Source organism: Lagopus leucura, unplaced genomic scaffold, assembly GCF_019238085.1.
Source record: "Lagopus leucura isolate 7727_CA_CO unplaced genomic scaffold, USGS_WTPT01 Super-Scaffold_100045, whole genome shotgun sequence".
Taxonomy (NCBI): Eukaryota; Metazoa; Chordata; class Aves; order Galliformes; family Phasianidae; genus Lagopus; species Lagopus leucura.
The window spans coordinates 1901408-2183053 of record NW_024962292.1 but is presented as its reverse complement, the minus strand read 5'-3'; the positions used below and the strand labels follow the sequence as shown (position 1 = coordinate 2183053).

The window sequence follows — 281646 nt, the reverse complement described above, 5'->3', positions numbered from 1 at the left end:
TTTGAACATGAAAACCACCCCTCACCCAGAAGAGCTCAGCAGCACTGATCCACAGTTATCTTTCAGAAAGAGAGAGCACTTCACACGCCAGCTACAGGACTCCTAAGCTCAAATCTTGGCTCAATACTGATTCCTTCATGGCCTTCAGCAAGTCAGAACTTCTCCAACTTGCTCTTTCCTCCAGCTTTAAAGCAGCATTCATACTACTTTATTTATCAACCACATGAGCATGCTGCGAGGGTTAAGCTCTGTAAAATGCCATGAAAGTAAAACATACTATAAAAAGCTCCTATTATCACTGTGCATTATGCTTTTTTTTTTCCTAACAAAATACAGCCATGCCAGCACAGTTAATAGGCAAAACATCAGCAGCACGTGCACAACGCAGGGCAGCTTTCATCAGGATATGTTTGAACTCGCTTCCCAGTCAGTGAGAAATAGCAAGAACTACATTCCACTACTTCACATTATTTCTTCTGTTTCTTTCTGCGCTGCTTAAGATTATGGAAGTAGGCATTTATATTTTTATTGTTCCTAATTGGTTTAGGCACCTCTGGGGTACATGTTTTAAGCACAAAGTAACCCACAGAACGCCATCTTCAGTTGGAAAAAGTAACACAGAATATTTTACAACTTAAGTGTAGTCTGATTCTTCTTATCCTATCACCTTTTCTCCTTAAATCCACTTGCCTTTCCCAACAGCCTAGAGCCCAACTCATCACCAAAGGAAACTGTACTAGCACCGCAGAAATTACTTTTCAGGGATACCAACTCAAAAAGTAGCACTGCTCAAGCAGACAGGACCTGAATACCTCTTAAATTAAGCGTGTGTGTCGGTAGTTTTCCCATCCTAAGGTCAGAAAAACCAAGGACTGGGACATCAGAGTCCTTACTGTGCAACGGACACAAGCTGAAAACCGTTGGTTTGAAAGGGAAAGTTAACTGCTGTAGAAACCAAGTGAAGTATCCCACCTGCAAAGGGTGAATAGTAGTAGGCCATGCTCCGAGGTCTGCTGCTGAACAGCACCGTTCACTCCTGGACAGTATCAGCAGTAAGCTGGGCCCAACTGCAGGGCTCACCTACAGGTGAGCTGTTAGGAGTTAGCTGTTAGGAGTTCTAGAACCCAACTTCTTAAAGAGGCAGTCACTTTCACAGCTGAGAAAGGACCCATCCTGCAGCCACCACAGAAACAGCACAAGAAAAGCCCCCCAAAACAGAATGTGGTGAAGGAAGCCAAGTCTCACCCCCTTAACCAGCTGCTGGGGGATGCAATGGAATTTTGTAAAAGCAGTATGGGTGTTTTATCATTAGATAAAAAGTGAAACGAACTTGTGATAGCTGTTCTACTGCAGCTGACTGACTGCACTACTGGAAACACAAATGCTGGCCAGGAGCTCCAAAAAAATCTGCACAACCAACCTATCCCATCTTCAAACAGAATTAAGTGTCACAACTTTGATTACTAGGGAAAAAAAAGACAGCCTTCAGGATCAAGCCAGCAATTCTTTGTAAGCATTGATATTATCTCAGAAAATAAAAGAAAAAGAGGGAACTGAGGGAAGCAAAGGTGTCCAGATCTCATTGACACCTAAGCTAGAAAACGGTCCAGAAGAGCTCCCAGCCACATTTAGTTCTTCCTGCACACATGCAGCACTTCCCAGTCTGCCCCTGCCCTATGAGGGACTTTACAGGTTATCAGGAGATGCCTGTACACAGAAAATGAAGTGGAAGAGATTAACAACATAAAGCACCTCCAAGAACAGAAATCAAATCTTTGAACCCTCAAGTTGACAACACTGTTATGGTGAGCATAACCTCTTGGACTTTGGTTCTGAAACTATTACAGCATTGCAGGAGAAGACAGTATTTTAAAGGGAGCTCTGAAAGCACACGAGTTGGTCATTTTACAAGGTGATTGTACCACGTGCAGTGATGGCCTCGAGTCACTTTGTGAACTCCTACATTGCACAGGTTTAATCTTAGGAAATCCAGCAGAAAAGAGCATCTGTAACAGGAAAACACTGGCAATGCTTGAACAAACTCATACATTTCCCTACCTCTTACCAGATGACCGTACACGACACGTTTCGTATATTGCTTGAAGGACTCCAAAACAAAGAACCAACTATGATTTATTTCCAGACACAATTTCAAAAGATGCTGCATCTTCAAAGTAGCATGTATAAAGAGAAACAGACGTGGGTTCCTCCCTCCCTGTCCCCTAGCAAATTATTTGTCAACATTTCTGTCTCTGCTAACAAGCCATAAATAAGTTTACTCTTGGACATTCACTACCCTGATCTGCCCAATTGGACCACAAAGCACAACAGCCCTCTTCTTCAAAGATGTAAATAGTGGGAAACTTATCAATGCACAGATGCTTGGAGTAGCCCAGTTTCTTTGGGAAATGATGGAGCAGAATGCAGTAAGCTCACAACCACCTCATCCCATTAGCAATCCAAACACCTCTAATCTGGTCAGTTGATGTTCGTTACACAGTCACTTCAATAAGAGATAAAGCATCAATCTTAAAGTAATATATTTTAAAGAGTGTTGATCAAACATTTTCTACACGCTCTTTTTAAGAGAACATTAGAAACCTTTAACCAAGTTCCAGGCTTACAACATTTTATATTGTGCTTTTCAGCTATGTGAAACTGTAACAGTACTTTGGAGAGCCAGAAACAGTATATCAAGACATGAAAATAGCTATAAAACACATGCTTCTCATTGGTCAAACCTCCACAAGAATTCTGTGGGTATTTGTAAACAGCAGTATAAAAAGTGACACGTTCAGTCTCTAATCTCAAGCTGTTTCATGCACTGTCTTATAAAACCATCAGCACGCAGCGCTAACTTCAAGCATACACCTATGGCTGCAGATTTGGTGCATGCAGTAGACGTTCAACATACAGGCACTACAGCTGCACTTTCATATTACCAAGCTGCCTTTAAAAATCTGGCCTATCACAATGTAACTTGAAATTACATCTCAAAAACAGTCGTCTATTCTGCTTTCACTATGAATGCATATGAACACTTCTGAAGATCAGAGCACTTGCAGACACTAGATTTTTCTGCAGTGCTCAGCCCTCGCACCTGTGAGATGCTTCTGAAAGCTCAGCATCCATCACTTGCTAAGTGTTCTGCTCTGCAAGATGTGCTTCACTCAAAGTACTTGCAAAGTTGGCTATATTGGCAAAGTACAGAAAATCAACCAAAGAAATTAAAACAAAAAGCAACAACTGCTACACTGAAAAGAAAAATCATTTCCAGTATTAAGCCTGAGTTACCACGCAAGAATTTAATTTCTACGTATCCACTCATGTAGGTAGGCTTATGTTACAAGTCATGCTATTCTTCTGAAGTTATAAATACTCTTATAAGTGTAGGACAGACAAGAAAAGTGCTTAATAAAAAAGCCCAAGTGTTTAGAAACTATATTGCTTTACTTTGATCTATCGAGACCTCCAAAGTAGCAATTTATGGCCCAATTATGCTTAAGGACTGGCAATGCTGCTTCTAAGTGTAACACATTTCAGTATGCTATGGTGGTTTGAAAACAGCAGCTACCTGGAAGAAAGGTCCCACTGGACTCAGTGGTAGTATTTTTCCCATAATCAGATTTATAATGCAGCATTAGTAAAAACACAGGTATACAAGGCAAGGCAATAGACTGCAAGCCTGAAAAATCTGATACGCTGTGGCAATAAATAAGGCTTTTCCAGCCTACCGACCTACAAGCTCCAAATCAAACATGAGGATTTCAAGGTTTGAGTTTTAGGATGTTTTTCTTTTTCAAATTAGCACCATGTCTCATTCATATTATTCATACAGGGAATAATTCTCTACACACACAAAAAATGAGGAATATTTATGCCACGTACAGAACGCTCGACAGACTTCATCAAACTGCACAGCATCACATATCACAAATAACACATTACCCAAACAGACAGTGTGTAGTAATGCAGCCTGGCTTCTGGTCTGCCTTACTCAGCAGGTGCACTGCTTTGAGGTCGCTGAGGTGTCCCAGTAGGTGTACTTTTACAAAGACAGAATGAAACAGGCGATACACAAATGCTGCTGCCTTCATGAGGCACCAGCAACAAAGCACAGTTAGTTGCTCTCTGAATGCTATCCTGAAAACTGTGAATACTGAGAATACACCTATTACTACAGACTATCAAAAAGACAGAAAACTACGTGTAGGTTCATGTGAGTACTTTCAGTTAAAAACGAAACTGGATACATGTACAGGTTCAGCTTCAATATAAGAGTAAACATGTAATTTTAAATGCACAAATCTAGGATATTTAAAGAAGAACAGAACAGTTCTCAAGCCAGAAATGCTTCTAGTCCTACTTTTTACTCACCCACTGTGGTCAGGACTACATTCCTTGCCCAGAGATGCTCTGCACTAAGCACGATACTAGCTACTACAAAAGCTGCAACCCTAGACACAACAGGGTGAGGTAAGGACAGAGGGAGACTGCCTTTTGTATCAGAACTACAGTGACTGAAAAGATCATCATAAGCTCCAAATGTGTGAGTTTTTAAGTCACGCTTTGAAGGTATTTAAAGGAAAAGAAGGTAGTTTTCTTGTGTTGTATCTGCAGTTTCTCTATTCAAGAGAGCTCTACGGTACCGGGGGCATGCAGGGACAGAGTGGGAACAGAACAGCATGCAAAGGTTATACAAACTACCAACAAAACTGCCTTAAAACGCCTTCTGTGAAAATGAAATAGCAGCACTTCATTTTATAATGTTTCATTGTCATACTTGGCAGTTTGCAGCTTCATCTGCACTCAACATTGTAAAGAGAACACCGGACAATTTCCAAATAATCATTGCACACAAGACATTTTTGGTCACCTGAAAAAATACACTAAGTAGTGGAATGCTACTATGCTACTACACCACACCAGACAATTCCCACTGTTAAATATAACACCTTTTTTCACAACTAAACAGCAAGAGACCTTCCTCCCTGCAAGAATCACATTCCCGAAACAAGAAGCCCTTGAGCTTCTGCTTACCTGGTGGTAACTGAAAATTCTGAATGTTAGTGGGATTCTGAGGTGGCTGAGGCAAACGAGGTGCTAAAACTGTAGGAGTCAAAGTTGCTCTGATTCCACTCGTAGTTGCTGTTGGAGTCCTCGGTAGAGTTTGTGCCACCGTGTTGGCAGTGCCTTTAGCCATTCCCGTAGGGGTGCCAGGTGCTGCAGGAGGTATCCCACCAGGATTGGGGGCAACATTGGTGAGCCCAGCTTGCATAGTTTGCCCAATAATCATGTTACCCCCTGTAGTACTGGGCTGGCCAGCAGTAGCCAGCGTTTGCTGTTGGGATACTGCCTGCACTATAGTTTTAGGAGACTCAGATTTGATGACCTGTGTGGTAGGAGCCGTCGGCACGCTGGAACCAGACTGGCTATTCACAAGCGTTGTTTGGAGGGAAACTCCAGATCCCACAGTGGCTGTAGCAACAGCAGGAAAACTCCCCACACTGATGGTTGAATTGATCACAGTATTGCTCCCATTCTGAGTGGCCGCGCCAGCTGCGGCTACCGTGGGTCCTGCCGTGTGAATCGGGGGCCTCACGAGTGTGACCGTAGGGCCCCCACTTCCAACACTGGGTGGCGGCTGTGAAGAGATAACTGTGGGCGAGGAGGAAGATGCAGAGGACACAGCAGTATTAAGGAAAGAAGTCTGGATGACAGTGTTGGAAGCTGACGGCAAAACAGCGTTAACAGTATTTCCTTTTCCCACAGATCCAGGTCCATTGTTAACAAGAGGGGCAACAGCAGGTGCAGAAGCGGGGTTGGCGGTCACTGGAGTCCCAGAGAAAGCAGCACTTCCTGTGTGGTGAGAGTTCATCACCACGTTACTACCATTCAAAGTTTGCACTGTCGTGGTCCCAATCTTGCCATTCCTGGTAGACAAGGCAGTCGCCATGGTGCTGATAACCACCGATTTGCCCTGACTGAGGGTCCCTGGAGCAGCAGTGACTTCGGATCCTCCTGCCGCTGCAGTGGTGGTGCTGGTGCTCGTCGTGGTGGCTCCATCCAGAGCTGAAGTCTGGGACCTGGTGTTATGATTAATAACACCTCCTTGCACTCCTCCTGCTCCTGCAAAACAACAACAAGGTTAAACAGAGAGAATGAGCGGGAGGAGAACTCTGCCAAAACAGAACATCCTCCCTCATCACCAAGCCTTCTCCACAGAGCCAAGAAAATGGGACAGCATACAAACTGAAGATGGATTTTAAGACGTTGTCCTGGAGCTTGCAATTTCCCATCAAATACTGACAGGTTCAATACAAATGATAACATCCTCGCTCTCATCACTACAGTGCACGAAAATAGGGAAAACAGATTTGAAATGGACAGTGGAAAGGAAGAAAGAAGATCATCTTAGACCTCTTCTCCATTCTAGAGCCTGATAACACACTTATCAGAAGGGCTGCAACTGCAAGAGGGGAAAAAGGCAATAGAAGACACATTAACAAAACACATTCTCTATGCCCAGCACATGTTACCCACTAATCCTTTCATCTCCTACAGAGTTAGAGCGGGAGGCTCCACGACAACAAAATAAGAAACTTGAAGGGAAAGAAAATCATCAGCCTGACAAGGTAAGAAGTACTGCAAGACCTGGAGAGGTCTACAAGAAGACCGTGCCAGCTTATTACAGAATTTGTTCTGTTGTATCTGAAGTTCCCACAGCCAAAGACAGTTATAAAATAAATAAATAAAAAGCAAAGCTGATTTTAAGAAGGCACAAGATGATGTAGCTTCTTGTCCTGAATAATCCTTGTGCCCCCCCCGAGGAGGCCTGGTGTTATCACCAGTAACATCACAGACAGCCTGGATCCTGGCCCTAAGCAGACAGAAACGGGAAGGCAGTAGTGACAGGCAAATATTGAGATGTACGTTGTAAAGGTGAAGGAGGTCCTCCTGGAAGAGCTTCATTAATTGTGACAGAAGGGCTGTTGTATCTTCTTAGGCTTTAGCGAGAAGAGAAAAAGCAAAGAAGAATGAAGTATAAAAACGGGGGGAGGGGAGGAATTGCAGAGAGATTCTGGGGAGACTTCTTAATTGTTGTGGCTATTACTATTCCCCCGCAAACCAGCTTACCTCCATTCCCAAGGGGTGAGCCCTCAGTCCCAGCACCGCCGCACACGGAGGGGGCGCAACCCCAGGCGGGGTCCCTGCGCCCCGACCCCCCCCTCCCCGCTCTGTGACACCACCCCCCCCCTTGAGGGCAGCGCGGGAACGGGCGGAGCGGAGCGTCCCTCCGAACCCCCGACAGGAGGGGAGGGGGCTGAAGAGAAACAGCGGGTGGGGGGCAGCGTTCCGAGGGACTTCCTCCCCTCGAAATCCCCCCTCCCAGGCTTCCTCCTCTGCAGGAAATAGATGTCATGATTAATGACACCCCCAGCGCTTCGGGGAGGGGGCACGACGGAGAGGGATTCCCTCCGCAGCCCCCACCTCTGCAGGAGGAGGTTGGGGGGGATGGGGGGGGGGAGGTTGGGGGCAGCCCCGGGCCGCGCGGTACCGCCGTCACCCCACGGGTGGGCTGTGCGCTTTCAACCCCGCCGACGGACGGAGCAGAAAAAATATATATAAAGAAGAAGGGACGGCAGAGGAGTGACACGGCCGGGCCGGGGGAACCGACCCCCACACACGCGACAGAACATCCTCCGGTGAGCGGGAGGGAAAATAAAGGGGAGGGAACGCGGAGCCGCGCGAGGGGACGGGCGGCGGGGGGACACGGCGCGGGGAGGCCCCGCAGGGCCGATGCCCACCTCGGAGCCCCGGGGGTGCCAAAGCGCCGAGGGGGGAGAGGGGACGGAGCGGGGGGGAGCGCGGAGGGGGAGGGGAGGCCCCGCGCCCCCAGCCCTGCCCGCGGCACGGCACCGTACCTGCTTTTGTGATCTCCGGGGCGCTCAGTCCCATCTTGCCGCCGCCGCCGCCGCTCTCCGTTTGGGCATTCGCGCTGCCTCCTACTACAACTCCTCCAGGGCTGGGGCTAGGGCTGCCGCTGCCGCTGCCGCCGCTCACAACATGGTTCCCCAGCAGCCCCCCAGCGGCCCGCAGGGGCTCCTGCGCCTTGTGGTGCTGGTGGTGGTGGCCGGAGGCCGCCAGCTGGGACTCTAGGGAGCCCACCAGGTCGCTCACCACCTTCTCATCCACCTCCGTGTTCAGGAAAACCTCATCCAGCAGATCCGAGCCCGCCGCCATCTTTTTTTTGGAGGGTTCCTGTGAGCTGCTCCCTCCTCCCCCCCCCTCCCCTTCCACTCCTCCCTCCCTCCCTCCCCCCACCCCACACACACACACTCGGCCTCCCCCGGACTGCGCACGCGCGCGAGCCCGGCCTCACATCACCGGTCGGAGAGGGATTCCGCTCGTCGCTGATTGGTCGGCGACCGCCTATAAAAGGCGGCGCAAATGGCTGAGAGGGCTGAGTCGGGAGTCGGGCGGCAGTGGCAGAACCGCGCCGGGAGTCGGGGGCGGGCGAGGGGAAGCCGGGAGGTGCGGGGCGAGCGGGCGGGGGCGGCGGTTGTGGTAGCGGAGAGAGCTGTCGTCGGGCGGGCGGCCGGGCGGCCGCGGCTCTTTGTCTGCCTCTGCCCAAAATGGCTGCATGTTCTCCCTGTGTCCGGGTCTCCCTCGGCGGCGCGAGTCTGAAGGGCGCCCCACACCTGTGCCAGCTGCGTGTAACTGATCCACCGCCGGCGGCGGAGGGGGGGGAGAGGGCGGCCCCGGGCGAGGAGGAGCGGCCTCTCCGTGCCGCCCCGCGCCGAAGCCCGGAGCGCTGCCCGCGGAGGCGGCTGCAGGCCGGGAGCGGCACCTCCGGCCCCGAGCGGGCTGACTCAGCGCGGCTGAAGGCTGAGCGGAGTCCTGGGAAGCGCGGCCCGAGGAGGCGGTGCGGTGCGATCTGAGCGCTGGGAAGGGAGAAGGAGGAGGGGAGGGGAAGGAAAAAAAAAAAAAAAAAAGAGAGGGAGATGACAATTTTAAACAGTCCACTCCCAGCGCCGAGCCGGCACCGCGAGGCGGGGGAGCTGCCGCTCCGGGGACGATCCCCGGGTGTGTGTCAGCCCCGCGTTACACCCCCGCCTCCGCTTAACCCTTCGGGGAGCGGCGGCGCGGGGCTGCGGGGCCGCAGGGCGGAGTGCACTTTGACCCGTTGTGCAACCGCCGCGGAGGAAGTAAATAAAGCGCGGATCCAAGCCGCTGTCTTTTGCTGGCTGTTCTTTCTAACGAGGTGTGTTAACTGAACGATAAAGCGTAGCACGTGTTAAGGGTTGTCAGGCTTAAAATAGTAGCTCTTGTTTCGGTATTATCAAATAACTCCATCTATTCCCGAGCGTAAAGGCTGGAGCTGTGAGAGCAGCTCTGCACCTGCCGGTGCCCAGCACTGACCAGCCTGTGGCTGCCATAGGGCTGCGGAGGGGACTGGGAGCTCTGGGTGCTGGGAGCTCAGGGACTGGGCTACTTTAAATAGGTCAGGGATGAGAGGATTCGGTACTTAGGGCTGCCCAAAGATGGGTGTCAGTGCTGCTTACATTACACATCTGTGGCAGTGGCTTAATTTGCAGTGCTATGACACAAAATAAAAAATAAAACTGGCTTGCCCAATGAGTGATAGGAACAATGCTGAATTACAGTCTCATGTCCTGCCCTGCCTGCAAATATGTGAGCACATCTACAAGAGATGTTTCCCGAAAGCTCACACTGGGGACAGCAAAAAATGAGAGCTGTTTATCTTAATGGATGGGCCTCAAATAACAAATAGGGTGAGCATCTTTAAATCTAGTCTTAACTTTAACATAAACTGTGTTCCTATTACTGTTCTGGTTTCTCAAATCATCCTTTTACCTGCAGAAAATGCTCCTCTGAGTTAACGTTACTGCACTGAGCTTTTCTGAAGGCTCCGATCACTTAGCAAACAGGCACTGACAGAAGGGGCCACGAAGCCCCAGTGAGAAGTTTAAAATTAATCTTTTCTTGAGTGTTTTGTATTCCAAAGCTTTTTATTTTCTGTCTGGATAGGTTTTCCCAGTTGTCATTCAAAACTCAGGGGAGTTTTTCCTCAGAAGATGCCCTCTTCCCTTCTCTGACTCTTACTTCCCACTTTTTTTCCAGGTTATGATGCTGTGAAGTAGTTGCCTGTTGCTTAAAAGGCAAGAAAGCTGCTTCAAGTACGGTCATCTCTATCACTTTTTTCCTGCCACAGTCAAGTATATTGCTAGTTTTAGCTATGCTGAAATTCTATAAGCAACATACCAAAGAACTATCTGGAGTAGAAGTCTCTTTGCATTCCCGACATAGTGGAAGAATTAATCTACTCAGCTGCTCTAGTGATTTATCGGGGTTGGGGTATGCTAGGCTTAAGCTGGAGCCACCTGAAGGTGCAGTGGCTGCACGTCTTTCTTTCACAGCATCCAAATAGGAGCGCGGCCTGGAGCTGGGACACAGCGTTGTTGGGAGCAGTGTGAGAGATGGACTGAATTATCGCATGGCAGTGGTAGTCAGCACGAAGGGGCAGAGCAGCCTGCGTTCTTCTACTGATTGCATTTTAGGACAGCTGGAATGCAGCTTACAGTTGCATACAAAATTAGAAATAAAAGCCTAGAAATCATCATGTCTTTGTTCTAACACTTTCTTTATTAGTATACCATATGGCATATTTACCATATTAGGTAAATGACTGTACCAAATTACAAGAGCAACTGAGATGCATTACAACTTGTGCATTGTAAGCGTGTAGCATTTATTACTGAATAATTTATCTTTTCATACTCTGCCTCTCGTTTGCTATTGGAAGTCACTTTTTGTCTGGGTTCTTCAGCACTGGGACTCCAGCTCCTCCAATTTGTATTGCTCACCTTCTGTTTTAAACTGTGTAAAAAAGAGCAACTAGCATAAGAATCGTGGCAATGGATTGCTGGTACTTACTGGTGTTGGTGCAGAGTCAGACTCTCTATATAGGAAATAGTATTTATTGCACCCATTAGCAATTACATCATAAAATCTTGAACATTAGAAGCAAGGATGGATTCTCCCTGGTGTCAAAGAGTACAAATTAGCAGGAGCTATACAGGAAACATAGAGGGCTGTCAGTTCTTTTAACATGCTCTGTTTTGCATATTATTATTTGAAATACTTATTTTCTTCCCCTAGAAGTAGACTGTGTAGACTGTGGCACAGAGACTGTCTCAGGATACAAGTGCTAATGCAATTCTCTATTTTCTAAAACCTGCAGTCAGCTGAGAGTTCCTTACAAGCCCATCCAGCAGAGATGACAGCAATATGGATTACTGTAATAAGGGATGTGTCAGAAGAGTCTGCAGTTTGGAGATGGCTTGGGGGAAGAAGGGTAGTTGCCTTTGGGTGTCTGTGTGCAGCTCCTACAAGTCTTAACTGCCCAGTCACAACTCTGAACCCCCATCAGTAAAAGAATGAAAACCTGATTATGATGGTTTTGATTGGTAATTTTTTTTTTTGCTCTCCTTCTCTGCTCCTTTTAATGTTCCCTGCCCAGCCACTGATAATTTAAAATGTTGAAAGTTACTTGGGATTGGTGGCAAATGCAGTGTTAGGGCAGACAAGCATATGGAGAAAAATAAAACAACTTCAGTGCCTCTTTTCAGTCTCTGAACTTTACTGTCTTCTCCTTGGAAAAATGAGATATTGTTAAAGTCTTGGTGTTAAAATCCTGCCATCCATTGGTGTACATCAGCCATCCATTGGTGAATCTCTGAATAAGCCTAAGGCTCCTACTAACCAGGGATTAATTCAAAATTAACCATGGTGTGTTCCAGGGAAATGCCTTAATCCTCACATTGTAAAAGAAAAAGAGGTGGACAGTAGGTTTTGACAGAAACTCTACAGTTCCTTTTACTGTGACCATACCCACTTATGTCCTATTTCCAGCTAAGGATGCTGTCTGCCCTGGTGGGTACCAGACCACTTCTGCAGCTACAGATGTACGACTGCAATTTGGTGTCAGAGGTATCTAACACAAGGCTGCTATGGAAGAGGTGCTAAAACCACCCACTGAAGTGTTTATGTATGCATAACAGCTATTGGAACTTTGTAAGTGAAGTGGAAAATTCTTTTTTTGTTTTTTTTTTTTTTTTCTCCATAAAAGATACCAGCAAGATATATAGTGAGATATACTTGTTTAAATATGTGACAGTGGATTTCCTCCTTTTAAAGATACCTGGTTGTTGGAAATACATAGAAACAATCAACAATCTTTTAAAGAAAAAGACCTTACGAGCTAGATCTCAACAAGAAAAGTCAGCTGAACGCTGAAATGCCTTGGGGATCTTCTCAAGTTTTTATGGGATGGTTTGAAGGCTGCATCCCTAATAAATGCTGTATGCAATTCATATGGGAGTTATTTCAGTATGGCAATACTGAGACCTCCCAAAGTCCATGCAGTTCAACATCTTGTGCCCAAAGGAGGGTGCCCAGGGAATGTACAGTAGGATAAAGGATCATTGTTTAAAAGCCTCCCGGGCTTTACAGTATAAAAGAGCTGTGGAATACTGTTTTTCCTTCCCAACTGCTCTTAATCTAACTTGTCAGGCTTGCTACTGCTTGCCAAGATTGGAAGTATCAATATCCAGATTCATCTGTAAGGAAAGAATTGGGGAACTTTACTAAGATAAAGAACTCATACAAGACAATGGAAGTTTCCAATGACACATCCCAGCAGCTAGATTTTTTTAAAAAAGCAAATATTCTGAATGGAGATTACTAGCAAATGTCCAGAATAATGTCTGTTGAAGAGACAAGAAGCAGACACGTCAATAAAGACTTGTGTTTTATTTGCTATGAAAAAAAAGTTGTGTAAGTCTACATGTTTCATGGAAAAAAATATAATGTTACTAAAAGATTAATGGTCCTTCTGGACACTACAGTTAGTTTCAGTAATTTCACATATTTTGAATTTAGCAAATGATTAGAACTAACTAAGCAAAATAAAAATGCTTTCTTCTCTAAGCAAATTAAAGTAACTTTTGGAAACTTGAGTCCCTGTTTCCAAATGATACTCTGACAGAATGTCAAGAAAATGTGCCTACTGATCGGTCTCGTTATTACAAATCCAATTTGCACATTTTACAGTCTGGGCTTCTTAGAATACGTTTGAAATATTCCTTTTTTACTGAGAGGTGGTCTTCTCAGCTTTGGCTTCAGTTCTGGGACTCTTTGTGAGTGAATTGTTACCCTGACAGTGATGTTTTGTCAACAGTATATGGTCAGAGGTCTGAGCCATGGCACAGTGATACAATGGAAGTTTCAGTTCTGGCCTCTGCTGAACCCTCTTAACTCAGAGCTGTTCTTCCCTGTCTTACCAGTATCGTTCAATATCTCACGTTCTGTTCACCATTACTCACTGTTTACTGTTTAAGCAGTATGGATCACTGCTCCTTTTTCTCATTTATGATTCCCCGCACTGGAAAACCAACAGGTAAATCAACCAAGACCCCAATGGCTCTTTAAAGAAAGATGGGTAATTCTAATCTAATCTAATCTAATCTAATCTAATCTAAATCTAATATCTTCCTGACCTCCCCAGCTTCTGCTGTGCTAGCCACAAACTGCCTTGTATTTCCAAAGGGGAATATAGGCACAGCCTCACCTTTCTGAGGATCATCACTGGAATCCTGCAGAAAAAGAAAGAAAAGATGAAAAAGGAGAGGAGAGGAGAGGAGAGGAGAGGAGAGGAGAGGAGAGGAGAGGAGAGGAGAGGAGAGGAGAGGAGAGGAGAGGAGAGGAGAGGAGAGGAGAGGAGAGGAGAGGAGAGGAGAGGAGAGGAGAAGACTATGGACTCTGTGAGATCTCTTGAGATGCAACTTATTCCAGTTTTGCACTATATGCACTCTTGGGCTCTATGCAAATTCCTTGGCTTCATGCTGTTTTTAGTATATTAATCTGTTCACCAGTCCGAGTTCAACTTTTCTACATGTTGCCACTATCAGCTGGAACAATTGCAAACATAGTTACCTGATAAAAGATAATTAATTCCTCTCTACTCCCTAGAAAGTGTATTTGGGGAAATAAGGGAGATGCCAATCAATACCTTGTAAAAAAGGAACACAGTGTTTACTAACGTGACCAGCTTGAGGTAAACAGTGAGCTACAGTTTAAACTAGCTGTCAGCAGCTCATTCTGAAAGGTATGGTCTGAGTGAAACAGATTCAAAGTCCACAAGAAGAGTTTCCTGTCTATGCCAAGATTGTTTTCTTGATGCCAATGTGTTGCTGTGCATCGCCTCCTCATCTTTCTAATCACAGAATCATAGAATGGCCTGGGTTGAAAAGGACCACAATGCTCATCCAGTTCCAACCCCCTGCTGTGTGCAGGTCGCCAACCACCAGATCAGGCTGCCCAGAGCCACATCCAGCCTGGCCTTGAATGCCTGCAGGGATGGGGCATCCACAGCCTCCTTGGGCAACCTGTGCCAGTGCCTCACCTCCCTCTGTGAGAAAAACTTCCTCCTAATATCCAACCTAAACCTCCCCTGTCTCAGTTTAAAACCATTCCCCCTTGTCCTATCACTATCTATCCTTGTAAACAGCCATTTCCCTTCCTGTTTTCATCTCCTTTATATGCTCCTTTGTGTATCAGATAAAGCCAGAGGAGATAGGAACCCAGAAGGCGAGATGTTACTACGCTCTCCGTTCTGTGCATCAGAAGCAGGGCAGCATGCACTTACATCTGGAGCTCCTTGGGGAGCTGAAGGCTGCTGGAACTTTTCCAGTCAAGACAATAAGACATACCTGGCTGTTGCCTCTTTGCACCCTCAGGAGTTTTTACTAGATACCTAAGAGCTGGCCAGTCATGGCAATCAGCTTTATCCTCTTTCTTCATGTGCTGCCCTGCACTCACACATCTTCAAAAAAAAAAAAAAAGAAATGAACCATAAATGAAGGAATTGAAGAGAAACCTTCATCTTGCTTGGTTTTGGTCAGTACCACGAACAGGTACGGTTAGTGCTATGCCAGCTGTGAGACAGCAGTTGCTGTAGATGAAAGTATTTGGCATGTGATTGACATTTGTTTTGTCACAGTGCCTGGAGATGGTAAGTTACAGGAACAGAGCGGGAAGCATTCTTTGCTCCTACGCCTTTATCTAAATCATTTACAAGCCCCGCGGTGCTCCTCTTCTTAAACAGTTGTTATTTAAAAGGAGGATCATGTTTGTGCTCCAATATACACACTGTAGCTCAGCAATAAGAAACGCCAAATAGAATGAACAGGGCAGAGTTGGTAAAACTTTCAGCATGCGTAACACACATACATTGAGACCATATTCCTGTAAGTTTTAATTGAAGGAATAATCACACGTGCAAGCATTTCTGAAAGTCGCCTTCAGGTGACAGAAATGGCTGAAGTGCTCCAGAAATGACAGAAACGGCTCCTTGCTCCAGCCCCCATCAGTCCGCCAAGTGCTCTGAGCTGTATGGGATGGCAGGAGCAACCCGACTGATCCTAGTGACATTATGAAGAAAACAGACACAAAATAAACCGAACTGGAAAGTTAGTGAAGACAGAAGTACAGGAACAGCACAGTGTAAAGTAAAACACAAAAGCAGTGTAGTAAAGGAGGTTTGTTCTGATGATTATAATGAAATGAGATTGTATCTTGACGTTTTGCGGACTTGGAATGCAAAAAGTATGTAAGCGAGTTTTTGCCAAGTTTATTTTAATGAATTCTCCGTATTAATTGATTAAAATAAATCATGCTGTAGCTTCTTTATTGGGCTGCCTCAGACTTAATGAAAGCACAGCAAGAAAGGCCATTATCCACTGTTGGTTTCTTCTGAATTCTCCAGCAGTACAAAACAGTCAGGGATAGCACTCCAGACTGTAAGTTACTTTCTTACCCTACCTAAAATACATCCTCCCTATCAGAGACAGAGTTCAAGGCCATGCCCCTATTCCTTTAACAAGCTTTTGCTCATTTTTGAAACTCCAAACTAATCCAATAACTCAATTAAACATGGGATAAGTTCCCACTGCAACTTCTGAAGCAGTCAGACAAATATTTTATCTCTCGTAACGCAAGATGGGGAAAACTGCCAACCCCAAGGAAATGACACTCCAGATGGAGGGCCAAGCTTTTTATGTTAACTTATTCGTAACTGTCAATTTTTTTTTCTGCATGAGGTTACTTGCAATACTCCTTCATTACTGCAGAGTTCTATATAGTGAGTCATTGTTATTTAATTTTCTAGCTAGGACAGTAAACCCATCCATCTGCGTAAATGAATCATTTATTAACAACTGGACAAAATGGCAAGCAAGAAACACCACATCTCATTTAGAGAAGACGATTCGGTAGGGAAGTGACGGTTTGTACGTTCTTCTGCAAGGAAGTCCAGTTGTTTTTATGAAACTGTAAACCTTGTTTCCCTTATTTTCAGCAGAGCAAAAAAGGGAGCTAGTTTTGCTGCTCTGTACAGCTTAGTGGGCCAATAAATTCACTCATTCACTACTGCTCCTTGACATGCAGCAATCTACATGGCATTGTACGACTTGGCAGCATCCCCAACAAAACTCTTCAAACTTAACTTCCTTGTGACCCTAACAGCTATGTCGAGTTACACACTGGGACACTGGGTTTTGTTTTGGTGCGATCCTCCAACGTGCTGGCTCTTACCCAGTAATAACGAGTCACAGAACACAGAGCCCTTCAACCTTCTCCTGCCATTTGTCTGCTTTCAGGTGTTCTAAGTTCCAAACGTTGCAATTCATACGGACCACCTCTCCTCCAGGAGGTATCGTCCTCTTTTATACCTGGGTGGAGCAAGAAGCCACCTGCATCACAAAGGCACTGAATCACTGATTCTTGTCCTGCACAGACCAGACAGCACTGTTATCCTACTACTGCTCAAATAGTTTCAGATAGTTGTTAGAAATCATTCAGTACTGTCATTTCTGGGTTCTAGTTCATTCTCTTGAGGATGCAAATAACAGATTTCATGCAGTTTATATTAAAATATGTTCTTTTTTTTTTTTTACCAACTCACAACATCACTCTCATCTCCACCTCTGGTTCTTTATGCTTCATCAACAATTAAATTGTTTTAGATCAATTTCTGCTCTGAGTTATAGTTGCCCAAACTTTTTCGTTCAAAACGTCCAAACTTTACTTCCCAGACAGCCTTTAGAAGCTCAGGAGTTTGTCACACGTGATGTCATGAACAGAGAAAATGCTGCTCTGTGACGTGGAGAGTCCAGGGCAAAGCTGCAAGGCTCTCTGGAAAACCAACCAACAAACAAGCAAGCACATTTAGATGATATGAGTGTGAAAATTGAAATGCTAAATCTCAGATGTTACTATTAACGTTATGCTATAGAAAGAAAAAAAAAAGGTGGTTTAAAAGTATATTAAGAAAATCTTTGCCATACATCAAGTAACTGAAAAACAATGTATGAAATACAAACAATGCAAAAGCCTTGCAACAGTAAATGTCAGAATTTTCAGGTGGATGTGGGAAGAATGCACACCAATACCACAGCAGTAAGAAGTGCCAGTTAGAGGCAACCCGCCAGAAACTCTGCTGTCTTAAGTGAAGACTGATTTATAATGCAGCTTCTGCAAAATGAAGGAGATTAAATGCCAGTTTATTGTTATAGAAAAATAAATTACTTTCTGAAGCAGCACTAAAATCCTATTGCTATGAATTAGCCTTACTAATCTTGGTATTTTTAACATAAATGTGAATTAAAACTTTGAACTTCTTGCTTTTTAAGAAGTCAAATAGCAAACAGAAAGGAAGAAGAAAAGGGTGAATATTAATTCACATCCTTAAAGACATTTCTGAAACATGCCTTTTACAGCTAGTCAAAGAGCAATTCAAGCTATGAAAACTGCAGCAGATGTTAGGCAGGAAAAGAACAGCATACTGCCGAGCCTAGGTAAAATGATACATTACCTAGCTCAACAGAAAGAGGCAAAACCTCCTAGATGTTTTTAACACACGTAAGGAGAGGGAGATTCATTTCTTTGGCTTAACAAGAGTCCACTACAGAACATTAATGCAAATGTGGTCCCCGTCTCACATCTAATAGAGAACCTTCTTCCTCTGTGTTCCAGCCTAGTGATGTAGTTGTCCTGTGAGTCCACCTGCACCAGCAAGAATTGGCCCGCAGGATCTTGGTTCAGCCCTATTCAGGCCTCATCCCAATGAGGTAAGTAGTGTTCAGTTCTGATAGCCTGAATGTACTCCACACTTTGTGGAGGGAGAAAGTAGTATTAAAACAGGAGGAGCTCTTAAAGAAACACTGCTATGGAGACTTCCGGAAACTTTAGGCAAGCCCAATTAGTAAAGATAGACTTCTATGCAATGAATGGTAAAATCTGACACCCTGAAACGTCTAGAGGTCTGAAATATGCACCAAATGCAACAACTCATACTCTCCAAAACATATTATCTTGTTCTGAAAAGGCTGCCCCCAAAGCAGTGCATCAGGCTGTTCTCCTGGCTGCTCCTCCTTCTCTCCACTAAGACCACTGCGAAGTGTACAAGAAGGTCTCTGATCTCATGCCAGAGAAAACTTGATGATCCCATCCCCTGATATCGGAGCATCTCAGGATATACAGAGGGTCGTGATTCATTGCAAGGCTAAGAGGCAATGGGCAAAAACTGAAACACAAGGAGTTCTGTCAACATGAGGAAAAACCGTGACTGAGCAATGGAGCAGGCTGCCCAGAGACTGTGAAATCTCCTTTCCTGGAGATATACAAAGCATCCTGGAGGCACTGCTGGGTACTGAGCTCTAGGGCACCTTCCTTGCGCAGAAGGCTGGACCAGATGACCTCCAGAGTTCCCTCCAACCTCAGTCATTCGGTGATTCTGTGGCTTCACCATACCACTACAGAGCAGCCTATGCAGCAAAACAGAGACCTTTCCTAATGGAACTCTGCATTTCAGGCTACGTTCAGTGTTCCCCACTGTCCTAGATAGTTATCTCTTTTTTTGTCCTAATTATTTCTAAACTTAGTTCTGAATTCTCTCACTCATCTGAATGGAAGATAGATGCCTAAACACCTTTTTTTAGAATCTAGGTCTGGCTTATGAGACTTCATCCTTCGATTTTTGTGACCAAACTGCAAACTTCAGCTTCACCAACCTTTTTTTTTGTTGTTGCATCACTTATCATGTCCATTTACTCAACTTTCTGAAAGGATCTCTTAAAATTACCTCCATCTCCCAGAATCCATGTACAGTTCACCATCTGCTTAGCCAGGATAACTTTACTTTGCCATTTTTTATTCAGAAAATGTACACTTCAATACAAAAGTATAGATACAGCGAAAACTTCATCTCAAATAATGAAACTCTGTCCTACAAAGAGTGTGCATCTACAAAACTCAGCCAACGTCCTCCTTTTATGTTTGTATTTCTTACAGTCAGACATGCGTCTAGCCCCTAGTTTTATGTTTTTGTTGTCCTTTTTTATATTTTAATTAAAAATATATTTAAAAGTTTTGTTACTTACATACATTCACTATTTTATACATTTTATATGCATCCCCAAGACAATTGCTCTTCACTCAGTGAGGCCCAGGCAAGTCAAAAAGTCGAATACCCCTGTCCTAGGGTGTATGTGTGTCTGCCTTTATATAATTTGCTCTGTTTGCCATATCCACTTTAATTTTCCCCAATTTCCACACTAACCTATTTTTCTTCTTCTTCACTCCCTTTTAAGACTGTAGCCTTCCATGTGCCATCTCTGGTTATTTCTCCCCCTGCCAACTTCTAAAATGTGTAGAGAAGCATAAAAGAAATTACCACCTCTTTCAGATAGTCATCTGAGGTACCTCAGCTACTGAGGTAATTAATTACAAGAGTATCTTCCAGAGTCAGGCCAATTAATGGCCATGATGATTACAACTAAAATTCCATACGGTTACACATCTCTCCTTACCTGTCAGCAGTTTATGCCACATTTGTGCATTGTTATCACACTGTCTCCTTTCAGGATCCCCATGGTTGTTTAGGTAAGGGATGTACTGCCATAAAATATATATATATATACACACACACACATATATACATAAATTTGAGAATACAAACCAGAAGAGAAAGTCCTACTGTTCCACCTTTGGTTATACTATCTGTCCTAACATCATTGTTACCCATTTTTTGTGTCTGCCTCTGAACTCAGCATTTATTATTATTATTGTTATTGTTTTTATTGTTATTTTTCCCCCTACCTTTTCTCAATCTGAACAGTTCCACATTCTCAGAACAGACACTCCTCACGTAAGGAGGCCACACGAGTCTTTTCATCAGGGAAGATTTCAATCAATACTTCGCCCAGCGAAGGGCACCATTTACAGCACGCACTAAGAAGGGATCTTTGGCTCCGTTGTACCTCATGCTGAGGTAAACACCTACGGACAGGCAGGCTGACCTCAAAGGCCAACCTTGTTCCAGAACGCAGCTCACCCAACCCGCATACAGGCGGACAGAATCCTTTATATTTTTTTCTATTTTAGCAACCGTCTCCAAGCAGAGTCGCTGCAAATCGAACAAGAGAAAGTCCGCCCGTTTGTTCGCGGGAGAAAGCGAGGAAGGCGCGTTCCGCGCGCAGCGGAGGGCAGAGGGCAGCCGCAGAGCCGCGGTGCGCGGGAAGCGGAGCTTTGTGTCGGGGAGCCGAAGCCGCGGACTGCAGGCAGTGGCTTTGGGGCGGCAGCCGTGTAACCGAGGGACGGCCGTGCGCAGCCCCACCGAACGGCGCTTCACAGCGGCTCCCGCCGTGCCCTCTGCAGCTGCCGCTTCTGAACCCCGTTTGCCTCGCTCAAATCGCCGAGATGCGCGCACTGCGACCCGCCGCCTTCACCTCCTGCAGCTGCCTGCCAGATGTCCGAGCTGACCGCAGATGGCCGAGAGGGGCTGCGAGAGTCCCCGGGGAGCAGAGCCGAGAGCTCCCGGCCCGCCTACCTGCGGGACCCCACGCCGAACAAAGCGCAGAGCTGCGCCTGCGGCACCGGCACGGCACAACGCCGGCACGGCGGGGACGGAGCGGAGCGCTGCCGCCCTGTGCGCAAACAGCGGCGGAACGGCTCGGGGCCGCCCGCGGTATAGCGGGAGGGGCTTCCAGCGCGGGAAAGCTGCCCTCACACGGAGACGGGCTGCGGGGGAAGCTGAGGCTCCGTAACAAACCCTCCCGGCTCGGCCCCGTCACCGCACGGCTCCGCCCCACCACACTCGGCCGCGGCGGGAAGGCCGCGATCTCTCGCCTCGCCTCGCCCCACCCCTACCGCCCCGCCCGCGCGCACGTGGCAGCCCCCGTCACGTGACGCGGGCCCCGGGTTTCCCCCCTCCTCCCCCCGCTCCCTCCCCTCTCCTCCCCGCACCCTTCGCGTCTGACCCCGTCTCCCGTCTGGTCAATAGCGGGCGGTAATCGCGCATGCGCGGCGCTCCCGCAGCACGCCCCCGCTCCGCGCCCCCCGCCGCCCGTCTCCCTCCGCCCTGCTTAAGGCGCGCGCGGCGGGGCTCCCGTCTCCGCAGTGTGCGTGGGCGGGCGCTGCAGCCACCCGCGCGGCCGCGGCCCCTCGGAGCGCCGCCATGAGCTCGGGGACCCCGTATATCGGCAGCAAGATCAGCCTCATCTCCAAGGCGCAGATCCGCTATGAGGGCATCCTTTACACCATCGACACCGAGAACTCCACCGTGGCCTTGGCGAAGGGTGAGCGCGGCCCGGGCCCGAGGGGAGCGGCGAGGCGGTGCGGGGGGGGGGCGCGGGGCCGAACAATGCGGCCGGGCGCTCCTGCGGGCCGGGGCGGGCTGCGCGGAGCCGGGGGCGGGAGCGGCTCGCCTCCAGCGGCGCGAGCTGCCGGTGAGTCAGCACTGGAGGCCGCGCGGGCGGGCGGGGGTTCCCCGCGAGGAGATCCGCCGTCCGCCTGAGGTTCCCTTCTTCGCTGGGAAAGCAGCCGTGCCGTGGCCGTTCCGGCTCCCGGCGCTCACGTCGGAAAATGAACGCGGTGTATGCTCGGGCTGCCTTTCCCAGCGCGGGGCCCGGCGGGTTACGGCAGAGCCGCGGCGGCCGCCTTTGTTCGTGCCCGGATCGATATCCGCGCTGCGAGGCGCGATGCCCGCACGTGGGCGCGAAGCTTCGCACCCGGCGCCGCTCCGCTCCCCGGCAGGAACGGCAATGTGCGTCTGGTTGGCTGGTGTGGTTTGGAATCGATGGCCACCTGTGCTGGGAGCTCCTGTGTTTGCTATCAGAAAAGCCTGCTCTATCTTGTTTAGTCTCTCAGGCAAGGTCTTGTTTTTATACTGCTTTTGCTGCACAGATTGGCTGTTCCAGCTAATGTCTGTTGTTCCTTTCCCCGAGCTTTGTCTTTCTCTGTTCTGTGAGTTCAAATCTTCATGGTAGCCTTCGACAGCCCATCAGGATCGTTCAGAAGCCAAGTATCTTTTGTCTCTCGAGTCTGTCTGCTAGAATTATTGCCTTCTTCTCAGCTTACTTTAGGCAGCCTATGCCACGACCTGAAATTTCAGTGTCATGATATTGGCATAATACTGGACGCGAACATTTGACACCTATTGGTGTTGGTTCTAAAGCTTAAAATGGGTGTTATCTCAAATTTCCACGAATTAACCTGTCCAAGGCTCTAAAAGCAGCTGTCTCCAGACGTGAAGCACCAGCCTGTGGGAAGGATGCAATCCCTTCGCTGCGTGCAGAGCAAGGCCTTCAGCCTTTGCTCAGCAGAAAGCAGAGCTGGTTTCACACATGGCTCTGGCTTCCTTGTAACACTGCTGCAGAGCTGAAGTGCTGTGTTTTAAAGGTATATGTGATTAAAATGCTTGATGGTGTGGGGAAGTACGTGCCTGGTATAATATCTCTGGCAGCACTTGTATTTATTGGTCTCTTAATGTTCACCTGTGAAGAGCTGGAGTTTTAAGAAGTAGTTACAGTGCGTGGAAAAATGCTTTTTAAACTTCACAGTGCGAAGGCTGGTTGTAGCTCAGGGGGCTTTTTAAAATCAGAGACTTTGTATCAAGATTAGTGTCAGTATTATGAACTTAGCTGTGACAGACATCTCAACACAGCAGCAGTTGGAAACGTGGCATCTCCAAGGGGTTGGGAGCCCTGAACTGTTGATGTGTAGTCAACACTGTTTGGATAAGTAAATTGCCAGGCCCCAAATGCCAATGTTAAAGGTTCAGAAGACCTTAGGATACACTGTATGTACTGCTCTTGTGATTATTTTTTTTGTCATCCTAATGGCATGAAGAACAACTTGGGTTGAAAGGAACTTTGGGGGAAGGAATCTGGTTCAGACTGTTATTCAGAGCAGGCAAACTTCAGTTGATTTGTATGCTATTCCTGTGAAATCTTGACACGTGCAGCAGCTCCTTGGATATCATTCCACGTGCCTAAGTGCTGCAGGACAGCTGTCTGTTTTGTTAGATGCTAAGCTTCACTTATGAGCAATGGCCATAATGCAATACACAATTACCCTCCTGTTCTTAGCGAGCACCACTACCTTACTCCCTGTCCTGCACAAGTCTGAAGGAACCCTAGATTTTAGGCAGGAAATATGTGTAAGAGTTGTTTTCCAGACATCCACTCCTCTTATGCCTCCTGACCCTTCAGTGGTTGAGCTCCACAGAGTCCTGCATGTGAATGCAGGCTGTTGTAAAACACTAGCTGTGGCACAGCGTGGGATTGATTTCCTGTTCGTCTGTAAGCAATAGTCACTGTAAGTTTTCATGGGAGACAGCCCTTCAGACCTCCACAGAAACTCCAGGCTGTGCTTTGTGCTGTGCCAGAAATCATTAAACACTTCAGATACAGGGAGTGGGTGTGCTCCACTCCTGGAGGCCTCGCAAATGCCATCGCTGCTGTTTTGTCTACAATAAGGACATCATTTTTCTACCCTTCTAGTTACAGACCTTGGGACCAGGCAACTGAAAGGCTGCCTGAACAGCTCTGGACTTTACAGCTCATGTGTTTCTCTAACTGGAAGCCAGCAGGCTGATCCTGGTGCTGAGAAGTCGTGTTTTGAGCTAGCTGTGGGGTTCTGCAGTAGCTCCTGGTTGGCTTTAGCATATGCTGCCATGAGCTGTATGCTGTAATAAGCTAATCTTGAACAGGAATATCAGTGGTATGGTTCGTGTCTAAAAGTCTGTGAGTATCGCTTTCAGTTGATAATCTGCTTCTAGTTGACTGGGTTGCAGCTGTAATACGATCAAACAGCAGCTGGAGAGCTAAAATAACTTAGAGGTTTTTATACCATAGTTACTAATGGAAGGCTGTGTTTGAGGGAAGCAACTGACAGTTTATACTTGCACCAGTTAGGTATGAGCTGAGGTACCAAAGAGCAACGGTGAAATGGGACAGTTTGGCATTGACCTGCTGTACACTGAGCTAATGCTCCTTGTAAGCTCATCTCCACGTGGAACAGATGGAACCTGAAGATTGCTTGCAGCATTAGATGCTGCTTTTAGGGAAACCACCTGAAGGCAGCTCCTCATCTGAGGACTGCTTCTGATGAGTATTCCACCTACAAAGCATCAGCACCCATGATAAGTCAGTATGCCTGCAGGATGCTGGGAATGCTAAGCAGTGGGGTTGAGTTGATCCAATTCTTGCTACCCTTTATCTGGGGGAGCTGCAGTGCCTCCCTGTCCTTTATCATCCACCTGACAAGGCCGTTTGCACTTATCTTTCCTGCTCTGAAGTGGGAGCTGCAGCTGGCTGGCACAGGACTGCAGGCTGTGGTACAGCAGGTCTTTGCAAAGGGGCTGTTCAGGATGGAGTTTGTAAAGGTGCTGTCAAACTCAGTGTGTCCTGGCTCAAAGTTTGAATGCGTCTCTGGTAACCTGTTGGAACTGGCTGATGCAACTCCGGTCTGGAGCTCTTCCACTGCCAAAAAGCATATATCAAGCTAATATGTGCTGGTGCTTATCTGAACTGGCAAAGCTTCATAAAGGCAGAGAACTATGCTAGCAGACTTGATAGACTTCTGTAAAGTGTAGAAGGAAGTCTCTATACATGTAGATCCTGCACGTTCTCTAGTCTGTTTCATACTCTGGTTTTTGGTGTGACTGCCACTTGTTTTCCTGCACTAACAAAGTAGAAAGTCTGAATCTGACCTCCTCCTGTTTCATGGGTTGAGTTAATTTATGCTCCTCCCTGGTGGGCACGCAGTCAATTACAGCCTTCTTTCCCACTGCAAAGTAGAACATCATCCTGATAGTACCTGCACAAGTGCTCTGATAGCTGAGACTTGGTGAAGCTTCAGTAGGCACTAAGGTTATCACTTAAAGCTTTCTAAATATGAAACCATTGGCATAGAGAGAATTTAAATGGGAAGCTCTTATGCAGATAGACAATTTGCTATTAATAAATATGAAAACAAAGGTATGGATTTGAGCTCTAAAGCCACTGAGGAACTTTTCCCTGCTGCTTCAGAGGCCTCCCTCGTGGTCTGTTGTGGTGGCAGTTGTCTCAAGTTGGATGTATATATGGGACAGGATCTGGGCAGAAGCGCTGACTATGGCAGTATAGCAGTGTGGGCAAGTCCTCAGTTTTGCAGTAGACTGCTTCATTCCAACTGGTTTATCATCCTGGCCTTCCATTTATGCAGGCTGCTAGAAGATTTGGTCTTTGGGAACAGATGTGTGGGATATGGGGGGGGCTGGGACTTGAAAGGTAACCTACTTTTTTGTTACTTTTGGCAGGCATTGTAGGAGTACTTCCTAATTTTGTAAGTCTTAACTTGTATAACGTTGCAAAGATAATGCTGAACTAACAGCAATCTCTCCAATGCTGAAGTGCGATCCTTTGGTACCGAAGACCGGCCCACAGACAGACCTGCTCCTCCAAGGGAAGAGATCTATGAGTACATTATTTTTCGAGGAAGTGACATCAAAGACATCACTGTCTGTGAACCTCCGAAAGCTCAGCATACCCTGCCACAGGATCCTGCCATTGTTCAGGTAAGTTAGCCTGCAGTGTAGGTAGATGTGGTGGAACACTGATGAAAGGCTGCGTTTGGTATCAAATTATAAAAACGGAGTCATTGTCTCCAGGAATCTTCAGATTTTTGGGAGCGTTCTGAATTGCATTTCTGTGTTTAAAATAATGGTAGTAGGGCTTCAGTCAACAGAACTGCAGCTAGTGTAGCAGCTGAGAATGCAGGTAAGGGCTGCAGTGTTTGCTTGAGTCGTAACAGTGCTGTACTTGAAGTAAAGAATCGCTGCCGAAGCAAGGTGACTTCTGGATGCTGTAAATGGAAATGTGCTTTGTCTTGTTGCAGTCTTCACTGGGCTCTGCCTCTACGTCATCCTTTCAGCCACATGTGCCTTACAGCCCATTTAGAGGTATGCCACCTTACAGCCAACTTGCTGCCAGCTCTTTACTTAGCCAGCAGTACGCAGCTTCATTAGGTTTAGGTAAGTAAAAGCTTTCTTTGCTAAAATAAAGGTACAGTCTTTGTATGCAGCTACACTGGAGCCACATAGCAGTAACTGATAATGAGTTCCATACTGAATGTCAGGCTGCAAGAAGCAGTGAATAAGTAGTTAAAAACTTTGCAATGTTCTTATAGCAAGGAGGCCCATCTTTCACTTATGCACATGTACCCAAGAAAGAAACTAAAGAGCTGAAGCTTCTCTCTGAAAGTAATACGAATAACAAACAGTTGAGGTCAGTTCATTTCTGGTCTGACATAGCTCACATGCACAACCCATGTGTGAAAAGAGCTTGTGTTCCAAAAGAGAACTAAATAAGCTGCTCTAAAGCTGTTCTAGAGATTCTTGTATCTCTTTCCAAGTCCTCCAGATGTTACACAACCTTGTATCTTATCCATATATCTTTTTGCTTTCTCTTCTTCCCTCTATCTCTTTAGAGAAATTGGTAAGCCCTCCAGCATCAGCAGCTGCTTCCAGTCCTAGTTCTTCTCCGTCTCCACAACCTGTTTCAGAGCCTGACATGTCTTCAGAGCCCCATCAGCTCTCTTCCAAGGGTAACAGCAGTTTGAGGACTCCAAATATTTGGAAGAACTGCATGGCACTTGAAAATATGTTCTTGTTAACCCCCTCCTAGAATGATAGTACTTACATGGGTAATGCTAGTGAAATGAGTTTGTTCTTGGCTGTTGTTGCTTTTCATCACATGAAGCATTACTTCCTCCTGCTCTAGAAGTATCAGTTAGAGAGACAGGAGAATGGAAAAAGTAAAGAATCCTGAAAGAATGTGGATCCTCCTGTGTAAGTATCAGGAGAGGGGTGAGGTTTAGGGATGTCGTGCTGCATCCTCCCTAGGAGTATGTGTTAGCTTAGGCATTAGGCAGGGAATTAATTGGCCTTTCCTAGAAAGCCAAGCACACTGCTTAAATCATGGGTGGCCTTACTACTCAAAAATAAACAGGCAGGTAGAAAATTCAGGAATATTCCTGTAATTTAGGAAACTTCAGGATGTGTTTCATGCATGATGGGGCAATGTACCTTATAAAGATTGCCAGCTAGTGAGGCATAACTAACAGTGAGCAATTTTAGGTGTGGTAAGCAGAGGTAACATAGTTCTGGGTGCTTGCTTCTGTGCTTAAGAACTTTTGAAGGAGTTTGAGTAGAGATAACTAGCCTGACCCATCTTCAGAGCAGAGAGACCAGGTGCAGCCTGCGTTTAAACATGGTAATTAGTTAAATCTGTTTTTAAATTAGCATGTATGGTTGTGTTGGCATGAAACTTCCCACTTTCTGTTTGGCCATCTGTCTGTATGTGCTTTCTCAATTTTCGTACTGAGCTTTGAAACTGTTGTTGAACTTGCGCAGCGGCTTTGTGCTACTGAATAATCCTTAGGCTGTGTCTGTCCTCCTTGCAAGTTTTCCAGGTGTGCATAACTGGGAAGCTGCATGATGTTACCTACTGGGTTTATCTCAGGTGGACTTGGGTGACCCAGAAGTGTCAGTGGCTTGGTTTGTGTGTACCCTTCAGCTTTTTCACTTTTCTTGCTCTTTAAGTGTATTCAGTTAAAGTTTGCTTCCAAGCAGTTTTTATGCATAACTACAAAAGCCTGTAGCTCCAAAACTTCTAATTAAATCTAGAATGCAGTTTTTCTTCTGAGTACTGAAGACTGTCACTTTCTAAAATAAATGGTGTAAGGTATACCAAACCATGAAAAGTATTTACGTGTTTTGTAGTGTGAATAAATAAGCCTGGATGGAAGAGCAACAGAAGTCTTGGGTAACACTTTGGCCTTGACCAAGAAGGAATTTAAAAGGGTAACTTTGAGATCTGGTCTGGTTTCAGGTTTTCTTTGTCTGAAAGCTAACAATAAGCAATGACAGTACTTCAAGTAATCAAAGGGCTTCTAAAAATGGCTTACAAAATGGGATACATAGCTGAGGTGACGAGGCTTTAGCAGCAAACTTTTTTTTTTTTTAGACAAAGTGGGGAAGCCTTCTGGAGCAACTTCAGAATGGTCGTGTTTTGCTTCAGATTAATGTAAAGTACAATCCATAACCAGAGATGCAGCTAGAAATTTGATTTTCTTATCAGCTCTCTATAGGAGACTGACCTGGCTTGTTTGTCTGAAGTGTCTAATTTGATTTAAGAAATAAACGGGTAGTTTTTCTGATGTAAGGCTCTGGATTTGTGAGCTGAGAACTCTGGCAGTAGTGCTTTCCCTACATGCCACTTAAACGTAGCTCGTAATGATAAACAACCAAGGTTTTGAGTAACTGTGGTCGATGTTTGCTCTGTAGAAGTGGGCAGGGCTTGAATAACGCTGGGTGCTTTCTGAGGAGCACTCAGTCATTGCAGTTCTTTCCAGGTGCTGGCTTCCCTTCCGTTCACCCTGTCCGCAAGAGCCCCATGGTAGAGCAGGCTGTCCAGACCGGCCCCGTGGACAGCATCCATTCACAGAAGCCACTGCCAGTGAAAGTAACTCCAGGGGTGCAACGCAACGGCCGGCAGGTTCCACAGAGCAGCACCAAGACAGCTGGTGTGTATGGACTGCTTTACAGTGCTGTTCTCAAGTGTCGTTCAGGGGTTCATAGCAAGGCCAGACTGCTTTGCTCTTGTTCTTGTGTGCCTTGAAGTTTCTTTCTTGTTCTGTAGATACAGTTCCAGCAACGCCTGTACAGACCCAAGGGCAGGTGAATGATGAGAACAGAAGGCCCCAGAGGAGAAGATCAGGTAGGCAATAGCACACAGACACTTGTTCTGGTTTGTAAAGGCAAATACTGCTGCATCAGTGAAGCGTTGTTGGACAGAAGGCTAAGAGCAAAGAAAGGCTTCATGAGTCTTTGGCCAGGTAGGGATGGTTCTCCAACAAAGTAAGCTCTGGAGCCACAGAAATACAGAACCACCAAAATCCTGGTGCCCTCTGGGCGCTGGAGATAAATTGTTTTGTTTTGTTTAAAAACTGACAGCAATAACTGGATTGCTCTGAAACCTGTTGTGTCGTCTTATTGGGAAGGGCAGCCTGCTTAAGATATCTAGTGTTGTTTCAAATTAAAAGAACTATGGAGTCATTGCTTCTCTAGAATGAAACTTTTATCTTGAGATGACTAGTTAAGCATAGGACAAAGCAAAGTGAAGCCAAGTTCAACTAGAGATCCTTCCCAAACAAAGTGAAGAAAGGTAGGAAGCAGAAGTTGAGATCAGTTTTCAAACTAGTTTGAAGGCAGCGCTGTGGAAGGGAGGCTGCAAGTTTGGTGTTTTTCTTTCCAAAAAGAAGCTGACAGTTTCTTTATGTGGTTTCTGCTTTACAATTAAGTATGCATCCCTTTGTGGGCTGGTGAGTCTTAGGTAGGTTTTCCAAAACCAATGATCTGTTCATCTCAATCAGGACAGGTTTGTGGACCAGTTATAGTAACATGTTAGCAGATGAGTAGCAAATAGAGTTCATAGCCCCTGTACCTTTCCCTCAACTTTACTTGAGGTGCTGCTCTTATTTTTTTCTTTTCCAACTGGAAGAAAAGTTGGATGTGTTTTGGTGGTAAGGCTGACAGCAGGAATGCTTTCCAGACAGTTAAAATGTTGCTGTAATGTGTATCCTATAGCCCTTCAGAAGTTACTTTCAAAGAGGTGTGACCTAACCATGGGACTGGAAGCCAAGATTCTGAGTTCTAGTCCTGGTTTTCTCTGGTCTTGAGGAAGTCATTTAACTTCCCTTAATTTAACGTTACCAAGTGTTTTAACTCTCCTGCTTTCAGGAAACAGGGGAAACAGGAGAACCAGAAATCGTTCTAGAGGACAAAACAGACCAACTGCTGTGAAGGAAAATACAATAAAGTTTGAAGGTGACTTCGACTTTGAAAGTGCAAATGCACAATTCAACAGAGAGGAGCTTGATAAAGAATTCAAGAAGAAACTAAACTTCAAAGGTTTGTAGCTTCTTTAAATATGAGGTGCTGAGTAGTAAGCCTTGCATAGAAAACTCATTCTGAGAAACTGCATCGTTACGTGTGGCAGCATCTCAGATTTTGTTTGAAGGACCAAGGGAACAGATGGGTCTTCAGAATGCCTCAAAGAAGTGTAATGCATTGTATTATCTTCAGATGACAAAGCAGAGACAGAGGAAGAGAAAGGGGACCCTGGAGTGGCAACTCAGAACAACGATGGCAGTGCAGAGGAGGACCTTCTGGGACCCAACTGCTACTACGATAAATCCAAGTCTTTCTTTGACAACATCTCCTCAGAACTGAAGTCTAGGTGAGTATTTCTTTAAGCTTGCTTTTTTTTTTTTTCTGCCTTAGCCATAATCCTAGATGTGTAACATGGTGCAACTTTCTAGAAGTCTCAGAATGCAAGAAGAAAATGTGATGAAATCAAAACAGGTTTTAGAAGGGAGTGTTGTCACACACTTGATGCATCACTGATGATGTTACCAAGCTTCGTGCAGTGAGACCAAACAAATAGCAGTAAGTTCAGTTGCACTCATACATTTCCCCCAACAAGGATACACAGATCACTAATTATCAGATAGCACAGTTGATGTGGAAGGAAGCACAAAGATAAGTGTGCAACTGCCTAAACTTCAGGGCTACCAAGGAGATGAAGCAGGTTGGTAAGGGCACTGTTCAAATGGCTCCTGAACCCTGACTGACATGGAGATCAACCAGCTCACTAGGAAGCCTGTTTCAGTGCTTGACCACCTTTCTGGTGAAGACAGTATCTATAGAAGTCTTGCCTGGCATGCGTGTATGCTGTTCCCATGTGTCCTGTCACTGATTATGAGGAAAAGAGTCTCTGTGCTCTCTTATTTTCCCTCCCCAGGAAGTTATGGAGAGCAATGGCGTTACTTGGTCTCCTTGTCTGCAAACTAGACAAGCAGGGCCTCAGCTGTTCCTCATGGGATGTGTGCTTTGGCCCTTTTACCAGCTTTGTCCCTTGGGTGCATTCAAGTATCTTAATGTTTTTATATTGTGGAGACCATAGTTGCCAATAATATTCAAAGTGAGGCCGTACCAATGCTAAATACAGTGGGGGAATCACCTCTGCTGGCTGGCTGTGCTGTATTTAATGCATCCCATTCTGTTTCCTAGTCCTGACTTTGAACCCATAGAATAAAGTCTTTAAAATCACATTTGTGGGAGGAGGCAACAGACTCATGCTGTGCTGAAGATGGTGCAACTTGCAGACAGGAGCAAGCTAAGCCTGGAGTTTGGGCAGGTCTGTCTGTAGAAGCATCAAATTAAGTACTGCAAATATTAATGAGAGGCTTCATCTGCTGCTGCTGCTGTCTTTTGGTGGCATGAGCAGCCTGATGAAGTTAAACTTCCTTTTAATGTCAGTGTGTAAAATTCCCTTGGTGTTTCTGCTTCCTTTTAGCAAAGCTTTCTTCCAGGTGTTTACCATAAGGCAGTATTTGGGTAGGCAGGTTCTGGGTAGGAATTAAGACTGGTGCTCTGAGGCTGTTCCAGTAACTGAACCTCAGCTGTGACAGGGCTGCCTTCCCAGGAGTCCAGAGAGGCTTCATGGGATTCAAGTTTGTGTTTGCCAAGAAAACAAGACTGGGTGTGAGATGCTACTGAGTCCTCATGCGAGCATATTTTAAGTCTTTCCACAGTTCTCTGGTCTGGAAGTAGCATGTAAAAGCCAACAGCTGTCACTTCCAAAAAGCCCACATTTAGCAGAGGAACTGAATTCGTGTTTTCATGCTGCAGCAGTTCTTGTTGTAGTGGCAGTCAGGAAAACAGGGTTGGGGTTATTGAATGTCTGTATTAAATCTGAATGCAGTCCCATTCAGTTCTAGACGCACCACGTGGGCTGAAGAAAGGAAACTCAATACTGAGACGTTTGGAGTGTCAGGACGGTTCCTTCGTGGCCGCAGCTTTCGTGGTGGGTTTCGAGGTGGAAGGGGCAGCGGAGCAGCAAGGAGGAGCCAAACCACTCACAGAGCTGGTACTGGCAGAGTGTAACTTCACAGGTAAACTGCGTTTTCTTTCTTTAGCTGTTAATAGCTGCTCTCCCTAACCAGAGCATCCCTTATCTTATCCCTTCTTATCCCTTACCTGAGCTTTCTGTGCAACCTCCTCTTGCTCTCCGGTCCTGCAGGTAAATGAAAAGTAGTTCTTTATCATCTCTTAACTGTTCATCCATCTTTCTAAGTGATGGAAGGAAATACAAGCAGTTCTAGCACGTTGATTCATCTATTGGCTCCTGGGGCTCACCTCTGCAAAAACCAAGAGCTGTTTGTTTCAGCTGAGACTTTCTAGCTGAACATTTTAATTGATATGTAGGCATGAGCTTTTGCTTTTTCTTGGGGCAATCCTCTGGATATCAAATCTAATTCTACCTTTTTCCTGCGTAGGTTCTAACATCTCTCCTGAGAGGATGAAAATGTACATAGAAAACAACTGACTGCTGCACTAATGTGGGAAAATGGTTCATATTGTTTACCGTCTCAGCTCAAATGACAGAACTTCATGTACTACTGCTTATATTCTGGACTTACTTTGGACCAGCAACAGTCAGCTGGAATATTCTTTGGAAGAGGGAATGTGTTCAGGGGTACCTTCTTCAGGGTGTCTTTTCGTTTGTTTTTGTTTTTTTAAGTGCAGATTAACTTACATGGTTCTTCTTTCGGGTCTCTCAAAGGCTGCTGTAGTCTAAGCATAAAGTCAGACTCCTTTTCTGAACCCTGAAGAAGCTAAATCATGGTATTTTAACATGGAACCAAAGCTCACTTGAAATAAACCAGCTAACTTGTTTGTTCTGAGTAACCAAATGGATTCTTTGGTGCTGCTGGTCTTGCTGTACTCAGCAGCGTGTGTGGAGTAGCACTTGGTATCTGAAAGAATGGACTCCTGGTGCCGAGGAGTTACGTGTATTGTCACTTGGGAATACTGGATTGTTGCTCATGTAGTGGTGTGAAATGACTGTACGACTGTTTGTTAGCCAGTACTGATGTGGAGGTACTGCAGGCTCTGCGGAGCTGTGCCTCCCTCGAGTTGAAGGGTGCTGGGCACTCCTCCACGGCTCGGAATTCTGCGGGCTCAGGGGGGGATGGATGCAGAGTGCTGTGCCCCAGCAGGACGGGCAGCAGGCGCTGCTGCTTGTGTGCTCGGAGTGCAGAGCCCCTGGCAGCAATTGGCTGCCTGGCAAGGAGCCCGGAGCGCCGGCTTCTTGCCTTGCTTTGTACCTTGTTCGTATAGTGCTAAATGCAAACAGTTCTCTGTACACTAGTAGACTGTGGTGGAACACTATGGAATGTTTTCATTAAACTAGGAATGGGGAGTCCATATAATGAAGCTTAACAGATGGGCATGTTTAATTTTTCCTCTGTACCCCCATACTGTAAATAGTTTAGTTTTTCTTTTGTTTTTAAAATCTGTATGTGGGGAGAGGGGCTGGGAGGGAAGGGGTTACATTTGTTTGCATGAATAAGTGGGTTAAATTGCTATAAGCATGTGTCCCTTTTCTGTTGGTAGGGAATTTTGTTGGAAAAAGCACCTTGATGACTGAACCCCGTACATAGCTAGAATTTTTTAGTTATGCATTGACTTAGGTTACTGTAAAAGCTTGGATTTATTTTTGTAGGACTTTATTGCTAAGAATTAGAGCATAGCAGTGGGGCTGCTCTTTGGAGTAATGTAAATTGTAATTATAATAAACATGTAAATGTTTGACGTTTTCCTGCTATTTTGTTCTGCGTGCAGCTTGGCAGCATCTCTCCATACAACTTGTTGGAGCCCCAAGCAAGGCTGAAATCTAAGAGGAAACTGAGCTGGCCTGGGAAGAGGCACACAGTGTTTAAGAAGGCTGCTGAAGGCTCTGCTACAGCTGCTGCATCGTTCCTGTCACCCTGTGCTCCCTCAGGGGAAGTCTGAGTATCCAACTGAAGGAGTGTTGCTGTTCACAGCACCCAGAGCTCACAGCCAGCACTGGTATAGCTTTACCTGTTTGTTTTGGGTGGCAGTACATCTGTTTGGTGGCCACAGATGCTTTTAGGAGCTGGTCTTTTACCAGCAAGTAGGGTGTGCTGACAGCAGGGCTTGCAGCAGCCCTAGGTGACTCCTTTCTCCAATGGCAAAACAGCTTCTGACACTACAGCATGAAGGTGGAATTGCATTGCCTGTCAGCTGCTGGAGCAGAGTGCCTCTACAGCTTCTGTGTGGCTGTGGTGAAGTGAGAAATCAACACCAAGCTCAATACCACTCCTCTTTATTATTAAGAAGGCACCAGTTCTCTTTCTTCTAGATTCAGTGTCAGGCATGTTGGGCAAATACACCACAGCCTCCATGTGCAGTACTGTACCTGGATCACTGCCCTTGTAGGGAAGAGCTGTCAACAGGAAACAACAGCAGGAAGGCACAACTCCCTCCCTTCCCCAAAAGCTTTACCCCTGTGCTTGCATGAGGCCAGGCTACTTGGAGCTGCCTCAGGCTGCAGCTGGCTATTGAAAGTAAAACTTGCTGTCTGGGTACACAGCCACCTGCCCACAGGGCTTTCATTTTATACAAGTTATTGTTTGGTGAATAGAATGCACACAGCAATGACTTCGGTGTGCAGAGGTAGGCCTCCATCACTTACAGAATGTGATCTACCTCTGCCACAAGAACTGGGCAAAGAGACAGCTGTGAGAGTAGGCAGGTCTGACCAGAACCTGAGCTAGGCACCAAACCTGGGGCATGGTGAAGGGAGGGAGATGGAGGAGGTTAAATACAAAAGGATAAGCTGGAGTAGACCTCTATCCTTGTTTTAGCATGCCTGCAGTTCATGTGAGGCAGTCACTGGTCTACAAAGCCCCTAGTGGGCCATCACACCACAGCTTTATTCTCAGCCGACAATCATGCAATGACCTGCAGGTAGCAATTCAAGCACCGCCTCAGTCGCTTATGATGTGCCTTCAAAACAGTTCTCATGCTCATTTCCCAAACCACTGCAGCCCCAAATCTGCTATAAAACTCACCACAACTGGGGATGAAAAGTGTTTTGTTTTACATCTGGGCCCTGGCCATTTACATTTGAAAATAGTGATGAGGGACAGAGAAAATGTAACTCATTGAAAGCAGCTGTTTTTGCTGAGACAACCACTTCAACAGCAAGAAAGTAAGCGACAACTGAGACTGTTCACTAAGAAAGCTGCCAGGAAGAAAAATGCAACCAGTCTTCATCCTTTAATGGGTCACTACTGCATGGTGTAGCTGATCAAGTCATCTTTAGTGATTAAAATATCAGGAACACACGGATCTTTCTAAAATAAGAGCTTAAAAAAAATCAGTAGGTTTATTGTAGGTCTCCAGAGGGGCACAGTATGAATAAACGGAATGCCTACATCTTGTCTATACAGAACAACCCTTTGCTTCAGTTAAAAAGAAGCAGCTAAGGAGGCGCCGAATTTGGTTCATCATGATGTCTTCTTCTGTTTTTTCTTTTCATTTTCTTCCTTTTCTTTTTCAATTTCAGCAACATACTTCTCAATTTCTTCAGGGCTTAGAATCTAAAGAAAGGAAAACAGCAACCTCTAAGATGCCACTTAAAGAAGATAAAAGTCTCTTGAGTAGCTCTGACACGGCAGGAAAGTGAACAGCTATTTCCAGAGACACAGGTACACTGCAGACACAACGTGCCTTGGCTGCTACTGTTAAACAAATATTTGCCAGTGCACAATGTGAGATGAGGAGTGGAAGTTAGGGCTGATGTACAACAGTGCTATCAGAGAAACTGGCTGCAAAGGGAGAAAAGCCAAAGCAGCCTTTACCTTCAGGGGCTGATCTCTTCTCATAACAGCCAGCTCGATGTTCTTCCCCCCAGACTGCACAACCTGAACAGAAGTTAACACCATTAGGAGCGGGTCCAGTAAACAATTTGAACACCTCTCTTTCAGATCTTTTAGGAAAAACAGCCGTGGAAAAGGAGCACTTCTTTAGCTCCAAGCCCTCTATCCCAGCAGGAGGAAAACCCATCCCCAAAAAGGAGGCATTCCTTTTGGCATCAACGCAGCCTGTTGATGCTTAACTTAAAACCATCACATTTCCACCATCTGAATTTTGATTTAAGCTTTCCTCACCTCAAATTTCAGCACAAAGTCAAAGCATACCGCACGTGGAGTGTAGTATTTTGGTTCATTTATATTCATTGCAAGAACTGAAGTCTTTTTCCCTCCCCTGAGGACTGCAGTTTAACTTCCTCCATGTAAGTTACAGGCACAGTTCTCTGAAGTACTCTGAACCTTAAATGTAACCCCACACCTACAGCAAACAACAAATGCACTTTCCAGAGATCCTTTTGTAATGCTCTGCTGCCACGTGGGTGAAGATTTCAGCATACTCACAATTAGGAAGTTGATCCAAACACGAGGTGAAGGGTGACACAAAGCTCCTGAGGGAGACTCACCTCAAGAAGAGCCTTGATGACAAGCTTAATAGTCAGATCATCTGTTTCAATGGCTTCGTCAGTGTAGTTTTTCTCCAGGAATTCACGTACAGATTTAGCTCCTCTGCCAATGGCATTAGCCTGGAGTGGATGGGGTGGGAAGAAGCTTGGAATTAGCAAGGAATGGGATCTGTACAGTTAGACGATCTGAAACCCTTCTGTGATCACTGTGTTTTTCAGGAGATGGAACGCATTACTTCCCCCACTGCACAAGCAGTCAGCAGTCAGGCACCCCTGTGTACTTGGGAAACAAGAGAACATGGTAAAATTTCCCAAGTAGAGCTTAACTGCACACTGCCACTCCATGCAGATGGATTTGTTCACCTCCTTCTACATCAATCCCTCTTAAAGGAGATGGTAACTCTTCAATATTTCATTACACCTCCAGAAGAGACGGAACCAGCTCACCTTCCAAGCATGGTACGTGCCAGAGGGGTCGGTCTGGTACAGCCGGGGGGTTCCATCAAAGTCAAATCCCACGATCAGAGCAGAGATTCCAAAAGGCCTGCGACCGTTGCTTTGAGTGTACCTCTGCTCAGAAGGAACAGACATGCATTTCACAAGCAGCTCCACGTTAGAGCAGAAAGCAGACATTTGTATGTTACGACCAGGAAAGGCATCAGAAATATTTTCAGGAGGCTTTCTCAGCCAGCTACCTATTGAAGGCAGGATTCCATGTCCTACCAAAGGCCGTAAGCCAAGCAGCTGACGCGGTTACTTCACTTCTCAGCCACTTTTCCTACCATCCACTGAAGTTTTCTGCACCACTGTAACTATCAGGAAGAGACTCTCCTGGCTGCCAGGAGCTGCTGACTGACTGCATGCCTGGGTGCGGTGCTGTCCTTTCACAAGCACGCAGGAGGCTGGGCAGGAGGATGCCATCTGAGCACAAAGCCAGCTTTCAGCAACCATGTGCAACAATTCCATGAATGACAAAGCAGGCTTCGTCTGCCATGGCAGCCAGCTGTAGGAAAGGCGGTGCCACAGCCCTTCTGCTCGCTGCTGCAGCACATCACACACCACAAATGACCATAAGCATGGAGCCCAACAGCAGAGCTGCAAGATTTACTGCTGCTACTTTTAGAGAGATTGCAAGCATGCCAGAATGAAATACACAGATGTGAGATTACTGTAAAGGAACAAAGAGAGATTCTGCTCTGACAGGCTAGTAATGAACATCAGCATCACACTACTATCATCATCACTGTGCTAGCATGTCATAAATAAATTAGACTTTTGCTAATCCCCACTAGCTGCTGAAAATTAGTTCAATACACCAGCAGCAAATGAACAATCTTACCACAGAAGGCAGTTGGGCATATTTTGACCCTGTCATTAATCTTAAATTCATGAATATCAAACTAAGTATACTAAAGTGCTGCCTTAATTTGCTCTCCTCTCATCTCTCCCTGCAATGTCTTAGAAGGGAAACCGGAACAGGAAATGCATCACAGCCACGATGAGAATGAATTAAAGCCACAGATGGGCAGCGTCCCTGGTAACATCACCAGTGTGCTCACGCAGCTGTTACAGGCACTGACTGATTTCATCTTCTGAGGAAAGCTGGCGATCAATCCTCATGTTCTATTACTACATTTTCATTTCCAACAGCCAGCAGCGTTCTGTTGCTTTCTGGCAGCAGAACCACGCGCAGCTCCTGCACAGCATGGACAGAAGGACCCCACACAGCACACCTGCTTCAGGCTGGCGATGTAACGCGTGATGTACTCCACGGTGACCGGATCCTCCACGGTGAGTCTGTGGCTCTGACATTCCACACGAGCTCTGTTTATAACTATTCTGGCATCAGCTGTGAGCCCTGCAATGACAGTGGATTCGCTGTGCTCAACTCATGCTTCACACCACGAGCACAGACAGCTTGTTTTGCTCCAAAAGGCTCACAAGGTCAGTGCTAACAGTGAGGGAAGGAAAGCATACAAGAGGTCATGTCTTCCCAGGTTTGCTGAGCGAGGACATCATTTAAAAGGCAACAGAATTAAGCTAACGAATCAAAATTACATACGTTTTGTTTACAGGTTTCATGATTGTCTGTTAAATAACATGCAATTTGGAACCAGGTAATCAGAATCCCCCTGAGAGACTGGAAGCATTCAATCTAATGGCAGAGCTTCCATTCTCACGTACGGTGGCTGCATTTCTTTTGACAACACCCCTCTCTATAAATCAGCCTATCTGCACAATAAATCTTGTCTAGTTGATGGAACTACAGCAGCATGACGTTAGCTGACAAAAAATGGCCAGCAATGCCATTTTCAGCTGGGAGCCTTGTTTCCAATATAGAGCTCTTCTATAAGCTTGTGAACCCACCTGCACAGATCACAATCCCCAGCTGAGGAAGCAAGGCACACTACATCTCAAAAATCAGTATTTTTGCCTGCTCAAATCAGATCTCCTCTTAAAGCATTATGAATACTGATACAAAGAATTACTTACAGACAGGAGATATCTGCTGAAATGTACACATGTTCACATGAGCTCACATATTGTTGAACACTGTATTTCTATATCTGTGTTGATAATGTTACTTCTCAGTCTTCATCCTCACGTTAAACCTTGTGAATTCTAACCAATATTTCATCCTTATTTAATCACTGGTTCTCCCATATGCCCTATGGACCTATCTACACTTATTTGTAAAAGTGGAAGTAACTGGAAACATGCTCCTTCCCCACAGCCCTCACTCATGCCCTATGAATCTTATACATGCCCTATGAATTCATAACCTTACCCAAAGGCAGCCTAACAACTGCTGCACCAAACCCCACACTCTGCAGGGATCACATACCTGCAAAAGCCATGCAGACATTGTCATCCAGAGCGCAGATCTTCCGTACAGTTCTTTCATCCTGAAGTTTTGCCACAGACTTCTTCTCCACGCCGAGAACAACGATGTCCTTCCCTCTGACTCCAACCTTCAACGCGTTCAAAGAAAAGAGGAAAAAGAAAAGTTAACTTAGGTCCCCTAAACAGGTTGCAGAATACTGGAACGAGGGCCTGGTGGAGAGAAAAAAAACAGCAAAGCAAACATTATAAACTTCAACTTGAAGTACTTTGTTTCCTATTGCCACAGCCCGGGAGAGGACAGATGTAACAAAAATTGCATTCAATTCCTGAGCGCAGTTTCATCAGCTGCTTTCACCAATTTAAACCCGTGTGACTCCTAGCAGATATTCCCACCCTCCTACAACCGCGTTCTCCAATACCAGCACTTTCCTGCAGCCACTGCGGCAGGAGCAGCACTAAAGCCGCCACATCAAACACAGGGGCAGCCTGCCGTAGGTCGCTCCCTCGCCATACCGTAAAAAAACCCAACGCTATCCGGCACTGCTCCTCGTTACGAGGGCCGCCCCGCTGCTGCAGGGCCGGGGCAGCTGTGCTGCAAGGAGCTCCGCGCTACCAGCGGTGCGGACGGCTGCGTCCATCGGCGCTCAGCAGCCGATGCGGGCAGTGCCAGCCGCGCGCCCAGCCGAAGGCCGACGGTTTCCTTCCCGATACACGGGGAAAGCGATCCGTTATTCCCCACGTGGGAAAACTCCTCGTTCATCAGAACCTCGGGGCAACGCGAACACTGAAGGCAGCGGCCACAAAGCCATTCCTACTCGCCTCTCCTCTTTCCCGTCCGCCGGACACCCGCACAGCGCAGCACAGCGCAGCACAGCGCCCAGCAGCGCCGCCCGGCCGCGCGGTTCCGCCGACAGCAGCGCCGATTTCGTGACTCTCCCGTGGCGCCGCCCGGCTCCTGGCGCTCCGTGCGCGCGGGGCCACCGGCGAAGCGGCGGCGCGGCTCCCCGCGGCGCGACGTGCGCAGGGCCTGCCTTCCCTCCCTGCCGCGCCCGCCTCGGCCCCGCGGCGAACCCGGAGCCGCCTTTCTCCCCTCACTCACCGCCGTAGAGCCCTTCTTCACCGCCTCCTGGGCGTACTCCACCTGGAAGAGGTGCCCGTCCGGAGAGAAGACGGTGATGGCCCGGTCGTAGCTCATGGCTGCCGGCCGCGCGCCGCCTCCCTCAAAACAGCACACTCATCCCCCGCCCGCTTCCGGAGTACGCCGACGGCGCCCCCTGCGCCAACTCCGTACGCTGCAGCCGCGAAGCTCCGCGCTCCTTGCGCGAGGAGCCGGCGTTGCGCAACGAGCGTAGGCGAAGGCGGCCGCGGCGCTCGACGCACTCGGCGTAGATGGCGGCCGCCCTTACGCAGTTGGCGCACCTGGCGGCGGCCGGCGGAGGCAGGGAGATGCCGCTCGGCTGCGACAGGAAACCCGGCGGCAGGGACGCACCATGTGCGGCGGCGGGGAGAGGCGCGGGGCGGCGGGCGGCCGCTCTCCTCCCCTCCCGCAAATCCGCCCTGCAGCCCCCCCGCCCCGAGCTGCCGGCACCGGCCCCGGGCGCGGGGCGGCGTGTGCCGCTCCGGGGCGCGCTGGCCGCCGCTGGGCGCCGGGCTCAGAGCGTACCATGTGCGGCGCCTCCCCTGCCCGCGCACTGCGGAGAATCCTCGCACGGCAATAGCAGGCAGATAATAACAATATTATTAGAGCCTGGGACCCATATATTATAGACACATAAAAAAAGCCCACCATGTCGGTTGCCTTTGCTTCTGCTCGCCCGAGAGGCAAAGGGGAGGTGACCCAGCAAACTATCCAGAAGGTAAAAACAGCATGCTTTGTACCGATGGGGTGGACGTGATTCCGTCCGTGCTCCCGCAGCCGTGGAAGGAGGCAGATTGCGGGCGAGCAGGGAAACTCGTGCATGGCCAGGGCTGCAGAGATGGACAGCTGGAGAGAGGTGGGGGAAGGAGGAGGAGGAGGAGGTGGAACAAAGCAAAGGTGTGCAGATCGCTGCAGAGAGAGCCAGAGAAGGGGTACGGAATGAAATCCGCTGGCACGTTGGCTGCTGCTGGAGGGAAAAAGACTGACAATAATGCAGTGGAAAAATGCAATAGCGTTTGCAAATATATGTTTAATTTCTGACGGTATATCAGCAAAAAAAATGAAATAAAATGCTGCATTGGCGAGGGTTTCGTGTTTGGATGCGGAATCTTAGAAGCCAGAGGGAGCAGCGATCAGTGGTGGTTTTCGTCTGCTGTTGCTGTTATTTGTGATGTGTTTATTGGTGTGTAATGACAAAGGTTTTGAAGATGTTCTCTGCAATTGAGCTCTCCACACGGTACAGAAGGGCTCCCAGTTGGGAAGTTATTGTTTCCCATCCCGGAGGGCTGGCAGCAGGGAGTGCAGTGCGTGCACCTGCCGACCCTCCGTCCCTCCCACAAAAGGTAACTGTATAAGGAAGAGGCTGGAGACTCAATAAAGACGCCTGTTTCACTTTGACCGCTATTTGTCATTTGTACTTGTGCTGCTGTGCCTGCGTTCCCCACCACGAAGGCATTTTGTTCCTGCAGCTCATGCAGTGCGGCGGCAGGGAGGTGTAGGTGTTGGTCGTGGTCGGTCCGTGGACGATGGGCAGTGAGGCAGCGTTGTTGCTAACCCAGCAACGAACGGATCGTCAGTAGGTTTTGCAGCCAAACCATTTTCTGGTGCCAATTTGTGACTTCTAGGGAAAAATGGGCAGAACGTTACAGAAAAGAGATTGGGCAGAACGACCTGCTATGAGCCTGAGGAGTGTGACTGGAACCTCAGGGCGCTATTTGGAAACGAAGCCCGTGCTCTCGCAGCACACAGTGTTGTGAGCAATTAATTTTAAGCAGTGAAATATCCCAGTGGCTTTTTTTTTTCTCTCTAACTGCCGTGTGACTTCAGGACTGTTTGTCAGTGCTGGTGGGCTGCTGGCAGTGATTTGCTGTTTGCAAAGCACGGTGCTGAGCAGGGGACTTGCAGGCACAGTGACTGAATGGACGTTCCAGTTCAGTGTAAGAAACGGAGCAGTCAGAGGGGGCACGTGCTGGGCTCCTCCCAAATTCCCACTACAGCAAGATTTTTTGATATTCTAATGGCACTGAAAAACAAAAGTGTTGTTATTCGTATTTGTAACATAAAAGCAGCTTGTTTTTATTTATTAACTCAGTGGTCTTTCAAAGCTTTAGTCGTTCCAGTACCGCAGACCACCAGAAGATAACTGGTGTGCTGGAAGTCAGAGCTTTTGGCCACACAGCAGTGATGGCGCTGCTTTAAAATGTTCAGAAACAGCAATTTTAGGACAGTGAGCTGCATCTTCTTGTGGGTGGTGATCAGAACTCGGGGCCCTCGGCATCTCAGCGGGTCAAGGACCGTGCCGTCACGTGTAGCACCTGCTCGCATCCCAAAGCAAGGCGCCCACAACGCCATCTGTGGCTACGGAGAGCAAACGCGGAGTGTCGCAGAAGCTCGGGTCTTTCATACGATTCTCACATGTTCTGATCGTGTTTCTTTTATGCAGATGTTAGATGAAAACCACCACCTAATACAGTGTATTATGGATTATCAGAGCAAGGGGAAAACTGCAGAATGTACTCAGTGAGTATGATGAGTTTCGGGCTGTGCTTTTGGAGTACTTTTTCTCTAGGGCTGTACCATGAGCAGTGCTGTCCACTGAGCAGGGAGAAAATGCTTGGACTGATCTGTTAGATTTGCTTGTATTACAAACTATTTATTGTTCTTGGGATGGAGGGTGTTATTTTTTTCCCCAAAGTATTTGAGAATTTAATATTTAGAACATTTTTAACAGATTATTTATTAATTCTGGAGAACCATGCAAATGTATTCACCTCCTGCCTGCAAATTAAGCTGTTGAAGATTTTGAGCAATAAGGGTCACCTCACATTTCTGCAAAGAAGGCAACACTATGGGACTTGTGTGCATTTGGGAGGAGATGACCAAGTTCCATGCTTTTTGTATTCCTTTCACAACCTTGGCTCCATATTTGCCAGTTTTACTACTTCCCACACGTTTTCCCTTATCAGAAGAAAAAATCATGCTAAAAAATGTTGTCTCTTGCGTTCTTCTCAAACTCCCCAGGTTTGACTCTTTGCACAGTGGCACATCTGTAGTTTGCTTTTGGATGCCCTCCTGTTCTTCCTTATGAACTTTTCCAGTTCATGGAGGGCTGTGAAGAAGCAGAAATGGTTCAGGTGGTGCTGACTTGAGTAAACACTCCAGTTAAAGCACTCTTGAAAAAATCTTGTTCTTCTCAGCTTGTTGGCAGGGCAAACAGGTTTTGGGTTTTGGAATTTCACTACGGATAGGACCCTGCTTAGACAGAGGAAGAATCTGTGGTAAAGCTGCTGACCCAGTGTCAGTTCTCAAGGAAAGCCTGAGCTCCCAGCTGCACAGCGCACTCCAAGTGCTTGCAGAGAAGCGTGTGCTTTGCCTCCTGCTTCCCCCGCGTTTACCCACTGATAAAATGGGTGTTGAACACACTGTGAAAAAGCACAGCAGCGCAGATGTGGGTCAGCATGATAACTGTTTGCTTTGACAGATGTAAAGTGGGCTGATGTCATTTAATAAACTGGAATTTTCTGTGTTGTTAACCCTTTCCAAATAAGCTTTGCTCCTTATTCTGTAGATACCAACAAATCTTGCACAGAAACCTTGTTTACTTGGCAACAATAGCAGATTCTAACCAGAATATGCAGTCCTTGCTTCCTGCTGTAAGTACCAGTGCTACCACCACATTTATTTCCTATGCCAGAGGGAAATGTGCTTTGATACAGATACTGATAGATGTCAGTAAACCTTTTTTATCCCTAAGTGGTTGTGCAGACCACCAACCAAGTGCAAAGCTACTTTTACTGCACTTAAGATACATTCTTTTGGATATTTGTGTTAATATCTGTCGCAGTGGCCTAATTTCTAAATACTGGGAATGATGCAGTGTTACATATGTGAACAGGACCCATTTGTTCCAGATTCATTATTCTTGGCTTATTCTTACTGTATTCTTTACTTGGGAAAAAGAAAAAAAAGCCACTATTTTATCTCAGTATTTGGGCATTGGTTTGCTTTTAAAAATGGGGTTATTGCTGAACTGATTGATTTGAGAAGTATCCAGCATAACACAAAGCACACAATAGCTTTATGCTTGGCAAAGGTCAGTTTGTCAACACTCTGCTGTGTAGTGTTTGTGAAGGCATTTCCCCACAGCAGTTACTTTCAGTCCAGTCCAAATGAAATTTATCTGAGTACAAAGGAATGGGCACAGAAGCCAGCCTCTGTTCGAAGCACAGCTTGGAGACCTTTGCTGTGCTGCCTGCTGGCTCCCCCGTGTCGTGCTGAATGTCATTCACACATCCTAGTCAAATGAAAAAGGTTCGCTCAGAAAGTAAGGGAAGCACTTACTTACTTGAGGCAGTTTTTAGTCATGCTTGGTCTAATTTGAGGGTGATTATTTTTCTAAATAAAACCTAATAAAACCTAACAAAAAATTTGCTTCTCCTCCTTGTTGTTTGCAGCCACCAACGCAAAACATAAACTTGGGCCCAGGAGGAATGACTCAGAGTGCATCCAACCAGTCTCTTCATTCACAGAGCAATCTCAGTGATGCAATCGGGACGGGCCTTCCTCCTTCCTCGCTCATGCAGAGTCAGATTAGCAATGGTGAGCCTTGGTCCCCTTTGTGCTGCTTTGCTGTTGCTTGGCAACAAAATCATTAATGCAGAAAATACTTACAGAGCTGTAAAAGACCTCTCCTCACTCACCTTTCAGGCAGATGGGGATTTCTGGGACTGTTGAAATCATCACAAAATGGCTACAGTCTGTAATGATGTTGGGTTCTGCGAGGCCTCCAGTCTGCTTAGTAATTCTATGGGAGAAACTGAAAACAGTTTTTAAAATGTCTAATGAGAATCACCAAGATGCCTCCAAGTCTCTAGTTAGAAAAATGATATATTGCAGTATTTTTCTCTTGAAGATGGTGGGGCTGGCCAGGGTGAAATGGGATCGCTTGCATGACTAACTGCACAGCCAAGCCTTTAGATTGCAAAGCTCCTCTAGATAGATTTCTTTGGGGGAACAAAATGGTGTTACATCAGCCTTTGTCCTCCACAGAAGCTTTCAGGGATTGTAGCATGCAGCCAAAGAGTCTGCACAGACATTTTATACGGATAAGACAAATATACACATTTATCTATTTGTTTCTTTGGTTCTTGCAACTAAAAAGAAGCTAACTGAGATTTTTGCTGTTGTTGTTTACTTTGTATTAATACTCTATAGCATTAATAATCCATGTATTCATTTTGTTCCTCACGGTTATTTAGTCAGCTCTGTTTATGTGGGTCTTTCCCAAAGTGAGAGAGAGAGAAAAACAATGTCTATAAATAGAAGGATCTGACTGTAAAATCACAGACCTTGGCAGGGGAACTCAGGAGCAGATGCAGGCAGTGGAATTACTTCTGAGTTTTTGGAAATCTATTAGTGGTCAGGCTGGTAGGACCTCTTGATCAAATGGAGGAGGTACCTACTTTTGTACACTTCCAGCTGTAGAGAGAAATCTATCCGTGCCACCTTTCTGAAAGATTTATTAACCAGTGTAAGTGTTACACTGAATCAGTCTGAACATTGTTTGCTTTTTTTACTCACAATCTGCATTTTCACTGTTACTGCTGCTGATTTTTTGTATTTTCCTTTGCTCCCCAGTTCTTTACAGCAGTGTAATGCTCAGTAAGAGGCAGTCCTGCTGGGTGCCATCACTTGCAGAACAGAGGTGGGCAAGCAGTGCTGGTGCACGCTCACCTCATGTGCCCCCAACCCAGTGCTGACAGCCCGAGCTGGGGCTCTGGGGGCAGCTTACTCTTTGTCCAGTGCTCTGCACCTGCGTGGTGCCAGGCTGTTAAAGTATCGCTCCACTGGGGGCTGGTCTCAAGACAGAGCTGCTCTTAAAAGGAAGGTGTGAGAATGCACTAGGCTGCCTCTCCTGGTGTGCAGTGAGTAGCCTAGGTAACAGCAGCAGTGATGGCATGTGCTGCTGCTCTGCAAGAATGGAAGCCTCCCACCCCAGACCTGGGGCACCCACCTGGGTGCCAGCCCCTCCTGCTGCTGTCTCTGTGCCAGCCAGAATCGAGTTGGCACCTTAAGCTATCTGGCACCCGACCCTCATGTACAGATAGGCTTTGAGACTGAGAAATGATTTAACATCAGCCAGTGATTATTGGACAGTGTTTTTTTGCAAGTTAGGCATAAGGATGCACAAGCAGTTATGAATGTGTGGACTCCAGTTCTTGTGAAAATTTTTCATCTGAAGGAGATGAAAATCTGTACTGAACAGGTACAGCATTGTTAAAGAGGGAAGGACAGGGAAGGAGACCTCAAACTAGTACATTTTATCCTTCATTGTCCTCACACTGGTCTTTACAGGAATCATCTCTGCAGGACAGTCACTAGGTAGTACCTAAATATACGATGATTACCAGCAGTGGCTGCCGGGTCAATAACTAATGGTAACTGATGGTAATTCCGCCTGTAGGGACAGGTTAAAAACCAACCCACTGAAATTTCAAATAATCCAACAGCCACAAGTTGGTGATTCTTCATGCCGTGGCCCTGCAGGCAGAACTTGTAGATTCAGACATCAGCCAAGGGAAGCTCAGCTGCCTCCTGACAGAATGGGGTCCAACTGGGAATCCTCGCTGTTCAGAAATCATGAATGAGGCCTTTCAAACAAAACTCAGCTCCCTTAGATTCACAAAAGTATGAAAGAGATTCAGTGCTTTGTATTTGCCTTATTGTTCTAGTATTTTTATTTAAACACATTGGGTCATGCTGTCGTATTTTCCTTTACAACCATGAATTAGCCAAACTTTTTTTTGGGGGGGGGACTTTAAAGAAAGCCCAGAGTCTCATGTTTTCCCATGCTAACAGGGCAAGATTTACTGTGAGCCTTACTGAGCCCAGTCTCTCTCATTCAGTGCCTGCAGATGCCATTCAAACACCACGTTTTGTGTTGCACTAAAACGTGTATCAGCTTTAGAAGATACACAGAACTCTCACAAAGCACAGAGCTGGACCTCTGTAGCAGTTTGCGTGTCTCTGGTTCTGCAGATTTCAGTAGAAATAGCTCTGTTTGTTTGCTATTAGAAATGCTGCTTGCTTCTCTCCGTGAGAGGAAAATATAATGATCAACAGCAAATCTTGTGTTTTTGATGACTAGAAATATCATTAGGAGTCGTTAATGAGGTTTGCAGTACGAGAATTAAACATTTTTTCAGAGGCTGTAGATATGCTTAATAACCAGATTGAAATATCATTATCTAAACATTGCAATATAATTTTGTCTCTTCTAGGGATCCTGCTTGTCTTCCATTCTATCTAAATTAATTTGATAGACAGCAATACACAGCTGAATTTAGATAGGTAACAATACATGCTATCATAATTTCTACAGTATCAATGCACAGTGAAAACAACTTTCCAAAACTCACTCATCAAACTATTTGCAACAACTAATAACAAAAATCAGGACCAGATTTTCCCTAATTTTTGTTATCCGACAACAACAGAATTAAAACAAAACAAAACAAAGCAGCACACTGCCAGGTAAGCAGAATGCCATTCACATCTCACACTGCTAGGGTACAGTTGGAGCAGCCCAGTAGTTTTGGACTGTGATACTGGACAGGTACTGTAAGCAGTGTTACGATGGCCACTTGCTCAATATGTCTTCAGAAAGTCTGAGGTTGTTTCAATCAAACTTCCAGAAAGGGAAAGACAAGCTTGTCCTCTTGGTCCTCTGAGGGGAGGCCCCCTGGTGCTTCTTAAGCCTGAGTCACAAAGTGCAGTTGGTCGGAGGGGAAATGAATGAATGAATGAATGCAGCAGTGTGCAGAGTTTATCAGCCACCATTGTGCCTTCCTATTGTCACCATCTGTGTGAATGGGGTTAACAGCAGGCAGGAGGAAGGAAAGAATTTCAGAAGGCCGGGATGTTTCCAGAGTCTGTGTATTTTCTAAGGTATCTGACACTGCTGGCATTTGTGAATTTCACTGCCTGCAAGATCTGTGGAAGCCCGTGAGGAACTGGTTATAGGCCACAGCTGCTGATTTTCCCCTGCAATTCTGTGCAGCTAGATTTGGCAGGCAGGAAGAGGAACACTGCTGTAACTTTGTAGGAAGCACTTCTGTCTGTCAGTAACAGAGGATTTTAATAACGAGGATTGTTCTGTTTTGTTTTGCCTTACCGTATTTCAGAAAGGCTGTGAGGGCTTTAATGCTCTCTGTACGTTGCTGATAATAGCACAGATTTTCTTGTTGCTCTCTTTAATTCTTCTAGGTCCAAACCACGTGCCTATGCAGCAGTCAGGCCAGAACACAATGCCCACAACCTCTCTGAGTATGAGTGTCAGCAGTCACGGAACTGGGCCTGGTTATAGCCATACAGTGCCTGCATCTCAGAATGTGCCAATGCAAGGCCAGGGCTCGATAGGCAATTATGTCTCTCGAACAAACATCAACATGCAGTCTAATCCAGGTAAACTCCCTCTTCCTCCTTCTGGGCCAGCTCGACATTTCAGTGACCTCAGAGGTTTACCAACGTGAATGTGTTCTGTAAATATTCTACGTACACAGGGACAAACATGCAAGAAGAAAAGCTTTAGGATGTCTCTGAATGAGACAGAACAGTTTCAGACCTGTTTTAACTGACATTGACCTGCCACAGTTAACAACAAGTGGTGGAAAACAGTTCAAAGAGTGGCAGCACTCCCTGCTAGGGCCTGGCAGCAAATCTCACAGCTGTGGGAGGGATTGGAAAGGCACCTTTATCCTATCTGAAGGAGCCTGCCAGCAGAGTATTGCACGTTTATCATTTATACATTACTGCCACGTTGTTATGATTTTATAGTGATACTTAACACTGCTTGGAGGGCATAGAGACTAGCAGACAGCTCCGAATTTGTCTCTTGACCAGTAAAAATGATCACTGCTGAGCATTGAATGGGTTGTCCAATGTTAGTTCTCTCAGAAATATAGGGGGCAAATCAATCCTACAGTGTCAGTTTATTAATATGTGTAATCATTGGATATATAATGAGATGGGTTAGAAAAAAATAATTGATTAGAGAACAAATACAGCAATGAATGAGTCAGAAAGAACTGGGAACAAATATCAGTTCTTATTTCTTTAATCCTACTCCAGTAACGATGCATTCTTTTCAAATCAACTAGCAGTACTCAAAGTCAGATGTGTTGTCAAATCTGTGACTGAAACAAATGGCAAGAACTGACATGTAACAGCATCCTTGTTGGATTCACTGAAAAGAGCTCAATGCACAGAGTAGGAAAACATCTCCCCCTGTGGAAAATTCCTAGAATGATCAGGATGTAATGTAGTTGATCGTTTTAACTTGCTTCCAAAGAGACTAGGGAGAGAACCATCACATCCCTTTACAAAACAGATTTTCCATGTACATTGTAGTCTCCATGATGCACCAGCAAGCAGCAACGTCACATTACAACTCGGCACAAGGAGGGAGCCAGCATTACCAGGGGCAGTCCTCCATTGCCATGATGAGCCAGAGCAACCAGGGCAACAGCATGATGGGTCAGCGACCGATGGGCCCCTACAGAGCTTCCCAGCAAGGTGAGATGTGTGACTAGCTCACTGCTGGTGGCAGCAGCAGCTCCATGAGATCACCTGCAGGGTAGGCAGGAGAACAAGATTTCCAAGTCACTTTTATGCATTAGGAATCCCATCTGGAAAGAAGGGAAATCTGAAATGCTGGAAGTACCGTGACAATCAGAAGAACTTTAATCTCTTTTCAAGTTTATTTAACTATTTCAGGTGTTTAGAAATAATTCTGTCTAAAAGAAACCGTGAAAAGATGAACAATTTGATATACAGCTCACTGAAGTAACTGGAAACCTTTTCATTTCTTTTGAATGGTATTGGATCAGCCGTAAAATGGCACAATTAACAAGGAACTCATTTCTGCAAACAAGATAGAATGTGCCAGCAATTAATAGGAAAAATTAGGCCAAAGCAAGGAAAACACCAGAAGAATACCACCATGCTCTAACACCTCTCTGGAAAAAGTTCTAAGAGGTAACAAAGCTGCTAGACTGATTCTAATATAAACTGAATTTTGCTAAGGAACAAATTAATACACTAATTGAAATATATTTAACTCTCTATGTTCATGAGCATGGAATACATTCCTGTGCTTCCTAATATCTCAGATTAGTAGATGAAACGTTGCCATTACTTTTGGTATTGCCATACAAGAGAGTGGTTTTAGGACTTCTATTACTGACGGTTGCATAATTTCAATTTCAACTAGCTTTGTTTTCTAAAAATACAAAGTTGTTTCCTTTTTCCAGTGAGCAAAACATCTTTGAAACTGCTCTCAACATACATAGCCTGTTTACTTATCAAGATGTCAATGCTGTTCTCTTAAAAAAAGAAAAAGAAATAAAGAAGATAAGAACAAACATCACTCAGTCGTCCATGGGCTCAGTGTGCTCTCTCATCTTTGCTTGCAGGTTCCTCACAGCAGTACATGGGTCAGGAGGAATACTACAGTGAGCAGTACAGTCATGGACAAGGCTCATCAGAACCTATGAATCAGCAATATTATCCAGATGGTAATTCCTCTGTACTGTTGTCGCTGTAGTGCTGATATAGTGTAGGCCAGCATGACTGCCACATCCACAGACATGGCAAACACATTGGGATTTGTTTCCACTTCGAGTGTTAGAACATTCTAATCCCTCTGCCTGGAAGCAGCAAACAGACACATACATATTAGTGCACACTGCTATCAGACTGCTTCATAAAGGGCATAAAGCCGAGTTTGGATGAGTATATGCTAGCGATTTATCTGTAGGTGTAACTTCCTTGCTGCATACTCAACCTCCTGTCCTAGGTTGGGTTATTTTCTCTTAGCCCCATATTTATGCCTAAGCAACTTCGTAATGCATGTATTCACCAGCATATATATATAGTTATATTAAGAATGTATCTGATAAATCTTTGCAATTTCTTACAGGACATGGTGACTATGCCTATCAGCAGTCATCCTACACTGAGCAGAGCTATGACAGGTCATTTGATGACTCTACACAACACTATTATGAAGGAGGTAGGAAAATATCAGGAATCTTTGTAACCCTCTAAAGCCCCCTAAAGCCCCCTAAAATACTAAGGAGACAGCATGCTTATGGAAATGTAAAACATGACTTGCACTGCACACGTTACTGAACTGCTACTTAGCTATTATTTAAGTGTCCAGAAGACAAACTGTAGGTATTACAGCACGGTTATACCAACACCGTTATCAGACTGTGTACGCAGCATGTCAGTACCTGTGTGTGAGGTAGACGCTGTGCAGCCCTGTGGGATCGTTGCTAGCTTGTGCATAGTCTCATGTTCATTAAAAAAAAATTCTCCTCAGGTGTAGCTGAGCCAGATAGAATTTCACTGTTAGGATACTGCATTGTAGTTGTTTTTAAAAATCAGTTACAACTAGATGTGTTGTCTTTCTGGGATGTACGAATAAACATCGTTATCTGGATCAAAATACACTGGGAGGGCTTTTTGAGAAACCAGCTGTGTACCCTGGCACCCTTATCTTTATGGTTCTGCCTTTTTCTTCTGAAACACTTTAGCAGAAAAAAACCCTTTGGGGAGCAGGTTGCTTATTCACTGGTTTAATGATGTGTATAAATAAACAACTCCCTCCCATTCAAAAGAACTAAAAGTCACTAGAGAAATAAATTCATCATGACTGGCAAAATGCAAACGTCTGTTTCTGAAAGAGTGGCTGTCTGTGAGCTCCAGCCCAAGGCTCCTTACTAGAGATGGAACAGAGGAAGGTCTGCTACAAGCATAACCACACTGTGTCAATTTTTTCCACTTTAGGAAACTCCCAGTACAGCCAGCAGCAGGCAGGATACCAACAGGGAGCTGCACAACAGCAAACATATTCCCAGCAGCAATACCCGAATCAACAAAGTTACCCAGGACAACAGCAAGGATATGGTAAAGCTGCCACTTGTCAAGTATTTGCAGTACTTAATCTTGATGCCTCCATTCCTCACCTAAACTATGCTAAACTATTTTATTGATTAACCTTGGCCATGCACATACTATAACTAGCCAAACAGCATAGCATGAAAAGAGATTGGGCAGTAACATCCATTAATATAGCAACTCCAAACTGCTATGTTAGCATCCCATTGCTTGCTTTCTTGATAACTTGAGAAAGTTATAAAGTACTCGTGCCTCATGTTGACGGGGAGGTGTTGGTAGAAGGTCACTGCATGGATTCTCATGCCTCCTACACATCCAATAGTTTTGCAGCTGACATAAAAACAATTCAGACAATCCAAACTGACATCAACAATCCAGAGAACCGCTTTGCAACATCGTGCAAAGGTTTCAATCCTTGGTGAGGAAAAAAGGTGAAAAGAAAAAAAGTGGAAGTGATTTGGAGATACAGCTAACGCTGTCACAGGGCTGTGGAACCTTTCTGGTTGCCGGAGCAAGGCTCCTCACTGTCATCAAACCAGGTTTGAACTGTTCACTGGTCAGTTGCAGGCACCCGTGGTCTCTGGAAGAAAGAAACCATTTCAGGTTAATCAGTACAAAAAACAGGGGCTGGAGAAAACAAGGCTATTCTAAATACTAGTTTCAAGGCAAGGGACTGCCTTGCAGTATGTACACGCTAACCTTTATTACCCTCACGCTTTACATTTTGCTAACCATAAGAACTCCCTGTAGCAAATGGACTCCCATTAATAACTGTCTCTGTCTCCTCAGGTCCTGCACAAGGAGCATCTTCACAGTATTCCAGCTACCAACAGGGACAGGGGCAGCAATATGGGAGTTACAGAGCTTCTCAGACAGGACCATCCGCTCAGCAGCAGAGGCCTTATGGCTACGAGCAGGTAAATTGTCTTAATTTCTGCTATAAAAAAGCAGATTTAGCTGCTAGCTCTGCACGTAAATCTATCTGGTATTTTGGTGCAGACATATTGAGTGGATCTTGCAGAATTTATAAACCAGCAGAAAATTAACTCTATTTATGAATCCCTGATATATTATTCTCCAACATTTATATTTCTCTCTTTTTTTTTCCCCCCCCCCCCCAGGGACAATATGGAAATTACCAGCAATAAAAGAATATGATCCTGTGTCAGATTCATTTCAATAGTATTTCCATCTTTTGAACTGGATGTGCCGGCAGTTTTGATTCATTGTAATATGTTGGTTACCCCTTAGCACAAAGCAGCGTCTGTATGTGAACAGTGTTCATTTCATGCTGGATATGAAGCAGTGCACTACTGGTAACAAGACAATGCTTTAATGGTTTGATATTTGGTGCTGTGTATAGTACTGTATGTTGATACAACGCAGAAGTTTTTAATTTTCCCCCCATTCTTGATGTTTCTAAATAGCTTTAGGATCATTTGATCACAGTTGTGCCCCGTTCTGACAAAATGCCAGGTTATTCTGCACTCTAACTAAATACGAAGCCATTCAGTCATATCTCAGTCCAGGAAAGTGTCCTATGGTAAGTTATCAACTTTTTTTAAACTAAATGTATTGCAGGTTACCTGCCAGCCTCTGAAATCCATGGCTCTTCACTTCTTAAGCATAAGGGAAAGGTTTCATTCCTTATGTGAAGACAGCTCCATGCTATAAAAATAAAATTAACTGCAATCTCTGCAGTACCTACTGGGCAAACTACCCAGGTCTTATCATTCAATGATCTGCGTAGGTCTGTTATTTCTGTTGTAAAAGGAACAGAAAGAAGATCAAAACCTATATTCAAGGAAATGTTAATCACTAGTGGCACCTTTTATATATCCATGTAAATGAAGGTATTTCTGTCATGGAAAGAAAAACAGAAGGAAGTTCAGAGATCTGCAGTGTCATCCTCCTGGATGTCAGTATTGCTACATGTGGTGCTGAGAAAACATCTGGCAACCTTTCAGTCTTGAATATGCTACTCCAAATGTTATAACTTGCACATACATTTTCATGCCAAATTTCACAGGCAGGTGGCTGGCATCCTTCTTTATTTCTGATTCTCCCATAGCCCTTACTGAAATTTTCCAGCAAGAATTATAAGCATAAATATTGTCTTTTTTATTATTATTATTGCTGTTGTTGACTGTATTTATGCTTCTTGACAGCATTTTTTCTCTTTAGCTTAACAGAAATAGTTCAGAATTTTAATTTATTTTATTTTTTTGGTGGCAGAAAAGCAACCAAATTCAGCTTTGATTGTGGAACAATATTCTGAGTACAGAATACCGATAGAGGGAGAATCTAGAAATACGAACTAGAGGTGTGTAAAAGCCAGTATGACCATCTGGAGTTACTTCCATGTCCCTGTAGAGTGTTGAATGAAGCCCTTATGAAGTGCTTCTGTAACTGACAAATGAAATTACACGTTCAAATTTCTCTGTGGTGAGAGTAGGGTGGTTATAAGCAATGAGCAGTTTTTAATAGGAGATTAACTGGACGTTTATGCTGTAAATTTACCTTTTGCTGTAGGATTTCTGTTTGTTGAAACTGGTATACTTGCAGGATTTTGAGTTCTAGCACTTTGTGTTTTGAAAAACCAAGACCACAGTAAAACAGAAGATCTCTCCCTTCAGTACGTCTATTCCTGTAGAGAAAAGTCTGTAAGTGGACAGTTTGCTATGGGATGTTGTCCAAGCACTGCCCTTGCAACATTACTGCTTTCATTAATGATAAAACAAGGCGTTTTCAGCCCGTCCTTATTTCATTCATCTTTCCTGCTGGTGTTTTCATACAAGTAAGTACTCTCAAATATCAAGGAAAGGAAAGGAAGTAGGTTTGTTTTCTTTACGCTGTGTTAATATCACAGGTAGGCAGAGTGCAACATTGCTCTCAGCCAGCCTTCCCCATGGCTTTTGAAAGTGCTGAAATCCTTTGGAGAGAATACGAACAACACTTGGAACGAAGCAGCAACATCCCACCACCCTGAAATGTCTTACATTAAGAACTTCTTGAATGTTGTGTATATAATGTATTTGAAAGAGCACTTTGGAAATAGTTTGTACATTTATTTCCTAATTTATACATGATTTTGGTGTTAATATTTCTAACTGTTAATAACAAAAATGTTTATTTAATGTGTTGTCCATTTTTATGTATCGATGTGGAAACGACGTGATGCCAGCATTTTGACTTCTTTCATTAACTGTAACCATTTTCTGTTTTGTAATACAGAATGCTTGGAAATTGTTTAGGTTAAACGTTATCTGAAAGCGAAGTTGGTGGTGCTTTTCTTACGGCGCACACTGAGGGGATCCCCCTCACAGCGCACTGACGGGACGCGCGCCCCGCTCTTCCCGCGCTTTCCCAACGGCCGGCGGCGCTGCGCTACGCATGCGCACAGCGCGGGGCGGGGCGGGCGGCTGCGCTGTGGGTGCCGCGGGGCGGAGGCGGCGCGGCGGTGCCATGCTGCTCCGCTGCGCGTTGGCGCTGCGGGTGCTGTCGGTATGGAGATCCGTGCCCGGCCGAGAGCCGGCTTTCTCCACGAGTTGCGCGGCGTGCTCAAAGAACAGGCGGCTGAGGCAAAAAAGAATCATTTCGGAAAAGAAATTGGTGAGTGCTTGCGTTGCGCACCGCGCTGCTCCGCTCCTCGCCCTGCCCTCCGCACGGCCGTCGCTGTCTGTCACGGCGCGTTACAGCCTGTCTTTCGGTTGGAGACGCCGCAGAGGAGCTTCTCTTCGTGTCAGGATGGAATTTCTTCTCTGCTAGTACCGATACGGTTCAGTTTAAAACGAGTTCCCCGTGTCGCCGTGTGTTGGTGCCAGATCTGTAGTGACAGATCTTGTCGCAGCGCTGCTCCGAACGGAGCTCTCGTTGTGCACGAGTTCCGTTTGTGCGCTCGCTTGCCTTCAGATCTAACGCTTATCTTATCCCACTACTACGTGGGCAGTTTAATTTAAATGATTCCTAGTGTAAAGCCCTGTGGTAACTGACAGAATTCATGCGTTAGTGCAGCCGAGTTGCACGCTGCATTCACGCTGACTGAACAGTTCCGTCCACCTGCACGGGCGCAGCTCTCGTTTCTCCCACGTTTACAGTGCGGGTTTATGGCACTTCCCACAGATAGCTGCCTTCAGCTTGCTGTTGCTGGCAGGAAAGCCAAAGCACAGTACAGCCAGAAGCCAGATGATAAAGTCATGTCAGAAATGGGGCCAAAATCTGGAATTCTCTTCACCTTTACCCCTTGAGCAACTGCTTGTGACAGGTATTAAAAGTAACTTCACTTATTCTACTTTTTATCTCTCTCCTTAATTTTCTTAATTGTTAATAGGTTGCAATTTGTATTGCTTTCATCGCCAGGTAGAGAAAGCAGTGAGTCAGTGTGCAAACATCCCTCCACACAGACACTATGTCCTCTATAGATTTTAGTTCAATTTTTAGAAGCTTATCTCTTTGTCTTCTTTCCATTTTATTCACATGACTAAGAGCACGATGACGGACTGATTCTGGTTGGCAGTGCAGTAGCTCTCTTATGCTACCTGTGTCAGCAGTACATAATCATATTGGAAAGATACTTCCTCTGTTGTGTGCTCTTTTTAGCTTGCACATCTGCTTCATTAGGTTGTATCAGCATACTTTCTGTGTTTTAAAGAAACTCTTAAAAATACTGATAATTAGATTCTTTTTTTCTTCAAAGATGCGCTTTGTAGTCTGTATTTAATTTTTCTGTGAATTACAGCAGTTTAGAGGAACTCATAATGACAAAAGAATCTGCACGTTATTAAGTTCTGTAGGGCAGTTAGCTTGTTGAATGGTGTCTGTGATAAACTGTACTTAAAGGCAACAAATCTCATCATCTTTGCAGACCCGCTATTTTGTGGATCACCGGAGAGTGCGTGTGGTTGGGGGACAAGGAGGAGGAGGAGGTCAATCTTTTTATAGCGAACCTAGAAAAATATTTGGAGGTCCTGATGGTGGAAATGGAGGTGATGGAGGGCATGTCATTTTAAAAGGTAAAACTCAACAAATCTGCTTTGCTTCCTGTTGTCTTATCAACTTACACCTGTTGCTTGGTTTGGTTTTTTGTTTCCACAAGGAAGAGGTTGTTTCTCTCTAAGCTGTCTTTGCTTCTGTGTTTTGTTCTGAGCTCCGGTAAGAAGGGTATAAGTGACACTGACAGCCTTAGAAGAGTCTCCTAGGAAGTGTGTTAAAAATCGTGGTATTTTGTAAATGTTTTAGTGGCTTCTACCTGGCTACATAAAGACAACCCAACAAATGTTACCCTTACGCTAGGTAAGGCTGCTTGTGGTACCACTCTGCTGCAAAATCTGCTAATCTGCCAACAGCATTTTCCTGACGATTTTGTAGTGGTTGTGTACCTTTTGGAATGAACCACTTAATGAAATGTATGATTAACAAACCTAAGCAGATAAGTAAAGGCAGTTAAACTTCACAACTTAAACTGATATTAATATTCCCTGATTCATTATGTTGAGACAGTGAATCAGATACGTATCAGTGTAGTCAGAAACAGAAAGTCAAAACAGAGTTCTACTTTGCATGTTCTGCTAAAACAGTGTGTTTAAAATGCACGTGTTTTGCTTTACAGCTGACCAGCAAACGAAATCACTTTCTTCAGTCCTCCCTTTCTATCAGGGTATTCATGGAGAGAGAGGAGGAAGCAAAAACTGTTACGGAGCCAATGGAGCGTGCATTTATGTTAAAGTAAGTTAAGGTTCTGGTTGCTATGTTAGCTTTACTTACATTGCTCATTTCCAAGGTTGATGAACTCATGAAGAGAACATATCTCATACACTTCTACAGTGAGCTTTGCCCTGCAGGAACTGGTTGGCACACAAGCAGATCAAAACTCTTTTCATTATTCATCAAAATTAGGCTTATTTGGAAGGTACATCTGACCAAAATACAGTCCTGACTTCCTTTCACTTCATGGGATAATATGCCTAGAGAAGGTTTTGTTGGAGATGCTACACTGAAGTTAATCTCTCTTTGTTTTAAGGTGCCTGTAGGTACGTTGGTAAAGGAGGACGGAGTAGTTGTGGCTGACCTCACTCAACATGGTGAAGAGTATGTTGCAGCTTATGGAGGAGCTGGAGGGAAAGGTAATCGCTTTTTTCTTTCCAATGAAAAACGAGCTCCAACATTTTTTACTCCGGGAGAGCCAGGTCAGGAGAGGGTCCTCCATCTGGAACTCAAGACAACGGCACATGCAGGATTGGTGAGTGTTGCTATGGTTCTTCACCTTCCGTGTTGCAGGATGACGTTTGACTGACTGAAGAAATAATGTCTGATAACATTTTTATTGGCCTTTTGGCTTGCTTGTTTTGAGATGCAATTTGATGCTTTCTTGCTGTTATTTGGTAGGAGGATGTCCAAAGTGATTTGCAGAGCTGTCAGGCTCTTGCTGCTTCATCCTGCTTTCGCTAAAATTAACTGTATCTATAGAAAAGCAGTATCCAAAATTCATGAATGAGTAATGCTCACTGATGTGTGCAGCAGGTATTGTCTGCAGAACCTACAGATGAACAGTACAATGTGGAGATAAAATTGGAGCACAGATGAAATGAGAAGAGCAGAACAAAGTGACGTAATGTTTTTTCAGATTAAAATAAGTGCTTCAGTACTGCACTGAAAAATAAATTATGGGGATCTTTCTACGTTTGATCTATTTTGTGAGATATGTCACCTATAAATAAAAGGGGGAGACCAAGGGGCAAAATTGATGTTCTGTTCCTACTGGGAGAACGTTTCTGCATCTGTAAAAGTTTGTTTGTTTTTTATTTAAGTATTACTGGAATGAACCTTGAGCTGTGGCTTTAATGGGTCCTTGTCTTCCAGGTGGGCTTTCCCAACGCTGGGAAGTCGTCGCTCTTGAGAGCGCTGTCCAACGCGAAGCCGGCAGTGGCTGCCTACCCGTTCACAACTCTGAACCCCCACGTCGGCATCGTCCGCTATGAAGACTATGAACAAGTAGCAGGTAAAAGTTGCAGTGCACTGAGCACGTCCTGATAGCTGTTTGTGTCACACAGCTTCATCTTTGAATGCTGTAGAAGTTAACAATTCTGTTGAATTATTTCTATGGAACTTCAAACTTGTTGTAACAAAAATGCTGAAAGCCCATTTCACATTCACTTACACGTTGCCTTAATATCAAACTAGCCATCTGAATTCTGTCTTCATTGGAATAACTTAAATCTGAGGGGTGTAAGATAATAGCAGCCAGGTTTAACATTAGTTATCCTTAGTATTTATATGCTGTGGTGTAATTATGTAACACTTGCAGTGGATTGGGAAAGACTTTGTCCTTGTTGTTAAGTGTGTTGGATTCACTGTGACGTTTCTCTCACTGTAGTTGCTGACATTCCTGGCCTAATAAGAGGTGCTCATCAGAACAGGGGCCTCGGGATGGCCTTCCTAAGGCATATTGAACGATGCTGCTTTCTTTTATATGTGGTGGATCTCTCTGTGTCTCAGCCGTGGATTCAGCTGCAAGACTTAAAATATGAACTTGAACAATACAAAAAAGGATTGTCTACAAGGCCTTGTGTTGTCATTGGGAATAAAATTGACCTTGCTGAGTCCAGGATTAATCTACCACTCCTTAAAGAACAGATAAATGACAGAGTCATTGCATTGTCAGCACTGACAGGAGACAACCTAGAGGAGCTGTTAGTGCATTTGAAAGAGCTGTATGACACTTATGTGAAGATGGAACAAGCACAGGGGCAGAGCCCAGTCAAGTGGTAGGAAACAGAGCTACTACAAACTGCTGGAAGGAAGAAAAATCATAATTTGATTAGATAACATTTGCATGTGTTGTTTTTTTGTTGTTTCTTTATTTTGAATGTATTGCACACAGCCTGTGAGTTTGGTCTGGGCTGCTTCCGGTGGAAAATTTCAATTCACCTTTGAGGTGCCTTAAATGTCATAAAATAAATGCAATGCTTTGCTTTTATGGTGGAAACAGTTTTTTTATTTAACTCACTGTATACAAAAATGTGAAGTTTTCCTCTTGAGGAGTTGGGAAATTTTGGTTTAGAACAGTGTTGTTTTTTTTTACAGAAAAGCTGGTAATTCTGCTGCTGTCACTTGGAACTTTTTGTTTGGTTTCATCTCAAATACTTCAGTCCTTCTGGGTAGTGCATCCTTAGCAGATAGGCTTTCTTACCTTTTTTTTTTCCCCTCTGGCTGCCTGTGACTGCAGAGGAGCAGTCTTGTTCAATCTTTGTACCCTCATACCTTTTGCAGTTGGGTTGAGATCTGTGATTATGATTACGAATTAGAACCAATTTCTCATGTGTGAGAAAGCGAAGGTGTGCCCTTTTTTAAGAGCAGCAGGTTTTTGTTCTGAAAAAGTGCAAACGTAACTTCAGTGCTTGAATTATTAAGTAAAAAAAAGTAAAATGGGTAATTACCTCTTTTAAATTCACTTCTGAGTAATTGCATCTCGTTGGGTGTGGGAAGCAATCTATGTGTAATAAACAATGATACTGTTCCAGGTATGATCAAGGAAAAATAAAACCATGAGTATTAGATCCCATAGGGACTCTCATGTTTTGTTTCATGCTTGCTTCATCCCCTAGGATTTACCAGACTGAAGGAGGCAGAAGTTAATATTCAGTTCTGTTGTTTTGATTGGTTTTGTGCAGCACTATTAGGCCTCTGTGCTCTTCAGCAACATTTAACTTTGCAGCTGTTTGGTACTTACAGATTCTCAGTGTTCTGTCTGAATGTACTTGAGAATTTTGAGAATGACAAAGACCATTTTGAACACCCTTCACTCAGAGATCTCGCACTGACTTCTAGTGCTCACACCATCTCAGTGCTTTCACTGGAGAACATTTTGTGTACTGATGTGCAAACAGCACAGCAGGTTGCTGGGCAGCTCAACAGCACGTCCTGTGGATCGTGTAATTGGTTTCTTTGTTCTTAGACTTAGTCTATATAAATCTATATTGGATGAAGTAACCTGTGAAAGGTCTCCAAGGTAATGCTGGACGGGTGTGACTGTGCCCAATGCAGAGCTGATAGTTTGGGTCACCTTTTTCAGTAGTGCTCCTAAAGTATTAAGGTCTCTATTATGATGGTCTCCTGTACAAGCTACTTCTTGCAAGGTGTAGAAATGAGAAGTAACCTCTGATTCTTCTGAAAATAAGGTATTTACAAAGGAAACTCCACTGGTGGGAACAGATGAGAAATGGATAGTGATAGGACAAGGGAGAATGGTTTTAAACTGAGACAGGGGAGGTTTAGGTTGGATATTAGGAGGAAGCTTTTCACTCACAGGGTGGTGAGGCACTGGCACAGGTTGCCCAAGGAGGCTGTGGATGCCCCATCCCTGCAGGCATTCAAGGCCAGGCTGGATGTGGCTCTGGGCAGCCTGGGCTGCTGGTTGGCAACCTGCACACAGCAGGGGATTGGAACTGGATGAGCACTGTGGTCCTTTTCAACCCAGGCCATTCTACGATAAAAAGAATATTGCCAGGAAGGTTCAGTCTCTACTGCCCTACCACCAACATCCACCTCTGAGGCTGTGGGACAACCCAATAAAATAGGAGGCATTACTTTTGAAGCAGCCCTCGTAGTATCTTTTACTGGACCCACTGTGTGGTGCATGTAGGGAGAGTAGGTGAGTGTTCTGCTTGGCACTTCTATCCCCCACAGCCCTGTCATTTCCCTGAAAGGGGATTTAGATCCCTTCCGTTGCTAAGGAAGTGTGATATCTTTGTGCACGTGGTATAAATTAAAACTGCATCCTGATTCTGCTTGACTTGATCCCAGTATTGCAGTGTGCCTGGCCTTTAAAACACGGCATTGTTGTCTTTTGTCTTCCATAGTGCAGTTTCCAACTTTCTTCCATTAAGTTTCCCCAGCTTTTTAAACAGGGATTGGTTGTTCTTGTGCTATAAAGGTTTGGAAGGACTGAAGTTATTCATGTTTGTGGGGCAGGTTATATATGTGTGCCAGTAATGATAAGGGATGATTTGGCAACCTTGATAATAGAACAAATTCACCTTCAGGCTGCACTCCTGATTTTTTTTCTAGGCAGTTCTGAGGGTTATTATGTGGGATGTGCCCATTTTTTTCTGACATACAGCTGGTAGGAAAAAGGCAGAGATTTTTATCAAGCTTTTAATGCTGAGCTTGTGTTTGTCCTTCGTTTTCCCACTGAGAGTAGTTTTTCATCTCCTCTTTCTTTGCTGTAATAGAATTGTCCAAGGCAGCCTTAGCAGTGTTTGATTTCTTACAGGTTTTTTTTGTTGTTGTTTGGTTGGTTGTTTTTCCTCTGTCCTTGTTGATATGAAGTACTGCTTTGAATCCTTGGAGTGAGCATTCCTTGGCTGGGCTGGTTTTTGCTATGCTGTTACATCACCAAGATAGAAGTGTTCATGTGGCCAAGACACCAGGCCAGTCATATTACTGGACCATATAATTACGGTTTAAAAACTTGCTCATCTCTGCATGCTCATTTTCAGTAAGAGGAAATGGGTAACTTTGTTACAATCCATTTTTTTTCTGGTAACATGCCATTAATTTTAATTGGAGTCACTCTGGCATAATGCATTGGTGACCTTGGTCCAGACTGTTGGGTTTTTTTAACTGAAATGGAGCATTGCAGCACATTCAGATTTTATGTCCTGGATACTGGGTAAAATAAGACACACAAAACATGAGAAGCTTTGTACTTATTCACATATGCTGAAAATGTTTTATAAGGCCTGAATCACCTTTTAAAATGAGTAATGCACTTAGATCCAGACATATTAATGCTGGTTACAAAGTGAGACTGAACACCAATCACAGAACAAATTATCTTCTGTTGTTCAAATCCTCTTTCTCTCTGTAAGCAGAGAAGTGCACACTGCACAGATGGGTGCTAACAGTTGATATCTTAGGAAACGGCAAGGGTTTCTCTGGATTTTACCACCACATGGAAAAACTCACAACAATGTGTCTCTTTTTATTTGAATCTTGACGCTCGCTTCCTCACTGCTTAATTTCCATTGAGGAAGGAACGTGGCTGTTCTCCCAAGGATGTGTGAATTCCCAACCAGTGCGTCCTTTGTGTGCACACTCATCAACCAGTGATAGGAGTTGGCTATTCACTGTCCACATCTAGATAAATTAATCTTCCACTACAAATGGAAAATGCTTATGAAGAAAAATATTTGTATGAGGCAGTGTAATTGCTTATGTGCTGATTGTCAAGATGATATCTGTGATGGTACAGATGGGCTGGCCATATTTTGATTATCTTATTCATGCAATCATACTGTTGGGTAGCTATTCATTTCCTGCTGTTTTCTGCTGTTAGGAATGAGGGAGATGAGTTTGGGCAGCTAGTTTGCTTTGTCCATACAAGACACACATTTATCACCTGTGAAAAATAACCTCTAGAAGGTCACTGCCTGAAATTGGCGTTTTTACTGGATTGTTTTAGAAAATATTTGCCCGTGCCCTGCTTCACATCTGCGGGCTTTCAGGTTTTTCCCACATTATACAAAACAGGAGTTGCCACATCAGCACGTACAGTTTATTAACGGGTACTGTTCATTCATGTCATTATCATTAAGCATTCCAAAGGTAGCGACTTGTTTTAATGCTCACTAAATACATTCAAATGGCTCATGAAGCTCATTAGCGTAGAACAGTTCTACAATTCTGTATTAAGACTAAATGGAGTTAGTGCTACAGGAGTTAATTTCTTAATGTGTTTAGTCTGGAACAAAACCAATATTACACGTAACTGCTAGGTTACCTCACCAACAAAAGTTGCAATTTGCTTTTAGTGAATATTCAAGCTAAAAATGGAGCTCTGCCTGCTTTCACCTTAATACAGCCCCAGTATTTATGTATTAATGGAAAAAATAATTGACGAGCGTCACAGATGTAATGGAATGAAGAATAAACTCGTTCAGTGTTCTGTGCTTGCTCTTCTTCCTGATGATTAATGTATCCATTTTTCTGGTGCAGTTTGGTGGATCCTGTCAGAACAAAAACCTCCTTGGCCATCATGTAGCTTGCATTTAGGCTCATGATGCCCATGTTTCAGCCCGCTTTGGTGTGGGGGCGGCAGTTCTGTTGCATTACTTGCTGTCTTGATGTCTTCTCATGCCACATTTGTGAGTGATCAGTATTGATCAGAAATTGCCATTGAATGGCCCTCTATTAAGTGAGTGCTAGGTGAATTAATTGCTGAGATGAGGACAGTTATTCAAGTGACTTGATATGAAGACCTTAAATAGTTGATTTTCCTGTTCTTAGTCTTTCGATCACTGAACTGGGGCTAGCTCTCAATGGATGAATGAAGGAGGATTGTTTTTCTTGTTTGTTCCAGGCAAATTACTGAGTGAACTGTGCTACCAGAAAGCATTTTTGAGATGGTCATTTTGAAACAGCTTGGGAACATGTGGGATTTCCAGTGGGAATTTCTGAGAGACTTCAGCTCTTAATGAATTGTTCTGCACGCTTCTGTCCACATGACTTCTTCCCAATGAGAACCTCAGAAAGGGGATGGTGGGCATTTTGATCCTCTGCTGAGTTCTGATCTGCCTTTCTGCTCTGTCCTTGTATGTTCAACCTCAGTCTTTACCTTACTCTGGAATAAGCATCAGTGTTCTTCTGTGCGTATGGTTCTATACAGTAGTTTGCAACCCTGGTATAGATTAGAAGTATTAGCAGCATCAACAAAGAATCTTCCCACTTGTTACTTTCATGAAAGCTCTGGAATAACAGCTTAATTCCAAGTCATGAGAGTGCTTAACTTAGGCTGCATGCCAGTATTTTACGTATCATTGTATCCACATATATTTTGAATGCAAGCTGTATCAGATATTAAGCAATGTTTTAGCTGCAATGGTGTATTGAATTTGTGCTTTTTAGGGAGTAAATTATTTTCACAATAGAGGGTAATAGCTCTGCTTTGTCAATCTATCATCAGCTCAGGAACACTGCAGGGTCTGTGTGCAGCTTAACATTCAAGGAATTCTCTGTGCAACTCCTATCATTGTTTGTTGTTCAATAAACAGCTTCTAATGACAGAAGCTGTGTGCGAGCTGTTAAGTAACAGCTCAAGTGTTTGCCAGAACTGTTGTTGCCCTTCTAGAAGAGAGCTTGTTGTTTGTGAGTGCTGAGAAGTCTTGAATGAGATGATCAGCTGCAGGGCAGGCAGGTTTCCTTAGTGTTAATTGTGCTGTTAAACCGTAGCACATGGTGATAAAAGAATTCAAGAGTCCATACCACATCACAGCTGCATTTTTGTGCCTAAAAGGACCGATGGCATGTTGTGGGCCCAGCCTGCCTGTAAAAATTCCACTGTTGTCATGAGCTTTACATTGAGGTGCACAGGATGGATACTTGTGGTGGTTGTGCCCCTGTGCACCATCACTCCTCCTCTCATGCTCTGTCCTTGCCATCCCTGATACACAATCATTGCATGTTATGGTGGGGGGCCTTGGAATTATTGACAGGTTTCTATTGTATAAGAAAAGCTTGTAGAACACACCAAGAAGTCCTGCTTGGTGCATCTGAGTCACATTTTACATTGTACAGGGCTGTAGAATTTTACAAATGGAAAAATAATAGTCTTGTTCTTCCCTCACAAATGTGCATGCTTAGCACTGCCTATAATGTTTGGTAATTGGATTAAATATTGGTTGTCTTTTATACTCAGTCTGTGTGAGTGGCTTGTAAATTAGGGAGTAAAACTGTGGTTTGCAAATACCCAGTAATAAGCAAGAGCCACGCGTCCTGGACTACAGCAATAGAAATAAAAGCTTTCCCTTTTTGGCACTCATCCAGGCTGGCTAGCAAACTGTTTTTATTCTTGCCTGCAATTCCTACATTGGAAATAAAGGTAATACTACTCCTCATTTGGCTCCATCTATTTGTAGAGTAAATCATTTAGAGTGGAGATGGCCTCTTTCAAGACTGGGTCTGTGCTTAAAGTTGTGGTGGTATCACTGCACCAGGGCTGGGGCTGTGAAAAACGAATCCTCACTCTCAGAAGCCGCGTTGCTAAACTTCTCTCTTGCAAGGCTGCTAATTGAGTGTCTTTCCATCCTAGTTTTGCCATAAGAATGCCCTTTCACTTATGAACACGGAAGGAAACCATTATATTCCGATTTGAACAAGTACTGATTGCATCTTCCCAGTTTCCCTCTTGGCAAATCTCATTAATTATCCCAGGTAGGTGCTTTTCATCAAAAGCTCCTTCTTGCGTTCTCTCTTCTCCTGTAGCCTCCCATGCTGGCTAATGAAGCTTCAGCCCTGTCTCTGGAACAATGAAGCCATTTATGGAACTACAGGTTGGGGAGAACGAATAAGAAACTGTAACTAAGGAAGGGCTCTGAAGAGAGGCTGTGGGAGCAGGGTCTTCTGTCTGCGTTAAGAAATATTTCACTGTTGGTGATTGGGGTAGAAGCAGTACAGAGCTACACAGAAAGTAGCTGTGCTGAAAAATATTCTTTGATAGCTTATTGATATGCAAACAGTGCTCTGGGAAGGGAGCTCAGGCCTTGTTTTCTTTTTGCCTTTACATCCTGTGGTTAATGGAGGGTAGGTTTGTATTAAGAGCATTGGCATCACCTCCCAGCAGGTCTTACAGCAGGTCACCTAGCCTGCTTCTTAAAAAAAAGAACACAACTGGGGACAATTTACAACTGCGTGAATAGTATTTACTAACACTGCAGGCATAAATTGGGTATTTCTCTCTGGAAATAGCTGTATTTCTTTTTCCTCTATGCCTATGTACTTCCACATACACTTGACGCATATTATAATTACAGTTGGTCATCCTTCCTGTTTTTTATTGAAAACAGATCCAATCTGCTTGGTTTCTGTCAGACAGTAGCAATAGGGCAACTGTTTTACAGGCTTGGTAGCAAAAGTATCCAAGTGCTTTGCTAGGATAGTTGATGGGATGCCCTGCATTGTCTATGGCTCTGTTGTTTTCACAATTCATTTCTGATTATGCCTGGAGGCTCCTTAGGCCAAGTGCACATGGACACTTATAATCTGAGCACTGATCATCGGTGGAATTCACATGTTCCTTTAGCAGTGTTTGAATTAGTCATCAGCTGCTCTGAAAGTTCAGACCAGCTCAGAAGGCTTCAGTTGGAACAGGAGGCTTGGGTGTGAGTTCATATATGGGCATAAGTCCTTCCTTTGTATTTGGCAAGACAGGAGCTCTAGTTCCAGGAAGGAATGCAAGTATCTTGTCAGAAAAATCTGCCAGGAGCTAAAATAACTTCAGCTAAGTTAAGCTGATTCTCAGAAGTCATTTCTTAAAACCACAAGATACGGATGGAGAGGGGTTGTGAAAATGATGGCTGAAGGTATGTATAACCTCTCCATAACAGTCAAGGAAAACTTTATTTGCTGAACAGTTGACGTTTCAGTCCTTATCTCAACCTTTTGGTCCATACAGTGCCTGTGTAGTGAGTAGGGTTGTGTGGGAGCCTGGCCTTTCAGGGCTGCAAAGGCAAATATGATGTCTTGTGTGAGCTGAAGCTACACGTGCACAGCCGACCTTCACAGCACTTCTCTTCCTCTTTGCTAATGGCTGCAGCATATCTTGAACCGCTCCTTTACACTTCAAATTCTTCATAATGTTGAAAATCCAAGCCCTGCTCTTTGCAAACCCACAAACCCACGTTGTCCTCTTTCACAGGAATTAAAGAAGCATGAATGTGTTTAATCGCTGAGGCACAGGTTTATTTCCAATCATCTGTGCACATGTTGGTACAAGCACAGGCGCATGCAGTCTCTCCTACAAGAAGAGATAATTACCATGAAGAATTCTACAAGATTCCCAAATTATATTTTCCCAGGAACTACTTTAGCAAAATGATGCACTGCTCCTATCTTATTAAATATTTTCTGTTGACTTGGGGGCTGTTTTTTGCTCATCTTGATATCACTTTATTGCAATTAAAACATTATTGGTGTGATGGAAACGTTATTGAAATCCAGAGAGATATGGAAAGGGAAACGGGAGAAACCAATGTTCTTTTAGGGTGGATGTATGGCTGCAGTTCCCCCAGTTGTTATCTGAAAATGTGTTGAGCATCTCCTGCACATACAGCAGTCAGAGAGCACGGAAATACCGTGCAAAAGCTTTACGATGAAACCTGTCCAATTCTTTACTCTGTAGGAAGGGACTTTAAGACCAAAATACTTGGTCCATTCTGACAGCTCAGAGGAAAGTGGCACTGGGGATCTAAATGATACAGAAATACACTGATATCACTAGTGGGACTCGGGGATTTGTTGCACTTGCAGAGATGGCACATGGACTTCAGTGTAGGTACAGTGTGGCCTTATGGATGACAGGGAGCAAGAGCAATCTCCATCAGCTCTACAAGTATTGTGCGTTTTATTGGCCTCTTAACGCTGTGTTGCTTACAGCTTTAGCTGTTTGACTGAGCAAATATGCACAGAAAAAGAAATCCCAGCCCATGTCTCTGCAAAGTCAACTCCAAAATTAAAATAGGTCTCATTGCTTTTGAATAGAATTACTACCATGGACGTAGGAGAAAATCTGCTCGTCTGCAGGATGCAAATATTTAATTATAAGCTAAGAATTTGAGAATGGAAACAACAGTTTCCAGAATTCAGACAAACAGTTGCAACTTCCTTTTTAAATGCCTTCTTGCTCAGCTCATCACATGCTGGATGGAAAACACAGGAAAACCAGCTAGAAGTGGCAACTCTTCTTTCTTTTTCAATGTCACACAGTGAATTTATACTCTAGAAAGGAACAATTTTACAGAAAGAGGAAAAAGAACCTGGTAACTCACCATATGCTCCCTGTTTCTTAGCTCTGGTCTGTGGGTACTGTCTGGTCTGGTCATATAATAACCTGTTGTATGTGTATTGCAATGTGGAGGAAGAAGGAAAAACAGCACCTGTGACATCTCCCTGCTTTATTCTATTATGAAGCTCAATTACCAGTCCATCCTTACTCAGGCAAATGTCTCATAGGAAAGACTGGTACATTCTCCATCTGTGAATTAATTTGGTCAGTAAGAAACAAACCATAGTGAGGAAAGTATTCTCACATCTAATTTGTCAGAGATCTACCTGTTAGCCACAGAATAGAAAGAGTTCTTTCAGATTAATATTTTCCATTAAATTTCCTTTCTGGTAAAATGATAGGTAAGTTACCTGGTAAAAGATAGATAAGAGGATGAAAACATGAAAGCCTCGTTTTAATACCAGGTATGACAGAACCAACAACTCCTCCACCCTTTTCTGTAGGTGTAACGTAACTTTTCTTGTATCAGGCTGGATCTTGTAGCCCTCTCTGTCTTTATGAGCAAATGAGAAGAAACACAGCTGGGAATTGGGCCCTCATTCACATCACCCACTGCAGGGAACCTGCTTTAGCACAGGGTTGGACTAGCTGGTCTCCAGAGGTTCTTTCCAGCCCCTATGATTCTGTGATTATGATTTTGTCTTTTTTTAGGCAGTTGAGTGGATTTCATGAGTCACAAAGGTTTAAGGTAAGCTTTTCAGATGCAGGCTGCACGTAGCATGCTCTGGAAAAGAACTACAGCCGGAAAGAATTAAGTGCCCCGCTCTCACCACCAACTTTGTGTGACATCCAGACCCCATTTAATCAGCAGTAAAAGAAATGCAGCTTTTTCAGGAGCCTTTTCTTTATTGGCTTCCATTGTCTCCTCAGACAAATAGATACAGGTTTTGCTTTCATAATTCATACATGTTGGATTTCATCATTTCTAACGACGTCCTGCTTACCATGAATTATTTGTATAAAAGTACTTTACTGGCGTTCTCAGAAGGTAGTGGACACAGGAAAGTACACGAGGCTCAGCAGTGCATACTGGCACTTCTCAGTACACTTCAAAACATGTATCTGAATTCATATTTTATGGCCTGATGGAACTTGTCACAAGACTGCAATATCATATACACAGAACAAGACATCATTTAAACCTGACTTCAGATGACAATATTGGTCTACTCAACAAACATCACTGGAATAAAGTAGGATGGCATTTTTGTTTATTCCTAGCAACAGCCAAGAAACTGTTTACGACAGCTAAGTGTAATTGGCAATCACAGCATCACAAGCTTGTGGGTACAACTTCACAGCAACTGGGTTTCCATTTATAAATGTAGTCTTCAGACTTATGACCTCAAGCTTCCTTTGCAATACTGTTCAACACGAGTGCTTGCCATGGCAACTGATGATGTATTTGTATTACTACAGCAGTGAGCAGTGCCCGCAGAGATGGGAGTTGGTCTTTTCTTTGTGGCCATGCTGCCTGTTCCCAAAGAGCTTATTGAGTCTACGTGGGCAAGTATGACAAAGAATGAGATGGGAAGCAGAAATAAAATGCCCAATATCTCATGCTAGGTTAGAGCCCTGGTCTCTTGAATCTGATGTTCTGTCTGTGGAAAAAGCTGGCTGATTGCTTAAAAAAGACAATTAAAAAATGATAATTGTGTTGCTTAGATCAGCTTGACCAAGGTCTCCTGCTTTAAAAGGAAGCCTGGCTGTAAGCTCAGTCTGGCTGTAGACTGCTTGGGGCAGAGATGTGCCCCTTCTTGGAGAGTGGGAAGGACATACCTTGCACCATATGCAGTGAGGATCTACATTATGGCTGTAGATGCTGTAGAAGTAATGATAAATGAGGCATTCCTTCTTTCTGTGGTTCATTCTTGCTGTATCATCTCGTAATAACTTAAGTGCAAAGAGAACAAAACAAAACCCATTCTCAGTAAAAATCAGGTTTGCAATCACGTAACCTTTAGTTTAATGGTTTAAACGTGAGTTTAGTCCGGTGGGTTTGGGGCAGGCATTCATTTTCTGGGTTTCTTATTTCAACAAAACGTTGGTGCTGCTCAGGCTGACTAGGTGGCAGCAAAGCTCTGCTGTGCAGGTGGAGGACACATCACTGCCTATGGGTAACGTTAAAATGGAAAAAACCCAACCTCCTCCCTCCTCTGTTCTGCTTGGGTTTGTCGGTGATGAACTGGCATAAGTGAACAGTGGTCTCCCAGCTGCCTTCCTCGTGTGCTGCAGAGCAGTGATCCCAGCTTCTGGAGAAGCAATGCTACGCCTGTTACAAAGGCTTTCCCACACCCAAGGATTGCTTCATTTCCAGCAGTTCTGCAGGGGATCTTGAGGTTGAATCTTCAGCTTCTTTGGACAGAGGAGTTTAATAAAAGCTCTTCTGAAGCTGTAGTGACAGAGAGGATATAGGGCAGGGTTGACAGCTGAGTTGATCCACAGCAGCCAAAAGGAAGTCTCGTACCAGTAGTCAGAGATGCAGTGGCCGTGGCAGCCAGCACGGATAATCATAAGGAGGGTGTATGGCGCCCAGCAAATGCCAAAAACACCCACAATGATTGCCAGCGATTTGGCTACTTTCTTGTCTCTGGAGAGCCTGAAGCGTTGGGTCATGCCCTGGGAGACTATCTTCATCCTTTTCTCTAAGGACAGCGCGGATGCTGAATTCTTACAGCCCTTTTTATTGCAGCACTGGGATCTCCCCGAGCTGGCTGTCAGCAGGTCTTTTGCACCGGTGGAAGCTGCTGCTTGTGCTTCACTCTTAGAGAGGCCGAGGGTTTCAGCTGGCTCCTTCTGCTCCCACTTGCAGCATTTCGAAGCAAACTTTGTTTCTGGACTCATTTCCATCTCTTCAGCAAAAGGCTGGTTGTGCACTTCGTGGAAAACATCCAGGCGTAATTTGGTACGCTTTTGTATGTTCAGGTAAATGCTCAGGTTGAAAAACGTTACGCTGATAAAAGGGGTGAAAAACTCCAGCGTGGAGGCTGTCATGAGAAAGTACCAGTTGTAGAAAAACTCAGCATAGCATTCCCCAGTGGGTATGATACTCTCCCCCGAGATGTACTCCCAGCTGATAATGGCAGGTCCATAAAGCAGGAATGCTAATACCCACACCATCACCATCTTCAGCACTGCTCGCCTGGTGTTGCCTTGCTGGGCTCTGTAGGAGACCTGCAATGAGGAAACCTTCCCGTAAGCACGGCCACACACACCAGCTGGTTGAGGCACTTCACAAACACACTGCTGGCATTTCTGGTAAAGCTGCGAGGCAATATCACAGCAGTAACAAATTCACATGTCGCAGGCAGCACGAGCAATTGCTGGATATATCACACACCTGCCAAGAAGACAGAACCCTCATCTTGTACCTCACCAGAAAGAGACGTGAGTTCTGCTCAGTGGAAATGAACAGCCTTGGTTCAAGCCCAGCAGTTTGCTGCTCCCAGCCACATGCCTGAGCTGCCCCTGGCTATGCTGCACCTCCTAGGGACAGGCATGCATCACACACCAGGCATTCAGCGCTGCCTTGTTCTGAACCCAGGTGCTGTGCAGCTGACCCATGTTTGTAGTTGGAGTCAAGGAGAAATCAGGCAGCTGTGGCTCTGATCAGCCTGGGCAAGGCTGTTTTCACCACACCTCACAGTGCCCACAGACCTGAGCACTGTGCCCTGCTGAAGCTGGCACTGAAATCTCCCTAGCTTTGGGTCTGCAATCTGCTTGTCTGCCCCGGAGATGACAGATCTCTGCAATTCATTGCGGGTCTGCCTTCCTGTCATCTGCATAGGAACATCTGCACAGTGGGGTCTGGTTAAGTACGCCAGAAACACTCATCGGAAGCCACAACTGAATTAGGTATTTGTGGGTAATTATTTCTTTCCAATCACCGGGCTGAACGATTAACAATTTTGTGGACGATTCAGAAAGCTTTTAATTAACAAAGAACAAAGCAGAAGGAGTTATTCCCCTCTCAGCTGCCGTGCCAGGACTCACCGCTCTTGTCACCGAGAGAAATCTGTCATAGCTAATCAGCACGATGTTGAAGACCGAAGAGGTGCAGAGCAGGTAATCAACTACCAGCCAGAGTTTGCAGAGGCTTCTCCCGAAGATCCATCTCCCTGTCAGCACGTAGGGCACGTACAAAGGAATGCAGAAGGCACCTGCAACCAGAGGGCTCCGTTTGTTCGGACACGCGAGGCCGTGACCTGCAGCAGCGCCGCCGCCCTTGCGCTCCGCAGGGCTCTGCTGCGCCGGGCGCGGGATGCGGGTGGGCGCTGCGGGGCTGTGGGGACGGGGAGCGGCGGCGCGCTGCGGGACGGAACCCCGGGGCTGCGGCCGGGAGAGCGGCACGACGCTGCCCTCGCCACGAAGTTTCGGGCGCGTTGCTCCGCGACGGGCGGCACTTTACCTACTAGGAAATCCGAGATGGCCAGGTTGAGGAGGAAGAAGTTGTTCTGGGTGCGCAAGCTGGAGTCCGCCACGAAAGCCAGCATCACCAGCGCGTTGCCGGCCACGGTGACGGCGATCAGCAAAGCCATGAGGGCGCCCAGCGCCGCGGTGCCGACGGCTGCGAAGCGCCCGGAGGCGGCGGCAGAGCCATTCAGCGCCCCGCCGCTCTCCATGGCCCGCGCCTCTCCGCAGCCGCGGGGCTGCCGGTCCTCCCCTCCCCTCCCCTCCCCTCCCCTCCCCTCCCCTCCCGGTCCGGCCCCGCCTCCCGCCCCGCTGCTCTGCAGCCCCACGCTCCCCGCCGCCGCCGCTCCGAGCCTCGGTGCGTCCCGCACCGCTCGCACAGAATGCTGCCATCCACTCGTTCCCTTTTCCTCTCAGTCCCTCGATTCCTCCGGAGTATCCCCACGTGTCTCGCTAGGAACGTCTCTGCATCTCCCCCAAAGCATCCCCCCAGAGACAGAGGCCGTGGGAAGTGCTGACGGTCTCTGCCCCAGTGTCAAGACGTGGAGGTAAACGCCCAACTAGAAGTCAGCCCCGAGAGCCCCCGGGCTGGTGGAGGAAGGCAGCGATGCCCACGCCCCTCACGGGCAGCAGGGGAAATGCACAGCTGCCCAGGAGCTGCCCTGATGCAGATCTCACCCTGTCCAACCCACGACCTGCAAACCGGCGACTCACTGCCCTCCACTTCTAGCTGCAGGGAGTCGATTCATGCCTCCTCCTCCCTCCTCTTACTTGGCTTTTCATAGTGAAGGGAATAACTTTTGCCTGAACGTACTTTTCTGCCGGCAGTACTCCAGGACGAAGCTCCGGCCACGGTAAAACCCACCACGGTATGCAGTGCATGCTCTGCATGCAGCAGTGAAAATGCCTTCCGGGTCCCATCAGCTCACCTGGGAGTGAGGGAGGAAGGTGTGGGGTGTGCAGGGCAGCACCGGAAACCAGGGCTGCAGAATCTGCCCCAGAGCCTTTTTTTTTTAATCTGGAGAAGTCTGATACGTTCTGTCCGTCTTTGAAGAACAGCGAACAAAAAAGAAAGCAATGAAATTTTGCAAGCCCAGAAACACGCATGAAGCCGAAACCCGGGGAGCTGTGCCTCTTCCTCATTACTTCAGAAGCCGTCTTCACACCAGGAGCTATCAGAGGCTCGAGCAGAGGCTGAAGAAGCTCCAGCATCGCGGCAGCCAGCAGCAGCGGCAGGCAGCATTTCCGTGCAGGGATGGCATTCGGTGGCGCCTCGTTCCATCTCTCCGCTTTCGGTCCGGGCTGGCAGGAATCGCTGCGCCCGCACGGAACCGCGGCTCTGTCCGCACCGCCGCCGCGTCCCAACAGAGGAGGTCACTGTGCGCCCGCGGAGCCGCACACGGCAGCGCTGCCGGGGACAGAGAGCGGGGCTGTGCGTCGAGTTGTTGGTGGGGCGATTTCTAACAGCCAACGCTTTCATCCCGCGGCTGTTTGCGATCTCGTGTGGTTTGTAATCTTAAGCTATTCAGCCAGTCCTTAGTATTCATTAAGACGTCTATGAATTCCGAATGACTGCGTGCATACGGCGGCACTATCACTGCGAGCTGCTCGTTAGCTGTCAGTCATTATTCAGTTTGCTCCATCAGAACAGAAAGCAGAAATCACTCTTTGGACTGAAGATCATTTACAAAGGGATTTCAACATGTTACGTGCACAGCTCTCAATCAGTGTTTAACCAGAGTGATTTGCCTGGCACCTTGAGCCAATAAGGGACAGCAGAGCTGAGCAGAATAGAGTTTTCCTGCTCTGAATGTTTCTTTTTTGCTTCAGGAGGACATCTATCTATCTAATGTATTTCTGGAATCACGTTGTTAATGAAACAAAGGAAATCACCCAGCCTAGAAGGGCTGATTAGCAGATTACACGTGGATATGTGGTCAGACGGTACGATGGCTAATGTTTTGACCTGGCTTATGCAGTACAGATGTAGATGTCATGTGCTCATAAGTGCTTATATGTGTTCACTGGGGCTATCAGTTAGTCTGTTGTCACCTGCCAGGGTTCTCTTCTTGGCCTCAGAGCTCTGCACCACTTAGTCCTCAGGCAGATACAAAAGCGGATAGTCAGTGTAGAGATCCCAGTCCAGAGCTCCCTATTCAACCCGATTCCTAAAGGCTTCTGGGATGTCTCAGCTGAGTGTGATGAGGCAACTGAGGAGCCTCAGAGAGCAGCCAGTGTGCTCAAATAATGCTTTGTGAGCTTGTGGTGCAGCTGTGCTGGAAGCTTTCAGGTAAGGGCAGAAGTGAGGAGTGTGGGGGCAGCCCTGCTGCTGCTGTTGGTAAGTGGTTCCAGTCCTGGGGGCTCTCATCTCTTCTGCTTCCTTCCTTCCCCATTTCATTTTTAAAAAGCGTTGAGCCTGGACATGAGTTCCACAGGTGTTCTATGCCTTTTAAAACAAGCAAGGGCAATATGTGTCTATCTTGTAGCAACTTTATACTGAAAGCAATGCCTCACTTGAGCATTCTTCCAGACTCAAGCACTGAGTGAATAAGAAGTGAATAATCTTGTAAAGATGGCTGTTGTAGGCAGTTTCTCTGCAACATGAAACCTTCAGACTAAGAGACAAATAACTTCTGCAGCTTTCTGGTGTTCAGAAATCTTCGGGTGTAATTCTAGAGTGGGGTCTATCTGGACTTTGGCACTGCAGAGTTGAGCGCTGCCACATCTCAGAGTGGTGCCCCAGGATCTTTGGCTGAGCCTGGCTGGCCCAGTTTGCTCTGCTCACTGCTGCTTACAGTGGGAAGTACTCAGGGACTGTTGTGGATGTGCTTTGTATGCATCTGGCTTAGTGACATTGGCTTCTCTTTCTCTTGCTTATTATTTTAGTTTGGCCGTCCTACAGGGACCAATTTGGAGTTGCTTTTGTTCAGTTCTATTTCCCCCGTTCAGCATCTCATTTACCTTGTCTCTCGTGACTTGCAGAATTGCACAGAGATTTATGAGCCACACAGAGAGGTACGGAGAAGTTCTGCCTTCCCAAGAGCTTGTGTGCAAACAACTGGAGCTTCCATGTGGGGCTGTGCTGAGTGCTAAAGACACAGAGCTGGGATCTGTTCTTCTCAGTGGAGCGCCCTCCTCTGCAGGCCAGGCATAATTCTTGTTTCTACTCCTCTAGTTTTATTAAATTCCTGTAATCCCTTTCATATAAAACGATTGTGGTTTTGTTGAACGCACAGTTAGACTCAGAATCAGAGAACTTACAAGGTTGGAAATGACCTCCAAGATCATCCGTGCTAGAAAATCTGTTCTCAGTTGCTTTAGAAGAGTTGTAGAGACGGTGCTATTTTGTTAGATGCTTGTTCTTGTCTTAGATCTTCTTGGATGCTCCGCATCTAATGAACCACGAAATCCAGATGTGAGGATTGGATTGTTCCCTTCTCTGGGATGCCTGTCAATATGTCTGTGAAATCAACTCTGTTGGCTTACTTTGGCATTGTTACCTTTTACCACTTAGGTTTGATTCTCTGAAGTGCCTTTGTAGCTCTGAGGTGTATACTGAAGTGTTTGTTAACCACCTTGGCCCATAGATAACTTCCCAGTGTAATAAACCTGGAGCTGGGAGGATATTCCTTTGCAGCTGGCTGCTTAATCATGTAATTGATAACATCTCCCACCTTTAGGGACCTTTTACAAATGACAAGGTGATAATCAGGACCAAATCACTAAAACAAAAATGCGCTGTCTCTCGATTTGCCATGGAGTATACATGACCTGAAATCTTCCACACGTTTCCCAGTCAAAACCAGTAGAGGTGGTGACAGCCCCATTCTACATACAAATAACCACCACCTCCGTGCAGCAGCTGGTGCTGGAAAGGTTCACAAATTCACTGCTTCTCTATTTCAGGCACAGCTATCTTCCAGTGCTTGCTCTGACCTTCTTGGCTGCAGCTCCAGAGTCACACTGTGCTTTTACATCAGTACAAGTGCCTCTGTTGTGGGGCAAAATACCCCACCATCTTATGAGCTCAGCTGTGCAGGAGCACAGGCCTGTGCAGTCTGTGTGCTGCTCCTGCTGGATGCTTCGTGAAGGGGAGAGATGGAAGCTCCCATTTCTCCTGGAACAGACCCAACAAAAGCCAGTTTATAGGGTGCTAATGATGAAGGAGTTATTCGTAATCCATATGGATAGGTGTCCCCGGGATGCTGGTCAGCCTCCCATAGAAGAATTGCACTTCAGTGCAGGTTCAGATAAGTATCATTGCAATTACAAAGTAAAAGGACAGCTGTGTCCAGAAACGGGAGAGATAAGGACATCAGAAGAGACAATACCAGGAATGCTTGAAGGGGAAATGAGAGCTGTCATGACACCTTCACTTTGATGCATGCCTGTCTTTGTGCTCTCACAAGTGAGAGTTTCACAGTGAGGGCTCTGCTCTTCCCCAGAGAAGGGAGAAGTGCAGGCTGGGGCACAGCAAGCCCCAAACCTCTGCCAGATGCTGTTACTGCTCTGCATGATTGCCTTTTCTTCCCCTGCTTATTTCTGCCCCGTGGAGCCAGCTTGTCTGTGGAACAAACTTTAAAGAAAGAGATGATTTAATAACCGCTTTGTATTCATGCCTTTACTGATGAGGGTTGAAAGTGCTCTGGCATTCACACAAGTATCTGTGCTATGAAGCCCATCCCTTTGTTTTACTTCTTTTTCTTCTGTCTTTCATCGTAGGAAATGTTTATTCAGTTTGGAAAATTTCCTTTTCTGAGATCCCCTCACGAGGTAGCAGTGCCTGGTGAGGATAAGGACGGCACAGTGCAGAGAAGAGAGCCCAGAGTGGCTGAGGATGAAATTTCCAGAGGAGACTTTGAGCTCCTGCTTTGCCAGAGCCCAGCTGATGCACAAACAGGGAAGCCAGACTCTAACAGGAGTTTCGTATAGGTAGCGTCAGAAGATGAGATACAGAAAATGCCATTTCCCACAGTAGAGACCAGCAACAACTTGTCTGTCAAACCTGGGGAGCTGTTAGGACTGAAAAACAGCATGGCAAGCTGAACCTGGATGAAACATCATGAAATGAGCAGCTGGGCTGCTAAGGCAGGTGGCAAAATGATTTCTACTGGTGGCAGTGTCACACTGCAAGAGACTGAACAGAGCAAGCTTTGAGTTGGATATGAGCCCCATTTCTAGTTCTATGGAACCAACAGCACTGCTGTGAGCGTCAAAATGCTGAGTTTTGCTGCTGTGGGGGAGGGAAACAGGTACAGCACAATGAGTAATGCAGTAACTGATCAGAATTAGCACCTGGTTCTTGTCAAGGCCAATTCAATATTGCGTTTTGAAATGAAAATTTCAGAGCACAAGGGGAATAAAACCTAAAGTCATCCTGCATCTGTCAGCTTGGACTCAATTGGCAGCAGCTGTTAAAGCCCATAGATGTTTTCAGAGAGAGACAGCAGGGTCTGATTAATGAGACATGATATCCATAAGCAGCTGTAATCAGTGGTGGAAGTGTTTTGCCATGTGGAAGAGCAAACATTACAGTTCTGTTAAAAAAATATCAATTAAATTTGGTGCTCTGTTAGGAGATGGCTTTAAAAAAGCTGGGCTGGACTTCACTCCAAACACTTCTGATGGCAGTAAGTAGTGCAGGTGTGGAGCTGAGCAGGACGTTCCAACAGTTCCTAGTTGATGCTGATGTTGTTCTCAGGTGGGCATAAAAATGGAGCAGCTGTAGAGAAACGATCTGGGCTTCTCTGGGCTTTGGTGCAAGCTGCAGAGCAGTGAGCTGCTTAATGCTTAATCAAATTTTGTAAAACTTAATGGCTCTAAGCAATTAGAGGAGCAGAGTTTAAGCCCACTTATGGCGCCCATGGTTTTCTTCAGAGCTGCCATGAGGTTCTTGAGGGAGAAGATCTGCAAATGTCAGCTCCCTGCTGGTCTGCAGGGGCCCACAGGCAGGAAACTCATTGGTGACCTTATGTAATATTTAAGAGATTTCCTGGACCAATTAATTATAATACTTTATATAGTAACTAACATATCTCTCATATGTATCAAAGTTTAATTCGGTTTAATTCGTTACTGCCACTCAATGTAGGCCCAATTCTCTCTTATGAAGATATAACCATATTGGTTCATTGGGTGCAACAGCAAGGAAAGGGTAGCTCCCTTTCTTCTGCTTTCCAAGCAGAAACACAAAGCTGGCTTGTCACCAGAGACCTCCATGGTGGATGAAGACTTTATCTGAAGTGTGTGGATCTCTTATGAGGAGAGAACAGGATGAGGTGTTCCAGGCCTTTTGGGATGGGGCCCTGGGCAGTGTGAGCTGGGGGTGCAGGCAGCCCATCGCAGGGGTCTGGAACTGTATGAACTTTAAGGTCTGAGCCATTCTGTGATTCTATCGCATCAAAACCTCCACTCTGCTGCCCAGGAGGACCAGAAGGAGATGCCAGCAAGGTGCAAGTGAAGATGCAGACAGAATTGGCTTGGCTGGACTGAGGCTGCCTTCAGCCCACTGTCTGAAATGTCAACATAAGGTCCTGGGTGGTGACTGACAGCTTCATCAGAAGGGCTCAGCCCACACACCCATCTCTTGAGGATGAGGAGCAGGCAGAAGTCACTGGCGATGCTGCTGATATTGTTCCTAGCAGGTCTGCAAGAACTTTAAGCATCTTTTCAAGGGCAATCTGTGAAAGGCATTGCACTGTGTAGTCCAGCAGCACTGTAGTCAGTTATCAAAGCACTTTTCTTTCAAAGGAAGATGCCCTTCAGGCTAGAGGAGAATACAGCCATCTGTCCTTTCAGCCCTCATCAGCTCTGCTGGATTCCTTGACCCACCCTCGTGAGTCATGGTCATCCTTGGCTCCTCTGCCCTCCCTTTCTGTCTTGAACAGGCCAGAAGATGGCCAGAAGCTCCTCATCTGCCTCCCTGTTTCCTCCCAGACTCTGAACTATGCTTCACTGGTCTCTGATTCCTCATTTTTTCAGGCTTCCTTTTGATGTCTGCTACAAATCAGCAGAGACTAATAGGAAATATGTCAGGCATCGGAGTATAAACACATGGTGAGGGGGGATTAAAAGGGTTTCAGTGATGGGAGGAAAGCAAAGCGTTTAGGAAGCATCAGCTCTCTGTAGGAGAAGTAACAACAATGCCCAGGATGTTTTTACCTGTCCTCCCTCTTACAGGAAAAAATACGCATTCCTGGGCTGCTTTGGCTTCCAGACAAGCTGGTAATTTGGAGTCAGACTGGTACAGAGAAATAGTAGAGGGCAAAGAAACTAGGGCTCCCCTGGGTCCTGAGAGGAGCTGTAACCTGAAGCAGTTCCATTTACGGGGTTAGCTTGCAATGAATGGCATTTCAGCAACAAGAGCTGCTCTACCAGCCAGCCTGGTGCATGCCAAGGTTCCTGGCCTGTTTGCTACATCCGTTCCTCTGCAACAACAGGGAGTTTGCTGCTGCAGTCCGTAACAGGATCCTCATTTTCCTTTGCAGTTATGATGCTCCTCTTCTTGTGAAACCATTCAGCTCAGCTATCTCAGAGAACTCCAGTGTGACAAAGCTGCTGCTGAACACAATAGTCACTGAGATGTCACTGAGTTCAGAACATGCTGGAACGTGGGGAAAAAAGCAAAACTGAGAGACTGAACATTGTCCTGTCCTCAATAAGAAATCAGGTCTGCAGTGCTGACCCCCCCCAGGCAGGGTGAAGCTGCTCTGCAAGTAGGATGCCGTGAACTGGGAGAAGTCAAGGATGAGAAATAAAGTTGGAGGTACCTCCAGTGTAAACTAAGGAAGTGAATCACACGAGAGGTAAGAAGCTGCACTGTGTGGGAGCCAGGTTTTCCATCAGGAGCACTTCTGTCCTCATCATTCTCTGTCAGCCTGGCCAGTAAAGCACAGGTCACTGAGCTGATACCTGTGCCTACAGCGGATGGCAATCAGTCAGTTACTTTCCTGCATGCTATACAAGACAGAATTTAGGGATAGTTGAAGTCAGCTCTCCTTTATGACTGCCTGAGAACCCCATACTTGATTATCCCAAGCCACAGACAGCCTGTTAGCTCTGTCACTTCCGCACGTCTCAGTGAGCTGAGGCTGTGGAACATTGCCTACCAGCAGGAAGCGAGACGTGAGAGATAATTCCCTACTTGGCTCTCTTGCTTTCCTGTCCTTTCTTTCACAGGACACAAGAGACACTGGAGAGCTTGAAAATTACTGTCAAACAGACCAAAGTCCGTGATGTACCATTTGAGCAGGTACTGTTAGCTAATGCAGGCTGTCTTACTGCTCAGCAAGTGAAGGATTCCTTGGCACTTTGCTTGGTAAACAGAGAAGAACAACATACTTTCCAAGTGCTGCAGACCTGCAGCTCAGGGAGGAACACCAGCTCTGTGAGTTCAGCAGTTTGCAGGGAAGTATCACCCATAATATCACATGCTGTATTCTCCTTTTCTTTGTTTTGTGCTGTATTTCTGCATGGTCTAACAGCATGGTGTGAGATGGAAAAAGGGAGGTGATGCAGAGCCCAGTGATAAATAAATGGTGTTTGCTCAGGTAAGAGATGAACTGTCCAACTCCAATCACCATCGTTTTGTTAATAATGGTGTGCAGAGGCCGTGGGGTCGGTTCTAGGCAGATTTTTCTGAAATTGAGTTCATAATTCCACTAGTTAACAATGCATCACACACAGCCAGTGCTGTTTGCAGTGCCCAGAGAGGGGCTTTGCAGACCCTGCTTGTATGCAAGTGGGTTGGGAGTGAGAGGGGGGCGCTGTGGGTAACATTTCATGTGACACTCTGCATATGAGAATACGATGGCATTGTTTTGAAGTGATTCTGTCTGAGCTTGCATGTATACAAATGTGTTTATGTGCTCCTTTAGGGTCGTGCTTCCAATGGCCTCTCCATGGCCCTGCTCACCATGGTCACAGCTCTGCTCACCATGTCAGGCTCATGGCAAGCGCTGAACAGTGGAAAAAGGAACATGAAGACAAGGAGGGAGGATTGTGTCAGTAATTGCTCGGCTGTAATTATCTACCATTGTGTATTCTGTTAGCTCTTTCTGTTTCTCATTAGCATAGAGCAGAGAAAATGTTTAATTGCAATGCTGTTCTGTATATGGCACTATCTGCAAGCAGAGAAGACCAAATCAGGCTGCCCTGTGGGGGTGAGGCAGAGATTAGCTTCTCTGGGGCAGCAGGGTACAGCTGATGAAAATCGAGAGGCAGAATCCAAATCACTGCTGCCCACCACTGCACTGGCAGAAGGGCAGCCCCAAGCAGGTGTTCTCTTCTTTCTGCTCATCACTTGATGGAGGCAGTCTCACTTCCTGGTCAAGATTCCAAAGCACTTTGCAATGACAGACTGATTTTCCAAAGTACCCAATTCAAGTTTTAGGCTATCTGCAGGATGCAGCTGACCACAGGTACTGCCAGTGGCTGCTGGAAACCTGTACTAGAAATGATTCATCTTGCACTTTGGTGCCAGGGATGTCAGAGAGCCTCATGGCAGCAGTTTCTCCATGGCTTGTGCCATCAGGTGGGGATTTGGGTTTCAAACGATTGCTCTCTGCTCCCAGCCAACCTCTTCCCTGCAGCCGTGCCCTGACTGGGTCTGTGCTCTCCATTAATCTGATCAATGAGTGTGGTAATACTGACACGATTACTCTGGCATGTTAGCTTGAACACCTCAGCCATCCCACAGGAGCCCTGCAGCCTCCTGATCACTGTGTGCTTCCCACAGCCTGCCTGCCGCCGACCTGAAGCGCTGCCGTCAACATCAGACAGAGCAGCAGACTTAATTAAAGGATGGCAGCGCGCCAGCATCCAAGAGTGCCAGCTCTGCTGCTTTTAAAGGGGCATTTTTGAGAAATGCTGGAAAATATCAGGGCAAGCCGTGCTGTGTCAGTGCCGGTGTGGGTCAGGCATCAGTTCTGCCTCAGGTTTGGCCCACTGGAAGTGCTGGGCAGTCTCTGATCCGGTGTGTGACACTGCTCTGAGTGTGCTCACAGGGACCCTTCCCGAGCGCTGCTTCTCCATCCCATCCCACTGCAAAACAGGGTTTCCTGTGTCTGCAGGCTGGGGCAGAGCAATGGAGCTGTGGGCTCTGTGTCCCGTGTCCTTCCAGGTGTGACACAGGGGCTGCAGGGTCACTGTGCTGTGCTCAGATGTGCTTTGGCAGACAGCTGAACACACAGATCATCTTCCCTGCCCATCTCACCTGCACCAGCCCCAAGGCAGGCCTGCTAAATTCTCTTTTTGGAGTGTCAAGTTTATTCACTTCCGTGACAAAACGAAAGGAAGCATCCCATTTTTATGGCTATCAGGAATCTAAACATCTCCTCCTCAGGGACCCCAGATGGATGGCAACCACCTGACCAGTGCCCTGCTCACACTGGCTCATCCCAGCCCTGTATTTATCATGGCAGCTGCCTCCACAGCTCTGCCAGCAGCCAATGTTACTGCACTTCTGATGCTGGAGGATCTCCATGGATGGAAGCTCACTGTCCCTCCTCAGAGCACAAAAGCATTTTTGCATCTGTGACGGATGTGGCACAGAAGCGGGAGAGGGACAAACTGCAGCAGGAGAGGAAGGTGAAATCCTTGGGCACTGTTTTGGAGCACGCAGATCCCCACAGCACACGTGCAGATAACAAACAATGCCCTGATTATGGGACTGCATTTAGCATTGTGCACCAAATTGTGTGAACGCCTGTTGGAAGAATAGATACTCCAACAAAACAGAGGACCGGAGGAAAAAGAAATCAGCCTTTGGTTTCTGAGTCATAGCTGCGCTTTGCACTCAGGATTCTGTCCACCGTGTGTCCAGCATAATTATTAAGCAAGTTCTGATGGAAGAATTTTATTTACTCAGCCTCTAAAAGGAAGAAAAGGATCCTCAATAGTTGATTAGATCAAAAAAGCATGATTTATTTTTCAATAAGTGCTTGAGATGTAAGATCAATGGCTCGGGGTTGATTGACAGGAGCTGTTTGCAAAGACCTTAGATCTAATTGTACTCAGGCAATCACACAGACTTTCCTTTGACTAACACGAGACACCATCCCTCTCGTACAGATGGGGGAGGAACCAGAAAAAAACAAGACTTTGCACTGGAAAGTTGCTCAGCAACTGCCCTGTATTATTTTTGAGTTGTCCCTGAACACAGCCTCCTTTCTCTTTGATCTGTGTGTAATTTTTGTTGCTGCTACATCTCAGAAAAAGCAACGTTTTAAAATAATTGCAACTCCATTTGCCACAAACGTTTTTTTTTCTTTCTTTCTTTCCCAAGTGGAGGCAAAGCCCAACAGCATGAGGGAAGGCAATGAATCTCACTGCAGAGGGAAAGAAGTTTGGGTCTGCCTCCTCTGCCAGAGCCTATTGAGGTGTACTGGGCAGCCCAGGCTCCCACACTGACCTGACTTCTGTTTTTGTGCACGCTCCATGTGTGACATTCAGGTGCTCAGGAATGATGCTCAGCTCTTGCCACGGCTGTGTTTGGGGCTGGCCAGCACAGCGCTGGGCACTGCAATACCAGCATTCCTGCTTTGGAAGCATTTGAATCAGAAGTGGTGACAAAGTGATTCATGCAGTGATAGGGCCAAGGCTCAGATTTCTCACTCCGCTGAAATTCCAAACCAAGATTTGTGTAGGAGATACTTCTTGGCAGTCCTCATTTGGGAAGGGCATTGCATCTCAGTGGCCGATTACCACCAGCCCTGCTGCTGCCTCTTCCAAGACAACAGGCTTTCTGCAAAGCAAAGTGATCCCCCCTCCAGCTGCCCGTTCCAGAGCTGTTCCATGCTCTGGATGACACAGACACCTTGCAGGGACCAGGAAAAGGTCTTCTGGGTTTTGTGGTGTCTCAGACCCTTTTCTTTCTCTCCTTTATTTTCTGCAACGCACAAGCAGAGGTTTGTGCTGTGTTTGGGTCTCTTATCACACACAGAAAAAGACTGGCAAGTAAAACATTGAGTCCAAGCCATCAAAAAACAGAGAAGAAAATAAGCCATGACTTTAAACACTGTTTGCAAAGGAGAGCCACGAGCACCTCTCTGCAGCACTGTACAACTGCTGTTGGTAATGCTGACCGACACTGGAACAACTCAGCAAGAGTTTGCACAGCTCCTTATTGAGCCAGGCACACAGCTTGGAGCTGCATCGCATCCCAGCTGGAGGATGGCATCAGGGAAACAAGGCGTTTCTGCATCTCCTCATGCTCTCAGAGCAACCCCATCAGGCAGAGGTGAGCCACGCACCAGCAGCAGGACCGTGGGCAGGCTGCAGGCTCCTCCTTGTACATGATGGGCAGCAGAAAGCAGCTTTGTTCTGCTGCTGTTTGACCAGGTGGCCCCCAACAGACCGAAACATCCCTGAAACTTTCAATGCAAATCAACTCTGAAACAACAGAAGGAAGTAAATTTCTACACCTCGTTAAAAAAGAAAAAAAAAAAGGGAGCTTGAAAGGTTTAAAAATAGACCACTTGCTTTGGGAATTCTAGCCTTGCTGCAAATTATTGCATTCAGAATTTAAATGCTGGATGGGTGTAAAATTACCTGTGTGGGAGTTATTCAATTTCTGGTAAGTTCATTTACATTAAATAGCAGCTGCGCATACAAAAGGCAGGAAAAAGCTCTTCTAGTCCTATTCACCTGAAGCAGTGAGAACATGTGCTGTCCAAGGCTGCAGTTGTGAGCACACAATTTGTTTTTCTCACTGGAAATCAGGGTGCTGCTATTTGTCTCATTTCCACCTATTGCATTTTGTCACCTCAGCGTCTTCCAATCCAGGAAACCCAGTGTCACAGCATCCCTCTGCCTGGAAGTGTCCCTTCCCTGGTCCTCTACAAAGGGATTGGACAGAGGGTTCACCTTCATCAGGTGGCCCATGTATGGCACAGCTGAATACTTGCTCTTGTTCTTCAGAATGGTTTTCTTGCTTATGGAACCATCTAGAGTGAAGCAGCAAAGGTTTCTCCATGGGGACTTCTCTCAGGGCCCAGCAGGAAGGGCTGGGATGCTGCTCCAACACACAGGACAAGGATGGGGCTATGCAGAGAGGACACACAGAGCCAACCTAGGCTCCTTCTACACAGGAGATGTGTGCAGGGGAGGACAGGGGTGGGAGCACAGAGCTTTGCTCTCCAATGCTTCTGGTCCTCTTGGTGCTCTCCCCTGCTTTGGGAAAGCAATGCATGTTGCAGCTGATTGTGGACCAGCTGGAGAAGGCAGAGATGGCAGTCGGTGATGGCAAGCCTTGCTTCAGCCTTTAGTTTGCAGGCAGGAGTTGGGGTTTCCTTTAAGGTCCATCTGTTTGTTGCTTGAAATCCTCCCTGATCTCTCCTCTGCGCTTCTGGAATGGATGGTCTGTGTTCATGACAACCAAAACACTGAGGAAATGAGAGGCTACTGGATCCATTTCCTTCCTTCTCCCTCTGTCCCTGCATTACTTCAGCTCCTGGTCTCCTGGATCAGGGCTATTTCTGGTCCGTGTGAAGACCTGCTTGAAGGCACCATGGGCAGAGCCTAACTCAGCACCCACCAGCATGGCAGAGTTACTGGGGCATTTGCTTGCCTGCGGGTTCAGTGGTTGGGTGTTTTTTTTTGTAATGCTGTTTTAATGCACTGTGCAAACCTGGTAACAAATCACATCTCGGTCAATGAGAAGTTTCCTGAGAAACTTTTTGGGTTTGACTCATGCCAGTATTAATGCTGTGCTTTGAACCAAAACCTTTCCTTTGTGCGTGTGAGGCGACAGTACCTGCAAGATCTGATTCCAAATGGCAGGGACTGAAAACTGTCAGTGTGCTCTGCAAACACAGTGCCTGGGCTGAGGAGAGCTGGCAGAGGTGGGCAGCTTCTCCTCCTGCCTGCAGCCGGCTCCTGCCCTGAGTGGAGCTGGAGGCCAGGAACCATTCCAAATGTGAAGTGAGCCCTGGGCAGCGATGCTGGCAGTGTGCAGGACTCCTTGTCCAGGCTTCTCCCTGCTGGAGCCCTCAGCTAGCAGCCAGCTGGCAAGGCTCCTTCCTGCCTGCTCCGCACTGGGGCCGGATGGCTGGAAAATGGGGTTTGTGTTCTGTGCTTGGAAACCAACAGGCAGGACTCTGGTGGTGCTCCTGCAGAGCCCAGCAGGTGCCGGGTCCCCAGCTGAAGGTCCCCACTGGCAGCACAGCCCTGGGACGGTGCTGGGTCTGGCGCTGGATTCAGGATGCTGCTGCAAGGCAATGGGGACAAGGAGGGATGCTGCCATTCTGATGCCGGCAGTGCAAGGGAACAATTACTTGTCAACTGCAAATTCAACTCATGTGCCCTGATCATTAGAGGCTTCTAATCTGGTGTTTAGCTTAGTTAAGGTCATGATTTTTTTTTTTCTACAGTTCCCAATCTGAATCCATCTTACCGAATATACACACACAGTAATCAAAATGATAATCAAAAGCATTCATGGTACTTCAATACACAGAGCAGTACAGTCCCTTCCTTCCCAGCAGAACCCTTTCTTCACTTCTGATGACCATTCTTCCACCTAATAACTTGTTTTCTCACATTTTCTAAAAGAGCTCCCTCAGACAAAAACAATGCTGAACATGTAAGACATCATTGTGAATATCAATGAAGGTTTTTCTTTTCCTTCTGCTCCCAGTTCCTGCTCTGGGCTAAAAGCAGGCAGCCAGCAGTGGCTGACATGGGAGCTGATGGGGGAGGCACCGTGCTGACCTGTCATGATCACTGCTACAGCACAGCTTAATCTGTAGCCCAGCTTTCCAACTCCACTGGGGACAGCAGCTGGTTTCTTTGTTGCTCATGCTCAAATTCCACCTATTTTACTGCTTGCTTTTGTGGAATTTTATAACGAAACCCTTTTAACGCTTGTCTTTTTTAAACAAATCTGCAGATTCATATCATTTGTTTCTGGAAAGTGAAGGTGCTGATCTTCAAGCACAAAAGATACTGAAGGATAACATGAATGTGGATCTTATTTTGATGGATGTGTGTGAATTAGTGGTTAGTCATTTGTTCTAGTAGTTGCCTAGGGACCAGTGAGCAGGACTTTATTCCATTCAGTACAAAAACTGTCCCAGCAAGTAATCACACAGTCAGAATTGCAGGCGTTGGAAGGATCTCAAGAAGTCCTCGAGTCCAACCCCCTGCTAAAGCAGGAGCCCTACAACAGGTCGCACAGGTTGGTGTCCATGTGGGTCATGAATATCCCCACAGAAGGAGACTCCACCCCCTCCCTGGACAACCTGTTCAGTGCTCCATCACCATTACTGTAAAGAAGTTCTGCACATTTGTATGGGACTTCCTATGTTCAAGTTCAGGCCAGTACTCCTTGTCCTACTGCTACACACCAACAAGAAGAGCCTGGCCTCATCCATTTGCCTCCCACCTCCCTTTAGATATTTATAAACATGAATCAGATCCCCCCTCGGTCTTCTGTTCCCCAGGCTGAACATATCCAGCCTATTTGCTGGACCAGCAATGGTAATCTTACAAAAATAAAGAAAATTACACACTGAACTGATTTGGAACTGCCTATGGCTTTGTCAACAGAAAAGCTTGAGTTCTCCAATATCCACATTTTCTGTTTGCTGGTGCCCCCAGGAAAGCACCCCTTTAGCTGTGGGCTGCGTCCCTTTGCCCTGCTGTGTGCAAACCTCTCCATCGGCCGCTTGTGATGGATGAGATCCTGGGGACAGAGAGAAGTTACCACGGCAGCACTCAGTGAGGATGGATCTTACTCACACATCAATTCTGGTATTGCATCAATAGGTATAATTAGCTTCCATTGACTTAAATTTCCAGAAAGAAAGCATCATATTGTTGAATTAATCTCTGATGCAAGCACTGCCATCCATCAATAGAAATTTGGTGCGGAGAGTACAGCGATGGCTTGCCATGCTGCTGAGCGTGTAGCTAAAAGCAGACCCTGTAATTAAATCGAAATAAGGCACTCTTGTGGACAAGTTTGACAAATAAATCTCTATTAGGACATAAAGCACCACTGATTGCTGGCAGATAACCTGGAGGCATCGTGATGGCACACGGGCTCTGGGAAAATGGAGCTGGCCCGGATTTGCTGCTGGAACAGAAAGAGCAGGAGCACTTTGGAATGGGGTTTCCCAAAGTCCAGCACTGCAGAGGTTGTTGTGGTGCTTCACAAAGGCCGTACCAACGTGGGGTGAGTAAAGCTGGGAGTCAACGTGATCTGTCCCAGTGATCCCTTCTGGGGTGGTGTCAAAAAAGCATGGAGCCTCATCCCCAGAAGGTGAGCCGGGACGTGGAGCTGACCTTGTTGTGCACAGCTGCTTTAATTCCAAGCACAGCCCCTGCTTGGCTCTGCTCAGCTCTGGAAGTGGAAGTTTCCAGTGCCAAAAGTTGTCTGTGGAGTGAGAAGAGTTCAGGATTCAGCAGGGTAACCCTGGGACATCGTGAGAAAGCATGTATCTTAGCAAACTTCTGGCTGCAGAAAGCCCCTGTGCACTCAGCACTTGGCCTTTGAGCTTTCATAACTCAGCCTGTGCGGATTTTCCAAACTGCAGTTCATTTTGATGAGAAGTGGCTCTGATCCCACGCTGCCCTCAGCTGAACATGCAGCTCCCAGTGATGTTACCACTGGAGTGAAGGATGCAGGTTGCCATGCCTTTCCTTCCCCTCCGATAGCAGAGAAAATGCTCATTCAGCTTTATACCAGACCGGTTATTTCTACTTATTCAGCTTTTGCCACGTCCCTCATTACTAATGGGTTCCTTTTTCTCTTGAATTGCTTTACTTTGAGATTCTGGTTAAAATTCATGTGGTTTCAGCATTACCGTGTCTTTCATTAAACCTTATCAGTATTACCAATGTCTGCCTTTTTTATGTCTTTTCTATATGAAACAAATTAACGTGATGCTATGTTTGTCACAATACCTTCCTTTTTTCAGTGCCAGCAGCATGAAATACAGTATTGCAGTGAATAGGATTTATAATACCTGTCTTGCCAGATGGGGACAAGCTGTATGAGAAAACCTTTACTCTTCAGATTGGGAAACATTCGGATGTTCCACACTCAGCAAAGTCATGTCTGTCTCACTCGTGCCCACTGCAGCCCTCTGTCCTTCAGGACGTGGCAGCGCCTTCAGCTGCAAGCTGTGGGCAACAGAACATTTCTTCCATGCTTGCACAGCCTCCAGCACAGAGTGACACAGGTGTGCCATGTTATTGCCCAGAGAGTCACAATTAACATCCAACACGACTGCACAGAGCCAGGCACGGTGCAGACGTGAGCACTTGCCTGCACACATCACTGAGGTGATGCCTTTGCAGACGGGCTCCCTTGGAAGGAGGAGAGGAGAGGTGTTTGTGTCTGCTCACACGCCACTGTTGAAAGACAGCGTTCCCACCAGAGAGGGAATATCTCTAAATCTCTCCATCAATGTGTTTAGTTTTTCCATTTTGCCTTCCCTTATTCTGTTGCAATTCCTGATCTGTAACCCTGCTGCAGTGATGAGATTTTCTTGGAACAGTTTTTAAGCGGATTGTGTTGCTCCATCATAGGTGAACAGTTGGCTTGATTGCAGGTGGAGCTGACAGCTACACTGATGTACGAGGCAGTTGCTCAATACTTTCCACTGAAAAACCCCATTTTAATTAATTCTAACATTGCAAAACTTCTGGCAACAAGGCAAAATGTTCCGTGCCATCTCCTTTATAAGGTAATTATTCTCTCCCCTTACTGGTTCTCCAGATCCAGAAAGGATCTGGAGTCTTGTCCCCCTCCTATTACTATCAGTGATCCTAGACTGCTAGAGACCAACCCCTCAGGATTGAACAACAGAAGAAATGTGCCATTAGTTGTGCTTTTGCTAGGCATGGGCACCTAACTCCAAAGCCCACAAAGTGCCTGGGAGAGGGACTTTTTTGTGGTAAGCTTAGAATGTATATTTAATTAAGATCGGAAAAGCTACAAAGAAATCAGTGCCCTTTAATCATCTCTTGGCGGGTTTCTCCTTCCATGCTGGTTTTGGAGGCTCTTCCTGATCAGCTGCTCGCTCGTGAGCATGGCCAGCTCGGTCAGGAGGTGATTTCAGTTCATGCTTTACCCCCGTGTGTCCCGGCTTCAAGGCTGCAGTAGGGATTGTTACGTACTGAGCACTGAGCCCAAAGGCTGACAGATTGCTGAATGGATCTGGAAATCCAGGGCCAATTAGGAAGATGTTATTAAAGGATTTGGAATGATACCAGCTGGGAAGAAAAGTTTTGAGTCACTTTGATCCCAGAGGAAATTCAAGAGCACACAAAGGCAAAGCACCTTGCAGACTTGGGAACGGGAAGGCAAAGAAAAGCAGCGTGGTGCCATCTAAGAGAAAAGCACACAGCGCCCAGCAAGCATGAGCAGCAGCACCCTAATGCTGTACGGAACCGGGGACATAGACATTGTAACTGCTATTTGTGCCTGCTAAAGCGAAACGTGCACACTGCGTGCACCCACACAGCGCTTAGAACGGAATGCATGAGGCACCAACGCGTCAAACCAGCCCCATAACAAAACCCAACGCTCCCTCCTTCATTTCTTAAAAAGGAGATTTTTGGGGTGATGGTGACCAAAACTTGCCCTCGAGAAGGCCGATAAGAAGTGCCCCACACATCACCTACTGCCGAACTCGCCGCAGCACCACGGCGCTCGGAGGCGTCACAGTCCGTCTGCAACGCGCTCTAGGAGGCAGCTCAGCGCCGCGGGGCCTCATGGAAGCCGTCCTCATCTACATACCCCCGCCCCCTCACCTGCCATTGGCTAGCTGTCTCTCCAGCGCTGCGGCGCAGCCCGGGGCAGCGGAGCTCGGCGCCTGATTAGCATTCTCCCCGCCTCCTGACGGGAGGGCGAGGCCGCCGATTCGTTTGTCCGCCTCCGGCGGGGCGCGGCCTCGCGTCGCGATTGGCGGAGCGCTTCGTCACTCCGCCGCTTCGAGGGCCGCACTTCCGCCTGGGTGTCAGCGGTGCGGAGCGGGGGGTGCTGCGTCGGGGCCGTCGCGGGAGCGCGGTGCCAGGTAATGCCGGCGGCTCTGCCCCGGGCCCAGCTCCCTTCTGCCGCCCCGCGCCTCCCTATGGCGGGGCGAGCCGTGTCTGCTGCCCTGCGGGGCCGTCAGCCCGGCCCGAGGCCGTCCTGTCCGCGGGGAGCGGAGGCCGCGGGTGTCGGAGCGCGGACGGCCCGGCCCCGCCTTCCCCGTCACGAAGCCGCGGGCCGCGCAGCCGGCGGGAGCGGTGACGGCGCCTTCGTTATTTCTGTGTTAAACGAAGCTGGCGGAGCTCGGCCGACCCGAACGGCGGCGGGGAAGGGGCTGAAGGGCAGCGCCCGGCTCCTGCGCGGGGAGCGCTGTGCGCCGCTTTGTCCGCGGCTTTGGGATCCGGGCAGCGCGCGGCCCTGCGGCTCTGTTCCCAGCGCTGGGCTCGGCCTCCGTGCCGCTCGGGAGCTCCGGGGCCGTACGACGCAGCGGGAGCTTTGCTGGAGTTGTGTGCTGCAGACCTCGGCTCCGTGTTTCTCTTACAGAGCTCCTGAGAGGGAGACGAGAGAGCAAGATGAGCAAAACAGACGGAGAAGAGACCTCCCTTTAAATAACATGCCACCAGAACTTCTGCATGGTGACAGAGGTATACATTAATTACGTTGCCACTTTGATTTGGGATTTGATTTGGGTGTGAGTGGTGGTGTACCATTTGTGTGTTTGGACTCGGGGCTCCTTTCTGAAGCAGCTCTGTTCCACTTGCGGGCCAGAACCTGTGTTTGAAATCGTCCTCTGGTTTTTGTTGGCCACAGTCTTGCATTTCCCACCAAAGCACGTTCAATGCGAGCAGAAATCTTCATTTGCCATGAATTTTCTCAGTTAAAATACGTGGCCTTCACTTAAACTTTCAAAAAGAAAGAGACAGGATCTGCAGTGTGAGTTACAGGATCTGCAGTGTGAGTTAGCAGCACCACGCTATTTCTCTCATAGTCTTTTTTTTGAGTTGATTCCATTCAATTCCAACTTATCCTTCAAAAATTCAGTAACTCTGCACTCACGTTGACAGCAGTGTACAACCACAGATAAGTGGTCCTACAAACTCTCTATCAGTACACTTCCAAACTCCTAAAACCTCAGGGCAATTTCTGGAAGCAGTCGCGTAACTTCCAAACCTCCAGCCCTGCACTGTGGGTTGGAAGCAGGAGAACTGGCTAAACTAGCACGGAAGCAAGACGTTCCGAGCAGAGATTTATCCCTCAGTAATCCCCTGGGTTTCAGTTACTGTAAACACAGCTTGTCTTAAAATACTTGTCAAGGCGTGCAGATGACCACGTGACAGAAAGTTGAAGGCAGTCTGGGATGAGAGTGGGAGCAGTCCTTGATGCTGCTTTCCTGAACCAACTGTACCTCTTAGTGAACTCGTAATGTCAGGGAGTGCTCAGAAGGAAGCACTGAGACATCTGCTGTCCAGGAATAAATATGCTGTTTTTTCCAAAACAAACTCTTTGGCCACGTCAGTGCAAGCAGAAGATGAAAGTTCAAGAGAGAAAATGATGTTTAAATAGCTTGAAAGGCAGTTGAAGATGTAATGGATTAAAGGCATTGAGTGAGGTACAAGTAGTTGTTTGCTAACATCTGTGTAAGTGTTTTGGTTTGGTAGCTGCTCACGGAGGGTAATTTTCACTGTTGGGTGTTTTCTTTAAATCAGCTTTAAAACTGTTAGGGATTTCTATGATACGCTCCTGCTTAAGCTGACAGATCTTATGATTGAAACTGTTAATGCTTTGAGTCTTTCTTCTTGTGAATTCTACTGTGTGAACTTCACACACACTGACCTAGAACAAAGGTGGAAAGCTTAGCTTTCTGTTATTTTCATGTTGGCTGGAAAATAGACCAGCAGGCTTTTCTGCTTTGATAAGACTGTATTTTTAAATAACTGTTTGCAGTGCCAACCAGGCAATTTTTTGTTTAAAAGTGAGATTCGCGTGCAAGTACACGGATTTGTTTTGTTTTGAAGCAGGTAATTAATTATCTTTGCTATTTGAAATAACGTGTTCTTGGACAGTGCAAGGTTGCATCAGACTGCTTGTAACCAGGGCTCCCATTTACAAGTTGGCTTTCTTGTGGTCCTTCACTCAGCATCAAATACTGTCGCTTGAGTCACAAAGACACCTGAAAAGAACTGTCTGTCCTTGTCAAGAACATGATGTTCCTAAATGCTTCCTGGTTAGTCTGTTTGCTGTGAAATATCTAAGATGTTCTTTTTTGGGGGGGAAGCAAATCAAGCCCACAAAGAATGTGTGTTAAATATGAAGTGCTCAGTGTGAATGTTTTAGCCGAGTTTGAATCCAGCTGCTCGCAGGGGCAACATCTAGCTGAATAAATGGGGAAGTGAGACCCATGAGAAAGTTGGGCAATGTTTATCTGCTGCTTTGAAAGATACGGCGATGTTCATATGCTTCCTGTTGTAAAAAATAGAGGTTACATGTGATACGGATTCCTTTATGTTTTTTAGTTTATGGAATAGACAACTATGTAATTTGCAATTAAGAATACTTGATCTCAGACCTCTATTTCCTAACAATGTACTGTGTGAAAGAGTGAATGATGATGTAATTATTTACTTTGCAGTCTTAAAGCCTCCGTGCATGGAAGGAGTAAGCAATTAGAATGTGTCAAATGTGACTTGCATTGCTTTTGGTTCTATTCTTCTCAAACAACTCAGTGCACAAAGATGTCTTAATTTTCAGGATCAATAAGATATAAGAATAGACTAAGTTTACTTAAATTTGCTTTTTTAATATGTACAGTTACAATTGAAAATTCATTTGCTTGTCTAGACAGATCCTTCAGATTCTGTCAGTACATCTTATTATGCACATAATTGAATCAGACAGATTTTCAGTGAATTACAGCTGCCCTCCATTCAGAAAATGCAGGGGGCTGGATAATGTTTTCTTCCTGTAATTATCTGTAAATCTGACAGGAGTGTGCACAGGGGACAAATTATTCCTGCAGCTGCAGAACTGCATCTGAACCTCTTGGTCTTATGGTCCCAAACTGCTGGATGTGTACATCCATGCTTAGCATGGGATTTAGTGTGAGCCTGGAGCTGTGGGGCTCCCGTCCCACTGCAGTTTCTCTGCTCTGTTGCACAGCTTTAGATAAGGGCTGTTGGGATGTTGTGAAGCTTTGAGGTGTCTGCATGCTCATGGACTGGTGACTTCATTGCATCTCACTGGCATCCTCTTACGTTGGTTTTTAGGGCTTCCAAAATCTGTTAGTATAGCACACTGTGCTTTGGTACTCATGATAGGTCAGAACTAATTATAGTATGGGAGTGTAACAAAGGCAAGTGTGTGAGTGCTGGGATGTGTGTGTGCTCTGGCCGTGAGGCGACAGGGGCTCTGCTCCCTGCAGTGTGCCAGTGTGACCAAGTGAGAGCCAGAATCCTTTTAATAACTCCCAATTAAAAAACTTGCATGCTCTAAAGCTACTGAGAGCTTAGCTCACCAGCCCCTTCGTAACGGTCAGCTCAGCAGCGTGCTTGTTTGCTAGATTTGTTAGAGCACAGCTTCTTCCCCATGCGCATGTGCTTGCTAGGCTTTGCAGAACATTAATAAAGCTGTTGAGAGATGCTTAATAGTAAAAGAAATACTTTATTTATAGTAGAGGTACAAATAACTGCATACACGCTGCTTTATTTTGTCTTGAACGTAGTTCTGAGTGCTGTGCAACCTTCTTGCTATCTAAGAGGGTTAACGTCACCTAGCAGATAGCAACGTGGATTCTTTATTAAAGCTGAGCATGGAATTAATTTGGGTTAGCAGTGTTCCTTCCCAACCTCTTCTCTAACTGCAGATGCTCACAGCATGGAGATTCCAGTAGCAGATCCAAACCATAGTGCAATAACGGCTGCTACGAGCAAAATGAGCTCCATCCCATCAGAGCTGGAGCAGGTACACATCTGTCCTCGGGGCATTTAATAGCTCCCAGCTGCATTAAGGCCCACAGCAGGAACAGCTGCAGTCTGCAAAGAAGCTGTGCAGGGGCAGCAGGCCAGGCTTTCCCTCACCCCAAGCCCCTCTGCTCAGCGTTGCACAGAGCTGAGAAGCAAGCTGCCCTCCTCTTAGCGGGGATGCTGGGTGAGTCTCGTTAGGCCAGGACCCCTTGGTGGAAGTTGCTATTGCATTACGTTGAAGTAAAAAACAATTCTAGCTTCGTAAATAAAATCCACTTCTGGATTCTGCCATCTGTGTAGCTGTTTGCTGGTTGAAGAGATCTCAAGTGCATAATAATTACAGCAGGCATCTAAATTGCCAATTAAAACAACTTCTTGGCAATTTTTTGTAGATGTTTTAGATCCACTGTTGTCGGTAACCTAATTTCACGAGTCAATTAAGATTCATCCTTGCTGAAGCTTTCATTCAGAGATGAAACACTGCAGTCTGATGCTTTCGGGAGATATATACGGAGCAAAAGCACATGAATATTCTGGTTCAAGCTATTTATTTCTGTCCCTTGAAGTACAGCAGCTATGTTTTATTTCAGCTGGCAACTTGAGAAGAGGTGGGCTCAGCTCAGTCATGTTTTGGGAGGGTTGTGAGCTTGTTTGCTTGTTTGTAGCGTCGGTGTGACGGCTGTGTGTATTTGATCTGCCGGTGGCTCCTTAGGAACCCATTGCTGGACAGAAGCTGCATCCCGAGCTCAGGAGATGTGCTAATGGAAATGCTGCTTTTTATTTACATATGTTGTTAGATGGATTAAACAGGCCATGGAATTAATTTTCCTTTGCACCAAGCTGACTTTACATTCTGACCAAGCTGGTTTCTGTTAAGTTGAGCTTGTGTCCTTCTGACCCATTAAAGACATGCAAACATCTGAAAACAGAGGGTCCTTTCAGAGCTCGCAGGTTTTTGCCTCTTCTGTTCCACCCCTCAGGCAGTATTTGTGTGGTGTTTTCATTGTGAGACTTGATAGAAAATTGTCATTACTTTTTTGCAATGAAAGCCTCGCTTGATTTTTCCTTTTTCACGCTTTTTAACTGTTTTTTCCCCCATATTGCTTACAAGTATTCTCCTTTCAAGTTAATAAATTTAATTTGTTTTAAAATTTGCTACGGAAGCACACATCCAACAAAACCTTGCTAGACATGTGGAAAAACTCGTGAATGTGCTGCTTCATTAATTCTTTGGTGGCTCTCTAATGCCACTGGGCTGAACTCAACGCCCAGCCTCATGCTGGCCAGCCTCGGTTTGTTCTCAGAACTGCTCACTGTTTCCATGTGTGGTTTTGCTTAAGCGCTCCTGGCTCTGCTGGCGGATGGGGTGGCTGGGTGATGGCTGCGACCTGGTGCTGTGCTTCTCACAGTGTTAAACGTGTGCTATTGGAGAGAAAAAGCAGGATTTGTAAAGGAGGCAGAGTGGTGTCAGCAACACGTTTGCTTTCCAGGAGTGCTGCACGATGTGAGACTTGGATGTCAGGCTAGGAGGAGCAGGACAGCGCAGGTGCAGCCCTGCACCAGTCAGCCTCCTGCTTGCTGAGCAGCATTCCAGCAGCATGAGCTGCTCCAGCAGTGGAAGCTCAACTTCCTACAGCAATGTAAATGTTTCTTTAAGGAGGAGTAACTTCTGGTCAACCAGCAGGGGCTTTGTGGAAGGCTGACCTAGAAGAACGAGTTAGTATGGAGTAACTAGTTCTGTGAGATGAGCAAAATCACAGTGATGGCATGTTTAGCTCTTGCAGGTTTATTTTTGGACAGGTCCTGGTATTTTGTTGTGCTTTTTTTTGTTGTTGTTCTTAATCTGTATACAGGTGGTTAGAATCCAAACCTTAGGTCTTAGTGAGACAGTCATTGGTGGATCTGTTGGTTTTTGGTCGGTGGTTGTTTTTTTTTCCTTCCCTGGAGTGTAGGTTTGGAGCGTGCAAACGGCAGAGAGCAGGCAGTGCATCTCACCTGGCCGTGGGTCTCACACCTCTGGTTTCATATGTAAGCACACGCTTTGTATTTCACCTACGTTCAGTACAACAAGGTGAACGTGATGTTCGTGCTTTATGAAAGATTTGCTGGGATTGGAATCAGACCTAAGCCTCGATGGGTCTCCTTGTGTGTGGCACCTTCCCTTGTACAGCTCTGCTGCACTTTGGATGGAAGCTGCTGACTGCAGTTCTTGGTGTGGAAATGAGCAGTGTGGAGGAAATACAGATTACAAATGCTGAACATGAAGCAAACAGGATGTTTTTGTCTTCAGCCTGGTTGAGAGTAACTTTCTGCTGTTGCTTTTAGCAGTCCTTGCTTCTTGACTCACGAGAGCTAAATGCTGATACCATCCTGTGTTCGTGTGTGTGCAAATTCATGTTAATCTCTGCTAAGTTAAATAACTGAATTTACAAGAAGTAATATGAGTGCTAAGTTATTCCTGGTGTGACTCTGGTGCAAAATACATTGCTTTATCCTTTTTAAAATTCTCCTAACGCCTTAAAACAATTTGTGACTATTACTTAAAGTAACTTCCATGAATATTTTGTTCTTTAGGTGAGAGCTGCAGTACTTGTCTATAACTTACAGCGTATGACCAAACCCTCATTCTCCAATAAGGATCAGCTCGGGGTGGGGTGTGAGGTGCACAAGGACAGAGTGTAATGTGGGCTTCTGGTTCATTCAGGTCTTTCCCTGCAGTCACCACACTTCTATTTGGTGGTTGTTTTCATAGAAAAGCTTCATTAGCTTTGTAGTCAGTGCCTTTATTATCAGTAATTCAGAGTTCTTATTCCTTAGTGACTGTGGCATGCTGGCATTCCTGCCAGGATGTGTTTGGATAGGGGGAGTGTGCTCTTGGTGTGATAATTAAACAGAGGTGGGTTGGCAGCTGGTTTACGTATGTTGCAGGTGGGTAGAACTGCTTTGGAACAGAATCCTACTATGAGCTGTATGCAGTGGTGGGGGAGTCCTGCTGCCAGAGCTTGGATGAAAAGCAAAGGCTGGGAGATGGGACATGAGGGAATGCATGGAGAAAACTCAGGAATTTTAGTGCTTGTCATGAGACAACTGCATGCTGGGCACATGCACATCTCTTTCTGGAAATATTGGCTGCTGGTTTTCTAGAAGGGTGCAGCACTTGTAGGCAGTTGAATCCTAAGAAAACTAGTGCTTTCCCTCTTCTCCTCCCTCCCAGGCTGAAAAGTGTACGCAGTTACGTCCTCAAGCACAGGTTTTCATCAGAGGTATGATAGAGCTGGAGACCTACAAGAGATACTTCACTGGTGGGGCTGGAAGGCTCACAGGGACTCTGACTGCAGCTTCAGTGTGAGCATCTCCTGCAGTCAGCGCCTGCCTTCTGCTAGGCCAGGTAACAGCCAGACCTGTGCTGGAGCACAGCTTCCCCTGCTGTCTGCTGTGAGCTGTGGCAGTGCATTTCGTGTTAGAGGTAGACATTTAGAGCAATGTAATTAATTCTGCTGCTGTTTAGAGAAGAAGCACAGCATCCTGTTTGGTTCACCCTGAAATCTGGGCTAGCTGCTGCTTTTGAACCAGTTACTAAAGGGTTTCTGCCTTTTTCTGGTTGTCTGCCAGCAGCCTGCACTGCATCTTTTTGAAGCAAAGCTGCTGCTCCTTTCCCTTCTGCAAGCAGGGCACTTGCTGGTAGCCTTGGGGGGTAGTCTTCATTCATCCCTGTCTGTAGTGTGTCAGTATTTTGAGCTCCTGCATCCTTCCCTGGGAGATTGAGGCAGTTTGACTAACCTGAGTCAGAAATCTGTTGCTGATAAGCCTTTTCAGCTTTCTTGCTTCAAGGTCTGTGACTGGAGCACGAGGAAGAGGGAAGGAAACTGTTCAGCTGAAAGCAATTGCAACAGGAGTGTAGCAACACACAAGCAGCTGCGTGAAGTTCTGTCCTTATGGAGGTGAGGACTTGTAAAGGAAAAGCTGCTGAAGATTATATGGAAGCTGAGATGTTAACTATGCAGAGATTGATGAAAATCTTGTGATGGTGGGCAAAAGAGGTTATTCCTAGAGAAAAGGTGACAGTCAGGAACCTGGCATTGGAAGTGTGATACTTCAACACTGTGTTCATTAACTGCAAGGAGCTGTAAAATAGGCCATTTCAGCTGCTCCTTCTGAACAGAGAGTTGGAAGGACAGTGTGTGAGGCGTTCGCATAGCTTTGTGCTGAGCAGTGAGGTGAAAAGAGTTGAAGTTCAGGGGGCATCGTGCAGTTTGGTGTCTTGCAGAGAGGAGAGAGGGAACTGGCTCTAAACATGGCAAGCTCCTCTACTAGGAATAGAGTGTGCTTCTGGCTTTGTTTCCCTTAATTGGAATGGAACTGTGCATGTTATAATTACTCTGGAAAAGCCACTCTCACAAAAGCAGTGGGATCTTCAAGGATCAGAAAAAAATTGAGGCTGACACATTGAGGTTGTTTTGGGGGAGCTGGAGCATTGCTGTGTGCCTGGCTCAGCACTGGTACCTGGTGAGGGTTAGCAGGGGTGGAATCGAAATTTTCTGATTCTTTTGCTTTGACTAAAGATGAGTGAAGTAAAATGTTTATGTTACATCATTGCCAACCATCTGGAATAAATCTAATGTAGTCTGTCCATAAAGCAGAGCTGGAACGCTTCATGAATCTGTAAGTGATTTGTAGTGTGTTTGGCTTTAGTGAGAAAAAGGTTTGTTTCTTTACATTTTCTATCTGGAGAGCAGAACCTCCTGTTGTGTGTTCAGACGTTCAGAGCAGTAGCTGACAGAACTTACCTAATAGTTGCTGAGTGCACAATGTGCAGCAAGGCCCAGCATTTTTATGTAACAATGAGGTAAAGTTCTTTTACTTGTTCCCAGCTTTCTTGGTTAAGAATGCAGTAAGGTTTATCTTTTGGCTGAGAAGGGATTTCTGTTTTGCCAGCTGTCTTTTTCTTCCTTTTCCTTCTCGCTGTCCTTGTCTGAAATGTAACTTGCAGTAAGTAGAGTATATTTTATAATAGTGTACATAATGTTTTTATGTAGAGAGAACAAGGGTGACATAATATCCTGGTTGTTCTTGTGGTAAGCAGCACTGATCTTCAGGAGGACTTCAGAGTCATAGTCACTGTTTCATGAATGCAAGAATCCAAGGCTTTCTTTTGTCATGGGAAGAAATAGGAAAATGAGTGTCTGTCAAGTGTGTGTGTTTGTGCTTGCAAGAAGTTTGGGAGTTGCTGATTCTTCTTCCCTGTCTTGTCAAATAGATCATCTAAAGCGGCTGGGAACTTGCAAAAGAAGACTTCAAAAGCGTACAGACACTTAAGCTCTAAATCAAGTTGAATGATGCATTAGAGGAAGCTGAGCTGGCTGTACGGAGATTTCACGCTGAAGGATGAACAGTGAAGAAGAGTTCTATGATGCCGTTACGGGTGAGTGGGGGGCAGTGCTAAAAAGGAGGAGGGGGAGAAAGCAGCTCTGAACTGCATTGTGTCTGTTAAGGTACAAGAGATGTATTACTGCTAAGGAATAAAGAATGAGAAGTGCTTGTGAAACTTGTAGTGCCGTGTTCTGAAAAGAAGAAACGTTTGGGCTTGGAAATATGTATTTATTTCATCTTATTTTTATTCTTTAAAGCTCAGTGCTGGCTATTATTTTACCACTGTAGTAGTTCTTTAGGGCCAGTCTTGCTTTCGTTTTTCCATGAGATGCAGGTAGTTTTATAGCAGCTTGAGAAGTAATGCTTTTAAGGCCCTTTGAAAGGTGAAAATATCTCCTGTAGGTTATTTTCACTGTTATTCGATTTATTTTGACAGAAAACTTATTCCAAAGAATTGAAATAAAGAAATATTCCTCTATATCTGTACAGATTGCTGTAAAAGCATGCTTTCTGGATAGGGAACTGAAAGGTTTGGCAATCCAGTGCTGTTTCTAGAAGAGCAAACAGGAATTCAGTCGCCCTGGAGCAGTGCATCAAATAGTGCATTTCTCTGAAGTAATAAAGATGAGTGATTACTGCTAAGATCCTTATGTGGTTTTAGTGACAAAATGAAATACTTTTAAGTATTTTCATAAAAAACAAAACAAAACAAAAACAAAAACAAAAAAGTAGTTTCAAAAATCCCAAAGTAGTTCAGAGTTTTGCACGTAAATTTCTCCTTAGAAATTCGAGGTGAAATAAGAAATACTGGCAATGGTGAGTGTGGGGTACTTGATGTGAAATCAAGGGAATGAAGGAGAATGATGGCAATCATGAAAGCCAAAGAATGGAAGTAGTGTGGTAGATGCAGGTAGGTGAGATGGACTTAAACATGGTTGGAGATTCCTGTGAGGAACAAACAGAGCTGTTTGGAGCAGTGTGACTGACAGCAGACTGTACAGGACTTGTCACAGTTGTTTCAGAGTCTTTCTCCCTTGAGAGTACCTCTAAAGACTGATGTTCCATTTCTTGTTCCAGCTGGATGCTTTAGACCTTACTGTCCGTTTGTTGGATTACTTGCACAAGCCTAGTAAAGTCTAGGCCTAGTTCTTTGTATCTATGACTTCTTCAGGTCGTACATAAATGTGATGCTAAGAACAATTATTAATAGGTCTGTCTGCATTCTTCTGCTGGTTCCTGAAGCAGCCAGGTGTGTGCTCTGTATCCCCAGGAGATTAAGCTCAGAATTGAGGTCCTTTCTGAGTCATAGTAAGCTTTTGCATTCCACAGTAAGAACTTCAGGATTCGGGATTCTCAATTTTGATTAAAAAAGCAAATTGCCCTTGGCAGACTCCTCAGCTTGTTTTTTCTGAGCATACTCTCCATTCCTTAAGTCGGAGCAGTAGATGGGCAGAAGCCAACTTGAGACACGTGCTGGTTTTCCCTTAAGTCTGTGACTGGGATGTGGCTACCAGGAACAAGCTCATTCTCCAGCTGTGTCTCATTTCCCTGCTGATATGAACACAGTATGTACCCAATGCTCTTTTCCACTTGCTTCCCCAGTTGTCCTGGGCTCTGCATTCCTCGGTGGGTTTTGCAGTGTGTTCCCACAGTTTCCCTGATTTTAGTAGTTTGGATGCTGTTGTTTCTGTCCTACAAATTGCAAACAAGGCTTAGCAGGGGAGTGAAACTCCTTGGGAAGTTGTGCTTTAGAATTCTGCAGCAATCTTAGCCTATGTAATGTGTTCTCCCTTATAAAATGTGAGATCACTCCTTGAGAAGGCCTCAACATTTCTGTAGTTATTACTTGATAACATCCACTTCTCAAATAGAGGTCTGCCCTGTGGACCCCTGGGTTTTGTTGTGATGGATTTAATCTCTTAGGTTGTGAAGTTTCCTGCTTCTGACACTGTCCCCATCACATCCAGAAGTCATGTTCATGTGATGGCATTGCATGCTGTGTGGTTGGGAGTCATCCTCCTGGCAGGTGGTTTGACCCAATGATGTTTGATGATGAGTACACCTGTAAATGTCCAGGATGGACTGTGCTGTGTAGCTGATGAGTCAGTTTGGCTGGGGAAGAGTTTCCAGAGTGAAGTTGCTTTGTGATCAGAGGTGATTGTCATTGCTGATTAGTTGGACACATGACATCCTTACTTCAGGACTGAGTATTACTGTGAGCATCTCAGAGATGTTGTGTGTAATGCCTGTCATTTCTTGGCAGTGCAGCATTTGATTTTTCTCAAATGCAGGAGGAAGACTTCTCTGAGATTGGATCAGGAAAGCTGCTAAATTCATTGATGAATTCAGATTCTTCAAAATCTTATGTCAGCACATGGCTTTGATCACTTCGCTCCGGCCTGCATCACCTTGGGATTATTAACCTCATTTTGAATTTGTTAAAGGCTGTGCTGTTGACTTTTGTTGTGTCAGACCTTATCTTTCATTAATTCTGTCAGATGTCTTTTTGCCAAAGTGGTTTGTGGAAGGATTGGCACAGAACAGCAGAATGCTTACTACAGTAAGTTAGTCACAGGGTAATAATTTATTTTTGATAAGCTTGAGTAGCTTTTGTGGTACTTTTTTTTACGTATTAACCTGCGGTTTTATGGAAGCCTGTTCAGCATCTGTGAGGTCAGTCTGGTGCAGTGTGTTTGAGAGCAGGTTGCCCTGCTGTTCCTACTGCTTGGCTCTTGTTTGCTGTAAACTGTTGCTTCCTCCTAGGGAGGAGCAAGTGAGGTACCTGCTGCCAGATGTATGTATTTCCATCGTGTTTAGATTCAATCAGCATATTGTGCCCCAGGATTGAAGTACTGCGGATGTCGTGAAAGCTCAGCCTGCCTCCTGTTGGAAGCAGCACGATACGGCCATGTAGTGTGAGACTGACTTGTTTGGAAAGGGGAGATACAGTAATTTCTGGCTGAGAAAAAGTGGCCTCTTATTTTACTCACTGTGCGCACTTACAGCATTTTTATCCAATCTGAAGGAACCTTTTTAGGTATGAAGGTTCTCACCACTTTGCTATTTTGATTCTCTTTCTGTCTTGAGTGACAAACCTTAATTAGTATTTGAGGAAGCTGCTGAGTGTATGAAAAGGCAGTCTTGTGTCCTGGTGTGTGCAGTGTACACAGCGCTGTGCCACTCTGCTCCTTCGTAGCTGGATGTGTAACATGGCTTAGTGGGCTTGTTTCATCTGCAGGATGGGGAAGAAGAGGACTGTGAGAACTAGAGCTGCTGGCAAGTACTTTTTCTTTAAGTTCTTGAGATGGATTAGCATTGGTAACCAGTTCATCTGACTTTGATAACTGAAGACTTTAAAAGCTTGGGTTTACCCTTGACACGTAGAGGCTGTGACTTTTTGATTAAGTTAATTTTTGACTCTGTTAGTTTTTGAAGCTTTATTTCAGTACAAAAGCTGGCCTGTATTGAAGCTCAGATACTCAATTTTGCAAGTTCAAGGCTTTAATGGTAGCTTGAAAGACTTGGAACTTAGAAAAACTGTAACAGAGCATTTCAGTAAATATTCCAGTCAGTATTTCCTCTGTGAAGAACATCGTCTGGTAGTTCTCCTCAGAACTATAACATTTGGGGTTTCATTGAGAAGCAGCTTTTAAAACTTCTGTTTGGGCTTGGAGCAGACGAGCCAGCTGTTACAGAAGATGGAAAGCATAGTGGAAAGCCTGGTGCTTTAACTGATCAAAATGCCCATTAAATGTGATGATGGTCCATATGCTGTGTGGGCCTGATCAGCTTTCTGGCTGAAGGCACGTTTGCCTGCAAGCCCACATGTTTTTCCCCACTTCATTAGTCAAAGCTATTTCCTTATACTCTACGGTATTTGCTTTCTCCATCTCCTTGTACCATAATGGGCTCCTTAAAAAGCTAATTTGTGATTAGGAATGCCCTTTAAAAATGACAACTATTCTTCTGTTGTGGGTTGACTGAAGATGGACAGGTGTTGCTTTTCTTTGAAGGCGGGTGTTTCAGATTAATCTTCATTTCCATTGCCTGGTTACATACAACTATTGCATTTTCCAGTTAAGTACTAAGAGCTGCTGAGGTGTCATTATTGCTGTATAATTACACACTTGTAACATCAAAATGTAGGAGAGGGTTTAATATGCGACATCACCCTTTACGTCTGCATTTTTAATGAAGTTAATGCCCCAAAATCATTGTTTTTCTTACTCTGAAACTGAAATAATCTTGGTCAAAACTAATTTCCTTACTCTGTGAGGGTACCTACATGCTTTGTAACACCTGGGATTCTTTCTGCATCCACAGCTGGGCTTCAGAATTGGCTGCACCTAGTTGTGATAGTGACTGTCAGCACAGGAAAGTGCTTGCCTAGATTGTGATAACTGGAATGAAAGGAATACAAACATAAATGGAAAAATAATTAAAAAATCCTTCATTAATCTCCAAGTCTAAAAAACATCTCCCTCAAAATATTTTTGCATTTTTCTCCTTTCTAGACCAATCCCTCACCAGTGTTTTGTTTTTCTAACGCTTCTATGGAATGTTCAAACTACTTTGAGGCTTCTGTTTGTCCTTACACGTATTGAAATCTTTGCAGAACTTTCCTCCAAGTAGCTCTGCTGACTGCAGAACCAGAAGGAGGTCTGTTCTGCTCCGTTTTTGGTGATGTTGTCCTTACCTAATCTCACGTTAATCTCTTAAAGGATGAGGTTGAATTGCATGCAGCCTTTCTTACAGTGTAGGCTTTCAGTAGTTCTAAAGGGAGATCAGGGGAGGAGTAGCTATGACCTAATGCTGTCATCTTACCACGTTGTTTTTGTCTGGAGTGATGCCTGTATGTTTTGTGTGCTTCAGCACTGCAGGTTCAGCAGTTGAAGAATTTGTTCTGATGTGTTTGGGTTCTTATGTGTGAAGTTTGCACACGCGGATGGCAAACAAGTTAGATATCCTGTATTTCTGTTGCTGGAGTAATATGGATGTTTGCCACTAGGTTGTGAAATGGGCTTTTTTCCTGCTTAACTGCTCTGTATCTGATAGTGTGAGTAGGCTAAATTAATTTTTTCTAAGGTCTTTAAGGAAAACTACGTAGCTAAACAAAATTATTATAATCACATCACAGCTCTGATGAAGAGGCAGTGGAGCTGATTAGGAGCTATTGAAGAGCTTGTAAGATTCTAAATTGGTTTTATATTTGGCAGCATGAAAAAAAACAGATGAGAATGCCTGATTCTAATGCAACACTTGGCTCTAGATTCTTGGGAATTTGGTCACTTGATAAAAGTTCTTCCCTCTGATGTTTTTTAGAATAAAATGACCCTGTGTAAGTGTGCTTATGCTGTGAGAGTTGTAAAATGTGAGTGATGCTCTGTGGCATCAAAAGGTCCCTCAAAAAGTTATTGCTTTGTGTGTTTTTTCATACAGGCTTTGATTCTGACAATTCTTCAGGAGAGTTTTCAGAAGCAAATCATAAAGTTGCAGAAATGCTTGATCTAGATCCACACCAAAGCAATAGGACTGGAAAGCATAACGGGGAGACGGAGATTCAGGAAAATGGAATTAAGAGGCACAGGTAAATGCACAGCACTGTGCAGGAAATGAGAAATGACCGTGCTGGCTCGTGATTTTTTTGGGGTATTACTGTTCTCACCAAGGAAGAGGTTGTTTCTCTGAAACTGAAACGCATTCCACTTGTCTGCTTCCAATGTCAAGTGGTAATTAATGCTTCATTTCCTTTATTAAGTACTTTAGTACCTGTAAATTAATTTATTTTTTTTTTAAGGAACTTGTAGTGACAGACTTGTTGCTGTTCTTTTTTTTCCAATTATAGGACATCATTGCCTGCCCCAATGTTTTCTAGAAGTGATTTTAGTGTGTGGAGCATATTAAAAAAATGCATTGGACTGGTAAGTTAGCCTAGATTAAGTATGCTGATATTAAGTTTTCTGACTTTGACTCATTAATTGTATTCCTTAAAACCTGCATGCAGAATATACCTGCTGCATTTTGTATTTGTCCTGCAAGGAACATAATCTTAAACTGCCAACTCTGCTGCCTTTCTCACTTTAGCCGTTGGAGCACGTAAGTTGGTGTTTCTAACACAGTCCTGTAAGAGCTATGCTAAAGTCCTTAACAATATAGTTAATTATGCTTTGATTACCACAACATTCTCTTCTTTGTTATTGTTTTTTTTTGCTGCTGGTTTTAGACATTCGTATCTACTCTAGATCTGCCAGCACAGTACTTAGTGAATGCAACAGGCAAGTCAGTGAGTTGCTTTGCCAGCTTAGCTTATGTCATCTAGGAGAGAGAAATGTACCATCAAAACTCCTTTGGTTGGGATGGATGACATTCTATCAGAACGATTTACCTGACCAAATCAGGTTTGCCGGGAGTGACTTTTCCTTACTGCCTGTGACAATGGAAAGCAACTGTTGTGTTAACTATCTGATGGCATTTTCTGCTCCACTAAATTGTAAGCATGTAAAAGATGGAAGTGCCCAGTATTAGTGCAGCTGTTTTAATAAACATCTAGATTTGATGGCAAATAGTAAAAGACCTGGGGAGCTGGAAATCTGTGTGAGCTTTGTGTGTCTTGTATCCACATGGGAAATGAGAGACATACTGATGGAAATAACAGATAGTTTTAATAAAGCCACTAAAATATGTTAGAGCAATTCAGGTAGTATTTGTTATGTAACTGTTCCTCCTAACAAATAATTTGTGATTCCTGCAGTAGAATAGTTAGATTTTATGCATACAGATATGTGAAGTTTTCAAAGAAGTGTGTGGTACCTGGATACCTGTAATGAGCTGTGTGGTGCATCATTTCCACTGGCTACAGAAATCTTAACCTCTTTTGTGTAGAACATACACAAGAAGGTAGAAGGTAACATTTTTCTTGAATTTACTGGGTTAGTTGGATCAACTTTTAAAGTTTTTTTCATTCTTTCTGATCTCTAGTAGAGTTCTGCAGTGCTTCTACTCCCTTTCAGCTCTAGCAGTTCCAGTTCTGCTGCTGACTTGTAGTGTTCTTGCAAACACACTTGACGACTCAACTAACCCACACTTACTTTCAGTATTCTTAGTGTTGTCAGTTGATAACGTAATGCTCTAAGAAATTAACTTGTCCTTTTGTTACCTAGGAGTTGTCTAAGATTACGATGCCCATTGTCTTCAATGAGCCATTGAGTTTCCTTCAGCGGATAACTGAATATATGGAACACATATACCTCATTAATAAGGCTTGTAGTCATGCAGATCCCTTGGAAAGAATGCAGGCAAGTCTCAGCTACCAGCTTGTTGTTAGTTCAGAAGTGGTTTCTCTTTCTCAAGGGTCTTTTGTATTAATACAACCCTTCTTTTGAGTGCATCTCCTTCTCCAGTGCTGTTGTAAGAATACCCATGTTTGTCTGTCTAGAGCAATTTCCTGTTATATAGTGGTTGACATGAGTTATGTGTGATGCTTTCCTACTTGATACTTTGCACAAAGGTCTTCAGCAGGGCAGTGCAACAACTGACCCTTCCCAAGGCCCTCGGCCTGTTCAGGACTGTTTTAGCTGTGACTCTTTGGTATTTATGTGTTATAAAGATGAGATCTTGGCTTTAAATCACCTTAAAATGAAGTTGTATTGTGCCCTGGTGACACAAAGGCTCCTGAGCTTTCCAAAATACGTCACAAGCATTAATTTGAATTGTTGAGTGGCTCCATGATTTCTAGAGGTAAGAGAGGAGCATGGAACAGAGTACAACCTGGCAAAATGTACTACAGAAAATGACTCCTTTCGGAATGATAGGCTTGTTAACTGCTTCTATTTCCCTACTTCTATATTATATCCCATGGATTGCCAGCATTTTGGCCTTAAGCAACATATAGATCTTTCTTTTTGGAAGAATAATAAAATATTGTACTATGCCAAAAACAAAGAAACAAAAACAAACAGAAAAACGGTTTTAATGAACTGTTAATGTAACTGTGTTCTTATTTCCTTACAGGCTGTAGCTGCTTTTGCAGTTTCTGCTGTAGCTTCTCAGTGGGAGAGAACTGGCAAACCATTTAACCCCCTGTTAGGAGAAACCTATGAATTAACAAGGTAATAATTGAATTGGGATCTGAGGCTGGCTGTGTGAGCAGGCAGTCACACTGGCTTGGTTGTTGATTCACCAAAGTAAATAAAAAAACTATTAAAATATGTTTAATACTTTTCTGAGTTTAGCTAAAATTATTTTCCCCAACTAATGCAAAATGTTTGAGAGGTTTTTATAGAAGTAGTCTTATTTCTGTGTTAATGCAAGGTATTCTTAGAATTGTTCAGAGAATAAATAGTTGAAGTTCTGCTGAAGACACCTGAACAGAGAATATTAACTAATTTTAAAGAGTGTTGTGCTTATTGCTATCAGATAAGTTAGTTTGAGAGGCTTTCAGCTTGTTGAAATGGGAGATACATAAGTTATAGAGAAAAACCTCCAGTCAGACCTCCTACTGCTGCCCAAGGAATTGCAGAGTTTTCGAGAGTTATTCCAGTCCAACTTCTTCAGGTGCTTTTCTAGGTAGGAAGTCACTTGGGTATTTCAATGGGGATTGATTCTGGGTATAAACAGCAGTTTAAAAAGTATTCAGAAGATTATTGCTTTCATTTTATCAATTTCAAATGTGTCGTGGGGCTGGGAAGCATCACCTTCAGAGTAATTTAAAGATCCTTTTTAAAAAAAAAATGGAAGGATCAAGTTATGTTTTCTTTTCTCGTACGTTGATTAATTGTATAATGCTCTTTCTTGTGTTGATAGGGAGGATTTAGGATTTAGGTTTATATCTGAGCAAGTCAGCCACCACCCGCCTATTAGTGCATTTTATTCTGAAGGCCTCAATAAGGACTTTATTTTTCACGGCTCAATCTACCCCAAATTGAAATTCTGGGGAAAGAGCATAGAAGCGGAGCCACGGGGGACGATTACTTTGGAGCTTCTAAAGTGAGTATGAGAAGCAAATGCCTTTAACCTTGTGTGTGTGTGTGAAAAGTGCTGCTGCTTCAGAGTAACCGCCTCGTGTGATGGCAGAGCGCAAGAAGCTCGTCAGGATTTCTGTCAGCTTCCAGTGAAATCATCAGTGCCTTTCCCTATTACTCCTGATCAGTTATGCCTCAAATCACGTGGCTGTCCACGTGCTGGTTTGTGCCAGGCATTCTGCAATCGAATACTTAAAAATGCTTTTCCAAAAGCTTTCCTCAGGCCTAACTTTGAGGTTGCTTTAAAATATCTTCTGAAGATAGGCATTCACGTAGAAAGGAAGTAAGACATTTGGTCTTAATAAAGAGGCAACTTGACTGCCATACAAAGCATTGACTCTTCCTGTAGTTTCTTTTGAAAGCTCTTTTGTTTGTCGAGCTGCTGGCATCTGATCTTCCAAAACTTGGTCTTGGAGATAAATGTTGATGTAAATAGAGGGAATCTCCTCTGGATGTAGAAATGACTGTGAACAGTAGAGTAGAATGCAGATTTGACAAAAATGTGTGCTGGTGGGGAGAGAGGCTTTATGTAGAATTAGGATTCTTGTTCTGCCTAATCAAATCACCGTACAGATTTAAATTGCACTGTAAATGTCCAAAGCATTTGGTTTAAATATTTGCATCAAGTTAGCAGCAGAAGCTGAGCTCGGATTTTGAGCTCCTTAATGTTGTGATTCATACCAGTCTGTTGGTTTGAGAAGCCTGAAGTTATTCTGGGCCAGACTTAAGTTTAGGGAACATCATCAATCAGGCTGAAGCACTGTGTTTATGTTGACTCTGTGTTTTCTGTGTTACAAAGCACGATTCTTCCCCACTTTTCCAGCACAAATAAACGTCTCAATTCATCTTCACAGGGCATGAATGTCTTCTGTTATATTTCATGCTCCATGGATTTTGCTTTCAATAAGTTCATGAATAAAAGCATATACTAAGGCTGGGGGGGATGATTTTGTTTTTTTCCCCCACTTGAAGAGTAGTCGTTATTCTGAAGTACACCTGAATGTAGTTTGCTGTGGAAGACTGTCAGACTTTGTTGATCTGTTTTTTTTTCTCTGACAGTTGGAAATATTAAGTATGTTTGTTTGCTCCATGCTTAATGGAACTAGGAGCCCAAGGCATTTGTTACAGAGGATGCTGCTTATTTCTGCTTTTTTAATTTTTTTTTTGTATTAAAGTAGAATTTGCATGCTTTTCTAACATGGATTGATTGCTAACCAGATTGATTGCTAATCTGATGGGGGCTAACTTTTGCTGGAAAACTCAGAGGACCACTTTGAGTTATAAGAAAACCTAACCAAACTCTCTGGGCTATGATACAGGTTTACAAGAAAGTGCTTTAGGAACAAGTCTGCAGTGCTGCTGCAGCAGCTGAGTAGAAGGCAGTGTTAGGCTTTGTCAGTCCAATTCTCATCCGAGCCTTATTTTCTATCACAGGCAACTTTAAAAGCTCACTTTATTGAGCTGGAATCTGTATTCAAAAGCACAGCAACTGTAAAACTTGCTAATTCAACTCTTTAATAAGGAAGAAAAGGAGAGGGCATATTGCACTGTTAACTCGCCCTCGTGTTTACACGCAGCATGTCGTTGGCTTACAAAGAAAAGTCTGTTTCTTCTCTGTTTTGAAGTTAGCTGCTGGCTGTTCATGGGAGCTGTAAATATTTTGCCCTGCTGCAAATAGAGCTCCAACAGGCTTACATTCCACTGCAAGCTCAAGAAACGGATTTATTTTTCTGTTTTCTTTGCAGACATAGTGAAGCTTACACATGGACAAATCCAACCTGTTGTGTACATAATGTAATTATTGGTAAACTGTGGCTAGAACAATATGGAACAGTGGAAATCGTGAATCACAGGTAATGCCAATCCTGGGGGCTGGTGCGTGGTCCTTTTCACTTGTGTTACAAAGCAGGCACTGCCCTGGGATACACACCTTCAGTATTTGTAGGCCCAGAGTGGTTTTCTTCCCCATTTTCTAACAAATGCAAACTATTCATTGGGCTGAGCTTTGTATCATCATAATGTAAATGAAAAGGCAAATGAATAGATAGATGGCTTATGGGCTACAAAGCTTTTGCATTTGTGAGTTACTTATTCAAATTCAGCCTTACTGACAGAGAACAGAAATTAAATATAACTCTAGAGCCATTACATGGAATAATTGCTGGAAGCGTGCTGTAGACCTCCATCAGCTTGATTTTCATTTGGCTCTCTTTTAATTTTGATAATAGAAAATGTATTCAATTAAGAGTACAGCACAGATAAATGACTGTAGAGTAGTAGTATAATGTGAACATAGAGCATGTCAATTGCTCTGCCAACTGCCTATAAAAAAAGCTTTTGACTTTACATAAAATGAAGGAGAGAATAATCTCCTGTAAAATAGGAAAACTTCTTTATTGCAGAAGAATGCGGCGCCTGTAATACAGGACCTGTTTTTTGTGTGAATAGATTGAAGCTTTATTCCAACAGGCTGCTGTGCTGGTACTTCCACCTCATCAAATCTGCAGTTGTCTCTTAAATTCACACCTGCAACCCAAGATGGTCTCTCTGTGCTTAATATAGAAACTTGGCCACATACCTCACTGTGATAACTATGGTTTATTATCTGAGTGAGTTAAATTATGATATCAATAATTACCTCTCATTACTGACAAGAAAAAAAGCTAAAATAAAGTGCAGGTGGGTGGAGGTAGGGGGAAATGGTCTTGTTAATGTGTTTAGGGGCTTGCTTCCTGAAGTGTGTACTTGAAATTTTCTCTGCAGTACTGGAGATAAATGTGTCCTTAATTTTAAACCGTGTGGGCTGTTTGGAAAAGAGCTTCACAGAGTAGAGGGATACATCCAGGACAAAAAGTAAGTGCTATGTCTGTTGGCCTCTCTGTGCACTGTGATAGATACTGCTTTAGTGCTGACATGGTGACCTTGACTGCTGTGAGTGCAGAGTTGTTAGCAATGCAGTTTATAACCTTTTGCATTCTCAGTGTTGGGATTAAGATTCCTCAGTTGGGATGAGGATTTCCAGCAGTATTAGGAAGCTCTCCAGTCTGGCCACTTGGAATGAAGGTATCCAGGGAAAGCACAGAGTAGTTGAAGCTGATTTCACTGTTGCGCAGTTGCAGTTTCATTCTTCAGCTTAAAATAATGAGAATGAAGTTATTGAAAGTATTTAATCAAGCCCAAGGCTGTTGTGTGACTCTTGGGGTCTGTACTGCAAGCTGCTGGCTTCGCTGCACCCACACTCATTTAACAATAGCAAAAGGTGTGTGACTAAGTCATGAGGATGTGTTCTGCAGGACTGAATGCCAAAAAGACTAGTTGAAGGTGAATCATTTTCTTTGCATTAATCTACTATCTGGATTCTAAGAAATCTGCAAAGAAACAAAAGACAGCAGGGTAGGAAGCTGTGTGCTTAATGCAGACCAGGATCTGTACGACTTGGCTTAGAAGGCCTTATGGGAAGCAAAAGCTAACTCTCCTTTGCTCTCTCTGCAGCAGAAAGAAGCTGTGCATCATCTATGGCAAGTGGACAGAATGCTTGTGGTGCACTGATCCCACCACGTATGAGACTTACAAAAAGAATGAGAAGAGAGGTGGTGAGCAAAAGAAATTGAAGCCGGTAAGATTAAGGATCCTATAGGGAGTAAAAATACCAAAATATATAAAATGAGAGGAAATCATCTTCTTTTCAGAAATGGTTGGGTTGGTGGTACGTGGAGGGTTATAATCGTTCATCTTTTGGTAGGGGTCTGAGGGATGCAGCTTTGTGAGAAGGCGTTGCACTTTGGAATTGTGTTGGCTTTGTGAGAGCTGCTGGTATATGAGAACTTACAGAAATTGTGATTGCTAGAGACTTGTCAGAGTTGTCGTCATTTATCAGCTCCCAAGCCTTTTCTTCAACAAAGAAAGTGTCTGTACTGCTGCTGCTAGATGTGAAGATATCTGAATGGAGGCATTTAAAAAGTAAAATTCCTTAAGTACCACGTTTAAGTCATTTATGGCTTTTTGGGTGATGCAGCCTTTTTGAATTTCTGGTGCAGACAGCCTTTAAAGCAGAAGGGTCTGGGAATTTGTGGATTTTTTTTCATCACGTGTCCGGATCAGATAAGTTACTGCCAAAGCCTCAGGGTTATATGGAAAATGCAGAATGTAGTGTGATGCAGAGGACTGTTGTGTTTTCCAGTGTCAACAAAAGTCTCGTGGGCTCTGGTTGCTTCTAAGAAATGAAAACGATGAGCTAAAGTTGAGAGTGATTAGCTTCTGCTTGGGAGACTCAGTCTGTCTTTTAAATACTCACATGACGGGAATCCAGAGCAAGAATAGGCCTTGTTTTTTGCCTCTGGATTCTGTCATGGTGCAGGCTTGTATTTTGACTTATTTCTAAATAATAAGATTTTGTTCACCCTAAGAAAGTCAACTCCTTCCTTCCTTCCTTCCTGTGGAATTTATGTTTAGAGGAGGAACTGTTTTGAAGAGAACAAATGAGACACATCAGAGGAGGCAGAAGGCAAATAGGAGAACTGTGATGCTCTAACAGTAGTGATATTGCCTCTTCCATTCTGATGGCTGTGCTTTCAGGTGATTTCTCATGTTGAGATCCTCTGAACTTTTACAGTGCAGCTGTGTTCTGAGACAGATTCTCCTGTGGTTCAGTCTGATGATAGGGACCAAGCATGCAAAAGTAGGTCTTCAGGTAGTCAAGGGAAGCTGTCAGGGGATCTGGGTCTGTGCAGCTCAAGTGGATTAAACACTATAGCTGGTGTTGTTTGGCCTGATCCTGTGTAGAGATAATGCTTGATATGTTTGTGCTCTGCTTGCCTTTCAGTCGTATGAGGAAGATGTTGTTTTCTGCTGTTTGTGCTGTGTGCAGCCTCTTTCTTTCCTCTAACTGCTTGCAGAACCAGATTGTATTTTATTCCTGGAATAGATAGCCAGAGCAAAAGTGATTGAGGTCTGTGAACGGTGGAATAAAAATAGTGAGGTGATGAAATAAAAATCTTCATCCTGTTTTCTGCCCTCAGGTAGAATTCAGAAATGATAGTCCAGCTCTGTGAGATTGCCACTGCTAGCACATACCATGGCATTGAGAGTGGGAGTGCAGGCCAGAGCCTTCTCTGGGAATGGGAAATACTAGTTTCTTCTAAGAGTAGTTGTTGAATTCTTACTGCAACTTAGACAGAATGTGCATTAATGTGTATAAACTGATGTGGAGCTTGATTCTCAGTGTGAAAAGGTGGCATGTTTTAGTTAAAGTAAAATTGATGAACTCATACACTAATTCATTCCGTATTAATTAAATAAACAAGGTACTTTTGCAAGCAAAGCAGTCGGGATCCAAAAGGCGAGCGTGTGCTATTTATCCTTCTTCTGCCATTACAGAAACTAGTTTGAACTGCAGTCTTGACTCATTTGAACCTGAGGGAGTAATGGTGTTGTCTTTGTTTCAGAATGAGGATGTAATAAAGTCGGAAAATGACGAGGCTGACGATATGCCAGAAGTTCAAGACACCGTGCAGTTTATACCAGGCAGTAAATTGCTTTGGAGAATAAATTGTAGGCCACCCAACTCATCACAGGTAACTGTTTCAATCAATGTGTGTGTTCCTGTCACTAGTGACATCCGAGGGAACATGAGTAATGTTTAAAGGAAGCCCTATTGAAAGTGTCTGTCCTTAATGTGCTTCTTGGCAGGTTCTGGGAGTTCTTGCTTCAGCAGCAAAATTAAACTGAAGCAAGCTGTCTGCTTCATTCCTGTGCTGAAAGCAGCAGAGTTGGTAGAATGTGTGATCTGACTGCAGCTGCTTCACTGTGTGATCTGTGAGATCTTTGTGCAGAGAGTGGCTGAAATACGGATGTGTGCTCCCCACTGCTCACCCTGCTGTTGGAAGGCAGGCTTCCAAAAATGCAGTAACTGGGCATCTGGATATTAACCTAAGTTAATGTTCTCTGAAATTAATGAATGAAAACGTGCATGCTTTCCTGGAACAAATGACTTGTTTTCTTAGTTTTAGATGTTTCCTTTTTTCTTTATAAAGAAAAATCATGGTGTTTAATATCAGATATAGAGGAAATATGTTTCTATTTTCTGAAGCAAAGACTGTTGTGATCTCCATACTGCTCCTCCCTCCTCTTTAAAAAAAGTCAGTTTGGAATGAACCTGTCTTGCTTTCAAGGTGGCCGATGGAATAGGGTTTGACTCAGTAATTTCTCTTAGAAGCTTTGTTGTATCCATTCAGTACAGGAAGCCTATTGCTGCTTTGCCAAAATAACGTGTGTTTTGTCTACAATTTGCCTTCAAGATGTACAATTTCACCAGTTTTGCTGTGAGTCTCAATGAGCTGGAGAAGGGCATGGAAGCAATATTAGCTCCCACTGACTGCCGGCTACGGCCAGATATCAGAAACATGGAAAATGGAAACATGGGTATGTGTTTGAAGAACATGTTTTCACATTGGTAACATCTGAGAGGGGTGACTGAATGGGGGTTGTTTGCTGTGAAATGATATCTTCAGTTTCTTATTCTCAAAGCAATGTTAACATCATTTCATCACGATCATGCTTTTGTACAGTATAATGTCTGTTTTCTTCTTGAATAGCCTGGGAGAGCAAGTGTGTCCCAGGTGGATCTCAAGTCTGCAATCCTGTGTTGGAGGACATTGCATGTTTGTTGGGGGATGCTGGCAGGCGTCTTCTCTTGCTCTGGTGTTTATCAGATAGTAGGGGGGAAAAAAAAACACTGTTATACTCAATCTAAATTCTTTCCCACTGTCTGGGTGGATAATGCTCTGTAATTTTACCATGTACTCTGTTTGTAGTCACAACATTTCTGATACGACAGTTTTAGTTTTGTCACCTGCAGTTGTCATTGTTGAGCAGATTGTGTCCAGCAAACACTTTCTCTCATTCGAATGAACTATGTTTTATTTCTTTGCAGTCTTTTCCCTGTTTTCTGCCTTTTTGTTTCCATTTTGCTAAACAACTGTTCTCATTGAAATGTTTGCTAGATGTGGCTAGTAAAGAAAAAGAGAGACTAGAGGAGAAACAAAGAGCTGCTCGCAAGGAGCGTGCGAGAGACGAAGTGGAGTGGCAGACACGGTAAGGAGCAGCAAGCTGGGCAGTTGTGTAATGCTTTGAATGCTGCTGGTTTACTGCCTGAAATGCTTTTAGTGAAGACAACGTGTGTTTGATTTCCTGCATGACAGCACAATTTGTATTATTTAGTAGTAATTTGCTGGTCATCTCTTAAATAACGGAGCTGGAAAACCAAATTGCTGATAATCTTGTGCTAGGAAATTATTTTATAATAAGTGCTGAAACCTGTCATAAATAACTAGTAATGCTGTTCTTTTGATTTTGTTTTAAGCTCTCAGAACTCATCTTTTTCATAGACTGAATGAAACATCAAGTCCCATTTTGTGCCATAGCCAATTCCTGTCTAACTTTTGGCAGTTGAGTAGCATGTTGTGGCCCTTTAAGGCCTCTTACTTTGAAACTTCTAGGACTTCTTGGATGGTTACTTCAGAAACTGCTTTTAAAAACTCTTATAAAGTAAAAAATAATGGTATGTTATCAATATATGATCAAAAATATCAGTGTCTATTATTTGGAATAAGACAGCAATTTGAAAATCCATTTTGTACTCCTTCCTGACTTCATGCAAAAAAGAAAGAATGGTCAGGCAGTGACCACTGTGCAGGAAGCTTAATGCCTTGTTTTTCGTGCTCAGAATACTGGCAGAGGCTCTCCTCCTCCAGTAAACAATATCAGTGTCTTTCAATAATGTTCTTGGGAAAGAAGCAAAGTTCTGGGCTTTTTGTTCCCCCTCCTAACTACCTCTTTTTTTCTGTTCTCCAGGTGGTTTCATCAAGGCACTAACCCACACACCGGCACTTCAGACTGGCTGTACTCAGGTGGCTATTTTGATAGAAATTTCTCAGACTGTCCGGACATATATTGAAATAATGGAACCAATAGCTCATCTCATCTGGACATCTAGTTACTAGATTTCATTGTAAGCCAGTTAGTCTGGTTTTGTGAATAACAAAATTCAGCTTTTCTAAGTAAATCCTAACAAAACATCTATCAGTCAGCAGTCAAGGATTTAATGGTCACTAATGTTGGATTGCCAAATATTTAAACGCTGTTGCATTCTTTTCATAAGGCTACACCTGAAATCATCATATTTTCACTAATTTTTAAAGGGACCTTTGGTTCTCCATTTTTTCCCTAGTTTTTTGTCAGGAAGGTATGCTGTATCTGGTAGAGCTCATAACATCCTTGAAAACTATGTAACTTTAAGAAAATAGAGATAATACCATCTTTACTTAGAGTAGCGAGGAATCTAAGTTCTCAGAACTTGGAGCAGGGATGAAAAGTTCACAAGGTACGAACATGATCAAATCGAGTACTGTGGCTATTTCCCATGAAGAGATGCATGTGAAACTTTCATACAGTATGTAGCACTATGTGGGGACTGGAGCTGCTGGCCCCCCTCTCTCAATATGATTCAGTAATTCAAAGACATTGAGAAACAAGAAAACAACTTTAGCTTCTCAAACTGTAGTCATCTGTTACAAAGTCTTCACAATTTCTGGTCACTGTGAGCATTAAACTATATACCTGTGATAAAACTACATAAAACACGTGTTAAGAGCAAGGTGCATTAAACGATGCCTGCTTTTTCTGAAGTCAGATGCTGCTCTTAAAGTATGGGGAGCTTCAGGAGCAATTGCAGGAATGCAGAGGTGGTTACAATGTAAAATATATTGCTTGCTACCACTTGGAGGCTTAGATCTTCTGCACTACTTTTGGCAGCTTTGGCACTAAATATGCTTCTAGACTAAAGTTTTATTTGGAAGCACTTGGTATGTATATCCACACAGATCTCATATTTCTGGGATGTTTTTGTTTGCATGTTTTTCATTATTAGGTCACGTCTGTTTTGTATGTTGTAAAAGAGCAGAATCAATTTCAAGCTGTGGCATAGTTACCTATTACATGTTTTCTGTGAGCATGTGATGCCATAAAAGTGGAATTTTTTTGTTCCATATCGAAACGTCAAAGCCATATAATGGAAATAATTGAACTACAGATCAATTACTGGACTGATCCATTAATTTTCTTTCCAAGTGATACACTTCTGGTGAGGAGAGAGGAAAGGAGTCTGGAAAAATTAGGCCTAGTAAGTAAAACTAATCCTGAGGTTGCTTGTTTTTTTTTATTTGTTTGTTTTTTTAATGAAAACTTTTGAGGAACTGGGCAAAAAAGGAAAATGGCTGCGTTGCATTTAGGCTTACAGTGGTTCAGAGATCACTGGTGCAAACAGCAGCACCTTGAGGAATTTGTGGAAGAATTGATCCAGCTGATGCCTGAACACATCCATGGTTTCATCTGAAGAGCAGGTTGTGCTTCTATCCCAGCGATAGGATTAGAAAGCAAAGGGTAACATAATCATGGAGAAGCATTTTTGTATCAAATTATGCACCACGTGATTGGACTAACTTTAATTTGGGGGATTTAGTTGTCTTCTTTGTTGGAAAACTGAGACAAATGGTAAAAATTCAAGGCAATAAAAAGGCCTAACCTGAAATGTGCTTATGGCAACGTTGTTCTGTTGCCAGAAATCACACTTTCTGATGTTCTTTACACACAAACTAAATGTGGTAATGTGGCTCAGAGAACAAATTTATATTTTGTTTCTAATAAATGCTCAGATGCTTGACTTTTAAAAGGACCCTGCTGGTCAGTATGGGATAGCATAAAATACTTCTGAGTCTGTGTAAAAATCAACTTGAATTGCTGTTCCAGGCATTGGAATGCTCCTTGCAGATTTTCTGCCCGCTGTGGAACCATTCTTACTGTATGAGGATTGAAAAGATTCACAGGCTAAGCAAGTTTAACATCTCAGAGGAGATTAAAACTTGCTTAAGCTAAATTATAATTAAGGTTGGAGTCAGTGCTCTTTAAAAGCATATGAATAGAATGGAAAAAATGCAGAGTAATTGGTAAATACTATGTTTTTAAGAAGGAATGGACAGGTTAGCATCTCTCTTCTCTTGGATTAGAATTTTAATTTAAGCACCGTTTTCATTATGCAAACACAGAATTATACCATGTTTATTTGAAACTTCAGGTGAGGAATTTCATGTAATTTAAAAATAAATTGGCAAGTTTCCTAAAGTAAGAGTTAGCTCCGTCTTTAGCCCGTTCTCTCCTCTCTTTAGTGTAATGGCTTTTAGGGAAATCTCGAATGGGTTCCAACTCTGTTCTTTTAATTTATTGTTCTTCACTGAAAACATTTACAAAATATTTTCTCATTGCTGCTGAAAAGTCTCTGCCTGGCGAGCCACGGGATGCCCAATGGCACCTGGTGATCGCTCTGGAAGTGAAAAAATATATTTTAAATGCAGATCTCGCCTCAGTAGTTTACATGTCAAAACATAACTTTGCACCTTTTAAAAGAATGTCACTTTTATAACTTGATTAAGCACTGTATATAAGATAACTGTGTTAGTATATGTTAATACTGTAGAGAAACCATCTAGAAAGAGTTATAATAAATGCTTAATTCCCTTCGGGCCTCTAGGTGGTGAGAGAGGTTTGTGTGCAGGGAGGCAGGGGCAGCTGTGTGAGGACACGGCTGGAGGTGGCCAGGTCGCTTATGGTCACCACGGTGTTTGTTGTGCAAAAAGTGACTTAAATCCGAGCTCTGAGTGCCGGGGGGAGAAGGGGGGGGCCGTGAGGTGAAAATGATGCCTTGGTGGAGGGATGGAGTGGCTGCTGAGAGCTCTGTGGGAGGGCGCTGTGTGGGCACTGGGTGCTTTGTGCCTGAGGGCTGGGGGCAGCTGCCTCAGTGGTGCTAGTGGGATGGCTGGTGCTGATCGACAAGGACAGGAGTGTGCCCTGAATTGGTCAGATTAAAAAACAACAACAAAAAACAAAACAGAACCAAACGGCTGCATTTGCAGCTGTGTAATGACTAAAAATCGTTTCTCAGTGAATTGAGACCAAGCAGTGGAAATTCTTTGGCTGAAGCGCTCCCAGAATCTCCACAGCTTTCCCCCAAAATGGTCACAAAGGGTTCAGCGTGGCTCTGCCCTGCGGCACCGCTTCTCGTGTCGGGCACCTGAGCGGGGTCGGAGGGAGAGAGGGGAAGGGGCGGCGCGGCCCGGCCCTGCGATGAGGCCCGGCCCTGCCGAACCGCTGAGTGAAATGCATTTATTTTTGTAATATTTAATAACTGTCGATGCCCGTCTCTATTAACAACCGTCTTTGGCTTTTTAGAGAAGTCTGTACAGGTCTGCGGACGTCAATGTTACACTGTAAAGCTGTAAATCCGAATAAAGCTCATTTTGAAGAACAGAGGGGGTCGCGACCTCTGCTTGGCGGAGGGGGGATGGGGGCACCGCCATCTTTCCGCCGCGGTGACACAGCAGGGCGGGGGGGCGGGCTCTGCCACCGAATGACAACCGCTTCGCCCAATCGCGGAGGGCCGAGGGGGCGCTCGCCCCGCCCCGCGGCGGGCGGACTTCCGGGGCGCGGGGCAGGAAGCGGGAGCGGCGCAGGGCCTGCGGGCGGCGAGGCGGCAGGTACCGGCGGGGGAGGGAGGGGCCCGGCCCGGGTCCGGCACGCGGTTCCGTGCGGGGCTGCCGTGCTTCGCGGGGGCAGCTGGGTGGCCTGGAGGGAGGGCGGGCCCAGAGGGGAGCCGTAACCGGCGGCCTCGCGGGACGGGCTGCAGATGGCGGTCTGCCGTTGGGAAGGCGGCCGGGCCGGGCTGAGGGTGCGGGGCAGAGCCGGCCGGGTGGGGGCTGCTCGGCCCAGCGGCCTTTCCGAGCCGTGGTGCCAGCGCAAAAGGGAAACTGCGGGGATGCGATCTCATCCTATGTAGTTCATTCGGCAGCTGTGCTCCGTGTAGAGAACGGGGCCGCACGCAGCGTCCTGCTTTCGCCTCGCTCTGTGTTTAGCTTTGACGCAGCGCCCTCGGTTCTGGAGCTGAGGGGCCTCGTTGCGTGGTGTCACGCTGAGAACAGCGCACGTGAGAGCTTTCTCGTCGTGTCAGCCCATCCTTCTGTCCCCAGGATGTCTTCAGGTGCGCTCTTTCCGAGCCTGGTGCCAGGCTCCCGCGGCTCTTCGAGTAAATACCTGGTGGAATTCCGGGCAGGAAAGATGTCGCTGAAGGGCAGCACTGTGACCCCGGACAAGAGGAAAGGCCTTGTTTACATCCAGCAGACCGATGATTCCCTCATCCATTTCTGCTGGAAGGACAGGACCTCGGGCAATGTTGAAGATGTGAGTATGGCTTTGTGTTTCAGTGCTGAGGTGTTGAGGCACTGTGTCACCTTGGCCTTGTTTCCTGCCCTGCTGGAAGAGCTCTGAGGTGGTTCAGAACGTGAATGCTACAATGACTCGACAGACTTACCCTTCTAAATCCCCTTTGGAACAGATGGTTGGGAGGGGACCAGAGGTCTCTGGGAGGCTAACAGTAATGTTCACGTTTTTCCTGAAATATCTGTTTGTTCTGTCGTGTTTTCCAGGATTTGATTATTTTTCCTGATGATTGTGAATTCAAAAGGGTTCCTCAGTGTACTACTGGCCGTGTGTATGTATTGAAGTTCAAGGCAGGATCAAAACGACTCTTCTTCTGGATGCAGGTTTGTGGGAAGTAAATAAGAAAAGCGTTGGAATAAATGACTTGCAGTTCTCCTTGTACCAAGAAGAACTTTCTTGCAGGAGCCAAAGACAGACAAGGATGAAGAACATTGCCGTAAAGTGAATGAGTATCTCAACAATCCCCCAATGCCTGGTGCTTTGGGTGGAAATGCGAGTGGAGGCCACGAGCTCTCAGCATTAGGAGGTACAGTCCATTCTCTGCTCCTTCATGTGAGAGACCTTGTGTTAGAATGAGCACTTGTAGTTCCTTAGGGAGCAATTCCTGATGACTTTGGAGGGTGAGTTGGGGACAGTGTTAATACCAGAAAAGTGTAAACATGCCTTTAGCAAGATAAACTGTGTTGTGCTAATAGGTGCAGACTGAAAGCTAAGACTGTCAGATGAAGTGTATTTTCAGTAGATTCTCTGGAGTCTTACCTTTTATGAAGCCAAGTTGCATTTATCTTTTATGAGCATCGTGAATCAGTAAACACTTGCAACTGTTCTTTCCATACAGAATGTGATGCCAATTAATCTCCTGCTGTTTGAGCTGGAGTGCTGTGAAAAAAAAACCTATGTGAATATGTTGTGTTTCAGAATGTTTTTGTTTTTAGGTGAGGGTGGCTTGCAAAGCCTTCTTGGAAACATGAGCCATAACCAGCTCATGCAGCTGATCGGACCAACGGGCTTAGGAGGACTTGGTAAAATGCTTTAATATCTTTATGCCAAAGTGGTATTTTCTCCTGCCAGGTTAAATCCTACCTGACAATATTTCCAAGTAGTGCTATTGATTTGAATAGCACTTCTGTCACGTGAGAAAGCAAGGCGTTGCCTCAGAGATGAGTTAAGGGGCCCAAAAAAAAGGAAAAAAAAAAAAAAAAGGCAGGAAATGGGTACCAGGTTCTACATGACACTCATCTTACAGCACAGGCTGCAAGGAATATTGGCCTTTTTTTTTTTTTCTTTTTTTTTTCCTAATAAGTCCCCTCCTCTTCCTCCTAAATATTCACTGGAGCAGGAAACCAAGGGTTCCCAGGTAGATGTCCCAGCTGTGAAGCTGGGGATACTTTTATGCTATTTCTGATCCAGTGACTATTTGTGTGCAAAGTGAAGTTCAAGAGGAAGGTTGGAGTGCACCTGCCCTGCAGAAACCTGTAGTCAGTAGAAGAAAGCTCAGGTGAGGGCTTCCTCTTCTGAGCAACACTGGGGAGAGCTTGAAGTACTGCCCTGCTTTTTCTAAAGGGAACGTGAGCTGTGTTGGAGTCACTGCAGCAGTCTGTTCTTATTGCTGTCTGTGCTCCAAGGCCAGTAGAGCATTTACTGAGAAGTCAGACCTTGGTGTGGAAGTAGGCAAAGGAATGCTTAGCAGGTGGCAGTGACTAAAGTCCATTTTCGCTGATCTAGCAGTAGTGTCTCTGTAAGCTTCATGTGCAGATTTGATGTTGGGATGTGCAGATGGAAGATTCCAGCTTCTTAACATGTGTTTGGTAAAGACCTTCTTGCTTCCTTCTTGAAGCTTCTCAGGACTCCTGAAACTTGCTTCCTCATACATTGTTCAACAGCTCTTCTTTCTTTGCCTTTACACCTAGCTATAAGATGGCTTGATATGTAAAGCTAAATAACTCATCTGCTTGCCTCAGCAAATGGGTTGTGTTGAATCCTTGTGGATCTCTTCCCCGAGTAGCATCTGATTCTTTTACATCTGGTTTGCATCTCTTTCAGGTCTTTGCTTTTATTGCAGCTCCTGGGTAAACTTTTCCTAGCCAGGACAAACTGAATAAAGTAGCACGCGATGCAGCCTGGTTAGCTTCATCCTGCTGCTGTGAAAGCTCTGTGATGGATGAGCAGTATTACAGGCATGATTCCATACTGCACAACTGGGTCCTATAGAGAGGAGAGTCCTGGGCAGATGGCTGGTGCTTCTCTGACTCCAGTGTTGTACAGTTTTTAATTGTGTTTGTTAATGGCGCGCTTCTGTCCTCTGCAGATCAGTTCCCAAAAGGTGGATGATAAATACAGATGCTTGGGTTGGAAAGTGTGTTTAATCAGATGTAGTAAAGAAAGTACTGAGTAGGAAGCGTGTGGTAAATGGAGCATCTGGCAAATGTGGCTCAAAGGAGTCATAGGGGGACAGTCAGTCACTGCCGGCTCCAGCACACCAAGGAGCCAAACCTTTCCCCAGTTCTTTTTAGCTGGTGTTCTCCATGCTGCAGTAATTCTCGGTGGCCAGAAATAGCAGTGGGGATGAAGGAGGCTCTGATCTCATTTCTTTTGTTTGTTTCAGTTTGCTGGAAGACCAGGTGTTGGTTTCCTGCTGTGTTTCTTGATCACTGTTCTCCCCGCTGCGCTTTGGTTCTGTGCGGGGTCGGTCTTGGTCTTTGTTCTGCCTGTGACATGCTTAAGGCTCACTTGTTTCTGCTACATCTCAGCATTAGATGTGAAGCTGCAATTAATGCAGATGTATGAGTGTGGTTCAGAGGCTGCCCTTGCACCCTTCTGCTGAGGGCCTTGGCTTTAGGTTTTAGAGAAGAGTTGGAGTTTTGGAAATTAGCAGATGAAGGGAAGGGCTCTGTTACACTGATCATGTGAGTACAGCATGAAGCAAAGTAATTTCATCCTTGTGCACATCTGGAAATCGAGTATTTCCAAAATGTGCAGCTATCTTCTCAGACAGTTCTGTAATAGGGATGTGAAATCAGACAATGAGAGCTGTATATTTACAGAGAGGGATGGGGAGGGTTGGTCTGGGCTCTTTTGATCCCCCTCCTCCTTTGTTTTAGCAAATAAAACCTTTCAGGTACAAGAGTGACCTCTCTCGACCAGGGAGGTGCAGGAAACCTGAAAAAGAATGCATTTCTAAACCTGTTCTTCTTTTATGTTTATGGAAGGTGGGCTGGGTGCACTGACGGGTCCTGGCTTGGCCAGCCTACTTGGGAGCGGGGGACCCCCAACCAGCAGTTCATCATCCAGGTAGGGCACCCATTTGGTCCAAGTCTGCTTTATTTTTCTAGCGTGAAGTTGCCACGTAGATGGGAGGAATGATAGCCTACTGTACAGAAAATTTAATGGGAATTAAGGCTGCTTGGTTCTTCTCTAAGAGGAGGTTATTAGCCCTTTGTTTTGTAAGGGCTTGTAAAGAAACTTCTTAGAAAGAAGAGGCAAAGCTTCTCGCCATTTGAATTAATTCCCTCGATGTCTTTCCAGCTCTCGCAGCCAGTCAGCTGCTGTGACTCCATCTTCCACAACCTCTTCTACCCGTGTCACGCCTGCCCCGGCCGTTCCTGCAGCTGCATCTGTGACCAGCCCGAGCCCTGTGCCCAGTTCGGGTAACGGAACCAGCTCAGCCACCAGCCCAACCCAGCCCATCCAACTGAGTGACCTCCAGAACATTTTAGCTACTATGAACGTGCCATCTGGAGCAGGAGGACAGCAAGGTAACACTATTCTGACCAGACAGCAGTTGGATCTGGGAGGGTCCTTTGGAATTGTGCTGTCCTGTCCTGCTCCAATTTGAGAGGTGTCCTAAAACGTTATTTATTTATTCATGTCCATTTATGTGCTGCTTTGCTTGACTGATTTGAGAATCTTACTCTTGCTGCAAAACTGAGAAGGGCAGAAAGGATGCCAGCAGAGTGCTAAATATGATTCAGTGCTCCACTGACTAGAACACTTCATTTACATGACAAAATGTGGGTTATTGTGCACTAACAGCCACCCATTTATTCATCTTCCTAGTTGACCTGGCAACTGTTCTGACTCCCGAGATAATGGCTCCCATTCTGGCCAACTCTGAAGTTCAGGAGCGGTTGATGCCTTACCTTCCCTCAGGGGAGTCTCTGCCACAAACTGCAGAAGAGATTCAGAACACCCTGACGTCTCCTCAGTTCCAGCAGGTAGTTACCCACTATCCTAAAGCACTGCTCTCCTTCCCTCCTTCCCCACGTGTTGTGATTCACATGGCCCTGTTTTCTCAGATTCCCTCCCCTGCTCAGACTAGGAAGTTGATCCTTAGAAGTGGGAAGGAGGGACATGAGTTCATGGAGCACCACTTCTTCCTTCCTGTGGTCAGCCAAGGGCAGACCAGAAAGGTTGTTTTACTTCCACTTTTGGATTTGGACTTTACCTTTCTTGTTATTTAAAACACTTTCTGGCAATTGGCAGCAGAGTAGCAGCAAATTCATTACTGCCTGTCAAAGAATGGACTGTGAGCAGTCTCTTTAAAGTTGAGTTACTAAAGTGAACACACAGAAGGGAAGAGATGCTAATGTTTATAGCACTGCGTTCCTTTTTAATTCTGTAAAACCCAGTACTTAATTCCAGACCTGTCCATTTGAACACGCTTTGTCAGATTAAATCTGTTGGGCCAACTTCAACTAATACTGACTGAAATTTCCCAACATGCAAAATCCCGTTGGCTAAGAAGAATGTTTGTAGTTGGCAGGAGGTGACGTTGTGTTGCTTAGTGTAGCACAGCTTATTGCCTCGTGCTCACTGGCAGCAGCTGATGAAGAGCAAACACTTCCTTATTACAAAACACAGTGCCTGTGGTGTAGAGGCATGTCTGAGCCTGGCCCAAGTGCAGTGCTGTCTGTGCTCTGTAAGGGATAGAGGCTGCTTCCAGGTAGGCCGCGTGGTCAGCGTGCTGCAACAGGGTGTGGAAGCATCCCCAAACTGCTGTCTCATGTTGTTATTGCACTGTAGCTGGAGAAACCCAATGCACACTGTTTTGTTTTTGACACTCTTGACTCCAATTCACAGGCATTGAGCATGTTCAGTGCTGCCTTAGCTTCAGGACAGCTTGGCCCGCTAATGAGTCAGTTTGGCTTACCTGCAGAGGCCATAGATGCAGCAAATAAAGGAGGTATGTACCAGTGCTGATGGAACGTGATGAACTGGTGGGATTTACTGTTTGAGTTGTTGCTGTGGTTGTTCTTCTGGTCTTTTTGTTGGTTTGTTTTGTTTCTCTTGGCGCTGCACATAGCCATTGAATGGAGAAGGCAGTGATTAGTTTGTGAGTACCTGCCAAAAGGTGACTCTAGTGCTGCTCTTTTTAAAATGAAAAGGCAAGTGGCTCAGGAGCCACCCTGCACTACTGGTGTCAGGATTGCATTTAGAAGTTGGAGGGTCTGCAGAGATGTGCTGAGCAGCCTTGTGGTTGATTTGTTGGAGTTACAAATGAGTGGAGGTGCTGGACACCTTGTTTAGAATGCTTTTCACTGTTAGTCATCAGCTGTTCAGCTGAAAGGAGTGCACAGCTTGGGCCTTACCTGGCAGAGGGGGAAGGTAGCAGTTATCCCTGATGGACATTTGGAATCTGTTCCATTATTAAAGCAATTCAGTGTTGAGGCTGGCTGTGCACGAGGTGAAATTGCACAAATCCAAATGCTGTCTAGTGAATGAGCATCAAGATTTTCTTCTTTGCTAATAGGTTCTTACTGAAACAACTGTTTGCTTTCCAACTGGTGACACAGCCTCATGCACAATACATTCTGTCCCAGAAATTGCACAATTTTTACTGCAAATAACTAATTTCTTTAACTTTTAGATGTAGAAGCATTTGCCAAAGCAATGCAGAACAGTGTGAAGTCAGACCAAAAGGAAGGAGACTCTAAGGACAAGAAAGATGAAGAGGAAGATATGAGTTTAGATTAAATTATTTGCTCTTCCTTACAGATATCCTAGATACTAACTTAAGCAACTGCAGTAGGATTACTAACTTCATATTATGCTTATATAAATCTACAAATAAAGGAATTTTCTTTATCTGCCATACTGTTTTTTTCTCAGTCTATTCAACATAAACCTAAGCAGTACTTGCTCTTCCTGGTCAGTGCAGTTGGGTTTTGGTGCTTTTGATAGCAGTTAACTCCATTATTCAGTCTAATTTGTGATAAAAGGCCAGAGGATTAAAAACTGTCTCAGATTTGCTCTTCACCACTACAGCGAAAGAGAGTAACATAAAGCTTTATTTGACTCCAAAGTATGTACCAGTGATTTACAAAGACCATCTTTAATACTACAACTTAAAAACAGGTCATAATTACACTGAAGATGGACATGTTAAAAACCCACTTTACAATATTTACCCCTCATAAAAAACAATATATAAGTTATAAGTCCATTTCGGAAGCAAGATTTTGTCCCCACGTGGCTGGATATATATACACACAAATATATATATGATGTGTAAGTGCACAAGTGAGCTAGGTGTTTTGGGAGCAGAATGTGTTGGGTTTTTTGTCTTTCAAGTGAAGGCTGCACTGTCAGCAGGGGTGAGCTGGGCCAGGCAGAAGGCAGCTGGGGGCAGGGCAGGTGACTGCAGTGACTGCAAATCTGGCCAGAGGTAACCTTTATTTCTTCCCTTTCAAGCAACAGTTTCTTGCTTCGTACAGCAGGACTTGTATCAGTGTATCTATCTATGCTGAATGCAACTACAGAGTGCAGAGTGGCACAGCGATGACCTTCTGCTTTCCCTCAGCAGTTCTTCCAGCGTTCTTGATTCCTTTTTAATTATCAGCTTCTTATAAATTAATCTGATTGGCAGATGCTAATTCTGCGAGCAGAATTTTGTCCAAGGCCCCCCTTGCACAGCTCTGTACTTGCACAGCAGCAGCAGGTGAACAGAGACCGACCTTAGGGGGAAGGGTTAAATGCATCCTTGCATATAAAAACCCAAAAGTGATGGAACTAATCCAGTTTGTCCTAACTGCATTATAAAGCAAACTGCCTACCACCTTTAGCAGAAGGCAGTCTGCGACTGTCATTAACAGCCTGAAGTGTTCAGTGAACTAAACCTACGTGCATTGTAAGCGTGGGGTAAAGGGAACAGGATTTGGGATGTGAGGCACAGCTGCTGTGTGCTCCAGCCCATACTACAAGCTGTGTGCCAGCATGAGGCCCGTTGCAGACGCTTGACCACTGGGGAAGGAGGCAGACCTGTTTCCACAGCCTCCTCCAACTTTTTGGTTATATTTGTGAAAAGATGCCCCTGAAGTGCTCCCTTCTCCCCACCTTCCTCCCCTGCTCTCCTTCCCCGTGGATTTGTGGCCCCCTCCCTGATGTTGGCCCCAGCCATGTGCCACAGACTCGTGCTGCAGGCACTGGAGATGGCCTGGCTGACCACAGCTCGCAGCTGATGGCTGGGATCCAGGGAGCAGTGCAGTTTCCTGGTGTCAGGCTGTACACCGAGGTGCACTCACAGCACGGGACAACCCTGCAGGCCAACAGAGCCCCTGACAGTCCTTGTTTGCAGCAGGTTCACATAGCTCTGGTTAACCAGCAGATTCCTTATGCAGCCCACATAATGAGGGAGGGGAGGTAGTGCTGACACTGTAGTGGCCTCGTCTGCTTCTGCAAAAGGAACAAAGAAAACCAAGTGTTGGACTAATAACAGAGTAAGGGATTAAGCATATCTTACTTGCAACAGCAATAACAACTCTTGCTTTGGGGTGGTTTGAGCTGAAGTGCATCTTCCTCAACTCACCTGGCAGCCCTCCTAGGTAGAACATTGCCTTTGCACTGGGTGCAGGAGGCAGGCTGGGTCCCACTGCATAGTTTCTTTCTGTGTCCACTTCAACCTGGATTATGTTTTTCCTTTTGATAGCTTAGAAAGAAATCAAGAGTCAGACAGTGCTGCTTGCAGAAGTCCAGCAGCAGCACAGGGCAGCCTTAGCCTTGCTAGTGGCCCCATGACCTGGCAGCCACCCCATACATCCAGCTTGCCAGGTCTGACAGCACTAACAAGATTAGGCGAGGACTCTAATTAGTAAATGACTTAATGGCAGCTGCAATCTCCCAAACTAAATGCAAACAGGTGGGAGCTGGGGTTTAAATATCTGAGGAAGGGCAATGGACTGCCCCCAGTAAATGTGGGCTGAGCAATATACCCAGGGACAAAGTCCTGTTCCCTCACCTGTGATGGAGTGCCACTGCCCGTCACAGAGAGATGGGCACGTCACCGACACGGAGAACTCATCAGCCCCAGTGCTGGCTCTCATGGTGACCTAGCACAGAGACAAACCCATCAGAACTCGCTGAGCTGAGCATGGTGGGCAGGAGATGGCCTCTAATGGGGCTATGGGAAAGCCATCCCTCCTGCTACCTTTGTCTCCTCCATGTACAGCATGAGATGGGGGCTTCTCCTTGTCCCGATGTGGAAGATGAGCCCAGAGGCATTGTGGGGACGGACGTCCAGTGTCACCTCCAAGTCCTGCTCAGTCGCCAGTGTATCAGCTGGAAATGAAGTGCCAACTGGTGAGAAGGGGACAAGGGACCTCTGACCAGACACATCCTTTCCAGTCCCAGGACCATGGGAACCAGCCCGGGCTGCTGTGGGGTACCTAGGGTGACGGACCCGCCGTCTGCAGCGAAGAAAATCCCATGCTCCAGAGCACCCTCATAACACGGTGTCACCCCAAAGGTGTGTGAGGGGGTACCAAGGGGCTTCCCATCCAGCTGTGAGTTCCTCAGGCAGCCGTCAAAGCTGGAGACCGATGTGCCCTGCAGAGATAGGCCCTGGGAGTGAGCATAGAGGGGCATGGGGCAGTGGTGTGGGACCAGGAGCCAGGGGACCCCCACAAGTCCTTACCAGCATGTGAGCCTTGGCTCTTCCATCTGGGACACCCCCAATGTACAAGGGGGTCCGGGCTACAAAGAGCTCTGCGGTGGCCACTGTAGCACTCTGGGCTCGCAGCCCATCGATGACCAGCTGGACTCGGCTCTGGTCTCTGCTGAAGAAGACCTGCAAGGACCAAAGATGGGTGGCAGGGCCATGGGCTTTGTGTAGTGGGAGAAGCCAGAAGGAAGAGCAAAGTGGCTCTGCGAGGCCTTGCTGAGCCCCAGTGCTCTGCTCACCGTGTGCCACCGCTGGTCACGGTACTTTTCTTTGCTGCGAACTCGCAGCCGCCGCCCACCGATGGCCACCAGGAAGATGAAGCGCCCGTTGGAGACAAAGAGAGCCATGAAGGTGCTTCGCTTCCCCGCCACGTAGAAGAGCAGCCCGTTAGAGGAGTTCAGCCTCACCTCCAGGGAGAAATGGAACCTGCGGGGACAGGGGATGACAGGAGCACCCTGCCTCCCATCACTGCAAGGGGCAAGCGATGGTTTCTAGGGCTGAGCCCACGTGGCTTGGGCACAGAGTGAGCCTCACCTCTGGCTGAAGGAGGCCGGGATCTCCTCAAACTCCCAGCGGCTGTTCGGGGATCCCCCAAAGCGGAAGGTGTCCCTGGCTGTGCGGGGCTGCGGCCGGCAGAGCCCAGTCTGGTCGTGGCGGCGGTCCTTGGAGCTGGGCCTGCTGGACACCTACATGGAGTAGGAACAGAGTGAAAGGAGGGTCCCCCACTGAGGGGCTATGGTGGTGGCTGGAGAAGATGGGAGATCTGTCAGCAGGGATACCTTGGGTTTCCTCCTGTCCTTCTTCAGAGCAACTCTGAGTTGCTGCGGCCGCTCGCCCCAAGGACAGCTCATGGTGACATTGATGCTCTCCACATTCTGCTGCAGGTCCACCACCATCTGTGGCTCTGACCTCCTACACACAGGGGGAAGAGGTTCCCATAACCGAGCCAGGCGAAAGGCAGGATGGGGCTGAGTCCTGCTCACCGGGAAGCAGCACAGTGATGCTCACCGCTTGACGAAGACGTTCCCAATGCAGCCAGTGAGGTTGCTGAGGGCACCGGGCTCTGGTGAGCCTCCAAGCTGGAAGAGTGCCCGGTCATCCTGCTGCCTCCGTTGCCTCCAACTGGCCCTGGCCCCAGCTGCAGTGTCCTGCAGCTCATCGTCCACATAGAGCCGCACCCTATGGGGTAGGAGAGGGGCAGGATGAGCAGGGCCCTGGGGCTGCTGGCCCCTCAGCACCTGTGCATCACCAAGACACATACCCCTGGGCATCACTGTAGAAGGCCACGTAGTGGGTCCTGTCATCTGCATAGGTATTTTCAGTGGTGACTTTGGTTTCCAGCAGGTTCAAGGCCAGCTGGCCCCTCTGTAGGGACACCTGGCACGTCCCCTCCTGCAGAAAGCATTGTGCCGTTGCTGGGCAACCAAGTCCCAAGGTAGGGCCCATTTACCCACGTTATCCAGATTTCACTGGATTTACCTTTTTATCCCTGCTCACATTTCAACAAAATCCCTCTCTTTCCCAAGCAGGAGCCTCACCTGATTCTCCTGCACAAACTGATGGTTGTCCCACTACTGGGACAATTGGGGGGGACTGTGGGTGCCCACCTGTGTACTGTGGTAGTACAGCAGCCCCTCACGTTGGCTCGTCTGGAAGCTGAAGCCACTGTAGAAGTCCTGCAGCGCAGGCACATCCTTCAGGGCCAGGGTCAGGTAACCATAGCCATGGACACTGATGGAGCGAGCCACCTGTAAGGAGGCACCATGGAAGCAAGGTAAGAGTCAGCCCCGGTGTTGTAGGCATCCAGAATCTCACTTGGTCTGGCCAGTGCTATGGCCAACCATGAGGGGCACCTCACCATGGCCCCCAGCACTGAGGAGCTGTGGGGTTTATACTTCTGCACGAAGAGGAGATTGAATTTGTCCTAGGGTCCCCTGCTGCTTTCCCTGCTGGACCCCATCCCCAGCTGCTGAAGCACTGCACTTACCAGAAGGTCTGAGGTACATCCGTAGCTCACACCAACAGTGTTCATACGCTTCAGGTCAACATATTTGCCGAGAGCCTTCAAGCCCTTCATGCAGCCCCGAATGGGCCCACCCGTGGGGAAGAGTGCCTTCAGGCTGCAGGAGAAACAGGCAGCATTAACAGGACAACCCCACTGAGGATCCGGCCCTGCAGCCCCCAGACAGAGCACTTGGGAAGGACACACAATGACCAGGCACGGTCATTACTTCACTGCTTCACAGCACCCAGCTTAGCTAAGGAGGCTCAGCAACACCCACTAGCACCTCACCCCACCCTGGAGATGTCCCATCCTCAAGCCCACGGTGATGGGCAGCAAGAGGAAGCCTCCCCCCGAGTTCGAGCAGTCCTGAATGTGGTTGAGGAAGAGCCAGGCCAGGGGGCCCCAAAGATGAAGATGTAGACGTGGGCCAGACCCACCTGGGGGGCAGCACTGCTGGAGGCACACCGCCCAGGTAGTAGGAGACAGCATTCTCCAAGGAGTTCTCCTGCTCCACCATGAAGATGGTGAGGCGCTCCAGACGCACCAGGATGCGCTTCTTGTTATTCATTTTGAGGAGGAAGATCTGGATCTGCAAACAGAGAAGAAAAATGAGCAACTGGATCCATTAGAGAGCAGAGCATGAAATGTCCAATTCACATCTCCAAGCAAAGCATACTCAAAAAGGAGGCCCAGAGCCTGCAGGCGTTAAACCTTGCCCCAAAACAAGGCTCCAGACTCAGGATGAAGAGCCAGCCCCAGTGTGGACACCCACTTCCCCCTTACCGCTTTGTTCGTGGCACTGCTGATGGAGGAAGAGTTGCTGCTGGGCTTTGCCATCTCCAGGCCCGTGTTGAAGTCATAGTAAAGCACCAGCTTCCCATCCCGGATGGCCAGGCACAGGAACTGTCCCTGTGGGAGGCAGGTTGGATGCTCAACATCAGGGCTCAGCACTGGCAGAAACAGATCCTGCAGCTGACGCCTCAACCTGTCACTGACAGCAACGAGGGACCCATGTGTGAGCAGCAACCCTGTGTTGGGGGCAATGGAAAGGTTCAAGGCAGCACTCACTGCCATGGTGAACCCTGGTCCAGCTCAAAGCTCTGTGCATGAGTGCTGGAGTTTAGGACAGTCCTTCTGGCACCAGCCTAGTGATTGCCCTGGCTGAGCAGGCTGTGTCCAGCCCTCTGGTGGCTTTTAACAATAGTGCAGATATACTGCTTTAAACAGCACTATAATCTCCAAAGCCATCTTCTCTTCACAACCCTGAATGGAGAACACCTGCAGGTAGGGCTGAGATTGCCCCCATCACACTGACTAAAGGGTGAGGGCTCCCCAGAAGTGGCACCTGCCTGATTCTCCAGAAAGAAGAGGATGCCATTGTAAGAGACAATCCGGATCTCTTGCTCAAAGCGCTTGGTTGTGCCAAACTGACTCTCAAACTTGATCTCCGCATAACCAGTACCATCAAAGTAGGAGCCATCGGTCAGCCAGGGATCTCCTGTGGACTTAGACCTGAGACACACAAGAAGAGACAAGAGACATCACTCCAAAGCCAACTGCCCCCAAACGGGGCAGACAAAGGTTAGGGTGAGCCTGTGGGACAGGTGCTGCCCTGCTTGGCCTTACCTTGCACAGGGCTTCTCAGCGGTGGTATCCAACTGGAAGGTGTGCTGGAAGTTGTACAGACTCACCACCTCCTCATTCAGCGTGTCCAGCTCCAGGCATCCGCGGTAGTTGGGATAACGCAGAGTGGGAGGGGGCTGGGAACGTAACCAAACAGTTTGATTTTGGTTTTGTCACGAAAACATCACGGCCTCTCCTGCCAATATGGTTCAAAGATATTGCTGATGCCTCCTAGGAAACCCATCTCACCATGAAGCTGGGTGGGTAGCCGCCCACGTAGAAGACCACGTTGTGTGGGTCGAGGTTGAGCAGCCCCTGCTCCCCCTTGGCCACGCTGTCTCCTTTGGTCTCATGCACCGTCTGCCTTTCCACTATCACTGACATCTGCCCGTACTGCAGGATCCTGTAGCAGGGAGGGATGGTCAAGTGAAGTAGAGATGCCCAAAGAAGAGCCAACCTTGCTCTCCTTGAGTAAAAGGCCTCCCCACACAAAGATGCATCATCTTTCAACCTGAAGGCAACCCCCAGACCCTCCACGATGTGGTGAGACCATTTCCCTGACAATTTTTTGAGGTGTTTCGGTGCTGATCTTTTGGACACAGCACTACCCACATGCACTGCAGGGACAGGCTCCCAGCAAGCTGCCTCAGAATGTATCGCACCCATCTCCAACCTATTGATGTTGATGGCAGCAAACTGCTCTCCAATCTCCTCATCGATGGTCAGGGAAGCTGGCTCCTCGTTGCCCAGTTTGTACACCCACTGCACTTTGCGGTCCTTCAGTACAATACCCATGTAGTCTCCAGTGGCCTGAACGTGGGGGAGAGACAGGGCCAGGACACTGACATTAGAAAGGGCAAGAGCACCCAGCACTGCTCTCCCTGGTGCACCAGAACTGGGGAGCAGCTACCTACAGCTTCCCTCCTGTCCCAGCTCACCTCACGGCTGCCCAGGTACAGAATGAACCGCCCCTCCTCTGCCCCATCCTGCTGGCTTCTGGGCTCAGGGTTTTGGATGTAGAATTTGAGGGATGTGTAGGCTGCCAAATCCTGCAGGTTGCTCGGCATCCGGACCTGCACTCCTGAGCTGCCATTGAACTTCATGGGGACTTTCACCTGGAGGGAAAGAAATCCAACTCTACAGAGCTGAAACCCACTGCTGCCACCTCACGTGCCTGACAGCTCTTCCAAGTGCACTTTTGGGAGTTTTCTCATGAGAAAGCAACCCTGCTTGGTAGTCCCAGAGCTATTCCAGATACCTCTCCCAGTCACAAAGCACCCCCAAGTAAGCCCCCATTCACCCCACACCCCTGACACCCACAATCCCACCTTGCTGGCAGCATTCCTCGCCTGCGTGATGAGCTGCCGGATGCGCACAATGTTCTCTGACACAGTGGCATTCTTATTCCTCCTGTTCTCCAGGCTGCTCAGCTTCCCCAGCAGCAGCGGGATGGTGCTTTCCAGGCTGGACACTGGCATGAGAGAGAGGCAGTTGTTTTAAGCACTAGTGAGGGAGACGTGAAGCTCAGGCAGGTCTGAGACACGCAAGTCAAAAGCAGTGGAAGCTGAATCACACAACCATTTCCCCATGCACAGCAGCCTTGATACGGGGTTTTGAAAATGCTCCAGCACATGCAACCTCTTGCAATAAAGCCATGGGTGATATACATACTGCAGACTGAGATTTAAAATAAAGGGACAGGATTTGAAGCACCCAGAGTTGGCTCTCTCACTTCCCTGCACTCCTGACTCGGAGCTGCAAAGCACAGCTTCTGAAAGCACAGTTCTCAGCCCCGGAGGCTGAACAGGATCAGCACTCACCAGATTTCCTGGCATCTTGGACTGCCTGGTTCAGGTCTTCATTTCGAAGGCCTCCATACTTGTCTTTCCACTCATCCAGATTCTTCTTCATGGTGCTCAGGGTATCTTCCACTCTCGCAGCTGTCTCGTTGGCCTCTATGGCAGCTGCTTTGGCATTCTGAATTGTCTCCTTAGTGTCCTCTGGAAAGACAGGATGAAAATCCCCGAAATGGTCAGGAGAGGGGAGGAAGCGGACTTGGGTCACAAGTTGGACGTGATGATGGGGGCAGAGAACACCCAGAACAAACCTTGGTCCCTGCCCAGCGTATCCTGCACAGACTGCAGCTGGCTCAAGAGCTGCTCCTTCTTCCTGCGGAGGTCAGCCAGCTTCTCCTTTGCTGCCTGCAGAGTGCCCTTAATAGCTGCAATTAAAAAAACAAAAACAACATGTATTCTGCACGTTGGGTCTCTGTCCAGCCCAAAGCCACCAGCCTGTGATGGAGCCCCTCTCACCCCCATTGAGTTTTGTCTGCTCTCTCCTCACGCCCTCCTCAAGGTTGCTGCTGTTCCTCTTCAGCTCTTTAGAGATGGCCCCAAGATTTTCTGACATGACATTCTGTAAAACAAACATTTGCTGTGCTGCCTCAGGGCCTGGAAAAGGAATTCAAGTCCCAGGCCCACACAAAGATACTCAATGGGCAACTGCAGTGGGGTTGGATGCAGGGGTGCGATGGGGTGACCTGAAGCTTCCAAGCCCAGCCCTAGCCTCACCAGTTGCTCTGTTCTCCAGCACAAAGTGCTGCAGACTCAAAGGGAAGGGGCAGCAGACCACTGTGTGTGGGTGTGAAAAGCTGCACAGCTGCAGATGGAATTTTGCTTTCTCTCATTTGCACAGCACATACCATCAAAGCCTCGCCAGCAGCCTTGTCGGCATCATGGGCAGCTCGCTCGGCTTTTCCCACTGCTTCAATGATGCTGGCGTAGACGTTGGAGGCATCGATTGCCCTCTGGATAAAGCCATCTTGGTTTGTGCCCTGGATAATGCTGTGTTGGAAGACAAAGCCGTCAGGGCCATAGAGACCACTCATGCTGGGCTCCTGTCCCCAAGGACAAACACCTTGGCTTCCTCAGGTTCCTCAAGCCTTGGAGAAAACACCCTGCTGCAAATCTGCTGCGGTGCTGGGGCTGTGGAATCCCATCCCTATCCCCAGCAGGATGACAGAACCAGGGAGCTGGGCAGAAGCCTCACCTGGACAAGTTCCTTGCCAGCTCATCCAGGAGCCGGGCGTGCTCCTCAGCCTGCTCCACAATGGGGATTTTACTGCTGGCTGGAGAGAACTTCTTCACTCGTTCTGTCAGAGGCAGCTTTGCCCCATCCAGAAGGGCTGCCAGCTTCTCATATGCCTGCAAGGACATGTGTCACCCCCAATGGTCGCCCCACTGTGCTCTGCCCATGTCAAAGCAACTCCATCACACACCTCCTTTGCACTCTCCATCTTCTGTAGGAAGTTGGAGACCTTGGCCAGGGCATTCTCAGCCATCCTCAGGGTCTCTTGCACCAGCCCATACTGCTTTTGGAGTTCACGGCTCTTTTGCTAGACACAGAGACATGGAGTTAGGAGCCAGTGGGGTCAGGGCAGGTTCCCCCTCACTGCATGGCAGTACGGGTTCATCTGGTGCGGGTCTACCTGACTCTCCTCCAGGTTGTTGCGGTTCAAACTGTTCAAGTCTTCTGTCTGCCTGGTTTTGTTGACAGCCTCATTGAGGGCATCACGGAGATCCATCAGCTGGGAGCTGTGCTGTGCCAGCCAGTCCTGGATGCTGTTCATCAGTGCCTGGTTGGACTCCCAGTGGGCATGAAGCTCGCTCTTCACCTGGTGAAGCACTGGGGGTGGATGAGTTGAGAACTGGTGTTCATCTTTCTGTGCTTGGCTGTGGAAATGCCTAATTCTGGTCTCACTTTCCAGGTATCCCTTCCTCTTTCAGTCTAGATAACACAGGATCTCATACAATATTGTCTACAAACCTCTAGTGACAAGGATGGGATCTCTTTCAGAAAGATGCCCAGCCACACCTGAAAGGCTCTATACAAAGAACCCTTATCTGAAGCCCTATTATTCTGAATAATAGTGCCCTCTCACGTGACAATGAATATGAAGAAACACAGGGTGACTTATTCAGACTGCCAATGACCAGACCAAGCAGGGCCAGCACAGCTCTGCCCCGTGCTGCTAACCCGCACTCACACTTTTGAGCTTCTTTGTGCTCACGCCTCGCCAGCTCCTCCTGGCCACCCAGGCTCCGCTCCTTCATCTCCCTCAGCATCCTCTCCACCTCTGCCATCTTCTGCCGAAACTCCTCAGTGGAGGTGGTGCTGGCATTTGCTGCCCCAAACGTGGCCATCTGCCGCACCAGGTCTGCAGGGAAATGCAGGTCTCATTAGCATCCTCAAACCAGACCCTTTGCAACTGAGACCTTCCATCTCTTTCTCTCACCAAAATGCAGGCAGCCTCTGTGCAGTGCTTGGACACCCAGCCTGAGACATCACTTGAGGGCCCTGCCACATTTCTGTTCCCTGAGCCCTTACCAGGAATGTGTGCTACATCCCAAGCACTTTCCTGTGGCTTTGCCTCCTCTCCTAGATCCAAGTCCCTTTCTGTTTTACTAAATCTCTCCTCAAAGATGAGTTTTATGCTTTTTAATAATATTTGTGCCACGTTGACATATCTTTCCAAACACTGTGTTCAGCCTAACAGCTGGGACTCATAATCACAGAATCACTGACGTTGGAAAAGACCTGTAGGATCTCCAAGTTCAACCCCAGACCACCCCACTGTGCGCACTGCCCACGTCCCTCAGTGCCACATCTCCACAGCTCTGGAACACCTCCAGGGATGGTGACCCCCCCCAACCTCCCTGGACAGCTGTGCCACTGCATCACTGCTCTTTTGGAGAAGAAATGTTTCCTAATATCCAACTGGAACCTCCTCAGAGGTTCAATATCCCCTTGTCTACCTATACAGTCACAAGTCTGTGTGGATCTCCATCACAATTTTATTTCCCCTTCTTTTTTCCATGGCCCTTTCTAAGCGATGCAGTGCTCTGTGCTGTTTGCAGTGACAACATGGCATTCCCAGCAGGAGAAACCCACAAAGCAGAGACTCTTCACTCACCTCCAGTGCTTTTCTGAATACTCTGAATAGTTAGCAGAAGTTGCTCTCCTCTCTGGTAAGTCTCCTTTGTATGCTGCTCTAAATGGCTTGCTTTTCTGTGAGTCATCATAATCTAAAACACATAGAACTATTTATTAGCTGAAGCATAAATTCATGTTTTACGTGACCATTCTGCAGTCGGGCTGTTGAAAACATGGATATATGTACATACAGATGTTTTTCCAGGCATCTTGATGTTATGACATGTTTAACAGTCCTCCAAGGGAGCAATGCAGCTCACAGAGCTCGGCCATGTAAGACATGCCTGCACCCACAGCCCAGTGCTGGGCTGAGCAGGAGACGCAGCCTGACTGAGCTGGGTTTCTCACAGCCTTCAAAGCCCTCAATTTAGATAAAAGGGGAGCTCTTGCTCTGGCAATGGGAAGACGAAGAAATATCCTACCCTGTGTTGCAGCGCATTCAAATCCTGCGTGAGGTCCGTGTTCTCATCCTCCAGCTCATCAGCCCTTTGCCTGACCTTGTTCATGGCTCTGTGGTACTCACGCAGTTGGTTCTGGAAAAGAAGAGAGCTGAAATCAAGCCAGCAGGCCAGGACAAACAGGCAAAAAGCAGCACCAAACCTGCCACGCACAGCAACAGTTGCCATAGTGCTGTTGAGACTATGGAGGCGAGCCCAGGCAATGGAGCTGGCGCTGAGGTTGACCAGCTGGCTCCGGATGGAGGGGAAGGACATCTCAATGCTCTGCAGATCCTCCAGCAGGAGCAGGACACAGCTGTCACACACTGCCCAGAGAATGGAACAGTCAGCAGAGCCCTTTGCCAGAGCCTCCCTCACCTCCTTCCCCAGGACTGCAGCATACACACCTTCACACCTCATGCTGTCTGGGCCGTTTGCCACGGGGATCTCATAGTTGTGCATGCAGACATCGCATTGCTTCCCTGTCAGCCCGTTGGAGCAGGTGCACTCCCCAGTGCGTGGGTCACAAGAGCCCCCTCTGCACTCACACTCTGCCAAGTTCAATAACAAGGCAACAGCCACGTCATCATTTTGCCACACTGAAGGGAAGGGAATGGGTGGCTTTACTCCAGCTGTGCAATTGCATCTCTGCCCATTTACAAGCACTGCTGGGGGTTTCTCTGTGCAAACCGGCAACACGCACAGGATCCCAAACAAGGGTTGGTTGTTTTCCTTCTCTAGCCATTTGACTAACACATGTGCCACCAAAACCATGTCCCACTCCTTCATGGGAGGGACCCAACAGCTGGGAAGTTGGACTCACTTCTGCAGCCCCTCTCACTGAAGCCCCAGTAGCCCGGAGCACACTGCTGGCAGTGCAATCCGCTGACGCCGGGCAGGCAGTGGCATTGGCCTGTCTGTGCTTGGCAGCTGCTCCCCATGGCACCAACATCACAGTCACACCTCCGGCAGCCAGAGCATCCCTCGAAGCCGTAGTACCCCTCCTAGGGAAAAGTGGGTCAGTGTGGGCACTGTTTAGGGCAAAGCTGCCCTTATCATGCTGGATACATGCAGGGAAATGAGGTTTGCTGCAGCTTCCCATAGGGTACTGCATCACTGCTGAGGCTGCAGCTGAGCACCCACCACAAGCAAAGGCACCAGCACGGTACACAGGCAGCCTCACCTCGCAGTGGTCACAGTGCTGCCCCGTCACTCCAGCCTTGCAGAAGCACTGCCCGGTTTGTGGATGGCATGAATCAGTCCCACAGGGTGAACAGTTGCACTCTGCCAGGGAAAACACACGGTTACAGGTTGAATTCAAAAGACCCATCAGCCATGCCAGACCTCCTTACTCCTGACAAGGAATCCCATTTCTCCCCTGTCTTATCACAATCACAGCATATACAGAACTTTTCTCTGGTTGGATTTGCTCCTGCTGGCAATTTATTTCCATTACGGTTGCCCAGGGCAGTTCCCCTTTGGTGAGCTGCAGTTTGGCTGTTCCTCAGACACACAGGAGCAGTGCTGGCAGTGGGCTGTGCACACCCACACTCCCAGGGAGTGCCAGCACCGCTGCTGCAGGAGCTGCTTGGAGCAAGGCCGTTCCAACCCAGGTGTGGCTTGGCAGCTTGCAAACAGGGCTGGATCAGAAGCTCTGCAGTTGTGATGCTGGAGGGCAGGTTTTTGGAGATGCTTTCTTTCCTATTATCATCTTCAGAGGCTGCCTGTCCTGGCATGCATGCAACTGAGTGCATGACTCACCCGTGCAATGCACAGCCCAATGAATGCTGTACAACCTTGCTAAAACTCTTGACATGTTCCCGGTCAGTCTGTCCTTATTCCCCCAATGCTTGCTGCTGGTCCCACTCACGTGTGCAGTTCTTGGCTGCCACTGCATCCCCATAGAAGCCAGGGGCGCAGACCTCGCACCGCGCACCGGCTGTGTGATGCATGCAACCCGTGCAGGTGCCTGTTAGGGAGTCACAGCTGCTGAACAGCATGTTGGGATCCGTGTTCCCGCTGCAGTCGCAGGGCTGGCATGAGCTGCCAATCACCAGGGGATTGCCGTAGTATCCTGGGGCACACCTGGAAAAACACAGCGAGTTAAAACACAGCCAGGGCTCTGGGGGATCCCAGAGCTGCACCACTCCTGTGTCTTGAGCAATTGCAGCACTGAGGGCATCCAAGAGGACTGTAATTGATACAACACTCTGAGATTTCAAAGCACTTTGTGTTTGGCACTGTGATACCCCAGAAAGATGCCTTTATCATAGACTGCAAGTCAAGGCAAAGCATGGCTAAGCAATGCAACCACACTAACAAAATAAATCAGCAGTGGAGACAGCAATGGAGTATGTGCATCTGAAAGGGACTGAAAGAGATCCTGCTCGAGCAGAGCACACTCAAGGTAAAGCCAGCTATTTCCTAGGCAGTCTCTATGAGGACATCTCTTCTGCCACAGCAGTGGCCATGGCCCAAGAAACAGAGGTGCCATCCTCCTTACCGCTCGCAGTTGGGTCCAGCATAGCCAGGCTTGCAGAGGCACTGTGTGCTGGAGCCCTTGTGCACACAACCAATGGCAAAACTGAAACGAGAAGGGGTGAATGGGAAAGTGCAGCTATCACCTGAGGTGGTGCCAAGGCACTGACCTCATGGTGTGGGCTGGTAGGGAGCAGGTGTGGGTCCAGGGATAAGGCTGGCACTGGAACATCCCCAGGGCCAAACCAGTGCCCTGATGTGGGGACAATCCCATTCTAGGGTGCTCACTTGTTGGAGGCAACGGAAAGAGGACACGGACATCCGACACACTGCAGGCTCCCGTCAGCATTGTGGCTGCCCACATAGCCATCCTTGCACTGCTCACAGTGATCTCCCTCTGTGTTGTGCTGGCAGTTCTGCAAGGACAAGTCATGCTGCAAGCTCAGCTCCGCCAGCAGGAAATACCCCCACCAGGTATCTGGATGCTGCACTCCCTTTTCTTTCCCAGAACTATCTTCCACCTGACCCTGAGTGGGGAACACCCCCAAAATCTCACATGCAGCTAAAGCTCTAATTCAAGCATGATCCCACTGGCACAGTTCGCATGTGAAGAGCTTTCTAAATCCCAAACTACAGATTCCAAACTCCAGCTTTCCAGCTCCAAAAGGCCATGCTGTCTCACTGTTTACTTACAAGGCATATCCCAGATCCTGGCAGGCACTGGTCTGAGTGGCCATTGCAATGACATGGGATGCATTTCCCCAAAAATAACCCCTTGGTGTCCCTGTAGTAACCTGGAGCGCATTCCTGAGGAGAGAGCACAAGGAGATGTGAAAAACATTCAGGCAAAGCAAACAGACCCATTTAATTTCCATGACAGAATTCCCACTGGGCTGTATTGAAGGAGAAGAGATTAAAAGCAACAAGGAAGATCTTCTATTCCTCATTGGTAAGAGATAACTGGCCAGGCAGAGGATCTCCTCCAAGGTACTGCACGAACTTGATTTAGGTCTTCAACAAATTTTCCTAGCATGTCCCTACCAAGAGGCCACATGCAGCCGCACACATCCCCCAGGTGTGCTGTGCTTTGGCAGGAGGAAAGCTGTGAGCAGGTCAGTGTGGGGGAATTTGGGAGATGCTGTTCCTTCTTCAGGCACAGCCTAATCTGTAATCAAAGCTAAAACCCTCAGGGGTTGGCCTGGAAGCAGACTGTGCAGCACCACTGCTCTGCACAGAGATCCAAACCCCACAGACTGCCACCTGCACCAAGCACGAGGGGTGTCTGTCTGCAGCTGTTCAACCACTCTCTGCCTAGAATAGTGCAAGCTCCTTTGCCCCTACCTGACAGGAGTCACCCAGGTAGTTAGCTGGGCAAAGGCACAACTCCACGTTGCTGGCAGGGACACCTGTAGCTGCATCCGTTGCAATCTCCAGGACCACACGACGCAGGGACACAGAGGAGGAGAGCTGGGAGAAGAGTGCCCGGATCTGCAGCTGCTCCAGGTTTGCCAGCACCATCATGAGCTCCTCTCTCGATACAGGGTTGTGTGTCTCCGTGTGCCTGAAGTTACTCTGCAGGGAAAAGAACTGACATTACTGACAAGAAGAACAAACCCTTATTTTATGGCATCCAGTCCAACCTTCGGCTCCCTTTTCACAGGTAAAGTAGTTCTTGGATTTTCACAGCCAGTTCTGCTGCAAAAGACATCATCAAAAATCACAGAATTTCCCAAGGTGGAAGGGACCCATAAAGATCATCAAATCCAACTCCTGGCTCCACACAGGACCATCCAAAAAACACTGAGCTCAAAGCAACGCTCTCTTCTGCCTACAAGCTAGTCATTTCCTTTTGGTAGCATCTGAGCACTTGGTACATACTGTGTGCTAACTCACCTCCACCAACTGCAGCCGGCCTTCATGTACCTCCCCCGGGGAAGGGTAGGAGCCTTCCAGAAACATGATGCTCATCTGATTTCCCTGAGAAAAGCAAGGAAGGCATTGGTCATCACCTCATCCTGCACATGTTAGCAGGAGGCACTGGTGAATTGCTCGGGCTGCACCTTCAGGATCACATCTGGACGGGACTCCATGGGAATGAAGACATCACCCCTCCGTGGGTCAGAGTGAAGCTCGTAGCGCAGGTGGCCACCATAGGAGGAAACCTAAGGAAGAGCCAAGTTGCATCAGCTGCTACCTGCAACCTGAGTCAGAGCTGTCCATGCCCCACAGAGTGGGGTCAGGGATGTGCAACACTGCTGGTCCAGCTGCCACTGCGCTCTTACCCGGTCCCCAAGGTAGGAGCTGGGTGCAACCCAGTAGAGCTCCTGATAGGCATCCAGGAGGTTCCTGAGATCAGCACGGAGGAGCTGCTCCCGCAGGCTCAGGGCTGTTGGCACCTCCTGGCGATCACTGCTCATCAAGAGCCAGCCATTCATGTCGATGAACTGTAGGGGAAGATCAAGCATACGTGTTTCTCCCCTTGTGCCCTGGAGGAGCTACGGAAGGCATTTGGATGCTGATGCTTAGAAGAACAATTCTCAGTTTGGCTGAAAAGATGCCAACAGGGTCACAACCTCACACACATCCTGATGAAGCCATTGGAAAACTGAGCACTCTTGCCTGACATAATCCCCAAATGCCATCCATGACTTTCTACCCTATGAGACTCCAGAGACCAGGAAAAGGGTCTGAAAATGGGAGATGGGCATAGCAGGACAAGGATAACACTCCTCACACCTTCTCTTCTACCAGGGTAAGACAAGTGTACAATGAAGACCCAAGACAGCAGCTCAGCTGTCCTGCTGGTCCCTCACCTCAGCTCGGTACTTCACAGCACTGCGGCAGCGATTGGTGGCACCAAAGCAGAAACACTTGGTGCACCCCTTGGGGTTGCTGGCATCCAAAGAAAACGTCCCCAGGCGGCACTGGTCACACCTCGGGCCTTCCACATTTTCCTGGAAGATATGCAAAGCTCAATATTGTCAGAGGCTCCTTGCTGGGTCTTAGCAGAGAGCAGAGATGGCTCTAGGAGTGATCAAGCCCAACAAGGCTCATCACTGTGACACTGAAAGACAATTAAGCAGTTCCCAAACAAGTTTGCCACCACACCACACAGCAAACATTGAATTCTCTTGAACTAAGCACTTCAAGCCCTGCAAAGCAGCAGGAGAAGGCAGCTGAACAGCAGTTTGAGTTACTCTGCTCACACAGGAGCAGGAGCGAGTGGGCTGACAGCTTCACCTGCATCATTCTCTGACAACAGGGCTCAGAGTTCAGGCTGCCTGACTGCCCACGGACAGCCTGGTGAGGGAGTCCTGGCAGCCAGGAAAGATGGGAAGAAGCCCGTCAGGGTGTTCTGAATCGCACAACCCAGCAGGAATCAAACACCCGCAGCCCCAGGGCTAAACCAGCTGTACAGCCAGAGCAAGGAGACTTGAACCAAGCATAAATGCATCACATGAAGGCACTGGAGGACTGACCTTGCAGTGACACTGCCCTGTCACTGGGTCGCACACGCTTGCTTCAGTGCCATCAGGATGGCAGTCACACCGCCGACAGCTGGGGTAGTGGTAGTAGCCAGGGGCACAGAGGTCACACCGTCGCCCAATTATATTGGGCTTGCACCTGGGCAGGATGCAAAAGATGCAACATTAGAAACCTATGCTTTATGCTGCTGTATTTGCAAAGCTTCATCCATGCTGGGAAGCACACGGTGCTGAGAAAGAATTCTCTATCCTGCATGTTTCCTCCCTGCACCCTTCTAGTGTTTCCAATCACCCCAGCAGCATTCAGAGATACTGCCAGCTGCGCCCTGCACAGGGACAGGGCTTCCTCACTTGCACTGCCCGCTGTCCACATCGCAGCCAAGCTCTGTCAGCTCCTGCACTCCAGGCTGAGAGCAATTGCAGTCCTCACAGCCGACGAGGGGATGGCAACCAAAGGTCTGGGGCTCACAGACAACACATTCTGGCTTCAGGGTGTGAGGAGGGCAGATGCACTGCCCCGTCACCTCATCGCAGAGACGTGTCCCACAGTCACAGGCTGCAAGAGACAAAAAGGAGGTGTGTTTGGAAAAGCAAGAGCCACGCAGCCCAAGGAACGCACAGGCCAACGGAGGCAGAGCTCAGCAGCTCTGCAGAGAGCTGGGCTGCTTTCCTGAAGCTGTTTCAAGGCTAGAAAATGCAACTATTTCCAACTCTGTCTTTGCCCCCAAAGGGGCCAAGTAGTCAGTGCTGCACAAAGCGGGGCAGGAGACAGGACAACTTACGCCTGCAGTTGGGGAAGCCCCAGTAGCCGGTGGCGCAGCGGGAGCACTCCCGCCCGATGACATTGGACTTGCAGGGACACTGCCCACCAAAGGGCTCGCACTGGCTGCCCCGCGCCCCCGCCTCGTGGCACTGGCAGGGCTGTGCCCCGTTGTTGTAGAAGAGGGACAGCGAGATGGCGGAGTCACGGCAAAACCTCGACGACGTGCTGGGACTGCAGAGGAAGGCAGGAGGAATCGTCATGCAGCCTCCCCACCACCCCAAAATCCAGCAGGATTTCTTATATAAACGTGTGCTAAATTGGTGGGATGGTGAGCACGCCCAAACCCCCTCAGGTTTGGTCACTACATAAGGAAGTATTAACAGAGACCTCCCCACAATCCCTATAAAGGGAACATGTTTTTGCTCCCTGAGGAGTCTGCAGCCCCCATCCAACACAGCACCCATCCAAAGCCAAGTGCCTCACTTGATGTAGAAGCTGTTAAAGCCGCAGCTGCTGATGAAGTCATAGGACTTGTCCAGGGGTTCCTCCTGCAGGTACTGAGAGCTGTAGCTGTCCTCTGGCACCACGAGGATGTAATCCTGCAAAGGACAAGATGGGTGAGCCAGGCTCTTTAGCTGAGCTGACGGATGCAATCCAAAAGGAGCTCACTCGAAAGTCCAATTACCCCTTTCATTTCTTATCAGCTCATCCCTCACGGGACATAATATAACACACAAAGGTGCCTGAGTACTGGAAAGAGCAGGGGCCGACTCTCTGGTATGATCTATCCATAAGGCTTCCTCTACACTAATGCTCCACATGAGGAGTGACTCAAATGCACTGGCAGAGTACCCTAAAAGGGGAGCACTGGCTGTGCTTCAACACAGAGCAGGCACCTGATGTTATCTTAAACTCCCAGACATGAAGACCTGTTCTGCCTTTCAGCTATTTACCCAGATTTTGGTCAGTGCAGCCCTGCTGCCCAAGGTTTCTGCCTTGCTTTGGTGTCAAAACCACACAGCAAAGGATAACTGTCACATACTGGTCCTGCTCTCAGTTTTACAACACTAATACTGAAGACTGCACCTTTCTAAGCTGGTTCAGAACTGAGTGATGATGGGAAATGTTCTTACGGTGACACAGCCACAGAAATCCCCAAGGAACCCAAAGACCAGCACTGCTGGAGCCGTGTGGCTGGAGCCTGGTCCAGCATGCCCCAGGAGCTGCCCAGAGAAATGCTCACCAGCCACAGCTGTTTGCCTTCTGGCACTCGAACAACCACCATCAGGTCATTGTCAGTAACATCCAGGACAATCTGGTCCTCAGCAACTACCAGGCTCCGGCACCCATAGCCATGTGGGCAGAAAGTAGCATTGGTCTGACCTGAAAAAAACAACAAATCTATTGGTCCCACATTTCCCTTGGAATCCTCATCACCCCGTTCTGGTTTCAAAGAGATGAGTCAGTCTTTCTTCACATTTGCAATCCTTGGAGAACCCACTATTAGCTTTTGGCATGGAAAACTTTCTGGGACTCCTCTTTGAGGGCTTCTGCCCAGCAGCTTTTCCCTGGAACCTTGCCCATCTCACCTTGCCAGATTCGCCCACCGTTGATCAACACTTCCACAGGGAAGGTGGGATGGTTGGGTTGGTAGTAGTGCAGAACAAAAGCGTAGCGCCCCAAGTTCTGAATCCGGTTGTTAAACACAACAGCAGCCTGGCCCCAAACACAAGAACAGAGTCAAAAAAAACCACATTGGTGATTTCTGCCCCAACTACCCAACTGTCTCATATCAGTCAGACTTTTGGTGAATCCACCTCCCAGCTCTCCACTCTTCCCCCTTAATGGCACCACCTGCAAAGCTGCTCCTGGAAGCCCAGAGAACCAAGCAGGGTAGAATGGAGGTAAGACAGAGGAGCCCATGGGATTTACAGCTTCAGGCACAAAGTTAAAGTCCTCGTTAAATTCCAGAACTACTCATTGCTGAATTGGTAAAGCTACAGAAGAAAGAAGGAAAAATCCAGCCCACCCTATGTTGATGCTGCTACCTGTGGTGGCTGCAAGAGGATGAGCTCTGTGGTGGAGTCCATTGCTGTGGGAGGCCGAGGTGCAGGCTCCAGTGGGACTCCAGCTGGAGCCACAAGGACAGCTTGAGCCAGGGGGACATCAGGGGCAAGAGGCAGAGCCAGGGCCCCCTCCAAAACAACTGACTGGGAAAGCTTGAGGAATCTTGAGGGAATGCAAGAGCTGCTGCAAAAGGAGACAGTGGGACGTAAAGAGAGGATTTGGGGATCCTGGCAGGAAAAGCACAACCTTGGCATGGCAGGTGATGAAGCATGACTGATGAGGGAGAGCTTCTTACTGGGATCTGCAGCTCTGTGACACACGCTTAGCAGTAAGGACAAAAACCTTGCAAAGGCTTATTTCTGTGCATATATTATACATACATGTCAAGAATTCAGCAAGTACCTCTTGCTGCATGCAAGCAAGGACAAGAAAGCAAGCTTATTCATGGTGACTGCTCAGTACCTGCCACAGGAGGCAGTGTGGAGCACAGGGACAGGGCCAGCCACCTGGCTTCCAGCCCTTATTCCAGCACCACCTGCTTAGTGGATGACAAGGTGCTTCACCTCAGCCTGCTATGCCACTGATTTCTTTTAGCTATGTCAAAAACATAAGAAGCTGCAAAGCTGAGGGAAATGGGGAAGCAACTCTTCTGAGTTACAGCCACATTCACACTAAAATCCTGAGGGTCTTCAGACTCTTACCTATTGGATGAGAACATGCCATGGACACTGATGCAATGCACCTTCGGCTCAACGAACTCCATGGTGAACTGCTCAGCAGGAACAAGGTGCACTTTGTGCTGCCACACACGAAAAGGAGACACCCAGTTACACTACAGCCTCTGGGAGCCTACAGCAGCTTCTGAGTCCACCATCAGAGCACCAAACATCCCCTCATCAGACTCTGGCTAACATACAGCAGACCACACCTATTTCCTGCCTCTTCTTCCCTGGTGTTTAGGAGCTCCACTTCTATCTCCATCTAAGCAACTATGAATGTCTCCAGGTAAAGTGGGAAGAAGTACTGTCATGTTGCTGCACAGCTCCTGCAAAGAGCAGCTTCCTGTCAGCATCTTCTCCCAAATCCAAGTCCTGTGATCTATTTCCAAACATGCTGCTGTACACTCTCTCCACCTCGGACTGCACATGACATAGATGGAGATCCAGCATCCAGCCCAACCAGAGCCAGGTACTGCTCCCACCTCCTTGCAATCTGTTAACAGCAACTTGTGAGAGGGAGCCTCACCAGGAAGAAGTCAGCCAGGTCAGCGATGAACCGAATCGTGGCCTCTGAAGTAAGTTCAAAAGTTGCCAATCTGCTCTGGGAATCCACAGCAACCCCTCGACAAAGGAAACTGTGAGACGAAAATAGATTTTGAGCAGGGTCATGACACATTTCTTGTCTTGCCAGCTATATGTCCCAGAGGCATTTAGACAAAATCCCTGTAAATCTTTTGATGCCTTTTCTGGCAGGTTTCCCAAGGACACCTCAGACATTTGTTTCCCACTGCACAGTTTGCAGCCTGAAGTCAGACACTTCTATAGTAAGGGGCATAGTTTGACCTTCACCACTGGCTCCAATAAATCTGCCTGTAGGCCATTCCCCAAACCAGGGCCCCTACCAATGTACCCAGTTGCAAATAGGAGCAATAGGCCACTTGGCAGAGGTATTACAGGACCCTGCTGGCATGATAATGTGCCAGGGATGCCACGCAGTTCCCAGGGTCAGCCAGTCAGTAAAATCCAGATCCAGTTAGAATCAGTTTGGACACATGCAGCTTAGATATACAACACTGCAGCATTGCTTTCCTTATGCCATAAGGCAGAAAAAGCTCATTCAAGGAAGTCTGCCCTGGCCAGGTCACAGGAAGACTGAACTTAGTATCTCAGAGCTCACCATACCTGTAGACACACGGGTAGAAGGTGAACGTGCCCTGCTGCATGGCTAAGTGCGGTGAGCTGATGGCAACACCCACCGGATGCAAAGCATTGGGGTTGGCATACTCCACCACCAACACGTACTTTCCAGGTTGGGCAATAGGCAGCGACAGCTGGACTTCCACCTGGAGAACAGAGACACAGCTGGAGGAGGGGGTCCTGTCCCACCTCCCATAGCAAGTACATGTGATGCCTGTGTTACAAACCCTCTGCAGCAAACACTGGAGTTTGCACCCCACTGCTGTTTGCGCCCCTCACGGGAAAAGACACACAATGGCATTTGTGGCATTCCAAGTGATTATGAATTAAAAGGTGTTCACAGCTCTGGTCCTCAAATCAATCCCCCCTTGTCCCTGTGCAGCAGTTGCTGCTGAGTGAATCAGGGCAGAACAAGCCATACTCAGAAGCACATGCTACTTGTTTGCTTGGGGTGATCTGTTCCAGCTTTACACCCTGAGGTTTGTGCCCGTGTCCAGCTGCCTGCAGAGTGTCTTCACCTCTGTTACCTGCATACTGTAGACTCTCAGAGAACACTCTAGGGGTACAAGCCAGGACTGCAGGGGACTGAGAGGATGCGACAGCCCTTACCACGTACCATGCAAGTACCATGCAACCTTTGTAAGTTGTTTGTATGCAAGACACTGCTTTTGGTCTTGAGCATCAGGGCATGCAAGCACAGCCCCAACACTGATGGAGCAACTGAGGTGCACTTGGGTGCAACATCCTTTTGATAACCTGCCCAAGTGTATGCAAAGCACCGGACAGTGCAGAGATGACTGCCACCATGCAAGAGATGAAGCAGAAGTGCTACTCACATCATTGCCACTGCACATTGCCATCCAGGGATGGGAAGGGGTGAGCTGCTCCATGGGACAGCCTCTGGGTAACCTGTTGTCCAGCCTGCACACCGCATCCACCCCTGCCACAGCAGGGAAGCCATCCAGAGACAGGTACTTATACAAGAGGCAACTAAAAGTATAAGAATTTGAAAAGAGCTTTTGTTATATAACAATTGTAAGAGCCAAGGACACACATGAAGACTGCCCTGCCCAAAGAAGCATCTCGAGTAATTGTGGTGCAAGACCATTTGTTACAGGACCAGCAAGAACAGTCAGAACAAAGAACTTCTCCCCTTTGAGTTGTGCTTTATGCTGAGGAGTGCTGCTATAGTGGAGAAGATAGGTGATGTCCAGAACCCACCCAGCCTCCCTACCTGCATGGACAGAGGGGTCCTGGGCAGCACAAGCAGATGCACTGAGATGCTCTAAGCACTGACCAGACTGCCCATTCTTTTTAAATAGTCCAGCAAACACTAACTTGTAGCCATTTTCCAGTGCTACTGACTGACATATACAACACTGGGAATGTATCCCAGCACAGGAAAGGGCTACGGTCTTACTGTGTTAGATCTCCAGGGCCTGTAAGAACACAGATTGACTGTGCCATGGATGAGGCGACCTGTGCATTGGACTTCTAGGCCAGTGCAGGCTCACCAGACTTTATGAACTATGGCAAGCACTCCACAAAACAATTTTACTGCATCCAGACTCTCATCAGATGTACACTATTTTTCTAAACTCCAGACCAAGAGCTGAGTCCCACATGGCACAAAAATACAGAGATTCTTACTTCTGGGTGGCTTGTTCTGGGGCTGGCTGGTACGTACACGGATCCGTGACCTTTAGCTGCAGTATTGGAGCTTCATAGTATGAGCTGGGTAGCAAGACCAGATAGTCCTAGGCAGAGAAAAAGGAGAGTGAGTTCCATGTAGGATACCTGTCCGTGTAGAGCTGCTGAAGCTCCTCGTGGTAGATGGAACACAGGGGCTGGTCCTTACCAGCAGCACACCCTCTGCTTCGACAATCAGAGACCAGGTGTTGGGGTTGAGTACGAAGGGCTCCCCAAAGCTGTTCTGGGGGACAGTGACAAAGGCTGGCTCTGTGCTGGGAGCAAAGACAATCTGCTTGCTCTGCTCTGTACCTGGAGTGGGAGGGACAAGAGGCTTTGAAGGCACTGGGGAGGGGATAGAAAGTCCGGGGCTGCAAATCAAAGGCTGCGCTCAGGAGAGCAGCTCTGTAGTGCAGCAGGGAGCCCTGGGCTGCTGCTCTCTTGGTGCTGCTGTAAGATGCCCCACAATCCCACATTGACCCCTAACAGAGACATCTGCTCTGAATCTACTTAGTAGCTTAACAGGAAAAAAAATATTAAAATCACTGTAATCCTTAATGCTAATCCACAGCTCTCACAGTGTGCTCTGCATACCTGGACTGCAAAGTGCAGAGTATTCCATGCCAAAGAGCGTTCTTCCTGCTAGAGAAGGAACTCATTTGTGAAGAATTTATTCTGAGACAGACACAAAGAATTGCCCAGATGCATTCTTCCTTAGGGATATTCTGATCCCAAGTCCACCGGCAAGTTAGCCGTCTTCTCGCAAACTCTCAGACTCCCAGTCTGTGCTCCCATCCTCCTTGTCTGCCATGGACTGAGATTTAGATAATGATTTTAACCTGCAGGAGTGCAGCTGAATAGCTCCTTGGCTCAGCTGACACATTCCTGTAACCATTCTATTCATTAACTTTGGACGAAAAAACAGCAGAGCACCTAGAAGCAGACCGCCTGCCCAGCAGTTTCAGGAGGGTTTTTAAGCACATGGTTAAGGGGGATTCACTGAATATGGAGCAGATGACATGAAGAAGTGGAGAATGCCACACGCTGACTGTCTTGGTATTGTACATGGACATCAAGGCAAATTGCAGAGGGTCAGAAACTAAAGCAAGGGCTTTTGCTGCTGCTGGGATGAGTCAGCCTCTCCTCATGTGTGCTAGAGCTGCAACAGCCTGGCTTCAGCTGGGGCCAAACTCTCACTTTCACAGATGGGAAGCAAAGGTGAGGATGTGAGGAATGAAGAGACTTCCCTGAATAGGTCATGGGGCAGATTTCTTGACGAGCTGAACTTTGCGAGGACTCCTTTGAGAGCTTACACAACTCAAACTCAGATGGGTTGTGGAGGTGGAGAGGGAAGAACTGGCCAGTAGACCATATGCTTGGAAAAGGCTTCCCTTTTCACAAGCCACATCTTGCTCATCTTCTTCAAGCAGAGAGATTAAATGGTCAAATATGACCTTTTATCTTCTTTTCCGGCTGCTTTGTCTTTTACCACTTGCCCACTCCACCCAGGCAGAAGGTGGCCCAGTATTTCTCAGGCCAATTTGGTCTATGAAGGAAGCTGCTCTCCTGGATCCCTTTGCTGGTGTAGCAGTCCAGCAGTTTGCCTTTCAACACTATAAAAAAATCAAACGCTGCTTCTGAGCAAGGAGAGAAGCACATCATGGGGCAAATAAGCTCTGCTGCTGGACAGGAAAGTTCAAATACTTCCTGACTTTCAGTGGGATCCTCAAGCATGAGCTTCATTCATGCTCCTCTCGGCTTTCTGCTGTGTAATATGGCTGGCCTTAAAATTACCAGCTATTTTTTCCCTTCAAAAAAAAAAAAAAAAAAAAAAAAGAAAAAGAATATCTTGGCATTTCAAACTTTGTATATCAGATCAAAGGGAAAACATCTTGTATGTCAACTCAAGAAAGAGGACAGAACTTCACATACAAATAAATTAATTTGCTGATGTCAGCAACCTTGTACTGTGCAAGTACAGCAGGATAATGTGGCTGTACACTTCACAGAGAGGCAAAATCAATCAGCCAGCTGTGCCCTAGGGTACTTGCAGGACTTCAGGTCTGTACCCACACAATTCTGCTCGCACTGATTCCCAAAATAACTGATGCCCAGGTCTCTAGGCTTGTTCAACCACCTTATTGTGGCTCTTCTTCCTCTTCAGCAGCTTGTGTCTTGGTAAGAAGCTAATCACTGGAGTGCACTGCCTGTGTAACATGCAATTTCAAGTCAAAGACTTCCAAAGACTGTGATGCCAGCAGCATGTTTTAGGAGATGCACAAAGCAAGGACAAGCTTGCACACATCAGAGTAGCTGCTACGACTATGTCCAGCTGCCAAAGTTTGGATCCCATTGCCAGCACTTGGCAGATTCTGGTTTTGTGGAAACTCAGCTCAGTTCTGCCTGGGGCACTGTGGTGACTCTGCCCCTTGCTGGAGAGACTGTATCTAGTTGTACAACAGCCTTATCCACCAACAGTCTGACTGATAACAGTCCTCAATGAGTAGCTCCACAACTGGAGACCAGCTTTCTAATGCTGTGTTAAATAAAGGAGACTATAGGCTCAAATCAGCCTTTGAGTTGGAAAGGCAGATCTAACAGGTAAAGCCATATGGAAGTGTCTTCTGCAAAGGATGATGAAGAAGGTTGCCTGGAATGGGGAGGAGGTGGCGATGGTGCAGGAAAGCAGAGCAGTCTGGGATCCTTACCTCTCCTTCGTGGCTGATAAGCTGTAATTTTGCCATATACAGTGGCCCCTCCTGAATTAATATACCTCAGGATGACATGGAACAGATAGAGCTCTGCCTCCTTCACGTTTACAGTGACTCTGATTTTATTCTGCAAAAAGCAAAAAAGCACATGGGGCACACGTCACTGGGAGGCCAGCTCCTGGCCACTCACCTGCTCTGCAGGGGAGCCTCACCCACCTGCCTACCTGCCTGCCTGCCTGCCTCTCTTCCCCCTCCCCACCATCCCATGGCACAGCACTGGCCAGCCACCTGGGATGGGCACACTCAGGATGGGCACACGTGGGACAGTCGCACCTCAGACAGGAGAAGGGGCAGAGGAGCAGTGTCGCAGCGTGGAATGCTCTGAGTTAGTCTAGAAGTGAAAAATGCACTTACAGTTGCCACAAATATTAAACTTTCCTTCCTCAACGACCGAGACCCTCCCTTCAACACTGGCGGACCCCCGGCTGACGTAGCGGAAGACGAGGCGGAAGAGGTCGGGGGAGGTCACATTGAGAGTCACCACTACCTTGGGCTGGTGGGAGAGAGAAAGGGGAGAGAAGCAGAGCACACCTTCAATTACCTCCACCGCTGACAGCCACCAGCCCAAGCGCAGCCGCTTGGCTCACTGCTCCCAAAGCGACATGCCACAGCGCAAGGAGAAGACAAGCACCTGGCCCTACAGCCCCAGCATGGGCACCTCACGATGACATCCCCTGCAGGGCTGCCTGCAGAGCACGCGAGCTGACAGTGGAAAGGGGTGGGAAGCCTCTGACCGCGTCTGGAAAGTTCTCAGGCACAGCAGGGTTGTTCAGCTAGGCTGGTACACGTGCCAAGTCAGAGGAGAGGTTTTAAGAAATCCTTGCTTTTCTTATGCACATAATGCTTTTTGGCTTTGTGACATAACCAGCCAACAGGTAGCAAATGCTGAAGCCACTGCTCTTGTGCTTCCACATCTCTGATAAGATGCCAACAGAGAAGACTGTAAATGGAGTTCATTCCTCATCCCCAGGAAACTGCAAGGCTGAGAACCACCAGTGCCAAGGAAATACATCATTGAGCGTGCATCAGTCCTCTGCCTATCTGGATACTGCTTGGGAAGTCCTAATTTAAACAGATGCCTTAGGTAACACTCACTTTGAAGAGGCCTAAACACCTGCTTGAATAGCCCTTCTGCTTATGGTGGAAAGCAAGGGGCATGCCTGGGGAGACTCCTAAGGAGGGATGTGTTCCTGGGAGCTGCAGTTATACACCCACAGGAGAGCAAACTGGAAAGACCTTTTAGAATGCAAATTACAGGAGAGAACTGCCAGCAGATAGCCATGAGTTTGCCCTTCTATCAAGGCCTATTTCTACCTCGGTGCCAACACTGGATGCAAAACAAAGCCAAGAGCTTGAGCATGAGCATCATCCTTAAACTTTAAAGGCTAGAATTTTCTCAAGGGAACCTACAGTAGTTGCTGCCCAGCTCTTAGGTACAAATTCAATGGAAAAGAGTCAACACCTCTGGCCTCTCTGTTATTTCACTTAAGTGTGAAAAAAAGTAAAGAAAACTGAAAGTACACACACCAGCATAAGGAACCTTAAATGGGACAAGACTGTAGGAGAACAACTGCCCTGCACTCTATCCCCAAACACACACACAGGTGACACTTCAGCAGGTGCCATGCAGAAGAAGAATCCAATGAGAATAAGAGAGTCAAGAGATGAAACAGCTTAATCTCTGGGGCTTAGACAATTCCAGGTTAGTGTAAATCATATTTATGGCAAACCATCTGTCAGCAAGAGCCGAAGCTGAGGTCTGAGCTGAATATGGAAGCAAAGAATCTGCTTTATTTTCGGAAAAATGTGAGAAGGTTATGCGGAAAGATGCAAGAAAAGAGCAGAGTCAGAGGAAACAGCCGCAAGGAAATCCCGAGACAGTGTTTATAGACATCCCTGTAAGCAATCACCAAGCGACCACCTCTGTCTAACCGGATTAGGATGTCAGGGGACTCCCAGTTTAGGATCTTTCCCCTCATCAGTCTATGCCGTCCCCAGAACTACAGGAAATATCTCCACAAACAGGCTATATATACACTGTGCTGTTTATGTTGGCTGCCACGTGGCTCTGAGAGGCGCTTGGAGTAACAGATGTGTGCCAAAAACACGTCAGCTTTCTGCTGACTGCGTCCTCCCCAGGGGGAGCTGGGCTGGGACCAGTGTACCTGGATGGAGGACATCTGTGCATATCCGCGCCAACTGAAGCCCTCAAACTCCAGCGGGTTGTAGCCGAAGCGCACAGCCCGGCCGTCCGGCGTGGTCCCTTCCTCCAGCTCAAATTTCAGGTGGTGAAGGTCAGGGAAATAATGATCCCGCACAGGTCTGGGGAAGAGAAGGAGCACCGTGACTTTTATCAGCAGGGAAAGGCTCCGGACTCACCCAGCTCACCCCCCAGCCCCTTTCGCCTCTTGAGCTGCTAGTTTCAGACGCTTCACGCCTTCGCTGCAGGCAGGAGGACACCTCAGCCAACGCGTGGCTGCCATCCAGGTCCCCACGCAGGACACACCAGCCCCAAGGGATGGGCACGAGGCAGGGCCCCGAGGTGCAGCTTACTGAGTGCAGGTGGGCCCACGCGTGTTGTGCCGGCAGCGGCAGGCTCCGCTCCGCTCCTCGCAGGACGGCCCCAGTGACCCACCGACGTCGCAGCGGCAGCCTGTGGGCAGGAAGTGCCTGTTTACATTCCCGCCATGCTAACGAGCTCCTGGTCCCTAATCAAAGGCGCACCCCAGCGGGTGGGGAGGCCGGGGCCACTATTTTTATTCCATTGTATCCGTTTTCATATTGGCCCTGGCCCCGCTTGGATCAGCTCCTCTTCCACCTCAGCGCCGAGCTATTTGCAGATATCCAACGGCTGCGGGAGGAACAAGGTCTGCAAGCCCTCACAGCCAGGCACCGCAGCACAGCGGCCTTGTTCCCTCTTCCCAACCCTTCCGGGACTGTGTGGGCCAGCTGACGGCGGCCGGATCTCCTCCTTCTCCTCTTCCCATGGTCACGATGGAGAGCAGCCAACCCCACGTGTCCGTGTCCACCTGCTCCCAACAGGAGGAAGGGGGACAGCTGCGAGGACACGACCACCGGGCTCCCATCCCTAAGCCTTAAGGACCTTAACCAGTGGTAAAAGCATGAATTTGAGTTTCCAGATACCCAGTAAGATCCAGCACATGTTCTAGGTCACAGTATGCCGAAAAGAAAGAGGTGGGACGTCTGCTCCTTCTCTCCAAGGCCACCGATCAGTTGAGGTATGCAGATGCTTGCTCCAGGTTCATCCCGTGTGCCCCCCTCCTTCACCTGACATGTCAGAAGGGAACTCACCTTGGCAGCCAAAGTAATTTGCGTTCTCCATACTGAAGAAGCCATCTTTGCACGTTGAGCAGAACTGGCCACACGTGTTCGGTTTGCAGAAACACTGTCCATTGCCCTAGGACAGAGCAGGGACGGGAGCTGATTCCCTCTCATTGTTCCTCATGGCTGAGCCATTACTCAGCTACGTGGGTTCTAGTCAGAGGTGCTGGAGGAACATTGTGAGTTTCATGCTTCCTGTGTGTGGGTGGGCCAGATAAGGGCCAGATAAGTGCAACTGCCCAAAAATTCAGGCAAACAAAAATCCAGGCATCCTGGGCCAGACCCAGAAATATTTAGGTGCCTAATTTATGACAGGTCTTAATCCTACGTTGTCATGCAAGCACAGTTTGTGGTGTGACCTTTGAGAGTTCAGCGTCAGGATGGGAGTCTCCAGCAGCTGCTGGGAGAGCTGAAACACACCCAAGACAGCACAGTTTCAGATGTGCCTGGAGGCACAGAAAAGCAAACCCACCTGCTGACACTCTGCAATTCCACTGATGGTGCCCTTGGTCTCACACTTGCAGCCTGAAGAGGGGAAGAGGAACAAGAAATTCAGAAGAGCATTCAGCACCTGAGAAGAAGCCTGATGGGTAATCATTACCCAATCATTACCTCTGGTAATCATTACCAGAGGACACTGCCTGGGATAACAGGACCTGGGAGCTGGTCAAGTAGAGGGTAGCATTGCACATGGGCTCACTTTTCATTTTGGACAGTTATCATTACAGATACAACTGTCAAAGACATTTGACTTTTCTTCATATTGGGCCATGAAAGTCTAAGTGTGCAAGGTCTTCAGCGGGGGGCCAAGAACTCATTGTACGAGCTCTGTGTTCCACTCCAAGCAAAGGCTCCAGCCTTTTCCCTCTCCAAGAGGTGTCCCAGGTACCTCCAACATTGACATATCTCATGGTAAGAAGGAAGGAAAGGTATCACTTCCATCCAAAAGTGGTGGCCCCCACTGGCTTGGGTTTGAATCTTGTATCATTACAATGTGGAAAGGACTTTTTGGGGTTGTGCATTGCCATTTCCTTACTCGTGCAGCCATAAGGGTTATCTGGAGTCAGGTTCCAGTACAAGGGCTTGCATCTGTCACAAGCTGGGCCTTCAACATATGCCCGACATGCACAGGAGCCCTGGAGAAATGGAGGAGAAAAGAGCAGGTGAGAATTTATGTAACAGTGGCTGAACATAGTGTCTGCTACCCTACAGTGAGCAATGGCTGCTTCTAGAACTGTGCTTTAGGAATGATTTGGCCCAAGTGACAAAAAGAAGAATCACGCTAAACAAACAAACAAATAAATAAATGAATGAAATGGCCTGCAGAGGTTGGGCAGGTTCATCTGATGATACTCACTGGGGCCAGCGAGGGATCCGCAGTCACTAACCCAGCTGGGTTACAGGAGCCCACTAGAAAAGAGAGGCACGAGGAGGGATTTATAAAGAGACAACTCACATCCTGATTGCTCCTCAAAGCAGTCATTTCTTCACTGACATAACCGTTAGGGAACGACATCCCATTTACCAGCACCACACCATGTCCAGGACCCCAGGGTCCCTGTCCCAGGAGGAGAAAGGAGCTCCTACCTTCACAGTGTGGAAACCCATAGGCGCCCGGCACGCAGCTGTCACAGCGCAGCCCCGTCACTTTGGGCCGGCAGCTGCACTGCCCCGTCTCCTGGTCACACGTGCTGTGCAGAGAGCCCTCCCTGGAGCACTGGCATGCTGCAAAAGAGGGGAGAGGAACTGCTGGGCTTGCAGGGCACAAAGACTCCTGCATTCAAGGCCTCCCTCCAGCAACCTCTTTTGTCTGCCTGACCTTCACCATCACTGAAGTAGTCAAAAACAGGTTATAAATAACAAATGCACTCATTCTTTCATCTAGTAAAAAAAAAAAAGAATAAATCTTTTAAGGAAAACAATGTTTTCACATTTTTTATCAGAGTCATTCACGTACATCTATGTGTTTTTCAGTGGTGGGGAGAGAACTTTTGGTTAAAGAAAAGGGAACGTGTGATCTCATTCCAAAACGATCAGCAAGCAACAACAGATCTGCAAAAGCTCATTTGCCCCCAGGCCCCAAAGAGCAATACTCAGCCATGATGCATGTGGGCAGCAGGTCCACAGCACAGGACCACGAACAGCCATGGCTTTGCTGGGGACGAGGGCAGAGTGATGGCTCTGTGCTTCCTGCACAACCTCCTGCAAACCACACAGCAATCCTGCTGCCATATCACATGAAAGGTCAGCGAGCTGCTGGGGAGCTGCCCCTGCCCTCCTGGCACAGCCAGCACTCCTCAATTCCCTTCCCTGCTCTGATGCCAAGGGGGATATGGTACAGCAAAGCACTGTTAATTAAACAACAGATTTTTTAAAAGCCAGGTTTTCCTCTTCTTTCCCTGCCATGATTCCTCTACTCCCCTGCAATCTGGATACTGCTTTAGAAGAGAAGAAAAAAAACAAAAGACTACTGAATTCCTATGAGACCATTTCAGCCATGCCTTCAGCCTCTTCAAAGGCATGCTGCCGGCATCAGCAGTTGCAAGGAGTGCTCTGCCAGCTGGCTGCAGCTCAGGCATCTACATTTACTATGGTGCAAGAGGGTGACGATGCTCTTTTGTAGCTTCAGGGAAATGGTATCACAGATTATTTTTTTAATGAGCAGTAAATTCTTGCTGGGAGACAGAAGAATACATCTGGCTTCCAGTCAGGCTGCCAACAGGAGGGAGATGGGGACACTGCCCAGAGCTGGAGAGGGCCATTCAGAGTAACCAGAACTCAGCCCTGGCACCAGCAAGAGTGATGCAGTGCCCAGGGAAGTCACTGGAAAGCTCTCTCCTTGAACCTGGGGCTGACACGAAACCCCAAATTCTGATCTGTCAGAGAGGGAGTCTGAATCTATTAATTATCTGTAGGTCTGTTTCAGAGGCCATACATTCAGACTGAATTTTATTTCCAACCAACCAGACAGACCCGAGCTCTTGCTGTTAGTGACAACGAGCTTGGAGAGACAGAACTGCACAGCCTCTGGGGAAGCATTCCTTAGAGATGTTTCCTCATTACATAGCATGCCTATCAGATGAGATAGCCAGGTGAACTGTGCACAAGAAAATTGATTCCTGCTGCAAGAGCCGGTTATATTCATATATAACCCTTGGAGCTGCATTTCAGAAAGGGAAACCATTACTAAGCCAGTGACAGCAGCTATTCCCTTCCCTCCCCTAAGATCCGCTCACAAGGGTGGTTACTCACGTGTGCAGCTGGGGTACCCATAGAAACCCAGGGCACACTGGTTGCAGGTGTGCCCTGCAAAATTCACATGGCATTGACATTGGCCGGCTGGGCTGCAGTTGTTGTCCACGGCACCCCGGGAGTCGCAGGAGCAAGCTGGAAGAACAGGACTGATGAAACGCCTGAACCATGGCCAAGCACTGCAGCACTCAATTGTCAGTCGCTCCCACACAGATTAGTTATTTATATAAAAAGAGTTCATTTCTTAATTCCACAGAGACATGGGGAATACCTTCATCTAGATCACAGCCATACCAGGAAAATGACCCTGAGAGGTGGTGAATTTGTTTTTACAGCCTATTCAATGCACCTTTTAGCAAGTTAATGCACAAAAGCATATGTCCAACCCATCAGTTTAATGTTTTTGTTGCCCTCTTTTTTAACATTTTAATAAAAAATATATATATATATATATTGCTACTTATATACATTAACTATGTTATATGTATTATATATGGTCCCATGCAATTACTCTTCACCCAGTGCAGCCCAGGCAAGCCAAAAGACTTGGAAGTTCATGGAGACCCATGAACTAAAGAGAGACAAGAAGGTGTAAGCTGGGACATTTGGTCACAGCTGGGTTGTGCTGAGGAAGTGTGACTAATAACAATTGCTCCTCCTCCAGGCTTTGGCATGATCCATGACCTCCAGAACAAGCCCGCCAAATTCTTACTGCAAATTACATGGGTGATGTTGAGAAGCATCAACATTCTCCAAAGAAAGGCATGTTTTTTCATTTCCAAAGAAAGGGGAACGTGACAGACCAGCTGGAACTGAGTGTTAATGCTCATTTAAATGTCCCATGTGAATAACCCAAACTTGAGGCACACTCTAGCAATTTTTATAGCTGATGCACTTTGAGCAGGGAGCTGGGTGGGCTTCTCTGTTCCGCATTCAGCTGCACATCCTCACAAGGAAACCACCAGATGTGGTCCTCAGCTGCCTTGCCAGCACGGCCCCAGCTCGTTCTCCTTCAGTTGGAGCAAACAGCTTCCTTGACAGATGTTTTGGGGAGACAGAGTGCCCTGACTTGAGGCCATTCCCATCCCTTTGCTGCTGCCGCAGGTCCTTACCATAGCAGTGGGGGTAGGAGTGGTGCCCAGAGCTGCATTGCTCACACCGTGGCCCTGTGAACTCAGCCTTGCAGAAACATCTCCCGAAGGAGTCGCAGCCTCCCGGCAGCGTCCCAACAGCACTGCAGCCACACACTGCAACAGAGGGAAAACACCTTCTGATTTTCAGGAGCAAAGCTTGTGGCACAACAGGGCATTTTCTGAGGCTCTCGAACAGCCACATAAGCATTCAAGCTGTTTGATCTCTGCCCATTTTTCCATGTCCTCCAAAATGCCCACACAACCACTTTCTAGTCTTCCTCCAAAATCCTACCAGAAGATGCTGGCTTTGCTGTAATATCTACCCTACAGCTGGCAAAGGCACACTGCTGTTCTCACACTGACTGCCTCTGTGCCACCCTTGTCTTGTGCTCATTTTTGGGTGTGTTTTCTCCAGTAAAGCATCTGTAGTAAGCAAGGCAGAGATCACCTCAGGGTATCTGCTGCACACCGGTCCATTCATGGAACCCACCCAGGCCTGGGGAGCACAGATACTCACACTGGCACAGGGGGTAGTTGAAGTAGCCAGGGGCGCACTGATCACACGAGTGACCTTCAAATCCTGTTCGACACAGGCACTGTCCTGTCTCACTGTCACAGGTGCCATCGTACTGACCCGGGCCAGAGCACTGGCAGGCTGGAAAGCAAAAAGGGCACTAGTTAATAAACAGCTTCTTAAGTGTTTTCCCCTCCTAAGAAAGGAACCAAACTCCTGCTTCCTCTGGGCTGGAAACTGGAGAAACCACAGGGGACAGAGCTGACAGCAAATATGCCCAGCCCAGAGCTCATATCCATATGGAATTTCTCAACAGCACCCCAGGGCTGGGAGGACACTAGAGGGTCACGGTTGGGTGGAAAATACCAGCAAAAGTCCTGGGAATTTGTCACTTGGAAGTGAGGCTGGAGAATTCCTTTCTGCAGAGTGAGTGGAGGGTGGGAAGAAGCAGGGAGGTGAGCAGGGGAAGGCACGGGGCTGCTAACCCTGAGTCACTCACGCTGGCAGAGGGGTCCATAGTGGCCTGGAGTGCACTGGTCACAGTGTGTCCCCTGGAAGTTGGGTTTGCACACACACATCCCCACCCGAGGGTCCTTGCGGCACGCATTGCCTTCTGTCCCACCGGCATAGCAGTCACAGTCTGCAGGGGGGCACAACAGGCAACATGAAGAGGACAAAATGCAAGACAACAGCTCACAAGGTTTTCCCCTAATAACCTTCGTATCAGATGCAAATGTTTTAACCAAAGCCTGCTTAGGTGAGCAGCACGGCTGGCTCGTGGAGTCACAGGATGGCTGGGAAATCTCATCATCACACAGTGTGCAAGGTGCTGGTCTGGCAGCAGGGCAATGTACAGAGCAGACTAATGCTGTCTGCACAGGTCACTCAGGGCTGATTTGGCGAAGCACTGCCAAAGAGCTGTGCACAAATTACCACGGATTTCAGCTACTAAGGGTGGGGCATTGGCTCCTTCCCTGCTGAATTCAAGCCCTTCTCCCTGTTAGGGCCCTCATCCAACTCAGCAACAGTATGGGTGATGGGCTGAGGGAGGGAAGTGCAAAACTTGTCTAGCAAGCAGAGACAGGGGGAGGCAGGGAAATGAGAAGGGAAGTGAGAAATTCCATCTCAGAAAAGAAAAGCCTGCCTGGAAGATACAGAGTTTAGAGTATCAGAAGGAAGGAAAAGGTTATCTGCAGCACAGTGGGGAGCATGAGACAGGGGAGGACACAGTGGGAAAAGAGAAGAAAAAGGACAAAGGAAGAGATCAGCTGAGAGGGGCGATTGTCAGAGAGGAGGGAGGTGCAGGGGGGCATGGCTGAGAATTCCAAACAAACAGAGAAAGCAGCTGTCTGCGCACGCTTCCCAGACACTTGCAGCAGTGCTGCTCTGGCTTTGTGCAGAGGGGCTGTCAGCACAGACCCACCATGCCTTCCAGCCTACAGAGAGCGACAGCATGCATGGCAGGACAGGTCTGTATCAAAACCCAAAGGCTGAGATCAGGGCGAACACAGCTTGAATTCCAGCTCAGCCACAGTCTCTCCATGATCTTAGGGTGCTGCTTATAGGGAGGCCAGAAAGGCCATTCCCTCATGGTTTGAACCTCAGAAGAAAACACACAGTCATGCTCTGAGTTTCCCTATCTACGATAACGGGATCATAAAGCTCACTTTCTCCTACTCCTCAGCTGCCTGCTTTCTCAGAACCACTGTGTGTCAGGCTTGTCTCTTACAACCTACAAGCTCTGTAAGCTGAAGACCTGATCTTGCTTTAGAGGACATGATAATAGCAGGGTGATTGCCAAAGACAAGGAAAATTGCAGTTCTTACTTATTATCTGTCCTGCAGGGAGCACTTGTTCTCCAGTATCGTTATAAGCAAAGGCTGGAACAGCTGTGTGGAGAAAGAGACATTGCACAGGTCATCATACCACACCAAAAAATCAATTACAGCCACTCTTAATGCAGGCTCCTGAATGATGCCTTTTTTCCTCCTGCACAGAAAGTGGAAGATCAAACATTAGACAAATAGGAAGTTCCCACTGACCCTCTGGTTCCACCTCAACCCACATCAAGTCCAGCCCAATTTACATCTGTGGAACAGATGGACAGGAGTGCCAATGTGGCATGGGATAAAGAGAGAGAGCAGCCCCTAACAGAGGGCCCTGACCCTCTCTCTGTGTACTCACGGTAGCAGTGGGGGAAGTCCAGGTAACCCTCAGCGCAGGCATCGCAGTGCTCCCCAGTGTAATTGGGTTTGCAGTAACAGCGGCCAGTGAGGTCCTCACAAGTGCCATCAGTGAAGTCAGATTTGCAGTTGCAGCCTACAGAGGGGACAGCAGTGTCATCACAAGCACAAAAGGGGCACTGCTGCAACGCGGTTTACAAAAGAGGCTCCACAAATTCTGCAAATTCTCTCCAAAAATAAGAAGTGTGATTTTGCCTCTTCAGAACGAGTCTGACTTAGAGGAATTGCTACCACTGTCCCTGCCACACTATGCAGTCCCAAGGAAAGCAGCACAACCTGACTTGCTGTTGCAAGAGTCCCCAGGTTCCCTGGAGAGGCAGTGGTGGCAGTGGAAGGCTCAGGGGAAGGATGTCACACCAGTCACAGCGACCAGACCAAGCTGGGCTCCCCATCAGGACAGACATAATCCACTGCTGCCTGGAGATCACAGACATCCATCCCAGGGTCACCAAGCACAGGAGGGTGTCTATAAACTGCAGAGGAAATCACACTCACGATAGCAAATGTATGGAGAGTCGATCGGGTGGTCAGGGGAGCGGTAGTATCCTGGGATGCATCTCTCACAGTTAACGCCAGTGGTGTGATGCTGAAAGACAGCGAGAGGGGCATGAGTTCCTCTGCAGGAATGGGTTCATGCTCATCTGTCAGATTTCCCAACAGGGTCCAGAGGGAGCGACTTGGGAGCACACAGAAGACCTAAATCTGATCAAAATTCCATACACTGATTTGAAAGCAAAGCGTTTCCTGTGTAAACTCTGAGTCCTTGCATAACTCCAGCTTGAGTTCCAGGTTCCTATCTGATCTCAAGCCCATTCTACTTGCTTCAGTCGGTAAAATGTCCTGACAGCTTCGGGCTAGGAGAATGGGAGTGATGAGCTTTCTCTAGCAAGATGGTGCAGCTAAAATGTTACTGCCCAGGTGTGCTCTTCTTATTACCAGAGTATACTCCTTTCACCTATGGCAAACAGACCAAATTTCCAGGGAGAGACCCTAATTACAATAACAGAGGGCGGGGGCACAGAGCTGCCAGTGAAGCTGAACTCCAGGTGTGACTACAGAAACAATCACAAGGATCTGCAGCAGCCTTTTCCAGCACTGTCCTACCTGACAGTCAATGCAAACACCTCCTCCTTCATACTTGTCCTCGCGACTTTTGCTGGCTTTGTGACGATCCACTTCTGGGTCGTAGTAGCAGTCGTAGGCATGGCCATTGCAATTGCAAGCTGAAAACACAGGTTTTAGCTAAGTCACCAGCCAGTGGGGGTCCTGGATCTCAAGATATTAACTCCTCCTGGTGGGTTTGATACCAAATGGATTAGGTTTCAATGAGGAAGGTTGCCTCCATGTATCTGGGGGATCACCCAAGCTTTGGAGCCCAAAAGAAGAAACAGCTCTGCCACAAGGCTGTGTTTAAAACTGAAAAAAACATAGCAGGCACAAAACCAGGACAAAAGTATGTGCAGGCATGTAGAGACGAGAAAGAGAAATTACCCAGCTTTGGGGCCTCCAGTAGTTTGGTTTAGAGGGCAACATTCTTGCTTCTTTTATCCCACCTGTGAGCTTCATCACAAGGTGGGGGTGCTGTCTGTACAGCAGGACCCAGCCCTGCCGTGCTGCCCTGCCTTTCTATGAGGTGGTGCAGTGCAGCTATGCTCCGTGCTCTGCACTCCCACAGCAGCACAAATTCCAGCGTCGGCATTTACCAAAGGTTTCTCCGGACAAATAAAGATGTCCTGTATGTAAACAGACCCAAGTGCAATTCATCTTGGAGACAGAATTGAGCAACAGGACTCGCCTGTGTGAACCCTCGGACACGCAGGAGGAACCGAAACGTGATTAGAATCATAGCCCTGTACAGATCTGAGGGCGAGCCTCGACTAAACAAAATTAACCACCGTGTAAGCTGTGCTGCAGCTGTGCCAATGAGCCGCACGTCACCCGGCACTGCGCACCGCTCAGCACACCGCTTGAGTGAAAGACTTCACTGCACTGCATATCAAGTGTGGTCAGCCTGTGCTCTGTGAAACAGCTGGCAAGAAGGCGGCCGAACCCAAGCCTGACTTACGCTGGCATTCGTTGGCACTGTCGGCAGTGGCAGGTTTCCACGGGAACTGGTTGAAGCCAGGGCAGCAGCGGTCACAGGACCCGCCACAGGTGTTGTGCTGGCAGTCACACTGCAGCCTGCAGGGGAGAGGAACAAGGCACGGGGTTTGTTCTCCAAACATTCTGGAAATAAAGGCTTCTAAAACATCTTACCTAATTTTCTTTTTTTTTTCTTTTTCTTTTCACCTGAGCAAACACCACTTCTCTTCCAGTGTCACCACCTCCTCCCTCATTGCTTCACTTTTATGTAGTAGATGAGGAATAGAACAAATCAGCGTGCCACTGCTGAATCTGCTCTATAGACAAACATGAGGCAGCTGGAGGAGTGGCAGGAAGAACCTGAGCTAAAGCAAACCAGCACATGAGGGAGCTGCACGGTGCAGGGACAGAGAGATGTCCGTGCCACCATGCAGGGCTGGTGGGAAAGGGATAAACAACAGCCCTGAGCTGCAGAGGGACACAGGACCATGTGCAACCTGTCTGCTCCTCCAAGCGTACCTGTGCTTGCAAGAGAGGAAGGCCCCCATGAAATGTGCATTGGGGCTTTTAGCACATTTGCTGTGAGCTGCACCTCCTGCTCTCTGGGCAGTGTGGGTAGGGCTGTGCAGGACAAACAGTGGCTCCCCTGGTGCCCGGTGAGAAACTGCAGCAGCACAGCGATGGATCTCATCCTGCTCGACCACAGCGGTGATTCATTAACATCAGTGACATCATCCAAAAAACTTCCACTTAGCAGAAGGCAATCCCCATCCAAGACAAATGCTTTCTGTTGTATTAGACTTATGGATAATACAGCATGTTCCAGCTTTTATCTGTGCAATTACTCATTTCCCCTCCAGGCTTGCCTGCCACTCCCATCTCTCCCTCCTCTAATTCAAAAGCAGCATTTAAAAATAAAAGTTTTTTTTTTTTTAAACATTAGACACAAACAGAGCAGTCATTCTGGGTGAAACGCAGAGGTGCAGACACACTTCTTGATGGCTGCTGTGAGTTGTTTTCCACGTGTGTTTTTTAAGAACTGATACCTACAAGTGTGCATACAGTGAACAGCTAGACAGAGGCACAGGACAAATGAATTCATTTTGATGAAACATGGAATGACAAGAAAGTTTGGGAAACGTGGGCAGCACCCACACTCCAGCACATTTGCTTCAGCCTGAGAGGCTGAGGCAGGAGGTCCTGGCTCTGCTCCCAGCCCCGCAGGCAGACCTCCCCGTGCAGATGCCATGAAACGTGCAGCTGCAGTCTCATGATGCCCCATCCTTACCCACATCCGTACACTGCACTGCAGCAAGGAGAGCCCCAGGCTGCAAATCAAGACACTGGGGAGCTGGCTGGAGCCTATGTGGTATAAATGAGTTCCGAAGCATTCACTTTCTTCTTCCCTTGTTTTGCAAGGAGCCTCACTGGAAGACCAACCTTGGCTATGCCTCTGTAACAAAGCCCTCGCACACCCCTCACTGGGCTGACCACAGCCCAACACCTCCAGTGAAACTTTTTCTTATGTTTTGTTGTTTTGCTTTTTTTTTTTTTCCCCATGGCAGCAGCTGGAGATGACGAATAAGCCCACAATACATACGTGTTAAAAAAGACAGCACTAATCTCCCCGGCTGGAAGACATGGCTACAGCCACACACCCCAGCTCTTTAACATCTGAGATGTTTGAAAAGCATTGGTTCAGTTCCCAGAATGCACAAAGATGGCCCTCAGTGACTATGCACACTTCAGATGCAGAAGGAACCATTTATTTAGTCTCTTCTGTTCAAAGTTAGCAATGACCTCTCAGAGAGCTCATCTATCACAGCAGCTTTACTGCACCTTGTGCTGAGTCCATGCTGCTAATGAATTATGGACAAATGTTCACGAGCTACAATATTTACATGTTTCATTGATGGAATATATACAAGGAAGAAGAGGGAGCGGCTGCATTCACATAGCACACGTATTTCGTGGCCATCCTGCCATAAATATAAAACCACAGTCTTCCCCTGGGATTGATGCTCAATAGCACAGTATAAACGGTTTTCTAGTAACTGTGTCACAGCTGAGAGTGGCACGAGTGCTGCAGGATCTGGACTTGGCCACGACATCAGAACAGTGCAATGAGGAAGAAATGCTTCTTTCTCTTAGTGCTTCTGATTGTACCTGCCATCTGCAAAGGGACCCGCAGGCTGCACAAAGGTGCCAGCACACCCGGTGCTTCCCTTTCAAAATGGGAAACTGCTCTTTCCAGTATTTTTGTAGCTTCAGGATCCATAGGGGGAAAGCATTCCCAAAGCAGCCGCACGCTAACGCACAACTCCTGCCTGGGCTCCCTGCAACACGCCAAGTCCTTGCTGATGCTTATCTCACTGCTCACAGAGTTTGCCAGCAGAAAGGTCTGTGCCCAATCCTGCGGGTGTTCACCTTCAACCCAAGAGAACCTGACTCCCCTCTGCTAAACTCAGCCCATTTGAGCTCAGTGCAGAGATGTCTGTGAAAAGCACAAAGGACTTAAGAGGAGTCTTTGGCTGTCCCCACAGCGTTGGTACTTGCACATACATGCACACACACACATTGGGACCAGACGTGCTGCCAACACAAAACATCTGGAAGCACAGCCTCCGTAATTTGGCACTTCAGAGAAGCTGGATAAACATTATCATTTATGGCTAGGAAGTCAGCTCACGAACGTGCTCCATCATGTCCCACAACCTTTGCCAAGATTTCTAACTCACCTCACCTCCACCAAAGTGCTCATCCTGCTTCTCTGGGCAACACAAAAACCAGGCATGTGCTGAAGGGTAAAGTTAAAATGAGGCAGAGACCTCCCAGACAGACTGAGACATAACTGGGGTTTTTAACAGTGCTGGGCCAACTCACATTCCTTGTCTTCCTCTGCATTTCCTTGCCCTTTTACTGTAATGACCGTGTCTCAAGGGGCAGGACGCATGTGGGGGGACACGTGGCACCTCCTGCTCAGACAGGTTGCACTGAGTTCTGGAGGACTGACGCAGTCCTGACAGCTGAAGTCAGTAACACAAAGGGACGGTGTGTCCCGAGCCCCAGCTGCCTCTGCAATGCCTCATCATGCAGGGTTATGGCAGCTGTCACACATTTCCACTGACGGCTCTGTGCTTCTGGTCTTGCTAACAGGTCGCAGTAACATCATGAGAAGTTTTTCTGTTTAACCAGCATCTTTGTCCTGATGTCTCCCCAAAAGCCTTACAGATATTATACACTGACCGAACAAAGCACCCGAGGAGATGCTTTCTCCTCTAGGCAAATGCAATCTGCTCTGGGTGAAATGCAACAGCTGCTTACAAACATGTGCTACAACTTTACAGCACAGTTTGGGGTCAAGACTGAAGATGCCAAATGCATCCAAACGGATCCAAGTGGAGGAGATTCTGGGAGGCACAGAGAGTCATCAGCACAAGTGGCACTGAAAAGGCTCCCAACAAATTTCTCTTCCCTTCCTGGAAGGCATCAACATCAGGGCATTTCTAGGCTAAAAAAATCACTTTGCACCACAAAGTCCTTTTGCTGGTACATGAGCACACAGCGCAGCTGCCCACACCAAAGTCTAAAAGAAAAACAAGAACTGTGCACTCAAATATTTATGAAATTCCTTTGTCAAGGAGTTAAGCACACTCACACAGACTTGCTTCTCAATACATATTTGTTTTAACACTTAGTAGCTTTTAATCTTGGCTGGGATTCATCAGCAAACTTTATTTTAGAAGATCCAAAAGCTCTACGTGATCCTTATGAGAAAGTAATACAAGCTTCTCTCATCCAGCTGAATCTACCCATCCCTTTCATAAAGGCAACATTCAGGATGCAAACAGATGGCTAAGAAACAACACTTTCATGGTCTGAAGTAGCTCTTCAGTATTTCAAATTGCTGAGGCGGATGGGGAGAATCCCATGAGCCAAAATATAAAACTGTTTTGCATGCTCTTGTTCTTTTGCAAAGAGTATTTGTTCAGTTACGTACATACCCCATCTATGGTTTTTATGAGAAGAACTGGACATCAGTCTCTGGTTTCCTGGGAGACCACCCATTTATGGAGCGTTGCCCCACTTCTTAAGAAGCCACATGGGGAGCAAGAAACTCCTCAGAACAAGTTCAGAAATCAGTCTTGGGCTTTGAAGAACACGGGTTCAACAACAGCACCGACTTTGTGTGCCCACCTTCCCATTGCAGCACTCTTTCCCTGGGGGGAAGGCACGAGTTGTGTACAGGGAAACCACACCAGGGAACTGATGTGTTTGAAAGATAGCCTGACAAAACAGGTTTCAGTTTTGCTATTTTGGCTGAACTAGTTTCTAGTTTGTTCCCAGGGCAGAGCCAAGAGCAACAGTACTGGCACAATCAGGAGCTCAGGATAGGATTCAACTCATACTGGTATGTTCCATTCTTAGCACAACAATTCAAACGCTTTTATACAGAGCTGGTATTTTGAAAAACATACCTGTAAGGGTCACTGGGGTCTTTAGCATCACAGACATCTGCATGGCCGTGGCAGACACAGCGCCCTCCAATGCTGATATCTTTGATGCTGTAGTAATACTGGTGAGCACAAGAGAAGTTGTTCATTAGTACCATTACAAGTAAGCTCCATGACTGCCCTACTCAAGATTCATCAGGACTTTATTCACTACAGTAATGCATTAGCCCTCCAATACTTCTAGCTCATTATGAACTATTAAGGCCTGCCTTACCCTCCTGGTCACTGTAGGGTCCCTCAAAGCTTTGCCCATCAGGTGCCCAAGCAGAGTGTTTGTCTGCAGGAAGCGCAGTCTGATGTTGGTGGCCTTGGTGAAATTCCGTAGGAGAGGAGAGTAGGAGAAGTTCATGGCTCCTGGGCGCCCATTTACCAGAGAGACAACAATCTGAGAATGCGAGGAGAGGAGACAAATCAGCATCATCCTCTGACAGGAAGGAAAATCGTACCTCCCTCATCTGAGCCCAATCTTTCTTTCAAGACAACTGAATCAATCCCCTGCCAGCCTTATTCATTTCAAAACTGAGCAGTTTAAGCAGCATCCAAAAGTCAAGAGGGAACCATTCTAATGAGAGCACCTTCAGTTACTGAAAAAATAACCCAACTAGAAGTCTGTTGCCCTCTTAACCATCAAAACAGTGGCCAAAAAGTCAGCCCCAGAAGTCTGTTCCCTAAGCAAACTTCTAGCACAGAACATAGCACGGCTCTGACCCTCATGTCATTGCTCATACAGAGCCTGCTCCCCTCCCCCTGAAACACTGAGCATTTCTAAACTCCGTCCAGTGCAAGCACCTGCCCTCATCTTTCTGTTCCTGCTTATTATCTGCTCTTACATAGCAGAATGGATTTTAACTGCAGCTCTCCCCGGTTTGAAAGTATGTATTATTGAGCCCTTTCTATTTTCTCCTCCTCTTTGCTGCTCTCCTCATAAACCTCCCGCATGACTTACATTTCTTACATTAAGGAGAAATGCTTATGGGTCACTGACACTATCCGGAGCTCTTCTGGGTTAGCTGTGCTGAGGGCAATGCCCCACTTAAACGTAAGTATGAAAGGAAACAAGCAACAGGAGGCACAGCCACAGCCCACCCAAGCACGAATACAGGGAAGAATCGCCCACTGTCTTCCAAGAGACTCTTCTGAATGCCCGGTCTTCTAACCAGCTCTTTTTTTTAACTATTATTTCCAGCCACAGAAATCCTGGGAGCCCCAAAGGATGAAAAATGCAACGGCTCACCTCCCCATTTTCTAAGGGCACAATTCGGGAGTACTCTGTAGTGCAGATAGCATGGTCATCCTTGGTGATGCGATCCACGGTCTGCAGTCCAAACTTTTCAATGCAGTCCCTCTTTGAAGCTGTTTATCAACCAGAGATGAAAGCAGTAAGACAAAAGGAACAATTCAGAGCCTTGTATTGATTTCTCCATGCTGGCCAACAAGAGAGATGGGTATATATTCTTTATTAAGCATTTACTAGGTTAAGACTGCTTTGTATCAACTCTCATTGCTAACACATGTCCTAAGAAAGCAGGGAGGCACTCTAAAAGTAATAAGCATCTTCAGAAGAGTCTGGAACAAAGGCTCTTCTGCCTTGACTTCATCCCCAGCATCGCAGCTCCGCTCCATAAACACTGCTTCGGCCACACAGGAGCTGAGCCATCCCCATAGGAAGGCAACGTGGGAATGTTTCAGTGCTGGTGTCTGGCCCCCAAGGCAGAGCTCCTTTGAGGAAACAGCAGACTGGGGAAGCCCATCCCAAGTGGAGGTGAGGTCAGAGCCTTCCCCTTCATGAGGGCACTGCCCAGCACTGTGAGATGAAACGTGCTGATCCCACACAGCACGCTGAGCTAGGGCAGGGAGGGCTGTGCCAGAATGGGCACAGTTCTTGACCTGTCCCCGTTTGTAATGCTCCACAGGGAACCCTTCAAGCAGACAAACGCTCCCATAAATCCCTTCCGATTTCTCCTTTGGTGGCCATGGAAGGCACAGTGCTTCCCTGACATGGAGAATTGGCATTGCCACGGTCCCATCAGCTGCTCTGGCAGACATTTCTGATGACAGTCATTCCTTTCCTCCCCAGGCAGAGCTCAGCCCGAGCTCCCAGCTGGCAGGGGCACGATGGCCAGGGAGCTGAACCCCCCCACCAGGAGCATGGCTCAAGGCAGCACAGAGCTGGTGGCACTTGGGCCACAGCTCACAGGCAGCTATTGGGAGTGCTTACATTTCTGTTACTGCCCATAACCATCCCAGTGTTTTTCTTAGACTACCTACAGAATTCTCCAAACCAAAAATAGACCCCTGCAAAGGATTTGCTGTGCTAGTGAACCTGGTAAGGATTGGACCAGTCACCTTATTTCAAGTGGGATTTTCCACCAAGCTGTCACTGTATGTCTCTTCCCAAGGGAGGCTGGCTTAGGCAGGGCTCAATGCTGCAGGAGGGAAGAGCTCCAGATGCTGCAGTGGTGCCTCTACAAGCAGGAATGAGCACGCAGGACAAGAGCTCCCTGCTCTGCTCCAGATCATGCACTAACATAACTACAGCAAGCCCCAGGGGAGGACCAAAAGAAAATTCACAGTACAGAAGAAAAAAGCAAAGCAGGCAACTTGACAGCAGCCCCCACTAGCACACTGCAGAAGAGAAAACTTCCATAAGGCAGCGCAGTGCATAAAATGCCTGCAGCTCTTTCCTGCATGGGAAAACTCCAGCGAAGCTGAAGCACATGCTGACATAGAAGTCAGAAATACAAGCCCTGAGGGGCAGCCTCTGAGCACTTCCAGGTCCTTCCATGCCAGGTTTTAAATGCTGGTTGTAGATCTTAACTTCTCCCAATTAGTTCTGCTGGTTTGGGGAGGGGAGCAGTAGCAGAATCTGGCTGTCTTATAGACCCCCTGGGACAGAAGAGTCAGAGAACCAGCTGGTTCTGAAGGTTTTAATCAGAGAACTGGGAAGAAGGAATTTCACAGACTGGGTTTTGGCATCCTCTCTTCCCACCCTGCACAGCAGTAGGACAGCAGCTTTCCCCCTGCCTGGGCTGTCCCTCATCTCTGGTGAGGGGAAGAGGACTGCTCTGTGCCTCCAGATTTCATGTTACAGCAACCAACTGCCTGTGAGCTGCTGGTTTGTTTCTAGAGAAGCTGAAACACTCAATATGGTAAAGGGCAAAGAGAGAGGGGACAGCAAAGAGGAGAGACCAGTAATGCCCAACCAGTGATGATGCTGCCAGCTTTGGCATCCACAGGGATTTGGGTGGGCACTGATGACAATGCTTTAATAAATACATGCAGCCCCAGAGAGCAAAATAGTTCTCCTGCCCTGAAGACCACAATGACTTCCCCCAGCTGAGCTTCAGCTCACGGCCATACTCACAGGCAAAGTACTGCCAGGGCTCATAGGTGAGGCCAAAGTCAGTAGATCGTTCCAGCACCCAGAGGTCAGGACGAGGGGAATTTGCAAATTTGATCAGGACGTATGCCACGTGGAAGAGCTGAAAGAGAGGAATATGGAGTTAGATGAAACGCCACTTTCAGGAAGCTTTGGGAAAACACCAAGGATTGCTGATAGGGGTCTGAGCCAAGGGAAGGAGCTGCTGCTCTGCAGAGCCTGCTGCTTGCAAGCAGCCTGTGGAGCAAAATCCTCCCTATCTAAATGGACTGAGATATGGGCAGGCTGCTGGAGAGAAGCAGATTGCAGAGCTCAGCTCCCACAGGTCTGAATGCAAACAAAGCACAGACTCTGTGGCTGCAGGCCCTGCTCAGAGGCTGGGCGGCTCCTCAGGCTTTAGCCTCAGCTCTACAAACTCAATGCTCTAAGAGGGGAACCCATCCTGGCTTGGCAAGGCAAAGGCCTGGTCCCCACTAAGCTTTGCACTGTAGTCACAAAAAGATGCTAAGTGCTGCAAAGCTGTTCTGGAGGCTTTCAGGCTGTTCTTGGGGTAACAACTGGCACTGAACTTTTAACACATGCCAGAAGCCCAGCATCATCCTCTGTGCACCACGCACATCACGCCACAGATTTGTTTATCTATAGGCTCTTGCAGCCCTGCTTCACGCACACAACCCACATTTTGAAGCTGACTATGAAAAAGGCCCAGCACAGCTCCTCTCTCCCAGGTGCCACAGCCACAGGAGAGCAGGAGACCCACTTGGCTTCAGCACAGCTCTAATCCCAGGCTGCACCCATCTGTCTGGATGCCGATGTGTGCACACACACCCTTGCCAAGAATAAAATAAATGTACTCTTTAAAGAGCTAAAATGTCAGCGCTAGAGAAAAACAAAAGCCCCAGCAGAATCTCCCTTCCCCGGCTGACACAGGCTCGCTCCAAGAATCTCCACTCCATCATCCTGTCACAAAGTGATATTTAAAGGCAAATAAAGTTCTCTTATCGGAGAAAATTCCTGACATCAAAACCAACCCAAAAGGGAGTTTAAGTGCCTGAAAAGCAGAGATTTACAGCTCAGTAGTCCCTCCTCAAACAAAGCTGGTAGTGTATGAGTGTGAACCCCCCTGAGATTAGCAGGTGCCCTAAGGGACACCTCTGCAAGGGACAGAAAAGGCCGGCTTTGTGCCCATCCCTATGACCATGTGCAGGAGCCTCACACATCACCAAGACAGAAGGCCAGTACTCATAACAGCGAGCCTCCAAAATAGCCCTGACTGAACACAGGAGATTTTTAAGGGGAAAAAAAAAGAGGTGAGGAGGCGGCATTTAAATCCACTGATTTCTTGCTATTTTCAGGGACTGTAAAGACTGCTGTGACCCAGAACGAAGAAATCAAAGTGGTTACCCAGCACAGCTCCTGGCTGCCAAAAGCCTGATGAGCCCAAGAAAGAGGAATGAGACATCTCTGTCAAATTGCTAAAAAATGAAGATAAACAGACCTAAATGTTGCCTTTAATTCCCCTCTGTTGCTTTTGTACTGTCAAGGTGTATGAGACGAAGCTTTTTTGGAGGAGCAGCTTTTGCTGCCCACTCACCCTCCCATTGGAGCCGTTTTTCATTAGAGAAGCCCAAGAGGATTCTGCTCAGGCTGCTGCTTTCTCTGCTGGACCAGTTCTCACAGCTCCACATCTGCCTCTTGGCACAGGAGCAGGGCTGAGCACCAACCAGCACAGTTACACCTTCTCTCCACTAAAATCCTCCTCCAGCTTTATTCGATGGGGAGTAAAATCAATGCTCCTGCTGGATTCTGGCAGAGCCTTTCACTGGATGGACTTGGCTGCAGCTCCAGCGTGCCTGCAGGTGCTGTGGTCTCAGGCACTGGGAGAGCCAACGAACTGCTCACAGCTTGGTGCGAGAGGGGTAACACTAACAGGAACCTCTGGCTCCTGGGTGGCACAGCCACCAGATCTCAAGTCAGGTATCCTTATCCTGCTTCCACTGCTCCTCCGTCCCACACCCCAAACTGCTGTTAGTACTACAACGTTAGGCTGGTTTTCATTCCGCGGTCTGAGGACACAAAGAAGCCAGCCAAAGTTGCACACACATTTCTTTCCAGCACTGAAGAGTTAGGAACATTCCTGACTAGAGCACAGAAAGCATTCGGGAGCCTGTGACCGCACTGAACCTCATCCTGGAATGGGACACACATCCTGGTATTCAGAGGGATTTCTAGTCAAATCTGGTAAGTCCCTTGCCTCCCCATCCCACGTCCTTATCTTGCAGAGGATGACAGCCTGGCGGAAAAAATAAAGGCAGATTGCCTGCTTCAAGTACATATGCTGAGAAAACTCACAAAGATGGAGCAGCGGCTCTAAAAATAGAGCTGGCAAAAAAGCCAGACTTTTCATTCCGTGTTTAGTTCCAGTACAGTTCTGCCCAACCAATAGTACAAGAAAAATGGTTGGTTTTCTTCCAAAGCCTTTATTTAGCTCCTCTGATCGGTCAGATGAATAAAAACCTCCATGCTCCCAGACTCTTGGGCAATTTTTTTTTGCCTTCTCCATGGAGGAGGGATGTGGGACACCATGGCAAGCAGGTCCCTTGTTCTCAGCCACTCTCAAAGTACACCAGCTTAACTCCCTTCACTACATGAAGCCAGACTTCAGCCAGGAAATTCAAATGGGCACTTTAATTAGCAACCAACTTTCACTGAAAATAACACCACCTCCATGGTGTCAGTGGTTCTGGAGCATATTTCCTTACTAACAATCACCTGAAGCTGTTCCACTGCCAGGAGGGACGGAGGCAGCAGGGGAGGATGGAGGTGAGGGCTTTTCCTCCATTTCCATCCCACCCTGTCTCTTTGCGTGTTTGGACATTGGACAGCTTTACTGAGCACCAAAATGCCATGGAAATATGATGCTGATCCAAGGCAGCAAACTAGAAGCAGACACATCCCGAGTTTCTTTGGCAAGGTCTCACTAATTTCCCTCCAAGGTGCCACAACATCATGCAGCAACATTTAATAAGTAAAGCAAACCTTCCCATTGCTGCAGTCCTGGCTACATGCTGACAAACAGCAAGAGAGTCCCATTTTTGATGCTGTGACAAGAAGGAAGGAGCAGGCTGTACTGGCCGCTGCATTTATACGGCAAATGGCTCGCTTTCTCTCCCCACAGGACAGATTTACTACCTCTGGTGTTGACTTATTAAAATAGCACCAAGTAAAAGCAAAACAATCCGTCTCTTCCTAACTGCTGCAAAGTATCCCTGCAGAGCACATGTGTGGATAGCATTACTGCTGTGTCTCTGCCTGGGATTTCCTGGAAGTATCGGATGGAGCAGGCGAGCAGGTGTGTGCACTGCATGCCACCAAGTCCCTCTCTGCTGGGGCACACAGGGCCCCATGGAGCACTGGGCAGCAGCTCCAGACCAAACAATTCAGAGCCAAAACAATTCAGAGATGCATCACAGCAGCGTGACTACAGAAGTGAGGTGTTCTTGTGGGATTTTTTTTAGGGTGCTTTCAGAAGCAATCAATGCTTCTGCTGCCTCCAAACCCCTCTGCTTCCATGCCTGCAGGAGCATGGGAACATCTGGCAAGGCCAGCACTGTGCCTGCCCTTTCCTGCAGCAGAAGCTATAGCTACTTAGCCATCAGTGCTCTCCGTGCAAACAAGTACATGGAAGGTGAAGAAGCCCTGGAAAGCCAAAGAGCTTCTAACTTACCTTTGAATTTCTCTTAAGCCAGCTACCTGTCCCTTTGGGATCTTGCCTGTACTCACTCTCACCGAAGCAGCAGATTTACACATTAACTGCCCGGCTGACCCACACCAAGCTCCAGCCGTCCTACAGCAGCATTACTTCTTCCTCGCTCTGACTTCAGAACTCTTCATTAAACTATCTCCCATCCAGCTGCTGGTAGGTATGTGCCTACTTTCTGATCAGGCAAGAACAATTTCAACCCTTCCAGACAGCAAAAAGATGCTTCCCTTCCAAGCAGGCACAGCTTATTATCTCACTCATATTTAACAACATGCAGAAGCCCTGATACAAAGTTGTGGGTATCTGAACACTGCTAGGGAGAAGAAAGGGAAAGAGCTCTGCACCAACCCGTTTCCAAGTTTCTCACTTAAAACTTTCAAGTTTTATTGAGAGACCAAAGAAAACACTCTCCCGGGAACTGCAGACCAGCAAACACCAGCCAACATGAAACTTGCTCGCTGTCACTGCTAACAGCAACCCTATGTTTTATGATGCTGTTTTCTAAACAGTGCCTGTTCCCTTTCTAAGTGGCTTGGCTTAGGTGAACAGCTGATAGAGCACTTTTCACAAAAGATTTTTTCTTCAGACGCCACTTCTGAGAAGGATTTGGCTTGTTGGCTAAGTTCACACACAGCACTGCTTTTTCTCTGCCACATCCTCCCATGCACTCTGTCCCTCCCTGGCCAGCACCATGCAGCCTCCTGCCAAAAGCCCTCTGGGGACCCAATTGAAAGCACCAGGCATAAGCCAAGACAAAGCAGTGCCACGGTTTGGCAGCCTGCACCATGCTGAACTGAAGGTTGTATGGCTGAGTTTGGAAATAACTTCTGGCAGGAAAGGAGCCCGATGTGCAGTGCTTCAGCTGCATGATGCGAAGGATGGGGCTTGGAGGAGCTCGGGTGGGACGCAGGGATAATCCCAGCCAGGCACTAGAGCTGCAAATACCATGTGCAATGCTGTTACACCTGCAGTGTTTCAGGAATACTGATGCATCAGCTCACAAATGTCCCATCCGTGCTTGCCCAGAAACCACCTGAGCATCCCTTAGTGAAGCCAGGTGTGCTGAGGGCGAGCGTGGGTAGCCAAAGGCATCACAGTGGAGCACAGTGCACTCAGGGCAGAGGGAGATGGCTGGAATTCCTCCAGATGAGCCTTCACTCACAGATAAGGGCTTTGCCCACACTTGGTTTTCACTGTGCATTAGGAGATAGCAGCACTCAGCTGAAATGGCCTTTACAATGTGGGGAAAAGTGTAAAGTCACTCCTTGGAGACAAGACAAATATTTGCCTTTTAGCCCAAACTTGAACTCACAAACACTGGGGAAGGGCTAAGTGAGCAGATGTCCTTGGGCATCTTGAACAAGAGAGCCGCCAGCCCATGGGGCGTGGAGAGGAGTGGGTGCCCCAAGCACAGAGGCTGAAACCCTCCCTGCTGCTTTAATCCCCTTGCAAACACCACTGCAAGCCCAGCACAGCAGCAAAGATGCTCTTAAACCTTCCTAATTATTCAGAGATAAGACAGTAGCTATATGCAGCATTTTAGGTTCTCAGGCTGCTTACCTTGAGGTGTTAATTGTCTTTGCTAAATGCTTCTAGGAAGCTTCTGGGAATGGGTTATTTTTTAGAATCAGGTGTTCTGGGAAAGTATCTGCATTATAATTAGCTGCTGACAGGATCAGTGGCAATTTGCACTGGGGTCTTCCAGAGGGTTCTGTTCCTCCCAGTAAAGTATGGCATTACTTGAGAAGGAAATAATGACTGTGATTGGAAAAGTGGAAAAACATTGGTTTCTGGGCACACCAGCAGATGAGCAGACATCACCCCAGCTGCAAGCAGCGTGTGCTCGTGCAGCACTGCCTGATGTGCAAGCAGCTCAGTGCAGAGAGGTGGGCAAGGAGCAGGTGCCCCAGGACTGCAGAGGAATGTAACTGGAAGTCACCCAAATGCAGACAGCTGAACCAAGCCAGCCACCTACACAGGGATGGCTTTGAGAAAAAACACCACATTGTTCCCAGGGCTGATTTTTTCAAAGGCTCTTTGTGCATCGCCTTAATTCTGCCCCCTTGGAATAACACAAGTTTGCTACTGATTTCAGCAAAAAGAAAACTATGCTAGAAAACTAATCAAAAAACACGTGGGAAAAAAAGTGCTTTTCCATGACTAGAAAATTCAGGTAGTTCTTGCTTGCAAGCACTAACTGGAGAGCTTGCATCCTGACTCTGGAGCTGCTAAGCAGCAGCATGAGTTGAGGGATGCGATATGATAGCAGTTACTTGAAAGCAGCACCTTCAGGGAGCTGTCAGCCCTCATGCAGGGAGAGCATTATTTTTTCCTTTGCTAACACTGCAGAGCTATTTTCTCTCTTTATGATGTTATTCTTTGAAGTTTTCTTTATGAATTTCAGCATGTTTCCCGAAGAGCATTGTGCACATAAAGTTACCTCCTCCATTCAGGGCATTTACTTTGCATAACACAAAGCATTAAATTAATGAAAACAACCCACTAGAAGATGAGATCTCCACAGGAAAGGGTTTTTTTAGAGCTATTACTTCAAAATGGTTATTAATAGAAAAGAGACTGCTGGTTGTCTGATGGCAACAGCAGGAAGACAAAACCAGTTTATAATCAAAGCAAAGAGAGACACTGCAGAACCCCATGGGCAGATGCAGGTTTGTTTGTGCCCCACGTATCTCAGCTTTTAATGCCAGATGGACTTCAGGAACAAAATCTCCTTCAATGTCCCACCTTGCTGCAGCAAATTCTGAGCTGAGCATATCCCTGACCTGGAAGGACACAGTGAGCAAAGGACTCAGTGCCTCCCAGCAACCCCAGCACAGCACTGCCCTGCAAATAAACCCAGCAAACCCACTTCATGTGTTTGCTCTGCAGTGCCCTCATCTCCACGGATGAGCACCCAGATGTCACCTGTGCTCAGGGAACAATCTTGCACCAAGAACATCAACTGCTTAATGTAGGAAGGAAGACATGTAATTAAGGGGAGAATTGCACAGTATTTTGCCCCAACCTCTGCCTACATGTCTACAACACCCAATCCATCACTTTTTGCATTAGAGGAGCTTGTCAACGGCTTGTTCAAGATGAGATTATGACAGTAATCCTACAACAGCCTTCCTGAGCTATGGGACAATTCAACCATCCTCAACACAACTGACAGAAGCAGCCTTGGCATAAGCAGTCATGGGATGTACAGTTAGACAAAACAGGCATTTTTCTTGCATTTTTCAAAGGGCCGTGGGGGAGGGAGAAGGTCTAATTTTAACAAAAACCATGTCCCTCTTTTCTCCTCTAGTGACTGACTTCTCTGCACTGTTGGAGCAGAGCCCAGCCCAGCCCCCATCTATTGCCATACTATCCTAGGGGCTGTACACACAGCATGCATAGACCTCTCAAAGCATCCAGTCCTAACACAGAGGAAAAAATGGGCTTCAAGACAAGAGCTGTTCTCCTTTAACAACTATGGCCCTGCCTTGTACCTCCTGTTAATCAACATACAGAATAATAGGATAGAAACTACGATCTTGAGCACAAGGAAAAGCAAATCCCATTACAGACCTTGTTCATCCCTCTATCAGCTAAAGGCATCATCCCCATGAAAAGGCTTCAAGTTTATCAGTCAGAGCTCAGCACTGCTCCCAGTCTCTCTCAATCTCCTCTGACTTTAATTTAACAGCTCTTGGTTAATTCAGTTAACTGTTCACCCAGCTGCATGCATGCCAGGATGCTGAGAATAAACCATCTACAGTCACGGATTGTTTTGCTTTTTAAAACATATAGAAGGAAACCATGACTTTGGCAGCAACCGTGCTAGAAGTCATTAAACACAGCACATTCCAGCTCCAGAAGCACAGGCACAGCTGTGAGGAAGCCCAGGTCCCCAGCCCAGCAGGGCAGAGCCCTGAGCCTCCATCCAGCAGGGCTGCATCCCCCTGGCTCCCTGTGCAACCTTGCTGGAGCTGTGGGACAGCACTGGGGTTCTTCTGCATGATTCTATTTCTGCTCTTGCAAACTGCAGCCAGTTCAAGCCATCCATGATACGGCCTCTACGATGCAAAGTGTGTCCTTGCAAGTAAATTCAAAGCGAAGCCTCAGAAGATCTGCAAGTGGAGCTGCCTCCCCCTGAGCCAAAGGCTCCCACACAACCAAGCAGGAATTTCAGCTTGCACTGGGCCAAAATTCCTCAATTTTCTCCAAAGAGCAAACAGCTCCTTGCTCAGAAATCTAGTTTGACCTTTCATACTGCTTCAGTTCTTCTGCTCCGTAACCAAAAAGCAATGCTGTACACCACTGCCTTCTATTTTTGCACGATTCCTGTATGGAAATGGTACAGACCACTGAAGTGAAACAACACAGATGATGTCACACAGCTTTGAACACAAACTCCTCTCTAACAACAATGCAAATTAACCTAGAAGCTGGTTCAGGTATGTCACAAGCCAAGCTGGTTGTGCAGGGCAATCTGAGTTTCCTTGAACTTCTGGTGTTGCTCACTGCATTATCTCTGCCTGCAGAATTTACTCCACAGCTTTTTATTCCCTTATCACCAGCTGCTTTCCTGCCCCAGCCTCAAGAACATTTCACATCACAGAGGAGCACAAATGAGCTAAATATACATATTTATATTTATACACACAGACCCCAATCCAAACTCTTTGGCAATCTGGCTATTCAGCAGAACACTTGCAGAGATGGGATTTTGGATGCATGGAAAAGGAGCAGCAGCCTCCCCTGACCAACAGGGACAGGATAACTGCAGAATTCCTCCAATGTCTTCGGAGCCTCTTGGCAAAGTGTGAACTCACCATGAACCAGAACAGGGGATCTTCCACCTGTAGGCCCCCACTGACCTCACGCTAGGCAACACAGGAGGATTGGCAGGAGGAGAAGAGAAAGGTCAGTATCTCAGCTACATTGCACCAGGATGATAAAAAGCAATCTGCTCTTGGGTACGGTGAACTAATTAAGCAGCCTATCCGCAGCCTGTGTTCCAACCCTTTTTGAGCAGCAACTGCAGTTGATTCATAGTTATATTTTTGAAAATACGTTGTAAAAATGTTTCCCCATGAGCTAAAGGGAACAACCTCCTCCCTCTGTCCAAGGAGACCATTTCCTGCAGAATATCGTTTATAAGGACAGCATCCATTCATGGCAGAGTGGTGGCCCTGAATGGGGCTGGAGGACTGCGCTGCCCCATTGAGCGCTGCAGTGGGAGAACAAGCCCACAGCTCCTCTCCTCTGCTGGCTTGAAAATAATAATAATAAAAAAATAAATAAAAGTGGCTAAGGTGCATAATAAAATAAGCCCCAAGCTCCCTGTGCCAGCTGTCCCCACATCAGCCCAGGCTCGTGAGTCACAGCCACAATCAGAGCCCAGGCTCCCGCACAGGAATTTTGCCCAAGCCTCCATCCGCCCAGGAAGAGCACAGTTATGACACCAGAGGCTCCATTCGAGACAAACGTAATCTCCTCAGATAAGGTCTGTCTGTGGTGAAAGGAAATTGGCTGCTTTGTTTCAGGCCGGACCTCCGCTGTCAGGACCTTTGTGCATGCACTTGCATCTCCTCCGCAGAGCCCTTGGAAAGGAGGCAGCTGTCCTCGTGGAAGCAAACTCAGAAGCCCCATCCCTCAAAGCCTGATGTTAATGAAGAACAACCACCAATTAGCAATCCCCTCCTTGGGGGTTTCTGAAGCCTGTCTGAGAGCAAAGTGTTCGAGTCTAACAAAACAGCTTTGGGGTCACTGGGGCTATTCAAGCCCTGTGTTGTTTTCAGGGCTTCAAATGACGTAGAGAGATCTGGGAAGGCTTCACAGATTTAATCCAATTCCCACAGAGTTCAAGACTCAATTGCTCACCAACTCATTCTATCCTCAAGGGTTTTTTCTTAACGTTTGGCTTATGCCCTCCTGCTTTTATTGCTACCTCAGCTTTTAAAAATATTCTTACTAAGTATTATTTTAAAGGGAAACATATGCTACAGTCCTTGTGGACAAAATAGATATTTTAAAGTATTTCCCATATTGGGAATGAAGATCCTGGACATCTGAGAAGCCCTCTCACAGCCACTAGCTTTGGGCTATGCTAAGGAAAAATGGGAGACAAGAACAGAGATGTCTTAAAAGAGAGCCGGGAGAGACCCCAGCTCAGGGGCCACCTTCCCACCCTATTAGGCTATTTCATCCTTTCCTGACTGAAAAATATTCCAGTGGCATTTTCCAGCTCTGCCCTTCTGTTTCAGTGACCTCATCTCCCAGTTGGGACTTATTCTGACTCACATTCCCTTGAATTTCAGTTAGCTTGGATCAAAACGTCAGTATTTTTTCCTCTTATGTCTAAGTATCATCCACAGCAACACACTGGTGTTGCCCTGTTCTGCTCTGAGGGCTCATTCACATCCCAATTACAACATCACTTTCAGCTGAGTCGACTTAAGCACTGATGACTTTTCTGCATCTGGTGCTCTCAGACACTGCTGTCACAGCCCCTGGCACCTTGACCACAGAGGGAAACAATGCACTGAACTCTGGGGACTCAACTACCTATGATTAGGAGAAAAACTTGTATGACATCATGGGACGTCCTATTAGTGGGAGTGCTCTGGCTGCACTGGCCTGGCCAACACCATTGGAAGCACACAAGCTGGAGCGTCCACACTATGAGCAAAGCCAAAGCTGGCAGAGGAGGCAATACTCCAACAAAGCTGGAATTTACCCCTCCTCCTCCTCATCCAAAATAGCCACGCTGCATGGAGCTCACTGCAGGGTCAGACAAGGAGAGCAGTGCCATGGGCTGGATGTGCCATGCAGGCAGCAACAAGAGGCATATCCCAAAAGCTCAGGTTAAGGCAAAGGAAATCCTATTGCCTATTAGTTCTGCCTTGGGTATTTATATATTTTTTTATTAATGCAAAGAACCAGACACTTGGTTATCAAACCTATAGCCAAACACAGGCAGCGTGCAGCCCAAGGACAGCCGATGCACTGCGACAAGAGCTCAGCAACTCCCAGCCCCGTTCATTGCTCTGTGTCTGCTCCCACCCCGCTGCTGAGCGGAAAACAAACGCTGCTAACTCACTTGTCTGCAGCACATTATGTTTTGAATTATTTACTGCCACCCCAATCGGAAGAAAAAAGCATTTCTCTCTTGGACATAACGAGGAACACATTTCCAGTACTTAACAGCTGGAAGCTGGAGAGGTAGCCAAAGAAAATCCCTATTATTTTTTTTTTTCCCTTTAAAGTAAGCATCTGGAAAACTTGTTTGCTGGGGAAGAGAAACGCTCACAGACTGACCCAGGGAAAGTGTCAGTTAAACCCGGGCACAATTCAGAGGCAGGAGCTGATAAGATGGCATCATCAGCACGATACCAACCGCGTGTTTTCGGACTGCCCCCAGCAGCTCAGCTCCAGTAGGGCGAAAAGAGGCTGCTTGCATTCAATGAAATCCAGCAACTCCCCCAGGCAGACATTTTCAGCACTATTTCTGTCAGCCACTAAAGTATCAGAGAACTCTAATTCCTACCCCATATCTCACCAGCTGCCCAAACATCTCAACCAAATCCCAAACACGTTGTCCCCCTATTGCTCTTTACTCCTTAAGCGCACCCCGAGGCCTGGAGCTGATCATTTCCAAACCACAACGCATTGAAGCTGCTGCCAGGCCGCCCAAACGGGGCTCTGCTGGAGGCAGCTCTGCCCGGAGGCTGCAGCAGGTCCTGCTCCTTGTGCTCCCAGAGCAGCTCTGCTCCCAGATGCAATGCCTGCTTTTCCCAGAAGCGCGAGCAGCTGACCAGGGCAGAACTGTTCTGCTTCTGCTGGGCTGCCTGGGAAAATGTTCCTCTTCTAAATTTCATGACAGGTTCGAATTCTTTCAGAGGGAGGACTAACGCGGGGTTGTTTTTCTTTAAATATGTGCTGTGTTATTTTAACTAATAACAGGAAATCGGTGGCTCGCTATGTGGTGGGATTGCAGCAGTCCCTCTGGGCCAGGCTGCTGACTGTCCCCAGCACAGCCCTATGCTGCGCTTTCAGCAGCCCCCAGGCACTTCTCTGAGGGCCCAGCTCTAAAGGAAAGAGGGAAGGCACAGTCAGGGCAAAGCCTTCCCCTGTGCCACATCCTATAACTCCCCCATCTCCTGCAGCTGTGAGGAAACTTGAGTTTAAAGCCTTTGTTCAGGCCTCCTATCTCCCCAAGACTTTAAAGGCGATTCCAAAATGAACTGTGCTATCTCCCCTGCCTTGGGGATGGGTGAAAAGCCTCCCTTCCCTTACTGCATCACCGCCTGCAACTTACCAGCCACTTGGAGAAAAGCAAATGGAAGGGTTTTTTTTTTTTTTTTTTTTTTGGAAGCAGAATTCACTCATGCTGTTTTCCAGCATTCAGTTATCAATCTCAGCAGGCAACCAGGCTGTGCCAGAACAAACAGGACATCAAATAAACAATGCATTAAGATGAAGCGCGCTGTGGACGCGTGCAGTCACTCCGCTCCTACAGCTCAGCCACCTGCAGACACTTCACCTTGCTCCATGCAGAGGTTTGCTTTCCTCCACCCCACCCCAGGGCTGCCCTGCAGGTCCTTTCACTACAGACAGCACCTCCAGCTGCTGACAAGTCCAGTACAAATGCAACAGCTTTGCTTAGCTGATGCTTTCAGTGCATCTCCAGCTATCCTGCTCAGAAATGTATCAGCACAGAAAGAGGCCAACTAGAAGGAACATTACTCTTGTTAGTGCTTCTGCTCAGACAGTACCCAGCACCAGAGGAAGAGGCACAGCCCAACCTCCCCCAGCCCCAACACTCAGAACAGCAGTGTGCTTGGGGACCTGCTTATGACCCAGATTCAGATCCTGGCAGTTCCTATTCACTGTGCCATGCCGGCCGTGTGCCCAGCAGTGCACCTGTTCCCCTCTCCCTTTCAGCAACCTGACCCCAGGGCAGCTATGCTGTGAATGTGCCCACGTCCTGTCCCAGCCCCAGGGACGCCGAGCCACATGGGATGGGAACGCTGAGCCACACCAGGTTTCACTGCTGACGTGAGATGGAGACGTTAGGATGTAGGTGAAATAAACCCCAAAGCTGGTATCACAGGCAGCATCCCAGCAGCAATCTCACATTTCTTCCTTCCTGGTGGTGTTGTAAGTGGAAGGAGATCTGTCCCGCCAGAACAGAAACCCAAGCCTCTAACCCCACTCTGCCTGGAGAATAGCATCACTGGGGAGGGGATTTACCATACTCTCAACACAAGAAAAATGGCAATTCAAGCAGCACTTGTGGGCCCAGCATAAACACAGGTTACACAATCAGCATGCCTCCAATAGTCAGACACACAGCCTCCCTGCCCCAGATCTGCTGTCGGGATGGGAATGGGCAGCACCCAGATGCAGGTGGGGATGGGAATACACAGCACTGCTGCAGAAAGCAACCGCATCCACACCGCTCCTCTGAGCCACACAGCTGGAGCAAAGGAGCCAGGCTGTTATTTTGGAAGCAGCAGTAGCACTGTTGTAACATGTCATGCTTCTATGAGATTAACAAGAAGCTTTTAATGACCTGGTGTGAATATCCCAAAACATTTCTACAGCAGCTGCAGACAGCAGCCATTTAACTTCCATTCTCTGCTGAATGCTTGCAGATCTCCTAAAAGCAGGGAATATAATTTAGCATTCACTGCATGTAACAGCAATATAAGCACTGTGGGGACAATAAGTGGCTATGGGGACGAGTGGCAGCACACAGCAGGATGCACGCTGCCCCAAGAGGGATTGGCTCACAGGCATTACATAGCTGTATTGACAGGCCAAGGGGCTGCGCTGCAAAGTTCTGCTCCCAGGGGGAGATTTATAAATATTTTCCAGGATAAACACTTGTAAACAACATCTTTCAACTTATCCCAGACACGAGTCCTGATCTCCTGCTTTCAAGGAGTCATCATCTTCAAAGGAGGGAGGCAAACCATCCATGCAAGCAGGGTAGCTACAAGCTATCTGTGCTGTTTGGCACCCATCTCCAAAGCCATGCAGTGGGCAGTGGTACCCAATGGTGTGGCTGCCAGGTGCAGTCCCTGCATTGCTCCCAGCACTGCTCCCAGGGAGCACTGCCTGGCAGCCTCTAGAAATCAGATCTGCCCATGGAAATGCGATCGCTGCGAGCCTCTGCTGCTGAGGGATGGGGTGACATTCTGCTAAGATCAGAGCAAAGCAGGCTGGCATCTGACTCCGAGCCTGACAGTTCATGAAATCAATATACGGGCCGTGGTAGAGATTTCACCTCCTCTGCTCTTTGAAGAGCTCGCTCCCTTCCCCCTCGGCTGCCCATGAAAGCAGACACTGGGTGGTCTCTTCCAAGGCTGTAAATTGGCTTGTTGAAAGGCTCAGCAAAAGAAAGGTCAGATGCCTTATAAACTGAGCAAAACCAACACTGCTAGACAACTATCTGCATGTTATTCAAAGGACATCCACATCCATGCTGCTGCCTGCATCACAGCAGGTGTCATGTTGCATCCAAACACAACCACAGGTTGTTGCACAGTGTACAACAGTGTGCAAAGATGCACCATGCCCCAAACCTTCCATTCTGGATGTAAAATAAGGCAAAGGTGTAGTGAGCTGTGGAGCTGCAGCCTGTCACTGTGGATGGTGATGTTTCTCTACAGCAAATATGCCCTCTTAGGAAGCAAAGCTCAGCCTCTGTGCTCCCTCACTCCAGCAGTCAGGAAATATAGCCTTGCAAGGAGCAGCAGTAAAATCCTTTGTTTTTCCCACCCCTGCAGGTTCAGTCACCGGAGGGCAACACCATATACACACCCATAGGCACAGAGATCCAGAGCAAGGGGCTGCCAGGTAACCACACACTGCAAAGCTTCTGCTGAATGCCTTCAGTAGGAAAGGGAAAGAAAACAAAAGCAACAACCACAACACTTCTAATCAGAAACCATGACTTCATGAAAGCAGGTGCACCCACCTTACAGACAGTGCTTGGAGTCGCCAACTGAATGGCCAGCAGAGCTCCATCCCATCAAAAGACCACAAGTGCAGATGCTTACCAGGTCCCAGTCTGCCTATGAATACCAAAGTGCCGTTCCCAAACTTCACAGCATCCTTATTCTGATGATTGGCCAGAAGGACATGGTAGCAGGAATAAAGCCATACAGTCACTTGACAGCAGCCTTCAAGCCAATTTTCAGCTCAACTCACATCAGCCTTGTGCTGAAGGGACCTGCTCCAAACCCTACTTCCTCAAATCCTAAAACCAAGAATTGCCTTGCAGAACTTCAGCTGCCCAGCAGGCCAGAAAAACCCACAAACCCTATGGGTGCTCTACCACACTCAGCCTTGCCTTTCTTGGTAAGTCATGTAGCATCACTGCAGTGCAAACACATTTACAGCTTGCTCAGCCCCTCCTGCTTCCCTGCTCTCACTGCCCAGCCCTGGAAAGGAACAGAGATAAGGGAGTGCTAGAGAAACCACAAGGGCTTAAGAAAGCTATGATTTAGCAGAGATAAAAGGCCTGGGTGTGTAAGCACAAAGTGCTGAAAGAACCGACCACCAGCAAATGAAGGCTGCGCATGGGCACGTGAGCAGCACGTATCCAGGGTGGGAACATCACACAACTAATCCTTATTCTGGCAGGTTAAAAACAAACCTTTAAGCAATGGCATTGCTATTCTCATGGCACCCCAGACTAATGGCACACATCCAGCCAGCACATTCCATAGAGAGGTGCTGTGCAGATGCTTGTGATGTCCAAGCAGCCCTGTCTGTGCCATGCTTCAAAGGGCTGGACAGAGACTGCTGTAAATGGGCCCATCATAACTGGGGTCACGGAGCCCAAACCAGCTCCAGCCTCCTACCCAGTATACCCAAACCAAGCACACCAGCTGCCAGCCCCAGTGACCACATAAAGCAGGGACAACACTTTGGTGCAGCCCTTACCCCAAGTACACAATTCCCCAGGTTTCTCAATGAGACATACTCATTTTTCACACTGTTAAGGGAAAAGCAAACAGTTTAAATGTTTCAGTCCCTGTGTTAGGCTCTCCAGCACATTTGCTGCCTATCTTATCAGCACAGCTTTAGCAGCCTTTCTAAGTTGTTTCAAGACTTTGGCCTTCAGAAACCTGGAAGGGGGAAGGGTGGAAAAAAACCCTCTATTAACACTTACCAAAGCACAGCACATTTTCAAGAGGACATTCCCAGCATCCAGAGCAAACGTGTTCCTGACTGTATCTTCTACACGCTGTTTAAGTTACAGTAAGTAACAGCAATGCAGATTCATTGCTCAAGACAGTGTCAGCGTTCTTATGAGCACAACCAAAATGGAGAAGCCAGACAAAAGAATACTTGTCTCTGGGATCTGCTCATGATTCTAGCCTGCCCCAATAGCCAGGCACCTGTTTCACTATGTGAAAGCTCTCATCCTCCCTGTGCAGCCCACTGCTGTGCACTCAGAGCCATGGACATTAGCACTTGGACCACACCAAGGAGCCAAAACTCAGCCCCTGCAGTTTACTGCTTTTCTTGGCATCACCACTGCAGGTCTGAATTTGTTACAAAAGAGGCTTTCTGCACTCACAGCAGGGCTTGGATGCCACCCAGCTGTAGTGTGGCAAGTGGTTCAGGAGTAACCATCTTCCTACCCACACAGCTGAAAACTCTGGTCTGCCACAAGCTCAGCAATAAATAAGAAAAAAAAAAAAAGCCTGATTTAACCTTGGCAAGGCACAACTTGTGTAGTTATGACACAGCAATTTCACATCAAAGAGGATTTCAGACCCAGCCTGTCTGCAGCCCACCCAAGCCTTCTCTTTCCTTGCATTTATGGGATCAAAAAAAGAAAAAAAAATTCCAGTGTCACACTTGATGCTTCCAGAGCTGCAGGAAATCCACTCCAAGTCGCATGCCAGCTCCAGCTCTGCACGTTTCCTTGGGCTGTCCTTTCAGCAACTGGGAGAACAAAGCAGCCTTGGCAACTGGCCACGCTACAAGCAAATATTTCCCCCACTCTCTTGAATGAAGTGGATATCCTGTCACAAACCTGAGCACTTGGGAAGGGTAAGGAGGGGAAGGAAAGGGAAAATGATGGATAAGCTAAAAATTGGCACCAAGTGAGAGGTCTCAGCATGCCACCAAAGACACTGAAAGGATTCTGTTTTAAATAGCCAAATGCTGAAGGCTCACACAAACTTCAGAAGAGCTCCAACTTGCTGGCAGCTAAGAGTGATATACCTGAATCTTTCCTCTGCTGGATTTGGAGGAGAATACGGATGCTCCAACTCTGACATTGGACTTCTGCCTCTTTATGATCCCAACCCTGTGAGGACACAAAAGCAATTTCCTTTCTGCCCATTTTCAGGGCCAGGCGGTGACTTTGGAAGGTCCTTTTCAGTGCCACTGGCACAGCAGCTCTAGGTCCTGCAAAGGTAGAAAACCTGGCTCCACAGGGTCCCTCCGAGCACACAGCCTTGCCATCACAGATCACATTGCCTCAGCAGTTTTTTCATCCTCCCTCCAGAATAGGAATCCTGGCAGGGATTACACCCCAGAGCTCTGGCTCCCAGGTTGGACCATGGGGATTTGCTAATAAAGTCTCAGAGAAACTGACTTCTTGCACCATGGATGAGCTCTGTGCACCAAGCCTAGATTAAATCAAGCTTCCAGACATTTCAGCAGTATCAGTGGCTGTATTTTTTGTAATTCCTCTGCACAGTTCCTGCAAGCCTCAGCAACACTGTGTTTAAAGCTTCAATTGTTAGCAGATTTCAACAACGTCAAACCTGACACGTGCAAGCAAGCTTATTCTTTTAAAAATCTGCACTAGAGCCATGCACTATGTTAGCATTTGTCAGCAAGTTTCCTCACCATGATACTGCCATTCAGAGCCAGGTTAACTGACCCAATAGCAGCACATACCAGGGCCACAGCAGGATTAACATTCCCAATGCCACTAACACCAGCAGTCTGCAGCTACAGCGTTTGCACAGCGGTTCTTGCTGCTGTTTGGACATATGAAGCTCATCAGAATGTGGGCTTTGTGCTCACACACGCCCCAAGAACCTCCTTGTATCTGCAGCATCATTTACTGAAAGTTGAAGTAAGCTAATGTCAAGGCAGAAAGCAATTACTGTTAAATAAAGAACAAAAAAAAAAACCCTATCCTGGAGTTCAGCCACAATCTTCATGCCCACTCTGTATCTGGGTGGATGCAGACTTTGCAACAGACTGAAAAAGGATTAAGCAGCAGCTTTAGCAAACAGGCAGGACAACAACAGCAAAGCCACAATGAAGACAGTGGTACAGATTTGTTTGCAGTTGCAAACCATAAACACAGACGTACAACTGCGCTCAAATACCAGAAAGCCACTCTTTTTCCTTCCTATCAGGGCTTGGCATCATATGCATTTAACTGGATCCAAGAGATGCCTGCAGCATCATGCTAACAGTTTTTTGGTCACAGGGCACGCTTCAATCCACAATGATGAAAACTCATAGCAACCCATAAATAGAGCTCAGCTGAGCATTTGCGTGTGTGAGAGCTCAGCAGTGCTCTTTATCCAAGCAGGAAAAGAAAGAAACGAGAAAGAAAGCAGCTAAAAACATGTGTGAAAAATGTGGCAGCTCCCAGGGTTTGGCTGTTTGCTTGTCACTGCATGAGTCAGGCAAACAATTGCTAAAAAGAGTCAGCATGCCAAGCAGAAGATGCAAAATTTATCCTCATGCAGAGGACACCAAGTAGAGCTGAGTTCTTACATAAAAGCTCTGCCAGTAAATCTGCTCCGTCAGAGATACTGTTCTCAGCATACACAGGCACAGCGTAAAAGCCATCAATGTATGCAACTCTTCCAGGATAAAGGCACCTTGTTTTGACAAACTATTCCAACTGCACACCACTCAACACAGACAAATGCATCTCTGCAACCAGAGCTTGGCTAACTTAACCCAGCTGGCACAGCCGCAGTTTCTTGAGGTAGACACAGCAGGAACAAGAGGCATGATGCTTCCTGCCACATCCACGAGCCACTCACCTTTCCCACAGTCATGTTCCCCCCAAGCCAAACATCTCCTCCACTCTGCTAGTCAATGGAGGGAAGGACAGGACAATCAAATTACCATCCTCACATCACTGAGGTCTCGAAGAGGACAGAGAAGAGAAGGGGATGCAGAGTCCCTAAATGACACTGACAGCCCCTCACTGCTTTCCCTATCCGCGGATGGCCGTCTTTCAGGCTTGGTGAAGCAAGACCAGAGCTCTCAGAGGAAGCTTCCTAGCTTCCTGTGCCGCACAACAGAAGCTGGCATCACACAGACCCACCTTCCATTACCAGTGACCTCATAGTAACAAAAGCCTTTTTATAGTCACACTTGGCAACCCCTTCTATGGAGCTCAAAACAAAGTAATTCCTGCTGGCCTTGTGTAAGTCTCTGGTGATCTCATCCAAGGGAGCTCCAAGCCACCAAACTGCCCTTGCCTTGTGCAGTCACCCATGTGCCAGGTCCTGTCCGCCTCTTTAGATCTCCCCATATCACACATCCCTCTTCCTACCTCTTCTCTCTATCCATCCCCTCAGCATTCCTCAAGAAGCACCTACTCAATTACCAGCTCTCTGTGATTAGACCACAACTCCCCAGTTAGCTACTGCTTGTCCTCAGCCCGCTCAGAAGCCTTCAGAGAGACTCTCCTGCCCCATCAGCCAGGCACTGCCTCTCACCTGGTGCCTTCCTGCTGGTCTCTCTTTTGTCACCCATCAACAATGCACTATTTATTGCACTGCTTGGCACCACACAGGGGAAGGGAGATCTGGAATTTGAGGAGTACTGAATCCAGAAAACAGGAAACGAAGGATCAAGGCTAGGCATAGCCTGGGGGCCCATGTTTATGACTGTAATAAAAGGATGAGGCAGAGATGAAAGCAGGGCTGAGCCAGGCGTGATGGAGCATGGAAAGAGAGGTGTGGGGCAAGGTAAACAAAACAGCTTTGGAAGAGCAGGAGTTGGCTGGGCAGATGCATACTTAGCAGCTTCCACACTAGCCAGTGGGGTCTGAGAGAGATCAGGACTATGATGGAGCTATGGAGGGCAGGAACAGCTACCAGAAAGCTTTCCTAGGAAGCAGCAGCTGCTCACTTGAGAGACTTCTCATTGTGGTCTGGATCAAGTGGTATCAAGTGTGTGATGCCACAAGATGAGTGCATTTCCCAGCCCATGTCTGGGCTGCATCTATAGGCCACAGCCACAGCACAGACCCAAGAGGGTGTTCAGCAAATAGCTTTGTACCCATCAGTCTGGAGCTTTGCAGGCTCCAGGTTGGTGACAGGCTGCACACAGAGCGGCAGAGATAAATGCATTGTTCCGGTTTTTGGAGATAGGACAAGCAAAATTACAGAAAACACAAAGCCAAGTGCTTGGACATCATTGCACTCCGTGTCAAAGTGGTGAAGCTCTGCTTCCACTGTGTACCCTGACCTTTACAAATCAGCTCTGTCTGAAGCAGAAAAACACAGCTCTCCAGTAATCAGAGGCTGACCCAGATGGCTCTGGTTGGTTTTAACTTGCCGGGTGCAATCATAAACAGGGCAGACAAAGCCAACCCCAGAGCACACTCACACCCGACCCAAGGCACACGCTTGTTTACCAGGCCAGCCAAGCAGGCACTTTCCAGGAGAACAGCAAGAAATTACAAGGCTTGCCTTCCAGCTATTCATTACAAAGCAAAGCCTCCCATATGCCAGCTCACAGCTTGCCTGACCTCTCCCCAGCTCGCCTGGAGGCTTTCTCCTAATCTTTGAGGAATCCCAGGGAGCGGGGCAGGAACAGGCAGCCCAGCCAGGAGGGGAGCACGAGCCACCTTGCTTCTCATCACAAAGAAATTAAAAATAAGCAACAATTTATAATAAGCAACCTAGGAAGAAATTACACTGGAAGAATTGCACGAGTTTCTTTTCTTTAGAAACAGTAATTATCTTTTCATCAGTTGCTACCTGGAGCTGGGGGGGGGGGGGGGGGGGGTAGGCTGAGGCTGGATTTTTTAACACGTGAGTTCCCCATAGCTGGTTCAGGTCTGGGCAGAGCCTTGGGAAGATTAAGCAGTAGAAGCACAAGGGTCGTTTGTGCAAGATGTAAAAAGGACAGGCAGAAATAGCCTCCTTGTAGAGCACAAAAGGTGCCACAACGCTGAGTGATGTGCTCAGAGCCTACTGCCCCACCAGCTGCCCTATTCTCAGCGCCAGCAGCATGGCAGATGTGCCAGGCAACCGCAGTTTTTGGGGAAATCAAATAGTCCAAGTGAAATACCAATTACTCAGATGCAGAGAAGTGATTTTAAGCAGTACTGCTTCATGACTGAAGTAAACATAACACAGAATTCTAACTCGTACCACCCATGATTTACCTCAAAGTGATATTCTGCACATCTGCTCCCCTACAGCAACAGCAGTAACAAAGAAGAAAAGGAAAAAAAAAAAACCTGATCTCAGTCTTGGCTGCTCTGGATCCTGGAAATGGGAACTTGGCATCTGACTTGGCAAGGGTGATGAATGGGACGAGGATGGGTTTGCTCTTGCTGCTGGAGCACAGCACCCTGCTTGGCTAACAGCCAGGCACTCCCTGCTCACCTGAGTGGCTCTCGCACAGCCACTGGAGCCAGGAATCCTGTGGGAGCTGGCAGCGAGCACAGGAAGGGCTGAGAAAAGGCAAAAATCTCCCTCACTCGGGGGGGGGGGAAGGCTGCTGGGTCTGGGTCAGGGGAACTGGAACTTTGGAAAAACAGCCTTCACAAGCAAGTATTTAAAACAATAAAGGAGGAAATACAGTGGGAGAAGAACAACGCAGGCGGGCTCAGCGCCAGCCCCAGCGCTGCTCTCACACTCACACCTTCCCAGCTTTCCCCAGGGAAGCAGCGCTAACATGAGCATCAAGCGGGGCACATGTGGGAACAGCAGTGCTCAGCAGGCTCCTAAGGGAGCCACAAGCTCTTCCAGGTGGGGAGCTGCAGTTTAGAAGCTGCTAAGTGAATAGAGATTTCAGTCTCCTTTTGGAGATCAGGCAACTGCAGAGGACTCCACACAGGAGAAGAGGCTGTTGCTTCAGCTGTTGAAAGCAAGAAGGATTTCTGCTCAGCCTGCTTAACATGCTTTATTTTTAATACTGCTTTTGCTCCAAGACACAAAGAACTGTTTGGAGAAAAAAAAGGCCTTTGTTTGAGATTTTACGCCCCAGCCCCTTACTTAAGGTGCAAAACCCCACCATAAATGCTGCTAAGCCCTCCTACCCCTTTCCCACAGCAGTGCCCCAACACAATGATGAACTAGGAGTCCTTACAGTTAAAAAAAAATATTCAACGACAATTAAGTGAGAACTACATACAAAAATCCTCAAATATTGCCCCATTTTTGCAACACTTTCTGAGAAATACATGCCAGGCAGATACAGCAGTGCATGGTCCTGGGACAAGAGGAAGTTGTGCATTTGCTGGAGATGTGTGCTGACAACAGGAATGCAGAAGACATCCCCACTAAGGGGAAGGAAAGGGAGAGATTCATTTTAAGTTTCCCTCTGCGTCTAGCAAGAAAGAACAGGATACCATGGAGGGCAACAGGCATCAGTGATATCACCCAGCTGCAACAAGAAATCTCACAGCAACTGAAATAAGGGTGGAAATGGAAGAAGGTGAGAGAACAGAGAGGTTTTTAAGCTGAAATACCTTCTCTGATGGCCATCATCCCATCCCACCCCAGGCTTAGGGAATGCTCCATGCTATGATAACCACGAGCTCTCTCCTGAGATTTAACAAGTTTATTCACCAAGAAGTTCCGAATTAACTAAGCCAAGTAATAAACAGATTTATCTCTGTGCTGAAGGCTTTTGCTGGGGACAGGTAGGACAGCTCAGCCCTTTCCTCCAGCTGCCATCCCAGAGGCAGCCTGGAGTAGCCCTGCTTTATTTTCATCTGAACAGAACAGCCACAGGAAGACAGAAACTAAAGAGAAGATTTTATAGCGCTGTGACATGCCAGGTGCTGTGCTCTCATTCAGCAGTGTTCCTCCAGCATTAGGCCAATTGACATTTTCACCCAGTCCAGAACTTAATATTCATTAATGAGACACCGGGCCATTTCCTTCCTTCATTTCAGATGCTCCTTGCCGGGGAGCAGGGCCCTGCCAGAAGCTTACCCCTGACATCGAGGCTTTCAGACATAAATCTCATTCCTGACTACAACAAGCGTTAAATAGCTTGAGGCGTGTAAATCAAAACTCCCTGCAAAGCTTCAGTCGGAGGCTCTGCTGTTCCCCAGTGTCACCAGGCTCTGGGGGTGGGGGATGCAATCCCATCACCGTCTCACAGCAGTAATTAACCTCCAGCAAGCACTGGCACGAAGCTCCTGCTCTTGCACGACCGCAAGCATTCCTCTCCCCAGAGTTTACCATAAAGCACCGGCTATCCATAAACATCTCAGGGAAGGGCTGGCCTGGGTTCACCTTCACGCAAGGAAGATGTCAGCCCTGGCAGGACGCCAGCCATTCATAGCTCTGCGAGCCTCCTGATTTCTGTCAGCTCTGACTCAAGCGACCTACTTGGGGGGAAGAAAAAAAAGAATAAGTTTCCATCACACCCTTTCCTCCCCTCCACCCACTGCAGGATCACAGGGGACCATCTCCACAGTGACCGTGAGTCACGGTCTCTTGTCCCTCTGTGAGCACAGCAGTACCACAATGTACAATGGTGTTCTCCCTGAGCATGGCATCCTCCAATTGTTCCAGCCCGTGAAACCAGAACCGTGCTCCACCATGGTGCTGCAGTGCTGAATTTGGCTGCATACAAACCCATGCAGTCACCCGACCATTCATCCTAACCATATTAAAGCGCAAAGCATGAGCTCATGATTAAAAGCAGGAAAATAAAACAAGTATTCCCTATTCAAGCTTCTACCCCCAGTAGCTCCCAAAACCCATTTCACTTTGCTCCTTGGAGCAGTCTGTGTTATTTCTGATTCCCAGTCAGGCCTGACATAGGAACCATCACTGACTTCTCTTTCAGCTTTTCACCCTATAAAGATAAATCACCCCTCCCCACAACAGCACCAGCAGAAGCAAATCAGACCCCAGCCCCTCAGCAGATAACCAGGCACAACCTCCCCTTGTTGTGGCAGGAGCTCTGATCTGATTTTAACATCCCCGTGAGGAGAACAAGTTCCCAGCCAGCAAAAGCAGAGCCCAACAGGCTGCTTAATTAACTGCCCCTCTCCTACTTGCCACAGCCTTGCCAAACGCTGCAGAAACTCGATTCCAACCAGTAATTAAGCACTTATGGCACAGGAGGGACAAAGAGCAGGGACACAGGGAAGGGAGGGGGCTGACACCATCATCTCCCACCATGCTCCATTGAAGCTCTATGCTGTGTGCACTCTGGGCACTAGCAATTCCCCAGAGGGACAAAAAAGTTTCCATAGCCATCAGTTCCTTAAATTAAATCTTAATTGGTGCAAGAGCTCCCCAGAGGGTTATATGGAGCAAGGGGAGGACTTGTTTGTCAGCCAAAAAAAAAAAAAAAGCCTGCATTCAGACGTGCCTGTGAGGGTGTTACCTGCACAGTTTCACAGGTATCTGAGGAATTTGCTAACCTGGCTGCCAGGCAGTCTGCTCCAGCTCTCGCCCTGCAGACCTTGCTGGGTCCCAAGAATTCCTCTTTTCCTCTCTTTTCATCAGTCTCAACTTCAAGAAGAGGAAATTAGTGATTTACTAGCATTTCGTTTCTGTTGCCTGACCCACCAAAACAAAGGAGGGAAAAGCAAAGAACTGATTCTCCCTAGGAGTACAAACAGGCTATTACAGCAATTATGTGCAACATGGGCATACATTAAGAGAAAGCCACTGAACACTGATCCTTTAGGTTCATACTCCTGCTGCAACAAGTGCTCATTTTGCAAAGGCAGAAGTGTCACTGAGTGAGCTGTAGCCCCAGAGGAGCTCCCCACCAGATGCAAGCTGTGCTACCAACCTCATAGGAGTAATCATGCAACTCCATCCCAGGGTACAGAGTGCAGAGACTGCAAGCACACCCTCAGCACTCCCTGCCTGCTGGAAGCCACCTGAGATGCTGCCAAGATGCTACACTGGCTAAGAGGATTGGCATGCTGTGTGCTGCCTGGGAAAGCTGTGCCCACCCAGCTCTTGTGTGACACACAGTGCCCCAGGCACCAGAGGACATTTGGTGGTGCCATGTATAGCTCAGCTCCAGACAGCTGCAGTGCTGGAGTCAGACCTCTGACAGAGAATGATGACAAATGAGCTTTCATTCCATTCAAGTGGTTGAAAGCTGTCTGCAAGGTCAGTGCAAAGCTTCAGTGCCTGACAAGACTTGAAATTACCACAATCAGTGCAAGTTCCTATACTAAGGGGGCACTCAGCCCCTGAGCAATCACAGCAGCCACATTACCCATCCCAGAGCTGAACCATCCCAAGCAGCACAACTGTTAGGTCCATTTAATACAGAACGTCCCAAATTGGAAAGGACACATAAGGATCATTGAGTTCAACTCCAGACTGTAGGGTGATCCTGTGATTTGAAACAAGGTTGTTATTCAAAGCACAGGTCTGCATATGACACAGCCCATTCCTCCCCTCTTCACTACTGCTGTCTCCCTCCAAACTGCCCTCCAAACAGGACAGCCCCCCCAGAGATGCTTGGGGAACAGAACACCCCTCTGTAGTAATGCCACATAGCAGCAAGCAGCCCTCACCCCTCAGACCTTTGCGCCCCCGGTCTGTGACCCCTTCAGTTCCTGCAGCATCAGATGCTGACATCTTTCCCAAGCCAAGGAAGGTCTGAGAGAATAACCCATTTCCAGAGGAATGCTTCTGTGACTGAATGGGAGCAGCAAAGGAGGGCTGTGGGCTGGCAGCCATCGCCATTACAATGTTAATTCCCTCTGACTTGCCAGAATTAGAGACCAAGCATCCACTGTCATTCTTTGTCTTTTAGGGAAAGATTTTCAGCCTGGACTTAATGTTTTCAAATAACTTTACAGTTTTAACAAAGCCTCCTGCCCTGGATTAGATAAGGTTACATCTCACCCTTCCAGCTTCCAACCATCTACTGATGAACCTAAGAAGAACGGGAGGACAGGTCCTTGCCAGCAAAGCACGACCTACAACATGACTGAGAAGGACTTGGGTTACCTGTCCAAGGTCCAGAGTGACGTTGACCTGGTTGAACTCCAGCCCACGGGAGAGTGGGGGACTCTGCCACCAGCGCTCCGTCCCATCGATGGCGTTAGTTATGGGATGTGCCTTGTTGCTGTTTGCTGAGGAACAGATGTCACAGTACTGGCCCTGAGGGAAAGCACAAAAAATAAAACAACAAACATTTAACCGTGGCCAGGAAAGCATGGCACAAAGCAGGCAGGTACCAGAACAGTTCAGAATACAGTGTGAATAAATGTATAAACTTTTGGTATGCACCAATTTAGAGCAGGGACTGAAAAATGAACGTAAGAAAGCTCTGAAAACCCACAATAACTCAGTGTACAGTTCTGACTGCCCTAATAAGCACCCTTTCTGTATTTCACATAAGCACTGTGCATTGCCATTCTGAGCTCCAGTGCCACAAGGGCTGCTCTGCTGAACTGCCACTCACAGCCTTGGCAATACCCAGAGATCCCAACCCACACCATTCAGTCACTATGAACCCAGGCTGCCAGTTCTTCTGCCCAGCTCCCTGCAATCTGCTGCTTGTCAACCTATTCATTTCACAAGTACAGTCTTTCAGCTCCATTTTCAAGCTTAATAGTGTGGCAGCCAAGACCCTCACGCTGGTGATGCCACAATGCAAGGCCAGGAAGGGACAGCCCATGCTGTCACCCAGCCAGGGACCTGACTGCCATTGCACTCACAGACCCTCTTGTCTTGCTTTGGCAGCGTGGTGGCTGTCAGCCCCCTGGACACACTGCCAGAGAAAACAGCTCCACAACCTGAGCAGCCCCTGCTGAGCTGCGTCAAACAAAGCCCTGAGCTGCTCAGGGCAAGTCTTTCTTTCCCCTTGAACAGGCAGCTGAATCTGACTCACTCTTAAGGAACCCTGCAAGAAGCCCTGTACATCAGGGAGTTACTTGGTTCATGGAGCATCACTTCTGTCGCTTGAATTGCTGCCACAGACAGCCCGGAAGGTTCCAGGCAGTCTTCCTTTAAAAGGTGCAGCTATTCCCAGGCATGCAAGCTGCCTCTCCCAGCTGCTGCCTGCTTTAATATTACATCCAGTACAAGTTCTCAAGGCAGTTAGGCTCCTTCCTGCCTGCCCCCTGCCAAGGCAGAGGCAAGGCAGAGCCATGGGGCTGTGATTCTCCAGCTGCCCCAACCTCTGCAGGAATTGCACTGCACAAGAAACGGAGAATTCCCCACATTCTTCCCCACAGCCATGCTATTTGCGGGCAATTATGCAATGCAAATTGTGTCAAATAAACATGCCTTTTAATTAATTCTTCTGGAAACATGAAAATAGCAAATGGAGAAGTGCCAGAGCAAAGAATGGGGCAGATGGAAGCACCAGGTGGCCATGATGTACAGAGGGGAGCTCTGCTGCAGGACGCAGGGAAGGAGGAGGGAATGCAGACCAGATAAAACTGACCCACTGTGAAGCACAAACCTTTAAGGGGAACCGGTGCAACAGGTTGTGTGGAAATTTCTACTGCACAGTAAGGTGGGGGGAGAAGCAAGGCAAGGTTACAAAATGAGGATAAATAACAAAAAATAAAGTGTTTTCATACTTTAAATTCTTGCCACAGATGTGAAAGCCATTTTGAACCCAAAGTTCACATGGACAGGTGACAGCCAACTCGAGTTTAGCAAAGAGGGGACTAAAAATTAGGATCAGCTGTTATGCATTTGTAATGCTGATGTTATCCCTCCCCATGCTGGGCTGCCTGCAGGGTTAGCTGCCCATGGGTAACGTGTCAGCAGCTGAGCCAGGTTTGCTGATAAAAGCATCACTGGCCCCTCTGCTGCACCACTTGCTCATTAGCTATTTTGTTAGACCCAGACCTAATCCTCATGTGAATCATTCCTAGCTATTTGTACTTTAAAGCAGCTCACGCTCCTGCACAGCATGCCAGGTCTCTACGGGGAGATGAGAGTGTCTGACATCAGCAGAGGATTTTAATTAAAAAGAAATTGTGAGCTGCAGGCTCAGGGGGGACAGCAGGCTCAAGGAGCAGCAGGGGCATAGACATCACCAAGGTACGTGAGGGAAAGAGCTCCAGCAATACCAGGAGGCTGCAAGGCAGCTCAGAGGGCACAAACACTCCACTATCAAAGCAAACTGTAACTGGAGGGAGATAAGGAGGAACATCTGAATAAAGGGCAGCTTCCAGAGCCCTGCAAAGCCTGATCCCATTCCCCTCACATCAATAGGAGCTATTTCCCTTACACACAAAGGCTGCCTGGTGCTCTGCAGGCATGCTTGCCCCCAGGAGAGCTTTGTGCTGGGGTACAGCCCTGCCCCAGCCTCATCCCAAAACCACGGGGATGTGATCACAGGGCTGCTGAGGCAAAGACATGGGGCAGGAAATGGGAAGCAGAAGGTGCTATTCCAGATAAAAGTGTATGTTCACAAGCTGCTCCCAGGGCTATCTTTACTGACAAGCAACACAGCTCACACAGCCAAGCAGGTGCTGTCTCATCTGCTGTCTCTTTCACGGGCAATTACCCAGCTGCAGTTAGACCAAAAAGCTCCAGTCCTTTCAAACACAAGCACAGAAGAGACTCTCAGAGGCTCCACAGCAGCCAGCCCTCCAACCTGCAGAGACCCCCGGGCTGAGCCATCTCCCTCTGCTGTGCATGGAATGCAGAAAGATGGGGCTAGACAGACACTGCCCATGGGTGAGCACAGCATGGCCAGGAGCACTGCCACCAGGAGCCACCCAAGTACTGAGCAGGTTGGTACTGAGGAGATCCAGATCTCAGCTGCTGTAACACCTGGATAGGACCTCCTGTGAGCAGTGTGCTGCTCAGGCAGGTGCAGCTCTGTTGTATGACTTAAGAAGCAAAGGAGTCCTTTGCAGCAGCAAGGTTTGAGGGAAGATGAGTTGCAAAGGAAGGCAGAAGTATTGATTTAAATGAGCAAGGTTTTTAAGTTTTAAGGTATGTAATTGCCTCAATTAATGTTAATAACTGCCTTATTGTTGTATTAAGCTGAAACCAAGCCACCATCCATAAGCCTGATTTGCTGGAAGCAGCAGAACTGTCTCTACCCTGGAACAGACAGCTTACAGGCACCCTCAGCAAAGCTCCATGGGGATAACGAGCCTATAATATCTCCTCTTTGTCTCATCTTCACTCTGCATTAAAGTGGGATTGCCCATGCTGATCAGTGACTGGGATGAGGGCAGCAAAGCTCCACACAATTCCTCTCAGCACACCTCAGCAGCGTTCTTCATCACACCCTCACAGCCTGAAAAGCCTCCTGCAGCTAGAGCTGCTGTCTTCTGCCAGAGAGCCCCGAATAAAGCAAAGGAAACTCCCTGAAAAGGTTCAGAGCCTTCCCACAAGCTGTGCCAAAAACACTGCAAGTGCCTTTAGGGCAGTATTACTTTAGAAAGTTTGATTATCGACATTTTTAGAATATTAGGCTTTCAAGTCAATGAAAACTCTTTCCTGGAAGTCTACTGCAGCGTCAAGTGACAACAAGCAGAACACAGGATGGACTGAACCGATGGTTGCAATAATGCTACACTGGGTCCTCACTCAAGCAAATGCCCCTTCTCCACACTAACAGGCAGACCCTTGGGGTGTCCCACAAGGCATTCTTCTTGATGGAGAGTCCATTTTTATCACAATCACACCATGCCCAGACAGCAGAGCAGGCAGGTGGGTAAGGGAAGGGATCGGTGGGACAAGCAAGCACCAAGGACATGCACACAGAGCTCATTACTGTCACCTCAGCCTGCCTAAATAGAACACTTCCCTCCCACACCCCCATTGCTTTGGTCACCAAGGAGTGCTGAGCTCCCTAAGGTGGTTGAATGAGGAGCTCTGACCTCTGCTTCAGCCACTTGCTTCCTCTCCTCCCAGCTAGGTCTGTCTGTGCTCACGGAAAGCTGCCACAAAGGGATATTTCTAAAGCCCTCAGCCCAACCAGAGCCTCAGCCTGGGGAGCAGCACTGGATCAAAGGGACTTGTGCAGAGCTGCATCAGGGACAGAAAAGGCAGCTGGAACAGATCTGTGGCCAAGGAGCCCCATTGGGTGGCAGAAGGCAGGAGGATGTGACCCCCACGGTACCAAGGGATGGGCTGTGCTCAGGAGGAGCTGCAGCTCCTGGGTGGAGCAACCCATGTGCTGCATCCCAGCATCAGCATCCAGCCATCCAGGCTCACATCTACCAGCTTTATCTTACCCTCCTAGTTTTGATTGGCACATTATTCACTTTTTTTTTCTTTCAACTGCACATAGAAGCAGTTATTCTTTACTTTTCCTTACTGCCTTCCAGTATGAAAACTCACGTGCATGATGTATATGCACAACTATTTCACTTTCCTAGGGACTATTTCAGGTCCCTACTGTCTCCCAACAGAGCTCGATTTGCACTAATTTACAGCACAGCAGAATGAAACAGATCAGTTTAAAAAGCAGCAAGGCTCAGAGGAGACTATGCCAGCGTTTGCCTTCCAGTAACAACTTCAACAATTTCTATGACAAAAAGGACAAAATCCCACGTTGTAAACACAACAGCAGGAAAATTCCTAGCAGAGCACTGACTCAGGAGAATGCAGTCAGAATGACAAAAATGCTTCAAGAGCTCATCCCACAACAAAGGCAGCCCTAACAAAAGGACCAAGAAAGGCTCTGCTTAAGGAGCTGGCAGATCTTTGCTCTTCATCACCATCACATTGTGCTGCTGCACTGCAACAGGTGCCAGGCACCCGGAGTCTCACAGCAACACACGGCAGGGCTGGTGGTTAAGCTGCAGGCTGCACGTGGGAACTCAGCAGCTTTTCCAAGGGAAGAGGCAGCAGCAGGTCTGGAGTCCCTGCTCGTGGTCTACAACTGGTTTACAGTTCTACTTTCCTTAGAAGAGGACCAGAGCTGTACAGCACCTTTTGCCCTCCCCGTTCCTGGCTGCGAGCTCCCTCTGCTCTGCTTGAAATGGGATCCCTGAGATCAGCCACCTGATAAACGCGCCTTCTTCACCTTCTGCTCATCGCAATCCCACACCGATCCCAAGGAACAGAACTCGGACCCACGAGGCCATCCGCCCCCCACGCGCGCCCCAGCGATCCTCGTGCAGGCAGAGGGCCGGGGAGCCTCGCCCGGCATCGCACCGACGCGAAGCTCCGAGTCCTTTATAAATCACGCCATGGGAACTCGGAGAGCTTCGTTCACGTGCACAGCCCAGCAGCAGGGAGCACGTGAAGGGTTGGGGGCACGGAGCACAAAACCGACCCGGAGAGGATACCTAAGGGACGCGGCCCTCAGCCCCGCGACCATCCCCGACCTCGGCCCCCTACCTGGATGGTCTGGTTGGGGTCCCCCCCCGCCAGCGGCCCCCCCACCAGCTTGCAGTACAGATCCTCCACGGCACGGCGGCTGCCGGCCGTCCCCGCCGCTTCCTCGCCGCAGGTGGCGGAGGCGGAGATGCGGGTGCCTTCGGCCAGGTTGAAGTAGGGCGGGTGGAGGCTGTGCCCGTTCACGTCGCCAGGGAAGGAGGCGGGCGGGCGAGCGGCGGCGGGCAGCCCCGCTCCGAGTCCCAGCAGCAGCACCAGGAGCCGCAGCCCCCGCTCCGCAGCCCTCGCCATCTTCCCCGAGCCGCCCTCGTAGCGGGGGGTTGGGGGGGGGGAAAGGTAGCGGCGTCTCTCCCCGCTCCCGTCCCGCACTGCGCTCCGCGTCGTCGCGCCCGCGCTACTTCAGCCCCAGCGGCGGGGAGGAGCCGCCCGCCCCGCACCGCCTCCGGGGGCCCCGGTCCCGTCCATCCCCCCCTCCCCAAACCCGAAACCGGCCTCGCCCTGCGAACCGCCCCGAGATGTGGGGAGGAGAGGCTAAATGGGATGAAGGGATTTTTTTTTTTCCCTTTTTTTTTTTTTCCCTAAGAAAGAAAGAAAAAAAAATGAAAGGGACGGGATCTTCGCGGAAACAATGTGTCTATTGTAGCCGCGGGGCTGCGCTGCCCTCCTCCTGCTCGCCGGTGTTGTAGTGCATTAATAAACTCCATTAACCAATGGATTGGTTTATCTCCGGGAAAAGCTCTATTACTAATTAACAGAACGTTAAAAGGCCCCCAAGTCCCATTCACTCTCCTCAAGGTTTGCTGTTTGTTTAATGTGGACAGTGAAAAATCGCCCTTCTTTGCCCCAAAGGCAGGCAGGCAGGCAGGCCGGCCCCTTGGGGACTGGCTCTGCCTCCTTAGCTAAGAGGAAAGGAGCACTACTGACCCACCCTTCCCCATCGCTCTGCTCCCAATATCCCTCGTGTCCCCAAGGCTCCTAAGGAGCACTGTCAGCACTGTGCTCCTGTACTGCTGGGGGAAGGCAGCTCATGGATGAACACTCAGTGATATAATGTCAGATTGCAGGAACCCAAATGCCAGCAGCAGAGCGGGAGGTGCAGGGCTGCAGCCCGCATCCAGCTGTGCCAGCTGTGCCACCATGGCACGTGGTGGCCCTGGTGTCATACCAGTGCACACAGCATGGTGTGAGGCACTGAGCACAGCTGCCAAAGCCATTGGGGCAGGAAGGCTCCCCACCGGCATCCAGGCTCCTTTAACCCCTTCCTGCTGTCTGTCTCTTGGGAGATTTTTCCCATTTACCCACTTTATGCAAGGTCTTAATATGCAGCAGATGAGTACACAATTAAAAGGCTAAACAGAACCCTTGAAAATAAATTCTTTTAGAAAGTATGGGCGGTCTCTGCCCTTTAAAGCGCATGTTGCAATGGACAGCTTGCTCTGGGGAGAGTGGAACAGCCGCCTCTGAGCGCAGTAATCGTTAACCAACATGGTTATGAACAGGAAACCAGCACTTCAGTGAGCTGGGGTTAAACTTCCTTCAACTTTATCAAACACCATATTAATTAGCTGCTTATCCCCCGTGGCATCTGTGAAAACAGCAGAAGAGTTAACCAGGAAAGCGGGGCACAGATTAGGAAAATCATTTTCTCCCACCCCCACGAGAGAGTTTCAAAGCAAAACACTGGGGCCGCTCTAATATCCGTAATCCCTCTAGTGGTAACGCTGTGGCACGTAATTAATCACCCTTCCAAAATGCAATTAAGGAAAGTGAACCATCCATCCAGAGTGAGATCACTGCGAGCACGTGGGCTTTGTGGCACGGATTCAGCCACAGGAGCAGAATCAAAGGCCGCCCCACAGCCCTGGGCACCGCGCAGCCGCTGGGAGCAGAGGGCTGAGAGCACATTGGGGCTGCAGGGGTGGCGTCAGCGCTCCTGCGCTGGGCTCCACACAGCTGCTGCCCACAGTCCCACACTCACAAAAAGACTTTGCCATTCCAATCCGGCCCACTACCATCAAATGTAGGCAGAACAGGAACAGTTCAGCTTCTGGTGATGCTGCTCAGATACTGAGCATGCTGTCGCAGCCGCTGCAGCATCCAGGATTTACTGAAGTCGTTATTTTTGCCTCCGTACAGGTTGCAGGACCACAAGGAGCTTGCCAGAAGCCCCCATTGGAAACACAGCAGGCTCTTTCTCCTAAATCTTACCTCAATTAGGGAACCCAACATTTAAACCTGAGCAAAGATTCAGCAAATTACAAGCAAAACATTTCCCATACCCACATCCCCTCTTAACCTGTGCCACAAAGTAGAAGCCTGCTGAGTAATTCAGCAGTAATACCAAGGAATTACCCGGCTTTATATTGCTTATTACATAGAGAAATGAAATCAGATGCTCTTCACTCTAGGAAAAACAATGCATGTCCAATGGAAGAGGAGCTGTGCCTTACTTGTGGTGTTTCCCAGCAAGGTACCTCTGCATTCAGAGCTGTCAGTGTCTGAGACTAGAGAAACAGCAGAGCATATGGTTTCTGTACCACGCATTATGTGGGGTCAGGGACTCGTTATCTTAAGGAAGATTTAATTACTTTTCTGCTGCTCTGCTGCAAGCAGTGTGAAGGAATGTGTTTCCTCTGTGCTGACCTAAGAGCATTGCCCGGAGATCACCATTTCCATATACACTTCCTGACACAGGGCAAGACACGAGAGCAGCTACTGGGTGCTCAGAATTGATCCCACCTGAGCTGGAATGGAACCAACACAAGCTGCAGGAACAAGCAGCAGCCTTCATCTCCAGCTTTATAATTGTACACGCTTTGCAGGCTGTACCTGAGAACTGCAAAATAATACAAAGCAAAACAAAACCACAAGCAGGTTTTAGGTCTCCCGTCTCCTAGACGGGAGTGTGTGTGCTTGCACATCCCATCCACACACAGACAGCTCTGCAAACAGCACCGAGACTCAGAGTGCATCTCCCTGTTTGTGCTTCACACTGACGGCTCAATCAGAGCAGTGAACCCTCCTGCATATGGGGACAGGGCACTGTTTGCATCTGCAGTGAGAAACGACTGAAGAGTTCTCTGGAAAGCACGGGGTTTACCCAGGGTCTGCTTTGCTTGTTCAGCTTTGTTCCTTGGAGTGCACAGAGGGGAGGGTTGGTCACACCACTGCAGCCGTCACCTTCAGTGCTCAGCTGTCAGCTTCAAGCACAGCTCTGCTTTCAGTTTTTGCAGTGTTTTAAAAGACATAAAGTTAAAAATGGTTCAGACCAAAGCAGAGTGATGGGGTGCAGCAGCATGGAGCAGCTCCAGGAAGGGGTCTTCTCAGAACTAAACTACATCAGGCAAAATGCAAAATCCCAAAGCCTACCAGCTCCAAGTAAGCATTAGCAAGAATAGGATTAGGAGACATCTGGGATTGTTATTTTTTTCCCTTTGTAGAATTGCTTTTATGTATCTTGTCTGTACTTCCTTTACAGTGTCACACCTTCTCAGATTTGGAATAGTCTGCTCTGGCCCATGGCTGCTGGTTTTGCTGTGCCCAGGCAGCACTTTTTAGACTCCAACAGCACATCTGCCTTCTGTCTGCAGGGACACTTCCACAAGAGATCACGCAGTCCCATGGCCCAGCAGGACGAGTTACTCTACACCAGAGAATTCAACCCACGTTCAGGTCAGTCTGTACCTTCCCTGCCATCAGATGGTTTCAAACCCCCCAAAGCCAGAACAGGTGTTCCATTCATGCTGCTTGTCTAGCTGGCAGGGACCCAAACACTTTTTCTTTAACAGCCTGAGCTCCGCGTTGCTCCGGAGAGCACTGAACACACACATGCTGTCCCCATGCTCCAGGCTCAGTTGCCATCAGCAACATGTTTTTCTTTGCACAGATCAAATGAGAACACAGCTGCTTTTATGTTAATGGCCACAGAATCACAGAATGGAAGGGATCTCAAGGATCATGAATCTCCAACTCTCCTGTCACATGCAGGGCCACCAACCTCCATATTTAATACCAGATTAAGCTGCCCAGGGCCCCAGATGTGGCCCCAGGGCCACATAGCGCTCAGATGTACACCACAGCTCTCCTTGCAGCCCGAAGGCTGCAGAGGACCCTGTGGTGTCAGCAGCCAGCAGCTCAGGCAGCAGCATGAGCAGATCCTTGCAGGAGGACATGGAGCTGTGTCACACAACAGACACGGAGAGAGTGGGGGATGAGCAAATGCGCTCAGGATGCAAATGAGGGCAGTGCTGATGCGTGCACTCATGTGTGAGAGGGCAGCAGGGTGCAGGCAGACAGCACACCCAGAGGTGGGACATATCCAGCACTGCTAACTGGAGTCTGGCTCCAGCCTGACTCAGAGAATAGGATTTGTCCTACTGTGCCACTCCAGCTTCTTGGAATGCCTGGACGTTCACCCTCCTGTGCTTGTTCAGCTCGACAGCTGCAAGAATTGCTTGACTGCAATCCACTGTATTTCCCTTCAAGAGAGCTGCTGATGTCACAAATAACTCTGAAAACAACAGGCCCCAAAGTCAGCAGCTAACACTGAAGAAGAACTAATCTGGATCTGCAAAGCAAGACAGCAGTGATTGCTGCACTGCCTCTGCCCTGAGCTGTGTGTCCATCCAGCCTGAAAGCTGCAGGTGTGCTCAGCTCCGAGGATGCCCTGACTCCATTAGTGCTCCCAAACCAGCACACTGCAGGGAATGCAGTGCTCATGCAAACATAGCTGCACCAGGGGGAGACCTGTGTTATACCTTAAAGCCCTACCAACATCAAGTTCCAGTACATAGACTTGATGAAGGGACTTTCTCTGTCATACTGGATCACAGTATTGTCATTTTCCTATTAAGTCCCATTTCTTTAATGAGAAATAATAGGCGGTTAATGAAAGTTAGGAACAAGCAACATATCCCAGCAGCATTACAAGCACCAAGCTCACCCCATGGGAAGGAACTGAAGGAAGCAGCGAAGCCACATTCTGGCTATAAGGCTCTGCTATTTTCTCCTCCCCAACAGCTTTTCTAATTGTGCTGCATGTGTTTCATGTGTTTTCCCAGATGAAATGAGAGCAGTGGGTCTTATAAACAGTGCCAGCTGCTAAAGAAGTTAGATGCAAAGTCTGAAAAAAATAAATAAAAAATAAAAAATAAAAATGAAGGATTTCTGCCCTCATTCCTTACAAAGCAGTTTTTGAACGTGGGAAATAACATCATTCCCTGATCCCAAGAATTGGAATGGCCATCCCAGTGAGTGGCACCAGTGTGATGAGTTTGGTATAACACTGTGGGGTCTGAGCGTCATCTCAGTGCAGATGGAGATGGGCTCATGCTGCACCTCCACTTGTTTCAGAGCTGGAAAGGAGATTGGTTACTACACAAGACCTTCCATAGGGCATAAGGCAGTGCTGAATGGCAGAACTCAGCTCCAGCTGCTCATTGTGAGTTCTGTCCATGGAGAACGCTTGCATTTTTTGAGGGGAAGGGGGAGTGGAGAGGGAGGGATAGACTCAGTCCAAGCACAATATTGACAATAAACTCTTCTCTCCAAGATTCCCACTCCTAATCCATGGGACTTGGAGAGGGTGAAAGCATTGTGATGAAATATTAGTGAGAGTTGCCTTGGTAACTGCCCAGATGAAGCCCTCTTACATTCACTGAAGCCCTCCCAGCGTGACTAATACCTCCGGGGCTACAGTTACAGCGCTTCGAGTGCCCTGAATGCACCACCGAGTCAGCAGAGCAAACATGCTCCAACTCCATTTACACACTTACAGCTTAATCTGATTATTTTGCAGCTTGACCGAGTGCAGGAGAAATTTGCAGGGCTGCACTTTGCAATTTCATCTCTTTCATCTCACTCCTTACACTCATGTTTCCCATTCTGCATTTCCTAAGTCAGAAAAGCCATCAGCTCAACAGCTGGGTGCAAATGGCCCTCATCTGTTAAAATGAGTTTGGCAGCACGTTCCTTCCCCTGTTAACCTTATCAGTGAGCAGAACAGGTGAGGAATGTGGAGGGCCCTCACGCAATGCAAAGTAAAGCATTGCACAGTCCTCAGCAACATTTTAAGTTTTCAGCAACCAAAACCACTGGTGTAAGAGAAAACTGGGACATGGGAAAGGCACTGTAGAGAGCCCACCTGCCCTGAATGAGCCATCTCCTCCCATTGCTGCCCAGACTCCACACCAGTGCCCGTCTGCTGGGTGCAATGTGAATTAGCCATGTAAACCTGAAGGCTTGCACAGAGTTTGTCTTTTGACTGGGGACCTGCCAAGATAGACAGCCCCAGTCTGCAGTTCTGCAGTCTCCTGAAGTCCAGGACCATCTCACACAGGGCAGCGACAGCAGAAGACACCTCAGTGATCCCTTTGCAAACTGCAGCCACCAGCAGCAGAGAACTATCGGCATTGAAGATGTGGGCTCACCTCTTGCACAGACCTCCTCCATCAAGATGTCCAATAGCCCATAGCTTTCCTGTTGCAGAGCTCCATTCGTTGCCAGAATAGAGAATTCAGTGCCCCAACCCTTTGTAATTGGCACTTTGCTGTCAGGAGGATGAGCTCAGTGATCCAATCCCATGAGTGGGAGGGAGAGCATTGGGTGCAAAGGCTCACTTGGTGTTCCTTCTTCAGTAAAGGAGGACACGGAGAAGCTGCCTGAGCATCAGAACTGCAAGGCAGAGGAGAGCTCAGCTCACACCTGTGGCTCCTACAGGGCAACCCCTGGGCTATGCCCTGCTGCAGCTCTGAGATAATTTGATTCTCTGCACCTGCCCAAGGGCTTTCATCTCCAAGCGGGGCACTGGGGCATCTCCAAGCCACAGCTGTGTCCTCTGCAGGGATCTTCTAAGAGTCAGTTTAGAGGAGATACATGAAAACATAATGCTGCCCTCTCTTCAGCCACCATCAGTCCCAGCAATCCTCACCTTCAGAAGCACAGCACATCTGGGTGTGCAATGCCACGTGTGGGATCTCTGCCTTTTCGTTGTGCAGTGTGATTGGGTTTTCACACCCGTGTGCACTACAGATAAGAGCAAGCCATGCTTGGGGCTCCATCACAGGAAAAGACTGCACATATTTCTATTGTCACAGGCATTAATCTGAAATCTAAATTGCTTCCTATTTGGGAAAGCCTCTGAGCTTTTTCCATGCAGATTATTCCTCTGGTAGCTGGATAGGAACACCTTGCTGCTTTAAACTTAAAAATAATTCCCCCCAGTAGAAAAAAAGAGCAAATAGGAAAATTGAGGCTTGCAATAATCTACAATTTCCTCAGTGCTTTAAGGTTTGCATTGTGTATAACCTTTGTGCAGCCATCCAGGTGAGCAAAGAAACCTTTCTAACCTGGTTGATTTGCAGGGATGGATCACGATGGATCCTTTTCTTGCTTCCAAATTTCATTCCAAAAATGGTGATATTTTCAGTAAGGAAAAAAGGAACCTCAGAGCCACAGCAGGGCTTTTATGGGAGTGTTCTCTCCAAAGATCCCAGAAGAACTGGCACGGAAACCAAAGGCTGTTTTACCTTCTTTAAAAACACCGAAGGGAAAAAGTGCTTTGTGGATCAGGAGATTAAAATTACAGATGTGCTATCTGGTAATTTTACAGCAATTAAAGTCATTACTTGAGGGTATGCTGCTGTTGCAGCCACGCTGGATGTTCAGGATTTCATTTAAAGGAGCTGCATTATTAGAGAGCTTCAGGTGAGGAATCGCTGATGAAAGGAACCCACTGCAGGCTGAACCACAGCTCTGAATGTTAAGGACTCTCAGGATGAAAGCTCTTGGAACTCCTAATGAGATTCATGCTGATGGAACCTGATGCCCCTGGCTTGGTGCAAGGGATTTATCCCTTCCCTAATGAGGCATCCCAAGAGCTGGAAACAGAGGGATGGGTTTGTGCCCAGTGGCATTCCTGCCTTGAGCTCCACACTTCTGCATGAGGAATGAATAAAAGGAATTTAATTAGTTTCTGCCTGCTGCCATTGAGCTGCTCTGGAGGGATGCAGGGACAGTGTAATAGAGGGAGAATGTGATTTGCATGCTAATTAGGGTACCTACACTTTCTCTGGACAAGTCCTGATGAAGTGCTTCGGGGTGTTTATCAGATCTGCATTATTGCAGGCACTCACTGCATGTTGGAGAGGAAGAGAAAGGTTCTCTTTTGTAGTGCTGGCCATGTTTGGGGCTGGGGAAAACAGGGCAGAGCTGCTCCCCACACACATGTTGTCCTTGGCACCAGCATCCCCTAATCTCTGCTGCTCTCCTTCCCCCTGTGGCCGTGCCAACACCACCATTTGTGGGACTGTGCTGTGAACCAGCACAGGGAGCTGACCCAGGTATAAGAAGAATGTAAATACATTTTTTTACAGCTTATTTTTTTTTTTAAGCTATCTTAAGCCATTTAAGGAATGCTCTCCCCATGAGGCTACACAGGTCAGTCATCAGGAGCACAGCTATTTCTGTACAGGGCTGACAGAACAGGTGAGTGTTAGGAACTGTTGAGAGAGGGGCATCCGACTCATGTTGGTTTAAATCAGCAGCTCCCAGTGTGAGCAGTAATGATGGAAAGCCAGCTGGAATGGCACTGTGCCCGAACCGAAATGGATCCATCCATTTTAGAGGAGAGAAGGCAGCTCAATGCACTGTGGCGGAGGTTTTTGTTCCATCCATGCTGTGCTGTTTCAGCTGGATTCTTGTTAGGGCAAAATCCCAAATGTTCATCTGAAGCAGCCTCCAGCCAAACCCAGATTTGCAGTGTGAGTAGCACAGCTCATCTCATAAATAAGAAGATAAATCAACAGCAAAAAAAGAAAAGCCAAAAAATATTTGAAGTTCTCAACGGGAGCTGCTCTGAGTCCCTTTTTATTCTCATGAGTTTCCTATGTGGTCTTGGAAGAACAACAAGCCAGCCACAGCTCCCAGCTGTAACACGGTACAAGTACAGACAAAGTGGGGAAGGAGCTGGGTGTGAAAGTAGGAGACAGAGGATGCCCAAAGAGACAAACCCACAGAATGACACACGGCACAGGCAGGGGACAGGTGCTTTGAACCTCAGCAAGTATGGGATGGCAATGGCAGCAATTTGGGAGCGCAGTTCGTTCTCAGGGAAAGCTCTGGGTGGTGTCTGACACAGCTCATATAATAGAAGCCAAACAGCCTTGGCAAGGCACTGCAAACATCTCCTACTCAATGAGAGCCCACCTGAGCATCCTGCTTAGCCTGACAGCAGCTCTGCATGCAGCCCAAGGGCTCTGGGAGGTGCATAGAAACACCCTGCAGAAACTGCAGTGAAACTACCTCATGCTTCCCCTCGAGCCCTCACTCAGACAAGGCTCTGCACCGGGTTCAGAATTTCAGGTACTCTCCAGCTCTGTAAATTGCTGCTGGAGGGTTGCCCAGGTCCATGCACTGCACCCAGTGAACAGGAGCTGCCTGCAGGCTCAGTTCCTCTGTTTCAGTGCTGCAGAGAACAGGCAATCCATCAACCTCCTCCCATCTTCCATGGATCCCCAAGCATCTTGCTACAGACAGAGCTCAAGACCCAAAATACCACAACTCGCAGAGTGGAACACTCAGCAGAATGTGAAGGCATCCCAAACCACATCACTATCACCAGTTGGTAGGAGCCTATCTCAAATATGGGAAATCCCCCACATGCAAAGAGCTGGGCTCTTCAAAGGCTGCAGCTGTCACAGCTCAGCCCCATGTATTCAGGTTTTTTTGGGAGAGAGCTGCCTTCACACCTTTTAACTTCAGGTATTTCACAAGGTGAACTCCAGGACCAAGGGTTTTTTTGGGAGATACATCACAGGATCAGTGAGATTTCAAAAGACCTTTCAGATCACTAAGTCCAGCCCCAATCCCCCACCATGCCCAACGAATCCAACCCCACCATGCCCACTGAACCCACCCCACCTCACAGCAGAAACTGGCGCACCTTAACGTCATTAGATTTTAAGGTAAACGGCAACCTTCTGAAAACCAAACTTGTTTCACCAACACCCAACACGATTCGCTTTGCTCAGCAGTGCTGCCCTGCATGCAGAGGGTCAGAGGAGGATCCTGCACGAATATTCTGAAATATACAGTGACAGAGGGCTGTTCCCCATGTGACAATGACACACAGCTGACACGCTCTGTCCTGAGAGCCCAGCAGTAGGTAAATCCCCAAATTCCTTGACAAGTAGCTGCATCCTGTTACTTTGCCTTGCAGCTTCAGAAATGGAGGCAAACAGCCACGTTGTTTTCTTGGGGTCACGCTCAGTCCACGCCAGATTTCTTTAAAATCCCTCTGCAAACCACTCAGCTGTCTGAAGGAGGTGAACTGGGGAGCAGCACCAGGAAAGGAATTCCTGCAGCATTCCTCAGGAATGCAGAACAACTCCACAATTCTTCCCAATACTTTTTTTTTTGTGTGTGTGATTTCTAGTCTTTATGGTGTTTACATTCCATATATCACTTTTAGAACCAGAGATCAGAAGGGGATTATGACCAAGCTCTCCACACAGGACTGTTTATCTAAGCAAGAAGAGCAGCACTCCTTTAACCATTTCCACAGTGGCAGAAATGCTCAGTGTGGGACACACGCATCTGGATGCACATGTGGGAGCAGCACTTCTTCAGTACACAGCAGTCTCCAATAGCAAGCACGCGCCCAGAGCTTGTGTCATTTTTACACCCACTTTACATCCAACTTTTTTTGTGATTGGCATCAGGAACTGCATCCCTTCTCCCACACTGCTGACGAAAGAGCCCAGTGACCTGCAGACCTCTGGCAGGCAGAATTTAGGAAAATCACAGCACTGAGCTAAATCCATCCTGAAGTTCAAACCATCCCCTGGGGCCGAAGCTTGGCTACAAGTACTGGGCTGCCCAAAGGGACCAGAATAAAAGAAAAAGCTCCTATTCACATTGCTGAGGTGAGGCCAGCTTGGCCAGCACTGCCTGCTCTCTTGGAGAAGGGTTGGTTGCTTATGGGCTGATTGATTATTGGTTGTTGGTTATGTGTTGGTTGGTTATTGGTTGATTGATTATTGTCTAGTTGGTTATGGGTTGAGTGGTTATTGGCTGGTTGGTTATGGGTTGGTTGGTTACTGGCTGGTTTGTTATGGGCTGGTTGGTTATTTAGGATGCAGCTGCCAGCTCTTAAGGGTAAACAGTGAAGTTTGGGAAAGTTCCTTTGATCCTCAGCAAACATTACAGCCCTGCTATCAGAAATACTTTAAGCTCTGTTTTTGAAGTTACGAGTGGTATTTCCTCACTTCCAATTCCCTCAGAGACAGAATGTCAGAAGGAAAAGAAAAAAAAAAGACATTAAAAAAGTAGGGTCTTAAAAAAGCATTAAAATGCTTGTAAATATTCAGCAACTAAAAAAGGAAATTGATTCATTGGTGTGTAACGGCATCTTCTTAAATTCAGGAAGAACAGAGCCTGCTCTGGTGGAGGAAGTTGGATGTTAGAACAAAGCAGCTGATGAAGGGAAGGAAAAGGGACCTTGGAAGACATTTTGGAGCTGGAAAAGGTTCCAGTTTGGGAGGTCGGGGATTTAATGCTTGTAAGGTCATACTACAGGCCTTGAGGAGAGGGTTCTCAAGCGCTGGTTTGCAGAGTGCCTTTAAGTACTGTGTAAATTATACAATAACCAATGAGAGTGGGGCTGGGAGGCCTTTACCCTCATTTGAAGCTCACCCCCTCTATACTTCCTTGGAAGAAAAACCTGGCACCCAACCTGCAGCCAACCTGCATGCAGCAGATCAGGGCTGGGGGTGCTGCATACACCATGTGGGTATCAGTGATACTGCCTCACCAAATCCAGCCCCAGGGACCCCTCCCCTGGGGAAGCATCCAATGAAGCATTCATGGATTTGGGTAACGCAGGACCCCATGTGCAGAGGTGGCCATGCATACTCCATGCTCCTCTCTCCCCCCACAGCTATAAGCTCCTACCTGAACCTGCAGCCCCTCCTGCTGCCCTGCAGCCTGCTGCTTCATTTGCAGTGCAGATCAAAATCAAACCCCAGGGACAGTGCAGGCAGCTCCACAAGGCAAAGGTTACAGGTGTTCCCGTGCCCCCGCAGCACTCCCAGCCCCGGTGACAGCTGATGGATGACATGCTCCAGTGTGGCTGGCAGCTTCCCTGCCCCAAGGAGTGCCAAGGTTCACTGGCATTTTTCTCTTCTGAAGTCAACCCCTGCCTGGCTGCCATTCCTGACCCCTTCAGGTCATTTTTTTCCGTAATTATTTTGAAGATAAAAGGTACCAGGAGACCTCTTCTTTGAGATCCCTCAAGATCCCCTCCTTTGGGCCTCTGACTGCAAGAAAGACATGGAGACCCCAGAACGTGTCCAGAGAAAGGCAAGAGAGCTGTGAAGGGTCTGGAGCACAGGTCTGGGGGAAGTGGGACGATTCAGTCTGGAGAAGAGGAGGCTCATTGCTAAAACATAACCCTTGAGAGGCCCTTTGCAGTTGGAAAGTCCCACTCTGCCACAGACAAAATATCAGGAAACTTCAGTTACATCAGCAGCTCTGGAGCAAAGCCAGAGACCCCCCTGCTGCCCACGCTGCAGCTCTGCGAGAGTTGGATCCTGCAGGGCACTGCCGTTGTCGTGTGTGTCCTGCACAGCACCAGTGGGCTCTCACATTTCCTGTCCCAACCTCACCTGCTCAGTACGAGATCTGCAGAAAAATTCCAAGTCTGTGTAGAGAAAATATCTTTTACACTGCAGATGTAAAGATGACCAAGGCTGCAGAGTTCTTTTCACTAAAAGAAGGTAGGCCAGGCAAGGAACCCAAAGGAAGAGCCTAAACATGTGAAGCTAATGAGTGCAGAAATAGCAGAGGTGTCGTAGCATGGATGTCAAGTACATGGACACCAGGGACATGGACAAAAGCACATGGACACCAATAATGTGGATACAAGCACGTGGACACCAGGAACAGACAGACACAAAAAGATGGGAAAGCACAGCCTGCAGCTTTCTACAGCATCCAGGAACGGCCAGGTCCCATCCCCCATTTTAGCACTTTCAAGTGATATGTCCATCCCTGGCTCACAAATCTCAGCTAATCAGAGCATTTCCTTGGGCCCCCGTATCTATGTTGAATCACTTTCCCCAGGCCACGCTGACTCTCCAGATCTCTCACTCAGTGCTTCCAGCAAGGGACACAACAAACTCCAGCCTAATACAGCTCCCCACAGCTCAGGCTGCTGCTGCCATCCCTCACACACAAAACCAGGCAACTGCACAGAGCCTGTGAGCTCCCACAGCACAAAGCTCCACTGTTAGATGCGTCCGCTCGCGTGGTTTAACATGCATCATCTACCATGCTGACAAAGATTAAATGAGTCATTCCTTAGCAAGCATTCAGCTGGCCAAGCTCAATCTCGTGGGGCTCTTTGACTGTAACTCAAGCTACTTAAATCTGTTCTACATTAGACTCCCGACAGCCCGAATGGTGTAATTTAAAACATATGTCGGGGTGTAATCGCACCTTTTAATGTAGGTTCAATAAAACCCCAAGGTGATTGAAAATCCAAATGACTTGTCATGAAAAACCTCCTAACGATGTAAAAACAAGCAGCCCGCTCTTCCAGAAATCTGGCTCGAAACACAGCTCAGTTAGATCATGTCTGCCTGATACTGATCCATGGGAAAAAGTTGGTCTTAGTACATGACACAGTAGCAAAGAGTTTAAATTGTCCACGTCTGGGGACTGCTCCTGGAGTCTGCAGTGAGTGCCTGCTATTGAAACCCTCGTGCTGTAAATAGCCCCAGAACAACTCCAGTTCTAGCTTGTGACTGCAGCGGGAGATAAAAGTTGTGACAGCAAAACAAAAGATGCTCCACTTTCATTTCTGATTTACAGCTCAGTGAGCTGGGACTGGGGGAGGGGGCACAGAGACAGAGATAAAGAATGAAGCAGTGATTATTTCACAGACCTTTAAGCAGATTGGCCATGAAACGTGAGTTTCAGAGAGTGCAACATCTGCATCCTGGCATCTTCCATTACTGGGGGGCTCTGGTCTAACAAGAATTAGACATCAGTATTACAATGGAATAATTGTTTGACCTTCTTAACAATGAAGCTGCCTGGCTGGTGCTGGGGGTAAGAAGTGGGTTTTGAGACACACTTTTATGAATGGGGACAATCGGTCAGAGCTGTCAGGAAGGCTTTCCTTAGGATTACCAAAGGATATCCAGAAGTGAAGGTGTTCATAGGAAACCAAATGTGGCAATGCTTCGCTTTGCAAAAAAACCAAGCAGACAAGAACCCCCACAAAAACAGCCACAAATGGTGCAAAAAGTATGTTGTTATCTGCCTTCATACCAAACGCTGCAGCAAAAAAGTGGGAAGAAGTGAATGGGGTGAAAGCAGCGTACACAGGCAGTCACTGTCTGTCATCAGTACAGCAAATGGTCCCTACAATTAAGAGCACAGGCTCTGTCTAGTTTTGGCATCATTCATCCTAATGGCTGCTACCATATAATGTACAGATGCTGTAGGTGAAATTAAACCTGGAACACCAAAATGATATATCATTTTTGTCCCAATTGCTGATGTGAAAGACATGCTCGTGCTGGAATGCAACAATTTCAGTGTTGTTCCTGTCAATCTTCAAAAGCATTGCAATTAAGAGTAATGAAAACAGTGTGAGACGATGAGCAGCAGGGACAGGTGATGGCTGAAATGAATAAGCATGAAAAATCTTGGGGATTTATCTGTATCTCCCTGTCTGCAAGGAGCTGACCCTCGTGGGGTTTTTATAGATGTGGTCTTGGTTCAAGACAGGCAAGTAGGAACAGTGGGGAAAAACGTGCTGTGAGCAAGTCCATGTCTGAACAGTGGGAAACACTGGGGGCAGGGAAGGAGGAGATAAGAGATCCCTGCGGGGCTTCCCAAGCCTCAATTAACCAAGCAGTTCTCCTCACACAGACACACGGCATTTCCTTCCCCACTGCCCCAGTGGGTGATGATGCAGCAGGAAGCACTCGGTGTTCTCGGCGCTGCACGCTCCTGTCCACACAAACAGTTTTTCCACGTGGGAAGCCCTAGCGAGGCCAAACAAAGGGATTTTTTCAGATTTCAGGTATGCACTGTGAGCACCACGGCCACAAACAGGGTGGGAGCAGCACCCAGCCTCTCTCCACCCAAACCTCACTGCTGCAGAGGCACAGCTGCTGCCACTACCATTGCATCTCCCTGCTCTCTGCGGTGTCCTCAGCTGCCGTTCAGCCCACTACATCAAACACAAGATTTAGTTAATCATACATGAACAGAACACAGCCCTCTTTGTCAGAGCCCTGCAAGTGTAAAGGACTATTCAGACAGAGGGTGGGCATCGTTTCCATTTGTGACACTACCGAGGGTCAAACATTACTTCTTTCCCTTCCATTAGTCACACCAACCCTGAGTAATGCAGTGGAAAGCCTTCACGTGCCCACCTCTATGCACCAAGATGGGGTCCCAGTGCTGTGCCTGGGCACAGGCAGGCTGAGGGTGGTGGCACGTGGCTGAGAACCCAGTGGCTGTGTCTCCTTTTCCAGTGAGGGACAGCTATGCACAGTGCCAGCATGGCTGGTAGCCTTCTCCCAGTCATTAGCATCTTCATAGAACCACAGAAACACAGAATAATGGGATCATAGAAACATCGAGAGACAGGAACATGGAATCATAGAATTATAGAAGTGGGTTGGGTTGAAAGGGACCTTAAAGATCATCAGCTGCAATCCCACACCAGGTCGGGCCACACAGGGTCCATCCATGGCCTCAGGGGACCTCCAGGGATGGGGCACCCACCGCTCTGGCAGCAGTGCTGGGGCCTCACCACCCTGTGAATAAAGAATTTCCACCTAACAACCAACCTAAATCTCCATGAAATTAAATAATTTCATTCCTCACTTCTCCCTGCATTTATTGCCTCCCTTCTTTTGCGATGGGACTTGATGCAAACTCTACCAACTACATCACAATGTCTTTGTGTCTCCATGTCTGCTCCTGGAAACTCCAATGGATTCAGCCTGCTTGAGAGCCAGCAATTCAAGGAGTTTTCTGGCCTCTGTTGGGACAAAAGCCCAATGTGTTCCATGGACACAGCTTACACTTTCTTTGGTTCAGCTCATGGGAAAACCCAAGACCCAAAAGTGAATGTGGAGACCCAAAAGATCGATTCCCTACGCTCCCATCATTTTCCAAAATAAAATACTAGAAATCAACCAGTGTTGGCCTGGACTGGTAAATGACCACAGGCTGCCCTGTGTGGGCCGACCTGCTGTCGTCTTGGGACCTCCAACAGCAAGAAGAAATGTGTGTAGGCAGAATTCCCCAGCCAGCTTCACGAATCAGATAATGTGATGGGAAAACATAGGGAGAACCTATGTGCTGTGTCCCCAACAGCCTGCTTGAGAGAGACCCAGAGGTTGTGCGCATTGTGCATATTGCAGACCTTGCTTTTAGTATCTCAAAGTGCAGTACATGCCTCTTGAGTGCTAACAACTGAACACACCGCACAGAACCGAGCAATTAAAAGAGGACATTCCACCAGCCAAGGGTTTAATTGGTAGCCATTAAGTACAGTGCAGAATTAATCAAGCAGCTTTAGATTTGCAGCTATTCCCTCCGCCCCACGCAGTGGGAAGAACTGGAGAATGCAATGGGATGTGGGCACAATTTGTTGGTGCCACCCATACTGTGGGCTGTGATGGAAACACCCCAGGTCTGGGTTTGTGCTCTTTGGAAGAGTCTCAAGGGAAAGAGCGGAGTGAAGCTCTCCTAAGAATCAGGCAAGATTCCCATTGTGGAGAAAATTCCCTGGCAGATTTGTTACTACAGTAGGCATGGATGTCATCTCTAATGCACGGAGGAGAGCATTTTGGGGTCTGGATGAAGGCAGAGCTGAGCACTGGTGCTTCTGGGGGGACCCATGGACATGGGCTGGCTCTGAGCAGGGAACCCAGGGCTGCTGACACAGCACTGCCTTTCAAATGTAAACAACTGCCCATGGTCCAGGAAAGCATTTCACAGAGCCCAGCCCAAATATTAAAAGAAGAAATCTCCCCTCCCACTCAAATCTCACTGCAGAATCTCAATTTAATTTTCATCAGTTTAATGAACTCTGGCGTTTCCCATCTGCCTTTTGTTTTCTGGACCACGGGGTATATCTCAAGGTGTTTGTTTCCCCCCCCTCCCCCCCCCCCTTTGTGAGAATAAATGCACTTTGAAAAATGTCAGCAGAAAAGGAAGCCTGGAGCAGCTCATGGGGCACTGCAGGACATGCTGAGGGCCCAGGAGCGGGCAGGCCTGGCAGGGCGCCCCGTCCCACCCACCCCTGACCGCGTCCCTTTTTGAATCGCCCTTTGTTTGCTGCAGACTCACTCTAGTGGTTTCTCACACCACAAATTAAGCCCTGATTTATCCAAACCTGGCCCAGAGGGCCTCTGGCTCCCCGCCAGAACATACATCGCCTTTCTCTTTATTTGTTCTTCCTTTCTCGGTCTCTCTCTCCCTCCAGGCTCCCGTAATTATGATTAAAAACAACAACAAAAACACAGCAGAACACAAATTTTGCTGATTAAAGTACTCACTTTCATGTCAATACATTTGTTTTTGACTGCCTTTGGGGTCAGAAGGAAGTACAAATCATTTTGGATCTAAAGGGAGCTGAGAGAGGGCAAAGGAGAAAAAGAGATATTACAAAACATTGCTTTGGTACTGGTACTCAGGCACTGATATTGGGCAATGTTGGATTATTTGGGAATATTTATATTGTGGAAGGAAATGGCATTTGAACGCAATGATTTTTAGTTTTATTTCTTTGTATGATTTGCCATAGCTTTAAATTGGACATGGTTTGGTGGACGTGGTGGGGATGGGTTGGACTTGATGAGCTTCGAGGTCTTTCCAAACTAATGCTTTTGTGATTCCTCTGAAACAACGCAGACCCTGTTTGTAAAGAGTATGGGAAGAAAATAGCTACATTAAATAGCCTCAAGGCAACAGAAAGGCGATGGTGTCTTTGTCCAAATTTGGCATCGAAGGTCTTTTAAAATCAATTTACACTGAAAACGCATTCCATTCCTCTCCTCCCTGTCCAGAGATCAGCAGCAGTCACAGGGCACTCAGCCTAGCGTGGGCTGGAGATCAGAACACGGCTCTGACACGAGCACCGGGCAATTATCACAGGACATTGCACTCAGGGAAAGTGCTCATGTGATTGGGATTTAACAGACGATTAAATAACGCCGGCATTTCTGACAACTAATGAAGAAACTGTGATTAAAGGATCCAGAAAAACTCATTTTTCTTCCCAGTTCCAATGCCAACCCCAGGAATTTCCCTACCATTAATCCAGATGTTCAACTAAAGCCAACCAGAACAACTCCAACGGGAATGGGACGGTCCTGCCCTAAAGGAGCCAGCCCTTAAGAAGCTCAGCATGGGAAGCTGCCTTGTGCCTTGGACTTCATCAAAAGGGCTCCAGCCACACGATTCACATCTCCAGATTTCAGTGCACATTTGAGGTTTCCCCCAAGCCACAACCACAGCACACCTCTCATCCTCAGCAGCCGCTCACCGGCCCCTCTGGCCCCACTGTGCCCAGTGCTGCTACACTGCCCTGCCTCATCCCTCACCTGCAGGGCAGCCTGGGCATGGCAGATAGCAGACCCACTCCTGACACTCAGTGCATCTCTCTGGTGGCATCAGATCCAGGCTTGTGGCTTCCCTGATCTTCATCTCTCTGTTCCTCTCCATCTCACTTCAAGTAATTTCTATCTGCAGAGGAGGGGGGTGACTGCAGCTGCAGTGATGTTGCTAGAGAATCGTTGAGTTAAAGAGCATGGGGCTAGTAAGTGACTAATTACAAGTCCCAGGAGAGAAACTGGTAGTTTCTTAACGCAGACTTTTCAGGGGATCAGAACTAGCTGATCATTGAGGTCCCTTCCATCTCCAGCCATTCTATGACTCCATGATTAAACAAGCTCTGTAATCCCAGCAAGCTGGTTTCACCAATATACGTTATTTTACCCATGTGCACATTTCCCAGCCATCCCATGGCAGCCTAACAGCAGTTTGGGGCTGTGCATCCGAACAGCGTCAAGCTCTGCTCCTCCCTGAGGCCACGCATGCACTCAGAACCAGCACCACAAAGACATTTCCCAGAAACAGTGTCTTCTGGGAACCTGAAAGACAGAATGGAAACTGTTGATCAGAACAAGCAGCTGTACATCCCCGGAGGCGACATCCGATGCAGAAGGGCTGCTGCCTGACACTGTGTTTAGGTTGGGTGGATTTATGAGCTCCTCTGATAACTGCTATCTGCAGCATCAGTCTCTGCCCCTTTGCTGGAATTTCTCTCGGTTTGCTGTTCCCAGCTCTGAGCACCTCTGGAAGGATCCTGCTGTAGCTTTGTCATCGTGCACATTCAAAAAGGTGGAAATCAAGGTCTGATGGCACCTTGTGAACTTTTAAAGGCTCCATTGGTCTCAGAGGTCTAACAAGCTGAGCGGCAGCAGCTGCTCAGTCGGTAGCTGACACAGTTGTGCATCGCAGAGCAGCAGTGTGTTGTACAGCGCTCAGTCCTGGTGTCATTCACAGCTCCTACATCCAAGAGATCTGGGTGACTGGGAGCAGACTCCCCAGGAGCACTATTTGCATTTTGGAATCCCAAAGTCCCCGAGGCGTTATCTCAAGCTGCAGAGCACCATAAATCAGCGGGGCCCTTCCCAGCAGTCAGCTTTGATACGGCCCTCCCCCTCCCCACCCATGCCCGACGGGAAGAAAAACCCTCAGCCATCTCACCCTTGTAAACGGCTCAGGATACAAGAGGAGAACAAAAGATATCTGGTTACTCACAAGCTGTGTGACACTTCCCTGCTGAACAGAGGATAACATCACGCAGTGGTTAAGACATGTCTGCTTCACCTCCACCAAGTCTCCTACAGATTGTCTTTAAAGTATATTCACCATGCACAGCGGTTACTGAATCAACACTGCTACTTCACTTCTCATCTTCTGATCATTCTGCAAATCATTTTGAAGTCGCCTGCTTCATTCATTACATTTATTACAGAGATGGGTAAACTATAGTATGGGGTGTAGCAGAGGAAAGGTACGTAACCCAACATCGCTGTCAGAAGCACAAACCAAATGATTCTGTGATGAGCTCCTGAGCCTTGGGGACAGAGCTCCAATTTTTCTGATTTACACCAGTCAACTCTGCTCAGCAGAAACCAGCAGCATATATACATATATACATACACATTTAAAAGCACCAGAATCAGTGGGAGTCGAGTATTAGGACAGACAGTAGCCACAAGATATCTGATGGAGTGACAGCTTGACACTTTTACATGACCGTGGAAAGCTGTTTTATATATACGAATATCCCAAATATTTCTTTTGGAGGGAATTAAGACTTACAGCAGAGTCAGCAGCAATTCCAGCTGAGCTGAGAATTAGCTCTGTTGTCCAATCAGTTTCAGATAGGCTTGAAATGGAAAACCCGTGGAGACGCCTGTGACAAATAAGAGTTTTGGAAAGAAACCTCACATCTGTGGCCTTAAAATGAAAGCAGATCTGATACCAACCATTTCATAGCTAGGATCAGAAGTGAGCACTGGGCACAGTGTCACTGCAGGCAGGGATGCTGCCAATCTGCAAAGGCTCCCTGGATGTGCAGATTTTGGTCAGACTGCCTGGAGATTTCTCCATGTTTGAGGGGGCCACCAACAGAACCAACACTAGGATGCTGATTTCAAGAGCCTGAATGCAGCTCTCAGTTCTTAAACTCCTGGTACCTACAGCTCCTACTGAGGATTTAGCCAAGAGGAACTCCTGCCTGATATTAGATAGCAGCGTATTTCCCAGCAGGAACAAACCACCTCATTAGTTTTCTGTTTCTTTCACGGCTAACTATTCCAACGAACACGTAGGGAAGCTGTTCCCCCAGAATGCTTAAACACAAACCATCATCAGTGAATTAATCCAAAACAAAAGCATCCTTAACCTATTCAGTATTTGCACCAGGGAAGTGTTTTGTCTCTGTCCGTCACCAAGAGTGACAGCAAGTGGACAGACAGGGGTGGGAACAGTCATCCTCAAAACATGAATGAAAACCAAAAATGCTGCCAAATCTGGTGAACAGCTTAGCTTTAGCCAGGCTTTCAGCAGCTTCACATCACGGCAGCTTCGAGCCTTTGCTTGTTTCAGGAAAACAAACAGCAATGCTCCCAAAGCTATCGCAGCTTCCTTCCTGCAGGAAGCCATCCCGAGCAGCCTGAGCTCCTGGGGAGATGGAAGCAGTCAGCACAGAGCAGTGGTAATGGACACACACGAAGGCAAAAGACAACTTGACCCTTTGTATTCCTCCTCTGAGACACAGCGCTCCTTTTTTGAGTAAAGCACAAAGATGCCAGGGAGGCATTTTGCCTGGTGTCTCCTCCCAGCCTTGGCAGAGCTTTGCCTGCTTGGCACCTTGCAAGCAAAGCTGATACCATCAAAGCATCCAATTCTATGCTCCCAGCAACAGGAGTTACAGCAGCCTCCTAACCCCAGACCTCTGTCAGAACGCACAGCTGAGACTGAAGCAGCTTCTCAACACCATGCAGCTCATGAAAAGAATGACAAGGCTTTAAAGAAACCAGATCAGTATGAGACATCTACAAGCTCCCAACCAAAAGCAAGGTGTTCTAAGGAACAGACTGTCCGAGCAGCAACATTTTGGCCAAATACACCGAAATAGCCCCAGCTAAATCAGATGTCTAGGATGCCACTGCCAAGTCCTTGTAAGTAACAGAGAAGAATTTCATGACTTGGTGCAGTGTAACCATGTAAGGGCAACTCTGTCCATCTTGTATAGCACAAGTACAGTTCATTCCCTTTCTTGGCTCTAGCAGATCCGAACTATTCCTGTCACATGAAAACAAAGAACATTTTACACCACAATACTAGAAAATGTAACTCAAAATTGATTTTAAAGGGCCACATACCTTTCCTTGTTAGTGCTCTGCAGTTCTGCAGTCTGCAACACCTCATGCTGGACACCACCGATGGCAGTGGGAATTTCACAAAGCTTTTAGGGCAGCATTAATCCCCTCCCAACTGAACTACATTTAGGATATGGCATCATAGCATTTCATCTGTTTATTTTACAAGAAATTAACAAGAAAGTGATGTTTGTTGCTCTTCGTATTTCAGAATTAAAAAACAAACAACACAAAGCAGCAGACAGTATGGATAGCAGGGAAAGTTCTGAATTCTAATTCTTAAATATATAATTCATGCTGGGTGCAAATTTCATTTGGTCTGTTTATGTTCAAATGGATTTTTATCATTTAAAGAAACCTCAACTTCATTTTGAACTTTTAAGCTGTCGGTCCACTTTCTCTTAATGGGGGAATTCCACTGAAATCCACATGGATGAGCGAAGTCCCAGAGGATTAGATGGAAGTCAACAATATTTACTCCTTGGTAAACCAGGCATCTATCAGCAGTAAACAGACACTGGTTTATTTAGAGCTCTTCCCTAACGCCAAGGCAGAAGCAGCTAATTGAAGATACGTCAGAAACATGAAATCCAATTCAAACTTATTTCCTTCTACTGTGTACAAAAGAAAATGATGAGAATTGGACATCAGCCAAGCTAAAATTTCTCCCTTTTGGATACTGTATTTGTGTTTCCAGAAAGCGCTTTCAGAGATTTATCTGCTGGAAACACAGCAGAATTACAACTAAAAGCTTTTTTGGTTTTTTTTTTGAGGTCTCATGGCTGACACTGATGCCAGAAAATAACTCCAGAATAAAGAATGGCATTCAAAAAGTGAACGTGAATTCAACGCAAAGCTTTTGTTTCAGTCTTTTCAAATGAACTCCTGCTTGGTTGAAATGCAGGAGTTCAAAGGCTCTGTCATGCTGGAAGAGGAGTAAATTCAAGGGTCATCAGTGGGAATGCAGAACATACAAGCAAAGGTGTTTTACCTTACGACTATTCTGACAAAGGCTAACAGCTGATTCTAGCCCTCTCTGTGGAATTTGCTTCAGAAACAAAGGTCTACTTTACTCTGCAACTACACTTTAACATGGGCTGATCTACCGTGCCTCGCTTCAGCAGGTATTGCAAAGATGCATGTTGCAGCTTGAAGCATCAAGAGGACAAAACACAGATAATGGAAGGATACAAAACGTGAGATAAATGATCCTCCTTGGTTAGACAGTGCCACTATTTCACACTCTCAAGAGAAGTCTGAGGTTGAAGTTCCCCCACACCAGTTCCACGTGGAGACAATTTATAGCATGAGCAGGAAAGCAACACAAAATGTATCTCTTGAGAAAACTGAATCTGACAGAGCAAAGACAATTGCAAACATTGTCCTAGAGGAATTAACATCGTACAATCAGGACACAGTATTTCTTTCTTGCTTTCTTTCCCAATGACCACTTCATAAGCTTTTTCAGCATTCCAGAAACAGTTAAAAATAAATACCTGAAGTACAGCAGGCAAAATCACGAATCAACTTTTTCAAATTAAATCATAAACATTTCTTTGCGTGTTACATCAAAAGCATGAAATGATAGAAAATGGCCAGAGAGAAGGAATGGCAGATAAGAAATGCAAAGTCAGCAGATGTTAATTGACACTGCTTGCAAACTGCCTGGACTCTGCGAGTAAGATAACTAAGAAATAACACAGCAGCAAGTTTATCCAGCCACTGAAAGACTATTAAGTCAGCTACCAAAATATTGCCAGATACTAAGAGTTATTTCTCCTTAAATCACTTCCTTCCTTCTCAGCATCAAGGCCATACTTAAGAGGTTAAAACCCTCATGTTGAAATCAGGCTGCAAGCACACCATGAAGTATTATTATTACTTTTTAAGTTTTCTATGAGCTTCATTGTTTGTAATGCACCTACAGAACACGTGTCAAAGGCACAACAAATATTGGGAGCCTTTTATCAGCAGGAAAAAAGATAAATTTTGATAGCACAACCAAAACAAAGCCTTTGGTTTGGCCAGTGAAAAATCAGCAAGCAGGATGAGATTGTTCCATTGCAAACTGTTCCAGCAGAAATGAAAAGAGATGAGCTACAGTTGCAAAGCTTGTTTGTTATAACTAGAAAGATTGTAGAGGACAAAGAGTGAAGTGGAAATTCTTGATTTACAGCCGGCACTGAATTCAAAATTAGAATCTGTATCGTGCACCCCTCATTGATACACATTTCTAAGTACTTTTAAGACAAACCACAATGAAACCACTGCTGCTCACTGCTTGCACAAAAGACACAGCACAGCATAGGTTGGAACTCTTTATTTTACATCCGATGTATCCATACCAGTTTCAGTCATTAGAAGTTCCTAGAAGAAAACCAAACAAAGACATTACAAGCTGTTGCACCTCAACAGCTCCACTACGTACTGCAGATCAACCGTGCAACAAGCATCCTAAAAATACAGTGCATGCATTTTCATCCTGAAATCTGGGTTGGGACTGAACGTTACCTCTGCAAATGTTATATGGAAAGATAAGCACACGTACTTGGAAACAATTCCATCGTTTTTTGCCAGACGCAGAATGGAGTCATCTGATTCCCCCTGTAAGAAAACAGTAATTCTTCGGTGAGTGAATGATTGCTGACACAGGCTGGAAAGAGGCAGCAGCAGCACTTACTGATGGCAGTGAAATGCACAAGGTTGTTTATTTTTTTTTCCCAAAACAGATGGTTGCATTTCATTGCCACAGATTGTTGTTTTTAAAACAAGCTGTTAAGTTTGCATTCTTCAGAATAAGAAACAGAGCTTGATAAAATACACACTTGCATTAACAAGACATATTTCTGAGCAAATGAACTACTGATGAACTCTAGGAAGCTTCACAAAATGCTTCTTTAACAAATTACAGACAGTATCATACCTAATAATGATAAACTGATGATAAAATGATAAAAAGCCAGGTATCAGCTGCTTGGTGCATTCTTGGAAGAAAAAAAATTCATTTGCATCTTCTAGTGATTTTTTAAAAATACAAACATAACTGATTCCCCAATCAAAGAATTGAGGAACAAACATAACAAATTGACTCTTAAAGCCAATCAGCTCACATCTTCACTCTGTCTTTATTATCCCAACAAAAGCTTTTCCTCCAAAATACGCTGAAAGCACACTTCATTTTTCAGGGCCAAACAAACCTAAAAAATCACTGGTCAGTATAAACAGGACCACAGTCATATTGTTCCAAGAAAATACCCACCATCCTACGAATTGCTCCACAGATGGCATATGTTTTGAACTGCCCATTGACTCTGCCTGTTACCTTGTCCACCTGTAATTACAAGCAAATTACTGCACGGATTCTTACAGAATTCTTACCAAGTTTTACATCATGCTTGCCAAAAGCTCACTAACAAATATTCTTTGCTTTTCTGCAAAACCCCAAGGCAAACACTTCTGTTAGAATCTACAAGGCATACGTTCAAAGCAAACATTGTTTATGACATAACGTAGCTGTAACATCTAATGGATCACACAGCATTACAAAATGCAACAGAAAATGGTAAACATTACTGCCTGTTTAGTTTTTTTTTTTTTTTCAAGCTTCTTTTAATTAAGTCAAGGTAATTAATTAAGTCAAGCTGCCCAGAGAGGCTGTGGATGCTCCAACCCTGGAGGGGTTCAAGGCCAGGTTGGATGGGGCCCTGGGCAGCCTGGTCTGCTATTAAATGGGGAGGTTGGTGGCCCTGCGTGTGGCAGGGGGTTGGAGAAGAGCACGCTGAAGAAACGTGCTTTCTTGGACAGATAAATTTAAGCACTTCTTTCTATTTCCTTTGGGAAAAGAAATCCCCTAATTTTAACTCTATCTAAAGTTGGCTGTTTGATTTAGTCACACAGTTAAATGGTCAGAAATAAGTCATTTTCAAGCTTTCAAAAGGTTGAAAAATAACCAGGAGTGACACAGTAGCATCCTAGTAAGTACAAAAGCTCTCCAGCTCTACTCGTACAATTACTGAAGCTTACAACAAGTGTTTGTATTTACTAACTTCTATCAAAACTGAAAGGCACTGCTTTCTTATCAAACCCTTCTGTGAAGAAACTTACCTCAGAAATATTTATCTGAATGGAAGCATGGTCCTTAGCACCAATTATTCGGTTGCTGGCAGAGCTGGGGAGTAAACAATGAGGTATACTTAAACACTGTCAAAGCTAGACTTACATGAAAACAAGAGCTGCACATGTTCACAGTGACAACATGAGGCTCAGACACTGCAGTGCACAAAAAAGTCAGAATTCAGCTTTAAGAATGTTTGATGGAGACTTTCACTTCAGTCATTCTCAGCTGCCAACGATCCCCTACAGTTTGGCATGCTCAGTTTATTCCTATACAGTGCAGCCACAAGCACAGACCTTTGAAACGTTGTACTAAATTTGACTTTTCTAATGTGCAAAAACCATTGGTCATTTAAATCCTTCAAAAATGTATTTCCTATACCTTTATTCACTAGAAGCCATAAAAGCTATCAAAAAACATTCACTTTATTCAGCCTGCTCAGAAATTACTGGCTTCAAAAACATCTAATTAAAAAAAAAAATCACCCCAAAATAAACCATTTATGTGCATTTTATGAGATGTAAAAAAAAACCTTCTCTGTAGAAACTGTCCATTTTCTACAGACTCAACACTGTATTTACGATTCATGCCTGAGATAACAATCATCTAACACATTTTCTGCAGCAGCCTGCAGTGCAGAAATGGTACTACACTACAAACACGTTTCCTTTAAAAGCAGCCCTAAACGATCTGCCACAGCCACTGTACGGGCGGCTGCTGTGCAACCTGAGATAGAGAATTCTCTTCAAATAGAGTCTTCGCTGAAAAAAACTTATAGCAGATAAGTAGAAATACGGAAATAAGATTCTCCTCCCTCCAATTAAACATAATAAGCCAAACATCAGCCTCTGTTCCCTTTCTCTACCCGGGAACCACCACAGCTCCGCTCACCATTTCCGAGGCACGTAGAGGTCCACGAACTCGCCGGCGTCGTTCTGCATCGCGTGCGGGTGGAGCCGGGCACCGAGCGCTGAGATCTGGAAAGAGTGAGGCAGAGCTCAGCGCCGTCCCACGAGGCCCGGGCCCTACAGCTCCCCCCACCCCGCCTCACGGCACGCTGGGAACGGAGCTACGGTCATCCTCCCTCCCGCCTTCCGGCCCCCAGGACCTCCCCGGCTCTCGCAGCCCCTCTGCGCCGGTGCCCCCCCTCACCGAGCCCTGCCCTCAGAGCAGCCGCGCGCCGCCGCCATACCTCACACACGCACCGCGGCGGAAAGGAAAGGCTGCTCGCCGGAAGCGGAAATGAGAGCGCGGGAGGGGGAGGACTTCCGGCGTAGCGTCGACTTCCGGCGTGGCGCCACGACGTTGCAGGTGGCGTTAGGCTCCCTCAGAGGCGGCCCGGGCCGCGCTGTCAGGCCTCCCCCGCCCGCCCCCAGCAGCACAAGCACCATAGCGGAACGCGACGTTTGGTTACAAAACACGTATCAAAACAGTTTTATTTCACAGCATCTTAAACGCACAAGTTGACGGGGGAGAAGAAAAAAAAAAGTACATGGAACGGTCTAAGCCAGATTCTTAAATAACATAGACAAAAAAAAACCCATAACACGGTTGTTTTTTTTTTTTTTTTTTTTTTTTTTTTTTTTCCTTCCATACACGAGAACCTACAGCCTCTTGTCGAGAATCGCAAGAGCAGCACCGCACTCACAGGTGCACAGCATTCGGCCGCCCCTGCCCCATGAGGGCTCTGGGCACAGATGAAGCTGATGAGGGTTCGGGTCCCCCTTTATTAATAGGTAACGCAGTAATAGTCCTTCGCCACACGGTGGCAGCTTTTAGGTGAAATGATAAATATTGCTACAAAGGAAGAACTGAATGGGGCTGGAAGTTACGCACTGGAAACAGAAAAACACACATACACAGCTACTGTATGGCTCCAGGACTGATCCTGCAGAGACAACACAAAAGAGGTACTCATTTACAAGCTGCATCTGGCTGCTGTTGGCCCAAAGCACTGCTCGTGCTCCTTTCCAACATCACTGCCTCCCCTGGGCTGTCGCATCTGCCTGCACCCCACACAGCCTCCAGGCTCAGCACCACTGCATGGGCCTCAGCCAATGCTTACAGTTACTTTTAAACAGCATTCTGTCATTTAATACTCCTAATCCTAATCTGTTCTTCTGAAGAAAAAAAAAAAAAAAAAAAAACAAAACAGAAAAACAAACCACACCAAAATATAACCAAAACCTTACCCATTTATGATGGTAAACAATAGTTCCCATTTTGCAAGGGGAACTCCAGCCCAAATGCCCACTGCAACCAGACAAACTTCCACTGAATACAGACTGAACTGTTCCAAAAATAAATGTGTTTTTTCTCCTACATGGGGAGAAAGTTAATTGTTAAAGAAAACTCTTCATATGCTAAGTAGAAGGAAATCCCCAGAGACATTCTCCAACTTCATTCTCACTAAGCAAAGTGGTTATGAATTGCTGGACATACCACCTGAAAAATTTCTTTGCTCAATTTCAGTTCTTCCTCCTTACCCAATGACCACAAGGAGCAGTGGACCGCTTCAGTTGTGCTCACATCTGTTCACTAATTCCAAGGCTCACTATATATGTTTAGCACTTTGTTATTAATTGCATGCAAGGACAGTTACATTCAGTAGAAAGTTGAACCAGTAGGCAATTTTAAAACCCTTCTGTTAGATAATTGGCTAGCCTAACTTATTACCTACCATCTCACTTACAGAGATTGGAAAGTCCTTCTGTGTTAAAGAGAAGCCAGAAGCACATTAAATTTACACAAATAACTTGAAGCTACGTACAGCTGATCAGTTACAAAGGAGTCAATACTCAGTGTAGTTATTACACATGAAAAATACAATTTGAGCCCTACATAAAGAGGAAGGAGCTCCAAGACAGTTTGCTCCAACTCTAATGAAGCAAAATTAGCTTCAGGCCAAACATGGCTGAGGAACAAAGATTCAGCTTTGTTTTTGCCCACAACATCTAATACAAAGAATAGAAATTTACATTACTTTACATATTAGATAGCAGGTACCCATACCTCAATACAAGGTTTAGCATTCCCATTTAGAAGTCAAACAAATTACAAATTTCTCAGTCTTAATAGCTAAGCATCAGTTTTGCTTCTTGCAAATGGACACAGCTACCTGTATCACAATATTGCTTCAGAAAATAAAACCAAGAGCCAATATCACAGAAGGTTCCACATGTAATCAGAGCTCATTCCCAACCTGGATATTTTAAGAACAAATGAAGGAATAGTCAATGGTCAAAGAACTTATTAACCTCTGTGTAAGCAGTGGGGTGCTGCCTGGCACCGGCTGGTAAGTAGCTGTTCAGATGTGCAACAAATGCTAGTATTATGAGGACTGTCACAGTGATGCAATGCTTGGAAGAACGGAGTAAAAAAAGTAGCATTTTCAATATCAAGCATGCTTTGTGTCATTGGCTTGGTTTGGCAGAAACAGCATTACTGACTTAAGTACTTGCTCAGAGCATGTAAGACCATATATAATACAGTCCTACTGAAAAAGGTGCTTAGTTCAGACTACAGAACACAGAAACAAATCAATATAAGAAATTATATATTTTAAGACCAAGTTGCTCTTGGTCAAAAGCACTCGTCTTTCATTTGAGAGTGAACTGGGCTGGTAATCACCTTGCTGCAGCTACCTTGTTCAACAGGTGGTATTTCATGACAGACTTCAAAACAATCTTTAAATAAAGTGTATGTTCTTAAGATATTATAGTTAACTAAATTGAAACAGCAACTTCAGTCTAGCTATAGTATGGGACAGATGCCCTGGGTATCACTAGTGCAGATATACTGGAATTGTTTTCCTTATACACAAGGCCAATGCAGGTAAAGAATAAATGTCTATATAAATTCAGGATTCTCTATGAAATAACATAACTAACTTAAAAAGTACTGGTACCAGACCAGCCAGTTTTAGGCACATCTTTAAAAAAAAAATAAAGTATGTGTTCCATTAATGTAAAAACACAAGAAGACTCTTGGAAACATCTGGACTTTATGGTGCACTGGAATGGAAGTGATGCTTCCTTTAGTTTCAAGGAATAAAATAAAAGTTTAAAAAAAAAAAAAAAGAAACAATACCATAGGATTCTTCATATGGAAGAACAGTTTTAGTAAAACTGCAAAGATAAATAAGGAATAATCAGCAGCCATGACAGCTGACTGGTGAACACTTGTGCTTTAAATGTCCAAAACAAAATGAAGTTCAACATCTCTTCTCGTACCATCTCCCAGACTTCGCATGTGTCTCCATAATGCAAACCTCGACAGTTTGAAAACACACTGCAGACTTGAGAGCCAGAGCTGGCAGGATGCTCCCAGGGCACAGAGGCCAATGGCAAGTCAGCAGCAGGGCTCAGCGATGCTATCCCAGCGCTGCCAGCTACCAGCTGGAGTGGAGCTTTGGTTAAGATTGTTGTGTGAGCCGTCTGTAATGAGGTAACACTTGGTTTTCAGGAAGATAGAGAGCCAGTTCCAAAGCTACAAGGACAGTGAATTCAAAACCAATAAGATCTCTTCTGTTGAATCTGAATCTCTCTTCTAGTTTCTATGATAGTAAGAAATAAAAAAAAATAAATAAAAAAAAAAAAGAGCAGAGGGAGAGAAACAATCAGTTATCCAGAATTTCTCAGTGCACTTTCAGATCAAGTCAACACAAAAGAGGAATAAGTGATGCAAGACCAGAGAGAAGTATTGCCACAGATCAAACATGTAGATCAGCACAGCTGTCACACCCACACAACAGTTACTGTTTTCCAGGCAACCACTGAACACAAAAAAACCTCACTGTAAGATCAGTAGGACATTTACTGTATCAGTCAGCTTTTCATAAATTAGAAAAAGCATCCAAAAGGAAGAGCCCTGGATGAAGCTTGAAACTAACTGAAAGTCAGTCTTGAATGCAACGTGCAGTGCTGAAATTCTTGTTTCTTTTTATCTTTGCTTTGTTCTATGGAAAAGGAAGGTTTTGACCACACCCAAAACATGCCTCATAGTACTTACATCTATAAGATGTTTAACTTCATGTTTCCTGAGATCACTGCTGATCTTGGCTGCAAGCAGAACGCAAGCACCAGCACACAGTTTGCGGTTCTGTTTGTTGAGTTTGCCTTGGAGAACAAGCTTCTCAAAGTACACATAAGCCATGGACACAGTAACTGGCTCCAGATTGCATTCTTCACTCAGATTCCGCATCTCTCTCTTCAAACTAAGAACAGGGAGGAAAAAATAAAAACACCCTCTGAGACAAACAGCTTTTAGAAAATGCTGTAGGTACACTTCAGTGCGTGCACACCAACAGTGTGAGTTTCACTGTGGAAACTCAGAAGAGCACACATTCAAGACTCTCACTTGGAAAACCAGGGCTGGTATTACCCCAGACTGGAGCAGCCCAGTTGGCAGCAAGCTAGAGCTGATCCATGAACTGATTTCACCGGGCTGACTGTGGAAGCACAGTTCCTTATCTGACCATGAACACTACGAGTTCAGCTCCCTCACTGAAGCACAGGCTGTTGCTGTATGGATCCTCTGAGGTCCCAAACAGGTTCATGATTCATAAGACCCAACTGCCCTGACCTACACACCATCACATCAATGCTGTGCACAGAGAGGCCTGTCTCCCACACACCTCAGAGAAGAATCAGGTCTGAGGGGGAAGGCAAACTGCTTCATCCCCCCCCCCCCATAGCAGATGGCCCTTCACTTCTGCATGAAGGTGAACGTTATGCAGGATGCTCCCTCTCACTGCTATCACCATGCTACAGAGCTCTCTGCAAAAATCCCTGCTTGAAACAACTACAAAGAGGAGCATACAGGACACTGCCAGACTTTGAATGAGCAAACCTTGTCCTCAGCTGGGAACTGCAGTGCTAGTGATTCAGCAGTATCATGTTCTAAGCTGGCTATTTCAGAAGGCCCTAATTGCATTAACTCTGGTGTAATACCAGCAGGATTACAGCTCTCAGAAGGCATAACAGTACATCTCATTGGTGAACAGTCAGACATTTCCTGGATGGTGAGGAATTCTGTGTCTTCAAAAAATACTTTACCAAGTGTTCCCAGAACAGACTTTTTTTTTTTAATTCTAGAATACTGTTGAGACTGCATTCATCAGCAAATCTTGTAATTGAAAGGTGAAAACAGCCAGAGAGACGAGCTGGATAAGAGCAGGACTGCATGAAAACCAATCAACCAAGTTACAAGTATTTGTTTCAAAGCTGATATTACTTCATTGTTAATTGGCTATTAGTATTGATGAAGCAAAACTCATCTAGGCTGAAAGACAAAAACCAACTGTTACTCCTTCCCAGCAACCTAAGCATTCCTGTCATCCTACAGCCAGCTCAACCAGCAACAAGAGATTAGCATTTAATCATATATACTATAAATAGATCTAGTATTTGCTCTATACAAGTGACAGATAAAAGCAGCCTTGCACTGTGTAGATGATGATCTCAATCACTGCTTGTTCCTTACCTCCTAATTTTGCTCAGTGTCAGCTTGATATGAGGAAACTTCTCTCTGAAGGTTTCATTCATATCCTTTTTAAGGTCTGAGGGTTTCACGTATTCTATGACTGTTGTCTGAAACACAGGAAGAAAAATTATTTGTCCTGTGAACAGCACTGACAGCTGAACAAGTCTGTCAAGGGCACTTTAATACAAAGGCAAAAACAAGCTTTATTTTATAATTCTCTAATGTCTAGGTAATAGCCCAGATTGAGTCTCAGCCACAGAAAAAAAACCAAACGAGTAAGCAAACAGTTACCATAAATAAATGCCAACACGGAGATATGACAAGTTGGTCCTTGACAAGCTCAGCATACGAACTCAACCACTTGTGCATCTCCCAGTCAGCTCTTAAAAAGCCACAACTGCTTCCTCAAGGATTTTTTCTCCCCAGGGAAGTTGTTTACAGGAGGATCTCTCAGGCACTCTCTCTGCTCAGGTACACAACCACTCACCATGTAAGAGGCAAAGATGAGAACCCTTTTATGTTTTCCACAGGGCCACTGAGGATCATCCAGAAGATTAGGATCATACTCTGCCACTTCTCCAGCTTCGTTTCCTGAAGGAACGGAGGAAAGCACAACATTGAGCCACAGAGCTTCAAATTTCCTGTTTCCTTTTTAATAAAGTGTTCAAACAGCAAACACTACAAGTCTTCGCAGACCCTACAGACAGGCAAGCTGCAGCTAGGGTCATCCATTTGCATTCTGTATGTGTCAGGCAATAGATATACAAAGCAAACAAGCTGTCTCCAACATACGCCCAACACCATTTTAGACAGTGCAAACTAACAGTTTGTCTTCCACAAGTATGCACAGAGAACTGCACAAACGTGGTTTGCTGCTCAAATCTAGTAGATGATAGCATTGTCAGGTTTGCTCTTCTACACAGTTTAACATAAACCTTTGATTTGTGCATTGTTACACTGCTAGAAGGCAAGGAAGGCCATCTGTACCCAGGCACACCAGATGTTTCTTGCTGAGCAATATTAAGCTTCACATTGCCAAGGAAATGCTTTGCAGTCCTTGAATTGCATCAGCTATGCCAGATATACAGAGGACGCAAGGAATGCATACAAGTCTCTCAGTCCTAAGGCTCGTCCTTTGTACTTCACTAACAAACCTCCCCTGCTCAGCTCTAAGCAGTCTCCTTCCAAACACTTCACCACTTGCAATTGTTTCAGACTAACAGTCCTTTCCCACCTTTCTGCTCTGTGCAGAAGCAGTGAGCACGCTGGCAGCCATCCTTACCAATCTCTGTTCCTGCTGGTATCATTTTTGCAGTCACAGGTTTGTATCTCGACCCAGGAAGACTCCGTGAAGCACCAGCTCTGCAGGAAGGGACAGCACTATGGCTGTCAGCCTTGCGAACAACCAGGGCATTGGTTGGGTACAGGAATTTTGCATAGGACACAACCTTCAAGAAAAGAAAGTTGTAGTAGTTATTAAGGGGAAAAAAAAAATACTGAAAGCTTATTTCCAGACATACAGGATCCTACAACCCAGAGATCCCCAGTGAGAGTGAGGACCTTGAAATTGGGGGATGGGAGGAAAAGCCTCTACTTGGGAATACTTTGCTTTTGTGGTCTTCAGTATGAAAGAGTTGTTGAGGATGTAGGAAAAGGGGAGAATTGCATCAATAAAATTCTGGCAATATACAAATATAACTGAAGAGGTATGCATTTCATCCTTTAAAGAAAACTCATATTAAAAAAGTTATTCACATAATTTCTGAGATGACAGTGAAGACAATTCTCCAGAAACAGAGGCAGAAATGACCAGAGACTGACAGCCTCCTCAGAAGCACTATCACAAATCAAACATTCAAAACTTTAAGGATCTAAGCAGACTTCCAGTGCTCTGATAAGTTACAGTTCTCAGTTTATAGAAGTGCTACATAAAGCAAGTGATTTGCCCCTGGATCAAACAGTCAGAGAGGTGAAGGCAGCCAGCTTACCCACCCATCACCCCACACCAGGCATCAGCATTACAGACCAGGAGAAAAAAGGATTTTCTTACCTTGCCATCCGCCCCCAGCTCTACTCCTTCCATTCCAAGAACCATCTCAGTGGAGACTGAAACGCCCCCAGAAGGATGGCGCTGCTTCTGTCCATCCATCTTCAGATCACTAAATGCAGACAAGAAAACGCGCTGTTGGAAAACACAGCATGAACTCAGCTGCCTTTAAGGTGAATCCCAGGGCCTGCCCTGTGCCTCCACCAGCACCACAGGGTCAGAGCTCACTATGCATGAACTGGACTGTCCACCAACCTCATCTCCAAGTAAGTGCTAATTTTTCACTACTCTTTTCAAAACATGGAGATGTTCATTAAATCAAGAACTGCACTTCATCTCATTCTAAAAGTCAAATCTGCAGCAAAGTGCCCATCAAAAAAGGGATTATTTTTAGGTACAGTCCTTCTGCCTAAGACAAACCATTGGTAAGACAGAAATGCTCACTCAGCAGCAAGCATGATTTATATGACTAGTTTTCCAGGATCAGAAGCTGGCCTTTCAGTTGCCATTTTCCAGCCACTGAGCACACAAGCTCACACTAGGAATTAGAGCTGCCACCAGAACTCTGCTTCAGTGATGGCAGCATGCAGCATTGTCACCTATATTCCAGTATTCAGTTGAATAACTGCATTGCCAGCTTCCACACAAGCAGAATAACACTGAGCTCACAAGTGCCCTAAAATAACACCAGCAACCTTGCTGCTTTTCCATTCAATGGGAAAATGTTTTCCCATCAACTATTTTTACAGCAAGTGTATTTGAATACAATACAATTCCCACCACTAAACATCCGTTTCCTTCTGCTGTATGTTACGTACAGGACAGAAGTGACAACACAATTGTTTTGGCAGAAGTGGATTAAAATAAAATGATTTTCTATAGTGTACTTGTAGGTCAGACCTTCACAGAACCAACAGTTCACAAGAACCTGAGCAAAGCTGCGTGGAAATCTAATTAGCAGGACTTGTTTCTCATATTTGATCCTATTTACAGTTCCATGGAAAAAATGGAGTACAGCTGTTAAAAGAGTATCAATCAGGCTTAACTGCTTCTATTTGGCCTAGACTGTGGACAGTGACACTCACAGCTTCAGAGAGGTGAAAAAAAAATAGAAGAGCATCTCAAACCTCATTTATAGCTTCACTATAGAACCTTGAGGGCTTCCCAGTAAAGAAAGCTGCAGACCTATAGCAGATGTATTCACTTAAGACCTTTCACAAACAGTAGCACAGTTAAAGGCAACTCACCTGATACGTAAACTCTCCCCATAAGGTAGGATAGAAAAAGCCACACACAGCGTTCGTTTAGCACAGATTAATACAATCCTGTAAACAGATGGGAGAAGATCAGGATAAGAATTATGGTCCAGAAGTTACAAACCAGCTTTCTATGAAACACAAACAAGGGACTCTTCTTTGTGCTAGAAAGGAGGACAGTGTTAGGGCAGAATGGCTTAATCTCCTCCCTTTCTCCTCATGGAGTGGCAGAACCATCAGCAGATTGCTGTAGATGGAGCAGATACAAATACCCACTGCCTTTGACATAAAACATGTTTAAAATTAGGAAGACTACAGAGACAGTGCATTATTCCCACTGATGTTAGCCAGCTAACCACAACTAGAACTTGTTTATGGGCACATCCCATTTCACACAAGTACGAGGGTACAGCTGATCTCCAGCTGTTACCTGCTGTTCTTCGTGTCATACTGCCTCATGTTCTTGATGAAGTGCATCTTCTTCAAGTTTTTGTGCCTCGGAGACCCAGAGATATGCTTCGTTCTGCAATTATAAGACAAAACCCAAACACTTCAGTGCTCTGAAAAACAACACAAAAAAAAAGGAAAAACCGTGCCAGATTTATGATCAGATGGCAGCACTAGCATGCAGGACCTCAGATACTGGCGTGGAAGAGGGTGGAGGGAGGAGAGGACTGCATGCAACGAGTCAAGGTTAATGCTGCTTTTGAAAAAAGTACCTTTGTACACTGGCATATTCCACTATGTCTTCTAAAAAGTCTAGAGAGCAGCGCTGGGAGATAAAACGCCTTCTGTAAAATGTACAACACCACGAAGAGTGAACAATATTAGTTCATGGCCTCTGAGTTTATGAACTGCAACAGATGTATGAGCTCTTAGGACAAATGGCAGCTTTTCTTGGATTTGTTTTGTAGGTAAGCGCTCTTCCAACGAGTTCCACATTCCTAAAAAGGCCAAGAACTTGCTTTCCCTGCTAGGAACTTTGAAGTCTTTGGGTACATATTTATATTGGCTTCGTTAACAAGACCACTCAACACAAAGGAACACCTACCTCTAAGCTAAACACCTAAAAAGTTTCCAGAAACACATTTGAAGTCTTATCAGAAATATTACAAAAAGTTCCCTACACATACCAAGGCATTTTTATATAAGCCTACCAAAACATATCAACACACACATCTCTATGATGACAGAACATCTGTAGCTCCACTCCTGCCCCAGAACACAGTGCTGCTCCAGTAGCAGACCATGAGTCTGGGACGTGAGCTCAGTAACACGGACAGAGCTCTCAAGAACAGCAGGGAGGGCTGTTAGAGGAAGCAGAGTACTCAGGGTCCATCTGAAATCCCCAGATGGAAGATACAAAGAGACTAACAGTAGGAACCTTGTGAGTTAGTGCAACAGTTAAGTTTATTGGCAGAGTTCTACAAAGAAACTGGCTGCAATTTCTACAGGAACAAGGTCCTCGGATTCAACCAACATCACCAAAACACCACAACCAACACCACAACTGTCAAACTCTATGTTTTCCACTCTAAGCATGCATTGCGCTGTGCTTTTAGCACAAACCACGTGTATTCCAATGACAGTGACAAAGCGACACCATAACTCAACTGACAGACAAAAAAAATCACCATGGAAGCCAACCTGGGAGAAGCTTACAGGACATACATGTAGGATGCTGGATTAACCAAGGCCTAAAGCTTCAAAGTAAACATCCAGCCCTAGACCAAAAGCATGCACCTCAGGTAGGTGTGGGGAGCTATGGGCAAGGAGGGCAGATAACATGAGATTTCTTAATTGCCATCAGCTATAGATGAGTTTTTACAGCAAAGTTGGATAAGCAACCCAAACGCACAGCTTTGTTGCTACACAGGAGACCCAGTGACATTATGGATGTGAATACGATCTTGTTCCTCCTTATAAATGACATAAGCATCCAAACACCTTTTATCCAGGCTTCAGTTTTAAAATATTTTTGCTTGCCAGTGAAAGCTTTCCTGTAAAGTTCAATGCTTTCATATACATGTGCTTTAATCTACTTTGGCATTTATCCTGTAATTTAAAAAAAAAAAACCAACAGGCCTACACATTTAATGAAAATGTTTTCTATCTCAAATGTTATGGCACGAACACAGCTCTCAGTGACTCCACTGCTGTCATGGAACCACAGATCCTGAGCTGGAAGGACCCCAAAGACCAGGAGTTCAACTCCTGGCTCCACACAGGACCACCCAAAATTCCAACCAGGAAAAGCAAACCCAAAGCCAATGACAACAGGGATGAGAGCACAAAGCACCTGATCCCATGGCGCTGCGAGAGCACATCTCGTCGAGTGCTATTGCAGTGAGAGGATCTTGCCCCTTTGCTCAGAGCCACAGTGACTCATCCCTGCTGTGCCAACAGGAAACTTCATTTTTAGCTGCACTTCAGCTGAGATTTTCTGTCCTCATGTGAAGCTGTCAGCCCAGAGAAATTCAACGCACAAAGCAAAGCAGGATGCTCTCCTCCAACCTCAGAGGTCTCACTGGTTCAGAGCACACTGCACACTGCGTGCTCAAGCAAACATTTTGCAGCACCAAAGCCTTGTTGGAGTGGTGCTAACAGCAGCACTTCTTTATTACACAGTGCAGTATGCTGCAAACTAAGGCTTTTTTTTGAGTTGTCTGCACTTAGCTTGCAACCTGTCTTAGTTTCAGTGCTCTTCTCACACAGTCAGTTCATACTTACAGGAAGCACAGTCATGCAGCAGCCCTGCTCCTGCCCAATGAAGAACAGCAGAGTCATGCACCCTATGCTAAGCAGTCACCCAAGATAACACCCCTTGTTCTGATCTGCTGAGTTCAAAAGACTTGAAGTCATTTACACAGAGTACCTGCTGCCAAATGTGACCTCAATACAACAGCAGAAAGCCAAAATCATAACTTGGTTATTTTACACACCTCACTGACAATCTACCTGGCAATTAGAAATCAAAGCAACCAGTATTAAAACTTTAGTAAGTTCTCTGTAGGAGGCTGTAATGTCAGCAGGACCCTAAGGGAAGTTCAAACCACCTGAGAGCCAACACAGCTTGCTCCTGGACAAGCTACAGAGGGTTGGTTTGTGTCTGTCTGTCCATCCAGCCCCCATCAAGGCCTCCCTTTAGTGCTTTCTCACTGTTTTGAGTCAATAAAGAAGGACCCACCCATGACTGCACCACACAGAGCATGTGCCCAGAGATAAGGGTCAAGATGAGGAATCCTGGGTTAAGCCTGGCCTCGTTATCTGTGTGCACACAGAATCCAACAGCACTGCTCTGAGCTGAGCAGGCACCAACCAGACACCTTCAGAACAGATAAAACCCAACCACATGTGCTCAGTTTCATTTTCACTCCCACCCTGGGAGTCAGCAGCCAGCCCTAATTACCCTTCCGATAGATTTCCCACTGAAAGAACCCCACTTCTCAGTTCTTCCAGCCTCACATTCGTATCAACAGGGAAGTAACAAACAGAAACAGCACTTGGATCCTGGGCCAGAGGTTAACCCAGCTCTTAAGTGTTCCCAGCAGGACAGGACACAGCTCAGAGCACTCTATGTATAGCACCGGTAATCCCTCAGTCTCCTACAAACTGAAAGGAAAAAGCTGTGCAAGTCACTGCCTCTGACTGGAGAGCAGCGGCCTTTCAGGGGGCTCAGGGCAGGGTCCCCCAACGCACCCACAGGCCTGGCCACACGCAGACACCCAGGAGACCACAAGAGAGGAAGCAAACCAGATGATCAAAGAAAAAAGAAAGGCGTAAGAATAGGAAGAAGAGTGACTCACACCCAGCCCACATTTTTTCTCAATAATATCTGGGTCCTTCCATCCCATAACACTATGAGCTGCATCCCTCACCCTTCTCCAGGGAGCAGGATGCTATGGTGCACACACACACCCATGGGCACTTGGCTAAAATCAGCAGGTGGGCTCAGATCCTCCACTGCTCCTTCACAACGCACACTGCTAATAGATGAACAGAACAGAGGAGCTCAAGAATTTTTAATTACTGCGGGAAATTAGGGCTAATAGAATTTGGTTTCTTATTTCTCTCTCCAAAGTTACTTGTATGGCTGCCCCCTTGTAAGGTGTTCCACATACCGTAGTGTAATCACAGCTGTCAAGAGACTGAATTATTGACGTAATGATGACAAAAATCAGTTACTGGTTCGTGCAGGCTTACTGACAACTGCCGAAGGTGATCTGCTCAAGGAGCCCATAGATCCCAAACCTTGCTTGCAGTAGGGAGACACACCTGTCAGATCTGCTTTGTCAGGGCACACCATGCACAATCACAGTGTGGCTTTCCCTTCCTTGCGGGTGAGCCAAGAACCCACGATGAACTGTGCTGCTGTGGCTGGGTAACAGCACTGCCATCAGAGGATTACAGGAATCTGATCCCACCTTTAAGCTTAATTTTCCTCAACTGCTACTACGTAGGCAGCCTGGAAGACACTTGCCTGCTTCCAAGCTTGCACTGTAGAGTGTGTGTGTGTGTGTGTGTGTGTGTGTGTGTGTGTGTGTGTGTGTATCCCCCTATTCCCATACCCCATGCCTCATTGCTGTCAGTGACTCAAGCATTTGCTGCTCCTCCAAAGCAGATTGAGCACAGCTCACTGGCAGCAACACCTCTGCAGTAACTACATAGAAATCAGACCACACTGATAGTAAACTGCATTCAAACCACTGTCATCACCACAAATTTGGTGCAATACATGATTTCGAGTACACAAAGTACACTCCAAAGCATGGAGTGGGGCTATATGGCATACCTCAGGGTTAGAAAGGAGGCCCCAAATTTTTGACCTTTGTGCTCTTATTCAAGGTTTGTTTGCAAAACTGAAGGGCTGCAGGGCTTTTCTGCTGGTCCCAAACCCACAAGCAAACCCTGCACTCCTCACAGAGCAGCAAAGCCCCACGCAGGGAATGGAGCATGCAGCACATAGGGCAAACAAGAAGGAGACAAGAAACTGCAGCAGGACTGGAGGTGGAGGCAGATCAAATAGGGAGCTTACTCAGCCTGTAAGATTTTAAGTACTAACAAGGAAATAACTGACTGTAGATCTTTGTCACAGTAGCTGCTGCCTCACTGCTGGTTCACAATCACATAAGATTAAGACGTAATGCTAATCGGAAGCAGTGCCCATATATCACATTGCTCTGGTGCTAAGGGTGTTTCCACAATCCAAGGAGAAACGATGCCTTCCAGCAAGAATTACCAAAGCAGTCTGTTGCAACAAAGCCCCAAGGCAGGCAGGCAGGCAGATGTAAGGCTGCAGTGCCCAGAGCCCACTGCTCCTAAAGCACATTTACACCTCTGGAGAGCCCTCTGGGGCTGCTGCTCCCAAAGCCAGCAGGAGGTGCTGGCCAGGACGCTGTTCCCCAGGGCTCTGCCATGTCCTGTGGGTATCTCCAGCTGGACCAGTGTGGTCCCCCCTTGTGCTTCATGCTCTGTTTGCTAAGATGACCGAAATGCTGACCAAAACAAACACGTGAAATGCAAGAGACGTCACTGAGGACATTATACAGTATGGAAATATTCAAATACTTCCCTGAGAGATGATACATCTCATCATGTGCCTTGCTAAAATAAGAGCCTTTGGCACAATAAAACTCCCAAGTTAAAGGAAAAACCCAACAAACAACCCAAGGGCAGCGCTCCCAGAAGGCAGCTGCTTCCAGCCAAGGTGCTCCAGCTCCTGCAGAAGCTTCTTGTGTTACAATCTCAGTGCTTCCCACAAACCTGGGCACTGCCTTGGGAGACTCTTCCCCTTCCCCTGCTCTTCCAAGATAAACAAAGAGCTCTTCGCATATCATCTTTACAGGTTGAAACAGTAAATTGTATACACGGTATCTATAAACCAAAGGTTAAGAGTTTAATAGCTCTGTATCCAAAGAACTCAGCTGCAGCCCTGCTAGTACCACCCACCTGCCTTATCAACAATACCTCATTGAAAAACTCAAGTTTCATGGCTTGCGTGCACATCACGATACAGAATTTGTGAAAGTAATGTTCCCTCTCTTTTTTTTCCTGAAACAAAAGGCCTAGCAAGCCATACCCAAATCCAAAGGAAAAGCACTGTCTTGTGATTAAACTGCAGCAGACTTCTGTACTCCGCAAAGCTATACAAGCACTGAGAATCTCAGACATCAGTATTCACCCTCATGTGCACACAGAATCCAGTGTATGGCTCCGTTCAGAGTGGGCTTTGCAAAACCCAGGTGCTATGGCTCAAATGAGAGGCACCAGCTGAGTGGGGACAGAAGGAAGGGAATGTAGGGAAGTACTCCAGACTGCAAACCAAACAAACTATGCTTTCAAGCAGCACGCTGAGATCCTGTAGGCTTCAGAGTCAAGAATTACAGCTGCCAGGCACGCCCCTTGCTGCTGACTGATGGATGTACCTGGCTGGGAACGACAGGCAATCAATAACAGAGACAGCTATGAGTTGTCAGGCATTTGCTATTGGCCACATGCATTCACCTGTGGGCACAGCGTGGGAGAAGTCTGCTGAAGCAATGCTGCTGGGTAGCAGAGTGCAGCCATAACACCTCAGCTGAGCTTTAAATACAGCCCAGGCACAGGAGGTGTTCGTGTTCAGCCCTGAGCAGCACAGCAGCCCATGGCTACAGCTCAGAGGTCGCAGCTCACAGCCTCCAATCAGTACTGCTGCTTCCTTAACAGCACCATGCCTGCCCAGGCTATTGTACAGAAGGTTTAGAAATTACAGCTAAAGCTTTTAAGCTTCATGTTTCATTCGTCTCCAAAAAATGCGTATTAGCACAGGATTTGTGCTTTTCTTCTTTTTAATAAGTGTTTCTCAAAATGAAAGCAGCTGCAGAGCTGACAGCAGGACAAAACACTGCATTAGCCATCACCAGCAGGAAAACCTGATCGAGCACTTCTATTGCACACAGAGAACTGATGTGATCACACCTATGTCAGCAATACAGCATCCAATCAACGCTTCCAAGCAGAGTTGGTCCAAAGCGCTGCTGTTACCACTGCTGCTCAGACTCCCACTCCCACTTTGAAATGATTTAGATTAACTCAGTCCTTTCTGATGCCCCTTGTTCCACTTGTTCTTTGACAGAACAAAAGAACAGAGTAAGGTGGAAAGGGAGAAGGGAGGAGAACAAGGCGGGTAAGGAAGCAGTACACACACAGCATTGTAATTTAAGATGCCATTAACAGAAGATACCTGAAGGGAAACAAAAGTGGGAGGTTAAGTCATTCAGTTTCTGAAGCAGCACAATGAAGCAAAGCATTCAGATTAAACCATGCCTCCAAGGAGTGCTGCCAGCACACACCCAGCTCCTGCTGGAAGTTTCCATCCTAAAGGACCTGACAGCCATAGAGCATCTCAGGAACTCCCCACCACATCCCATAGGTTATGGTGCATAACACAGATCAGAGACACAAGCAGACAAATGCTGAATGCAATGCCCTATGCTCTTGCAGCCATCTCTTCCCCAAGATGAAATATTGGCCTGTTTTGTCACTGCTCACAAAGAAGCCCTTTCTGGTTATCTCTGCACACTTCTCTCTACCTTCATTTCCCAATTCAATCTTTCTTTTCAGCTGGATTGACTGGAGCTACTGGTGGAGCACAACAGCTCGAGATGAGATACCAAGAGAGGCAGGAAGGACATCGAAGAAGAGCAGACCCAAGGAATATGTACTAAAGAGTATTTTCTTAGTGTCTGATTGACTTGGCATGGAAAAGAGAAGGAACAAATAACGTCACAGATATCTCTCTACTTCTCAAGCTCCTGATGCTAAGCTCAAAATCATCATCCACAACATTAAACCAAAGAGAATTCAAGAGAAGAACAGCTCAGCACCCTAAAGCCCTGGAGGAGGAGGACCCCACACCCCTACTCACAGGGCTGCTGCTCTCTGGCTTTGCTCATCCTCCCGCGATCACGGCGGCACACCCGGCTGTGCACCCAAAGGCAGCACCGCTAACTGCACCGCAGCTCCCAGCTCTGGAGCACGGACATCAGCACGGACAGAGCCCCGAGAGCAGCTCTACGGACCACAGAGAATTGGCGCCTTCGGTTTTGTCCTCCTTATCGGCAGGCTCTGGGGGTCAGCTCACTTTACAAGGCTCTTTATGCAAGAAACGGCCTAAAAGGAGCTCTTTTACAGCTCAAATCCCCGAGATCCCAGCCGGACCAGCTGCCTTCCACCGAGCAGAACGCCGGCACAGCGGGGCTGAGAGGAACCACCTGGCCGCACAGTGGGAGCTCCGCACCCCGGGGCCGAGCGAGGCGCTCCCGTAGGGATGAGGGCAGCATCCCCCGATCGGCGCGGCCCCGCGGCTGCCCTGCCCACCCCCTGCAGGTGCTCCCCCGGCCCCGCGTCCCACGCCCCCCTCTTCCCCCGGGGCCGCCGCTTTCCCACGCTCGCTCCCCACCCCCCGGGGGCACCGGGCGGGGTGAGGGCCCTGGGAAAGCTCCGCTCCCTCCTCGGCTTCCCACGCCCCAACGGGGCCGGGCTCCGCGAGGCAGGGAGGAGCCGGGAAGCCCTCTCCTCACTCACCTCTGCCGCTGCACCTCCAAAGCTAAGCCGCTGCTCTGCGTGGGGCTCAGCAGCCCCGCGGCCCCCGGTTTGACGGCGCCCAGCAACGCGGGAGGTCCGGGGGGGGGGGGGGGGGCAGAGGGGGCCGCCCAGCAGCAGCGCGATGCCCCCGCGGGGCGGCTCCGCGTCCCCTTTCAGCCCCGCGGGGGATGCGGCGGGCGGCGGCGGCAGCAGCAGAGCGGGAGGGGGCCCGTTGGGCGCCCGCGGTGGGGACAGCAGACGCGGGGGGGCTCCGGCCGGTTCGACCGCTTCCTCCGCTTCTCCCGGGCCCGCGAGGGGAGGCGGCGGTTTCTCAGCCTCCGAGCAGGAAGGCGGGCGGCCGTCCAGGGAGATGTTGTTGAGGAAGAAGAGCGCGGCCTGCCGCCGCCGAGAGTCCCCCCGCTTCCGCGGAGGCGGTGCCGGCTGCTCGCGGGGCGGCCGGGGGGCCGGGGAACCGCACGCAGCGGCCGCGGCCATTCTCCGAATGAGCCGCGAGCGCCTCGGCAGCCCGGGCGGGGCGGCTCGGAGAGCGGCGCCGCCGGCGGCTCGCTCGCTCATTGGCTGAGTGCCGGCGGGATGCAAATGAAACGGGACGAAACGCCGAGCTGATTGGCTCGGAGCGTGGCCGCGCCCATCCCGCCGGCCGGCAGAGCGCCGCAGGGTCCTAGCGCCGCCGTGCCGCCGCCGCAGGGCTGCGCTGGTCGGGGGCTGCCCCACGCACGGCCCTGCACCCCCCGGGGCTGCGATTCGGGCAGCCTCCTCCTCTCTTGGCTGCGTCCCTTCCACACCCACATCCCCACAACCACCCATCGCATCGCTTTTTTTTTTTTTTTTTTTTTTTAAATAAAACAACTTTTTAAAACTTCTCCATCTCTGCTCTCAGTGTCACATTGCCACAGTTTTGGCCTTCCTGCAAGCAAGGATGGCACAGCTGCACAAACTGTTATCTCCAGGGAACGGCTCCGCACGGAACACCGCTCCCAGTCTCGTGGTTATGCTGTACAGTATAAGCACACCCTCTGGCCCAGGTGATGCTCTGAGCACTCACTCCTAAGGGCTGTGCCCCATGTGCCAACCCTGGAAGATGTCAGTGTGTGCTGCTGATATTGTGCAGCACAGCCCAGATGTGCTCTGGGAGTTTTGCTGGGAGCAAAACACCAGCAACCCAAACGATGGTCAATGACATGACTGATGTGTGTGCCCTAAGTAGCAAATTAGGTGCTGAAACTGTCCTGAAAGATGCAAATAGGTGCTAAGGACTGTGTGATGAGATTACTTTGGCTTGCAGTTACAAATGGTACATTAGCATTTCTATCATAATATCTATAACATTTAATAATATCAGCAATAAGATGGGAGATATAATTTTTTTCTTGTAGGCACTCATTTAAAGACTGTTATAATAAGAGAGCACAGTGTAAAGTCTCCCCTCAAAGTCCTGAGAACATCCTCAGTACCTTGTGATATTCCATATAGGTCAGATTTTGAGCCAAAATTACTTGGCAGAACCATCTCATATCACAGCTGTGAAAAAAATAATTTGGGATAAAGCGGAACTAAAATCCTTCCTGCTGGCAGGCTAATTAAATAAGCCAAGGGATAAATGGGCATGGAAACCTCACGAGGCTTCCTGTAAACAATTCTCTAGAACTCAAGATTCAAATACATTCATAAAAAAAGGCAATTTTTTTTCTTCATCTATCCTTGCAAAAGCAGCTGTAGGACACAAATTGCCCCCATGGAGTCAGCATGGGGTGAAGCAGAGGAGGTGGCCTCCATCGCTTGGTGGGCTGCTGCCTTCAAAGCTGAAATCAGAGGTGTGAGTATTGCAGTGCTGGGAGCTTTCATCTGCATCTGATGGGCTCACAGTGTGTGGCTGCAGTGGGCACAGTGCTGCATTTCATGGATCTGCTGCTAAAAGGGATGGGTGGCCTCACTGCATTGCTCTCACAAAGCAGGGGCTGGGTGCAGGGCAGGGGGATCTCTGTTCTTCGCTGCTCCCCTGCGATGGGGAATTGCTGCAGCTGGGAAAGCTCTGCTTTAGCTGAGTATGCTGCAAACACAGGGATCCTGTTTTGGAAAGGGGTTGGGATTGTCTCTGTGTGTCTGCACAGCTCCAAGTTCCAAGCTGGAACACACAGGAATCTTAACTTCTGCCAAGCCCCAGGTGAAAGCAGGTGGTTCTGCATTACTAGCAGCATCATTTCTTGGATGTAAAGCACTATTTTGAATTTCCAATACATAACTCAGTTCACTTTGCTCCTGGACTAACAGATGGATCTTACTGGATGCCCTGAGCAATGTGGATACGTGGCTGCTTAGCCAGGAGTCGCTGGAATAAGGCCCTGTTCTGGCCCTTATTCCAATATTATGTGGGCAGCAGAGGTACCAAAGACACTGAGAGTTTTTTTTTCCTACATGCAAGAGCTGCAGAATTTGGCCTGAGCATCTGATATGAGACAGCATTTAAAGTACATCCGTGGGCTGGGTGTTATGTTTTTGCAAAATCATGGCCTGAGCTCAAGCAAAGATAAGCAGGTCAGGAATATATTTAGGCAGGAAGCCAGAGGAGCAGCCTTCCAGTTGGAGCAGCTGCTCGTACGAAGATGAAGCACAAGGAATCTTTGTACATTTTCCATCCTGAGCACAGTGTAGTCCTTCTGCAGTCTCACATTGCTCAGGTGCTCTCCTCTGCCAGCCTGTGCCATGTGGGGAATGAAAGGGAAACAGTGAAAAATGCTGCTTTAGTCCCTAAGCCCAAACACTGGGGCATGGTTTGAAAAACAGCACTAATCTCATAGGCCGTTGCTGAAATACTCTCCTTAGCCCATGGTTACAGCAGCACATCCTGCACCCATCAGTGTCAGGCCCTGCAGCAGCCTGGTCAGCACTGTGACAGCCCCCAATGTGGAGCCCAAGCCCAGGGGACATCAGGCAGGACAATTCCCTGCAAGGAAGTTGGGCTGAGGTGGGGGGTCAGACTGCGCTCTCAGCTAGCACTGATAGGATGAGAGGTCACAGAATCACAGAATCACAGAATTGTAGGGGTTGGAAGGGACCTCCTGAGATCATCGAGTCCAACCCCCCTGCCAAAGCAGGTTCCCTACAGTAGGTCGCACAGGTAGGCATCCAGGCAGGTCTTGAACATCTCCAGAGAAGGAGACTCCACCACCTCCCTGGGCAGCCTGTTCCAGTGCTCCGTCACCCTCACTGTAAAGAAGTTCTTGCGCATGTTTGTGCAGAACTTCCTATGCTGCAGTTTCCAGCCGTTTCCCCTTGTCCTGTCTCCACTCACCACTGAAAAGAGTCTGGCCTCGCCATTCTGCCCCCCACACCTCAGATATTTATAGACCTGGATCAGGTCCCCTCTCAGTCTCCTTTTCTCAAGGCTGAACAGACCCAGTTCACTCAGCCTTTCTTCATAGGGGAGATGCTCCAGGCCCTTCACCATCTTCGTGGCCCTCCGCTGGACTCTTTCCAAGAGATCCCTGTCTTTTTTGTACTGGGGAGCCCAGAACTGGACGCAGTACTCCAGATGAGGTCTTACCAGGGCAGAGTAGAGGGGGAGGATCACCTCCTTTGACCTGCTGGCCACGCTCTTTTTAATGCACCCCAGTAAGCCATTGGCCTTTTTGGCCACAAGGGCACACTGCTGGCTCATGGCCAACCTGTCGTCCACCAGGACACCCAGGTCCCTTTCCGCAGAGCTCCCCTCCAGCAGGTCATCCCCCAACCTGTACTGGTGCATGCAATTATTCCTCCCCAGATGCAAGACTCTACACTTGCTTTTGTTAAACCTCATCTGGTTTTTTTCTGCCCAGCTCTCCAGCCTATCCAGGTCTTGCTGAATGGCAACACAGCCTTCAGGCATGTCAGCCAATCCTCCCAGCTTCGTATCATCAGCAAACTTGCTGAGGGTGGCCATTATCCCCTCATCAAGGTCATTGATGAAGATGCTGAACAAGACCGGACCCAGCACAGACCCCTGAGGAACACCGCTAGTTACAGGCCTCCAACCGGACTCTGCACCACCAACAACGACCCTCTGTGCTCTGCCAGTCAGCCAGTTCTCAACCCACCTCACTGTCCACTCATCTATTCCACACTTCCTCAGCTTTGTTATAAGGATGTCATGGGGGACAGTATCAAATGCCTTGCTGAAATCAAGGTAGACTACATCCACTGCTCTCCCCCTATCCACCCAGCCAGAGACAACATCATAGAAGGCTACCAGGTTGGTCAAGCACGACCTCCCCCTTGTGAACCCGTGCTGACTGCTCCTGATAACCTCCTCTTCTTCCAGTTGTCTGGAGATGACATCCAGTACAAGCTGTTCCATCACCTTTCCAGGGACAGAGGTGAGGCTGACTGGCCTATAATTGCCTGGGTCTTCCTTCTTGCCTTTTTTGAAGACCGGGGTGACGTTGGCTATCTTCCAGTCTTCAGGCACCTTCCCCGTCTTCCAAGTGATGGCCTTAAGCTGTGCCATGGGAGGGTCAGGTTGGCTGTTAGGAAACAACTTTTTCTCCAAAAGAGTGGTGATTCAGTGGCACAGCTGCCCAGGGGGGTGGTGGGGTTGCTGTCCCTGGAGGCGTCCCAGAGCTGTGGAGACGTGGCTTTGAGGGATGCGGGTGTGGGGGGGGTGGGCTGGGGTTTGTCTTGGGGGATCTTAAAGCTCTTTTCCAACCTCAGTGATGCTGTGGTTCTGCGATTCTCTTCCCCTCTCCTGAGCAGGCTCCAGCCCAAGGTCTTGTGCCATGAACCCCTCATCCTCATGAAATCCTCTCCAACCACCATCACAGCCAGTCAAAGTAATCACCGTCACAATCACCACATCCATTCCAGCTGCCACAATTGAGATTACGCATTCTCCTGAGCTCCTCCAGCCCTATATATTATGCCTCAGAAGTTTTTGCAGGGTACCATTCCCATGTGAATGAGTATGGCTTCAAGTCCTGCCCTTAAGCTTTGTCCCAACACTGCAGCTGTCCTACATCAGCAAGCTGTGGGGTCGTGGCTGCCCGCACCATGCCTGCAGAGTGCGCCTGACCTTGGGAAGCACTCACCCAAATGTCCATCCCACTCACATCCCCCAAACGGGACTTAAGCAATAGTGCAGCAATGCCTGGAATGAGTGTTCCTGCGGTGAGCGGAGGGGTGAAGCTGTGTTCCCAAAGCCAGCACTATAAATGGGCATCACTGAGCAGATCCCATTTAAAGGGATTTCACTACAGAGAAAGTGGCAGACAGCCTCATGAAAAAGAAACAGCCTTAGGATATCTTCAAAATACCTCCTGCTGTAGAGGGAATGACACTGCTGAAAGCTTTAAGGGAAGGAGGAAAATCTGGTGTGCACTTCTCTATTTTTGGTGCTTTTAGTTCCTGCATCCCAGCACGGCCCTGTTCACTCCCAGCTCTGTTGCTGCCTCCCTGCACAGCAGCAGCTCAGTTACAGTGCAACAGAGGAACCTTTGTGTGGTGGCATTTTTTTTCCCCCGAGGTGGAGATTTATATTCACATCGAGGCTTGCGCAAACATATTTCTTACAGCACTTTACAAACCGGTAGCTGGAAATGTCACTTTGCTGCTGAGTCAGTGGGAGGCTGATGCATTGAGGACAAGGGGCTGCTGTGCATCCCCCAGGTCTGCGGGCTGAGAGCAGCCGGCAGTGCTGGGAGAATGATTCAGCATCTACAAATGCTTAAGGATCAGCAAGCAAAAAGCTTGGAGTGGTCTGCAATCGGAAATGTTTTGCATGACAGGCAGCAAGGCAGCCAGCCATGCTGTTTCTGATGGCTAAATCAGAACAGCAATGCTTACCCTGTTGCTCTTTCAGATTTGCACAATTTCAGGCGCAGCCAATTGCATCCAAGCTGCTTTCCCAATCTTGTTCTCTGGGAAAGGAGCTCATGGGCACAGGCACGCCACCTGCGTGCACATCTACATGGATGGCAACAGATCTATGATTTATTCAAACAAAACCAACATGGACTGCCAGCCCTCCGGAAGGACTGAGCTGGTTTTGGGACAGCCTCTCTTCTGCTTTTTTGCTCCAAGGGACATAACTCACGCGTTCATCATGGGTGGATTTTGGGTCATTGCACAAGGCAGTGCTGTGCTCAGAGCTTCCTTCCTTATAGCAGAACAAGCTCAAGCCTCAGCCTGTCTGGACATCACTAAACCAATACTTGCATTTATCTGTCAAGAATCACACAAGCAAGAGACTGGCAGCAGAACTACAGGCACTGATGGACTCCAGCAGTTACCCATGGCCCTGCAGAATGGTGGCAGATGTCAGCATGCAGGGGCTGGGTGAGGGCAGCATTACAGGGCTGGATGGATTGTGGTGTGCGAAGCATGATTTCCCTCCAGCAACTTGCTACATGTGCTTTGATTCAGAAAAAAAAACACACAACATGATTTGTTTGTTTTTATAGTGATGGGACTGTCCTAACTACGAAATATGTGTCACCTCCAAACTCCTGGAACACCTATGCATGGAGGTATGGGGGCACTAGCTCAGAAGGTCTGCTGGAAAAAGGCAAGAGGCAACACAAAAATAATTAAAATAAAATAAAGGTCCAATAAGAGAAGGTGAATTCTGTGCAGTGCACTGCAAAGAAAAAAAAAAAATTGGTGAATTTGTTTCTCTTGGTAGCACTTCTGCTTATCGAGGGATCATCAAAGGGAGGGGATGATTTTATAGTTGCATAAAAAATCCTTCCCTCCTTCAGTTGTCCTGGTCTAAGGCTGTCTTCTTGCAGAGGGACCTTTTTCAGGTTTATATCCCTTTCTCCTTTCCTTCCCATCCCTTTACCCCAGCAGCCCAGGGGAGGCGTTGCGGGGCGCAGTGCGGAGCGGCTCTGCCCGGCAGGCGGCACTGCGCGCCCGCGGCTGTCTGCTCTCAGCGCCGGGCCCAGGAGCCCTGCTCTCTCCCTGCTTGGCTGCAGTGAGTCTTTTTGCTTTATCATTAATGTTATCATTATTGTCTCTATTAATATATATACGCATACTTATCTTTTTTTATTATTTATTTTTATTTTACCTGGCTTGCTCTAAGAAGATGGAAACACAATGTGGAGAAGATGCCTGTGCCAGTTGTGCGTCCAGCTGGGGGTTTGGCTTGCCATGCTTCCCCCCCACGTGAATGGGACAAACAAACCCTCAATAAAATAAGAGCAGTGCCAGGCAGAGAAAGTGGCTGTGGGAAGGAACCACACAGGGCACGTGCTGTCTCTGGCACTTCTGCTTCAGCTCTGCTGCACGTGTGCAAGGAACAGCCCTGCCCCAGTGCAGCACTGCTCGCTCCTCTTCAGTCCCATCCCAAGCAGCAGCACTCCATCACTCGATGCTGAAGGCCATGATTCAGAAAAATTGCATGAGAACAGTTTATCCATATGAAAACAAGCTCTCTGCATGAGCTGCTGGGCTGGGGCTGTGCCGTGGGGCACAGCCAGGAGCACACACCTGGCTCTGCTGGGGACATCGGACACCTCAGGCATGCTGTCCTTTCTCATGCTCTTGTCCCTTCCCTCACTGGGAATGTGTCTCACCTGCTTGGCCCATGTGCTCGAAAGGAAATCCATGGGCTTTGCAGCTCAAACAAGATCCACACCTGTATGAAACCCAGGTCAGGACTGAATTGATGCATAGGGACAAAGGGACCTGCAGTGCTCAGGTGGGCCAGGTTCTGGGCCACAGGGAGTGAGGTTGGGGTCCCTCCTCCCAGCACCAAATCCTGAGGAAGAGTATGGTCCCTCTTCCTGGCACCAAGGTGAAGGTCCATGCTTGAGCCTCTCCCAGGAGCACCCAGGGAGGGTTCGAGGGTGCTCTACTCCTGAAGTAGTTCTTATGGGTCCTTGTGGACAGCAGTTGCTCTCTTGGTGTTGGTGAAATACTGGATCTGAGCTCTTCTCCTTCAGTTGCAGTGTCCATGTGTCTCTGCACCACCCAGTTAACTCTCCTCAGAGGGGTCATGGTGGGAAGCCAAGCAGCTCTCCGCTTTCTCTGTCATCCCCAGCGAGCACTGCTCCACTTTGACTTTCTTTCTTCCTCTCATTGCCTTCTTGGAGCCTGTTAACAGCAAGATGAGCCCAGGAGTTCACTGCAGAGTAATGGATTTGCACATACAAGGCCGATGCGGTCTAATCCCAAAACAGGGACTCCACAGGGGGAAAGCAAAGCTCAGCAAAAGAGAGTGTGACAGGGCCATATGTGAGGCTTGATGGCCACACTGGCTAATCCTCATCTTTATCAGGAACAGCTCTCTGCTCATTCAGCTGTAGGAAGTGTGGGCCCAACGCATTCCTTTGTCAGCCAGGGAAAAGCTCTGAGGCCACAGTGGAAAGTCAACAGAGCTGGCAGAATCCTTGATCTGAATGTCAACAGCTTGCTGCTGGGAATTTGGCTGTCCCCAGCCAGCTCCTCCCAAGTGGTGAGCAAACAGGAGGGACATGGAGCTGTTAGGTGCTCAGGGTGCTCTCTGGCCAACAAGCATGGCTTAAGTTGGAAGGAGCCTTAAAGATCATTCAGTTCCATTAACAGCTCTGCTCTGACTGGGGATACTGCTGCCAAGTGAACCATAAGACTCTACTGTGTCACGTTGAGCATAGATGTGCACACTGGGGTTTGTTTGCAGAAGAACACCCATGAATAGGAAAGTGCCCAGAGCCCTCGGGTGCTGCATTGAAGGAACCCCTCAGGAAATAGAATGAGAAACTCCTTCCTCACCTTTTGTCCAGGAATCCTGTCCTCTTCTCTTCTTCTGCAGTGCATGAGCTTTGTCTTTGGTGCAAAAATATTTCCCTTCTGACTGGGCTTCTTGCAGGACGTCGCGTTCATAGGGAGAAGCCACCTGCACCAATGAGAAGAACCATCAATCTACAAAATACCTGATTGCCAGTGCACTGACAGCCTGGCTGAATTGCCAGGGACCTGTGCAACCATCACCACAGAGTTGTAACAAGGTTTGGTGTTCAGAAACCTATCTACAAAGAGTGACATATCTACCCCTCAGCAACCAGTTGGGTAACAGAGTGGAAATGGGTCTTGGCACCCGATGCAGGAAGAGCTGTCACCTCCTGGAGGGAGTTGGGCAGGGACAACCCGTCCTGCACCTTCTGGTGCTCCCAGAACAGGAATTCCTGGTCCAAAGGCACTGTTTCACCCAAGAAACCAAAGCCAACCAACCTCGCTGTCTGTTGTATCTGCCTCATCAGATTCCTGCTTTGTGGACTCATCATCATCACCATCATCATCATCTAAGGAAACACAAAATTAAGGGTTTTTGGTTGGCACAGGGGGCAACAAGCACATGAATATGATACAGAGCCATAGGACCAGGCTTGGAGAGCCTTCATTATGAGGTGTCTGCATTCATAGAACCACAGAATCATTGAGATTGGAAAAGAACTCTAAGATCCCCAAGCCCAACCCCAGCCAACCCCACTGTACCCACTGTCCACATCCCTCAGTGCAACACCTCCACAGTTCCTGAACACCTCCAGGGATGGTGACCCCACCACCTCCCTGGGCAGCTGTGCCACTGCATCACCAGTCTTTTGAAGAAGAAACCAAAAACTGTTCCTAACATCCAACTTGGACTTCCCTTGGTGCAACTTACAGCCATTACCTCTCTTAAAATAAAGTTGCACCCTGTCATGGCTGGAAGCTTTGGCAGGAGGAGATGTGGTGTAGCCTCTTCCCTGCTCAGCAAAAGAGGTTTTGCCACACACAGCCCCAAGGCCACACAACTCCTGGCATGTATCTGCACACACCTAGCTCCTGCATGGGGCCAGAGCCCAGCATTGCCCCATCTGCACACCCCTTGTACCAGCAGGGTTGGAGCTGTGTCCTCATCCCTGCCCAGCACTTTTAGCATCCCTAGAACCCAACCCCATCCTCATGCTGTCCTTCCAGGGGTTAAAGGTCCACTAGAAAGCACAGGAAGTATTTGTGCACTTCTTCCTGGGCTTTGTGTCAGCCTTCAGGTGAGAACTGAAGAAAGTTCTGTGTTTTCCCACACCCAGAATGTAATCAGCTGAAATTCTTCTGCTATGATGATATCTCCTTAACATGTAAATCACACAGGGCTTCCCTCCTCCCCCCCCCTCCCCCCCTTTTTTTTTTCCCCACTGTGCAAAATCCCGCTCCCAGTGTTCCCAAACCACTCCGACACGCCCAGACCAACTAATCCAGGTGAACTCAACATTCTAGCCAAGCCAGTAGGGCTGGTAAGGATCAGCTCCACACGGACGTGTTGCCCACTGTGCTCCCCATGGCTTCTGCTTCCCCCCACCAGCAAACCCAGCCCTGCCCCATAGCCATCAGTGAGAGGGAGCACCTCAGCCAGAGGGCACAGCTCAGTTGAGGGATGGAAAAAGGTTTTGTAGGGGTTGGGGTGGGGAAAAAGGAAGAATGCAGGTAACAGCATCCCTCCCCCTGTGTACAAGAGCAATTTGGGAGGATGGGGAGCACCTGTTGTGGTCAGCAGGCACTGCAGGTGTTTGCAAAAGTTGTTTCCCATTGCAGGTTGCCTTCACACACACACCAAAATGCACCTTTGGCATTTGCCTTCTCAGATGTCAGGCTCGCCCGAGGCTCTTTACCTGGTTCTTCCTTCTGTGCACTGGCTACCAGTCTCACCCTGGGCTCTGGAGGAGTCTCTGTGTTGCTTGGTGGTGACTTGTTTATAGGATGCATCCGGGAGAGAGCGAGCTGTAAGGGGCAGTGAGTGCAGAAATCCCATGAGTACCATAAATAGAACCACTGCCTTCAAATGTGGGAGAAAAGGGCCATCCCCAGTCCCATCTCATTGACTGCGACAAGCACTGGGATGAGCATCATCTCTACCCAAACCAGTGGGAATGATGCACATCTTTCCTCTGAGCTGAGTGGAAAACACCATTGCCAAAAACCTGTTGGTGACAAAACCACCTGTTTCCAGGGCATTTCAGCATGGGACATTAATTGTGATTGTAATGACACTGGCACTGAGCACCAGAATTCCAACAGGAGGGAAGGGGTTGGTGTGATGCCAACCTGAGTTGTACTCACCATAGCTGCCTCCTCTTCCTCTTCCTCCTCCTCCTCCTCCTTAATGGCACCAGGCTGCTCTGTGACCTGTCTCTGGGCAGCATCATGCCAGCAGCTGTGAGGCTGTGAGCTGTCCCGCTCCATCCCATGTCTTCTGCAGGAGCCATGCATGGGGCTGTCCCCTGGGTTCAGACATGGACTGGTGGCCTCCTGGTGCTTGATCCGTCCCATTCCCCTCCCACGCCCGGTGTCTGACAGGTCCAGTGGGACATCCATACCATAGTCTTTCAGTGCTTCCACCTTTCCTCGGTGCTCAGAGCCATCCCGGCTCAACCAGAGCACTCTCTCCACCTTCCCATCTGCAGCATCCTCCATCCTCTCCTCCTTGCATCCCACTGCGATGCTCAGGCATGGGGACAGTGGCCGCTCCTTGGGCACAGCTTTTGGCTCCCCATCCACCCTGACCCGATGGCTTTGCTGCTGCTCAAGATGTTGCAGCCGCTCACGGTGCTTGAGGAGGTGCAGCTTCCCCTCCAGGTGCTGGTCCCTCACATACACCACAGCTGCAGGGAGCTTCAGCAGGGCAGCTCTGTCATCCCAGTCATCACGTGGCCTTGTCCTGCCACCACCATCTGTGGCCCTGAGCAAACGGCTGTGGAAGCTGCTGTCCCCATCGGATGGAACGCAACCACTTGCCAGCCCCAGCTGGTGCAGGGCGAGGTGCTTGTTGAGGAGGCAGAGCTGCTCTTTGCGGGCAGTCAGCTTTAGGCTTTCATAGGATGGAGCAGTCTTGGGGGAGATTGGCTTGGTTGTTGTTAAGTAACTAAAAGATATGGGAAAGAAATCACATTTTGGGGGGAACCTTTGTGATTTTCCAGCTCCTGCAGGTGGTGGTGGGGATGTGGTGACCACTTACTGCTGCTGAGAATCATAGAATCACAGAATCCTTAAGGTTGGAAAAGGCTCTAAGATCCCCAAGTCCAACCCCAATCCACCCCACCATGCCCTTTGACCACATCCATCAGTGCCACATCTCCATTGTTCCTGAACATTTCCTGGGCAGCCTGTGCCTCACCAATCTTTTTTTGAGAAGAATTTTTTTCTTCTTCAGTATTCAACCTGGACTACTCCTGGAGCGAATTACAGCCAGTACCTCTTGTCCTGGAAGCCACCAGCCAAGCCAGACCGTGCATCCAGAGGCCCCCTGCCTCCCAGCATGGCTGTCCCCAGACTCTCCCAGTGGCTTGAAGGATCTGATGACAGAGGAGCGATCCCCAGCCCCACTCTGGAGCAGATCTCTCAGCAGTGCCAAGGAGGCAGCGCTGTGCATGAACCTGCCCATGCAAACTGAGTCCCTGATGTTGCTCTTCACTTGGCAAGTGCCCTGTGTGTGAGCAGTTCTCGGGAATGCACGGCAGATCCCTCCCACTGTGGGCAGCTGGCAGTCTGCAGCCAAACAGCTTCTTGTGCTTCCAAAATCAATGGGGAGGAGAAGCCCTGGGAATCGCTGAGCCCTGCATAAAAGCCCATTAGAATAGATAAGGAGCAGCACGGACTGCTGCCTCCTGCTCAGCCAGGTCCTTACTCTGCAGGCTGGGGACAGGCGCCTGGGTCTATCTGAAGGTGAAGTAACACGAGACTGGACCGGTTGAGTTGGATTCCAGTCATTTTTCTCAACTGGGAGACCCTCCCCTGTTCCCTGAGGCTGTGGGCATTGTGAGAAGTGTGGACAAGAAGGTGGACAAATAGGGATCACAATTTAGGTGCTGCCTAATGGGGTCCTGCTCCTGCAAGGGGCACAAGCAGAGGACTCACGGCTCCAGGCTGGGGCTGCGTTCCTGCTCTGGTGGCAGTGGGGTCTTCCTGGCCGGTGGAGACACTGCAGCCCTCGAGGGACTTTTCTCCAGGCTGTGCCTCACCAGGGCGATGGTGCCGTGCAGCTGGTTGGCAATTCTCTGGGATGCCTGCAAGGAAAAGTGGGGTCAGGCAGTGGGATGTGTGCTGGGGCTCTGAGAGCACCATGTGGCTCTGGGAGCTGTGCTGGGTGCAGACCCAACTCCTCGCCAGTGGTAACAGAAACTGCTCCTGCTGTTCCGTACCAATGACACCCCATCAGCTTTTACAACAGCTCCCACCTCAGAGGTGGCAAGAAGTGATTTGACATAATTCCAGTCAGTGGCTGAATCTTAATTGTTTTGGCTTTCCCAGGAAAGCTTCCCTTTGTGTTTTCCTCGATATTCTTTAATTTCTGGCTGCACTGATCTGTGGCCAAAGAGACCACATCCCTTGTCTCAAGTCAGCGGCTTAACCAAGATAAGACCCTGCAAATTCCCCAACCATTGCTCAGGACTCTGGGATTCATTCCATGCTGCTGGTATTTCTTTGGGGGTGCATTTCCAGCAGAGACCCAGCAGTGAAGCCAGGACATTGCAATCCCATCTGCTGCGGAAGGCTCACCACGTGTTCTGACTCGACTTCTCCCTGCTTAACAGAGATGTCACCAGTCCTTCCTGTGATCCCCACATTAATTATCCTTGCAGCCTGCCGGCAGCCTCACCAGAACCTCACTTCACCCACTCCTTCAGGTTTTCTGCACAGTTCAGCTAAGCAAAGGCTGTGCTAAAACAGAAGCGGCTGTGTGGGTGTGTGTGTGGGCTTGGGTTCCCATGGCGAGAGCAGGGCTCCAGGTCCTGCAGCCTCATTTCCCAGTGCCCAAAATCATCATATCACTCAGCATCCCTCAGCTGATACATGCTCTGTGCTTCAAAGGCATGGCTGGCTTGTATCTACACACAAAATGGTAACCAGTGAATGCCAGTTCCTCTGCAAACACCACTGTTCATTATGCTGCAGATGGAGAGATATCCGCGATGCTCTTGGGCAGGTCTGCTGTGCTGCATTTGTATTCTGTATATCCAAAATCTCCACCATTCACATGCTCTCCAGGCTTTGCCATCATTCACAGTGCTGCAGCCTCTTGTTCCTGATTATCACTTAGAATAAGCTGCACCAATACATGAGTTGAGATGATCTCCTCATGAGAAAGATTTTCTCAGCAAGAGAGGAGCCATTGTGTTGGGGAGGGGACTCAGGGGCACTAGATGTGTTGTCATGAAGGGCAAACTGAAGATGTACTCTCCTATAACAAGGAACAGAAGCCTATGATAAAATCTAAAGGATTTGCTAGCAGATAGTGGCAATTCCTGCAAAGCATGCACCTATCGTTGGGTTTTCCTCCTTATCCCTGGCAACAGCATTCTGCCCAATTCTAGGTAGTTATTTTACCCTCTTAAGTATTTCCTACTCATTCTCCATCCGTTTCAACCCCTTCTCACCCAATGCAAACAGGGAGCAGCCCTGGGCTCCCTCTGTCTACTCACCATTTCTGCCAGGCTGGCTTCTTGGAGGATAGTGCTTGGGGAAATCCTGCTGCAAGGAGAGCTTCTCTGTCCTGTGGTCTTCTCTGCAAACAAAAGACAAAACCAGCCTCTGGAACAGTCCCACTGAACTGAAAATTCCTTCTGGTTTTAGCAAGTATATGAATGAATGGACTCTCCATTGCATGCATAACTGGCACCAAAGCAAACATATGGTCTCTGCACCATATGAGTGGTGGCTGCATGCCTGCACAGAACCTGTCTTAGAGCAAGAGCACCCAAACACCCCCAGCTACTGTTTGCACAAAGCAGAGCAGCATAATTGTCCCTATTCCATGTGAGCATCCATCTGAGCTGCCAGCAGCTTGCTCTATGCTCTCCAGGCCCATTCCTTGAGTAGTTCTGCCCCATGGCTCAGCCACTCTGTCTCATCTCCAGGACCCCAGGCGGGTGGTTGGACCACAGCACCCACCTTCCCCCAGCTCGAGGCCCGGCACACCATGCTGGGAGTCCTCTGCTGCTCCAAGAACAAATCTGTCGGCGCTGGTGTTCCTGCTAGTGGGGGACAGTAATGGCAGCGGGGAGCTGGGTGTGGAGCTGTGCTCCCTGGAGATGGCTCCTTGGTACTTGATCCTGTCCCTGCAGAGAGCAAAAAGACACAGAGGGATGAGAAGGGATGGGAGAAGGGAATCATCAGTTTGAGAGCCACTGTAGCAGCAGCTTTGAGTTACAGAACCTGATGTGTAAATATACATATTTATATATCATGTGGATAGACTGGATCTTCAGCATCACCTCCTTCCCTTTCAGGTTATCACTGGCTTGGCTGCAGTCCGCAGCATGAGACAGAGCCAGCATGACAGCTCAAGGTCTGATTTCCCCACCTGCCCATGGGTAATGATATGGGGAGCCACGAAGTTGGGTAAGACAAAACCCCATTGCAGTAGTTGCAAAAGCTCTGTGATCTGTACATCCCTGTCTGGTGTAGGGCTGGATTCAGAGCTCCCAGTGTCACCATTCTGAGATAGTGTATCCCTTGGAGGGAGCTGCTTTGAGTCTGAGCCCCACACTTTGGTCACCAACCAAGTCCTGACCAGACCTTGATGCCAAGACATGGGTGTTTGGTTGGAACCTTCCAATGCAGCAGCCCAGGGAAGAGCAGAGCTCGGTGCTTAGCAAACCCAACAGGATCAGCAGCTCCCAAACTGCTCAGACCTTGAAGAGCATCAGAGGATAGAAGTGAGTTTCTCTTTAAGCAGGCAGTGCTTCTGAGCTCCAAAGAAAACACATTTCTAAACTAATCCCTCGGTGCTAATTCCTCTGGACTTTAAGCCCTTGAGGAATGAGCTGATTTGTATGTATCAGCCTGCCTGGCAGGTTCCTTGGCTTTCAGCATTAACCTGCTGGAGCAGGTCTTTCCCTTGTTATCACTGGATCCCCATGTTCCCAAAGACTCAGCTATTGGGTGAATGAGAAGAGGGGAATGAGCAAGGCTCAATGAGGACTTGGACCTTTAAAAGTATTTTGCTGTCTTAATGCCTACAGGAAACTATCCCTGTGGACACAAAGGTCCAGACGTAGCCCTGCTCAGTGGTAGGAAAGCCACACCAGCACCCTGTGCCATGGATGACATTCAGAGAGCACTTACTCTGGACTCTGGAGCCTCTTCAGTTCTTCCTTGAGAGTTTTGTTCTCCTCCTTCAGGCGGCTCATCTCATTGGCTACAAAGAAACACCAGGAGAGCCACAGCCTTTGGGTGCTGAATGGAGCAGGATGGTGCTTGACCTCTTATCTCTCCTTTTTCTGGAGATACAGAGGGCTGAAACCCCAGCTCCAGTCTTCATGTGTAGCTGTCAGACGTGATTCCTCAGCACCTCCATGCTTCCATCACTCCCTCCCTCCCTTCTCCCCATCACCAAACTCCTCCTGCTTGTTCAGCCACTGAGTGGCTCTCTGCAGGTATCAGAACAGCCCCAATAAGCCAAATCTGAGCTTACAGCAGACCTTGGTACCTACTGAGAATGAAGATGTGCTGGAGGCTCTGGAAATGGGAATTTTCATATTCATTCTGCTTCTTTTTTGCCAGCTCCTGGGTGACCATGCATCTGTCACAGAGACCTGCTCGCAGCCTGGATGAAAACCCATGGTTGGGAGCTTGTTACCATGCATCCATATGGGGAAATGGGACTGTGCCTGTGCAGTATAGTGCACTCCTCACCATTACCAGGAGATATGAGTGACACCAAGTAGCTGACCATGAAACCCTACCTGTTCTCCAGCACTTTTACATTTTCTTTGAGGACCTTCTGTTGTTCCCTTAGTTGGTGGTTTTTAGCAAACAACTCTTCAATTCTCTGGGCATCGCTAATGCAAGAAAAGAGTCAAGAAAAGAGAGTTACTGGGCTTCTCCCAATACCTATGGCTTCATTCTCAGTGCCTAGACTGTGGGAAGGGTTTCTGCTCTGAGCCCACTGTACTGCTTGCACTGCTGGTGCTTAAATTTGGCACTGCCAAATAGGTGAAGGATGCTCCCTAAAACAGGGAAACACCTGCTTAGGGCTGTAGGCACCTCTGTGATGCACAGAAGTGCCTGGAAGTCTTTAAACCCATCCCCTCCACCTGCTGGGACATCGACACCGCAGGCATTGCTCACCGGCACTTCTCTGTCGTCAGCTCCGTTAGCTTTGTTTGCAGACCTGGAACAAGGAACAGAAATGGAGAGATGGAGAGATGGGTGCTAATTGCAAATCCCACAGGACCTCAGAAACAAAAGGCAGCCACCTGACTTCTGCCTGAAAGGAACTTCTACGCTTTGCAAACCACATACCTGAGAAAGACCAGCACGCATCCTGCACCAAACGACACCGCAGTTTGACATAACTGGCAAAGCTGTACAGCATGGGAGCAGGTTTTGCATTTCCACTGTTTAATGGATTTGCATTTCCCCTCCTCCCCCAAAAGTCTGTTACAGTTTTGTTTCTGGTTCTTTTAGCTACAGCAGACGTTTCCCAGGTGGGCAGTATTTTATAGCTCTGGGGGCTGCGAAGCGTCTCGGAGAATATTTACAGCTCAACAAGAACACTTTCATTGATGGATCTGCAGATGTTACGTTTTGTCAAATCCATTTTATGCAAAATAGATGTAAACATGTGGTTTAGATTGCTCAACAGTTTCCTCTAACTCTCCCGTGGCCCGAAATCACAAAGACTAAAATGAATTCATAAGCCAGAATCTTCCAAAAGCGCTGTTGCTTTGTTCATAATGCTGACACTGGGAATTGTTTTAATAGGAAAGCAATTGGATTTGGCATTTGCTTCCTTAACTGAACGGTTCTTACTTTAATGATGTATGACTGGGAAATTCCCAAGAGGAATAAACTATCTAAGGTTTTCCACAACACGGCATTGAATTCTTGTTGCTTCTTCCTTGTAGACCACTGTGTCTTTCCCATTCCCTCTTTCCCTCAGCATCCAAGCTGTATCCCAATAAGATGGAGGAAACACACCATCAGAGGGTTATTTGAAACCAAACAAAAAAGGAATGGACTTTGGCCAGCTGTTAAGAAGACTTCTCACGTCTCCTTACCTTGAACTTCTTTTTCATGGATTTCCTTGAGCTTGTTCAAGAATTCTGCAAAGCTCTCTGTGGTCATGTTCAGGGCTGTGCCGTGCTCCTGGGTCACACACAAGGATGTCCTTTTGTTTCAGATTACTCAGATTTTAGCCTAGAACAGAAAAAAAATGTCCAATAAAAAATCTATCTTGTGGATATTTGGTTGGACTACATGATCTTAGTGGTCTTTTCCAACTTGAATGGTTCTACAATTTTATGATATGGTGTTTTGCTAAGCCTTAGAAAGAGGACAAAGAAATACCTTCCCAAATGTAGGAAGTAAAATTATTTGCTCACCCACACATGCAACAAGAGCGGTGTGTTCACTGGGGTTTTCTCAACAGTGCACCCTGAATCAGTCCAGAGCTGGGAGCACAGACAGAATAGTGATGGCTTGAATAGTAGGAACACCACAACAGATAAAATCAGGCTTTTCCTCTACTTTTGGGGACTGTGGGGCTCTATGTGGGGAGCAGGACTCGTGTCCCATGCTGCTGGGAGAAAAGTCTCTGTAGCTGTAGGGCTGGAGCCTGATAGCTCTATAAATGCTTGCCTGATACGCACCGCTCGACTGCCCAGCTGCCATCGCCCTGGCTGCCCTGCTGCCTCCTTGCACCTGGGGAGACACCAAAACCAGAACCATTAGTCCTGTTCCTGTTTTCCAGATGCTTGGAGAGAAGGTTGAGTGAGTCCGTGGCCCCACAGAACCATGGGGAGGGCTCAGGTCTCTGCCCCCCCTGCCTCTGCCTTGGTTTACCCATTGATGCTGTGGGGTTAGGGTCAGCGTTAGTAAGCCGTGGTACCCCCAGTTCAGTAAGCTGTGAATGATAAGATTGTAGGGGTTGGAAGGGATCTCTGGAGATCATTCAGTCCAACCCCAAAGGCACCAGGTAGCCATCAATCTGAAAAACAAGTGGCAGGTTGTAAAATCTGCCCTAACCCCAGTGATCACGAGCTCTGATGTTGCCAGCAGGGATGCTGACATTGATCTAAACTTTCTCCTTCCAAAATGGGGATGCTTAGCCAAAACCTTGGGCAGTATCAGGATATGACAGTGGTCCCCCAGATAGCTGTGATCCCTCCTGGGCCAGGCAGTGCTGTTGAGCAGCACGTATACAGATGTCACTTGGAGCATTGCAGAGGGTCCCCCGCTTGCTTTGGGTGTGTGATTTGTGTGCCCTGGGCCAGCAAACCCCACACAACAGGGAGAACCCAGAAACCCCACGGCAGCATGGGAAGAGTTCTGCAGCTGCTGCACGCTCCCCATCCCTGCCGGCACCTGCGTGCCTTTATCTGCATGCAGAGCAGAGGTGTGCCTGAGCGCCTGCATATGCAAGATGTGGGCATGAAGAGCTGGAAGGAGAAACTTTCCCCTAAAGGGTCTGATTTTAAAAAGAAATTAGGCACGCGCCAGTGAGCACAAGCAGCAGGCTGGGCTTGCGTGCTCTCACCACGCTCAGCTCAGCGTGACAGAGACTAAAATACAGATCAGAAACTCAGCTGCAAAACCACACTCTTAGAACATGAACATCTGAGCAGCTCCCCTTGCCTTTTGAGCATAAAAATGTAAGAAAAAACATTGCTGCCCCTTCTGTGGGCAGAAAGCAGCCTGTGCCAGCAGTGGGTGATGTCTCCCGAGCACACACAGCTTGTTGCAGCTCACACAGCCAACAGGCTGCTCGGGATCAGCCACCGTGAAATGGGATTGGGAGCTGATCTCTTCTGCTCAACCTCAAAAACCACTGCTTAACAATGAGCCAGGTGAAATAATACCCAGCTCATCTCTGACAAAAACCTGATGAAATGATGTTAACAAGGACACCATCTGTGCAGCTGGCAGCCTCTTGGAGTTGCTGAGTCCTGAATTTGGGGTGAGGGGGAGATGGGGAGGTTCACCGCTGCCTGGTAGGGTGCCGGTGGGAAGACTTTGAAGTGCTGAGGGGTGGGATGGCTTTGCACCTGGAAGCTGAGCATGTGCCATGGTGTGGGCTCCATTCTGGCCTTCCAGCACTGGATCGGCCCCTACTCACACTGCCCTGTCTCACTGTCATCATCCCCATCTATGGCACTCAGGGCTGAGGCTGGGATGTGCCAGGTAGGAGATATCTGGGTTGGGATGTGGGGGGAGCCGGCTCCAAGCCCCAAAAACAGTGCAGGCTGCAGGCAGCAGGCAGCTGCTGTGAGTCAGTGCTGTGGGCAGAGCCTGGTGGGTCAGGATCCGGGCTGTAATTTTGGCTGGGGTGTAGGCAGCAGCCTTGCTCCCCTCACACAGCTCCAGTAGGGCTGGGACTCTGTCTTGGTCTTTTTCTCAGTGCTCCTGAGTCAGCAGTGGATATGCCTGCCTGGGGATTTGATTTTGAGGCTTTGGATGAAAAAAGCTATGTAGATTTTTGCTGCTTTTTTTGAGATGCTAGCATCCATCCCTGTCTGCAAAAGGGGCCTGCAAATGGGACTGCCATTGCAGCAAGCCTGGAGGAGAGTTTTGGTCTCTGGTCTGTGTGCAACCACAGTTACTATGAGACACCGTATGAGCATTGTTCCCCTCTCCTCTGTACCCAGGATTTGGCCTCTTGCCATGCAGATCAGCCCCACGGACCCCCGAAGTTTTTGAGGAGTTCAATTTTCCTCCTTCTTACATTACATGGACCAGCTCAGGTGGGAATCCACATCCACTCACTCCTCCGACCCACTCGGGAGCATTTATTGAGAAAGATTTATCATTGAAGATTAGACCACAGAATCCCTGTGTCAGGCTTTTCACTTGCAGCCTTGAGCCCTTCTCAGAACTGTCACCATAATTTACACAACATGGTGCTGGATGCTGCAGGGCCAGCAGCAGCTCCTCGGTGCACTGCTGGCATGGGACCACGCGTATCTCAGAGCCATGGGTGCCCTCTGTTTGCAGAGCCCAGTGTTGGGGCCAGCCCCCATATCTGGCTGCTTTGGAAAGAGAGCCAAGGCTGATGCTTGCTCTCCATACCCATGGCTGGGGGGATGATTTGTCATCCCCTGCTATGGGGTTTGGGAAGTGATGGGCTTGAGCAGCACTGCCTGTTTCAGAAGAATGAAGCAGTTCTTTGGCTAAACGAGCTTAAGTCATTCAAAAATAAATAAATTCAAGACTCTGAAGTTCTGACAATATCAGATCAGCTCAGCTTAATGGATTTACAATGAGGTATTTCCTCATCAGCAGTACTGGAGAGGTTCAGCTTCAGCCCGGGTTTATGCAATACACTTTTTGCTGTGAGACTGCTGGGCAGAACTGTCTTCATTAGCCAGGCTATTTTTTCTTGGCCACCCTCAATGTTCCAGTCTAATTTTACAAATAAATTAATTTATTTAATAATACAAAAATAGCCTCATCAGTCATGGAAAATCTGTAGGGCCCTTGGCCCATTGGGGGATGCTTCTTTTTTCTCTAACACCTGTGGCAATCACCAAAGTGCTGGGGATTTTCCCCTATTATATTATTATTTCCCCAAATCCCTCACCTGGACACACACTCAGGCCCTGCAGCTGTGCCATGGTGTTGCCTGGAGCATGGTGGGATTTGGGCAGAGGCATGGGCAGCTCGGGAAGCCTGGGCAAGGATTCAAGAGATGGTTTAAAGGAGTCCCTTATCTGCCTGTGCATCTCGGGATAACCACTGCTTCTATAAACATCGCTTAATTAACACCTCAAAATGCTCTGGGAAATGGGTAATAAAGCATTATTGCGTTTTTCAGGTGTTTTAATTGAGAAGTGGTGAGGCTCAGGGAATAGCTCAAGGCTCTGTCGGGAGCAGAGGTGCACCCACAGCACCCGAAAGTCCAATGCTTTCACAGCGTCTCCCTGCCCAAAGCCCCCATCTGTGCGCAGCAGGTGGGAGCAGCCCTGGGAAGGGCTGGGGATAGATGAATGGATGTTGTGCATGGCACCCGGAGCACCTTGGGCATGAAAATCCATCCTAACCACACTCACATAAACTGGCATCTCTGCACCTGCGTGCACGAGCATTCCGAGTCAGTTCAACGTGAAAGAAAAGGGTAAATTTCCTTCTGCTGGACATGATGTGGGTAATGAAGTTCTTAACTGAATCCACTTTTCTCCTCAATGCTGTTTATAAAAGGAAAACACCTGCAAACAGGTGCTGGTGGAGATGAGGGGCTTCTGCCCTCAGGAGCTTGTGGGGCCTCATGTTCTGGGTCTGGCTCTGGGAACCCTGAGAATAGGCATGCCCCAATAGGTTGCCCAAGGAGCCCCTGCTGATGGGGTTCCCCAAGGCAGATGCCCTATGAGGATGCTCTGGGACCCCCTGCAGCTGGAGATGCCCAAAAGGAGATTCTCAAGTGGGAATGTCTCAGAAACTCCTACTGGTGGGGATGTTCTGACGGGGAATTGGCTGCCTGACCTGGGACAAAGAGGGCTGCAAGAGACCATTTGTAGGGGACTGCTCTACATGAACCACACTCACAGCCTTGGAATAATTTGTGCTTTGGATTTCCCTTCATATACCACGTGGTCATTCCAAGTCAATGATGGCACAAATCTCTGACTCGCAGCACAGCTCTGGTATTATGGCCAGGTCCCTACTCACCACTCAGCCCCACACAATGCCGACTAGAAGCAGGACAGCCTCAGCCAGGCATTTTTATGGGTTGAGGCATCTCTGCTTTTCCCAAATACTTGGTGACACATTGCTGATGGGGACACTTTGCCCAGGCTGAGTTTTGAAGCAATACTGAGAACTGGTGTCCCTCACCAAAGCACTCAGAAGGATGTGTGCTTTCAGTGCCTTAAGAAAGCATTACCCATCAGGGCATTACCCCCAGGGCGTTCCCCATCACGGGACCAATGCAGCAGAGGGAATGAGCAGCAGGCAATGGACACAGCACCTTGCTCCCCCTCCACCCTCCGATATCCCTATCCCTTCCCTCAATCTGGATGTAAGGTAGGGGAGAGAAGAGAGGGCACAAAAGCGTGGGGGCTGCTCTGTATTCCCAGCAATAGAAGTACCATTGATTTAGGGTAAGAAAATTGGGATAGGAAGCAAATCTGATTTTGGGAGCTATTGACTTCTGAGCGCATGAGATGCTGTACAGAACTGGGGGTGAAGCTGCAAGAGCCAGGTGCTGACACGGGGGCAGCAGTGTCTCCTGCCTGGGATGGGCACTGCTGATTGCCTCGTGCTCCCACAGCACATCCTAGTGCGACTGAGGACAGGGCTCTGCCTCAGCCCTGGGTATTTGCTCACTGAGAGCTTTGATGCTCCCTGCCTTCAGTCCCTGTTCTTTAGATGTAAACGTGACCGGACTCCCGACATACACACCCCAACGCCCACAGCCTTCTCTGATCCTTGTGCAGCTATTGCACTCAGCCTGAACGACAGCTGAATGCCATTTCTTTGCATTTCCAATCCCAGTGACGCCTCATTGCCTTTCCTGTTCAGATGGACAACGCCAGAGCAGAGTTTTGTTACAGGTCCCCAGCAGTCCGGCTCCCTGCTCCCCAAAGAAGCAGAGGTGTTTTGCAACATGCCTGAGGCTCCCTGGCTGCTGGAAAAGCCCCTGTAGCCTCCATGAGCTCAGAAAGGTGACAGCAGAGCAAGCAAACCTGAGACACTGCCCATGGGCTGCCGGTATTGAGTGACAGCACTGCCCAAAGCACTGATGTGCGGTTTTGGGGCCATTTCCCAGCTCCCTCCCAGCTCCCTGTGCCTGGTGCTAAGGGACAGATAAAAATCAGCATGGGTACAATACTCACATGGGGGTCTGTGTTTCTCCTTGGGCTCCTCAGGCTCAGTTAAGCTGTGATCTGAGCGCAGTCATCTGGGACACGGGAGACAGAAGTGAGCAGTGTGGGTGAACTTGCACAGACAATAAGCCATAATTTTTTCTTTGCAGTCTGACCTGCTCTACTGGTTTGCGTTTCTTTGCCCCAGCAGCAGAAAGGAGGCACAGCTCAGCTGAAGCTGCTTAACAGGTTCTGCTGTAATAGAAAAAAGTGGCAGGACCGGTATGGTTTGAACCCAAGATAGAGATTTGATTGTTTTCCCATAATTACAGCTCAACCTGTGCTGTTGGTTGAAGTCAATCACATTAACAAACAGACCCATTTAAATAATTCAGCCACCATTAAGGTGGGAATTTTTTCTTTTTACATAACGTGTGGCTCCTTCAGAGGGGAAGAGCAAAAAACAAAACAAACAAAAAGAAAAAAAAAAGAGAAAAAAAGAAAAAAATTGAAGTGACATCAGCATCCTGTTAAATTCTGATGCATTTCTTAGGTTCATTCAAGGGGATGCTGCCTCTACAGAGGCGCACTTCTTGGTGGTGCAGCTCAGACAAGGGGCTGTGTTTGGGCTTGGGATGGTGCGCAATGCACAGCACAGGGCATGCAAGTGGGCCATGCAGCAAACCCAAAACACTTGGCAAAGGAGAGGCAATGTTCTCCAAATGACACATATGGGAGCTTGCAGGTGGGAGGTGGAAGAAATGCTGCTGTCATGGGTGGGTTCCTGGGGCACTGTGCAGTGGGGGATGCTCTGGGGAGCAAAGTTTGGGTGGGGACTGTGGGGCTGACCCCAGCTGGCATCCCTTGCTCAGCATGGCTCATCTCCCTGCTCTGGCTGCTGACACAGCAGCTTCCACCCAGCCGTGGGCCGGTGCAGCCCCAGGCAATGGAGACATGTCCCTGAGCCTTTGAAGTACATCATCCTCCGGAAAAATGCTGGCTGCCATGTGCTTCCCACCACAGCTGGGCAGGAGCAGCCTTCTCCCTCTCTGCTGAAGCCACAAATGTGCAGAACACAAGAGATGCATTTGCATTTGGGTAGGGAGGGAGACTGGATGCACCGAGCTGAGCCTCTTGGCTGAGTTTCCCATTGGACAGCCCCCCTGTGCACCCCCAAAGCTCAGCCCCAAAAGCAGGTCAGACCCCACGATGGTGTAAGGTCGCATCCATCCACCCTCAGCCCCGTCCCCACCATGGTTTACACCCTGTTGCTGAGCTGGCTGGTTCAGCAGGCTCAGCCTGGCGCTGAGCATCCTTGGCAGCGTTTCCTGTCAGACATCAGCTCTGCACTTCCCTGGTGGCACGCGGATGGGTCGGAGAGGCGGGGAGCAGCTGGGGCTCACAGGAATGTGGCTGCACTCCCACGCCATGAAAATGGGTGGCAGGTAAACAAGCAGCTGCTCAGCAAGCCGCGGTCCTTGGCCGACCTGTAGGGACAGTTTGGTGGTGGCAGTTTGTGCATGGATTTCCTGACTAGTTCCTCTGCAGGAGGGACATGGTGTGGGGCTGTGGGGGTGCTTTGCACAAGCCAATGGGCGAAAGGAATTGTTTGCCTCCTTTCTTCTCCTCTCTTTCCTCTTGGGCTGTTTGCTCTACAAAGGATTAGCAAGAAATTGATTTCTTGATGCAGCCCAATATCCCAGGATGACGTTTGCGGTGATGGAATTAATGACAAGCACATGGACAAGGGATCCATGCTGGGACAGACAGACAAGCAGCAGTGCGACAAGTGGCACTGGCCTTGGGGGCACCTCTGTGTGCCTGCTCCAGTGGCTCAGCAGCTCCACTGTTGGCACCATCTCCAGCTTTGGGAAGGGGAGCAAGAGGGTCTGGTGCCACATGGGCTGTGCTGATGGGTGAGGGGCATTCCTGGGATGCAGGAGATGATGCATTTTGAAATACTCTCCTCCTTGTCTTGTTAATGTCTATTGGAGATCATGCAGACTGCTTGAAGAAATCATGATTACACCAAAGATTGCTGCGCTTCCCAGTTGGAAAGTGCAAAATCTGGACAGGAATTAAATTTCTTTAGAAGTGACCAGTTAAGAAAAAAAAAGTCATGCACTTTTTCTAGGAAAAACCCAGAAGTCTTTTAAGAGAAGTAACATGAAAGCACTCATGCAACCTGGAGACAGCAGATCAGGACTGAGATAGATGACTGGAACTGGAACTGTGCTTCACCTGCACAGCTTTCCTGGTGCATCCAGTGTGGTGAATGCAGCTGTCCACGCCATACAAAGAGAGGCAAATGCAGGATATATTCACCTGCAGTGAAAATCTTCCCATTTACTATTCAGGATTCTGACTTGTTCCATCAGTGGCCAAAAGACAAACATCCCCTTTGCTCGGGACTTCGAATGGGGACGAGCCTAACCCCCAGCGCCTGGCTTTGGCAGATTTCCCTTGCGACAAAAAGACGGCAACACAGCAAAGCGAGCTGATTTTCTGCTCGAGACGATTGCAACGTCCCCTCCCTTCAGTGGAGCCTCCAGGGCACGCGTAGCACGCAGCCTCCGCCAGGGGCTGCTGCCGGCTTTGCAAAGCGTCCTCTGCGGCCGAGAGCTGTGCGTGGAGCCCCGCGGAGCTGCGTGCGGAGTTTGGGCTCTCGAGGCACGAATGTTACCCGATCCTGCGCATCTACAGCAGCAGGAGGCTCCCCGGGTCTCATCACCCACCTCTTATTTCCGTTACTTAGAGATACAAAACCAGGCTAGATGGGAGAAGGATGGCTGCTCCAATTACAGCGATGACACAGATGGAGTAAATTGTGGTTTTATGCCAGTTTTCCTTTTGCCTTCTGCTCCTGGAGAGTGTAACTTTGCTTCTCCAAGTCCTCTCACTGTTTTCAAAAGCTTGTGAGGTCCCTGTCATAGTAAGCAACCCAGAGCACAATGCTTAACGGGGAGAGGGATGAACTTTCCTCTTTTGGAATAGTAAAACATTCAGACTCACAGCAAAGGGCATCACTCCTCAGACCTGAAAACCTCACACCAACAAGGAGCTTGCCAGGCCTGGGAAAGGCCATTTCTGTAGGGGTGTCCCATGCGGGGATGTTGGTGCTCTCTTTCCTGGTATGGATCCAACAACCCAAGTGCCTGAGCTGTGGCTACAGAGACTTGGAGTAAGCAGAGACAGCTGACAAACAAGGGGTGTAGAACTCCTGGCTCTTTGCAGTGGGCACTATCAGCATCTCAACATGCAGATGGAGGAGATGCCAGTTTGAGAGATGGGAATCCAAGATGATGGAGCTCACCTGTGGCACTACAAACCAGAGCCAGGTGGGTTGGCACAGCTGTGGGGTGCAAGGTCCTTCCATCAGAGGGGCTGCATCCAGCAGCTGACAGTCCATTTTTATCCTTTGCTCCTCACAATGGCTATATATACTGTCCAAAATGAAATAGAAGGGCAAATTTCCTGCTAAAAAACCTCCTTTCCTTTCTCTTCCTGGGCTGGAGAGCTGCACCCGTGCCTCCAACCTCCTCACATCAGTGCTGCTTTGCCCTTTAGCTGTGGCTTTTCTCTGGGTTGGAAGGAGAAGCAGATGAGTCCTTCCCATGTTGGCTCAGTTTTCTTTCACCTCCTTGAACCTGCAACATCTGGGTTGCAAACACACAGGGAGAGCAGCGTTTGCCTTCCAAGGTGCTGCAAACGTGCAGGGGAGTACAAAGACAGTGGGAAAGTGGGTGGCAGCTGTTCTCAATGAAGCACAAAACGATGATGGAAATGCATCTGTCCGTGCCCAGTTTTGGCACAATGTGTCGAGTCAGGAAACACATTGTAAGTTTTCACGATCCCACCTACATTCACCTGCTGCTGTCACTGTTCCTCAGATTTTCCCAATAGCCCAACATATGAATATTTGGTGCTCTAAGAAAAAAAAACAAACAACTGTGGGATGGTTTGCAGGGCACACTGGCATCATGGTCCCCGTGCCTGACTCTCACCATCAAGGAGGAGACCAATAACATCTGATGGTTTTAACCATTTCCTCTCGGATCCAAATGCTGATCCTGCCCCAAATCCATCTTTATTTTCGCCCCTGGGGAGAGTGGAACTGCATCCATTCTCAGCTGGCTCCTGCTGGGCTGAATTGGGGAGTACACTGCTGTGCTCTGACACTTCTTGGCTCTCCTGTGAGCGGCCATGACTCACTGCACTGAGCAGTCCTCCCATCTCATGCTCCTCCATTTCTGCTCTGTCTCCTACGACATCCATTTCCCTTTGTCGCTCCCTCCTCCTCTGGCCAAAACAAAATAAAAAATTAAGTGTGAATCTAAGAACCAAAGATGCTTTTGGTTGTTTTTTTTGTTTTTTTTTTTGTTTTTTTTTTGTTTTTTTTTGTTTTGTTTTTTGTTTTTTTTTAAGCAGATACTGAGAGGTGAGGAAAAATCCTTCTTGTAAATTATGGTCCCATGAAAACAACTCCAGCTGCACAGAGAGTTTGGCAAATTACAGAAGATGCAAATGTCAATTGAAGGAACTCTGGTAGTAAATATTTTTCACGACTGCTTCGTTAACAAAACTTGTCATTAGAATGGCTCCTGCTCTCTGGAGCTGGGGAGGGATGACAGCTCTTTAGTGTTTGGTAGATTTCAACACTTTACCCATAAAACACAGCTATGCCATTTATTCCCATGTAATTAATCCATTGGTACTATCTTTCTTAAAGACAAAAACGCTTATTTTGAAGTTCAGTTGTGGCACAGACCCTTGCAAAGAGAGATGTTCCACTGCTCTCCTCTTCCAGATGGATACCCAACAGATGGAGCCTGGAAGCACCACAAGCTTTTTTTCTTCTCACTGTTTCCATCTTCTCTTCTCCAT

General features: G+C 47.4%; 12 protein-coding genes and 1 long non-coding RNA gene across 22 annotated transcripts in view; 6 read left to right on the top strand and 7 right to left on the bottom strand.

Moving 5' to 3' along the window:
• Positions 1-8247, bottom strand: part of TAF4 (TATA-box binding protein associated factor 4) — a 35926-nt gene extending 27679 nt beyond the window's left edge. For all 3 annotated transcript variants that reach the window (XM_042884792.1, XM_042884793.1, XM_042884794.1), the window contains exons 1-2: positions 7926-8247; positions 5041-6129 (exon numbers count right to left, since the gene is read on the bottom strand). In XM_042884792.1, coding sequence (XP_042740726.1) covers positions 5041-6129; positions 7926-8244 — 1408 coding nt within the window. In that variant the 5' untranslated portion in view covers positions 8245-8247. The remainder of the gene's footprint in view (positions 1-5040; positions 6130-7925) is intronic.
• On the top strand, positions 7643-18560 carry LOC122187358. Its single transcript, XR_006181285.1, has 3 exons — positions 7643-7706; positions 18118-18212; positions 18470-18560. It is a non-coding gene; the product is annotated as an uncharacterized LOC122187358 (long non-coding RNA).
• Positions 18561-21558: 2998 nt separating this feature from the next.
• Positions 21559-34120, top strand: LSM14B (LSM family member 14B). 2 transcript variants are annotated; one of them, XM_042884710.1, is made up of 10 exons: positions 21559-21719; positions 25818-25981; positions 26302-26437; positions 26893-27009; positions 28819-28989; positions 29106-29183; positions 30206-30376; positions 30551-30704; positions 32242-32421; positions 32806-34120. In XM_042884710.1, exons 1-9 carry the CDS (start codon positions 21599-21601, stop codon positions 32411-32413), a joined length of 1284 nt encoding a protein of 427 aa, XP_042740644.1. In that variant the 5' UTR covers positions 21559-21598; the 3' UTR covers positions 32414-32421; positions 32806-34120. The 2 variants fall into 2 exon arrangements, with proteins under 2 accessions (XP_042740644.1, XP_042740645.1); XM_042884711.1 differs by lacking the exon at positions 26893-27009.
• A 1577-nt stretch (positions 34121-35697) lies between these two features.
• PSMA7 (proteasome 20S subunit alpha 7) lies at positions 35698-40941 on the bottom strand. The gene is made up of 7 exons (XM_042884712.1): positions 40777-40941; positions 39679-39805; positions 38567-38691; positions 37281-37403; positions 36834-36953; positions 36199-36261; positions 35698-35937 (listed from the first exon to the last, which is right to left on the bottom strand). The coding sequence occupies exons 1-7, from the start codon at positions 40870-40872 to the stop codon at positions 35845-35847; spliced, it is 747 nt and encodes a 248-aa protein (XP_042740646.1). The 5' UTR covers positions 40873-40941; the 3' UTR covers positions 35698-35844.
• A 435-nt stretch (positions 40942-41376) lies between these two features.
• Positions 41377-55866, top strand: SS18L1 (SS18L1 subunit of BAF chromatin remodeling complex). Its single transcript, XM_042884740.1, has 11 exons — positions 41377-41533; positions 43259-43335; positions 44384-44468; positions 45270-45414; positions 49081-49278; positions 50224-50388; positions 51288-51389; positions 51794-51886; positions 52666-52785; positions 53566-53693; positions 53898-55866. The coding sequence occupies exons 1-11, from the start codon at positions 41465-41467 to the stop codon at positions 53922-53924; spliced, it is 1209 nt and encodes a 402-aa protein (XP_042740674.1). The 5' UTR covers positions 41377-41464; the 3' UTR covers positions 53925-55866.
• A 366-nt stretch (positions 55867-56232) lies between these two features.
• Positions 56233-60760, top strand: MTG2 (mitochondrial ribosome associated GTPase 2). Its single transcript, XM_042884739.1, has 6 exons — positions 56233-56388; positions 57641-57788; positions 58385-58500; positions 58796-59014; positions 59635-59773; positions 60149-60760. Exons 1-6 carry the CDS (start codon positions 56242-56244, stop codon positions 60541-60543), a joined length of 1164 nt encoding a protein of 387 aa, XP_042740673.1. The 5' UTR covers positions 56233-56241; the 3' UTR covers positions 60544-60760.
• Positions 60761-70389: 9629 nt separating this feature from the next.
• On the bottom strand, positions 70390-75235 carry HRH3 (histamine receptor H3). The gene is made up of 4 exons (XM_042884707.1): positions 75170-75235; positions 74022-74409; positions 73607-73773; positions 70390-72787 (listed from the first exon to the last, which is right to left on the bottom strand). The coding sequence occupies exons 1-4, from the start codon at positions 75233-75235 to the stop codon at positions 71921-71923; spliced, it is 1488 nt and encodes a 495-aa protein (XP_042740641.1). The 3' UTR covers positions 70390-71920.
• A 17725-nt stretch (positions 75236-92960) lies between these two features.
• OSBPL2 (oxysterol binding protein like 2) lies at positions 92961-122709 on the top strand. Of its 4 annotated transcripts, none has more exons than XM_042884774.1 (17): positions 92961-93045; positions 93546-93646; positions 100176-100349; positions 100793-100902; positions 102219-102383; positions 107771-107918; positions 108177-108252; positions 109492-109626; positions 110342-110439; positions 111134-111316; positions 113097-113204; positions 114115-114204; positions 114844-114967; positions 116796-116924; positions 117648-117771; positions 118353-118443; positions 119203-122709. In XM_042884774.1, the coding sequence occupies exons 5-17, from the start codon at positions 102347-102349 to the stop codon at positions 119303-119305; spliced, it is 1446 nt and encodes a 481-aa protein (XP_042740708.1). In that variant the 5' UTR covers positions 92961-93045; positions 93546-93646; positions 100176-100349; positions 100793-100902; positions 102219-102346; the 3' UTR covers positions 119306-122709. The 4 variants fall into 4 exon arrangements, with proteins under 4 accessions (XP_042740708.1, XP_042740710.1, XP_042740711.1 ...); XM_042884776.1 differs by having other exon boundaries at positions 100778-100902; XM_042884777.1 differs by lacking the exon at positions 100793-100902.
• A 180-nt stretch (positions 122710-122889) lies between these two features.
• Positions 122890-129764, top strand: ADRM1 (ADRM1 26S proteasome ubiquitin receptor). Of its 2 annotated transcripts, XM_042884809.1 has the most exons (10): positions 122890-122936; positions 123426-123636; positions 123882-123998; positions 124078-124201; positions 124611-124697; positions 126885-126966; positions 127201-127430; positions 127732-127889; positions 128755-128857; positions 129542-129764. In XM_042884809.1, the coding sequence occupies exons 2-10, from the start codon at positions 123427-123429 to the stop codon at positions 129646-129648; spliced, it is 1218 nt and encodes a 405-aa protein (XP_042740743.1). In that variant the 5' UTR covers positions 122890-122936; position 123426; the 3' UTR covers positions 129649-129764. The 2 variants fall into 2 exon arrangements, with proteins under 2 accessions (XP_042740743.1, XP_042740744.1); XM_042884810.1 differs by lacking the exon at positions 124611-124697.
• A 170-nt stretch (positions 129765-129934) lies between these two features.
• On the bottom strand, positions 129935-208864 carry LAMA5 (laminin subunit alpha 5). Of its 3 annotated transcripts, none has more exons than XM_042884828.1 (80): positions 208562-208864; positions 203243-203395; positions 177281-177398; positions 175151-175269; positions 174131-174301; positions 173881-173978; positions 169386-169501; positions 168425-168543; positions 167816-167906; positions 167262-167396; positions 166904-166966; positions 165577-165717; positions 165081-165218; positions 164543-164677; positions 163431-163565; positions 161766-161903; positions 161536-161588; positions 161215-161314; positions 160651-160703; positions 160149-160254; positions 159390-159489; positions 159002-159158; positions 157191-157329; positions 154235-154377; positions 154027-154133; positions 153213-153366; positions 152362-152522; positions 151706-151814; positions 151162-151259; positions 150442-150643; positions 149983-150109; positions 149637-149776; positions 148877-148992; positions 148413-148624; positions 147982-148186; positions 147625-147769; positions 146959-147099; positions 146428-146589; positions 146206-146307; positions 146039-146122; positions 145487-145717; positions 144839-144952; positions 144434-144561; positions 144171-144251; positions 143538-143752; positions 142851-142951; positions 142491-142671; positions 142075-142218; positions 141842-141993; positions 141653-141763; positions 141211-141322; positions 140284-140454; positions 139726-139922; positions 139516-139632; positions 139287-139441; positions 138940-139081; positions 138551-138653; positions 138346-138459; positions 138059-138238; positions 137567-137709; positions 137177-137353; positions 136912-137048; positions 136488-136641; positions 136242-136375; positions 135965-136127; positions 135399-135524; positions 135053-135204; positions 134598-134730; positions 134218-134358; positions 133872-134002; positions 133619-133789; positions 133390-133522; positions 133145-133296; positions 132850-133036; positions 132584-132736; positions 132336-132495; positions 132098-132228; positions 131909-131999; positions 131480-131599; positions 129935-131346 (listed from the first exon to the last, which is right to left on the bottom strand). In XM_042884828.1, exons 1-80 carry the CDS (start codon positions 208847-208849, stop codon positions 131192-131194), a joined length of 11067 nt encoding a protein of 3688 aa, XP_042740762.1. In that variant the 5' UTR covers positions 208850-208864; the 3' UTR covers positions 129935-131191. The 3 variants fall into 3 exon arrangements, with proteins under 3 accessions (XP_042740762.1, XP_042740763.1, XP_042740764.1); XM_042884829.1 differs by having other exon boundaries at positions 150442-150640; XM_042884830.1 differs by lacking the exon at positions 157191-157329 and adding an exon at positions 156774-156903.
• Positions 208865-232849: 23985 nt separating this feature from the next.
• RPS21 (ribosomal protein S21) lies at positions 232850-235936 on the bottom strand. Its single transcript, XM_042884732.1, has 6 exons — positions 235851-235936; positions 235550-235635; positions 234649-234712; positions 233804-233875; positions 233093-233148; positions 232850-232911 (listed from the first exon to the last, which is right to left on the bottom strand). Exons 2-6 carry the CDS (start codon positions 235597-235599, stop codon positions 232902-232904), a joined length of 252 nt encoding a protein of 83 aa, XP_042740666.1. The 5' UTR covers positions 235600-235635; positions 235851-235936; the 3' UTR covers positions 232850-232901.
• A 127-nt stretch (positions 235937-236063) lies between these two features.
• On the bottom strand, positions 236064-253585 carry CABLES2 (Cdk5 and Abl enzyme substrate 2). The gene is given in 11 exon segments (XM_042884789.1): positions 236064-239213; positions 239669-239873; positions 241142-241248; positions 241629-241732; positions 242424-242589; positions 243192-243300; positions 244436-244513; positions 244875-244967; positions 245164-245235; positions 253010-253122; positions 253124-253585. Coding segments are annotated over 11 exon segments (1650 nt in total). The 3' UTR covers positions 236064-239072.
• A 6380-nt stretch (positions 253586-259965) lies between these two features.
• Positions 259966-271100, bottom strand: RBBP8NL (RBBP8 N-terminal like). The gene is made up of 13 exons (XM_042884783.1): positions 271024-271100; positions 270092-270134; positions 269707-269802; positions 269455-269567; positions 269087-269159; positions 267911-268077; positions 267442-267524; positions 265877-266025; positions 264083-264884; positions 263587-263743; positions 262217-262287; positions 261758-261881; positions 259966-261100 (listed from the first exon to the last, which is right to left on the bottom strand). Exons 1-13 carry the CDS (start codon positions 271088-271090, stop codon positions 260982-260984), a joined length of 2064 nt encoding a protein of 687 aa, XP_042740717.1. The 5' UTR covers positions 271091-271100; the 3' UTR covers positions 259966-260981.
• Between the last annotated feature and the right edge of the window lie 10546 nt (positions 271101-281646).

Bases quoted from the DNA above. Each gene is read 5' to 3' on its own strand.
- RBBP8NL (XM_042884783.1), bottom strand. From the start codon at position 271,090: ATGACCACAGAGAGCTTTGCAGAATTCTTGAACAAGCTCAAGGAAATC. The intron at 263,744-264,082 runs GTGAGTACAACT...TGCCCCTTACAG, and splicing joins AGGAAGAGGAGGCAGCTATG to CTCGCTCTCTCCCGGATGCA. The intron at 262,288-263,586 runs GTGCATTTTGGT...GTGTTTCCTTAG, and splicing joins TGAGAAGGCAAATGCCAAAG to ATGATGATGATGGTGATGAT.
- LAMA5 (XM_042884828.1), bottom strand. From the start codon at position 208,849: ATGGCGAGGGCTGCGGAGCGGGGGCTGCGGCTCCTGGTGCTGCTGCTG. The intron at 157,330-159,001 runs GTACACTGGTCC...CTCTCCCACCAG, and splicing joins CACAGATGTCCTCCATCCAG to CCCAAGGTAGTGGTGACTCT. The intron at 135,205-135,398 runs GTAAGGGGGAAG...CTCTGTTTGCAG, and splicing joins GCAGTGCCACGAACAAAGCG to ATCCAGATCTTCCTCCTCAA.
- MTG2 (XM_042884739.1), top strand. From the start codon at position 56,242: ATGCTGCTCCGCTGCGCGTTGGCGCTGCGGGTGCTGTCGGTATGGAGA. The intron at 56,389-57,640 runs GTGAGTGCTTGC...TCATCTTTGCAG, and splicing joins TCATTTCGGAAAAGAAATTG to ACCCGCTATTTTGTGGATCA. The intron at 58,501-58,795 runs GTAAGTTAAGGT...CTTTGTTTTAAG, and splicing joins GAGCGTGCATTTATGTTAAA to GTGCCTGTAGGTACGTTGGT.
- LSM14B (XM_042884710.1), top strand. From the start codon at position 21,599: ATGAGCTCGGGGACCCCGTATATCGGCAGCAAGATCAGCCTCATCTCC. The intron at 28,990-29,105 runs GTGTGTATGGAC...CTTGTTCTGTAG, and splicing joins GAGCAGCACCAAGACAGCTG to ATACAGTTCCAGCAACGCCT. The intron at 30,377-30,550 runs GTTTGTAGCTTC...TATTATCTTCAG, and splicing joins GAAGAAACTAAACTTCAAAG to ATGACAAAGCAGAGACAGAG.
- ADRM1 (XM_042884809.1), top strand. From the start codon at position 123,427: ATGTCTTCAGGTGCGCTCTTTCCGAGCCTGGTGCCAGGCTCCCGCGGC. The intron at 123,637-123,881 runs GTGAGTATGGCT...CGTGTTTTCCAG, and splicing joins CCTCGGGCAATGTTGAAGAT to GATTTGATTATTTTTCCTGA. The intron at 124,698-126,884 runs GTAAAATGCTTT...TGTTTATGGAAG, and splicing joins AACGGGCTTAGGAGGACTTG to GTGGGCTGGGTGCACTGACG.
- PSMA7 (XM_042884712.1), bottom strand. From the start codon at position 40,872: ATGAGCTACGACCGGGCCATCACCGTCTTCTCTCCGGACGGGCACCTC. The intron at 36,262-36,833 runs GTGAGTCTCCCT...ACTTCTGTTCAG, and splicing joins TCATCAAGGCTCTTCTTGAG to GTTGTGCAGTCTGGGGGGAA. The intron at 35,938-36,198 runs GTAAAGGCTGCT...TCCTTTCTTTAG, and splicing joins GAAGAGATCAGCCCCTGAAG to ATTCTAAGCCCTGAAGAAAT.
- SS18L1 (XM_042884740.1), top strand. From the start codon at position 41,465: ATGTCGGTTGCCTTTGCTTCTGCTCGCCCGAGAGGCAAAGGGGAGGTG. The intron at 51,887-52,665 runs GTAGGAAAATAT...TTTCCACTTTAG, and splicing joins ACAACACTATTATGAAGGAG to GAAACTCCCAGTACAGCCAG. The intron at 53,694-53,897 runs GTAAATTGTCTT...CCCCCCCCCCAG, and splicing joins GGCCTTATGGCTACGAGCAG to GGACAATATGGAAATTACCA.
- RPS21 (XM_042884732.1), bottom strand. From the start codon at position 235,599: ATGCAGAACGACGCCGGCGAGTTCGTGGACCTCTACGTGCCTCGGAAA. The intron at 234,713-235,549 runs GTGAGCGGAGCT...TTTACTCCCCAG, and splicing joins CTCTACGTGCCTCGGAAATG to CTCTGCCAGCAACCGAATAA. The intron at 233,149-233,803 runs GTGGGTATTTTC...GTTTTCTTACAG, and splicing joins GTGGAGCAATTCGTAGGATG to GGGGAATCAGATGACTCCAT.
- HRH3 (XM_042884707.1), bottom strand. From the start codon at position 75,235: ATGCTGGAGCTTCTTCAGCCTCTGCTCGAGCCTCTGATAGCTCCTGGT. The intron at 74,410-75,169 runs GTAATGAGGAAG...AGTGGATGGCAG, and splicing joins GTGTGAAGACGGCTTCTGAA to CATTCTGTGCGAGCGGTGCG. The intron at 72,788-73,606 runs GTGAGTCCTGGC...TCCTCATTGCAG, and splicing joins TTCTCTCGGTGACAAGAGCG to GTCTCCTACAGAGCCCAGCA.
- OSBPL2 (XM_042884773.1), top strand. From the start codon at position 102,347: ATGAACAGTGAAGAAGAGTTCTATGATGCCGTTACGG. The intron at 102,384-107,770 runs GTGAGTGGGGGG...TTTTTCATACAG, and splicing joins GTTCTATGATGCCGTTACGG to GCTTTGATTCTGACAATTCT. The intron at 108,253-109,491 runs GTAAGTTAGCCT...TTTGTTACCTAG, and splicing joins TAAAAAAATGCATTGGACTG to GAGTTGTCTAAGATTACGAT.